We start from the raw sequence: 288,358 nt of genomic DNA, 5'->3' as shown, positions 1-288,358 counted from the left end.
CTCTCACCCAGGATGCTACTAAAACCCTCACCCACTCATCTCAAGATTGGACTACTGTAACCTCATCCTATCTGACCTCCATGACTCCCTACCTCTCTCAACTTTAATCTGTCCTCAATGCTGCTGCTCGGCTCATCTTCCTCTCCAAACATTCTACATATGCCTCCCCTCTCCTACAAGTCCTACACTGGCTTCCCTTCCCATTCAGAACCCAAATCAAGGTTCTTACAAAGCCCATATTCATTATTACCCCATTTACATCTCCCTTCACACTCCCGTCTGCCCTCTTCGCTCAACAAATGCATGCCGCCTCTGCTGCCAACTGATTACTTCCTCCTACTCCAGCCTCTGAGATTTTTCCAATGCTGCTCTCTATATCTGGAGCTCTCTCCCTCTCCCCATCAGACTCTCCACAAATCTTCAAACGGGCTCTCAAGAACCACTACTTCATCAAAGCCTTTCAGCTTTTATCCTAACTTGCTGCTGTGATGTTCTGGTTTTGTTGTGGACCCGGGGTGGTAATAGGAGCAGACACTGAAACAGACTTAAATGAAAATGTGGAACTTTTAATGAGTGGTTTAGTAGACATGAATATGGCAAAAATGAAAGTCCAGTTATAGCACTAAAGTGCACTTGGGAACTGTAGTGAAATAAATGGGAAAAAGTCCAGGTAGTGACAGGCAGGAGACAGTCCAGTAAACAGGTATGGTGAGCTGAGGTAAACTGCAGGCTGAGGAGATATTATCCAGCGGAGTGCAAGTGGATGCAAGGTGGAAGGGAACAGGAGACTCAGGAACTCAGGCAAGGGGAAGGTAAATGGAGGGTGCAGGGAAGTCCAGCAGGGTCGGAACAGGCAGAAATGTAACAGGCTAGGTAGCATTTCCAGGAGGCAGGTAATGAGCACAGGAACTCTCTCTCAGCTGTCGCTGAGAAACACGTTGCACTGGCAATGAAGAGAGGCTCTGGACCTCCCTAAATACCAAGTGCCATACCGTGACTGGCCGGAGAGAGCACGTGACACACCAAGATTGGGCGATTAGGTCACATGGCCAGAGGCAAGATGGCGGCGCCCATGCCGAGTGGAACGGAAGCACCACCAGGCCTCACCAGCCCAGAGTGACAACATGCCCGCACAGAACCACGCATAGCCAATGCCCCTCCCAGCATGGATGTCTTGGGCATCAGTCCAACAGCGTTCTTCCAGACCATAACTATTCCAATCGAGAAGGTACTGTAAACGCCCCCTGCAGATACAAGATTCCAAGACCTGGGAAACCTCGAATTCCACGCCTCTTTCAGTTTGGATACGGGGGGAACAGGGAGAACTTTGCAGAATTTGTTCAGAATTAGGGGTTTAAGTACGGAGATATGGAATGAATTGGGAACTTTTAGATAAGCAGGCAGCTGAAGGTGATAAGCCACTTCAGTAATGGAGAAGGGTCCAATGAAACGTGGAGCAAACTTCATCGATGGTACTCTGAGCGGTAGGTTCCGAGTGGATAACCAGACTTGGTCTCCAACTTGCATGCATGGCACCCTCCTACGTTTCTTATCAGCCTGAAGTTTGTAGCGAGAGGACGCCTTCTCATAGTACGTACTTGAGTCCAAATTGATGCAAATCTCCGTACAGTATCCTCCACGGCTGGCACATGAAAGACAGGCAGGATTTGAAACTCAGGAACCCGATGATGAAGGCCGTAGACAACCAGGAACGGGGTTTGATTTATGGAAGAATGATAGGATGCATTATGTGCAAATTCAGCCCACGGCAGCAAATCAGACCAGTTGTCCTGAGATGATGACATGAAAATCCTCAGAAAGGTCTCAAGGTCCTGATTAACCCTCTCCATAGATCCATTACTTTGTGGATGAAGTTTAGCTTCACTTGCAGAATTGAACACAGAGTTCTCCAGAATTTTGCCACAAATTGAGCACCACGATCTGAGACTATTTCGGCAGGAAGTCCATGGAGGCGAAATATGTGTTGGACGAATAAATGAGCCAAGTCAGGGGCAGTAGGCAGCTTCTTTAGAGGGATATAATGGGCCATTTTCAAAAATTGGTCTACCGCGATCCAGATGGTAGTGTAGCCCTGAGAGCTCGGCAAATCCGTTATGAAGTACAAGGAGAGATGCGTCCATGGACGTGATGGAATAGGTAGGGGTAACAACTCACAAGCTGGAGCTTGATGCAAAGATTTATGCTGAGCATATGAGGTACATGAAGAAATAAATTCCAACACATCAGCCTTCATGGATGGCCACCAGCCTCTTTTTAAAAGTTCCAGAGTCTTCCGAGTACCTGAGTGACCTGCAAAGCAAGAGGAATGAGCCCAGGTGAGGAGCTGCTCCCTTAACTCTGGGGCCACAAAGGTCTTCCCAGTAGGGGGCTGTAGTTGTATGGTGACAAACACCCTTGACTCCAGCACAGGGGCACTATGTTGTATCTCCAAATTGTCATTACAGAGGAGGGATCTGGACAGAGCATCAGCTTTCCGATTAAGAGCTCCAGATCGGAAGGTCAGGGTAAACTGGAAATGAGCTAAGAGTATTGCCCATCGGGCCAGACAGGGGCTCACACACTGGATATTTTTGAGGAAGAGGAGGTTCCTATGGTCAGTAAAGACAGTGACTGGAAATTTGGCCCCTTCCAGCAGGTATCTCCACTCTTTTAGTACCAACTTCACTGCCAAAAGTTCTTGTTCACCTATAGCATAGTTCCTTTCGGCAGTAGAAAATTTCTTGGAAAAAAATCCACAGGGATGAACTCGATTATCTTCATAACGCTGGGAGGAGGCTCCGTCGTGCGCATGCGCGAGACCCGAATAATGACGGCCAAGCTGTCGTTATGGGTCTCGCACCAAAGGGGGCGTGCTGTCGATGGTGATTGACAGCACGCCCCCTTTGGTGGGTGTGCCATGGGTGTGGCTGTCCAGACGGAGGCGTTCCCATGGGAATGCCTACCGTCTGAGGCCGGCCCCACTGACATCACTAGTGGGAGTCAGTGGGAGTGCTTTTGGCTCTGATAGAGCCAAAAGCACTCCAGGGCTTGCGGCAGCAAGACCCTACCGCAAGGGTCTCGTCGCAAGCCCGATGGACGCGATGGTCTAGACCATCGCAACCATCATTTTGGTCGCTCGCTATAGCTGTTGGTGGTCACCCACAGCTATTCGAGCAGCCAGGAGGCCGCTCCAAAAAGGAGGAGGGACGGCCCTGATTCAGAGTGAGCAGTCTGTCAGAGCGTCCGGCTCTGAATCAGGGCCTGTTTTCCTTACAGGTCTTTAGAATTTGAGGACGGACTCATTACTCCCAACTAGATGTCCCCAGTGTCAGTTAGGAGCGGGCGTTTCCCAATTTACGGGAACAGGAGGCTACCAGGTGACCCGAGTCTCCACAGTATAGGCAGAAGTTTTTCAATATCCTTCTCTGACGTTCCTCTTTGGGGAGATGGGTATGGTTCACCTGCATAGGCTCTTCATCCATAGGAGGAAGGGATGGACGGGTAGGCAAGGGAGGGGTAGATGACTTTTGCTGGTCAGTTCTATGCTTTTCAGCCTGACATTCTCTGAAGCGTAGGTCGATCTTATTACAGAGAGAAATCATATCATTTAGGTTAGTAGGAAGCTCACGGGTGACCAGATCATCTTTTAGTCAGTCTTAAAGTCCATCCCAAAAGGCTGAGGTAAGGGCTTCCTCATTCCACTTGAGCTCTGATGCCAAAATCTGAAACTGTACGGCATATTGACTGACTGGGCGGATTACTTGTCTCAGGGTCATGATACAGAAAGAGGCTGATACAGTACGCCCAAGTTTGTCAAAAATAGTCCTGAATGATGATGCAAAGCCCATATAGTTATCCAGCAGGGAATCTGAATGCTCCCAGAGTGGGGAAGCCCGATCCAAGGCTGGACCGGACAACAGAGATACGATGTAAGCCACTTTAGTTCTTGCAGTGGGAAAATTATCAGGCTGTAAGGTGAAGTGTATATCACACTGATTCAGGAACCCACGACAGAGCTTAGGGTTACCATTGAATTTGCTTGGCATAGGAAGGTGTAAGCAGGGGGATACCCTGCTTCCTGTATTTCCAGACACAGAAACGGGTGTAGTTACTGTTACCCCAGGGGTAGATAAGGAGGTTTGCAGATTATCCTGTCCTTTAGACATCTCTTGTAGAAACTGAGCAATTTGGTGCTGCATAGCTTCCAGGTTTTCCAAACGGCCTGCAATACACCAGAATAAATCCACTCCAGACTCCTGTTCTGTGGCCGGATCCATTGGGCCAGTGCAAACTGTGATGTTCTGGTTTTGTTGTGGACCCGGGGTGGTAATAGGAGCAGACACTGAAACAGACTTAAATGAAAATGTGGAACTTTTAATGAGTGGTTTAGTAGACATGAATATGGCAAAAATGAAAGTCCAGTTACAGCACTAAAGTGCACTTGGGAACTGTAGTGAGGTAAATGGGAAAAAGTCCAGGTAGTGACAGGCAGGAGACAGTCCAGTAAACAGGTATGGTGAGCTGAGGTAAAATGCAGGCTGAGGAGATATCATCCAGCGGAGTGCAAGTGGAGGCAAGGTGGAAGGGAACAGGAGACTCAGGAACTCAGGCAAGGGGACGGTAAATGGAGGGTGCAGGGAAGTCCAGGCAGAGATGTAACAGGCTAGGTATCATTTCCAGGAGGCAGGTAATGAGCACAGGAACTCTCTCACTGAGAAACACGTTGCACTGGCAATGAAGAGAGGTTCTGGACCTCTTAAATACTAAGTGCCATACTGTGACTGGCCGGAGAAAGCACGTGACACACCAGGATTGGGCGATTAGGTCACATGGCCGGAGGCAAGATGGCGGCGCCCATGACGAGGAGAACGTAAGCGCCACCAGGCCTCACTAGCCCAGAGTGACAACATGCCTGCAAAGAACCTCGCCAAACACCAGCGCCACTGCCAGATGCCCCCCGCCACAGTGACGTCACAGGTATTACCTGTCGACCACCATGCCGAGAAACCCTGGTCGTGACAGCTGCTACATGCTCCTTCCTCGCTGCCTACCCCATCTATGTCATGTCTGTGTGCCCCTCCCCATTAAAATGTAAACTCTCATGAGCAGGGCCTTCTACCCTCTTGTGCTTGTCCTTACAAGCACTGCGAGCACTTCAATCAGGTGACGTGTACAATGACGCTCCGTCTTAATTATGCATGCCTCTTTAACGGCGTTAAGATGCTCAGGCACGCCTGCATTCGCACCTCCATTCCCCCGTTTCTAGTGGCCTGCCCCTGTCACCACCCACAACTGGCTTCTCCTGTCACTCATTCTGATGGGCTGTCTATGCTTGGCAAGCAAACGCTTCCCGATCTTTTGCAATGGTTTGCGCACGCGCGATGCGTAGAATGCAAAAATCGGCCAGCTACGAGCAAACTCTTCTTAGCAACCGGGTCTTAATCGAGCCCTAAGTGTATGCATTAAATTAAGCCCTATATGACTGCATAGTGTTTGTGCAGTTTTAATATCATGGAACATTTCAAGCTTGAGCCAGTGAAGATCTTGGTGTAGGTCAGAAGCTTCATCCAAACTAATTTCATTCCAAACGCCAAATTAAAATATACTGGTATATGACATAGACTTACAGTTTGTGCCCCCAACCCTTTACAACTAATAATACACAGCACAGAATTTAAAGTATGGGTGTAATGTAGGTTTAATAAATGTTTTTAATCAATTACCATGGTATTGTTCTCTTTCTCTTTATTGAAGAATATTATTGTGTTGTATTAATCATGTGGTTATAAACATTTCAATTTTTTTATAATATTTTTGGGCTTTTACTTTCTGCATCTATTTTTTACACAATGACACTAAATGTGAACAGAGCTTGCACTTCCTTTGGCAAAGTTCCTAGAAAATTGTTTGGCAAAGACTCAGGATTGTTAATAGGAACAGAAATTGTGCACTAAATACTAGTGTCATACATGTTTAGTATGATGGTATTATTATTATTATTATTATTATTATTAGCAGAACATAATTATAGAACAATAATAATATAAACTTATTATTTACAATTGATGGATGCACAATTATGTTTAAAAAAATACCAAATAAACATGAAAAAAGGACCTATGGCCCTCATTCAGACCCACTCGCAAGCGGGCGCACGTACGTTAGGCGTACGTACAAAAATATTTAAATTCAATGGCTCGCTCGTATTTTCGTTCGCATCTAAAATTCCTCCCTAAACTCTGACGACCCCTCCTCTAACTAACGAGCGTACGAAATAGCGAGCGTACATCCCCGAAATGGCTTGAAAGGAACGCACGCACACGTATAAACAGGAAGTGGCCTTGTCAGATGTCGATTACCTGCTCCTTTATTCTGCCTACCTCCATCAATCGTATCATGCCAATCAATGTATCAATTAGCTTAATTGTTTGTTTTTTTTCAACACAATGCAAGAAACTTTACTCTTGTCCGTGTTTGTGTTTACCCGCAGAATACGTACGGATGAAACATTCGCTTTTATTGTTCAAAAAACATGTGAACCACAATTAAACAATTGTACTATTGCTGTGGATCCCCGCATATTTCCCTGGGTTCATTTCTTTATTTAAATTTGCTTACGCATGTCACTGCATCAAGCCTATCATAACTCTCCAGAGATTTCTGGCCCTGTCGAACACATGACTCATACACTAACCAATAAAATTGCTCCTGTTAATTTCCAAAATACATTAGCCAATCAGAAAATTTTTACACACTTTATCAAAAATGATTTTTAAGAAAAACACCATTGCCATCATGAGAGCCTCCGCATTCACCAGGCGTGAGCTGCTGGTGCTTACGGAGGTCATGGATCGCCGGATCACCAGCCAGCCTCAACCCATGACCAACCGGCAGAAGCGCTCCGCGTATGCGGAGGTACGGTCCCGCCTGCGGTCCTTCGGCTCACGCCGCAACATCGGGCAGCTGGAGCGCAGGTGGTCCGACCTGCAACGGCGAACGCCCCGCTTGCTGGCATGCTTTCGCATGCAGATCCTGGCAAGTAAGTGTTATGTATTGTGGTTTTAATGTTTGTGTTTGTGGGGCAAACTGCGTGTGCATGTTTTCCTGTCTGTTCTATTTATTATTTGTACTCATATCTGCGTCTGCATGTTTTCCTGTCTGTTCTATTTATTATTTGTACTCATATCTGCGTCTGCATGTTTTCCTGTCTGTTCTATTTATTATTTGTACTCATATCTGCGTCTGCATGTTTTCCTGTCTGTTCTATTTATTATTTGTACTCATATCTGCGTCTGCATGTTTTCCTGTCTGTTCTATTTATTATTTGTACTCATATCTGCGTCTGCATGTTTTCCTGTCTGTTCTATTTATTATTTGTACTCATATCTGCGTCTGCATGTTTTCCTGTCTGTTCTATTTATTATTGGTACTCATATCTGCGTCTGCATATTTCCCCTCTATTTCTGATTTTTTAATTCTACTGCTATTTTTTTTGGTTTTATTTTTTATTTTTATTTTTTTTTTGGTTTGGTTGCCCGGATTTGTCCATAAACTAAACGCAATTTCTTTGACATATTTTAGGGGGACAGCCAAGACTCCGCCGTCAACGTCCATCCAGACGGCGTTCCCGCCCACTCTCCCCAACCCCCAGCCAACACTCCACCCCAAATCTTTCCCCTATTCCCCACTCCTCCCCATCCTTCCCAGACCCTCTCCCGGAAATGTCGGGCCTCCTTCCCCTCCGTCCCACTTCCCCCTCTCCTCCACCCACCCCTCTTCCAATTACCCACACCCCGGAGTCCAGCATAACTCCGCCCCATTCTTTGGGGAATGACGGATCCTCCGAGGAGGATCATGGAGGTTTGGCCGGAGCTCCCGATTTGTCTCCCGGTATGTTTTTTTAATTTTTTTTTTAAAGCACAAACTGTTTGTATGTAATCATGTGTCGTGCCTTTCTTCGTGTTTTTGTGGCTTGACTTTTGTTGATTGTGAAGGTTTGCCTTTACCTCTTCCTGGTGATTTAAGCATACACATATCATACCTGTGGGAATTTGTACCTAGGCCTTGTATTTTTGCCAGCCCACCCTTTTTATTTCTGTTTTTGGGTTTAGGAGTGATTTGGGTTTTTTTTTAAGTTTTTCTGTGGATTCCCTATTGTTGTATTAACCCACACACTTTTCTCACCCACAGAGGAACAGAGGCGTCGGCAAGAGGTGGCGGATGTTGTGGGGCAGATGCGCCAACATGTAATCGGCCTTCTGGTGGCCCTCGACCGGCTGTCTGGCCTCCTTCGGCATTAGATTTTTTTTTTTGTTTCTATTTTCCAAATAAATTTATTAAGACAAATATACGTTGTGGCTCATTTTTAAAAACCAAAACCAAGATAGTTTAGCCTGACATAAGTTCCTGCAAGGATTTCCCTTTTTTAAAAGTTAGATTGTGTTTTGTCTTTGTATGTCAAACAGACACCAGAAACACATAACAGTAACAATGTCATTTCCCTTTTTGGGTGTAGTGTCAATTACAGATTTCTACATTTTCCAGGTTCCTACTTGGTGCGCAAGCTGCTTAGGCCAATCTTACAAATCCCAAGGTTGGGCCAGGCTTCCTTTTGGTGTGGATTGGGAAGCTGAAAACATATTTCAGTTTTGCTCAACTGGCGTCAGTACTGGTTTACCCCTTAGTCAAATGTAACTTGTGTTAACCTGGTTACACTTGCTGTTAACGTCCCAAAAAAGGAAGACCATTTCACTCTTCAAACATTTATTCACAACATAACAGAGAAAACAAAGTGGTCACTCCCAAAAAAAATACACAGTGATAAATTCAAATACAACACATACCAAGAAATAATTAAATAAAAACACAAAATCAAGAACTGGTTGACGAAGGACCATGCCAACATGATTCCACAAACATGGCGTTGCGATATGGGTTCCAGAATATATGCCCAAAAGGACCAGATCCAGGTTTGGTAAGGGTAGCAGGAAGTAGTGAGCGTTGGAGTGCCAAAGATTATGTGAACAAACAGAAGATGGTGAGAAAAATAAAAATAAATTAGATGTTCGCCAAAAAACACAAACACATTAGGTATAAACACTGGAGTTTTGTTCAAACTTACCTAAAAAATCTGGCCACCACATCATCGCGTATGGCCCCCCCACATACTGACCTTCGACCAACCTCGGGGGGGCCATCCTCAGGTAAGGCATCCTCTGGCTGCATTGGGACACCACTCCTTATGGCAATGTTGTGAAATATCCCACACAGGACCACAATTTTCGACACCATATCCGGCACATACATGAGCTCGCCACCAGAGCGGTGGAGGCATCTGAATCGGCCTTTTAAAAGGCCGATACAGCGCTCCACCACTTGCCTGGTGGCTGTAAGTGCGGAATTATACGCACTTTGTGGCCCTGGTGTGGGAGCCAAATAAGGAGTGAGCAGCCAGGACATGCAAGGGTATCCACTGTCTCCTGTGAACAAAAATAGACCACATCAGGAACACTGTGTATCAAGCTTAACATTGTTATGTACTAAAGGTCTCCACTTACCCAGAAGCCACGCATCACCAGCTTGTAGGTTGGTTAATTTCTGCCATATCCCTGATTGCCGGATGACGAAGGAGTCATGAGCACTTCCGGGTAATTTAGCATTCAGGGACAGGATCTGGAGGGAGGCATCACATACCACCATTACATTCAGGGAGTGATAGTGTTTCCTGTTTCTAAATATTGCCTCCAGCCGTGCTGGAGGCTGAAGTGGTATGTGAGTACCATCCACAACCCCTATGATGTGTGGGAAGCCAGCTATTTGGTAAAAATTGGCCTTGGCCACACTAAGGGCACCCATATCCAAAGGCATTTGAATAAAATGATGGAGGTGCTTGAAAAGTGCCTCCATCACTGCCCTCAGGATCCTGGAAAAGGAGGATTGGGAGATGCCCGCCACTATTCCCACCGTTGTTTGAAATGATCCTGAGGCACAGAAATGTAACACCGCCATAAATTGCGTCAGTGGTGGTATTGCTGTTGGACTGTCAATTTGCCGCTCAAGATCACTTTCTATTAATGAGAGAGTGTCTATGATGATTTTGGGAGGTAGACGGTAGCGTCTTAAAACCTCATCATCGGGCATTCCAAAAAGGGTGACACGTGTTCGAAATATCTGGGGCCTTGCATGCCTACGATGCCTACGCCTGGGACGAGTTTGAGGTTGGTCGTCTTCCGGGAGCAGGGCCAGAACAATTCGCCCCAGATCTACCTGAAATTCAAAGTTTACAATGTAAGGCTTTTGACCCACCCCAAAAGTAATAAAAAACAACTTAGCTTTCTGATACCATCCATAGCTGCTTACATGCCGGGGTATTGTCATGATACGTATAAACTGTAAAAAAGCCAACAATGAGACTTCAAAAATTTAGAGGGTGTTTTTTTGGTTTAAAAATTGTTGCAAGCCAACACAGAAAATAGCGGAAAAACACATTTGGCCATCGATGAAAACGACATTGCACACCGTACGTCAAATAGGGTTCAAATGGACCCAAAAAATGGAAAAGGGAAAAGCAAAACTGGATTATATGATGAATAAGCCGTCAAAAATGCGGTAATTAAATCGCAAATGCAAGTCACTACACCAACAGTCAAAAATGCGGTCATTAATTCGCAAATGCAAGTAGCTACACCAACAGTCAAAAATGCGGTAATTAATTCGCAAATGCAAGTCACTACACCAACAGTCAAAAATGCGGTAATTAATTCGCAAATGCAAGTCACTACACCAACAGTCAAAAATGCGGTAATTAATTCGCAAATGCAAGTCACTACACCAACAGTCAAAAATGCGGTAATTAATTCGCAAATGCAAGTCACTACACCAACAGTCAAAAATGCGGTAATTAATTCGCAAATGCAAGTCACTACACCAACAGTCAAAAATGCGGTAATTAATTCGCAAATGCAAGTCACTAAACCAACAGTCAAAAATGCGGTAATTAATTCGCAAATGCAAGTCAAAAAATGGACTTACCCAACTCGAATATATAAGATTTCCACAAAAAACTTCTTTGGGTCCGAAAACCAAAAAAAACTAAAAAAGATGAAATGAGTGTTAAACAAATTAACGAACCACAAAACAGAAGAATACACCAATTGGCCACAAATTTGAATGCACAAAACTTACCAAATCAGGAAAGGATGTGGAAAAAATGAAAAAAATGCGAACGGAAAAACCAAAGAAATGTAGCAAAAACAAACAAAAAACCAACTCTGCCAAATCCTCCAAACGCAAACAACCAAATCCAAACCACTTAACCGACAACACTCCAACAACCCCACCTCGACTCCACACACACCAAGCCATAAATAGTGTTTATTTTCCCGCACAAATTAAGGATGAATCATAGGGACGCACAATCAATGATGCGGCCGCAAACTAAGGACGCATGTATAAATACGTCACGAAATCACATAGAATTTCTGGATGATTTCATGCTGGAAGCAGAGACATGGCTTCAAACCAGGGAAACAATGGTCAAAATTGCGGCGGTAAGGCCTTCATGCATTTTGTGTCAATGATTCTTTTAAAACATAATATTGTGCAAGTTATGAAGTGGCTAAATCTGCATATTTACCCAAATAGGTGAGGAGGATGACATGGAAGAGACTGCTGGCCCCAGTCAACCCGCCAAAGCTGCCAAAAAAAAAAAGGCAGCCACATTTCACAAGCAAGGAGATGGAGGTTTTGATCCAGAAGTGCGTTGACATCCTGCCCCAGGCAGCCAGGAATATGAGCCAAAGCCAGAAGTGGAGAATGTGGGAGGAGGTCGCCGTTGCTGTCAATAGGGTGGGTGATTATGTCCGTCTAGCCCGGGATGTCAAACGGCGGTAAGTAAACACTTTCCCATCCTATAAACAAACCCCATTGTAAAAAAAAGGATAATGGTTCCAAATTCATTCCACAGATGGGCAGACTTCAAATATCGTCTAAAGCAAAAACTTGCCGACAGGGCTAGGCATGCAAGGGGGACAGGTGGGGGTCCCACCCCTGTGTCATTGGAGTTGACAGACTTAGAAGAGATGGCACAGGGGTGTGTGCAGGCTGTGGAGGTGTTTGGCGTGTCCAACATGGATACGGACATGCCAGACTTTGCGGCTCCTCATGTTGGCCAAGGTAAGTCTTGTGATGTCACCAACTCAGAAATGCTATTGTGCCAATATGTAGATTCTAATGTGAGTCTTTTCTCCAATTTCCTAACAGAGACAGAGGCGGATGAGTCTGCTCCAGAGGGGAGCCTTGGGCGCAGAATTTCTGCTGGCTCTGCAGGGGAGGAACCAGTACATCCGGCTGAGGACCCTGCAGAAGCCAGTCCAGGGCGTGCCCCCTCGCAGGCAGTGGGCCTCCTCACAGAACTCAATTTTAAATCGGATTGCCATACGGAGATTCTGCAGAGGATGGACGCCAGTCTGATACGGGTGGCTGAGGCCCTGGAGCAAAATGCTGCGGCCAACGTGACCATTGGTCAGGCCCTGGCGGAAAATACCAGGGCCAACATCCGCATCGCCGATGCCCTGGAGCAGCTCGTTCGCCAGCACATGGTGGAGCCGACCTCCCTTCCTGCCGGAACATCCGGATCCTCCACCTCTGGCACAACATCAGCCAATCCTCCAAATGTGCCTAGCCCTGTGCCTAGTCCAGAGGCCACAACATCTGCCTCTGGACAGGCCAGCCCGATGGCATCCCGGACCCGGTCTGGCGCCCACCCTCACCCAGCCAAACGGGCGAGAAAACGGTGACAGCAATGGCGACTTTTCCCACACTCCTTCTGTGCTTGGCTCATATTCCTTTCTGGTCAAAACTTCCCTCTCCTTTCTTGTGAAATGTTTTTAAATTTTGTATTTACGCTTATGTTAGTAGTTATGTTATATTTTTTTTTGGATCAAATATCTTGGCCACAAAAAAAGGCAATACAATATTAGGCCAATTTGTTTGTGTGTAAACAATAAATTAAAAACAAAACACTGACATTGTATTGTGACATTATTGTACAAATGGGTTACATTTAATCCTGGCCTTAAACGCAAAAACTGACCCTCTTTAAAAAAAAAAAAGGCCTCTTTAAGGAACGTTTAAAAAATCACATAGCGATGCAAATTCCACAGTAAACCAAAAAAAAGGGGAGCTAATTAAAAGATGATGACATTATTGTTACAATAGGCCATAACCACCAAATTGTGGCCAAAATAAAACCCCAAAAATGTACGCTAATTGATTGTGTAATCATGACATTAGCAGCTCTGATTTCCACCTGCGTACGCTTTTGTGCTATCCCAATAAACTGCTTTCCAAACACATACCAAGCCGGATTTCAATCCAACACTAATTACTTTACTGACCAGCCGCGATTAATCGCTGCACCATCGTGGAGTCCCGGGACGGAGGAGAAGGCCATCGCCAATGTGGTCGAGTAATCCTGACCCTAAGCTGTGCGAGCATTTTGAAGGGAAAGCGGATGTTTCAGTGACGTATGAGACGGTCCGAACACATTTGACGTTCGCATCTGCTAATGTATGTACGCCCCAAAAACGCCTCGCCACGCCTGCGTTTTTTCATCTCCACCCCCGTCAACACCCCAAAACGCCCTGTTCTGTCAATCACATTTGACATGTCACTTCCTGTACGCTATTTTAGGAACGAGAGAAAAAAAGCTCGCAATCTGCCGTACGCACATGCGCAGTGTAACACCGACGCATGCGCGGTTAGTCAACATCGGAACGCAACGAGCGTACTGTTGTTAACGTGCGGCTCTGAATGAGGGCCTATGCTAGCTAAATGGCAAAATAGCCTGTTATACCCCTTTCTGACAGAAAGCCAAATTACCGAGTCATACATTTCTACCCGGTAATTTGCTGATCAACACAGGTTTTTTTCTGTCTGAGAGGGTCAACCCGGGTCAAAATTCCCGGGACTTCGACCCAAGATTTTACCAGGGTCGGAGACCTGGGAATTTAGACCCGATGATGAATGATGAAAAATATTTAAAATATAAATTGCAAAATCACTAATATTTTTTCCTTAATTTTCATCATTTTTACAGTAATACTACTTTCAGACAGAAAAAGGCAAAAAACCTGGCTTTTACCCGGCATTTGCGTGCCAGGTTGTTTTGCCATTCCCTGCCTGTACCCCCCTTCAGACAGAAGAGCAAATTACAGGATCATACATTTCTACCCGGTAATTTGCTGATTAACACTGGTATTTCTTCTGTCTGAAAGGGTCAACCCGGGTCTAAATTCTCAGGGCTCCGACCCTGGTAAATTCCTGGATCGAAGTCCAATCAAGCATAAAGTCATTGAACCTAGTCTGAAAAAGGCAAAATTCTGACCCATAATCTCTTTCAACTGTCCATTTTATTAGGATGATGATGATGATGATTATTATGATTATTATTATTATTATTATTATTATTTATTTGGCGCCACAAACTGTCTGTAGTGCCATAAAAGAAAAATTACAATAAAACGCCAAAATAATACTATGGGGTAAATTTACTAAAGGTCAATTTGGCATTTTGAGTGATTTGAGGTGCGATTTTCATTCGATTTGGCTTCGATTTTGCTTTTGGATATTTACTAAAGACCATATTGAATGTAAAATCGGACTTCAAATCGAATTTTTAGTCAAATCGGCCTCAAATCGACCATCGGAAAAACATTGGTACTTTTACATAGCCCAACACACAAAACCCTTATTTACTATCATTCGATTTGAAATCGACCTCAAAATCGGACTTCAAATCAAACTAAAAATCCCCAATACAATAGACCTGCTTCATACTTTCGATTTGAGCATGAGCAGGTCAGATTGAAACAGATACATGCAGACATCAGTGATATGCCTGCATTTATCTCACTGTAAAAAGCAAATAAAGAGTTAAATTTAGAAAAAAATTTACGTGAGGTTCCCCCCCCCCCCCAAATCAGAACCAGCCCCGGACTGCTGAAACCCAGTTCTGGTTGACTAAGTACAGGGAAAAAATGAAGTAGGGTCTCCCTGTACTCAGTACAACCAGCACTGGGCTATGGGAAGCAGGGCTGGTGCTGGATTTACAGGGAAAAATTTGCGTAAGGTTCCCCTGTAAGATCGAGAACCAGACCTGGACCCTTTCTAACGGGGGACTGATGCCACAGCCAGGGGAGCCCTATCACCGGGCCCCCCCAGACGCAGCATCAGCCCTGACCGTTAGTCAGCCCAGGCCAGGGATCCCTGGGGAGTTGGGGACCCCTTCAAAAAAAGGGGTCTCCCTCTCCAGGACACCCCTAGCCTGGGCTGATAGCCTGAGGTTATCCCCGCCACCCCTGGGTGGTGGGTGGCGGGTTGATTGTGTAGGTGTTGTGTAAAAATAGATAAAAATAAACATTGTCTTTCCAGTAGAACTGCAGGTCCCAGCAAGCCTCCCCCGCATGCTTGTACTTGGAGAACCACAAGTACCAGCATGCGGGGCATTAAGGGCCCACTGGGACTTGTAGTTTACCTGTAAAAAAATGTTGCAAGAAACACACACACACCTTACAAAGTATAACATTAATACATACATACATACACTCACACATTCTCACCTATATTACCTCCAGTGGTCCCCTTCTCCAGTAGGCATCCATGGGTTAAAATAAAACGAAAACCCAACCATCGCATTAAGGAGTAATCAGTCTAACCAGAATGATTACTCCTTCCCGAATGAAGCGCACAGACGCGTCTTCATCCTTTGAAGCTCCATGTCTGTGCGTTCATTGGCTGAGAGAGGTCAGACCCCGCCTCTCAGCCAATAAACGACTCCCTCCATTGAAGTTAATGGTGAGAGTAGCAGGATAAACTTTAGTTACCCTGCGGCTCCCACCACTGAGTACAATGGAGAAGCCATTCATTGGCTGAGATTTGAGTCGATTTGAGAAGTGCTAAATCACTCCTCAAACGAGCTGCAAATCGACCTTTAGTAAATTTACCCCTATATATTCAAACAACGGGGCATGCAAACTACTGTGTAGAAACTACACTGCCCATGGTGGTCAATGGTTTGATCACTGCTAATGCTGGGCATACACTTTCCAATTATCAGCCGGTCAGCTGATAGTCATCTGATTGGTCTGGTAATTGAACAGTGTATTGCCGTAACCGGTCAGTAATTATCAGTCATGCAAAATTCTACAGCATGTCCGACAGATCTGATAATTAGTCGGACGCATCTGGCAGTGTAAGCGCTGCTGCAGCCAACCACCCAACATTTCTCCTGTTCCTTCACAGAGGAGGAACGGGGAATTTTTTCCTCCCCAGACGAGGATCGCAGATATTGTGGCCATACACTGTAATCTATCTCACAGTGTATTGCCATGATCTCTGATGGGTTTCAGCTTGCAAGATAAAATGTCTGTCGCTCTGACAGACATTTTGGGTCCAATTAGAGGTACACAAAGTGTTGATGCTGCATGCAAGCGGCTGATAACTTCAGCCTGCGCAGGCGTCCAGTTGCACTGCACATGCGTCCCGATGTTTACCGCTGTAAGCCGCAGAATTAATTTGGATGCAGAGAGAAACAATTTCAGTGAACGTTCCTGTGAGGTAAACCACACACAGGTGTGTCGCAGTCAGTGTCTGTGTCTCACCCAGGCGGCCATGTCCAGACAGAGATTCTATGCCTCATAGGGCTGATGCAATATCCAATGGTGCGAGTAATTTGCGTCTAATGGTGCGTTTTAATGTACACAGTGGTGGATAAGCGCCACAGCTATTGAGCGTCTCTATGAATCCCAGCAGCTGTGACATTAGAATAAAGACACACTTGCACTGTGGCAAAAAACGCAATCTCGCCTGTAAAAGCGTACACCTCTGAATCAGGCCCTTTATATCACAGTGTATGCCAAGCATATGTCTAAAGGACATTACTCAGTTTTAATTCTCCTTAATCTCTCTGCTGCATTTGACGCTGTTGACCACTCTCTTCTCATAGAAATGATATATTGTCCTGTCCTGGTTCTCATCCTACTCATCAAATTGCTCTTTCAGAGTTTGTTTCTTTGGCCCCCCTCCGGTCCACTTGTTTTACCAGTTGGATTACAACAAGGTTTTATTCTTTAGCTATACCACTTCTTTTGGAAAACTAGTAACACCCCTTTTCCACCAAACATCCCGGGTCTGACCCGAGATTTGGAACACGGGGCCTAATTCAGACCCGCTCGCGAGCGCTGAGCGCTCACAAGTGGGTCGATGTTGGCCAAGTGCGCATGTGCACGACGGAGGCGGCTCTGTCGTGCGCATGCGCGAGACCCGAATAACGACGGCCAAGCCGTTGCTATGGATCTCGCACCAAAGGGGGCGTGCTGTCGATGGTGAGTGACAGCACGCCCCCTTTGGTGGGTGTGCCGGGGGCGTGGCTGCCCAGACGGAGGCGTTCCCATGGGAACGCCTACCATCTGGGGCCGGCCCCACTGACATCACAAGTCAGTGGGAGTGCTTTCGGCTCTGATAGAGCCGAAACCACTCCAGGGCTTGCGGCCACGAGACCCTACCACAAGGGTCTCGTCGCAAGACCATCGCGACCATCTTTTTGGCCGCTCACTATAGCTGTGGGTGGTCACCCACAGCTATGCGAGCGGCCAGGAGGCCGCTCTTAAATTCAGAGGGACGGCCCTGATTCAGAGTGAGTGCTCTGTCAGAGCGTCCGGCTCTGAATCAGGGCCACGGTTCCAAGCCAGGCCAGACCTGGGATTTACAAAATTTCCATTGCGGCTTCGTCCCGGGAATATCTCAGGTCAACGCCGTTCACACTGCACCCGGGCACAGTGCCGGTGCTTGGCGATGATGTCATCACCATGCGCCAGAAACTCCAGCTCTCCCCTGAACACCAGACCGGAGCGGGCCGCCAACCAGTGGAGGAGGTCCTTCCCGGGGATGGGGTCCATCCCAGGGGGGGGCTGCCATTCAGGTGGCTGTCTGTATCAACTGTCACCAGGGAGGGAGAGATTACAGCCTCCCCGTATGAAGCGGGGATGGGGTAAAAATGGGGAGGATGTAATCTCTCCCTCCCCGGATGACAGCCAATCACCATGCGGGAAATGGGTCCCTGGTCGGAATACCCGGGTAACCAATTTTCACTGAGCCTGACCAGGGTTATACCCGCTTAAACCCTGCTCGAGACCCGGGAAGAAATTCTGGGTCAATCGACCAGGGATTTTTTCCTAGGACCCTTTTCCACTGAGCCATTACCCAGGCTGACATGGCAATAACCCAAGTATTCTGGCCAGTGGAAAAGGGGTCCCTTTGTATTTTAACATCATCTCTTTTACACAGTTAACACAAGTTAAACATGTCTTCTCTTGATACTCAAACACCCCTCTGACTCCAGGCCATCAATGCTGGGTGACTGGTATTATAATAGCCTCTTGTGGGGGCATAATAGATGTCAGGCAAAATGGGACAGTGACACCAATTTAAATTTTGGACTGTGCTGCAGCCCCATCTCTGGTGCTGCCACTGGCGGTAACAAATTGGTATCAGCGGTAAACAGAATATCGGTATTGTAGGGGTAAAAGCGGTATTTAGGCGCCAGCTACATGTCAACAGTAGCCCAGCGGTGATGTCATCAGGTCAGAGGTTGCGCCTCCTTCTGACTCTGGGTTCTAGTATCCAGCTTGTATAGTAGAGAGAGGAGACAGAGGGCCTGATTCAGAGCCGGACGCTATTTGCGCTCGCTCGTTCAGAAAAAGGGGCCGGCTAGTTAAATTGAGCGCTCGCTCTTTGCGGTCTGTTGACGCCTCTATGTCTGAGCGGGCGAACGAAACATGCGCTCGCTATTTTGTAAAGACGCCCCCTGGCCGCTCGCATCCTACGTCATCTCCGCTATTTATTTGATTAATCGAGTACATCGAAAGGCATCTGAACGGCTCGCAGTGCTTGTGGTAGGATTTTCCTACCGCAATCATGCGAACAGTTCAGGCTAAGAAACAACCAAGTGACGTGGTCGATGACGCTGCTTTGTTAATTATGCATACCCTTAAAATGCCCGTTTTGACCATTTGGCACACCTGCGTTCGGATCTCCACTCCCCGTTTTCAAGCACCTTCCCCTGTTACCATCCACAAACGCCTCATCCTGTCACTCAAATTAGCGGGCACTCGCTATTTTGCGAGCGCTCGATTTCCGACCGCACTGACTGGTTGGCGCATGCGCATTACGACCCATACGCATGCGCAGATGTGCGAACATCGCTCGGAGCGAACGAGCGGCCGCTATGAGCGGCTCTGAATCAGGCCCAGAGTCAGAGCACATTGCTCTCTAAGAACAGGATCATATAACACACTAAACTTTTACTAAAATAAATTGAAAAAGGGTGTTTTCACACCCTTTTCACAATATTTTAGTATCACCTAAAGTTACTACATGGCAATTGGAGAAGAATTCGTAAAATTCTCCTCCAAGCACTAATTATCACTTATTTTTAGTAAGCAGATCGCATTTCCCATAATTGTAATGGGAAATGTGATCTGGCCAAAGTTACTAAAAATAAATTGTGAAAAAATACCGGGGAAAGCCCTGTGATAATAACGCCACCTGGAGGCGGCGTTATCCAGGGTCTCCCCCGGTTACCGGACTCCTGCTCTGCTCTAACGGGCAAAGCAGAGCCCGGAGCCGGCCCCAGTGATCAGCTGTGTTTTTTAAACACACGCTGATACACTGTAAAAAAAAAAACTTACCAGAGTCCAGGGACCGGTGATCGGGACTCCGGGTGATGTCCTCCCTCCGGTCATCTGGTCTCCCAGCCTGCACTGGTACCCGGTCATCACCTGATCGGGTCCCAGTGCAGAATGGGATGTCAGCTGACCGGATTCACGGAGGACATCACCGGAGCACCAAACACTGCAGGTAAGTGTAATTAAGGGAGGGGTGGGGTCACGGGGGGTAAGGGGGGGTCTGCGATCATGGGGGACAGGGCTTAGCGACAGGGACGGGGCTTAGCGACGGTTGGTCGGCGCATGCGTCGGCACTTGTTACAGTATTTTTTGTGAAAATACCGTGATAAGGCTGCGTAGGGGATTTGCAGGGACAGAGGCCCTGATTCAGAGCCGGACGCTCTGACAGTGCGCTCGCTCTGAATCAGGGCCGTCCCTCCTCCTTTTTGGAGCTATAGCGAGTGGCCAAAATGATGGTCGCGATGGTCAAGATCATCGCGACCATTGGGCTTGCGACGAGACCCTGCGGTAGGGTCTCGCTGCCGCAAGCCCTGGAGTGCTTTTGGCTCTATCAGAGCCAAAAGCACTCCCACTGACATCACTTGTGATGTCAGTGGGGCCGGCCCCAGACGGTAGGCATTCCCATGGGAACGCCTCCGTCTGGGCAGCCACGCCCCCGGCACACCCATCAAAGGGGGTGTGCTATCAGTCACCATCGACAGCACGCCCCCTTTGGTGAGAGACCCATAACGACAGCTTGGCCATCGTTATTCGGGTCTCGCGCATGCGCACGACGGAGCCGCCTCCATCGTGCGCATGCGCACTTGGGCAACATCGACCCGCTTGCGAGCACTCAGCGCTCACGAGCGGGTCTGAATCAGGCCCAGAGCTTCATCGCAAGCTCTGTCTCTTCAAGGGATTTGTAGTAAATCCCTGTGACATTGCCTGCGAATTCAGGGCCTGATTCAGACCCACTCGCGAGCGGCTGTCCGCTCGCAAGTGGGTCGATGTTATGCACTGAGCATGTGCACGACGGAGGGAGCTCCGTCGTGCGCATGCGCCAGACGCGACGAGCGAAGTGAAGTCCTTCGCTCGTTGTGTCTGATCAAAGGGGGCATGCTGTCGATGTTGATTGACAGCACGCCCCCTTTGGTGGGCGTGCCGGGGGCGTGCCTCCCTGACGGGGGCGTTCCCACGGGAACGCCTCCCGTCAGAAGCCGGCCCACTGACATCACTAGTGATGTCAGTGGGAGTGATTTTGGCTCTGATAGAGCCAAAATCACTCCGGAGCTTGCGGTTGAAAACCTCAACCGCAGGCTCCGGCTCGCAGTTTCGATGGTCGCGATGGTCACGACCATGGCGGCCATCAAAATGCACGCTCGTATAGGCTGTGGGTGGGGACCCACAGCTATACGAGCGTCCAGGAGGACGCTCCATTTTCATGGAGGGCGGCCCTCATTCAGAGCGTGCGCTCTGCTCAGAGCGTACGGCTCTGAATGAGGGCCTCAGTCAGTAATATCACACTACAATCTGCATTACAAATGCGGATTGTAGTAAATAGAGCCCTTAATAATTACACATTTCAGAAACCACTAAAAACTACTGTAGATTACATGTTTAGTTGGACAGAGGGCAGTATCCAAAAATGTCCCATTATTTGTACCGTTAATCCTTATAAAGTAGAAATTAAAACTGTTTACTAACTAGACAGCATGTTTTTATTCTAATAGTTATGAGCAACGATCAGTCACGAGTGGCAAAGACATGACTCAGGGATTTAGTCATCCAAAACAAACAAAACAAAAACATGTGTATTTTTAAAGCGATAACTTGCTCTTTTCCCATGTGGAAAAAGTATGGGAAGATAGTTCAGGGCAAAAATCAGTTACAGTACATGATTATTTGAAATAAGATAGGATAAATTAAAACCACTTTGCTCTTTACAAATATTTTGTATTCTACATAAGGCAATGCCCGCAAACATAGTATTATTTTCATTTTGTTTTTTAATTATGAGCCGTTTTATTGCTGCTAACCCCAATAAAGTATACATTACAATATATAAATGATAAAATATTATAAATATTAACATTGCATGGGAATAGCTTTCTATTTAAATCTTATAAATTGAAATGTTGATAGACTGCCTCCTTAAAAATAATGTGATTATATTTAAGGTGAAATCAAACTCTAAATATAAAGAAGATGAGTATTATGTGGATGTAATTAAGCTGAAGCAAACCAGCTGCATGATAATTAGTATTTGATTAATAGGGGTCAGGGCCAGTAACAGAAATTTTGAGACCCGGGACTGTGATGTTTTTTAGGAGGACCCTACCTTTTTTGTTTTCCCTTAGTTTGCTATTACCAGCCTAGTTCTGGTTGTAATTTGTTTTTTTATTTTATTTGGGGGGGCGGATGTTATTTGTGCTGCATTTGACTCTACTTAAAAGTAGTTTTGCGGCGGTTTGACCAGATGTGGCCAACCAAATATCAGATGGCATCATCAGTAGTTTTAGTTTAGAAAGTCCGATCGACATTTAGTAAATTTAGTCGTATTGGAAACTACCCTCGATCAGTGGAGGATTTCTTCAGTTTCAAAGCACCAATATAACCGACACTTAACAAATTTAGCAATTGGAGTTAACAGTTATCTGCAATTCTATTGCAGATATCATTTTTGCTAAATAATTTGGAGCAGCTGACTGTGAACTTGATTATTATTAATGCAGCAATGTAATTAATTATATTGAACCAACATCTAACAAATTATTCAAGGGACTGATATTAGTGCATTAATATAATCAGTACTTTTCTAATTTATTACATATTATGTAAGAATTTTATATTATTTTCCATGTTTTATTGTGTTTTGTGAATTCATTATTTTAATAATGCATGCTATTGTATTGCATCCTCTGTATTTGGGTTTTAGAATTTTATCAGTAAAGCTTATTTGTTTATTCTTTAATTGTTTTATAGCATTTATTTTTTTTACTGATAACCCCAATAAGGTTTATTGCCCATTATAATATTTAATAATCAAGCATTTAAAATGTGATTACCAAGAGATTAATTTATTCTAGCATTCTTGGATACTGGAGGCTGATATACTAAGCACCAGAAGGTTATGACTTTGAAATACTGTGCTACTGTATTTGGCATCCACAAACTCCCATATTTCCTGAAAAGCAACTGTGTATTACTAAATCTTTCATTGCAAAATGTATCTATTCACAAACTATTTGCCAAAATATGGGCAGTTAATTTAAATGGCCAAGTTTTATTTAGTATCATTATAATGATTCCTCCTCCCAAGTGGTGGATCTCATACTCTTTAAGTTAAAATAGGATTCTTCTTTATTCACATTTTCATTAAAGTTATGTTTACAAAGTAAATAAATATAATTACATATTATTATTTAATTAAATTCTTAATTTACATTCCATTTTAATGAGTAATTATATATATATATATATATATATATATATATTTATTTATTTTTTTAATATAATTTATTATTTATTTATTTTTAAAAAGCCAGCCATTTTTATGAAATATTCTCTGTGTAAACTATTATAAATTTGGTTATTACTTGTGTCAATTTGCTGGAAAATGCTGTCAAAATACTAGCAATTCATAGGGACATTTGGGGCGGCATCCAAACAAGCAGACATGCACTTTTGTATCCTAGAATTTAGTCAATGTGAAAGTCAAAAAGAAATCAAGCAGGGCGCTAATTGTGAATAAGTAATTTAGAGCTACAAACACCCATGAGCCTGTGTAAGCTCACAAAGAGACTAAAATCCAGTCACTGTAACTACATATACAGGAATGGTGTTGCACTAGACACCAAAATAATTTAGAACACACATGAACTTGGCATGGCACAAATAATGCTCAAGATGTCAATTATGAAATTATCAAATAATTTTTATAATATTAAAATAAATCGCAATAAATGTATACATGTAAAAATAGCACTAAATACAGTGCTATTTATCCATAGTGCCACCTAGTAAGAATTGTATTTAGTTCTATTTTTACATGTATAAATTTATTGTGATTTACTTTTATATGATATAAATGATTTGATAATTTTATAATTGGCATCTTGATCATTATTTCTGCCGTGCCAAGTTCATGTGAATTCTAAATTATTTTGGTATAATTAGTGCAACACCATTCCTGTCGATGTGAAAGTCAGTCTGATCTATTCATCTGTTTTTAAGTCTGAAATGAATGCAATCTATGGATGTTGTTCCTTCAGTGGTCAGATTAAATCCTAAAAGTGCTTCCATGGAGAGTATGTAAGTGTTCCAAGCAGTACTTCAGTTTGCTAGTGTATCTCCTGCTCTTCTGTGGCTACATTCTTAGTATTTCTTACAGCCACATAGTTATTAACAGCTACAGTTGCAGCACTATTGACTAAATTGAAATCCTTTATGTGTAACAATTTGTTACTATTTCCTTTCTCTTTAGCGTTCACATGATATAACTGACGCATTTCATTAGTGGAGACTATATCAAACTATATATAGATGTATATTTAAATCCCTCTGAAAAAACAATGTGTGAAGCAAATTGTATAAAAGTAACAAGCTATTTACGTAATCGGGTAACTGTATCCCACATTCATATCCCAATGTTCATATCAGACATTTAATTTTTTTTAAAGTATAATGTAATTTATGCTATGTGACAGGTGTTGTTAAATTTAGTATTATTTTATATTGGAATTATTTTGTAACACTATATTATATAAACAATAAAAATGTATTTGATGGAAAGGATTTATTGGCCAATTTTCTTTTAGAGACATTTGTAATATTATTTTATTACTACAAATGCAAACATTTTCCTGTGTATTGTAAACACAATAATACATGACGATACAAATACTGTATTCATTTTGACAATAGTTGTATAATTTGATATATTATCATTTTGATAATGAGATTTTATTTCCTTTTTTGTCAATTAAGGCTATAGGCCTTGCACTATGTACAACTATAACATCCAACAGCATAATGAGATTTGTTAGTAATATCTAGTAGCATAATGAGAGAAAGTATCTGTTTCCCAAAAATTACAATTCCTGGATAAAAAAACTAAAATAAATGTTTGTTACAGCAATGACTATGTGGGTCATGGTAGGAATTGACATTACAAATTTTAAACACTGTACTTTTAAATATAAAAGTTTCTGTAATAGAAATGTCAATCTATGAAAACAAAATTAATTTTGAGTTCATTTTAGGTTATAGTGTGCATCATCCAAGTCCAAGATAAATCCATCTAGTGCTTTCTGACCATCTCCTGTTAGCATTGATGCATCTTCTCCACAAAATAATCTGCGAAGCAGACACATTGACGGTATACTGGTATCCTACCAGCCCTAATGTAGATTAGCAATGAAGCGCAAAGTAAGCCCCCTTGGCTGACCTACTCATCTGGGTATAGAATGGACCTTCAAAAAAGTTAATAATTGTGAATATAAATGTAATAGAATTTAAAATAAATTGTTAGTGGATTTAAGATAATATACTAGTGGATAATTATTTAAAAAGAGCTGTCAGTCTTAATTTATGCAGAATTATTGTAGAAAGTTACTCAACATCAATTTTTAACAAAATAATAAAAAAAATACTCAGTTTAGTTACAGATGTGCACGTGCCCCCATGTTTTGGTTTTGGATAAACCACCCTCAAATGTTATGGTTTGGGAAAAACTACCCACAGTTGTTTTGTTTCGGATTAGTTTTTGGTTTTGGATTTCTTTAAACTTGATAAAAACAGCTACTATCATGTAATTTGGACCTGTTTACATGCAATCCAAAACCCGAGATTTGGTTTTTAAACCAAGGTCTGAACTTACAGCAGACCCGAGCCAGGACTTTGTTCTACTTGGAGACCCAAAAATGATCCGAGCTGGGACCCGATTCGACTCTGTATCCCAAAGTACGGGTGTGTTCAGTTTTAATGAAAACCGAACCGCAAATGTTTTCTTCTTCATTACAATTGTGCCAGTAAAACTTGGTTCTACTTGGCGGAACCTCATTAGCTAAAGTCTGATGGGGAATTAATTGGATCTGTATACCAGAGTCAAAAATGAGAAATGGTCTGAACCTCTGCGCACTTAGATGCTGCCTTCTTTAACGAGCACCTGGGTGTCACCAACACCCCACTAGTAGATACAGTAAATAAGATGTGGCGCTTGGATAAAGGCACTTCCTAGGATGATATATGTGTCCAATTGAATATGGGAGTCAAAGTTGAAAATAATGTTACGTCATCTAAATTCCTTATTGTTTCTAATATTTAGAAGCTTATTTGTAGTCTCCCAATACGTAGGTATATGAAAAAGAGAGAGATAAGAAAAAATATCTGTGTAGTATCGTTTAAGATGAAAATTATATTTAATTTCACATCACCAAACTAAGATAGAAAGGAAAAATCCCAAAGACTGTACCCTTATGGGTGGGGTCTCATGTGTCTGGAAATGTATAGGTCACCATGCACTGTGAAAGAAGAGTATATAAGGGGACGTAGCCCACACTTCAGCTATAGCTGGATAAATCAATGTAAAGGTATCTTTAATCAGCGTACCATACTCACAGTGGCTATATCCGTTTTCCTCCCATCAAGGTATCTTTGAACCATGTAGAATCAACGGCAAAAAATGTGGAAGGATTTTGTATTCCAAAATATGTTTAATTTAACCCAAATAAAAACATGCCAGACTTTTTGTTTCCAAATAAATCCAGATATAAATGAAAGTCCAAATAGTCACATAAGTCAGTCCATGTGTTAGGTCTCCAACAGCCTGTATACCAGTGTGACCAACAGCTCCATATGGTTTAAACATCAATAACATTAATTTCCAGTCCAGTCAATTTTGACCACCTCACAGATCATAATATTGTTATCCCAAATATTGGCCAAAGGATGTAGCGAGTTAGCTGGCTAAACTAGGTGACAGAGCAATGGCACAAACACATTGCAGTTTAAAATAATATAGCACATCTATGAAACATAGTGGCAGACAGGATGGCAGTTTAATAAACTACACATCCATCCAATAGAATGTTTTCATTAATCAAGAACTAATAGCCTAAAATTAAAAGTCTAGTAGGCTTCTCCAACCAGCACAGGCCTCAGGCCGGTATAGGTGATTGATGCTGGAGTAAAGTGTAGTAGAAAACTAGATTACTATCAAACTTACTGCAAACAGCAAATCATGGGCCTGGGTCCAGTACAGGTGATTGGAGGTGGATGATTTAGTAGAAGGTAAAGCATTGATTACTATAAGAAAATGTAAATCAGTAACATAGAACAAGTTAATTAAAAACCAAGCATCCAAATGTGAGTTTTCAAATGCAAACTAAATCCAAACAGCAAATCACAGGCATTAGGCCAATACAGGCACTTCAAGACAGTGTAACAGCTTAGTAAAAAAAGATAATAATATCAAACTTCTCTAATCAGCAAATTCCAGGCCTCAGGCCACTACAGGTAAATTGAGATGGAGTAACAGGCTAGTAGTCTTTACACCAATTCAGAAAGGTGGGCAAAACCCATAAATGAAATGTGATGCATGATGGAATTGTCCTTGGGCACTCCCACCCACCCTTATGTATATTAAAGAGGACATGCACAGTTTAACAAACCAAACACTTCAGCAACAGAGACTGACACTTTTGTGACTGAAGTGCTTGGTTTGTTTTGGTCCCCATAACAGAAAACATTTTTGTAGTTTAGTTAAACAAAGCTGCCAATAGGCTAACAGTGTTAATCATCTTTAAAGTTCAAATGTCATCATCATCATCACCCTCATCCCTATTGTTAATATTATCCTCATACAATATTAGCTAATTCCCACTGGAATCCATTGTTACAGTCTCTGTTTGTAACTAGCAGCAACGGTATTAGAATTTGTAGTTCATTTTGATGAACATCAGTTTTTCCAACTCATTTGAAAGTAGTCTCCTATGCAGATCGCTCCCAAGGATCCTATCCAAGCTAAATACTCTTTTCAAGTACACACAGGAGAGTGGACAGCTTAAGTATACCATAGCTAGTTTATACAAGGGGCTACAAATTGCTTTTTTTCCCTCCCAGTATTCAGTGGGACTGTGTGAGATGCTAATTTGTACATTATCATTAAAGTAATCCTCCACTATTCTATTGAAGCTTACTGTATCAGATTGAGATTTGGTAGAGGTGTCAATATGTTTGGGCAATTCTTTTAAGCCTGACCAGATGTCATAATGTTTCACTCTGGTGCGCTGATTTGACTGATCATTATTAGTGCATCTCTTGTAAAAGGTCAGTTTTTTCCTGGCAGTAGCATTTGCAAGAGAAACTGAAGCAGAATAAGTGTCATGTGCCACTTGTGCTGACAACTTGCTCGCAATAAGCTCTTTGCATCTTTTAAGATCTGTGTCAGTCGGAAAGAAAGACATTACATAAGACATAAACCTAGGATCAAGCATGGTTGCCAAAATGTAGTGTTCCAATTGCAAGATGTTGTACAATATTGGGTCCTGGCAAAGTGAATAAAGAGCTAGAGCTACAAGTCCAGTATACTTTCATCTCCTCCATCAGCTTCTCTATCTGCTTTTCCAGTAGTATAGTTAAGAATATAAAGTGAGTCAGACTGGCAGTGTTTGAACTCACTTCATTAGGTACAATTTCAAATCGCTTCAGTAGCTTGAATAAAACTAAGAGTATTCGCCAGTGTACTGCAGTAAAGTAACATGTCCTTGCTTATGCCTAGCTCTTAGCGTGTTTACATCTCGATGGCTTGTTACTGTTCCTCCAGTCACTGAAGCATATAAAAGGTGGAATTTCACCTGGTTACTACCTCTTGCTTCAGTTGAATATCGGACACTTAACTTGAATAGAATATTCACAAAGAAAACTGGACCAGTTAAGTGTCCTGCTCTCACTGTGATTCCCCAGAAATATAGATTTTTTTAATCTCCATGGTGATATCTCATAAGCAGCACTTATACCTTTCCCCTGAAGACAGTTGATACCGAATGGGCCATTGGGAACAGGTGCTGTTGATTGCCATACCCCAGCTATGACTGAACACATGGATATGTAATGTATTATATCTACGACTTCTTATGAGATATCACCATGGAGATTAAAAAAAATCATTATTTTGATTAAATGGAGTGCTGGTCATATCTATAACTGAGCCCCCTCTTGGATGGATTTTTACTTTACCAAATTTGATGACCCTAGACCATTATCTTGACTACATGGAGTGTAGTGTGTATTTTTCATGAGGACCTTATATCTAAATATATATATATTAGGGTGGTCCACTTTGGCATTGTCCAAAACAAAGATGCTTGAGTCATGCCTCCTCATAGACTATTTTTGTCCAGTATAATATAGTAACTTGTGTACCAAATTTTAGCTTTGTACGTTGTAGTTTAGTGGTCACCCACAAGTTTACTTTCTGGAAGCTGACACAAATGGAGATTTTGCTTTCAAATGTCTTCTCATGTATATTCGGCTCTACTGGAGGCCCAGAAGTTGGAATTTTGAACCGCTTTCAGAAAGAATGGAGAAGTATTAATAAAAACATTTATGGTGCAGTGGATATTGCCCTTTTCCAAGATCCTGTATTAAACAGATTATGACAGAAAATGTTAGAATATTTACCAAATGCACTGGAAAAACAGCAACCAAGAGATGATTATTGAGAACTTTTGCATTTATCTCTTTTGTTTCTTGGTGGTGGAAATAGCAGGGAAACATTTCGAGCTCCGGGTCCTATTCACTACGTTCGATGGATGGGTAAAGGTATTTAAGTTCTGGATGGGTAAAAGTATGTCTCATTAGAAATCAGTTCCAGTTAACATCTAGAGAGGCAAAAAACATGGTGAATTTGGCTTTGTTTGTAAGCCTGGTTTATGTAACTACTGGAATGAAGCTCCATTGGGAATTAGAGCACCATATAATGACATTGAGCTCTTAAGTCTCTTAAAAATCTACCCCGATGTAACAATTGGTAAGAAAACTTACATTGCTTTTACCAGACACCTCTGGTTTCTTTCTGAACACTTGGTAGCTTTAGCATTTTTTGACAGTCGAGTGTCTACGAAAACCAAAGAAAAAATGGTAAAAAATCTGAAACATCCACAGCTACCCAATTTGGAGGGTACTGTGTGGCATACAGGGGGCACTGTGGGGCATATTGGAGTTGAACGGTGTGGCTTGGATCGGGTCTCCCTAAAAAGGCTGCTCCAGGTGCCATTGCTCCATGCTACTCCTCTGCCTACAACTCTTTCCAATAGTAAATATTTCAGTACAGCTACGGCCAACAACCCTCTCCATGCACTCTCTTATATAAAATGGCAGATACAATCATTAGGGAGGAACATATATGCAATCCAAACTTTTCCAGTAAAAGTACACTTTACCTCATTTTGAGAACCGAATTTGGCTGAGGAAATGAGCAATGCCTCGGTTCAACTGTGTATGTTAAAATTCGGTTCTGTTGTTTTTCTCTGAATCTGAACCACTCATCTCTACATTGCAGGAAGATTATATTGTGCTTGTAATTAGGTGCATACTAGGCATGTAATTATGTGCAGTAGAAATAGGATGACTGGGATCAGTCCGACTAATCCTATCAGTGAACAATCTTATTTCAGAGTGGAAATATCCTTTTGTGAACTATTTGTACTATTCTAAACTTTGAATGTATCTAACATTAGTGTTTTGGTTTTTTTTAATACTGAGGCTTAGTTTTTTTGAAATCCTTACAAGACCTTCAACTGGGAAGAGACCATGGGGGAGATTTATCAAACCTTGGAGAGAGATAAATTGGACAAAGATTAGGTACCAGCCAATCAGCTCCTGTCATTTTCAAACACAACCTATAAAATGTCACTTAGATGCTGATTGGCTGGTCCATTATCTCTCTCCAAGATTTGGTACATCTCCCCCTATGTGTGATATCATGTTGCATTTTGTGGGGGATCTGTTTCTGGCCCTTCTTCCATTGGCATAGGGCCCTTTTTTTTTTACAAAAAGTTGCTCTTTCTGTGGCAGGGAAGTGGTAGAGGTAAATCCAAAATTCACAATTTTGTTAGTAGTAAACTGAAAAAAAAAATGTGCAAGTGTTCTACTTTTTTTCAAATTCTTATACTATTTTGCTATATGATGGTGTTGCCTCATATTAGCATAAGCACCATGCCGGCATATTGCTGTCAGCATTATGCTGCCCATATTCTAATTGTTGACAATGTGTCGACAAAACAACTACTTCCCATCTACAGGTAAAATAAGGATATAATATCCTAGTAGCGACCTAGTGTACCATATATTTTATTGCTGTCTTCTCTAACTTAGAAGCAGTATAGTTTTTGTTTATCTTGCAGCAGCTGTCCCTTCTATAAATATGAGATTTCTGTTTTTTTGTCAGATACTGTATGAGTGTCTTTGTTTTCCCTCGCCTTGTTAGAATTATCTGCAACGTTATGTCTACCATTTGAGAAATGTTTAATTTAGATTGACTCCCTATTGTTCTTTTGCATATGCTCCAATGAATGAGATCCCTATTGTGATTGCACTTCTTATCACTATATAAAGACTAGGGCCCCCATTTATAATGATCGCAATTGCAATGCGATCTGGGCATGACATTACCGCCCATGATCGTATTGCAATATGCGATCATAGTGCCCGGATGTATCATTCGGCACATGCAGGGACACGGGCTTCAAAAGGAGCCCGTCCCTGCGATGTGCCCAAAGAGCTTCCGGGGCAGCTGCGCATGCTCAGTCACGCTGTTTGCACATGCATCCCCGCCATGGAGGGCCCCTTTCCTGAGCTGTGAGATAACATCAACATGATTGGAAATGGCAGTTACTCTATAAATAAATCCAGAAAGTCCAGTAGCATACAAATCCATTAATAGTTAAATAGAATGCAAACAAACTGAGTCCACAAAAACTGTGGACTGCCGTGGATAGATCCAGTTTATATAGGTTGACAATGGGGAACTTTGATTTCATCCAGAAACCGAAAGTGACTGCAAAATATTTAGTATTCCATGTGTGTATCTGATTCTCTTCAGCACATTTGGAAAGGATCATCTAATAAGGAAAGTCTATTTAATTTCCTATTACTAAACTAATTCCTCACTTTTTGCTTATGCATATAAAGGTGGTTAGTGCCAAGTGCCACCCTCACCTTCTCTTTTTACTTATGGTTTCCTTCTAGTTTACAAGTTCCCAATGTATTCCACATCTCTTTTATCAACCCACTTGTAATCAATTGCTTTTCCTCTGCTAACAGCACACCATCTGCAATTATGGTAAAATGGTAAGATAGCAAGGAGGGGATGTAGTCGGTATCCCGGCGTGCAGGATGCCGACGGTCTGAATACCGGCTCCGAAATCCCGACAGGTCAGGATCCCGGCACAAGTATTCCGACCGCCAGCATCCCAAAGGTAAGTATCTGGGTGTTAGGGGGAGGTTAGGGTTAGGTAGTGGGGTTAAGGTTAAGCATTAGGGGGAGGGTTAGGCACCGGGTAGGGCATGTTAGGATTAGGGTGTGGGGAGGTTAGGTTTAAGCACCGGGGAGGGGGTGTTTAGTTTAAGGTGTGGGGAGGGAGAGGTTAGGTTTAGGTACTACGGGGGTAGGTTAGGGTTAGGCACCGGGAAGGGTGGGTTAGGGTAGGGGTTACTGAAAGGGTTACAAAAATACTCACCGTTACTTCCTTGGGTGTCGGGATGCTGGCTGTTGGGATGCCGTTGTCGTATTCTGACCAGCGGCATCCCGACAGCCAGGATTTCATACCCAACCCACAAGAAGAGATTGAAGTAAAACATCTTTTGTATTCCAGGATGTCTAAAAATTTGTTGTAGATGGAAAAGGCTTTGGAGAAGAGGAGAGCTGTCGAATAAAAGCTTTGTATGTTCATGCTCCACGACTTCTCTATCTCTTCCATAATAAGTACCCTTATGTCAGGATTCACTGGACTTATATATGATTCTGTGTCATCACGCCTGGGGTGTATTGCCACCTTCCAAAAGATGTTACTGGGAAGATGGCGCCGCAGAGTAGGAGGGACCCACTTGTATATTTTGTGTGCAGGGTGTAGGGTGCACATGGGCCCCTGAATCAGGGCAGCCCGCACCACACACCCTGCATCTATTATAAATACACCTATCCGTCACCCAGTAGGAACAACCCAGAGTTGCAGTTTCTAACGAAGTACTGGTTTTCACAATGGAATCATGCAACAGAATGTTAGCTTTACAGCAGTATCTCCGCAGGTCGTGGCACCCTGAGCGGAACCCAGGAGCTACTAGCAGGTAGCTTGTCACAGGCAGACACAAGGCGGCAGTATGGAAAATGTGGGGACAGAAAGCTGGAGAACTGTTGCTGGATGGATGAATGGAGAAATACCAGCAGTGTATACACAGGAAAGCACTAGAAAAAATCAGCAGACTATACACAGGAAATATTTGGAGAAACTAGAGCAGTGGTCTCCAACGTTAACTGGGGTGTGAGCTACTTCAGAAAAATTAAACCTCCTGAAGAGCTACTAAAATTGTAGAAAAAAAAATCTGGCTAATAACCAAAATATTTAAGGTAATTTAATGGAAAAAAAAAATTTCATAGAAAATAAAAATGCATTTATTTACTATAGTGATATTTTTGTTGTTTGTAAATAAAATTTAAGCACAGGCACATTTCACTGTTAATTACCGGCTCCAAGGAGATACATGCAGCAGAGGAGCAAAAGATATAGGCAGGGCTGCTGTGTGATCTTTTGTCAGGGCTGAGCGGCTGTCATTCACTCCGCCGTAGCGTAGACGCTGTGGGTGGAACCACAGGGAAACACGTCAGGTGATTGCTGTAGAGGCTGCAGCAATCACCTGATGTGCTTCTCTGTGGCTCCATCCATGGTGTCAATGCCACAGGGGAGCACACATCAGAGGTCACTTCCTCCTAGTTAACTCGGCAGTACTGCAGCTAGGTGAGATACCAAAATTAAGACCGCGAGCTACCGGTTGGAGACAAAATAAATAAATAAATAATACTTGTCTAATGTCAGGCCTAGTGACCCTCTCATTCCCTGAAGTTCTTGTCTCTATCCTCTCCATTGCTATATTTTTTTCCTGTCAAGTACCCCCCCCCCGTCTTTCTTTGCCTTCTTTGATGTTCCTTTTCTTGCAGAATATGCTTTTTTGTTCAAACATCAACATACAAGAACCACTATGATCACTTTACTGTGACCAGGAAAGGAAAACATCAGAAAATAACATTGAGGATCACAAGCAAGTTATAATAGAGTATACTTCCTGAGCAATACTCAACATGTAGCTGTTGTCATACTCCAATAAACCACCTCAGCAAGCTGAGGCATAGACCGTTAGAATAATTTTTCTTAATTACCTGTGTTGTCTTTTCACAGATAAAGAATATTTCTGCATTCATGGGCTCTGTTGGACAGTACAATGAATCAAGAAAGCATTGTTCTTGTAGATCTCTCAATAATTGATACACCGCATGTATGCACTTGGTTCTTGAATTTACGTATTCTATCTGTGCCAGTGCAAGATCTCTTTGGTTGTGTTCAAGTATTTGTGGTGTTCTGAATGCTTTTGTCCCATGTCTCACTTGTCACTCAGGGCCTGATTCAGTACGGATCGCAACTGCGATTGCAATAGCGATTATGCACGCAGTCTCACTGCGATAGTATGCTAATCCTCTGCTATCACTATGCCGTCGCAGCAGAACACAAGGACGCCCACCTTACCTTACACACATCTGAATTACCTAGCAAGACTGTGAAACCATTGGTAACATTGAGTACAATTGCAGCCTCACGCACACTTGCACAAGCTCTGACCTTACTCAGGAACTGCTAACCTCGACGCACGCAGTGTGTACACAAGCTGTGTATGGCATTGCAGTGGCTAATTTATGCATGCCCCTGCAACAGCGTTGAAACGCAGTGGCACGTGTTGTGTTTCACCGACCACCCCCCATCGCAGTCCCGAATGCAGTGGAGTGTTCGTGCTCTGCGATGCATTTGCAGAACACAAAAATCTGCCAATTGCATGCATAATCGCAGTTGTGATCCTTGCTAAATTAGGCCATGTCACTTCCATGTGCTGCTAAAACATATTCTGCCTCTGGCTGGTCCTCCACTGAGGAAGAATAAACAGCAACTAGTGGACTCTTCATCCAAAAATGCCATGTATTCAGTCAGGTAGCATTTTTCAATTCAACGCGATGTTGAATAGCCGCGGGAGGGAGCACCCACAGCTATTCAATTCACTGCGCTATTTTGGCGCGCTAAGGATTTCTTCTCGCACCCCCCTGGGGATGCGAGGAGATATCCGACCAAAGTGCCGGGCGTGCAGCTGTTTTTCTGCCTAGCGCGGCGCTAACAGCCGCGCGCCCGGCACTTTGGTCAGAGAATGCCGGTTAACGCGCCTTAACACCCTTGTTAAGGCACAATAGGCGTGATAACCGGCATTCTCCGACCACACAGCATGGTGTATTGAATAGCTGCAGGAGCTCCCTCCCACGGCTATTCAACATCGCGTTGAATTGAATTCCCCCCGTAGTTAGTCTTAGTTGAAAGTTCATTGATACCTTTAAATAGCATATAACCCTTTCACAGCGTCTAATCATTTGGCTTGGCTTTGAAACTCTTCTACATCAAGTTCTGACTGCTTTTGGTATGTCAGGTCTGGTGACAATGACAATAATGAGCAATTTTCCAACTGCTTTTCTGTATGGATGATTATGTGGTAGTGAAAATGCCTTAGTTAATCATTTCCTTTGTGTAGTTAGGACCTGATTCAGAAACGCTCGCTATGGCACGATCGCTTGCATCTTCGGCGAGCCAGAAATGCAAAGCAAGCGATAGCTCGCAACGCACAGCGCAAGTGGGTAAACACCCACCACAATAAAAGCACACCTACTGGACCACGTAACAGAACGAGCGTCGACTACAGTCGTAGTAGTCTGACGGACGCAGCCATCACCCTACGCGGCCATCGTGATTACTTGGCAGAGTCATGTCTTCTCATCTGCGCTTTCGATGGACCCTTTAATTGCTTCTGTTGCTATTGCAATCAGTGTAAAATCGCACCTGTCGGTTTTTTTTTCTCTTCTAATTTATATATCCATGTCCTGGTCCTGTATTGTTCTGTAAGTCGCTTGTCTACAACTTGTTTATGTGCTTTGTAAGGCGCTGTGGAACATTTGTGGCGCCATATAAATAAATGATAATGATAATAATAATATAGGCTGGAGTTAGCAAATTGGACTTCCCCCAACTTCGTTAGGCAAATTATATATTGTCGCTCTCAATATATATATATAGAGAGAGAGAGAGAGAGAGAGAGAGAGAGAGAGAGAGAGAGAGAGAGAGAGATCTAGACAAATATAAATTTGGAAAAAAATTTTGCTAAATATTCATATCTATATATATATATATATATAAATATATGTATATCTTTGTTTTTTAAAATAAATAAAATAAATATATATATATATATATATATATATTTGATAAAAAGAAAAAAAAAAAATATCTATATATATATATATATATATATATATGTACACATTAAAAATGTAGTTATTTACCCAAACATTGATTCCGATAGTTAAACTTTATTAAGATCTTCCTTTTTGAATATTTTACTTTTTAATAAAAACACAACACAATTTTTTGGCAAACAATTTATATTTTTAATTTTGGAACAACATAATTTTTATAAAGCACTCTGTATCCTGCGAATGGCCTCATAAATTTGGAGGACACATCCACATATTATAGCCACCTCCCTCCTTAGTAGCTCCCGCAGTGGCTCCTCTTGTTCAACTGAAATGTAAAGGAAAATAAAAAATAATTAATAAGTATTTGTTATTAAAGCCAAATAGTTTGGCATAAAAAACACCCACCATAGCCCTGAATAATTGGTGTGTATCCCTTTGCCAGACAGTACTGCACAGTGTTTCACATTGGCTACTGGGGTTAATGCTGCTTACACATTGCATTCTTTTCTGGTTCCTACATTACATACACATTGCATAATGGCATCTGTGACATATGTACCTTCAGGTCCTTGGTCCAGCACTTCTTGGGCTGAAGCAGCCCAATTAGAACTTCCCGAGGAGTGGGTGGGGGAGGCATCTACTGGGGTGGGTGGGGAGGAGTGGGTGAGTGGAGGAGACAGGTTCAGGGGTGGGCGAGTAGGAGTGGGTGGGGAGGCATCTTCTGGGGTGGGTGGGGAGGAGTGGGTGGGGGAGGCAGGTTCAGGGATGGCTGGGGAGGAGTGGGTGGGGGAGGCAGGTTCAGGGATGGCTGGGGAGGAGTGGGTGGGGGAGGCAGGTTCAGGGATGGCTGGGGAGGAGTGGGTGGGGGAGGCATCTTCAGGGGTTGGTGGGGCTTTGGCTTGCCTAGCCATATGTCTTCTTTGATGTAATCCTATGAATGAAAAAATATATTTTGTAAAATTTAAACAAATTTGCAATGTAAAAAAAACATCATATCCATATCTCCCTGGTTTAGCAGAGCAAAGGCATGAGCAAGTTTTTCTTTCTAAAAATTACTAATAAATAATGGATTACATAAAGACACCTGTGTCACCCATGTGACAATAATCCATAGACACTGCATAAAATGTAGCCTGACACTCAAATTGACAGCCATCTTTTACATTTAAATACATATGTCAGAAACCATGTTGATTTTCAAATAAACCCACTCACACACACAAACTCACACACACCAACACACACACCTAGTGACTACAACAGTTGTGCTTATTTTTCAAACACAGTATTGAAATTAGGGTTTAAAACTTGTTGGCAGCCATTTTAAAAAAAAAAAAAAGTCTGCAGACCTTAAAATGAAACTAACAAACAGGCCATCAAAACCAGAAAATATACCATAAACACACACACACACACGCAGAAAGGCATACATAACACAAAGCTTACACCACGCAATGCATATACAACTCATTACTTACTTTGGCAGTTGCCCACACGCAGTTGCTTCATGAGGACCGGCGGAATCCAAGGTGGCGCAGCCTCCTTCGCACCTCCGCGTATGCCCACATCTTGATGCAGTTAGGCACATGCGGGCCTATGGGCCCCAGGTGTCGGTCTATGACCTCCGTCAATATTCGCAGCTCCCGCCTGCAAAAGCTGGAGGATCTCATGATGGCAATGACTAATATTACAGTGTGCAAACTTTATATCAACTAGAATGCAGTCTGATTGGTTGGCCATTCAAAAATGGTGGATAAACACAGGACATTTGTTGATTTAATACATATATAACAACACAACACCTATCATACATCATGTGACTCACCTCATTCCACAGCTAGGATATGCCTGTGCGGCCAGTAGGGCACTCCCAACACTACGCATCTCCTTGTAAAAGTGTTTGAAATTGTGAGGGGTGCTTTTAAAGGGTGTGTTGGTCGCTAGTGCATTGAGCAGTGCACTGCGTGGGAGTGGCACACAGTAGTATGCACATACGCAGATTGCTATAATTAGCAACTCCAGATTTTTAAAAAATTGCAGTCATGGATTCTGAGGAGGCCAATGAGGACTGCATGATTGATATACATGAATTTCTGGACGAATTTGGTTTTGGAGTTGCTTCAGAAATTGAAGTAGTGGATACACTTCCAGATGAGGCTGAGAAAAGTGTGCCTGATCCCACACCAGATGATCCTCCTCCAGCACCTACAAACACATCACCTCCAAATGTGGCTGGCCCATCACATGGAACGATACAAGGTCAAGTTAAACCTTGTCGGGTTTCAGATACACTCATCCAGGTGGCACTAACCAGATTCACTTTTGGACATAAGATTCCTTTTCGTGAAAGGAAAAAGTCTGGGTGAAATTTACAAAGATCATCAATCGGAAGCACGCCACTCATTTTGAGTCCTATTTTCTTCGTAATAAGTAAGTATTTTCCTTACATTTTGTATTTTGGGTTATTGTTGAAATTGCAGATCCAACACTTTAATGGGCCAGGAGGTCCCTTCCCTGACATCTTGGCTTTGACCAGAAGCCAACATCTACTTTTGGGGGCCTTAGATAGGAGGATAGTGGTGGAGGCAAAAGTAGACCATCAGGAGCCTCCACAAGATGACCCACATGCTGAGTCTGGTAATTATTTGCATACACCTGGCTCTGTATCTGTTTTTTTTTTATTTACTTTATATTCATTTTTTTTGTCACTCATTTTTTAAGAAGTAACATGGCTGAAAGCCTTCAGATGGATGGGGTGATGGCACAACCTTCATCAATTATGCCTCCCCCATCCTCCTCTGCCACCCTTACTGAAGTCCTGGATGGGCTTAGGGTGGCAGTGTTAAGGCAAGCAGCAGCCATGGAGGCTGTCCAGGCCAGCATGTTGGAGCAAACCTCCTTTCTAAGGTCCATAAGCCAAGATGTCAGGGAGATCAAAGAACATTTGACTGGCCCAATAGAAGGTGAGGTGGACCAGTGCCCTGCTGTGGCTGGACCGAGCACCCAGCAGGGTCAATGACAGTCCACTCGGATCCGTAAATTCAGCTTACCGGAGTCGGCTGCAAAGAAGAAGAAATCCGATTGATGATCTTTAATTAATTTCAACCAGAACTTTCAAAATGTATGTCCAAAAATGTAATCTGGTTAGTGCCCCTAGAAGGCCCACAAGGAATATCTTGATTTTGCATTGCTCCATGTGTTGGGCCTGCCACGTTTTGAGGTGGTGGAGGAGGATCATCTGGTGGCGGCACAGGCACACTTTCCTCACCCTTCTTCAAACATAAAATATTTTGATAAAAATAGTATGGTAGAACAAATCCGGCCCTGGCCTGCAACAGTATTAGTTCCACAACCAAAAAAGCACTATCACTTTAAAAACCACAAAAAGAAAAAAAACATGTATTTGTGAACTTTAAAAATATAGGGACTATTGTTTGGGAATTTCAATTTCTTTGTGTTTGGTATCTTCTTTAATATCCAATCAACAAACAAAAATAGACAAAACAAACAAAAAACAACAACATATGTTAATTTACGCAACCACTTTGCTATTAAACAATGCAATGAGTAACACCTGTTACTCTATTAACTGACTGCAAACATTGGCAGAGGAAGAAACCATCGCCTGCACATGCAGTGCTTGTGGTAGACCCTGGGCTAACACAAGCACTGCGAGTAGTTCCATCGTAATGGATGCGAACTGACGTGTACAATGACGCAGCCTTTAAATTATCCACGCCCTTAAAACTCAGTTTTGACGGTCAGACACGCCTGCGTTCGCAGCACCACTCCCCTGTTCACAAGCACCTTCCCCTGTTACCACCCACAAACGGCACTATCTGTCACTCAGAGCAGCGACCTGATAGTGGCTTACGAGTGACCAAAATCAGATCGCACTGCGAATTATACGCATGCGCAGATGGGCGAAAATCGCTTAGAGCGAGCGATCGTGGTCTGAATGAGGTCCTTAGTTTCAATGGAAGAGCTTTACTGGTTTTTGTATCTTGCATTCCAATATCTTTAATTGTTTTCAATATTTTACTCTTTAGATTAAAAAGAAGCTGCCATCTTCTACTCTCTCAATTTGGATACCCAATTTATGGGGGGAATTCAATTAGGCACAAGATTTGCTACATGGAGAATACCTCCGGGTTTTCCCAGAACTATTCAATTAATTGTCATTTCCCCTGCTCAATAAAACATGGGTTAATGTGTGCAAAGTGCTGAAAACTATGGGTTTCCCCACACATTAAATGCAGAAGTCTTCATTTTAACGCTGCTTATTCCTTGCAGCTCCTGAGGCTGTGAGGAAAAGTCCACCCTGTGGGACTTAGGGCCTGATTCAGAGCCACTCGTTAGATACGATCCCTCGCACAATGTGTATGCAAATTGCTTAGGCAGTGCTACCACACAGCAATGCTATAGCACGACCAATATTTCTTAGAGAGTGATCACATAGTGTATGCAGGCACCCACCAGCCTGTTTTAAGACGCCCACTTGTGCACGTCATGTCTAGGAAGTGTATGCAACCATCGGTACATGGGATGCTATCGCAGTGCTTGAGAATGACCATACCCTGCCGCAAGCACTGCGAGCAATTCAGTATAAAAACAAGCCAGGTGATGTGTACTATGATGCTGTCTTATAATTATGCACACCTCTAAAACGCCGTTGAGATGCCTTTGCGTTTGCACCTCCACTCCCCCGTTTTTAATGGCCAGCCCCTATTGCCACCTACAAACGGCTTCCCGTCACTCACTCTGCTGGGCTGTCTATGAGCAGCGAGTGAATGCATTGTGAACTTTCTCTAAGGTATGCACATGCGCACATTGCATACTCACTGCATACCATTGACAGCAGCGAGAGTATGCATCTTAGCGAGCAAGGTTCCCACAACTATTTAAATCAGACAGAGCATTCACTTAGCTGCAGGGAAAACTTTGCGGCTAACTGAATTCCCCCTATGTGTTATGTTTCCAAGTTCTCTTGCCTTTAAATCCTAGTTTATGGATGTGGTATATTTGTTCAACATTCACAATGTCGACATTCATTATGTTGACATGGTCATAATGTCAACATTTTCATACTGTATTTATTGACCATGTCGACAATGTTATAATGTCAACATACTCTTCTTCCTGTAATTCTGTCCCTAACCCCAATGCTAACCTAAAACCTAACAACAACCCCAACATTAACCCTAACAGCAACACTAATGGTTACTCTGATCCTAATGACATTCTGACAATGTAAACATTTTGAAGGTGTCAATATTAATTAATATCAACATTTTAACCATGTTGACATCATCAATGTTGACCTGTAGACATTCTGACTGCATACCCTGATTCCCCCTCTCTTACTCTACCTCTTGGTGTCCTCAAAAGGTTTATTCTTGTTCTGTTATCTGTTCTTCCTTTACACCTTATTCCTCCAAAACCATTTACAGTATATGCCGATGACAGTCAAATCTACCCATGTTCTCCTGACCTCTGTCCCTTCTCCCTCTCTTGTGTCTACTGTCATCTCCTTCTAGATGTCCTGGCACTTCCTGAAACTTAACATGGCCAAGACGAACTCATTATTTCCCCCACTTGCACTGTACTTCCACTCGTTCCCTTCTCTTGGTTGATGACATCACCCACTCTTCTGTGCCCCATGCCCAATGCTTTAGTGTCATACTTGACTCTTCTCTGTCCTTCACTCTCCAAATTCAGGAGATCTCTCATTTTTGCCACTTCCAACTATATAGCACCTGCAAGATCTCACCCTTACACACTGTTTTATGTCACCAAATCTCCCATCTATGCAGTCATCCTCTCCCCTACCTAAACTACTGTAATCTCCTTATTTGTTGTCACCCTAATACTTTTCCTACATCAGTCTATCATTAATGCTGCTGCTCATCTCATTTTCCTCTTATGCCAGAAGAGTCAGCCTTACCAATCTGCAACCTACTTCACTGACTCCCAATCTCCCTCACAATCCAGTTCAAACTCCTCACCCTCACATGCAGTATGAAGCCTTTAATCACTACTCCCCCATAACATCTCCAACCTCCTCTCTGTCTCACACCAAATCTGGTCACCACCTCTTAAACCTCCTTCTAAGATTTCTCCAGCTGAGCCCACCTCCTCTGTAATTCAGTACCTCACCTAGTCATATTCTACCAGTTTTCCCAGCTTTAAACGCGCCCTAAAACACCATTTTACTAAAGCCCACCAGCTTTCCTCTTAACTCTTAGCTCACATCCTCCAGCCCCTTCCCTTTTGTGACTTAGGTCTTAGTAAGGGCTCTCTTTTCTCTTTTTTATCCCCTAGCACTATCCATTCCACCAGTGCTTCTTGTATTTTGTCCCATTTAGCGATTCTGATACTGCTTTGCATGTCCATTCAATGGGTATAGAACAATCCAAAGCTGTTTTGTCTTTCCCACCTGCCACTTACCACTGCCTGCTCTTACAAGCTATGACAAATTACCCTACCCTTGCCCCTATACTTGCCCTTCCCTGTCCTGTAATGTCTTAAATTCATGCAATGTACTTAGGTTAGCTGTTATATATTGTAATTACGCCATTTATTTGTTTCTATGTCTTCCCCATATACGCCTTATAAATAAAAGATAATAACACCTAGGGACTAAGTATAATTTACTTTATCTGTTAAAACTAAGGGCCTGATTCAGACCCACTCGCAAGCGGCTGTCCACTCGCAAGTGGGTCGATGTTGTGCACTGCGCATGCGCACGACGGCGGGAGCTCCGTCGTGCGCATGCGCCAGACGCGACGAGCGAAGTACTTTCCTTCGCTCGTTGTGTCTGATCAAAGGGGGCGTGCTGTCGATGTTGATTGACAGCACGCCCTTACCGTCAGAAGCCGGCCCACTGACATCACTAGTGATGTCAGTGGGAGTGATTTTGGCTCTGATAGAGCCAAAATCACTCCGGGCCTTGCGGTTGAAAAACTCAACCGCAGGCTCCGGCTCGCAGTGGCGATGGTCGCGATGGTCAAGACCATCGCGGCCATCAAACTGCACGCTCGTATAGGCTGTGGGTGGTGACCCACAGCTATACGAGCATCCAGGAGGACGCTCCATAATTATGGAGGGCGGCCCTCATTCTGAGCGTGCGCTCTGCTCAGAGCGTACGGCTCTGAATGAGGGCCTAAGTTACTAAATATTAACTAGTTGTAACCCCCCTTTACTCTCTAAAAGGGATACTGGGTTACTAACACCTTTGTTACTTCTAATGTACCCACCCTTAGTATTCCTCTAAGTGGTGTACATCCCCAATGTCAGTGCCTCCACCCAAATACTTATGGTTTAGGTCTACTTGGGAAAACCCAATGGTTAAAATATATAGTGTGGTGTAGATAATGTGTAATCACAATACAATACTGTGTCATTTCACTTCACATTTACCACCAATGTCTTTTCCTTCCATAGATTCCGCAGTGATGGATCTCCCACTGTAATCACTCCAGGTAAGTAAACATACAGATAGTTGGCTTGTCATATATTACTTTTATGAAGAACTTAAATGAAAGTTGTTCCCATACATAGGCATTCACTTTACATTTGACATAACATTAATGACAACACAGTAACAATATTATTACAATTTACAATGCTTATACTACTACCTTGAATATGGCACCTAATATCCTAAACTTCTAATCAATAAAGTATTACAGTCCTAAAGACTAAAGCTGGCCACACATCTAAAGATTATCTGTCCAACCAGCCAACTAGTTGACTGGTTGGAATGAAAATCTGGTAAGGTATGAAAGCAAATGACAATCAGCAATTTGCTCCCAAACGCCGGAAAATGAACAAAAACTGTTGTTTGAACAAATTGTTTAGATCAGACATTTAACAAACTTGTCTGACGACCATTTTCATCTGTTTTCTGGCATTTAGGAGCAAATTTCTGATCATCAGTTACCCCCATACGTTACCAGATTTTCATTCCAACCAGCCAACTAGTTGGCTGGTTGGACAGATAATCTTTAGATGTGTGGCCAGCTTTAGGATATAAATATTTCAAGTTCATAAATCACAGATACTGTCCCTGGTATTAGTCCAATGGTCCTTTAACCTAGTTATTGGACTTCCTCTTGATGCAAGTGAAGTTATGGTTGTACCACAAATTAGTATTTGTATATTCCAGGTTAAAATAGAGTAACGTTCATGCAAGTATCTATGCTGATGCCTGGCAGAAAAATAAACTTTTACAATGTCAGTATATAATAACCTGTGGGATTATTCATGTAAAAGTCAGAGAACAAGGCTGTGTGCCTGTATAAGATTTGAACTCCTCTTGTGGCTGTAGAATTTACTTGGAAACTTTGTTATAGTCTGCTAAAGTAATGAGCAATTACTCTCCTAAATATCCACTTGTTACACTGTAGCTTTTGCTGTTCCCAATATACTGTAGTAATACTCAATAGGTAGTTATAGTGTAACTGTCTCTGAGATTCCTCTTGCTAAGTTTGTTAATTGCTCCTCTTAGACAAATGTCTATGAAATTATACAGCTGTGGTAGAACCACTGTAAAGAGCACCACTAGTAGATAAATCCTCTAGTGTTCCTTATGATCCTGGGATATAAGCCTCTGTCCCTATAGAGCCTCTTTGCTGCCACTAGGGATATCTGTGTCTGTGTGAGTGCCAGGTATTAATTACTCACAGCCCGACCAGCACTGCTGATGCCATCCATCTGACACTGGATCTGCCTCGCTTCTCAGTCTCTGGCTCTCACTGGCTGCAAGACGGACCGGCTCCCAATCAGCGGCACATAGCAGTGGTGACTGATGGCCCTGCAGCCGCTGAGCTCATAGCTGTGCGCCAACTCAACTTGCAACAAGCGCCGCCGGGCAGCAGCACTACCGCCTCCTCCAGCAGGGAACGCCCTCATCAGCGCGGGTCCCTCCACTCTTCTCCGCCGCCGGGACCACCTGCTGCAACGCCGCCTCTCCTGCCAGACAGGGTGAGTACCACTGTCTCACCTTCTTCCCCAGCTCCGGCTGGGCTCCCTCTCCGGCTCTGCCCCCCTGCATCCGGCAGCTCATCGCCGCTCACTGGCTGCCCGGGTCACAGGAGGGTAGGCACTGGAGGGAGGGATCAGCAAACTGCCTATCAGCTGCTGCTAACAGCTGTTATATATCCTCCCTCTCACCGGATCCTCTTTTCCTGACAGGAACCAATTCACTCCCACCTATATTACTCCGCTCCTTTTCCTTCAGTGCATCCAACACACTGTAGAACATCCTCACCACAGAGATAAAAAAGAACCAAATAAATTGATATGTTAATACATTAAATACATATATCATGAATTGTGACTATACATATATATATTTTACCTCATAAATTGTACATTTATAAATATTACATAGATTTATAAGTACAGTTCTTATTTTAACCCTTAACCAGGGTTACATAGTTATAGCTTGAAGTATAAAACTATCTAGTAACTATTGGTTTACTGATATAATAGCCACTGTCTGAACAATAATAACTACATATTAACAATTTGTTAATTTAAATAACTTAAATACAACAAGGAAAAAGAAAAAGAGGTAGTATATCGGTGCACAAGTCGATTGGTTACAAATTACTTAAAACATAACTTTTATTAGATATGTATTATAATATATATCACCCCTCTAGGGAAATAAAGCGGCGAAGTATTAAAATATATAGAGAAAGAAGAAATTAGAATTAAAATTAAACTGAGGGTCTTCTCTTTAATGGGTTTATCAACTATCTCATCTGTGATCGGATATAGTTTAAATTATACGTCTGTTATTGATCCATATCTTGGATCTCCTATGTAACCAATCGACTTGTGCACCGATATACTACCTCTTTTTCTTTTTCCTTGTTGTATCTATGTATAACGGTAGTTGGTAGCACACCTCCCATATATACATTTATGGATAATAAATAATGATTGTATGTTTATAGGGTGGTTGTCGAATAGAATTTGTGTGGTGTTCTACATTTTTTATATGCAATTTAAATAACTTGTCTGATATAATACAGAACAAAAGGATTTTGTGCACGTGACTAAAGTCAGAGTTTTGCTATAGTTAACCAGTACACAAGGAGGTAAACATTGCAAATTACAAGGGTAATTCTATTTGTGTTGGTGGATTATAAAATGCATGCAGCTTGATGTACTCAACACAAACCTATATAAAAGACTATTGGACACTACCGTAATTACAAATATTACATTTGCTCAGAGAAATCACCAAGTAAGAGTTATTCTACCTATCAGCTTTCACTACTATGGCCCTGATTCAAAGGTGGATGGAATGCCGATGTTTACACAGTTCGAGTGATTATTGGTAATCTGCGCATGAATCTGAGTTGCACTATGCATGCACCAAGCTTCATTACCGATGTCGCTCGCTGTGAGGATTTATTCACAAAGTGATTGATTCCTGTCTGGGAAAGTTACAGGTGTTACAGGGCTGCCATCACCTGGATGAGATGATGGGAGAAAGTCACTTGAGACCTGCCCACCACTCTAGTGGAGACTGGACGGAGCCAGTGTAAAAAAAAATGCTTGTGCTAAGCTGTTCTGCATTTGATAGGGCACATGACCATGCAGTGTCTGGCTCAAGTTGAGTTTTGACAAGGTCATACAGGTTCCTTAAGTAGTTACAGTTGAGGTGGAACATCTGTATGACCTCGCCATCAGACACTGTATTGAGATTTAACCACACACAGTAAAATCTAGGCCTGTGTAAGCTCTACGGTACCTCAATAAACTGCTGACCCTCCTCTGTTTCTGCCTCCTGGGCCCTTTCAGTCAGGTGTTGTAGTATGGAGTATCTAAGGTAAGTGATGAGCAGAGAGCAAATGCCTGCTTCTTCCATATTTCCTACAGCCATATTGCTGCGGGTGAATTAGTCCCTTATTATTTGCATCATGATGAAGCTTGGATGAATAGGAACACTTTTGACAGACCAACCCACCACTCATTTGGTAGTCTATTTATTTTGACTATTCAGGTGCAATTTTTCAGTGGGTTCTATAGTTTTTGCAAACACAATGGTTGCTTAATCTGGGATTTAAGTATTGCTGTCTATATAAATTAATCAATGGTTGGTTGGCTGTTCTAATGCCGTCTATTAGCATCTAAATTTGGGTTTTCATGTGATTTTTTGTCAGAATTGTCTTTAGTAAATCTCCAGATTGCAATATTGAAGGAAAATCTCATAAAAATCGAAAACCAATGCTTACTTAATTTGCCGCTTAGTCTTTTCCATGGCTCGCAGGGAACCCTGTTTTCTTTCTAAACTAAACTAACCACCATTCACATAGCAACATAGTATTAGTATAGCATGGTTTTTCATTACACAGCAAGCATATGCCCAAGTACGTTTTGCTGCAAAAAAATAAATCTGTTTTATTTTTTTGCAACATCTAATATACAAAGTTGCTGCAGGATTTATGTAGAGAATCTATGTGTAGTAAATAATTTCATAAGCCTATCTGAAAATTATATAGAGCTGGGTTATCTTTACAGCTGAATACAGTTGACAAGCATATTATTTATTACTGCATTCTTATATTTGATTTATCAGCATTATTGTATTTGAATTCTTGCATTAAATAAATCAATATGAGAAATGTTCAATTTCTATGTCTATAATGACCCATTTTGTATGAACAAATGAAACTGTGCACAAATATTTGATCCCCAACACAAGGGATTTATTTGTGATACTTGTAGGATCTATGGAGTAGATGTATTATGTGTAGATGGGGAAGAATTAGTATCAGCGGGGTTGGGCGTTAAATAACAAAGGCGATATGTGCCCTGTCATGAGTGGCGTTGCTATCTACAAGACAGCAGTGCCGATAAACTGGTCTATGTTTGAACAGTTAGTGGCACTGACCATTCTGACAGCTGCAGCTATTGATATCGACAGCTGCAGCTGTCATTGCCCTATCACCAGAGCAGGGACAGCACTATCCCTGCGGCCGCAGCTGCCGGCTCCAGGGGCTGCATGCATGATCTTGCGATGCTTGCGAGATTCCATGCATGCCCAGGGCAGAAGTGAGACACAGCGCATCAGCACTAGGCTGATGCGCTATGTGCTCTGGCAGGGATCGCCGGAGGGGGAAGTTTTCAGTCCCCCACTCCAGCAGATGAGATGTTAATACATCTCATCCTTAGTGCGTTCTGCTTCGCCTCGATAAAGAGGCGAAGCAGGTAGAGTTATAGCGGCATGATCTGTGCCGCTATAATACAACTCCCAATATGTGTTGTGAATAACTATATTAGCTTAACCGTTAAAATACAGAGCCCAATTATTTATAAGGCCAAATAAGAATAACAGGCAGAAGTACTGTGCAAAAAGTGTTAATAGTTTATTTTTATCAATTAACAAAATGCAAAGTGAATGAACAGAAGAGAAATCTAAATCAAACCAATATTTGGTGTGACCGCTCTTTGCCTTCAAAACAGCATCTCTCTCTTCTAGGTACACTTCGACAAAGTCAGGGATATTGTAGGATTATTGTCAGGTGTATGATTAACCAATCATACCAAACAGGTGATAATGATCATCATTTTCATATGTATGTTACAACACAGTTACTAACTGAAACAGAAACAGCTGTGTAGGAGGCTTAAAACTGGGCGAGGAACAGCCAATCTCTGCTACAAAGTTGAGTTTGTGGGATTTTGTCAGGACTGATGGTGTCCTCAATGCTGAGAAATACAGGCAGGTACATATCCATCATGCAATACCATTAGGGAGGATTCTGATTGGCTCCAAATTTATTCTGCAGCAGGACAACGACCCCAAACATACAGCCACTGTCATTAAGAACTATCTTCAGCTTAGAGAAGAACAAGGAGTCCTGGAAGTGATGATATGGCCCCTACAGAGCCCTAATCGCAACATTGTTGAGTCTGTCTGGGATTACATGAAGAGACAGAAGGATTTGCGCAAGCCTTTATCCACGGAAGATCTGTGGTTAGTTCTCCAAGATGTTTGGAACTACCTACCTGCCAAGTTCCTTCAAAAACTGTAAGCAAGTGTACATAGAAGAATTGATGCTGTTTTGAAGGTCACACCAAATATTGATTTGATTTAGATTTATCTTCTGTTCATTCAGTTTGCATTTTGTTAATTGATAAAAATAAACTATTAACACCTCTATTTTTTAAAGCATTCTTACTTTGAAGCATTTTCTCCACACCGGCCTAAAACTATTGCACAGTACTATATATTTGGATCTATGTGTAGTGTATAACTAAATTACCCTATCCGCTAATCATATAGAACCAAATCTAGATAACAGACACATATTTATAACTACATGTATACATATACTTGGATCTATGTGTAATGTGTAATGAAAAACTATATTAGCCTATCAGTTAAATATATATAGCCAATTATTTATATGGCTAAATACAGATGACAGGAACATCTATTGTATTGGGATCTGTGCACGAAATACTATTGGTTTAAAATCTCTAATTCAGACATCTCAATAATGCTCATATACAGGTATTTGACCCTTAAAAATACAGATTGTTCTGTGATTTGAAATGGATACCAATATTATTTATTCTTGTAGGAATTCCTACTTTCCATTTTGATTTAAAATATGGCCTATTCAGGTATATAAAGACACACATCTGAAAGAAATAAGATAAAAATAAATACACAGTGGTACACTTTTGTTTTAATCATAAATATATTTTTCTTTATTCACACTGTTTCTCACAAATTTATGTTCTTGTCTATCTTTTAATATATAATATATATTTTGTATGAAAGATAATAAAAAGTTTTAAATATTTTAATCTGGCTGCCATTCTAGGACTTCTTTTTCTTCTTTTTCCTCTGTAATTTTCTAATGGTAAACCTGACAGGTGAATCCAGGTTATTAAGATATATAACCATTTTCAATTTGGATTCAATGTCACCAGACCAAAGCAAACATGTGTCCTCAATACAATGCTTGTAATAAGCGATACTATCTCCAAACATTGGAAGAACATATTCTTGTTCATATTTCTCTGTGTATAGATTAGTATATGCTGGGGCAATGTTAATCCCCATTGCTGTCCCCAAGGTTTGCAGATAGTGTTGGTCACCAAAAGTATAATGGTTACATGTAAGTGTCCTCACCATTAAGTTGTTCAAAAACTCAATTGGAGGATTACCTTGATGGTGGCTTATCAGGGAACTTTTGATGGCTTGAATACCAGAATCATGTGGGATTACCATAGGACATATCCATTGTAACCAATAAATTTGCCTCAGAATCTACAGCAAGATCTTTTAGATGCTGGATGAAATCTCCAGTGTCCTTAATATAACTTTGTATGCGTTTAACACAAAGGGCCGTATTCAATTCCAGGCGAAAAGTCCAGTTTTTTTCGCATGCCGGATTTTTGATCACTTCATGTGTTTTAGCTGCGGAAACTATATTGTGTATGCCCCCACTATTTGCCATATTCAACTCCAAAGGAAGCAAAAACACATCCTGGCGAAACTGAAACATGCGAAAAGTGCTGTCAGTTTTGGTGAATTCAGCCTGACACCCCCCAAAAGATGCACTAACATTAAGGATCAGTATAGATGTTCCCGATTAGCCCCCCTGGAGCTATTTGGGCAACTTAAGTGCTTTCAATTGCCTCTATATAGCATACCTCCCAACATTTAGTGAAGCCCACTTGGGACATCTGCGTGCCGAAGGCATGCGCTCCTGAAAAGGGGGCGTGGTCTATGTATAAAGGGGCATGGCCTGGCAACACAGCCCATTTTCATCACTATGGGGCGTGCCCAGCCTCCGCGAGATGCTGGGCTTCCCCCCCATGCAGTGAATAGATGCTGTGCACATGTGCACAGCATCTATTCATGCTCTGCACACAAGCTACTCTGCTATGCAGAGGAGCGGTGTATGCTTCCCCCAACTTCCCCCCCACCGTGGGACACTGCGGCCTGCAGGTGGGACAGCGGAACAGTCCCAAAAAAATGGGACTGTCCCGCTGAATGTTGGGAGGTATGATATAGCGTCTTTACACAAGTGGTGAAGAATAGCTTTTAGCAGGGTTATTTTGAGAAAATAACTAGTTCCAAAAAATTTGGGGTACATGAAAATGTGTGCTTGCATATTTTAAAGTTTCTAAAGTTTTAAAAAACATTAAATATCCACCTGGCGCAAGCACCTGCAAACTTAAAAACACCTGGGCATACTTGGGGACCCCCTGGAGTCTATTTTGCTAGTTTTTAAGTTTGTCCCCCAACTTTGGACTTTTTCACCCCCCCAAATGAAAGTAGTTTTTTGGGGTGATCTAAAGTATTTTTTTTTACTTTTTTATGCAATTTACCTTTGGGGGACTGTCCCAAGGGTGCAGGGGGGTTTTCTGAAGTTTGCACCCCAAAACCCCAGTTCTGCACTTTTTTCGACTGCTATTCATAGTCGAATCTTTTTCGTCTATTCCTATGCATTGACTTTCCGCATTGGCGAAAAGTCTTTGGAACTGAATATGGGGATAAGTTTCCGAAGGCGAAATTACGGTATCTGGACTTATTGCGGCTAATTGAATACGGCCCATAGTTGTAAATGAGTATCCAATAATCTGGCTACAGATTGGAATAAAGAATCATTAGCTTTTTCCTGTTTTTCACTTTTTTCCTCTTATTTTTCCTTTTTTATAGTTTTGTGATATTATGCGATTTGTGACATGTACTATATGTATATTTAATAATATACAAATAAAGAAAAAAACCTAGCGCCAATAGAATAGAAAAATCTGACAATAATTCAGCAGTCAAATAAGGTTATGTCAACCTTATTAATTGGAGTAGAGCAAAGAGAAAGACTGCGCTCTAGAGTCTATGCCGGGACATCAGTTCAAAACATACAATAGAATAAAAACAGCATTTTATTGTAATAAGGCTATACGCCAATTCAAAAATTGTATACACAATAAATTACATGCAAGAGAGTTGATCAGACTCTCAGTATTAAGACAATAAATATATACACGAATGACACAAAGAGGTATAGTTAACCAATCTATATTGGAGTGTACCAATATAGAAACACTGAAAATGATGATACTAGTGACCCTGGAGATCCTTAGTAGTGAGAAAGGTCTCGTATATAAATGACCAGATAAGGTATGTCCAACCTTCTAAGGAAAGTCTCGTATAGAATTCAATATAGGGAGTATATCAAAGTAATAATAAAGATTCTTTCTCCTGAAGGTACTTTCTCAATATCTCAATGCTGTATATATCGCAGCTGATTGAAACACATTTATAATAAAAATATCAACATTCAGCCTCCTCCAACATATATATATATATATATATATATACACACGGCTGTGTCTCTGTAAGCACAGCAATAGCCGTGGGGATGTAGAACTAGAGCCGTAGGTAGCAGGATAAGTTAATATAGGCCAGGTATGTACCATCGACGTGAGGTGATACCAGCTACCAGCCCACTCCAGAGTATGCCAAATACCTCATAGCAAATTCTCAGCAGCCGGGACACTGTAAGGTGAAAGACGTGAATGATGTTTTACACCTGTAGATGTTGCGCCAGATGACATCCGTCTCAGTGCGGCGCTGATGCAGACAATGCCAGACCGTGAGGTCCCTCGGCTCTAAATAGCAGCCGGGTGATGGTCGTGTCAGTGAAGTAGCGGTCATACAATGAATACGGAGGTGAGCAGGAGGTGAGCGTCCCAGCGGCTCAGTTAGTAGATACAATCTCCGCTATTTAAGCAGTAGGACTCCCGATGGACCGGAGGTTGGTCAGAGTAACAGTTGCCAGCTTGTCTTTTTGGAGGCGTGCAGACGGACGCTGAATGTAGATAGCAGGTAAGGTCTCCAGGCACCGACAGGGAATGACAACGTGTTTCGGCTACTACTGTAGCCTTTTTCAAGTCAAGTGTTCCCCAGTGTCCATAACATGGTATAAATAGCCCTAGAACACAGCTAATTGATTAGTTAATTAGTTCAGTCTGGTCTGTTTTGTCCATAGAGCTCATTAAGAGTTCAATTCTGCAGGTTTGTAGTTACTCCCAGTGGATCTCATACTATCATTAGCAGCTTCTAAAGAACTCAGGTAAAAATTAACCATTAAACCACAAACCGACTAATATGTAGTTCTACTATACCAATAGTTAATACAATATTATAATATTGAATTGATATAAACGTATATATACACATATACATATGTATATATATATGTACATACATATACACACATAAAGATAAATTATAATTATTAAATAAATATTAAAAAATATATCGCTACATAAAAAGATAATATAGAAATTATATATTTTAATAATAATATTATATAGTATTAAAGTTGATCTGATGTCCCGGCATAAATATGACTTGAAGAATCTAGGTATTAATAATAAAAAACTTATATAAATAAATAGTGATAATAATGATAATAATAATAATAATCATAATAATAAAAATAGAATCAATAATTAAGATAATTAGAACTAATACAATATAAACCTATTAAAGAAAATAAATAAAATAAAACAAAATAGAATAAATAGCAAGAGAGGAAAGATCCTTGGACGGATGTCAAAGAAGAATAATTAAATAGGAATAACTCAATCCTAAAATCAACCTGACCCAAACGAACGTATATAAATTAATACATACATACATACACACATACATGTAAAAACATATATGTGCGTGTATGAATACATGGATAAATACCAATAGGCAAGTTGGACAGATGATAGCCCACTCATACACAAACAAGGTCTAGTAAATAGACCAAGAACAAATGAACCAAAAACAAGTGGGGAAGGGGGTGGGGGGTAGGCCATGGTCGCTTGGTTGACCAGACAGTACATAGAAAGCAGCTACGGTCTAACCCGCACCCACATATAGAACATGTATACATATATATAGATGCATGTACATACACAAACACATAAACATACTAATCAGAAAATTCAAGTGCTTCGTTGATGCCATCTGGAGAAAGTGTTTGAAGTCTGAAAATCCACTTGGATTCAGCTTCACATAGTCTTTTGAATCTATCACCACCCCTATTGGTAATTCCTATGTGTTCTATCCCCGCAATCTTGAGACAGGCTGGATTATTCTGATGGACCTCAGAAAAATGTCTGGAAACACTATGTGTCACCAAACCTTTAATGACATTAAGTCTATGTTCACTAAACCGTTCTTTGAGAGCCCTAGTTGTTCGGCCTACATATTGTAAAGAGCAAGCACAACTAAGTGCATATATAATATAGCTAGATTCACAATTAATGTGACTAGTAATATCAAATTTAATATCTGTTATGGCTGATACAATTTGCTTATTTTTATTAATATGTTTACACGTAAGACATCTCATACGGTTGCAGGGAAAACATCCATTTGGTCTCAACGGAAGCCAAGTATTAATATGTATATTCTCTTTGATATTTCTAGAAAAAGTACTTAGAGCTAAAAAACTTTTTAAATTCCTATTCTTTTTAAAAATGACAGTGGGTTTTGAGGCAATATTGGATGAGAGAACTGAGTCACACAATAATATTTTATAATTTTTATTAATGATTGACTTAATTTTATTTGATTTATTATTGAATTGAGATATAAAGGCCAAAGGAACATCTTTCTTCATAGATTTAGTGTTAGTTTCTAAGGGTAGAGAGATATCGGCTATATTGTCCAAGGTATTAGTTGGTACAATAGTATTATTAGCATAAGGCCCAGTCTCCTTCAACCTAGACTTATGGGTCATTTCAGCATGAGTTTTAGCATTCTCCACTAGTTCAAGAGGATAACCTCTCATCACAAAATTTTCAGTTAATTTGTCGGCATGAAGATGAAAATCCTCATCTCTCGTACAGTTACGTCTAACTCTCCCCATTTGACTCTTAGGAATATTATCAATCCATGGATGATAATGTCCACTCTGGTAATGAAGATAAGAGCTCAAGTCTACTGGTTTAGTATAGAGAGTAGAGATGATTTTATCATCTGCAACCGACAACGTGACGTCTAGGAAATCAATGGAAGTATGACTATTTATTTAATAATTATAATTTATCTTTATGTGTGTATATGTATGTACATATATATATATACATATGTATATGTGTATATATACGTTTATATCAATTCAATATTATAATATTGTATTAACTATTGGTATAGTAGAACTACATATTAGTCGGTTTGTGGTTTAATGGTTAATTTTTACCTGAGTTCTTTAGAAGCTGCTAATGATAGTATGAGATCCACTGGGAGTAACTACAAACCTGCAGAATTGAACTCTTAATGAGCTCTATGGACAAAACAGACCAGACTGAACTAATTAACTAATCAATTAGCTGTGTTCTAGGGCTATTTATACCATGTAATGGACACTGGGGAACACTTGACTTGAAAAAGGCTACAGTAGTAGCCGAAACGCGTTGTCATTCCCTGTCGGTGCCTGGAGACCTTACCTGCTATCTACATTCAGCGTCCGTCTGCACGCCTCCAAAAAGACAAGCTGGCAACTGTTACTCTGACCAACCTGCGGTCCATCGGGAGTCCTACTGCTTAAATAGCGGAGATTGTATCTACTAACTGAGCCGCTGGGACGCTCACCTCCTGCTCACCTCCGTATTCATTGTATGACCGCTACTTCACTGACACGACCATCACCTGGCTGCTATTTAGAGCCGAGGGACCTCACGGTCTGGCATTGTCTGCATCAGCGCCGCACTGAGACGGATGTCATCTGGCGCAACATCTACAGGTGTAAAACATCATTCACGTCTTTCACCTTACAGTGTCCCGGCTGCTGAGAATTTGCTATGAGGTATTTGGCATACTCTGGAGTGGGCTGGTAGCTGGTATCACCTCACGTCGATGGTACATACCTGGCCGATATTAACTTATCCTGCTACCTACGGCTCTAGTTCTACATCCCCACGGCTATTGCTGTGCTTACAGAGACACAGCCGTGTGTATATATATATATATATATATATATATGTTGGAGGAGGCTGAATGTTGATATTTTTATTATAAATGTGTTTCAATCAGCTGCGATATATACAGCATTGAGATATTGAGAAAGTACCTTCAGGAGAAAGAATCTTTATTATTACTTTGATATACTCCCTATATTGAATTCTATACGAGACTTTCCTTAGAAGGTTGGACATACCTTATCTGGTCATTTATATACGAGACCTTTCTCACTACTAAGGATCTCCAGGGTCACTAGTATCATCATTTTCAGTGTTTCTATATTGGTACACTCCAATATAGATTGGTTAACTATACCTCTTTGTGTCATTCGTGTATATATTTATTGTCTTAATACTGAGAGTCTGATCAACTCTCTTGCATGTAATTTATTGTGTATACAATTTTTGAATTGGCGTATAGCCTTATTACAATAAAATGCTGTTTTTATTCTATTGTATGTTTTGAACTGATGTCCTGGCATAGACTCTAGAGCGCATTTAATAATATACAACAAAATTGTAAAAATGTTTAAATATTTAGAGAAGTGTATATTTATGATTGATTGTATAGAGGCTATATCAGTGTATATTTTATACTTGTATAATGCACACTCTCCACTATCTAATATGTACTACTGTATATAGTAAAAAAAATATTCATAAAAATAATTAAAAAATAACACTTTCGCCATACCAACCCTTACCAATTACTATCAGTCAGACAAAAATGTCAAAAATAAAATTAAGATGGAAGAGTGGAGGACAAAAGAGCAAAAAGGTGTCCATGGCCCCAAAAGGGATATTTAATCTCTCTTCCAAACAATTTAGTGAGTCTCAAACAAAACTTTTAAGCAAAGGTTTCAGTATCGCATCATCTACAGAGGCAAATATTTTTTATCTATTTGTTGAATTGAACTGGTTTACCTGAACATTATGTAAAAATAACATTTTCAAAGAAAAAATCAATAGAGATTGTTGAAGCTATTAGTAAATTCGTTTTAGAAGAAAATTATCATGCAGCGATTTCTAATCTAAAGGAATTATTTCTGGAAAGTAATATAATTTCTTCCCAACCCACCTGTATGTCAATGTATGATTTTACAGAAAAACAATTACTGACAAGATCAAATATTCAAATTTTTCCCTTATTAGAGAAGGATCCTTCTGTGTATTTTTCTTTTATCAAACTACACTAGAGCATCGTAAAGATATCTGTCATAGTAAAACCAAGTATAAAAATAGCAATATCTCATCAGATGAACAGAAAGCTATATGTGAGTTAAAATCAGATCCCACAATTATCATAAAAGCAGCTGATAAGGGGGGTTGGGTGGTATTACAGAATCTTTCAGATTATAAATGTAAGGCATATCGCCAATTACATAATACTACTTTCTATACTAAACTTGACCATAACCACATCCCTATTTATCAAAAAAACACAAAAAAGTATTTTAGATAAAGCACATCAAGATGGGATGATTTACCAGAGAGGAAAGTAATTTACTGATTAATTTCTACCCTATCACAACTATTTTATATAATTTACCATCACTTTCTACAACTCCTGGGAGTCATATTATTTATTGTGTAGGGTCCCTCACTAATAACCTCTCATATTATAGTGATTTTTTTCTTCAGCCTATAGTTATTTCATTAAGATCAAACATTCGTGACTTTACCCATATATTAAATCTTTTCCAAGATTTTGTTTGAAAAGAAAATTACAGATTCCTCACTCTAGTTGTAGCCCCCCCCTTGATATTGTGAAGATTTACACTTATAATTGAGATGCTTCAGAACAAAATACAAAACACAGTGCTATTTTCTTCTCAAATTCAGTTGAACGCAATTGTATGCAACATTTACACACGTGAATTTTGATAATTCAATGCCAACTGCATTTTGTGCATTCAGATAATGCTATTACAAAGTAAAAATTAAAAGGATGTAATAAAAAATACATACATAAAAACTATTACTAAAATGAAGATGTTTTATATGTAACAAAATCAAAATAAGTATAACAGTATCATGTAATATTTTTTGCATAAAATAATCCATAATAAATAGAATAACACAGCAAATATGAAGGGATTAAATAAAAATAGTCTAATGTTTGTGTAGACGGCCCCTGTAACTGCACACACCCGTGTTATGGCATTCTTAATAAGACAAGTAAATATACAGTTGGTTTTGAGTTATGAATCACCCTTACTCACTAGCAATTGTACAGAACAGAATTCTGAGTCACTGCTTGCTCACTCATACATTACACAAAACACCACCATGCACAAAGACTGAAGTACAACAGTTATGAAGTGTGACTTGCTGGCATCAGATTAGAGCACTTTAGAGTTATTATATCTGCTCCTCTACCACCTCAGGATATACAGAAGTTGTTTACACAAGTATGCATATTCTATCTAACTATCTATCTACATAATCATACATACACACACATATAGACATATGTGTATGTATATATATATATATCTCTCTATATATATATATCTCTCTCTCTATATATATATATATATATATAGACACACACACATATGAAGAGGAAGTGTCTCATTACATTACTTCTAGACACACATCAACAGCAAGTATTGATGTGAGTCAGATAGCTTGGCAAGATATACAAACCAACATGCCAGGTCACAATTCAAATCTTATGTTTTAAAGCACAGATTTAAACAATAGAATCAAGTGTAATATGGCCTACATCCATTGAAATAAAATGCTTAGAGCAATCTACTTAAATTTTATATGTAGGACACATTTTTTTATACATTTTACATATAATTTGTCCACATATCAGAGACTTATTTTATGTTATAAATTTATTTTATTTGTAGTTTATATATTTATTTTACAATGAGTATGTGTTATAGCCAAACACACAAACCAACATTTTAACCCTGTCCCTACTTTTCAGCATTTAACTCGGCTTCACTTGTATAACAATATGTTATTGTATATGACAAATGAAATATGCCCATGTCTTGCTGTTTGCTGTTGATGTAAAATAGAAGACTGTACTTGCAATTGTTCTGAAATTAAAAAGTAAAACACATATATATGCTGCTCAGTGGCGTATCAACGGCCCGCGCAGACCCCGCAGAGGCTTGAGGGTGATGGGAGGGTGGGCACTTAGGCAACCGGTCTGTAAGCATTGGAATGCCAAGCGGGCAGTGTCTGTCAGCGTGTGTGTCTAGACTTTGTCAGTGTATGTGTGTCAGTGTGTGTATAAGCTTTGTCAGTGCAGCGTGTGTGTTAGTGTGTCTGTGTCAGTGCAGTCTGTGTCAGTGAGTGCGTCTGTGTGCGTGTATATGTCACTGTGTATGTTTGCGGTGCTGCCTTTTTATTTCTTCAAGGAGCTGAAAAGCTGCACATAAATATAGTCAAGTAGACTCCAAATAAAAAAGTTCAACACCCGGGGTGCAGATCCTAATAACTAAGCAGACTGCTCAGTCTTGAACATACAATCACATACAAGTAGCACTCCTCAGGTATTCAATAATCCAAGCTTGTTAATCTATTACTGTGCAACGTTTCAGATGCAATTATTACATATTTAAGGTATTGACGAAATATGTAATAAATTCATCTGAAATGTTGCACAGTAATGGATTAATAAAGTTGGATTATTGAGTACCCGAGGAGTGCTGCCTGTATGTGGTTAGATTTTTTTGCCATTAGTTTTGTAACCAAGTATTGGAAACCCCCCTTTCAAAATCCTGCGTTTGTCACTGACAGGGAGTACGATAGGGGAGGGCGTATGAAAGGGGAGGCTTTGCCTCCCCTGACCGCATGTCCCTGCCAATATTGTAAACCAGGCAGGGCCAGATTAACAATGGGGCAGATGGAGCTACAGCTCCAGGCCTCCACATAAAAATAGGCCCATTGTCATGACAACATGATGTTGACTGGCCATTTGCTCTCCACACGGTCAGCCATAAATCATAAGTAGTAAAATTTTATTTCTAGTTGCCTCACAAAATTAAGGATTTTTTTCCTTTTTACATATTTAGGGAGACATTGGAGCAGAGTGTATAGGGAGTACACGCCCACATTTTACTGGACACACCCACACAGCACTGGTCACGCCGCCTCCTGCTTCTCATAATAGGCCCTTGGTCATTTTCAGCTCCAGGCCCATGTGGCCATCAATCCGGCCCTGAAACCAGGGTTGAGCTAGGACATTTTAAAAAGAGGGCATAAGGGGGAATTGCCCTATAAATAGCATAGCAATAAAGGTTACAATTATAGCCAGATACATGGAGGCCATCTGTAAACCATTTATGTTTTTTCTGACTGTCCCTGCATAGTTGTGTGCCTCCGCACTTTCACCCCTTGCTACAAAGGTGGTTCATGTCCAGGTCTTGTTAAATGCAGCCTATGTGACAATTGGCTGCTACAGTTTTTCACCATCTGCATATTCTGCAGGGTTGCTGGAGTTCACAGGAGAACAAGTACCTTTAGCAATAGAATCAGCAAAGAATCATGGCTCAGTGGCGTCACAAGGTGGGTGCAGACTGCACCCGGGTGTCACCCGCAAAGGGGTGGCACCAAAGTGCTGACTTCTCCTCAGTGACAGGAGCTGGGTGCTGTACTGTAGCATTACGTGCAGCACTCGGTTCCTGACACAGTGAGTGAGCCGGCACTGCAGACATACTGGTCTCCAGGGGCAGTCCGCATCTCTGGGATCCACTGAATGACAAAAACGGGGGTTTGGGCCACTATGTCACACCCCCAGGGCCGGTTCTATAATTACGCATGGTACGCGGATGCGTAGGGCGCCACATAGTTAAGGGCGCCGCGGCCGCAACCATGCTGATTTATGACTCCCCCAGCGGGAGCTGGCACTGGGCGCACATGACTCGCTTTCCCCTTCCATCAGTCCCTGCACACCGCAGCACAGGGGGTGCGTACAGGCGCAGCGGCTCAGAGAGGCGGGGAGACGGGGGTGGGACTATGCATACGGGACGCGACACAGAGCGGTAACTTAGCTTGCTGCCTCAAGTCAGCTGACCGTGTTCACTGGCAACGTCATTGTACCATGTGACCCGAGCTGTAACCCAGTAGCAAGCAGCAGGCAGGATAGAGAAATAGCATATGTAATGACAGTGACACTGACTGGGAGTCAATCGATGGCTACAATCGATGGTTCCCAGTATTTACCATCGATGGCACAATGCAGCGATTCTGGAAGGTTAGCCACATCCCTCATGTCCAAGGGCTGCCTGCTGGTAAGATCATATAACACTGTCAGTGTCAGACTGACAGTGTGTGTCACAGTAAAATACAGACATATCAAGTGAAGAGGTGCTGGCCTGGGGCTGGGCTTAAACATGCTAATGTTGTGGGTTTTATTGATATATATCCTCACCAAAAATATCTTGGCCCTAGGCTATCTTATAGCTATATTTATCTAATTATAGGGCTTAATCATGCTAATGGTGTGGATTTATAGATATACACCATTAGCATATTTAAGCCATATAATTAGATAAATATGGCTATATGATAGCCAAGGGTCAAATTATTTTTGGTGTGGATATATAATAGATATATCTACAGTATAGCTATGCAGTCGGGAAACCGGCTGCCTTAATACCAACAGCCAGCTTCCCGGCTGCTTTATCCCAGCGTGAGATAAATGACCGGTGTCTATATCTAGACGCCTGTCATTTACCCTACGCCGGGAGACCGGCGCCAGGCATGCTGATCGAAGGGATGCCGGGCGCCGCAAGCGGATAGCCGCTGGGGGGGAGGGTTAGGTTTAGGGCACCCGGGGGGGATAGGGTTAGGCACCCCACCGGGGGACTTAGGTTTAGGCAGCGCGGAAGGGGAGGTTAGGGTTAGGCACTTAGAGGGGGGATTAGGGTTAGGCACTTGGGGGGGAGGTTAGGGTTAGGAACCCCTAAGGAGGGTTAGGGGGTTAGGTTAGGTTAGTTTATACTTACCTTAGGGATGATCAGGATTTCCAGCGCTGTTGGGCTTCCGCTGCCGGGCTCTGCTGATCTGTCGGGTTGCCGCTGCCGGGAATCGAATTGCCGGCCATGCAGCCTGGATATCATACCGATTCCACAGTATATATAGATATAGCTGTAGTGAGGCCATGCCCCATTTTTGGGCTTTAACAAACAAAAATCTGAGGCATACATTATATATACACTGTGTGTGTGTATAAATATATATATATATAATTTTTTTTTGCACACATACATGCAAGCAAGTGTTTATGTCTTCTTCACACTGATCTTAAAAAAAGTGGCAAGCTCAGCCGCTTAATGCACCTGCCAGCATCGCCCGGCTGCCTTGACAAGAGTTCTCCTATTGGTTCTGTAAATTGTGGCCATAAAAGAGTTTATATCACTGCGATAAATGTTGTAGGGGTAGGGCATATTGTCATACTACTTCCAGAATGGTGGAGCTTATTTCTCCTTCTTACTGGGGACCTGGAAGTGACGTGAGTGAGGGTGGAAGTGCAGTTCATGCCCATGAAAGACAGCTAAACAATTAAGTTGTCCCCAATAAATCAAGAAAGATGTCCCCTCGTGGGCTCGCTACGCTCGCCACATGGTTAGATTCCCCCTCTATGCCCACTTGGATGGCAGGGAATGACGCTGGACACTGGCTGATGACGTCAGGGTCCTCTCCGTGAAGGGGATTTAGACACTACCCTTCCAGAATACTGTGTGTATGTAGGGGGAGGGCATACTGCCACTCATTGTGTGTATGTGTGTGTGTGTAAGGAGACATGTATCTGTCGCATTGTGTATGTGTAAGGGGATATGGTGTCACACTTTGTATGTAGGGGGAGGGAATGCTGTCACTCATTGTGTGTGTGTGTGTATCTGTCACAGTGTGTATGTGTAAAGGGATATGTGTGTATTGGGTGAGGATGCTATCACATTCTGTGTGTGTAAAGTAGCGATGCTGACACATTTTGTAAGGGAGGTGGGCATGCTGTCACAATGCACATTGTGTGCACCCAACTGCTAACTACACTAATCCCCTCCCACCCCCAGTGCTGCCCTCCCTCCCTAGCCCCCAGCACTGCCCCTAACACCCTCCTTGCCCCCCAGTACTGCCCTAGCAGCTATCTACTCTTACCACCTTCCTACCCCCAGTTCTGCCTGCCCCTAGCCCCCTCCTTGCCCCCAAACACTGTCACAACTGCTGTCTGCCCTCATCCCCGCTTAATATGTGATGGACATATAAGCAGTGGGTTAGTACCTTTAATTTCTTAAAGTGAGGGGTCCCTGGGATCAGAGCCGTAAATAGACTTTTTGGTGCCCTGTGCCAGAAAGAGCATTTGCACCCCCCTCATTTTTCAAAGGGACATAAAGCACCCAAAAAAGGGCCATGGCTTCATGGGGAAGGGCCAGGGAAGAGATAGGGAGGGCAGGAGATGCTGGGGATAAATAGGGACATAATATAGTGCACCTGAGAGAGGGCCATGGCCTCATGGGGAAGGGCCAGGGAAGAGATAGGGTAGGCCGGGAGATACTGGGGATAAATAGAGACATAATATAGTGCACCTGAGAGAGGGCCATGGCCTCATGGGGAAGGGCCAGGGAAGAGATAGGGAGGCCAGGAGATGCTGGGGATAAATAGGGACATAATATAGTGCACCTGAGAGAGGGCCATGGCCTCATGGGGAAGGGCCAGGGAAGAGATAGGGGAAGCCAGGAGATGCTGGGGATAAATAGGGACATAATATAGTGCACCCAAAAAAGAGCCATGGCTTCATGGGGAAGGGCCAGGGAAGAGATAGGGATGGCAGGAGTTGTTGGGAATGAAATAAGAGGAAGCTACAAGTGAAAATGATAATAAACAGAAATTTGACAGGCCCAAACAACGCCCCCTGACCTGTGGTGCCCTGTGCGATGGCCGCACTACCCTAGCTACGGCCCTGCCTGGGACCCACAATTTTTTTCACTCCGTGCGATCACTTACCATGTAAAGGCTACTGCGATCATCCACCATTGCTCTCTTCCATGGACGTCCAACCCTTTTTGTGTTGCAAGATGACCAGTGCTTTGTTCATTTCTTAGAATGTGCCACACTGTTGGTTTGGCCACTCCTATGGTTCACACTGTCTCTCTCATGGATTTATTTATTTTTTTACATACAGCCTTAAAGTGTGTACACACCGTACGACGATATCAACCATCACCTGTGCATGCAGGCGAACCTGGTCGATATCGACCAGGTTAGCCTGGTTACTATACTTTTAGATAGAACTAGATTATTACAAACTATACAATTATTAATATCAGGTGTGCCTGAAGTTCGGGACCAAAATTTAAGAAAAATTTAAATCGCACAATTATCATACATATAAAGGGCTATATTCGCTTACCAAAAAAATTAGGCTTGGGCCGGCCCTGCACGCCCCCACCTGCTAGGCCACCCCCCCACCTGCGAGGACACGTCCTCCTTTTTGCAGGGACAAGAACCCGATAATTAATAAATATGCTCCCTAGTGTATTGGTTTAAAAAATGCTTTGCTTCAGATATTAAAAACATGTAAATTACACAGGTTGTGTAGCTTATTAAATCCAGATCAAATACACACTTGAGCTAAACAGTATTCTAAAAGAAAGCAAAGGGCAATACACAATTAATGTTCTATTCACAGAATTGTGATGTATTCAGGAGGATTGGGTACGGAATCTCGGCGGTGACCATCCCGTCGGTCACTGGCAGCGGAATCCCGACAAATGTTTATAAGTATTCTAACCCTAACATTAACCCTCCCCTCCCGCAGCCTAACCCTAAGCGTCCCCTTTCTTACCCTAACCATCCCCTCCCGCAGCCTAACCTAGTGCCTAACCCTAAACCTAACACTAATAGTCACCATAGGAATTCTGTCTGTCTGGAGTCCAGAGCTTGGTATTGTGATGACCATCGGGAATTCCCTGCCGGTATTGTCACAAACATAGGGCCTGAATCATCAAGGATTGCAACTGCGATTATGCACTCTATCGGCCGATTGTTGTGTACTGCGCATGCGAATGCATCGCAGTGCGCGTGCTCAAACCAGTCACTGCGATCAGGACTGCGATCGCAGTGACTATGCAGACCCAGCGCAGAGTGATTGACAGGAATTGCAGTTTGTGGGTGGTGATGAGGGGGTGGTCGGAGAAATGCAGGCGTGCCAGTATGTTTGAACGCCGTTGCATGGGCGTGCATAAAATATCCACTGCGATGTCGTATGCAGCCTGAGCACTCATAGCATGCGATGATGTTAGCAATTCCTGAGTAAGGTCAGAGCTTGTGCAAGTGTGTGTGATGCTGCGATGGTACTCGATTGTACCGATGGTGTGCAAGGTAAAGTGGACATCCTTATGTTGTGCTGCAACGGCATAGCTATCACAATGGATTAGCATACTATCGCAGTTTAACTGCATGCGTAATCGCTATTGCAAATTGTGATCGGTAGTGAATCAGGCCTATAGAGAGAGAGAGGGAGGGAGATAGAGTGAGGGAGAGGGATAGAGATGTTTCAGAGCTCTCTTTGTTGGGGTTTTCATCATAACAAACCCCAACAAAGAGAACATTTTAAGACTTAGGCCCGTATTCAAAATACAGTCAGATACAATCAGGTGCATAAATATTGGGACATTGACAGAATTTTCAAATTTTGGCCTCTATTCACCACCACAATGGCTTTGAAATGAAACAAACAAGATGTGCTTTAACTGCAGACTTTCAGATTTAATTTGAGGGTAATTACATCCAAATCAGGTGAACGGTGTGGGAATTACAACGGTTTCTATATGTGCCTCCCACTTTTTAAGGGGCCAAAAGTAATGGGACTATCAACTCAAAAGCTATTTCATGGACAGGTGTGGGCTATTCCCTCATTATTTCATTATCAATTAAGCAGGTAAAAGGTCTGGAGTTGATTCTAGGTGTGACATTTGCATTTGGAATCAGTTGCTGTCGACTCTCAATATGAGATCCAAAGAGCTGTCACTATCAGTGAAGCAAGCCATCATTAGGCTGAAAAATCAAAACAAACTCATCAGAGAGATAGCAAAAACATTAGGTGTGGCCAAATCAACTGTTTGGAACATTCTTAAAAAGAAAGAATGCACCGGAGAGCTCAGCAACACCAAAAGACCCGGAAGACCACGGAAAACAACTGTGGTGGATGACAGAAGAATTATTTCCCTGGTGAAGAAAAACCCCTTCACAACAGTTGGCCAAATCAAGAACACTCTCCAGGAGGTAGGTGTATATGTGTCAAAGTCAACAATCAAGAGAAGACTTCACAAGAGTGACTATAGAGGGTTCACCACAAGATGTAAACCATTGGTGAGCCACAAAAACAGGAAGACCAGATTAGAGTTTGCCAAACAACATCTAAAAAAGCCATTACAGTTCTGGAACAACATCCTATGGACAGATGAGACATAGATCAACTTGTACCGGAATGATGGAAAGAGAAGAGTATGGAGAAGGAAAGGAACTGCTCATGATCCAAAACATACCACCTCATCAGTGAAGCATGGTGGTGGTAGTGTCATGGCGTGGGCATGTATGGCTGCCAATAGAACTAGTTCCCTTGTATTTATTGATGATGTGACTGCTGACTAAAGCAGCAGAATTAATTTCTTAACTGTTTCGGGCAATATTATATGCTCATATTCAGTCAAATGCTTCAGAACTCATTGGACGGCGCTTCACAGTGCAGATGGACAATGACCTGAAGCATACTGTAAAAGCAACCAAAGAGTTTTTTAAGGCTAAAAAGTGGAATGTTATGCAATGGCCAAGTCAATCCCCTGACCTGAGTCCGATTGAGCATGCATTTCACTTGATGAAGAGAAAACTGAAGGGAAAATGCCCCAAGAACAAGCAGGAACTGAAGACATTTGCAGTAGAGGCCTGGCAGAGAATCACTAGGGATGAAACCCAGCGTCTGGTGATGTCTATGCATTCCAGACTTCAGGCTGTAATTGCCTGCAAAGGATTTGCAACAAAGTATTAAAAAGTGAAAGTTAGATTTAGGATTGTTTAGTTTGTCCCATTACTTTTGGCCCCTTAAAAAGTGGGAGGCACATATAGAAACCATTGTAATTCCTGCACCGTTCACCAGATTTGGATGTAATTACCCTCAAATTAAATCTGAAAGTCTGCAGTTAAAGCACATCTTGTTTGTTTCATTTCAAAGCCATTGTGGTGGTGAATAGAGGCCAAAATATGAAAATTCTGTCAATGTCCCAATATTTATGCACCTGACTGTAGGACTGGTGGTGGGGGATCACAGATTCACCAAAAGTAGCCAACTACAGGTAGAAGACTACCTCATGAAGCTGATTGAGAGAATGCCAAGAGTGTGCAAAGCTGTCAACAAAGCAAAAGGGGTCTACTTTGAAGAATATAAAATATAAAACATATTTTTATTTGTTTAACACTTTTTTTATTTACAACATAATTCCATATGTGTTCTTTCATAGTTTTGATGTCATCAGTATTAATCTATGTTGAAAATAATTTAAATAAACCAAAAACATTAAATGAGAAGGTGTGTCCAAACTTTTGAGTGGTACTGTATGTGTGTGAGCATGTGGTTTTGAATATAGATTGTAAACTCCACTGGGGCAGGGACAGACGTGAATGGTAAAATATTCTCTGTAATGCGCTGTGGAATATGTGTACGCTATATAAATAACTGGTAATATATAAATAAATCTTCATGATTTTCAGATAGGTCTTTTACATAGGCATCCTACATTCAAGAGAAATCAACATAGCTGAAATGTAACATTGAATATGGTGATTGGAAAAGTCACAGCACTTATCCAACTGCATTTTACAAATTATGTTTAAACTTTATCTAAGGTGCCAAAAATGGGTATTTCTTAATCCAGATGATTTTCAGGATGAGAATATTCTTGTAAAGTGCTGGCATTTAAAAATATACGGGACACTGGAGTTATTATTTAATAGATGAGCAACAAGAAGGTCTGACCAAGAATCTAATTTTCAGAACTGCAAGTCAGGTGCTGTCTGGAAAAGCCAGGCAACTTTTAGACAAAAGTGTTGACGAAGACTTGGACATAAGCTGGGTTTTTTTTTGCACAAGTTGTACTTTTTTGTACTTCTTATGAACAAAAAAATTATTTTGCATCTATGTTTATGTAGATATGTTATGTATTTACTCTTCCTGACACTAAGGGTGGGATGTACCCACATCCTGCCTCTTATCGGGTACATACCAGGGTTAATTACCCTGGTATGTACTAAGAAATGCTATTACAATTGCAAAGGACAGCTCTCCCGAGACTCCCGATAAGAGCTGTCCTTTGCGATACCCCCGGATCGAGGGACTTCCGTGTTTACACGCACGAGTCCCTCTGGCGACATTCTGCGCATGCGGAGAAGGACACACGTGCCATGGGGGGAGCTGGGAGGGATCCGATTGGATCTTTCTCAGAAGGCGTCATGATAAGAAGCCCATAGGCATCTATTGGGTAATGCCATCTGAAGACGGCATTACCCACCGGGAATGTAGTAAAACCCTCGAAAACTGCATTTTCAGGGGTTTTACTGCATTTTTCAGTTTAGTACATCCCGCCCAATGAGTAACATCACCTAACAGACAAGAAAGTGTTGGCCAAGTAGAACCAGGGCCGGATTTAAGAGTAGGCTGAGTAGTAATATGTAATGAGCTAGTATATATAAGGATGTTCCTATTTATGGGACTGGTTAACACTCGTTGCCCCTGGTCTAGTCTTCCTGAGGCCATCCACAGTTATTCAGCCTAGGGGTCGGGAATTCCTAACTCCAAACCTGAGAAGAGGGCATTCTCACATAAATGCATCCCTTGTTGGACACAAAGACAGTAGTTTGGGGACACGCCCTGCCGCAGATCTGCTTTGCTAAGCAGAAAGCAGCGGTGATGGTGAATCTGAATGGCGCATTCAGTGCAGGGAGATGGCTGGGGGCAGCCCAGCTACTGATGGAGTGCTGGGCTCGCCCCCAGCATGACGTAAAACGGGAGGGGTGCCATACTGACATGGTCTATTGGAGTTTGGCTACTCCCCTCTTCAGCCTAACGGTTCCCACCATTGAAGTCAATGGTGGGAACTGCTTATTGGCTGAGAGAGGCAAAGGCCCACCACTCTCAGCCAATGAACACTCAGCCAAAGCAGTTATATAGTTAATGCAGCAGCTGTGCCCCTCATTCGTGTGGTGCCATCCTCAGAGGATGGTACCTCTCTGTGGGCTTGGGTAATGGTTTTTTTATTTTCCAAAGACGTGGATGCCTACAAGGACAGAAGAGAACCGGAACAAGGGGTAAGTGAGTATGGATTTTTTTCTTACAGGTTATGTGTCAGTTCTGGATTTTTTTTTTTTTGAACCTGGGGTGGATGCAGGAGAAGAAATAGGAATGGGTTTGTAGTATTAGAATGCAGCAGGTTTAATAGGAGTATTATTATTCATGACGTGGTAATAAATATATAAACTGGCAGGAAATAAACAAGTCCAAGTGAAGTGAGGCCGAAAACAAATTTCTGGCAGGGAAACAAAGTCCAATTAATGAGGCTGGAAACAGCTGTCAGGCAGAAAAAAACAAAGTCCAATTAGTGAGGCTGGGAGCAGGTGTCAGGCAGAAAAAAACAAAAGTCCAATGGAAGTGTGACTGAGGAACAGAGGTCTGAAGTACTGGAGTGGGTTTTGAGTCTGGAGTGCTGGAGGGTACACAAACCGCGGGGTGAGTAACGGGGTATAGCAGGGTAGATGAAACATGCCACTAAAGACAATACAACTTAAAATGTGATTTATTTCTAATGGAACATAATGTTTCACTGATACTTACTGCTAGCCTTTCATCTTACAGCTGTGCCCTAATATTTCTCATAAGATGGAAATGGAGCCCTATATCCAACATATAGGAAACACACAGCTAGTAACATCTATGACTCCCGTTTCACAGCTAAAGCTAGTCCATTTGATGCCATCATAGTTTTTTCATAAGTTCTTTCACTTTTATATGATAAAGGGAAGAGTAGGAATGTTACCACTTCCAGGACTGGCTCACTGAGCCTGGTGTTGGATATGCTTTAAGGTGGGGAACCCCACATTGTTTTTCTTTATTTTTACACTTTTATAGTTATTTTCATACAGAAGCATGCATGGATCTCATGGTCGGGATGCCAACTTTGTTGTTAAATAAAGAATACAATTTAAAATAAATTCAAATTATACATTTTGCAGAACATCAATAAAGATTTGAAATATATTGTAATACAGTACATGTAGGTCAGAAGTGACGGCGGCGGTGCCCAGGATGCTTCCACACACAGTAGGCCCTCAAACATACCTACATCACCAGTGTGGGGGAACTGTGGCATATGTGAACTGGAGTTTCTATATGAAAATATTTCTTTGTAAGGCAGATCTCACTGTTATGCTTTAATATCTATTCTGTAACTAAGGGACCTATGCATTATGAATAATTGTGTGGCCCCCGATAATTGAGTATTCAACTCACCTTGAGTTGCAGCGGTGGATACTTCAGTACTAGAGCAATCCAATCATGGTCCAGTGCGGGGAAAGAAGATGTCCCCACGATCAGTATCACTGCTACAGAAGTAGCAGCAGGGGCATTTCTAATGGGTGCTGGGTGTGTGGGGCACACGGGGGGGCCCACACCGCACACCCTGCACCCATATTTTAATACTTACCACTCCGCTGTCGGAGTCCCACATCGGCGCCGGAATAAGCTCTGTCAAAATCGGCCGCTGCACCATTTTTCTGGTGATCTGTGCATGCGCTGTAGACTCTGGGCACACTCTAGTACCCAGAGTCTACCGGTGCGGCGATGCGCTCGGTGCACAGCTGGCTGCCGCCCCTGACGGAGACTGCACACAGGACCCCTCCTCTCTTGAAACGCCCCAGAGTAGCAGTGGTGCTTTCCGGTGCCTGTCCGGGCAACTGCGTATGCTTACCTGAGGTCACACATGTGCACAATCAAATGTCGGGCTGTGCATCAGCGGCAGAGGGATCCATTCGAAACCTGTTTTGCAACCCCAGACCTCCTTCACATAAGAAGGTGTGGGGTTCTGAGAACCAGCGCATCTGAAATTGCCATTAGCTTTCGCAAGCAAACTCTGAAACCTTTCAGTTGTCAGAGTCTACTGAATATTAGGTGGCCCTATTGAACCCCTAATAATGAATGGGCCTGTTACTTAAGGCCTGGCAACAGGGGGGGACTAAGGGTCTGCTCATACCGGGCCCTGAGGTCCAGACGGGCACAAAGCGGGGCCACGGACGGCAGACTCAGTGCTCCAGCTGGCATGCCGCGGCTGCATGTACCCATATCCGCCACCCAGCTCCCTTTTAGTCTGGGCCGGGCAGCGCTGGGTTCGAATTGCCGATGGCTCAGACGTGGCCGGACATGACCTTTCAATAAGCAACGCAGCAGCATGACGTCATGCATTGGAGGTATGTGTGGATGTGGGGTCGGAGCTGGTGGTGAGAATATGGGGCCCCCAGAGACAGTGTACTGGGCCCCAAAAAATTTCTGTTGCCGGTCCTGCTTAAAACATGCAGAAACTAGCATTTCTGCATGTGTATAAGTGATAATGAATTGACCCCTAAGTCATCTAACAATTCTAGGCTTAAGGAAACCTGGGTGTCCCTCCCATTTTAAATAAAGGTATTTATCTTAGAATAGAAATGCAAGATTGGCTGAAACAGGCAATAATTTACGACTTTTTTCAGATGGAATCTCTATCTGTGCTTGTTGAATAATTTTGATAGGGATAGTAACCTAGCGGTTCCCACCACTGAAGTCAATAGTGGGAGCCGCTTGTCTCTATCAGCCAATGAACGTTTAGCCTATGCATTTCTACATTTCGATGGGAAATTGTAATTTATCCCAGGGAGATTCTCTTCAGAAGGAGATAATAGTTCTGAGGTTTCATATAGCGATGGGATCAACCAAAGGATAGTGCAGTTGTAACCCAGGGCAGTAGATGCTAGACAAGTGTGGAGATATGGCGGTCACGTAACAGCCTTGAGGGCTGGACATGCTTGACAAAGGTGGAGACCTGGTGGTCATGTTGCAACCTTGAGTGCTGGAGATACTTGGCAAGATGGTGACCAAATGGTCATGGAGCAGCCTTGAGTGCTGGAGATACTTGCCAATATGGTGACCTGATGGTCACAGAGCAGCCTGAATGGCTGGAGATGTTCCGAGAGGCAGAGAAGCGGAGATAATCTTGGTGTACAATATAATCCACTCAGATGTTGCACTGTGGTTACTGCCATCGGGGTGGTGCGGCAATGGTAATGACTGAAGATGCTGCACTGCAGTTAATGCCGCCAGGATGGTGCGGCTATTGGGAGACGAGGTGTACACACACTGCGGAGGTAGTTGCGGTGTAAGGCTGGAGATCCTCAGACGCAGCAGTGTGCACTGTGCCACTGGAATATGACACGGCACTTGGAAGGCTGGAGGCACTCTGCAGCGGAGATAGCCACGATGTTATGCTGGAACCTCAGATGCTGCAGTGTGGTTAATGCTTCTGGGAAGTGATGCGTACACCCGCTGCGGAGGTTGTTGCGGTGTAAGGCCGGAGACCCTCGGACACAGCAGTGTGCACTGTGGTGCCGGAATATGACACTCTGCAGCGGAGATAGCCACGATGTTATATAACAGGAGACACAACAGACTCAGGACTGGAGACACTGACAATCACAATGAGAGATACCAGCTCTATGGAACCGGAAACACGTGTAAAACGCTATCACCGGCATCCGAGCAACGCATCAGCAGGAAAGAAAAAGGAGAAAGAACCAAACCGGTCCCGGCAGAAATGACGTACAGCCGAATGGGAGGACTTCATGAGTTGACAACGTGGTGTCTCCGTCTCCCAGCAACAGGCCTAAGAAAATAGTTAGGAGCACCGTTGTCCAACAAGACATGGCCGCGGCTTGTGACAGAAATGCAGCGGCTGTTCGTCATTCGCGAAGTACCATCCTTAGAGGATGGTATTATGTCTGATGGGTCCAGGCTTGCTATTTTTTTTATTGTAAGAAGACAGTGGATGCCTACATGGACCGAAAAGGACCGGAACCAAGGGGTAGGTGAGTATGGTATTTTTTTTTTACATGTCCCAATCTGGTTTCTACTGGACAGTCCAGGTCTGGAGTGCCCTGGAGAGGGGGAACCCCTTTATTGGAGGGGTCCCGGATCCCTGGACTGGGCTCACTAGCGAAGGGTGAGAATGCTTTGGACTGGGGACCCCATATTTCCACCACCAGGACTGGCTCACTGAGTCTGGTGCTGGTTGTGCTTTTAGGGGGGAACCCCACATTGTTTTTCTGTTTTTAAATTTTTATAGTCATTTTCACACAGAAGCATGCATTGATCGCACTGATTTGTGCATGCTTCTGTGTAACACCTGTTCAGGCTATACTCGCTAGCCTGAAGCAGGTCTATTATATTTCAAGTTTTAGGTAAGAAATATGGTGCAAGTAAAAAACTTGCTCTCTGGGCCTGATTCATTAATTTCCTGGGCATGCATAAATTATCCACTGCGACGGAATATGCAGCTTGAATACTCACTGCTTGAGATGACAGTTGCAATTTCTGAGTAAGGTCAGACTTGTTGTAATTGTGCATGAGAGGTCGATGTTACTCGATGGTAATGATGTATATGCTGCTCTGCGAGCCTTATGGATGTGCAAAAGCAGTAGTGGGCGTTATGCTGGCTTTACGATTGCAAACATTAGCATATTTTCGCAACAGATCTGCATGCGTAATCACAGCTGCGATCCATAGTGAATCAGGCCCTCTACAGTGTTCTCCCCACGCTCTATGTTCCGAGCGCAGTGCCCGGCAAGAAATATCTACCGCCCGGCACATAGCATTCCCCCCCGGCCAAAATGCGCAACGTCCCCTGACTTCTGCCGCCTGGCACTTAGCATATTCCCCCCCCCACGGCCACAATGCATAACGTCTCCTGGTCACCCTTAATGTGTCCCTGTTGCCAAGGACACCGGTGCCGGATGTGACGCCGATGCTAGTGCCGGATGTGATGCCAACGCTGGACTCCGAGGTGCCAGGCAGGGGACACTGACTGTATTGGGACGGGGGGATGTGCCAGTCGGGATGCTGCTATGGTAGGTGATGTGCAGTGGACGCTGCAGTGGGACGGTGGAGGTGCTGGACAAGGGGTGTGGCTATGCAACGGGGGAGGTGTTGGGTGGATGACAGTGCTGGGCAGGGAATGCTGCAGGGGAGGTGTCAGACTGCAGTGCAAAGATCCCTCCCACTGTATAAAAACAAGTCACCTGTATTTGAGGGCTGTATAAAAAGAAATTAATTTGTGCCAGCAAGTCGCCTGTATTTGAGGGTGGTATAAAAAATAAATTAATTTGTGCCAGCATGTCACCTGTATTTTAGGGAGCGGTATAAAAAGAAATTAATTTGTGCCTAGCAAGTTAGGCCTGTATTTGAGGGCTGTATAAAAAATACATTTCTTTGGTGCCAGCAAGTTAGGCCTGTATTTGAGGGCTGTTTAAAAATAAATTCATTTCAGCCAGCAAGTTAGGCCTGTATCTGAGGGCTGTATAAAAATAAATTTCTTTGGTGCCAGCAAGTGGGGTCAGTACCTGGGAGCTGTTAAAAAATATATCTGTGTTCAGCCACTTGTTACCCATAATGAGTAAGAATTTAAATCAGAAAACAAAAATTTTAAGTTTCTTTAAGAAAAATGAAAATACAGGTTGAGTCTCCCATATCCAAATATTCTGAAATACGGAATATTTCGAAATACGGATTTTTTTTGGAATGACAGAGATAATGAAACCTTTGATTTTTGATGGTTCAATGTACACAAACTTTGTCTAAGGCACAAATTATTACAAATATTGTATAAAATTACCTTCAGGCTTTGTGTATAAGGTGTGTATGAAACATAAATGAACTTCATTTCTGAACACAAACTTTATGTGAGCCACAAAATTCTTGAAAATATTGTATAAAATTACCTGCATAAGGTGTATATAACATATAAGGTGTATAAGGTGTATATAACATATAAATGCATTCTGTGTGTATATTTGGGTCCCTTTCCCAAGATATTTCATTATAATATGCAAATATTCCAAAATACGGAATATTCCGTTATCCAAAATACCCCTGGTCTCAAGCATTTTGGATATCAGAGACTCAACCTGTACTAACAAAATCTCAGAGCCAGAGATTTCCAACAAGGACACTTCAGACGAGGCCGGACCATCTTCTGAATCACAGTCTGTTTCACATGATAAATGTTTCTCTAAACATCGCACATCAGGAGTAAACTATGACTAGTTTAAAACATTTCAGTGGTTGTTGGTGAAAGATAGTGGAATGATGTGTTCCACTTGTATAAAATATGGAAAGAGTCAAATAAGGAAGTAACTTGGGTGACTATTCCGTGCAAAAGACTCCGTAAAGAAAGCTTACTAGACCACGAGCAAAGTAAATTACACACCGATTCGTGTTCAAATATACTTCAAAAACGTGTTCTTGAGGAAACAGGGATAGGAGACATTGAACGATCAGTTTCAATTTTGATTAACTTGCAGAGATATGCTTTTGTGGGAGCTTTAAGAAGTATGTATTGGTTGGCAAAAAACGAACTACCACATACTACACTGTACGGAAATTTGATTAAACACTGCAAGGCTATGGGTTGTACATATTTACGCCATCTTGATATTGGAAAGAATACAAATTACACTTCCGAAAGAATAATGCAAGAACTGCTTTACATCTTAGCTTCACAGATAAGATGTGAAATACTTAAACAATTGCATTCAGCAGAATATTTCAGTGTTCTATGTGATGAAACAACAGACATCTCTGTTTTGAAGCAACTTATTATATACATTAAATATTTTGTCAAGTAAAAAAGAGATTACTGTTAGTTTTATATCAACATGTTGTATCATTGATGGCAAAGCTGAAACTATAACTAACAAAATAATTGAACAAATTGACAAAATAGGGTTGAACAAATCTAACTTGGTGGGCCTAGGCTCTGATGGAGCTGCTGTCATGATTGGGAAGTACAAAGGAGCAGCAAAACTATTGAAAGATGAAACAGGTGGAATCATGGTCAACTGTCATTGTATAAACCACCGTCTGGCTCTTGCTAGTGCCCAAGCAGCTGCTGAAGTGCCTTAGTTAGTTAAATTTAACGACCTCTTAAGACAACTGTTCTTCTTTGTTCAAAATTCCCCAGTTAGAATGGCAGGTTTAACTGAAGTCCAAAATATACTGAACAGTCCTCAGCTTAAACTTAAAATGACAAGTGATACTAGGTGGCTGTGTGTTGACTTCACTGTACAGTCTTTAAGAGAATCCTTGGTGAGTGTCATTGCTGCACTATGGAGAGAGAGGCCACTGAGAGAAATGACATCACAGCTGAAGGTTTAAGCAAACATATGAGAACATACAATTTTGTAGCTTCACTTATGATGCTTTCAGATGTGCTGCCTCATTTGTCTAAGTTGTCTAAAGTTTGGCAAAGGCAAGATGTTAATTTAACAGAAATAGACCCTATCTTGAAAGCTACAAAAATATGCATTATGGAACTGAAAGACACACCTGCTACTCATTTTAAAAATCTCCATCTACATCTTGCTGGTGAATGGTTAGACCATAAGTAAATTGCTCTGATGCTAATGCTACTGCTTTTATGAAAAATATCTATGGAAAATACATAGACACACTTATTAACCACCTAGAAGCAAGATTTCCAGATATGCCAATAATATCCTGTTTTTCACGAGTTTTCAATACAGAGAACCATGATCAAAATGAGGCTTGTGAGATTCTTTTTGAGCATTATTCTAAAAATGGAAGTCCCGCAATCTTAAACTATGCAAATAGTACGCTAGAATGGGCAGTTGCATCAAAATTATTTGAACTAGAATCCTACAAAAATCTACATTCAAAACAAATAATGCATACATTTTCAATGACAACAGAGCTCAAAGAATCTTTTCCAAATTTAACTAATACCCCTTTTACACCGGAGCTAAAACCTGGGTTATTGCAGGGTTAACCTGGGCAGCTCCTTGGTATAAAAGGGGTGAGAGTTGGATCGCCGGGTCAAGTGACCCCGTCAAGTGACCCGGCAATCCAACCCAGGTAAATAGCAGGGTTTAACACGGGCGTTCCAACTCCGGTTGGAACGCCCGTGTTAAATAGCATCTATTGGACTGACCATACCTGTAAGCACAGCTGAATGTGAAAGTGGATTTTCTACTCTAAAACGAATTAAACCTGATTAAGGAATCACATGAAGCAGAGCACACTAAATAACCTGATGCTGATTTCACAAGAGGGACCAGATCCTACAGACTTTGATTATGAAAAAGCTGCAGACGACTGGGCCTCTAAGATGAAGAGGAAAATTAATATATAAAGTGTTATTTCAAGTTTAAATCATTATAAGGTGACCTTATAATGATTTAAACTTGAAATAACACATTGTATTATTGTGGAGGCCCCCACCGGGCTACTTCTTGATGCCACCCGGCTAAAAAAAATTTCTGGAGAGAACACTGCTCTATTATATTGGCCGATTTGTATGTTTGCCTGGGAAAACATCTGGATGGGAGTTTCAGCAATGCGAGTTGCGGGAGTGTGAGAAACATGCAAATTTGCATGTTCTCTCACCCTATTACATTGTGCGAGTTCTAGAAATGTGTGAGTATAGTGCTATACTCACACATTTACAAAACTCTGACCCTATTACATCCTGCCCCATATCTCCCATATGGTAGTCAGAGGCATTTCTGCTGGGCCTCTCAGGTGCATTTTCATAGCAGACATCAGCTTTTTTGAGTGTTGCATTAAGCAGGTCTTGGTTGTTTTGTTAGACTGTAAGTATAACTGACTCTGCATCCTGATAGCAGAACCTATGCTCAGAGCCAGGTTAAAGACTTTGGAGACCGCAAGCTGAAAAGCTGCTGGAGACCTCCAGACTGCTGCCATTGAGAGTCAACTGGTTCCAAAAATGGGAACGTTATAGGCCAACTCATTGCACATTGAAAATATATGAGAAATTATTGGTTTTGTTCATTTTTTTTCTTCTTTTGAATGTGCACTCATTTGTAGGTATTACTCATTTGCAGTTATATTTTTAGATTTTATTTTTTAAAGCAAAATATATATTATATACTGTAAAGGACCCCCCCCTTTCTTTATGACCATCTTACCCAAGCTCCTCTAAATACATAACATGGTGTATGGGGGAGGTATTTGTGTTTCTATGTATGTATCCTGCTTAGAACTGGCCATCAAATCCATCTAATAGTATTGCAGGTTGCAAATTGGGTTGTTTAATCCTCTACATCAGGGGTCTTCAACCTTGGCCCTCCAACTGCTGTGGAACTACACATCCCAGCATGCACTGCCACCTTTTTGATATAACAGCATGCTAAAACTATGGAAGTGCATGCTGGGATGTGTAGATCCACAGCAGCTGGAGGGCCAAGGTTGAAGACCCCTGATGTAGAGGATTAAACATGTTATCAATTACCATTGTAGATCCCCCTCTCACAGTTTTCTCTTAAGTACTATTAAATAGGTGTATATATAATATATATATATATATATATATATATATATATATATAGTAACAGGACCGGATTAGGGGTCCCTTCTGGTGCAGAAAAAGCAGTTTTTTCTTTGACGTTTTTGGTTAATGGCACTTGCCAATACCCTTTGGTTAGGTCCAGAGTGGTTAAATACCTTGCTGTCCCCAACCTTTCAATTAGTTCATCCACCCTTGGCATCAGGTAGGAATCAAATTTTGAAACACTGTTCAGCTTTCGGAAGTCATTACAAAACTGCACACTCCCATCGGGCTTTGGAATCAACACAATGGGACTGGACCACTCACTATGTGATTCTTCAGTTACCCCCAATTCTAACATTTTTTTTAATTTCATTTGACCCAGATTCCCTTTGGGCTTTGGGGCAAACTATAGGGCTTTAGGTTAACTTTAACCCCCGGGTCAGTGACTGTGTCATGTTTGATGACCATGGTTTTTCCTGGCACTTCAGAAAACAGTACCAAATTTCAGATAAAAAATTCCTTGACCTCCTGCCTGTGGACTGGCTGACAGGGTTTTTGCCACGGTCACTTCGGGTACCAGGGAACCGGGTTTTACTGGAGGGGCTGGGACGGCTGACAGTGCTGATCAATCCTTCCAGGGTTTTATCAGGTTCACATGATATATCTGTTCTGGTTTTCTTTTCCCCGGCTGGTAAACTTTATAGTTGATCTGTCCCACTTTTTCTAAGATCTCAAAGGGCCCTTGCCACTTAACCAACAGTTTACTTTCTACTGTGGGAAAAAACACCAACACTCTGTCCCCAGGAGCAAAGTTTCTTAACCATGCATTGCGGTTATATACCCTCTGCTGTGCTAGTTGGGCCTGTTCCAAGTGCTCCTTAACTATCGGCACTACAGCCGCAATTCTCTCTTGCATCTGGGAAACATGTTCAATCACTGTTTTATAAGGACTGGACTACCCTTCCCACGTCTCCTTGGCAACATCTAGTAACCCTCTTGGATGTCTCCCATATAACAAGTCGAAAGGTGAAAACCCGGTGGAGGATTGGGGAACCTCTCTTATGACCAACAGCAGATAAGGCAACAAATAATCCCAATCTTTACCATCTTTGTTGACTACTTTCCTTAACATATGTTTTAAGGTCTTTTTAAACCTCTTGACCAGTCCGTCGGTTTGGGGGTGATAACCCGAGGTCCTTAACTGGTTAATCTTAAATAGGCGGCACAACTCCTTCATAACTTTTGACATGAAAGGGGTACCCTGATCGGTTAATATCTCTTTAGGTATTCCCAACGTGTTAAAAACATGGACCAGCTCCCTAGCAATGGACTTGGTAGATGTATTGCGTAGCGGTATCGCTTCCGGGTATCTGGTAGCGTAGTCCAGAATTACCAGAATATATTGATGTCCCCGGGCAGACTTCAACAAGGGTCCCACCAAGTCCATAGCTATTCTTTCAAATGGTACCTCTATAATTGGTAGTGGGACTAGAGGACTTTTGAAATGTGGTCTGGGAGCATGATACTGGCATTCAGGGCAGGAGGCACAAAAGTCAGACACGTCTTTATGGACAATGGGCCAAAAAAACCTCTGCATGATCTGCTCAGTGGTTTTCTCTACCCCTAGGTGGCCTGCCGTTATATGACCATGGGCCAGGTCTAACACCGTTCTCCTGTAAGCTTTGGGGACTATTAATTGTTCCACAATCTCCTCCCCTTTTTTAGTCATCTGATACAACAGGTCCTGACACATCACCATGTGAGGATATGTCAAGGGGCTATCGGGATCTACGGGTTTACCGTTGACCACCTTGACATTCTCCCTGGCTTTTACCAGAGTAGGGTCATTTAACTGCTCTACGGCAAATTCCTCTCTTCTGACCTCTAACTCCTGCAGATGATCAACAGGCTTTACAACACTTGGTGAGCCACCATCACGCTCCGCATTCTCTAGTACGCCAACCATGCTAGAAAATGGGAACATCTCCACCTCTACCACTACATCAGTCACCCTCTCAGACGAGGCAGGGTGATTTACCACAGTGCAAAACCGACTTTCCCACAAATTCCAGAAGTGAGCAAAGTCTCTTCCCAATATTACATCATACATTAAGCCCGGTACCAAACCCACGGAGATTACCGCATCACCACATGGCATCTCGATGTTCACTTCGGCAGTACTATAATGTCACACCAACAGTTTTTCCCTTATGTTTCAAAGGGTTCACCAGCTCAGTTCTCAAAAGTGTAACCAGGCTACCAGAGTCTAACAGAGCCTTTACTTGGCTGCCTTCCACAGTGAGTACACACAGGTGTTTATCAGTCTCAGCCTGTAGGTCAGCAGTACAGGCTAGCTGTGCAAAGAAAGATCCCCTGCAGTTGACAGAAGCAGTGTCACATTGCATGGGCTCAGAGGTAAGTGAACAATTAGCGGCTATATGGCCAAAGCCACCACATCGGAAACTTTGAGTCACATTAATGTCTAATCTTTTGCGGGGCAAGAACCTTCCGGCCTGGCAAGCCTGTCTTCAGGTTCCCCAACCTCAGTCTTAGGCACCTTCCACCGCCCAGCACCCTTCTCCCCAGGAACAGTCTTACCATTGTTGTTGGGAGTTCTCCGGTGAGCCATCGGGGCTCGGTGGATCAGACTCGTCAGCTCCTCAGCTGCTACGTACCTCTCCACCAGTTCGACTAACTGGTCGGCGGACTTAGGGTCGGCATGGCTCACCCATTTGCGCAAGGATGCAGGTAGGGATCGCAGATACTGGTCCATTACGACTCGTTCGACGATTTGTGGTCCTGTCAGCCAGGGGCGTAACTAGGTTTTTAAAGACCCCATAGCAAAAGTTTGTAAGGGCCCGTATGTACCACCCAATTGTGAAAACTATATAACACATGTAACTCTGACAAGGAAGATGGCCCCCCTAAGCTCTGGGCCCCATAGCAGCTGCACCTCTTGCACCTATGGTAGTTAGCCCATGCTGTCAGCATCTCAGGCTGTAGCCACTTGGTGGATAGATGTATGAGGTCGTGCATCTGCGAGCGTGGAGGTCTGTCCATTTGGAACTCCCAGCGGTGGACTCGTTGGGCGCGAACAAAGGTGGTGACCCCCAAGCGTTTCAACTTCTCATAGTCCTTAGCATCGGCCAGTCACAAATCGTAATAGGCCTTCTGTGGCTCCCCAGACAGAAAAGGTGCCACCAGACTTGCCCATTGCTCCTTAGGCCAACTCTCCCTTTTGACCATTCTCTCAAATGCGGTGAGATATGCCTCCGCATCATCGCCCAAAGTCATCATTTGTAGGAAGTGACTGGCTCGTATGGAGTGAGTGGTGGTGGGAGGACCAGTATTAGCCACTCCAGGCCGGGACCCTAGTTGTTGTACCACCTTTTGTATGGCCTGGCAGTTTTCCTCTATGGCCGCTTGTTGAATCTTGTTAGTTTCTTGCTGTGTCTGGGTAGCCTCCTGCTGGGCCCGGGTAGCTTCCTGCTGTATTTTATTAGTCTCCTGCTGAGCTGCCGTAGCCTGAAGCAGGGCTTTTACTACGTCCTCCATTTTGCTGGTTGGAAGCTGAACCTTGCCTCTCTGAGCATTGGCTGACGCCAACTCCAGGGATTCAACAATCACGTGTCTGCCCCTTTAAATTTTAAAGGACAAATTTTCCTTGCTGCACTTTTCAGTGTGTGCTTGACCGCATTCTTCACCAATTGTAACAGGACCGGATTACTGGTCCCTCACCTGGGGCAGATGGACTCCCTTTTCACACACACAGCAGCCGGAAAACAGTACACCAGTCTGGGGTCTCGTACTAACTGGTCGGCGCCAGTCTTTATTGTGCAATGTAAAAAGAAAACATAAAAGTAAACGCTAGCCACTCTGGGCGCTAACTAAACAAGAGGCTCCCTCTCTACAGAAATAGTGGGGCATACAGCCTCCACCATCAACACAAGCACATGTACAAAACCTTAAAGGTAGTTTTCACCAGGTGTCTCTGAGCCAGCCAGTCTGCTTGCTCTCCCAGGTATGAGCCACTAGCTTACAAACACACACAGCCTTACAGACACACTGAAGTGCCAAATGTCATGGGATAGATGCCTAGAATTGTGTAGGACCTCCTCTAGTCCGGCAAAGTGCAGCAAATTGATGTGGCATCAATTCCACAAGTGGACTTAAAACCTCTGGAGAGATGTTTACCCATGCCATCTGGATAGCTTCCCACAGCTCCCTGATATTTGTAGATGCGGGATCTTGGGTGCGAGTGGACCTCTCTACCGCAACCCATAAATGCTCGATTGGGTTCATGACGGCCAAACGTGGTGACCACAGCATTCATCAGAACTTTCCAGACTGCACCTTGAACAAATTATGGACAACGTGGTACCGATGACTTGGTGCATTATCCTGCTGGAATATTCCATCATTGTGGGGGTACATGAAGTCCATGAAGTGCTGCAAATGGTGATCAAGCAATGTAATGTAGCAGTTACTAGTCAATGATGGACTAGTAACTGCTTTACTCGGCTGCCTTCCACAGTGAGTACACACAGGTGTATGACCATACCCCACATATGACCATACCCCACACCAGTATGGAACCTCCACCAGCCTGCACAGTGCCTTGTTGACAACTGAGGTCCACAGCATAATGGAGTCTATGCCACACCCAAACCCTACCATCAGCCCAAAACAACTAAAACCATTACTCACTTGAACATGCCACATGTTGCCAGTTCTCCAGGGTCCAATTAGCGATCTCACAGACCCAGGTGAGATGCTGTGTCCAGTGTCGTAGTGTTAACAAGGGCACTCTGATGGATTTTCTGCTCCCATATCCCATGAAAACCAATGAATGCTGCACTGACCTGCTGGATATAAGTCTGGTACCTCCTGCTTTGAATGTGATTTGAGCCAGATCGAGGAATGTTGAATGTCCGCTCCAAATGGTCCCATCACTCGGGCATCCAATATCATGCTCCGTTCAAACTCACGTTGTCTTGCCATCAGCAGCCTAGCCGGTGTTCAAACTAACTCACAAGATGTCAGATTACAACTGATGCAGGTCTCGGCATTTCCACCAAAATAATAGTTGGTCAGAAGGCTTCTCCGGTTCCATCCGGTTCAAGTAAATCCAATTCCAATCTGGTTCTGTCTCCTCCAGTTCTAGCCAATTCAAGTGTCTCCGGACCCAATCCGGTCCTGTCCGTTTGTCTGAAGACTCCTCCGGTTTCAGCCGGTTCAAATGACTATGATTCTAATCCAGAGTTGTCTCCTTCGGTTTCAGCTGATTCAAGCATCTCTGAACTCATTCCGATTCCATTTGCTTGTCCAAATACTTCCTCTCTGCTACCTTTCGATTTTGCTTCCTTGTCAATTGCCAAGTGCCTCAATCAAAGTAAGGGTTTCAAGTGACCTGCCTCAGGACAGGGCTTCAAGTTTTCTGTCTTTCACAGTTAGGAACTTCAGCCCATCAGTTCCAAAGATGGCATTTTCCCACCAAATAGATGGTCCACAAGTTGACTCTACTTCTGCTCTGTATGTACATCACAAGCTTCAACCTCAACGAACTCGTCTGATGCTTCATCATCTATCTACTTCGATGGAGATCTGGCGCAATACCATGCATTGGTTAATCAATACCTTACTATCATGGAGTTTGATTTATCTGGTATCACTCTTACCAATATTGTTGAATATATTTTCCTGTCCTTCAGAGGTGAAGCTTTAGAATAGGCTAATCCGCTAATTGAAACGTGGATCGATACGGGTACACTAATCAGCGATCAAATGTTCAGTGTTTGGTTGCCTGGTCCTACACCCAGAATAACTTGGAACAAATGATTTATATATTATGTGTTGGATAGGACAATTTTGATCCAATCCTTTTTTGTCTATTGTATGATGTTCTTTTACAGATGCTCCTCAGGATGGAAGATTTTTCGATGTAAGTAATAGAAAAGATATAAAGTAGACAAAGGGGCTCATTCAGCTGCACTGCTGAACGCAGATTCCCAATGATCGAGAATCTGTGCAGGCGCATGACCCGTTCTGCACGGAGATTGGCGGCAGACTGTGAGTGATTGACAGTCTGCTGCCATTTGTGGCCAGGGAGGGGGCAGTGATGCCCTCTGTATCCCGAAACGGAGGAATGTCTCCACCATTGGGGGAGAGGGAAGAACCAAGGATCTCTGCCGAATGACGGAGATTTCCTGGCTTCTTTCTCTCATCTCATCTGTGGTGGCCGACTGCGTGACCCCATGGGTCGCCTTAGCCTGCCGATGTTCCGCAGAGTATCCGATGCTGCGTTGGACAGCACAGCTCGGATACGTAATGCAGCAGGAGTCATAATGCCTCCTGCTGCATTACCATATCTGCACAGACGAAATTGCAAAGCTGCTTGCAAGCAGCTTTGCAATTCCGTCTGAAGCTGAATCAGGCCCAATATCCCCTCAATTGCTCAGTTAAATTTACACAATATATTTGACAAAATATAAAACTCAACTCCATCATAGGTAAAAGTGATGAAAAAATGGAGGCTTTACCAGAATTTAGTATATCTGATGCATGTAGATATTAAATGCATCAAGGTTTCCGGAACACCATGGACTCGGCATCTGGTTCACCAGTTCTGGATCAGTCTCCTATCCTTCTGATGTGACTCCACGCCACAGCCAACGCGTTTCGAGCAGGAAGCTCTTGCTCATGGCAATGTGAGTAGAGTCACACTAAATCCTTTTTATAGTATGGTCGTCAATTGCATCCAGGTTAAACTCATGTAATTCATTTAAAGTTCAAATACATAGCACTGTAACAATACATAAATATATCTTATATACAGATTATTTAGCTCTATAATGTATATATAATGACATTTATATAAACTTTAAGAAGGATAAGGAGACTGATCCAGTGCTGGTAAGTCAGATGCCAGGTCCATGGTGTTCAAGAAACCTGGATCCATTTAATATCTACATGCGTCAGATATAAGAAATTCTGGTAAAGTCTACATGTTTTCATGACTTTTACCTATAATGGCATTGAGTTTTTTATTTTGTTAAATAAATAGTGTAAATTTTACTGCGCAATTCTGGGGATATTGTCTCCGTTCTCTTTTCTATTACTTATATCAAAAAATCTTTTGTCCTGAGGGGCGTCTGAAAAGAACATCAAACAATACACAAGAAAGGAACAAAAATAATTAAATTTTTTTCCCTTCATGTGTTATTGGATCAAAATTGTCTGTACTTTAACTACTTGAATGTAAGCACCAGGGTCCTATCCAACACATAATATATAAATAATCCACTTATTGAGTCTGATGATCCAATGCTCCAGAATTTATTGACTTTTAGTGAAGCTGTATTTAGGAAATTTGGTCCAAAGATAGCCCATGTGGGGTAATCCAAGTGTTCAACTCATTCTGCCCAAATGTCGTCTATTGCTAAGTCCTCCACTCCTTTGCCATCTGAGAAAAATCAAGCGTTAACGGACCAACATGCTAAGGACTTCCAACTCTTCAGGAAAAGCAGAACTTCAAAATCTGAATTGGGTATACTTCTCTGTCTTCTTCATACAGTGGTTCCTCCAAGTATTCTGGTCCTCAGATTCCATTATTTACCCAGTCTTTCAAGTGTTCTTCTAATACTGAATCCTCTGGTCCTTCAAGTCTTACAATTTGTGTAGTATCCTCTGCTTCATGTTATTAGAGTGATTCTCTGGAATGTTCCAATCCAAAGAAGAAGGATTCAATTCCAATGCTAGACTTGAACTCTGACCCTTCCTTGGAGGTCCCATGTTTCCTGACAAAGTTTTCTGAGATTCTGCTTCCTTTGGTTGGGTCAAGACATAGAAAGCAGAGGAAACATTGAAGATCTTGAGTTCACCTTTCCAGTTATCCAGTTTCCAGTTATAAAAGTTGGGAGGTATGAATTGAGAATGCAGCAGCATTCCCAGACATGCCCGTGACACTACCATAACATCAGGGCCTGGCTGGCAACTTTTATTCTGGGGGGCAGGCAGAAATATGTTTTCCCACCAGCGCATTGCAGTGGGGAAAGACACATGATAATAGCCTCTGTAGGTAAGGCTTGTCTAATGTGGGTGTGCTTTAAATAGCCAATTAGATATATAAAAAAGTGTTATGTCAAAGAGCTATTAACAAACACAATGGCCAGCCCCATCCCAGACCAAAAACCATTCTAGTGACCCTTACAAAATACACACAGTACTCTAGTGACGGATATACAATGCAGGAACCATTCTACTTACCAATATACAATTCAGGGACCATTCCTGTGAGCATTATACAATACAGGGATTATTCTTGTGACCAAGATACAATACAGAGATTATTCTCTTGACCAAGATACAATACAGGTACAATTCTCGTGACAGATATATAATAAAGGCACCATTCTAGTGACCAATATACAATGCAGTGACAATTCTAGTGACCAATATTGAATGCAGGGACCATTCTAGTTACTGATATGCAACATAGGGCACAGTCTAGTGACTGGTATAGAATGCAGAGACCATTTTAGTGACCGATATATAATGCATAGACCCTTCTAGTGACCAATACATACAGACACAGGGCCTAATTCAGACCTGCTCGCGAGCGCTGAGCGCTCGCAAGCGGGTCGATGGTGCCCTAATGCACATGCGCACGTCGGAGGAAGCTCCGTCGTGCGCATGCGCGAGACCCTCATAGCGAAAGCCAAGCTGTCGCTATGGGTCTTGCACCAAAGGGGGCGTGCTGTCGATGGTGACTGACAGCACGCCCCATTTGGTGGGGGGGGGCGTTGCTGCCCAGACGGAGGCGTTCCCATGGAAACGCCTTCCGTCTGGAGCCAGCCCCACTGAAATCACTAGTGATGTCAGTGGGAGTGCTTTTGGCTCTGATAGAGCCAAAAGCACTCCTGGGCTTTCGGCAGCGAGACCCTACCACAGGGTCTCGTCGCAAGCCAGATGGTCGCGCTGGTCTTGACCATCGCGACCATCTTTTTGGCCGTCGCATAAGCTGTGGGTGGTCACCCACAGGTATGCGAGCGGCCAGGAGGCGCTCCATTTTTAGGTAGGAGGGCCCTGATTCAGAGCGAGCGCTCTGGTCAGAGCGTCCGGCTCTAAATCAGGCCCACAGTTCTAGTAACAGGTATATAATATAGGGACTATTTTCGTGATTATTATAATTTATAAAAAGTATGGTTAATAAATTCAAACAGTGGCCAGTAACTGGTATATAATACACAGAGAGCGTTGCAGTGACCACTATTGTATTGCAGAGAAAATTATGGCAGCTATCATATAAAGCAAGGAACATCATAGTGACAGCCATATAATGCAGAGAATACGACGGTGACCAATATATAATGCAGAGACCATCACAGTGACAGCCATATATAGAAGAGAGGTTTGCAGTGACCGCCAGATCAGGGACCTTCGCAGTGACTGCCATATAATGCAGAGAGGATTGCAGTGACCACCAGATCAGGGAGCATTGCAGTGACTGCCATATAATGCAGAGAGGTTCACAGTGACCGACAGATCAGGGAGTGTTGCTGATCAGTATTTGTACCTGAAAGTGACGTGGAGTGAGGGCGGAAGTACGGTTCCATGCCCATACAGCCCACCAAAAGAAGAAACTTGTCCCCTCGCGGGCTAGCTTCACTCGCCACGCCTCGGGCACAGTGGCTCGCTTTGCTCGTCACAGGTTTATATTCCTCCTCTATGTCCACGTGGATAGTAAGGAATGACGTTGGACAGTAACTGATGACGTCAGAGTACAAATACTGAAGGGGATCTATCCACTTTCATAATGATACCCCCATAAACACACATTATTACACCATCCCCAGCACAACACCCCCCTCCCCCACAAGAAAAAAGCAACACTGGTGGGAGTAGATTCAGTAGTAGAGTGTGAAGTCAGAGTAGTGACACACAGGGGATAGCAGGGGTGGAGACTCAGGGGTCTCAAGCAGGGATGGCCCAAGGGGAGAGACCGACACAGACTCAGACAAGAAGGTAAGGTAGTGTACACAGCCCCTGCTGCGGAGCAGTTTCGGAAGGAGTGCTGCTCAGTGTGCAGCCACAAGCAGCATGGATGTGACAGACAGCCGAGTAACAGGCAGAGAATGCTGCCTGGCTGCTCTGATGGTCCTAAAGTTGGAGCGACTGCAGAGCACTATCTGCCTGCCACCTGGCCGTCAGTCATACATGTGCAGTGTGTGACTGCAGCCCTCACTGAAGGAAAAGTATACCGGCCCTGGGGGCATATGGCACCCTGCCCCCCGGCCCAGCCCACCCCTGCATAACATGCCCATGAAACGGCCCCTTTTTTAAATCACTTTGTCACCTCCCAGTCTACATCCTGAAATGCCCAGGGATTGCAAACCCCTTCTCAAGTGTTACCAAAGCTGTGCGCAATTGCGAAAGGCAGAGAACACTTGGTTTGTATGTGTGTAGTAAGGGATTCTGGACTTGCACAATGGCAAGACATCCCTTAACTGCCTAAACATCGGCACTGCAGCATTTTTTAATTAGTCCCTGAGTTCACATCCAGTTCTGCCTCACGTGTAGGCTGAATGAGAGAAACAGGGTAGCTGGAGAAAGGTTGAGGCGCCGTTCTTAGAAGCAATTGTATGAAAAAGCAAGTGAAAAAAATGTAAAGGAGACAATGAAATACCTAAGCAGTAGAGCAGGAGAGAGAAATAGTTATCATAATAAAGGTGGTAAAAAAAAAATATATATATACTAAATGGGAACATTGGCCCTCATTCAGAGCCACTCGCTAGCGGCAGTACGCTCATTCCGAGCGATGTTCGCACATCTGCGCATGCGTACGGTTTTTAGTACGCATGCGCGAACCAGTCAGTGCGGCCGAAAATCGTTGGTACGCAATATAGCGAGGGCCTGCTATTTTGAGTGACAGAATGAGGCATATGTGGGTGGTAACAGGGGAAGGTGCTTGAAAACGGGGAGTGGAGATCCGAACGCAGGCGTGCTTAAAGGTCAAAACGGGCGTTTTAAGGGAGTGCATAATTAATACAGCAGCGTCATTGACCACGTCACTTGGTTTTTTTTAACTCAGAACTGCTCGCAAAATAGCGGTTGAAAACACCAACCACAAGAATAGCGAGCAGTTCATACGCTGTACGATGTACTCGATTAATCTAATAAATAGCGGACATGACGTATGGTGCGTGCGGCCAGGGGGCGTTTTTATCAAAAAGACGAGCGTATGTTTTGCTCGCTCGTTCAGACTTAGAGGTGGGAACAGACTGCAATTTGCGAACGGATCATTTGAATAGCCACCCCTTGTTTTTGAACGAACGACCACAAATAGCGAACGGCTCTGAATCAGGCCCATTATCTTTATTATTTATTTATTATACTGATGGACACATATTTAAAAACTAAAAGAGTGTTTACTATTATTATTATTCTACTAAAGATGGCACATATTATTATTAGTAGACTAAAAGGGGCAATAATTATTTTTCTAAATTTAAAGGGCAGAAATTATTATTAGACCTAAGGGGGCAGAGATTATTATTAGACTAAAATGGCACAGATTATTATTATTATTTTTATTAGACTAAAGGGGGCACAAATTATTATTATTAGACAAAATTGGCACAAATTAAATTTATTACACTAGAGGTGACACCGATTATTATTATTTTACTACAGAGGCCGCAGATTATTATTAGACTAAAGGGGACACAGATACAATTTATTAGACTAATTTGGGTACAGTGATGTGTCTGGAAATCTGAGACTGCATAATATTATGCCATGTCTTTTGTGGGATGGCCATGCCCCACCAGTTGACAACCAATCCTAACCAATGGCAGGCCACGCACCTTAAGGGGGCCCCTGCCACTGTATTTCCCTGATGGGCCCTTAATGCACCAGCCCGATGCTGGTCACCAGTTTATTGCAGGGCCACCCAGAAGCTGCCTAATATGTTTTTTTTTCCCACAAACATGGTCCTGGGTGTCTGGGAACGGGGGAGACAAAGAGTGGCAGGCGGATAGGTTGGTGGCTGGGCAGGGTGAATGTGAAATATAAGAAGAGATGGCATGCCAAGAGCATCTAAATACTGCAGCCAAGGAGATAAACAGAAGCTTCCAAAGTAGCTTCAAAGGCAGATATATTACAAAGGGTGATCTCCGATGCTGACTTTAGTATTTTCAAGGTTTTGAACTTCAATGAGAATATGTATTACTCAATTCATTTAGAACTTTCTTAGTTAGTGAACAATCTTCTGATTTACCGGGATGTAGTCAAAGGGCCAAATGTAATAGGATGACAGTTTAGAAAATGTGAGAGTGTAGCAGTAAACTCTCACGTTTGTCGAGTTTTATCTTCAAAATGGGAAAACATCTGGATGAGATTTTAAATCGAGTTTTTTGAGTTTGAAAAACAGGCGAGTTTGTTCTGTTGCTTTGTTCTCTGGCTCTATTACATTGGCCGAGTTTAAAAAGTGTGAGAAAAACTCTCACATGTTCTAAACTCTCACCCTATTTTATTTGGCCCATAATGTTGACATTTACAATGTTGACATTTATAATGTCGACATCACGTCACTGCTAGACCACCAGGGATAACATTATTACCATGTTGACATGATGAATGTCAACAAAATACCTTCTACTCCCTCTTTACTCACTTATCGTGAGCTGTTCCTACAAGAAAAGGAGTTATGTCCACAGAGAAAATATAAATTCAGGTATGTCCTGGAATTTTATGTTCCTATAACAGACAATTACTGGATATTATAGAAATATGTGGATTAATAACACTGGAAAACAACACTTTTGCTACTAGGTGTTCTAGGCTAATTTGGGTGTGCTGATTCCAAATCTGAAATCGAAATTTACCTATAACCTCAGGATTTCAATTTATAGACATTACCAACGTTTAAATTGTACATGTTTTATATAGTGTTTGCTATTTTACATAAATGAAACTTAAGCAGCACAGATGGTGTAATGGTTAGTATTACTTCCTCACAGCACTGTCATGGGTTTGAGTCCTGTGTGGAGTTTGTATATTCTCCCTGTGGTTGCATGGGTTTTCTCCGGGTACTCCCGTTTCCTCCCACACTCCAAAAATATACTGGCAGGTTAATTGCCCCCCCTACAAAACTGAACCCTAGTGTGTATGTGTGTGAGCATGTGATAGGGAATATAGGCCCTGATTCAGAGCCGGACGCTCTGACCAGAGCGCTCGCTCTGAATCAGGGCCCAACTCCATAATTATGGAGCGTTCTCCTGGACGCTCGTATAGCTGTGGGTCACCACCCACAGCCTATACGAGCGTGCAGGTTGATGGCCGCGATGGTCTTGACCATCGCGACCATCGCCACTGCGAGCCGGAGCCTGCGGTTGAGTTTCTCAACCGCAAGGCCCGGAGTGATTTTGGCTCTATCAGAGCCAAAATCACTCCCACTGACATCACTAGTGTCAGTGGGAGTGTCAGTGGGCCGGCTTCTGACGGTAGGCGTTCCCTTGGGAACGCCCCCGTCTGGGAGACACGCCCCCAGCACGCCCACCAAAGGGGGCGTGCTGTCAATCAACATCGACAGCACGCCCCCTTTGATCAGACACAACGAGCGAAGGAAAGTCCTTCGCTCATCGCGTCTGGCGCATGCGCACGACGGAGCTCCCGCCGTCGTGTGCCTGCGCAGTGCACACCATCGACCCACTTGCGAGCGGACAGCCACTTGCGAGTGGGTCTAAATGAGGCCCATAGATTGTAAGCTCCACTGGGGCAGGGACTGATGTGAATGGCCAAATATTCTCTGTAAAAACGCTGAAGAATATGTGTGCTATATAAATAACTGGTAATAAATAAATTAGATGAACACATTAAAAAATGCTTTATGTGTTGTAGTTGTTTCCCTGTACAGAAGCCAACAAAAGTCACCCGTCATATTGGGGTCAAAGCGACCTTGGTGTTTCCATTAAAGAACTTTCTTGATGAAATCTCTCACCATGTTCATCGCTAACTGCACCTAGGTTGGGTGGAAAGAAGTTGAGGTGACAGTGGCGAAAAAGCAATTTCAGGGACATTCTGCAGCCCATTTGCTTGTGAGCTGTAAGCATGTTGCTCAACATACTGATCATATCTGTTATTTCCAAGAAAGTTCTTCACCACTAACACAAAGGCATCCCAAGCTGCCAATTCAAGTGAATTTTACTCATACTTGCCGACAATCAGCTCCAGCCTTCCGGGAGGGAGCTGATTGTCGGCTAATAGCGGGGGGCAGGGCCGGCCATTGGGGGCAGAGCGGCCATTTTGTGTCACACTGGGGGCGGAGCCGCACGATCGCGTCATCGTGACTCCACCCCCTCTTCACAATGCCGTGATTTTCAGCATTGTGAAGCAGGGGGCGGGGCCACGATGACGCGATTCTGCGCGAATCGCGTCACCGGGCCCCCCGCTGCGGGGATTTGTTTTTTTCAGGGGGGAGGTGGGGAGGGTGTGAGACTTCCGGGAGGCTTGCCTGCCTTTCCAGGGGGCTGGGAGCGGCACCCGAAAATCGGGAGGCTCCCGGACAAATCAGGAGGGTAGGCAAGCCTGATTTAACTTCGATCTGAACTCTTCACGAATCTGTGGTCCAAATACTCCTGGTTTTATCTTAGCATCAGATAGCACTGCTCCAAATTTCTCCTTCAGATAGAGTTGGAAGCAGTCCTTTAGAAGGAAATCTAATTCTTACCATGTTCAGTGGGAGATGTGTGAAACCTTTGAGAGAAAGTGGAGAAGTTTCCTGTAACAGTCAATCATCTTATAGCTATCACTTATCTAGCACAGTCTCTAAATGACAGTTAGAAGCTGATTGGGTGTGTAGAGTTTATGGGAATATCAGGGCCTATAGTAAATCATGTTCTTTTGAGGTTCTGTTATAATGCTGCCCACACAGGAGTTTTAATCCCACTCAGGAAATCTGAGGGGGGCTTGTGTACTTTTATTACTATGTATATCAATGATGGTATCCCGTGAGCAGGAAAAGCATTTACCTGGATAGGAGACGGGTAAACAAAAGCAATTTAATCCAAGTCTGCATATTGATAACTTGGGGCCTGATTCAACAGTGATCGCAAATGCAACTACGTACGCAGATTGAGTGATTGTTTGCCACTGCGCATGTGTCTAAGCCACACTGCGCATGCGCTGTGATCGCACTGTGATCATGCACGCACAGAGGAATCCATCGCAGGCTGTGTGACAGGCAGTGAGCGTTTGGGGGTGGTGACGGAGAAGTGATCGGAGAAATGCAGTGCTTGTCCATTTGAACGCAGTTGCATGGGCTTGCATAAATTAGCCACTGCAATTGCAAACGCACCTTGAGTACTCACTGTATGCGACGAGACTTGCAGTTTCTGCGGCTGGTCAGACCTGCTGTAAATGTGCGTGATGGGCCGATGTGCATCGATGGTACCGATGTTTACGCAGGAGTGCAAGGTTGGATGGATGTGAGAAAGCAGCAGTGAGCGTTTTATGCTGGCTGAGCTGTGGCAAGCATTAGCATATTTTTGCAGCAGCGTTGCGTGAGATTTCACAGAATCACGCCCTTGGCGCTGGTTGGATTGTACATGAAAGCCATCTTTAGGCCCCAAATACAGCAGGGTATTCAAACAGCAGTCTGCTCCTGCTGCTGTTTGACTACCCCTGCTGTTTTGGGGTATCTAACCAATCACCAATGTTAAAAGGTTTAGACTTTGGGGGATCAATTCTATGTTGAAGTCTGGACCTTCATTTCCCTATGTTCCCCCCAGTCCAGAATAAGCTGAATGTAACTCTGTGTAAGTTGTTCCTTTTTATTTTGAAATAGCAACACACGCTTGTCTATGTATTCTGTAGCCCTTTTTATTTATATTTTTGCAACTAAGCAAGTATTCCTTTTTGTAAATAATTGTTCCTTTATTAGTCTATTTTTATATATGCTCCAGCACCCAGTCTTAAAAGAAGCTATTAGATCAACTGAGGGCCTGATTCAGAGATGTACGCTAATGCCATCGCAGCTGCTATCCTGTATTCAGCTGCTGTGCAAAAATATGCAAATGTTGCAAACGATAAGGAATATATTGAGACGCCCATCAGTTGCAGATCCTTCGATAATCAGACTTCTGAGTAGCCCTATGGTTGTGCATGATGGCCGTGTATTGTGAAATGCCGAAGCCACTTCACTGCGTACGAGATCACAGACACATGCTGTTAAGCAACCTAAAAATAGTCAGACACACCTACATTCTTTGCCACCACTCCCCAAATGCTCCCTGATGGTCAGTCACTCTGCAAGTGAATAGTCTATGCGAGTGACTACAGTAATATACCTTGACGCCTGCACCGTAAAACTTGCATACAATCACTCTACTGTGTAATCGGAATAGCTTACATCTCTGAATCAGGCCCTGAGTGCTAGTTTGTGTTACAAAAACTGTGCAAATATGATAGTGTTTGTTGACCTGTGGCCCATTTTATTTCCATGGATGGTGGCAAGTCGGGAAGCCGATGGACGGAATCCCGACCGTCAGCTTCCCGATTGTCTAATCCCGGCAAGGGCTAAAGGCGTCGAAATCCTGACGCCTGTCATTTTGCCTACGCCGGGAGCCCGACACCCGGTTTACCGTTTGAAGGTAAGCCGGGTGCGGACAGCCACGGGGTATAGGTTTAGGGTTCCCGGGGGGGTCGTAGGGTTAGGCACCCCCCCAGGAGGTTAGGTTTAGGCTAGGGGAAGGGGGGTTAGGGTTAGGCACCCCCGGGGGGAGGTTAGGGTTAGGCTAGGGGGAGGGAGGGTTAGGCACCACCAGGGGCAGGTTAGTGTTTGGCACCCCCTCCGGGAGACTTAGGTTTAGGCGGCGGGGAAGGGGGGATTAGGGTTAGGCACTTGGGAGGGAGGTTAGGTTTAGGGGGGAGAATAGGATAGTGAATACTTACCTCTCGACGATCGGGATTTTCACTGCTGCCGGGATGCTGCTATCGGTAAATCATACTGAATCCGGCAAGTCAGAGAGGTGTATGGTATAACAGGCAGTCATATGGGGATTTACGCAATTGCAGTCCTGATTCTAATGTAGGGCTAGTCAGGGTGATATGTTTATTGGCTCTGACCTAGTCCGAGTCAAATAGGAATGCCAAAAGGAGTCCCAGACATAATTGGTGGGCAGCTGCTGTGATAAGAGATATTTTTATTTTCTGGAGCAGCTAAGTGTGGGGCTTAAGAAATTAACCCTGACATTTAGAATCCGGACAAACTGATTATATGAACAAAACTAAATATTCATAATTGGATACTAGACCTACATGCAAGCAATATGCTCCCCTTCTTGTCTTTTTTGTTTGGCAGACAGATGACAGCTGTCTACAAGCGACGAGACAAAGAGGCGCTGATTGACCTTTGCAAGCAGCAAGGTCTAGGCTGGTCAGACCATTCTAAGGAGAGACCAATCAATGATCTAGTGGACTACAATACCAAATCATCAACACGAAGGAAGACCAGCACGAGATCAGAGCTCGTCTATCAAGGCTGCGGAGGTAGCATTAGATGGACCTGGTGCTGGACAGTTATTTTCTGCGGAAACTAATGGCACAAATCTGTATTTTGATTTGGACCTTTATCTGTACTCTGGGCCTGATTCAGCAAGCAATGCAATGTTGCGTTCTTACGCACCCGGTGCGTGCGTGTATATGCTAATCATGCATGCGCATAGTAATCACAGCACAAAGCTACATAGACCCATCAAAACTTAATTCCGCCCACCTCTCTCTACGTACAGGCTGAGTAATCCGCAAGTTAGCAGAAGCATCGGTCACCTCGCGAACCATCAAAACCATATGCACACTAGTGGTTGACCTGATCCTGCTGTAGGAGTTGAGAGATTCCTGCCTGCAGAGACGCCCAGCTGCGTGCGGCACAGCAGTGGCTAATTTATGTACGCCCCTGCAATGCACTGGTACGCCTGCGTTCGCCCGACCACTCCCCCGTCAGCACCCACAAACGGCACTTCTTGTCAATCACTCTGCTTTGGGTCTGCGTGGTTTCTGCACACGCAGTTTCCATCGCAGTTGGTAGTATGCACACGCGAATTGCGATGCATGCTCAGTGCGAAAACATCAGCCAAGTGCGTGCGTTCTCTCACTTGCGTTGCTTGTTGAATCAGCCCCTCTGTTATCAAACATGTGGGACCAATAAATGCGGCTGCAAAATTGGTCCTGATCCGTCAGTTCCAGGAGAGTTTCAGGGCATGAGAGTAAGAGAGGGTGGGCAGAGCACCAAGCAGAGAGGAATTCTGCAGAACACCGAGCTGAGAGTTTCAGCTTCCTGGGTTCACTGTGAGGAATCACTCCTCCTTTGAAGCTGTGGTATCTGTAGCCGAAACTACAGATAGCACAGCTTCAAAGGAGTATTTCCCTACTATGCCTAAGGATGGGAACTTGAATATATTCCTGGAGGGATTTGAAAAGACTTGCCGGCATCAGTTGTCCTCAGTGGAATGAGCCATGTATTGGACCCGTGGATTAAAAGCAAGGTGCTCCAGGAATGCGATGGTGATTATGAGGCTATAAAGAAGGCCTTAATCATGGAATTCAACCTAACCAGAGATTTATCGCCAAAAGATTAGGACTTTACAACATAGAGCTAATGACAGCTATTCTGGATAATTTGAGCACCACGCTGCAGCAATGGCAGAAAGGTCTGGCTGTGAATATCTTTGAAGGTCTGATGGACTTAATAATCAAAGGACAATTCCTGCATGTTTGCCCTGTTAAATTGAAGCAGTTTATTTTGAATTGTTATCCTGCAACTGCGGCCAAGGCTGCAGACACATATGCCACCAACTGCACATCAGTGGCTAGCAAACAAAAATGGCAGCTGCTCAATCAATCCAGCAGTACTAATCAGGTGCATGAAAGGGAGGGGTCACACTAAGTAGAAAAAGGAGGGGGATTTAACCCCCTATTGTACCTCAGCACACTGAATAATACCTGCAACAATATATGAAGACTATATGGTCATAGAAATTCAGAGATATTAGTTGCATGCATTTGCAAATACATGGGAGGCTGCTGGGCCACGTCACGGCTTCTCTGTTACCAGCAGTCCCTAACACTAAGGGGTTCACGTCCGGGGCGCAGTGCACCCCAAAAAACGTCCAGCCCAGGGCATCACACGAAAATGGAAAAAGAGTGACAGTGCAGTGTAAAGTATAGCTGTGTGTGAGTAATCATTAAGTGTGGAATGAGAGGTTAAAATATATGTGAAAAAATACATGAATAATAAACATAAAAGGTGATGTGAAAAGCAACTATGTGTATTAAGTGGTGATGCCCTGAGGAGGCCCAGCCAGACCAGTCCCGGGGGCCCTACGCCCAAACGCTCACCCCAAATGTAAAATATACCAATTATAAGGCCTCATGATAAAGGCACATATATAATTTTGTCAAATGTAAGGCCTCATGATAAAGGCACATACATAAATGCATCCAAATAGAGAGCCCTTTCATGCACCTGATTAGTACTGCTGGATTGATTGAGCAGCTGCCATTTTTGTTTGTTTGTTATGAGTTGCATGAAGGAGCCAGCATTAGTAGGGCATGCTGGTTCTGGTAGTGCTAGTTGGGAGTTCCCAGGGGTGACTCCCAGGTAAGCTGGCTCTCAATTTGGATGCATTTATGTATGTGCCTTTATCTTGAGGCCTTACATTTGACAAAATTATATATGTGCCTTTATCATGAGGCCTTATAATTGGTATATTTTACATTTGGGTGAGCATTTGGGCGTAGGGCCCCCGGGACTGGTCTGGCTGGGCCTCCTCAGGGCATCACCACTTAATACACATAGTTGCTTTTCACATCACCTTTTATGTTTGTTTATTATTCATGTATTTTTTCACATATATTTTAACCTCTCATTCCACACTTAATGCTTACTCACACACAGCTATACTTTACACTGCACTGTCACTCTTTTTCCATTTTCGTGTGATGCCCTGTGCTGGATGTTTTTTGGGGTGCACTGCGCCCCGGACGTGAACCCCTTAGTGTTAGGGACTGCTGGTAACAGAGAAGCCGTGACGTGGCCCAGCAGCCTCCCATGTATTTGCAAATGCATGCAACTAATATCTCTGAATTTCTATGACCATATAGTCTTCATATATTGTTGCAGGTATTATTCAGTGTGCTGAGGTACAATAGGGGGTTAAATCCCCCTCCTTTTTCTACATCAGTGGCTAGGACTGCCAGTTGGAAAGAATATAAGCCTTCAGGGAAATTTTTTTACCCCTACCAGCTGTCCACCTAGAGGCCCACCACCTTGTGCCTGTGAGAGACCTTCCCATGTGTTTTGTGTGCCACAAGATGGGACACAACAGCTACTATTGTCCAGACAACAGGATGCCTACACCAAAACCTGCTGCCCCTCTGCAATGTTTTATGTGGGACAGGAACCAACAAGCTTCTCTCTGTCATTCTACAGTCTGTCAGTGTGGGGAATAATGTCACTATAGGACTGAGAGGCATTGGCACTGAACTGACCTTGGTGTGACCAGAGCTGGTGGACTGACAGGACTTTATCTCAGGAAAGACACCTCTGTAACTGGAATCGGAATATGGCCCAAGTTTTGGTGGACTGGGGGGATGGAAGTGGGAAGAGGGAGTTTCGGAACATAAGACCCTTTCTCATCCTGGAGGCAACTAAGGGCCTGATTCACTATTTATCGCAATATTGCGTACGCACACAGGGCCTGATTCAGACCCGGTCGCAAGCGCTGAGCGCTCGCATCTGGGTCGATGGTGGCCCACAGCGCATGAAGGAGCTGGCTCCATCGTGCACATGCGCGAGACCCGGCTAGCGACAGGCAAACCGTCGCTCCGGGTATCGCACCAAAGGGGGTGAGCTGTCGATGTTGAGTGACAGCTCGCCCCCTTTGGTGGGCGGGCCAGGGAGGTGGCTGCCCAAACGGAGGCGTTCCCATGAGAACGCCTGCCATTTGGGGGCAGTCCTACTGACATCACGAGTGATGTCAGTGGAGAGATTCCGGCTATGTTAGAGCCGAAATCTCTATGAGGCTTGTGGCCACGAGACCCTACCACAAGGGTCTCGTTGCAAGCCTGATGGTCGCGATGGTCTTGAGCATCGCGACCATCATCATGGCCGCTCGCAATAGCTGTGGGTGGTCACCCACAGCTATGCGAGCGGCCAAGAGGCCGATCCCCCCCAAAAAAAGCCCGGCCCTGATTCAGAGTGAGCACTCTGCCAGAGCGAGTGGCTCTGAATCAGGCCCACAGTTCAACTACGATAGCAAGCTAATCAACACAACATAAGGACGCCCACTTTACCTTACACACATCCGTAATGTTTAGCAGAATAGCGACAGATAGCATTATGTGTACTTACCAGCGACCAGTCATGAAGAAAAGCAGGAAGAAAATAAACGCTTCCAGCTTTCTACCACAATACACTGGGCGGATCGCAGTGTGACGTTACGAGAGTTGCGGCACACAGCACCACTGCGTAGGCACATTGGCTCCTACGCAGTGATGTTAGTGGCATCTTTCGGAACTGCGAAAGACGTTAGCTCTTCATTGATAAAGAGCATACCAGGACAGAATGTTACAGCTTGGTCTGTCCCAGCAGTAGAAAATATATAAATATCATCACTATTTTTACTGAAAAAAACATCAAATAATTTCTTTATTGACACTTGTGTCTGAACTATTTGTAATATGCTCAGTATGACAAATTCAATTAATATGTGAGTGTGTGTATGGGTTTGCACTCCAAGGCAGTTTCCCCTTAACCTCAGGGAATCCCTGGACTGTCCCTTTAACATGCTTGGAACAGAGCCCTGTACTTTAACTCTTGTAGCCACGTGAGTGTGTCCCGGTCGGTGCATCACTGCATCCTCCTCTCTCCCCGGCAGCGCTGCTGCTGTATTCCTGTTATATCTGGCACTGCTCCAGCCTCGCTGCCTCCTCCTATTTTTTCCACCCACGGGTAAAGGTGTTTTTTTACCCATCCCACTTTAATCCGTGGGCTGGATTTCTATCACATGCCCTACTCACACAAACACAAGCCCTCCCTTACCCCCCAAATCACACACACGTGTGGGCATACAGCAATACTTATATGTGCTAACCTCTCGTAACTCCAAATCCCAGACCCATGTAGAAAGTTGTGTGACTAGTAGTTACCTCCGGTGCCCTGTGACCTAAATTGTCCTCCTCAGATAACATACATCCTATAGATCCCCTATCAGCCAGTTCCCCGGCGTGTGGAAGGATCGCACCGCTGCAGCCAGTTTGCCCTCGCAGGCTCGCACCATAGTGCATAGGGTGTAGTGTGGAAGCCCCTCTTGAGCTGCTGCTGGTCAATACATTAGAGGAGATCCCCTCGCTCTCCTCCTCTTTCTCTCGCTTTGGCAGCAGCAGGACGTCCGGTGCGGCGGCTCCTCGTGTGGTGTGGATCCCTCAAGGTGCAGCAGATCGCTGGGGTTGTGCAGTCACCATGAGCTCACGGGAAAGTGGCCGCCAGTCCAGCGCAGTGGAGCATCCCGCGTCCCCCTCAGAGTCACCGAAGAGGGCACGAGGGAGACCCCGGAAACCGCAAAAAGTCAGTACCGCATATTCTACTAATGCGCAGCCTTCCCATCCGCGCACACACACAATGGCCCCGGCACACACGGCTACCGGGCAGCAGCGCTCTCATTCATAGGTCAGTGCTGGTCTAGTTTATCCATCAGGCTGCGGGAGGCAGTGCATGCAGGAGGTTCTCCCAGACCTCTGCTCTCACACGCCGGGGACCTGATGTGCTCTCCCCAGCAGCAGCACACCCGCAGATTGCCCTCTCCCGCTAGTACTGCACCGGGCACAACCGCAGTACTCCTTTACACAATGGGAATCCCCGTCTCTGTATGTAATCCGTACACATTCATTTCCCTGCAAGATTCCCATTCATTTTGGTTAGAAGATAAATCTAGCACCTCACACAGGTCCATCATGCTAAATGCTTTGTTCCGCACGAGTAAAATGAGCTGTGTTGTATGTACATGATGTGTGCATTACACAGTAGCATGACTCGTGTTCTGTGTGTGACATGTGGGAACTCCGGTGCAGCCTTGTGTGTAGCAGCCCCGGGATGAACTGTGTGTGTTTTGCCTGCGGATGCGAAGCATTATTTGGAACTGCTTTCATTCATGAGATATTTTTAGATCCTGCTGCGTGTTTCAGTATTACTAATATGTGGTTTTACTGGAGGAAAAACAGGTTTATATCCTGGTGGTGTTTTCTGTGAGGCTAATGAGACTTTTGGCTCTGTCGTTTCTTTATTTAATAAGTTCTAAGCATAAGGGAGTGTTTTGTTTTTTTTTTTCTTTCTTTTTTACATTTATATAGAATGTTAATTAAGCAACTGGAAGGAATATAAATATATCAGCAAAACTTGCAGGATTTCAACTTGATAATCATGCTACAAGTCACATGATGGAATATTTACAAACATATTATATATATAGATATAGATATAGATATATAGATTAGAATGCATGTTTTTAAAAATTACTTCCCTTTTTTTTTTTTTTTTTTTTTATTCTACCAACTTCATAAAATAATACTTGGTATTTTCTGGAGCAACTACAGTTATTTAACTGGAGTCAGTCACTGAGTCCATAAATTGTTTATAGTTGTTTTGTCCCTTATTTTGTCCCTTTACTGGAAAGTCAAACTCTGTGTGTTTTGAGATTAGGCTAGACCACACGTGTGTTTGGAAATGCTGCCCAGGATTACTGAATAAAATGCAATTTCTACATGTAATTATAAATAAATTAGGTCATGTTTTTTGTTTTTACACTTAAGAATATAAATTGTAATGGGATGTATGTCATTGGTTAAAGAAAGTTACAGTTCTAAGTGCACAACTTAAATTTTTATTACCTATCTCAGTGTGTAAATGTTTTTCTTTCCTGCAAATCATTGGATTTGTACATTAGTTACATATGTTTCCCTGTAAGGATTTAATAGTACAGTATATTATGGCAGAAAAGGTTTAGCTGCATTTGGAGTGTGGAATATTTTCCCATGTTAAATTCTTTCCACTATATCAAGTTTATTTCTTTATTTAGGAGCCAGCAGCTGGAGAACCCTCTCCTAAAAGACCCCGAGGAAGACCTAAGGGAAGCAAAAATAAAGGTCCTTCAAAATCTGCACAAAAGGTGAGCTTAGCAGCACATGCTTGCTCAGAGACCATACTTAATTGTTTGGGCAGAGTATTGTTTTCTGTAACTTCAAGCTATGGCTCTTCCATTTTTAATAACCAATTTCCCCTTATACACAGCACATGCTAAGAATTACATTCTTTAAAATAGAAGAATAGATGGCCTTTAATCAGTTCTAGTTAATCAGTGTCTATTTCACATTCTGTAGTTCCACTCATAAAGTACAGCAAAATAGTTTGAGAAAATAAGATTTTTGTTAAAATGTAATTTCTTTTCACTAATACATAATATGTGAGGTATACATGTTGTTCTATTCAAAAATGGTTAACTGCAGATCTATAACGAAAATAAGCCAAACTGAAAAATGTCCATTCTTTAGAAGTAAACATCCAGTTATCAGCTTGAGAAGAAAGTCCTGTGGTCAGTCTGTATTTAGCAATATCATTGGCACATGAGCAATTCCTGTAGGCAAACATTGTTTTTAAAACTTTGGAATTAATTCACAAAGGTTGTTAAAGGGAAGAGACCATTAATTGGAATTTTTACTGTTTTGTCATAAAGTTTGCATAATACTCTGAGGGACATATGTATCAAAGCTTGATGTGAGCTATATATCACCAACCAATCAGCTTCTAACTTACATTTTGCAGGCTGTTTTTAAGAAATGATAGTTTGGAGCTGATTGGTTGGAGATGTATATTTCACAATTTTATCTCACATCAAGCTTTGATACATATGCCCCTATATTCCAAAATCTGTACAAAATGGCCATCCCTCTGTCACTTGCTTTCCTTATTTGCATTTATGCTGCTGGGCACTAGTGGGATGTGTACATTAGAAGATAGCTTCCTAACAATTACAGAATTCGGTGAATCTCAATTGAAGTTTTAATAAACAGCAGAATTTTGATAGCAAGGTTTAAACTGTGACGTTTATTAGCTTTTAACAATATATCTTATAGTGCAAGGGAATTGGCAAAATAAAACTTTTAATTATGCTTCAAAGTTTCTTTACTATAGAAGTGTATATTTTTGGATGAAAATGACCAAGCATCGGGTTCTCCTCACAGCTTAGTCATGCAAGAGAATCTAAGGTTCTTGCAGCAATTTATAGTTTATTGAGAACCCACATCTCTAAGTCTATGCCTATTAGAGAATTCTCTAACCCCAAAGATTATTTAAATGTCATTCCAAATGATAAAATAAACGGGTTGTATTTGTAACTGTATTTTGAATCGCAAAGAAAATGTCACTTCTGCATGTAAAATTGTTTGGGTGATGCGCCAAAGACTTCATAGTCCCATAAAGTTGGTTTTGACATTTCCCATGATGAAACTTATATTGATAAAACTAAAAAATGGAGTCCTGGTTTAATCCATGGATGAGCTCATTAGAATGTACTACTGTGTTCATAACAGGCAATGTTGCAAGCCAGTCAACATATATGGAAAGGTATCTATGATTAATTGGGTATTCTCTTGTGAGCCATTGCACATAACAATTAAATATATTACATGACCTGTTAGAAAGCTAAAACTACTCAGCAATCAATAAAATATGTTTTGCTGAATCTTCCCTTAATCCCCTCTTAACTGAAATGATAAGAAAAGGTGTTCTAAAAGCAATCTTGAATGTGCATTTATTTCTTGGGTTTTCCCAACCTCTTCTTTACAACTTCTGTTTGAGCTTTATGCAAAGTGTCATTGGGAAATTTATAACAGTTGTGCATATTTATATCTGTTCATGTAATTACATTTCTGATGAAAGGCTAGAATGCAGAGACCTTTATATATAAGATGTACTGAAGAGACCTTTCATGAGTCTATCTTGGGTATTTTGGAGTAATATGATTTCATGTTACAGTGCTATTGTGTCTCTCACCTAGAATATTCCTGTGTTGACCAACTTTTAGATAGTTGGTTAGGCCCCTAAGCAACAATCTGTGTTTGTTTGTTTTTTACATAAAATTATGCAGAAACTGCAGTTTCTGCATAATTTTATATATTGTTGCTATGTACTAAAAGCACAATGCAGGAGATTTTGCAGAAATCTCTGGCAAAGTCTTAATTAGCACTTCATATCTCAGTCCCCATTATCAATGGGTACTACGATCTGACCCCTATGTACTAAACTCCAAAAAGCAAAGCTTTTGGGAGTTTAACCCCAGTAGTTTACACCATCTTCAGATGTCGGCTCCCCCTGAAGAAGCCTGTCCCTTCTGTGAAAGACTTATTCAATTTGCCAGGGATGTCACTCGCAGGGACAGCGGTTACCGCAATCTCTGTCCCTGCGAGCTACCTTTTGTATGTAGTGGGGATATTTTCATTAAAAATATGTTCCTGGCGATATAGATATATAATAATCATGGCTGGTCCACAATTTTTACTACATAGACCCTTAGTGTAAAATATTGATGCTCAACACTCTTTTCATATTTGATTGGTTAGATAAAGTTAGGTAAAGTTGTAGCGATGGTGTTCTTTTGGAAACCAATGTAAGACATCCACTAGTAATATATCTTATGCTAATATCCTACTAAAACAGTTCAATGTTGTGTAATATTGTTTAATAGGAAAAAAAAGTGATACATTTTTTTTTTACAGACTCATCTGGCTAGCAGGGTGCCTAGAATGACACCCTGCAGCCAGAATCTATACAGCAGTGCTGCTTCAGATGGTCACGTCGCTGCCCTTACAGCTCCCCAGATTACATTGCTGTAATCACTGGCGATTGTGGCCCCGCCCCCATGTGACGACATATGGAAGGGGTGTGGTCTGCATCTGGCCCGCAAATGTTATATATATCAAAATGGCCCTCTGCAGAAGAAAGGTTCCCTACCCCAGCTTAAGAATAAGTGATAGATATATATATTTTTAACAAATAATTGTCGAATATTCATATATTTAATGTTTCCATACTCGTGCATTTGGCAATACCAAATGGGAACTACCATTAGTCAGCTCATGTTCTGATGATTATTGGGTACATGTGTTGGAATAACAGCAGTTCCCCATCTCAGGCAGATTCAGATTCTGTCCAGTCAGTCACAGGATGCTCATCAGCCCAACCAGAAAATGTAGATCATCATAGAAACATAGAATTTGACGGCAGATAAGAACCACTTGGCCCATCTAGTCTGCCCCAGTTTTAAACATATTGTTACCTTAACCCTTATTGATCCTTACTTCTTCTGAAGAATATCCTTATGTCTATCCCATGTATGTTTAAATTGCTCTACTGTCTTAGCCTCCCATCAGAGGTGGTAGAGGCTATTCCACTTATCCACTACCCTTTCTGTGAAGTAATTTTTCCTCAAATTTCCCCTGAACCTACCACCCTCCAGTTTCAGAACATGTCCTCATGTTCTAATACTTCTTTCTTTGAAGAATGTCTACTTCCTTTACCTTGCTAAAAAACCCTATATATATATATATATATATATATATATATATATATATATATATATATTTGAACATTTCTATCATGTCCCCCCTTTCCCTTCTCTGCTCCAAACTATAAATATTAAGATCTTTTAGTCTTTCCTGGTACGTTTTGTGGTGTAGACCTTGCACCATTTTAGTTGCCCTTCTATGTACAGTTTCTAATGTATTAATATCCTTCTGGAGATATGGCCTCCAGAACTGAACAGGTATTCAAGGTGAGGACGTACCAATGACCTATACAGTGGTATTATCACTTTTCTTTCTGCTACTGATTCCTTTCCCTATGCAACCAAGCATCTGACTTGCCTTCCTCATTGCTTTGTTACAATGTTTGCTTACCTTTAAGTCACCTGAAATAGTGACTCCTAGATCCCTTTCCTCTTCAGTAGTTTCCAGTATAGTGCCATTAATACTGTATTTAGCCTTTGGATTTTTGAGACCCATGTGCATGAACTTGCATTTTTTTTTTGCCATTAAACTGTAGTTGCCACATTCTTAACTATACCTCTAGTCTGCCTAGATTATCAATCATTTTGTTTTACCCCTCCTGGTGTGTCTACCCTGTTGCATACCTTTGTGTCATCTGCTAAAAGGCATAGTATCCCTTCAATACCATTTGCAAAGTCACAAATAAAGATATTAAAAAGCACTGGTCAAAGTACAGATCCCTGAGGTACTCCACTGGTAACATTTCCCTCTTGAGACTGCACTCCGTTTACTACAACTCTCTGTTTCCTATCCTGCAGCCATGATCTTATCCATTCAACTATCTTTGTATCCAATCCTATGCTTTCCAGTTTATTTAACAGTCTGCAATATGGAACAGTGTCAAAAGCTTTACTAAAGTCTAGATAAGCTATATTTATGGCCCCCCCTTTATCTATTTCCTTAAGCTGGATACACACTGGCCGATATATTGGCTGATCAATTGATCGGCCAATATATCGTGCCCCCGTCGGCCAGTGTGTACAGACGATATGTCTGTGAACTCACTTTCTATTCTCAGACATCTCCACCATCATTATGGGTGATTTCAATATCCCCATTGACAGTCCACAATCTCCTCATGCCTCCAAACTACTCTCTTTAACATCCTCTCTTGGCCTCTCCCAATGGACTGACTCCTCTACTCATCAGGAGGGCCACTGTCTTGATCTTGTATTCACCAGACTATGCTCAGTTTCTGATTTCACTAATGCTCCTTTCCCTCTCTCAGATCACAACCTTATCACCTGCACACTCTCCTCCATTACATCAACATCATTGAAATCAACCAAACCTAAAACCCGTAGAAATAATAATGCCATTAACCTTCAACAACTATCTACCTCTCTACAACAACAACTTTCACCAATTTCTACATTCACTTCTCCTGAGACTGCTGCATCACACCTAAACCAGATTCTAGAAAAACCCCTCGATGAAGTAGCTCCAGTCCAATCACACACCACGTAGAGTTAGACATCAACCGTGGCATTCTAGCTTAACAAGGCATCTACAAAAACTCTCGCGTAAAGTTGAACGTCAGTGGCGAAAGTCTCATACTCCAAGTGACTTCCTCACATATAAGACTATCTACAACTCTTATCGTACTGCTCTAGACACTGCCAAACAAACATATTTCCAATCTCTAATCTCTGCTCAAGCTTCTAACCCCAAGCAACTTTTTAATACATTTAAACTGCTTCTTACCCCTCCATCACCCAAACCACCTGCTACTATCTGTGCACAAGATCTTGCTTCCTATTTTAGGGACAAAATTGATAAGATCCGAAATGAAATGGTAGGCTCTTCCTCAGCTAGTGACCTGCTCAATTCCCTACCTGAACCCTCTGGCACATTCTCTTCATTTGATCTCACAAATGAAGATGAAGTATCTACACTCTTCTCATCCTCCTACTCTATTACCTCTCCTCTAGATCCTATACCCTCACAAATCAGTAAAGCTCTGTCTCCTGTGCTTATCCCAACCCTAACTAAAATCTGTAATCTCTCTCTCTCTACTGGCAACTTTCATCACTGTTCAAGCACGCAGTGATTACTCCCATTCTGAAAAAACAAAATTCTGACCCTAACACTCTCTCAAATTACTGTCCTATCTCCCAGCTCCCATGCCCCTCCAAGCTACTTGAGAGACTTGTCTACACCCGCCTCACACACTTTCTTAACTCACACAACTTATTGGACCCACTTCAGTCCGGCTTTCGTTCCCAACACTCCACAGATACAGCACTGACTAAGGTAGTAAATGATCTTGTCACTGCCAAGGCTAAAGGCCATTACTCACTCCTAATTCTTCTAGATCTCTCTGCTGCTTTTGACACTGTTGACCACTCTCTTCTCATACAAACACTGCAATCCCTAGGTCTTAAGGACAGCTCTCTCTTGGTTTTCTTCCTACCTATCTGATCGCTCTTTTACTGTTTGTTTTTCTGATTCTGCTTCCTCTTCGCTACCTCTATCAGTTGGAGTACCGCAAGGCTCTGTCTTAGGTCCTTTACTATTCTCAATCTATACCACCTCTCTTGGCAAACTAATCCGCTCTTTTGGATTTCAGTACCATCTGTATGCGGATGATACTCAAATCTACCTATCCTCTCCAGATTTATCTCCATCTGTATTGGTCCGTGTCACTGAATGTCTTTCTGCCATTTCATCTTGGATGTCATGTCGCCACCTGAAACTTAATATTTCTAAAACAGAATTAATTATATTTCCACCAGCCAATAACAGTTACCAACCTGATCTCTCTCACTGTTGATACCTCGACCATCCACCCCGCCCCACAAGCTCGCTGCCTTGGTGTCATCCTTGACTCTGAACTTTGTTGACTCTGACTCCTTGACTCTGAACCTTGACTTTGTTCCCCATATTCAATCTGTCTCAAAATCATGTTATATACATTTAAAAAACATATCCAAAATTCGACCATATCTCACACAAGACACTGCAAAAACTCTAATCCATGCACTTATTATTTCCCGCATTGACTATTGCAATAGCCTCCTTACTGGTCTACCCAAAAACAGGCTATCACCATTACAATCCATTATGAATGCAGCTGCAAGGCTTATCTTCCTTGCGAAACGTTCTTCTTCTGCTGCCCCGCTCTGTCAGTCCCTCCATTGGTTGCTGGTTTTCTACCATATTCAATACAAAATACTTTCACTTACACATAAGGCTATTAACCAAACCACACCAACATACATCTCTTCACTCATCTCAAAATATCTCCCAACCAGACCTCTCAGCTCAGCACAAGATCTGCGTCTCTCACCCCCATGCATTACTTGCTCCCATTCACGGTTACAGGACTTTCTTCGCGCTGCACCCACTCTATGGAATAACCTACCTCGCACAATAAGACTTTCCTCTAGTCTCCAATCCTTCAAGCGTTCCCTGAAAACTCACCTCTTCAGGCAAGCTTATCAGATTCCAGAACCTCCCACATAACCTTCATAGCTTCCATATCTAATTACATCCCCTTTTACAGTCCACACACAATCTCACACATCGTCTTTCTCTCACATCCTCATGACATTTGGTCGACATTCCTGTGTGACTGGATCATGCAGCCAACCAAGAAACTGTGCATTCTGGCTGGACCAAAATGCAATACATAGCACCTATCCTTGTGTATCAATGCCTATTTCCCTATAGATTGTAAGCTTGTGAGCAGGGCCTTCCTACCTATATATCTGTCTGTTATTATGCAGTTTTGTTCTATTAATGCTTACAATTGTAAACTGTTAATAAATAAATAAAAACAATGTTGTTCACAGACATATCGCATTGGCTGTGCTGCACAGTCAATGAACAGATATGTCTGCAGACATCTGTCCATCAGCAAGTGTGTACGGGTGATTTGCCGTTCGCAGGGTGCAGAGAGAGGGGGGGGGAGCCACGAGTGGGTACTACTTACCCGACTCTGGCACAGTTCCCCATCACGCTGCTGTGTGCTGGGCTGCACTGAGAGACAGTCCGAGGCTGCTAAAGCAGTAGCCCGAGCAGTCTCCTATGCCAAAGGGGGGAGCGATCATGCTGCTCGCGCCCCCCATTGGCTGTGCTCCAGGCTGATGGGGCACACAGCGCCCCCTCCCCAGCACTGCAAATGTGTTGGGTTTTTTTCTTTGAAGGGGACGTAGCCACGCAGTCCCGAGATTAGGCCATGCCAACGGGACCCACTGCAGCACAGTTGGTCGTTCAGTGTGTATGAACCACCATCATCTGCAGATATATCTGCAGATCACTCCATCTGCAGATATGTCAGGTGTGTACCCACCTTTAGTCACCCAGTTAAAAAAATAAATAAGATTTGTTTGACATGATCTCCCCCCAGTAAATCCATGCTCTTTGGGATCCTGCAAATTGCTGGATTTGAGATAATCTACGACTTTCTTTTAAGAGTGTTTCCATCAATTTCCCTACTATTGATGTAAGGCTCACTGGTCGGTAGTAGCTTGCCTCTTCCTTGCTTCCACTTTTGTGCAGTGGGAAAACGTTTGCTTTTTTCTAGTCCTCTGGAATTACTCCAGTAGCTAGTGACTGGTTGAATAATTCTGTTAATGGTGTTACCAGCACCCCTTTAAGCTCTTTTAGTATCCTTGGATGTAACCCATTTGGCCCCATTGATTTATCCACTTTCAGTTTTGAGAGTTCTGTTAGGATCTTCTCCTCTGTAAATGTGCTTGTTCCTACCTCATTTTTCTGATTATGCCTGCAACTTAACTGTGGCCCCTTGCCCTCTCTCTCAGTAGTGAATACTGAGCAAAAATTAATTAAGATGATCAGCTATTACATTATCTACCTCAAAAAGACTCCCTCATTCTGTCTTTTTATTCCACCTTTTGTTCTTCTGCTTTCGCTTATATACTTAAAAAAAAAAAAAAAAAAAAGTTTTGCCCCATTTACCCACGGACTGTGCCATTTTCTCCTCAGCTTTTGCCTTTGCACATCTGATTACTTTCTTAGCCTCCTTCTGTTTTACAAGATACACCTTTGTCCTCATTATTGTGCGTCTGCTTGTATTTCCTAAAGGCCATCTTTTTTGCTTTCACAATACGTGGTACCTCTTTCCCAAACCACACTGGCTTCCTTTTCCTTGTGGTTTTTCTAACCCTTTTGATACAAAGGTATGTTGCCTTTAATATTGCACTTTTTAAATATTCCTGTCTCTCCTTCACTCCTTTCAAGTTCCTCCACTCTGCCAAAGATTCGCTTACACATCTTCCCATCCCTGCAAAATCAGCCTTCCTAAAATCATAGCAAATATAGACCTTTTTGGTATAAGGTAATTCTAAATATTGTTTTCCAGTGGGTGGTTTCATGGATCAGTAGAACAAGTAAGTAAGGTAGCAGGGGACTGTTCAGTGTTACCTTGATATCTCTAGCTATCACATAGAATGTTTGCCAATATATGGATGCCATGTAGTAGTAGTAGACATTGAGAATGCCAGCGCTGATGACAGTATTAATACATATTCACTGGCGTTAACTAGATGCAGAAAGGTTTACAAAGAACTATATCTCCTTGTTAACATCCACCCTCAAATGAGTTGTCATGTAAAAGGAATACGCAATTCTTGTTCTACCTGGACTCTGATTTTGGCTTAATCTTAATGGTGCTAGCAGATTCATTTTGAAAAATGGAGTAATGATATATTTCTGATCATAATAAACAATAAAAAAACAACTTTTGAATTTGCATTTTTTTTTGAGTAAAACATTTATTTGATGTCCTTTTTCTGCGATTCCAATTCAACATTAATATAGATGAGACACTAAACTTTTTCAGCTAGGCATCACTGGGTTAATTTTTATTTATTTATTATATTAAAGGGACTGTAACCTCCACATTTTCTTTGCCTAGTGTTGCAAGTGTGTCTCTATCTTCACAATATAGCAAAACATAGTTATTTACAGTATGGAGTGTGGGCCATTAGCAGCAGTGCCAGGCGGAATAGAGCCACCTATGGAAGTCTAGTTCAACACCAGGAGCTACAGCTTGCAACAATTGCAGATGCACAATTTGGAGAAATGTCAAAATATCAAGAGCTTTTGTATTTTTATCTTGTACAAATAACACTAGTATGAGATACATAATTCTCAATGTATACCTGGAGATATTGGAAACATGACCTGTTGTGGTGTAGAGGAAAGCCACCTTACATCCACTGATTCCAGATGAGTTCTAGACATAGGAGCTTTATTTCTTTGTTCTGATCCATATTGCGCATCTGCAGGCATATTTATTAGGTATCTCTCTGGGCATGCTATGGTTTGTCTGCTCCAGACAAGGCCATGCTTTCTATCTTAAGGGGCATAAAACACACCTTGCCATTGCCTTAAAAGCTCTTATGTGGAAAGATTCTCAGCACAACAATATCAAGAAAGTCTCTAGAAGCAGTTAAAGCAGGGTTTCCCAAACTCAGTTCTCAAGACACAATAACAGTTCAGGCTTTAAGGATATCCATGCTTGTGCACAGATAGTATAATCAAACTTACTGAGGGGCTAATTAAGTTACCTGTGCTAAAGCATGGATATACTTAAAACCTGAAGACCGAGCTTGGGAACCACTGAGTTGAAGGGATGACAAGGCAGAGCAGCAATGTGATCTCTACTGAATTGCAAGCTCTAGTAAATTTACCAGCACCATAATAGAGATTACGTAAATTAATATATATGTATTATAAAAATTTGTACATCCATCCCTTTGACACTATAACCTGTATTTCTTTATTTTTCATTTGTATCAAGCTTTGAAATTAGCATCTGTTATTTAAATTTGCATTGATATGTAGCATACTGCTATTGGTGGAAAACTATTTTGTGAAAAGTGACACAAAATCAGAAAATATGGTTTAAACAAAGTGCAGAACAATAATGACGTTCAAACGTAATTGAAGCAAATGTAAAATTTCATCAGAAAATGTAATTGATCAATTGATCCAAGCTCCATTGAGCGGAACTGTTTATGCCTGGTCTGAGTGAGTCACTTTTAAGCTTATTTTCAGTCAAATGGAAATGTCACACTTTTATAAATAGATGTAATACATTGTATTTAATGAAAAACATCTATTTTTCCCAGTGAAAATAGAGGATTGTCAAAATGTAATTCTGCGTAAAAAACAAACTTCAGAAAACTGTTTTATAGGTCAATATACCCCATATGCATATTCATCTTAAAGTATAAGTAGGGAACTAGTGCAAACAGATGTTTGCCATTTTTTGTGTCTTTTATTAATGTGTTCTGTTTATAACCATTATCGGGCCATTGTTCATTGTATTGAGACACACACTTCTTAGCATATACAGTATGGCTTACTGTAGCAAAATCCTCTGTTTTCCCCATTATGGAAAAAGTGTAAGCACATTGCTACACTAATTAATTAGCAAATATATCCATGCTGTGAAAATTCTGTAAACTTGGCTTTGACCAATCAGTATTTCTCATAGTAAAGTAGTTCAAGATACTATTATTGGTCTGTCTCGCTGCTAGTTGGTCAGAATGACCTTGGATAAAGCCACAAACAGTGTTCATCTTTTCACTAAGTCATCGGTTCCCAAATTTATTTATTTATTTACTCCCGGCACCCTAGAGTATCATAATTTTTGTTCACCGCGCCCTTAGGACAAATGTTTCAAATTGAGAAATTCTGCAAAAATTATTAAATTAAGTAAATTGTTTTTATGTCATCCTTGGGTACAGTTTTATATGGTGAACAGGGTTGCGTTCTGTTTGCCCACATATTTTATGATGGGCAAAACCAGTGCTATTGACTGCCAATCATATTGACCATAAATAATTTTACTTTGTCTTGGACCACCAACCCACCAAGTTTGGGAACCACTGGACTAAGTGCATCTTGTATCCAGAACCTCAGAATGTCTAAATGTGCCAGGTCAAACTGGTTCTTTTAAAATCGGTAAAATTAATATTTAATATACTGCATTCAATATTTCTGGTAACCTGTACATCCTGGTCTAATTGAGCCTTAAGGTGCATACACACGATTTTTTGAATGATTATCGTTAATGATCTCGTTCAATCATTGAAAAAATCGTTCACTTTCTAAGTTAAAGCGATGAACGATTATCGTTCATGTGCGTTCACGTTTGTACTTCAGTCAGACTGACCAACTCAACGATTTTCATTAAGGGAATATGCAAAAATCGTTTGTAGTTCAAAAAAATCGTTCATTAAATCTAGTAAATGAACGATTTTACTAAACGATTTTCGTTAACTAAAATCGTTCATTTACTGTAAAGACCCATTGATTTGTAACATTTAAACATGGTAATGATTTTTTTTTTTTTTAGTTATCTGAAACCCATTTTGTATAGTTAATGCAATGTTTTATACAGCTACAGGAATTTCTGAGCTTCTACCGTATACACTAATAGTATTGTCTGATGGATGACTAGTTAGAATGTGGTGTTTTGGCGAAGGCAAAGAAGCACCATATTTTCAGGCCACTTAGATAACGGTTTTATAGTCTATGAATTTTTATTTTACGCAATGTATGGCAGCATCCATTTATTAATACTAATTTATTTTTGTGATTAATAACCTGTATCTATAGGAGTCATGACACATTTAAAAATTAAGACAAATATATAATACTGTACATTTTTCAATATGAAATAAATGTACTACTTTACATGCAGAGAGGTGTACGCTAGATTTCAAATCGCAAAATTACCTATCGAAAACAGACTACAAATGAGGACCCAAAAGGTGTCCCTAAAATGAAAATAGATTTTGCATCGAAAGTAGACTCTAGAAGAGACAACTGTCTACTACATGCTATGGCAATGGAAGCCACATCTGTGTCGAACCTATCGCAGGCGTCAACACACAGTATACAATTTTGAGTTCTTTTGTGATACCTCCCAAATTTCAAGGAACTTGGATGTATTAAGCTGTGGAGAGTGATAAACGACCAGCCACTCATCTCCTAACTGTCATGGTACAGGCTGTGTTTGAAAAATGACAGGAGCTGATTGGTTGGTCATTTATCACTTTCCAATTTATCACTTCCCAGAGCTTAATACATCGGCCCCAATATGCCCTCATACTATTACCAATACCTGCAGATCAGGCATTAATACAACTGTACTGTTGCCCCGTGCAGAATGCACTTTCCTTGTATAGAATAGAGGGCCAGGGGCCTTATAGCCATGCTCTACAACTTGCTGTACACACTAACAGGCAGTCAAAGAGCTTCACAAACTTAAAAAGGATGAGGTATGGGAGAGCCCTTATCTCCATAAAAGTGGGAGAAGATTATAGAAAGAATCACCAAAATTCCAATTTGTGTTTAGAATTAAAAATTTATTTCTGATGCAAAAACAACAAACACTGTTTTTCACTTGACACAGACCTCTGTTAGACCGTAAATAGGTGGTCTCCCAGTCCCACGTGTGGTGGGTCTGTGCCAAGACTAGAAGTTTCTTGCAAGAAGTACACAAACCTCCTTAGCTAATTGCAGGAATTCAGAATCCATCCTGTTTCTCTTATGGTCTACCAGGGCCGAAACTAGGATATCTGTCACCCGGTGCAAGGCAGCAATTTTGCGCCCCCTCCCTTCCTGTACCTGGAGTTTCCTTGCTCCTCCATAAGGCAGTGCACTACTCAGACGTCCCTGATATAGTGACTTACATTATTCCACACACCATAAAACCCATTACACATTATGCCACACACTGTAATGCCTATTACCAAAGTGCCACTTACATATTTGCCCGACACCATTTTATACCCCACAGTAAGGCTTCTAATTACTTTAAAATTACCTGCTCGTTGCCAGGGGGTAACATGTTTGTTGCCAGGGGTTTTCATGGGATAAGATGCAGCTTTCAGCATCTTCTCCCGGCAGCACCAGCGTTCCCAGTGCTGGGAACGCTGTGTGCATTGTGCTGGCCTAACAGACACTAGAGGTCCAGTAGGACCTCTAGCATCTGTCTCCTCCAAGGCGGCGCCCATTTTTGGTTGGCCGTTTTCAGCAGAGTCCATGCGGACGGCTAGTCCGCTGGAATCTGCTGAAAACGGGCATCCAAAAATGGCCACCGCCAAGGATGAGACACACTAGAGGGCCAATAAGGACCTATAGCATTTGTCTCCTCTTTGGCGGCAGCCATTTTTGGATGGCCTTTTCTGAATCTGCAGCCCCCAAGCCACCTCCAGTCAGCTTTTTTCACCCCCTGCAATCCAGTGCACGTGCACCTCTAGCCCCCCCCCCCCCTAGTTGCGGCCCTGGGTCTACTCCCTTAAGGAGTGAGAGGACGAGGTATTGATTTCACATAGCTGAGAACTACTGCTTTATTTTTTTCGTTTTTAGTATAATGGTCAGGTCTTGGGGATTACTGTCATTGTAGTGGCCCTCTTCCCCAGGCACTAGACCCTTTCTCAATGCAGCTATGTTTAACTGTTTGCTGACATTTTTATAGCAACAGCATATTCTGTTGTGCTGTACAAGATTGTTTTGGAATGCATTGATGTGGTGATTCCCCTGGCAACACCTACAGCGATATCTTTAACAATATGTGGAAATTGGCTTGTTAGCCCTAGAATGCCAGTGATTAGTAAATAAAGCACAATGTCATATTTAATCAGTAATTATAGAAGTATATATTTTAATACATCCTGCTGGAAGATTACCGTTATCGTATCGTAGGAGCTGTCACATTCCAACATCACTGTTTGTGTGGAAAAAGAGTACAATAATATATATTTGTGTATTTTAAAAGCTCAGAAAATAAAGAAATAATGTATCATATGAAATGCTTCAGGTGTGTGTTTAAATTAAACTAATATGATAGTATAGCAAATATATTTGAATGAGAGCAAGCATCATTATTCTATATTATAATACTTAAAAACTAGCTCATGCTGTTATGTCCTGCAAAAGTATTAAAGAATAATACATATGGTGTGTATAGAAAAATTCCCCATGGCACATTAGTTTTGACTTGCATATACACTTGTAAATTTAAATGGGTACTTTTAAATGAAGTGGTGTATTAAACCAGTAGCTCAAAGCATGTATTAGCTTTCACATTAACATCTCCCTATATCATCTTTCATTGCAGGTAGACCTTAGATTATATTGCATAGGGGTCCTCCTTGACAATAACTGGATGCCTGATATATATTATTTAAACTCCTTTTGTCCAATTTAATTGCTTTCAACTGTACAGGTTTAATTTTGATGCTTTGTTAAATTTCCATGTGCAAGACAAAAATATTACACTTGGATCACAGTAGTTAAAATTTCTTTGGGTTCTGTAAATAGCTGTTGACAATGTACTGTAAGTGCATGTTCTGTAATTACTTACAGACCGAAAACCCTATCTGACATCACTGCAATGAAGGGCACATACTTGTGGAATGTGTCCGGAGCAAGGCATTTAACTGTGAGGTCTTCAATATTTGCTCGAGGATCTGCCAAACATGAGATGGACATTCCTCTACAGCTAAACAGGCGAAAGGCACTAGCTGTTGAGAGCTATCCCACTGAAACATAGACAGCGCTTCTGCCATCAGATTGACGGTTCTCAGCATGTGTCGCACTGCAAAAGTAGTTATTCCTAAAACAAGCCAGGATGGGTTGGGTACGGGATCCCAGCGCTCAGGATGCTGACTGTCAAAATACCAACAGCGGCATCCTGACAGTCAGAATACCGACAGATGTTTGTTAGAAACCTTTCTCTAACCCTTGCCGCCCTCCTAATCCTAAATCTCCTCCTGACCCTAATACTTGCTCCGTAATCTGTCGGTATTCTATGGGGTAAAGCTACAGGACTAATAGGTTCCTAGTTAAACTTGCTATCACTTGGAGGACCAAGGTGAAGCACACCTAGGCTTCCTAGGAAGAGCCCTAAAGACTGTGCCACCAGCCTTCTCTGTAAACAGATGCAACTGCAGCTAGCTAGTTCTCCTTTTGCCCTATTCAAACGCTATTGAAATTGTGCAAAAACCTTCCACATTGCCAGGTCCTCCTGAATATCTTTGGACAGGTGCACTAGATGGTATGGTAGCCTAGCACCCAGAGTTGCCCCCTCCAGCCGACGGCAGAGGGACTTGCCCATGGGTAAACCCTGCACACGAAATTGAAGAGGCAAGCAGAGACTCATGCGGGCGAAATGTACCCTCAATCACCCTGCCAACAATGCCTGAAGTTTGCTAACCTTGTCCTGTGGTAATCTGTAGAGCCCTGCTACTGAGGCTATCTCAATGCCCAAGTCGGAGAGACAGCTAGTGGGCCCCTCCTTTCTGTCATGCGTACTGGGCACACAGAAATGCCAGAACAGGGCTTGGCTGAGAAACTTTCTTGCTACCTAGTGAGGCGTTAGTTGATGAATAAAAAATCTTTGGTAGTGAGTACCCTGTGATGGCCGGTGCTTGAAATGCCTAGTGCAGAAAAGTGCTGAATTTCTCAGAGTGCACAAAACAGCACAGCCCATAGGCAAGCACTTGTCAATGTAATACCTGTCCTGCAATCTGAAACCACAGTTGCGTAGAGGCAGCAGCCGGAAAGTGGACTTCATGTCCAACTTGGCTATTAGCACCCTGGGCCCGCATCAACTAGAGTGCCTCAGCTAAAGACTGGTACAATACCTACATTGAAGTTAAACCATCCAACAAGGTGGCCTCCAGTGTCTCTCCTATTGCTTGCTTAACCTGCTCTGCCACTATCGCAATCCTTGGCAGGGTAACCACTCCACATTAAAGCTACATGCTTTGCCTGACCCGCACTGCCCCATGTTATAGGAGAAACAATGTCCTTGTTTAAGAAAGGGTAGGATGTCCAATAGGATCCATGGACAGATTCTACTACCCCCTTCTAGGTACAGGGAGCCTATGCTGTGATACTTTAACACCTTAATTTCTCATGAAATCTAAGTCCTTCAATCTTGTTTTTTTTTTCTCTGAAGTATTCATCATATGATAACCTGGGCTCTCTGTTGGTACGCATGTCATGTATCATATGCATGGAAGTCAACAATTTCAAGTGTTTGCGGACTCTGGTTTCCAAGTAGCTGGTGAAGAAAACAAGCATCTCCCCCATCCAGCAAAAAAGGTCTTGTATGCCTAACTTTATGACTGGCACTGTGGCGGGAATGGCTGTATTGTTACACCATCCTCCAGCCTTCTCCCACTTAGCTAGGTCACTTCCTCCCACCACGGCTGCTGTTTGTTTGCGTTGCTCCCTCCTGCAAGTTGCGCCGCAGTAAGTGCATGAGCTTGCGCAGATGGTCAGTAAAACTAGTAGTGCTACCCGTATTGCTGTACCCCAATAGGTCATTGCAATAAAACAATCAAACTTGATTGTACTCGCACTCCATGTTGAGACGGATGGTCAGCATGTGTGCTCAAGGAGCCTGACTGAGATGGGATGTGTTACCTGGATTCTGACCACTGCAGTCCCGGTTGAGCAGATGGAGAATGAGGGATCTGATTCCCGGATTCTGATTACTGTAGCTATTCTGATCAGTCTGTCCATGACTATGACAACATCCTGAACTGGCACATCACCTGGGCAGACAAATTTTAGCCGTAGAAGTGGACCTGTCCCTATGTGTATAGGGCTACCTGTGTCTGCCACACCTGCTATGGGCCCTTGGAAGGACCCATGGTCGAAGGTTCTCTGCGTCTTTCTGAGCCCATACATGGGCTACAGGGGACGTAAAAGGCATCCATAAGAGGACAAAAGGCAAAATTTTAAAAAATCCACATGAGGGGCCAGAGGCACTAATGGAACACAAGGCACCTGAGCACACCATCTTCCATGATGTGACCCATGTTCCCTTCGCAACGGGCAGCACTGGGAAGGGTCTAATCGCTGACTGAACACTTTCATGGGAGGGATTAGCCAAACTCCTTTGGGCCCCATCTCACACCCAGCCTCTCCAGGAATCTGTAATCCGTTCCCCACCGGACCTTGCTGAGTTACGTACAGCCAGAAAGGGGATGCTGAGCGTTCCCTGCTTTGAATCGAAGGAATAAGTGCGTTGGGGGTGGGGGGCGGAGTTTTGAACAACATTGAAAGTGGGGATTTTAAGCAAAACAATAAAATAAAGCAGAAATAGTACGGAGTTATGAAAAAGGAAAATCACCAGCATCTAGCTGTGCAGGGGAGAGATGTTCATATGTGTATTTCTTCCTGACAGTGACTGAAGATGGTAAATTCCATGTTTTATCAGATTATGGTGATCACTAACCCCTCCTCAACCCTTTGGAACTTCCTCACTGGATGAGTAATCATTAATCCTATCTCAACCTGTAGCCATTAGCCAAGATAAGACTTTACTCTAAACCAACATACACAATGAAGGTTTGAGGAATAACTGTACTAATAAATGCCAAAAGCACACAGCTCATATAATCATAGTGAAGTGCCTGCTTCTTTATTCTAGAGCAGCATTTCTTAAACTCATTCCTCAGGGAGTGCTAACAGTGCATGTTTTCCAGGTCTCCTCACAGAATCAGAAGTTAAATAATTAGCTCCACCTGTGGATCTTTAAAAATGTGTCAGCCAGTAAAGAATACACCTGTGAAAAAACTAGGATAAATGGAATCCATGTGCTTAGTGCTCCCTGAGGAATGAGTTTGGGAAACACTGCTCTAGAGCTTTCTGAACCCTTTGGTGAATGTTAAAGCCATCTTTGTGTGAAATGTAAAAATGTTCTTCAAATAGTAAAAAGCATGCGAAGTGGAAATACCCAATTGTAGTATGTACTACCTAAGTTGTTGTTAACCACTTGCCTGGCGCTGTCGTATCAAATACGACAACACCAGGCTAGCCTTCCACTGGCATGGTCGTATCTGATACGACTAGTCAGAAATGCCCACTAGGCGGCTGTGGGAAGCTAATCTTCCAGCAGCCACCTACATCAGAGGGACCTTCTGGTTCCTCTGCAAGCATGGCTGCCTCTCCAGCGTGTCCCGACCACTGCTGGCCACACTGATCGGGCACAGTCGGCAAACCCCTCCCGGCGCACTGCCATTGAAGAAGCAGCCACGGCTCATGTAGCCACAGCTGTTGCTGTGATCTGATCACTGTGGTCAGCAGTGATCGCAGCTGACCCCAGCAGCCGCGGCTCTGGTAGCTGCTGCTATGTATCCGGGTTGCCAGCAGGACACCCTCTCGCTGCAGTTCCAGAGCTACTGTGATCACTGTGTAGAAGAGGCAGCAGCGGCGGCTCTGGTAGCTGCCGCTGCTATGTATCCGCGCTGCTAGCGGGACACGCTCCTGCTGTGGCTCCGGAACTACAGTGATCACTGTTATGTACAGGAAGCAGCAGTCGCGACTCTGGCTGCTGCTTCTATGTACCCAGGCAGCCTAACGGCGCCCCGCACACTCCCTCCCCGGCTCAGCTCCTCCTCCTCCTCCCCCATGATGCCAGTTTTTATAAGGGCCATAATACATACATACATACATACATACATACATACATGTGCATAAATATTGGGACATTGACAGAATTTTCATATTTTGGCCTCTGTTCACCACCACAATGGCTTTAAAATTAAACAAACAAGATGTGCTTTAACTGCAGACTTTCAGATTTAATTTGAGGGTAATTACATCCAAATCAGGTGAACGGTGTAGGAATTACAACGGTTTCTATATGTGCCTCCCACTTTTTAAGGGGCCAAAAGTAATGGGACTATCAACTCAAAAGCTATTTCATGGACAGGTGTGGGCTATTCCCTCATTATTTCATTATCAATTAAGCAGCTAAAAGGTCTGGAGTTGATTCTAGGTGTGACATTTGCATTTGGAATCAGTTGCTGTCGACTCTCAATATGAGATCCAAAGAGCTGTCAATATCAGTGAAGCAAGCCATCATTAGGCTGAAAAATCAAAACAAACCCATCAGAGAGATAGCAAAAACATTAGGTGTGGCCAAATCAACTGTTTGGAACATTCTTAAAAAAGAATGCACCGGAGAGCTCAGCAACACCAAAAGACCCGGAAGACCACGGAAAACAACTGTGGTGGATGACAGAAGAATTATTTCCCTGGTGAAGAAAAACTCCTTCACAACAGTTGGCCAAATCAAGAACACTCTCCAGGAGGTAGGTGTATATGTGTCAAAGTCATCAATCAAGAGAAGACTTCACAAGAGTGAATATAGAGGGTGCACCACAAGTTGTAAACCATTGGTGAGCCACAAAAACAGGAAGACCAGATTAGAGTTTGCCACACAACATCTAAAAAAGCCATTACAGTTCTGGAACAACATCCTATGGACAGATGAGACAAAGATCAACTTCTACCAGAGTGATGGAAAGAGAAGAGTATGGAGAAGGAAAGGAACTGCTCATGATCCAAAACATACCACCTCATCAGTGAAGAATGGTAGTGTCATGGCGTGGGCATGTATGGCTGCCAATGGAACTGGTTCCCTTGTATTTATTGATAATGTGACTGCTGACAAAAGCAGCAGAATGAATTCTGAAGTGTTTTGGGCAATATTATATGCTCATATTCAGTCAAATGCTTCAGAACTCATTGGACGGCGCCTCACAGTGCAGATGGACAATGACCCGAAGCATACTGCAAAAGCAACCAAAGAGTTTTTTAAGGCTAAAAAGTGGAATCTTATACAATGGCCAAGTCAATCCCCTGACCTGAATCCGATTGAGCATGCATTTCACTTGATGAAGAGAAAACTGAAGGGAAAATGCCCCGAGAACAAGCAGAAACTGAAGACATTTGCAGTAGAGGCCTGGCAGAGCATCACCAGGGTTGAAACCCAGCGTCTGGTGATATCTATGCGTTCCAGACTTCAGGCTGTAATTGCCTGCAAAGGATTGGCAACAAAGTATTAAAAAGGGAAAGTTAGATTTAGGATTGTTTAGTTTGTCCCATTACTTTTGGCCTTTTAAAAAGTGGGAGGTACATATAGAAACCGTTGTAATTCTTACACCGTTCACCTGATTTGGATGTAATTACCCTCAAATTAAATCTGAAAGTCCTGCAGTTAAAGCACATCTTGTTTGTTTCATTTCAAAGCCATTGTGGTGAATAGAGGCCAAAATATGAAAATTCTGTCAATGTCCCAATATTTATGCACCTGACTGTACATACATACACACATTCCAGTAAGCTGCACTCTCATATCAGAGTGTGTAATCAGGGGTGCTCCAATAGAGACAATCAAGTCCAGGATACATGTAGAAAATAATGGGCACTCATCACTCAGTAGACACTTTTTTTTTAATTACTTACGAATCGCATGATTATTTAGTGTGAAAGCAGCAGGAGGAGAGAGACTCTGATTAGGGATGGCAACCCTCAATCGATGTTTAGGAAACATCGGCAGTTGTGGTCTACACAGATTTCGACCAATCGCTAAACAATTGATGGCTTCTAACGATGGTTGACCCATCGATGGTACAGCTGTCAATTGCCATCATTACAGTATAACATAAAAGTTGCTATTTTGCTATGTATATATGTGTGAGAAATATATATATATCTCTCTCATAACAAATAAAATAGTGATGGATACGTTTTAAAATGATGATCTTGACCTAATTCAATCATAAAAGAAACCGATAATTTTGGAGCGGTTTTTGGAAAAAGAATTAGAGGGGTATTCAATATGAAAGGTTAACTTCCCTGGCGAAGTTAACGTTTCATAGCGGAGTTTTTTTCTGCATAAAGGTATGGTGCGCGCTCCCGCTTATCCCCGTATTCAAAATAAAATTAACGAAAACTGGAAACTCCGAAGTTGGATTTGCGTAAAGTTACAAATTTTTCCTTTAAAATAATTGTAAGACCCCCCTAAAGTTGTAAAAACATGGGGGAACACTATGGATACCCCCGTTTTTGCCTTTAATTGAAAGTCGGGGATTTAAATAGCCGCAGCACGTGTTTTTTATCCGACATTGAAGAAAGAAGTGATGCAGAAGAGCACTTAAGTTATTTTTTTAGTTTTTTTAAGTGGTCCCATCAAATTTGGGGTACATGAAAATGGGTACTAGCATATTTTGGTGTCCCTAAAGTAATTTTTTTTTAATTCTGCATTTGTGCACCTGCCGCTATAATTCTATTCTAGAAAACATCTGCCGCATACTTGCAGAATAGCCCTGAACCTATTTCCCTATTGTTTAACAATTTTTTTCAATTTTTTTTTTTTTTTTTGCACCCCAATTTTTTAATAAATTTTTTGGGGTGTCTCTATTTTTTTTTAAACTTTTTTTTTGACACCGTTCTTTTTTAAATGTCATTCCCAGGGGTGCAGGCTATTTTTTTAAGTCTGCACCCCTAAACCCTAATTCTGCACTTTTTTTCGACACCTATTCAATGGTGAAAACTTATCCCTGTTTTTTAGCAAAGACTTTTCAAAACTGCGATAAGTCTTTGAAATTGAATACGGTGTAAAACTAAAACCAGTGATATTAACGCAAAAAACGATGTTATCGCACCCATATTGAATATCCCTATTAGTCAGTTAAGTGGTTAATGAAAATACAACTCCAAACTGAGAATAGTATCAATTAATGCTGACACACAACATTATTATTATTAATAATAATATTATTATTATTAAGTTTCTTGTATAGCGCAGCATATTCAGTTGCCCTTTACAATTGTAAACATTAATAGAAGAAAACTGGGTAATAACAGACAGATATATAGGTAGGAAGGCCCTGCTCACAAGCTTACAATCTATAGACATTATGACTTGGTAACCGTAGAGGAAGCTCTTAGACATAAGTGTGACACAGTAATCTTGATATTGAAGTAGATCATGTAATAAAGTCACAACCGTGTTCAATAAAAGATCTATTTGACTTGACAGAATATGACCACTAATGTGTATATTCTTTCTAAAATGTTGAATAACATTTGAATAACCACATTAGAATGAACATTCTGAGACAGTCTATCGTAAGGTACAGATGATCCGAAGTTCTCCATTGGGATTGCCTCATCCCCGGACCACTTAAGTCAACGGTGTGGTTAGTTTCTCCAAATTTGTTTTCTCTTATTTCTTGGAACTTGCAAGTAATTGTGTGAACCCTTTTATTTTAATATTATAATCTTGTACCTTTTGTAACTAAGCTTTGAAAATACTCTTGAATTAAAACATTCTCTCTAGTTCTGGAACGGTTACTTATTTTACTAAGTGCGCATAGTTGTATAGCAGGTAAGGGCAAAGGCTTACCCTTTATTTAATACTAAAGTTCCCCTTTGGTCGCAGTTACCCGGTTTATTTAACCACACGTGCTGAGGTGACCTGGAAAAGTCGGGCTGCGATTATCAGATTGGCATATCTGGAGGATCGGCCGGCAGGTGCGTGACAATTGTGGTTGAAGCTAAAACGGTGGAACAATTTAAACAAGCTTGGGATAGTCATAACAATATTCTTGAAAGACGTAAGGCGCAAATAGGGTTGAAGTTGCCTGAAGGATACATGAAAAGGGGAAGACTAGATGGGCCAAGTGGTTCTTATCTGCCGTCAAATTCTATGTTTCTAAAATGAAAGGAAATTAATACTTCTTTCCATGTCAATGGGGATCCTGTTAAAGTTAGGTGAAACCTATTATTTCCCTGATGCATTCAAAATACTAAAGGAACTATGTAGTAGAGATTTTACTATGCAGTGCTACTGGCCAATATATATGTGTTCACATATGTTTTTAATGGGTGGGCAGACCATATGCTAAACTAGTACTGTTTCCTCCCCCCCTTTGGACAGTTGTTTTCATCAGGAGTTGACTTGTAAGGGATATTAAATAATAATGAACATGGGTATTGCTCTTTTCCTGTTATAGCTGGTGTTAATGCAAAGTAATTAAACATTTTATTGTTGGCTAGAGAGGCTTAAGGGGCCTATCCATTAGCAGAGCTTACTCTACGGTGAAAGACAAAAGATTTATCCCTTGAAAATTCCTGGGGCTGCGGTGACAGATATTTATCATGTACATGACAGATTTTTGCAAACGACGAACGATATTGCATGACATCATTCAGAGAGTGGATTTTTTTTTTATGTTTCTATTAATTTTCATTAAAAATATCGTTCGTCGTTTAGCGCTTATAAACTGACAGATATTTCTAATATCTGTCAGCAATAAGCGATAAATGACCAACATGTTGGAGAGACGAAAGACACAATTTGTCGGCCACGGGAGTGCGCATCTGTCATCGTTCAGGGCCTATCCATGGGGGGAATTTAATCGAACGCTCTATTGAATAGCGACGGGAGGGACTCCCAAAGCTATTCAATACACTGCGCTGTGTGGTCGCGCAAAGAATTTCTTCTCTACCAGGCGCGCAGCAGTTTTTCTGAATAGTGCTGCGCTAGCAGCCGCGCACTCGGCACTTTGGTCAGAAAATGCCGGTTAACGCTCCTTAACACCCTTGTTAAGGCGCGATATGCACGTTAACTGGCAATTCTCCGACCACACAGCGCAGTCTATTGAATAGTTTCGGGAGTCCCTCCCATTGCTATTCAATAGCGCATTCAATTGAATTCCCCTCCATGAAAGCTAAATTGAACGACTGAACGATATATCGTTCAAATTTATCTGCTAATGGATAGGCCCCTTTAGTTAGTGGGATTTCTGCCAGAGCCTAAGTATTACATAATTTATTATTGCTTACATGCATAGTACCACCACTTTACTCGGAGCTTTCTCAATGGAGATTACAATCTAAATTTTCTACCACTCAGACACACACAAGGTTGAATTTTGTCAGAAGCCAATAAACATATATTTTTGGCATGTTGGATGTAACCAATACACCAGGGGTTCCCAACCACGGTCCTCAAGGCACACTAACAGTCCAGGTTTTAAGGATAGCCATACTAGAGCACAAGTGTATAGTTGTGCCCTCCTTAGAAGGCAATGTGTGTTTGTGCCTCAAAACTCAGTCTCAAGCATTTTTTTTTTTTATATTTTCTATCTTGCTCTGTAACTTAAGGTCAAATACTTGTGTTCCAAGCATTCAGGATGTATGTCTTTCACTGTTGATGGGCAGCTTAGTCAGATAAATACATTGAGAGGTGAGTAGTTCTTGTTAAATTAGTAGCTCCACTTTTCTGAACTATTTTGTTATCTCTCCAGCTACTGCATGAACACTGTTGCAGGAGGAAGCTGGCTTCCTATAATCTACTGTGCTTTATTGACTATGTTTATGTAAATATTTTATAGTAACAAGATGTGAAATATTTTTTGTCATATTCATAAATACTGAAGTGCTATACATAAAAATGGAGAAAAGCGCTCAAACTTAAAAAATGGAGTAAAAATTCTTAAGGGTCAATCCGGTTAGGTGCAAGTTGAGTCCTGTGAGCCATTTTTACAGTGAACTCGCACTGTTGCAATCCAATCCAAGCTCGCATTACTTTTTCAGAGGAAATTTGCGGAATTTTTTTGTGCAGCCCCCTAAGCAGGTGAAAAGGTAGGGAAAATCTTTTTTATTTTAAGTTAAAAATGTAGTGACTCAGTGTGGAATCTCTGGTACACACCTCCCAATGAATAATCATGTACTTGGAGGGGTTTAGCTACCATCAAGTTACTTTCTCTAATAAGCTCAGTAATGGGTTCAATTATGTGGGACAGGTATGTAGACGTGTATTATTGATGGGATAGTGGTTTTCAAATTTGCAGATGGGAGCTAAAAGCATTTACCAAACTTTTCACAAACTTGTTTAAAAACACTGAGAAACTACTACACAGACATTTTCCTGTACCTCCAAAATGCTAGAAAGGCTTCAATTTGATGAAAAACATTTGCTTGCTATCCTTTTTTCAAGCATTTTTAGTGGGGAAAAAAGATATTTGAACAACTTTTAAGAACCTCTATTACTTAACTCATGGCCACTATGGTCCTGCTATCTCAGTTTCATGAAACTCGCGCCTAATTGGATTGAGCCCATAATATTGACACAAGCCCTTTGAAAATAAATATTTTTACTAGTTTTCAGTATTGCACTTCAAATATCATTTTAGAGAATATCCTCTGTACAAACGTTCCTTTTAGTATCTTAGAATGTTTTCCTGTGCATTTCCCTTTTTATGAATTTCACCCATTAAAACAAACATTTCTTTACTTCCATTTACACCTAAGTTGCAATAATAAAAATACAACTCCAAATTGAGAATAGTAACAATTAATGCTGACACGTAACATTATGATCTGGCAACCGTAGAGGATATCTGGATATTGAAGTAGATCATGTAATAGTCACAGCAGTTTTCAATAAAAGATCTATTTGACTTGACAGTTTATGACCTCTAATGTGTATACAGTCAGGTGCATAAATATTGGGACATTGACAGAATTTTCATATTTTGACCTCTATTCACCACCACAATGGCTTTGAAATTAAGCAAACAAGAGGTGCTTTAACTGCAGACTTTCAGATTTAATTTGAGGGTAATTGCATCCAAATCAGGTGAACGGTGAAGGAATTACAACGGTTTCTATATGTGCCTCCCACTTTATAAGGGGCCAAAAGTAATGGGACAAACTAAACAATCCTAAATCTAACTTTCACTTTTTAATACTTTGTTACAAATCCTTTGCAGGCAATTACAGCCTGAAGTCTGGAACGCATAGATATCACCAGACGCTGGGTTTCATCCCTGGTGATGCTCTGCCAGGCCTTTACTACAAATGTCTTCAGTTCCTGCTTGTTCTTGGGGCATTTTCCCTTCAGTTTTGTCTTCATCAAGTGAAATGCATGCTCAATCGGATTCAGGTCAAGGTATTGACTTGGCCATTGCATAACATTTCACTTTTTAGCCTTAAACTCTTTGGTTGCTTTTGCAGTATGCTTCGGGTCATTGTCCATCTGCACTGTGAAGCGCCGTCCAATGAGTTCTGAAGCATTTGACTGAATGTGAGCATATAATCTTGCCCGAATAAAAACACTTCAGAATTCATTCTGCTGCTTTTGTCAACAGTCACATCATCAAAATACAAGGGAACCAGTTCGATTGGCAGCCATACATGCCCACGCCATGACACTACCACCACCATGCTTCACTGATGAGGTGGTATGTTTTGGATCATGAGCAGTTCCTTTCCTTCTCCTTACTTCCCATCACTCTGGTACAAGTTGATCTTTGTCTCATCTGTCCATAGGATGTTGTTCCAGAACTGTAATGGCTTTTTTAGATGTTGTGTGGCAAACTCTAATCTGGTCTTCCTATTTTTGTGGCTCACCAATGGTTTACATCTTGTGGCGCACCCTCTATATTCACTCTTGTGAAGTCTTCTCTTGATTGTTGACTTTGACACATATACACCTACCTCCTGGAGAGTTTTCTTTATTTGGCCAACTGTTCACCAGGGAAATAATTCTTCTGTCATCCACCACAGTTGTTTTCCGTGGTCTTCCGGGTCTTTTGATGTTGCTGAGCTCTCCGGTGCATTCTTTCTTTTTAAGAATGTTCCAAACAGTTGATTTGGCCACACCTAATGTTTTTGCTATCTCTCTGATGGGTTTGTTTTGATTATTCAGCCTAATGATGGCTTGCTTCACTGATGGTGACAGCTCTTTGGATCTCATATTGAGAGTCGACAGCAACTGATTGCAAATGTCACACCTAGAATCAACTCCAGACCTTTTACCTGCTTAATTGATAATGAAATAACGAGGAAATAGCCCACACTTGTCCATGAAATAGCTTTTGAGTTGATAGTCCCATTACTTTTGGCCCCTTAAAAAGTGGGAGGCACATATAGAAACCGTTGTAATTCCTACACCGTTCACCTGATTTGGATGTAATTACCCTCAAATTAAATCTGAGAGTCTGCAGTTAAAGCACATCTTGTTTGTTCACCACCACAATGGCTTTGAAATTAAACAGAGGCCAAAATATGAAAATTCTGTCAATGTCCCAATATTTATGCACTTGACTGTATATACTTTCTAAAATGTTGAATAAGATGAAAGGAAATTAATTCTTACTTCCATGTCAATGGGGATCCTGTTAAAGTTAGATGAAACCTATTATTTCCTTTATGAATACTAAAGGAACTGTGTATTAGAGACTTTACTATGCATTGCTACTGGCCAATATACTGTATGTCTGTTCACATATGTTCTAAATGGGAGGGCAGAACTTATGCTAAACTAGGGATGTAGTTATGCGGCCACCGGTCTCAATACCGACATCTGAATCCCGACAAGAGACTGAAGGATAGGCGTTGAAACACCGGAAAGCCGAAGGAAGCCAGCCCGAATGAGTTAAGTCCGTGGCGCCCTTAGCCGTGGGGAAGGGTTAGGTTTAGGGAGCGTAGCGGGGTTAGGTTTTGAGGGAGGGGGTTAGGGTTAGGCACCCCCGTGGAGGGTTAGGTTAGGGTGCGGTAAGTGGGGGTTATGGGCACCCCTGGGGGAAGGTTAAGGATAGGCACTGGGGGGGAGGTTAGGGACCACTAAAGGAGAGTTAGGGTTTTGAACAGTGGTAGGGATAAGGTACTTACCTGCCCTGTCGGGATCTTTTCCCTCTGGGCTGCTGGCGTCGGGATATGAACCGGCGGCTATTCGGCCGCTGGGACTTCATACCCATTCCGTTAAGCTGGAACTGTTTCCTCCACCCTTTGGACAGTTTTATCAGGAGTTGACTTGTAAGGGATATTAAATAAAACGAACGTATGTATTGCTCTGTACCTGTTATAGTTGGTGTTAATGCAAAGTTATTAAACATTTTATTGTTGGCTAGAGAGGCTTAGTTCTTAGACAAATTAGCATAGTTTCTGCCAGAGCTTAAGTATTACATTTATTTATTATTGCTTACATGCAAAGTACCACCACATTACTCTGAACTTTCTCATTGGAGATAACAATTTTCTACCACTCAGACACACACGGGTGAATTTTGTCAGAGGCCAATCAACATAATTAGTAAGTAACATAACAAACGCACTGCTTTACGTCTTAATGTTTTCTATGCAAAAATATTGTACGTGTTTTTTTTTTTCACTTTGTATCTGGGTTGTTTTACTTATTTTACAGTCCTCTTTAGTTTCCAGTTGTACAGCTATATCCACCACGGACAATACTAATTCAGTAATACAGATCCAGTATTACAGATAACTTTCTGCGCTTATGTTGGCTGAATCAGGTCAAATGGGTGGTGTTTGGAACTTTTCCATCCAATTACTTGCTAGAAAGTCTAGAAAATTAAGGCAACTCTTTTCCACTTAAAAAGATGGATGTTTGCATCAGCGCTGTGGAATATGTGTGCGCTATATAAATAATTGGTAATAAATAAAATAAATCACTCCTTCAAAAATCAACATGTAAGCCAATTGCCACTTACAAAGTGTCTGATAGATGGTCCCCATGTAAGGATCATATCATGTGAAAATAAGCCTAAAATGGCACTGCACCAGTTTGCCTTTATACAAATTGAGATATGAACGCCATCCTATTAGAGGTAGTGGTACAATGCATTATAAAATAGCAAGTACATATAATAATGAGGCACACAACTTCCTCCCTCACCCTTCGATACTGTGCCACACCTCCATTCTTCTTTCTTGATACCATTTAATACTAATATTTATCATGCAATATAGAGGTTAATTATGTACTGCGTGTTTTTTTTGTTTTTTGTTATTTTAGCATCCTTTGTATTGGGTCCGCTCAAACCCCCATCATAATTCTGACGCATCTGCTCCTGTTACTTGCATTGAGAGGCAGGCGCATTTGCGAACTATGAAGAGTTTCGCACATTTTATGTTTCTGGCCAACTCTGAATAGGTCGCAATACTCCAACGCTATATAAGACTTAATGGGAGTAGCCTGGTTGCTAGAACATATGCATGACAGCGCACACAAATGAAATACAAAAACTACCCCCTACATTTTATTGTATACACCAATTTACTGTAAGATCAGACATTATTCATTTAACCTGGTGCCAGTCCAAGATATAACTACCTTCTGGGTCCACAAAACATTTCAACACTCCAGTACTGTCATCGGCAGGACTCTCTTTGGAGTGTTCTTTATTCAGGAAAGTGAGACAATCCTGTATAAAGATCACTCCTTGGGGACTCCTGCTGATGACACTTCCCCTTGAATTCTCTTGTGGAAACTAAACAGATGTAACCTAAAATGATACCTAGCATGTGTGTTACTCCTGTGCTAGGCATTATTAAGCAGTTTGTAAGAGTCCATAGAGTTTAGTAATCTATTTCATATATAACATCTGTTGTATAAATTTGAATAACAGAAAAAATTAGCTAAAAAAGATAACATTAGATTTAACTGTTTTGTAGTAGACCTGTCATTTGGCCTGATTCGGATCCACACGCAAATGGCAATTTTTATGCAGATTGAACGATTTAGTCATTGTACATGCGCGAAAGATGCACTGTGCATGAGCAACGATTTGAATAGCGATTACACTCGCACAGAGGATTCACTCGCAAACTAAATGACGTAGTCAGCGTTTGGGGATGTAATAGGGTGGCTAGAGAAACGCAGGCATGTCTGTAGCATTTAAAGTGTTTTCTGGGTGTGCATAAATTAGCCACTGCGTTCTTGCTTGCAGCAGGAGAGCCCTCTGTGTGTCTGGAGACCAGCTATGTCTGCGACACCTTACTCAGAAGCCTGTTGGCCACTGATCTGCATTCGATGTTCCCAGTTTTGTGCGTGATGGCGGATGTGAGATTCTTTCAGTGGGCATCTCTAAGCACCGGATGGCGATGGAGTCATTGGCTTATTTTTACAATTGCAATCCATGAGAGATCACAGCTGGGATGGCATGCGGATCCGAATCTGGTCCATTATCTGTTATAATAGCGCACACAATAAAAAAATATTGAACTTCACAAACACTTATTGCACATGTTCTACACTGAGAGGACACCTCAAAGCATGCCTTTGGCAGCTTAGTATATGCTGACAATGTTATACAGCAAGATGATCTTGAGTGGGCAATACAGAAGAATTGGCAAAACAAAAAAATGTCAGTGACTTTGAACATGGCATTTGTAAGAAAAGTGATAGTATGTGCATTTAGCATCCTGTCAGTGTAGCTTGGTTAAATAAGTAACAACAAAAAAATTAAAACTAGGCACTCAACACCAAACACATGTAAATTAGGAAATAATTACTTAGTACAAATCTAGTCTAAAGCTGCTACCACAGAATAGGTAAATGCCTTTACCTATAGAAAACTGAAGAAAAGCAAAACCTACATAGACAGCGCTACTTAAACAGAAATTTAATACGTATCAAATAAACATAAGGATTATTTTAAAAAACACAGTAAATGTACGATAAAAAATATTGAATAATTGAGTGTATAAGGCCAGCCGGTAAACACTTATCAACAAAAATCAACTAAAAATAGACAATTTTTAACAATATCAGTATACCATGTAATTTGTAATAAAAAATTAGACTCTGGTAGCAGTAGTCAAGCAGGTTAAATTAAATGGTATACAATTGGGAAACCTTCCCGACTGTCATATCCCGGCGAGGGTGAAATGCCGGGTGTCTAGATGTAGACGCCTGACATTTCCCCAACGTCGGGAGACCAGCGAACGGCATCCCGATTGGAAGGGATGCCGGGCGCCGTGAGCGGACAGCCGCGGGGGGGGGAGGGTTAGGTTTAGGGCACCTGGGGGGGGGACTTAGGGTTATGCAACCCCCCGGGAGGGTTAGGGTTAGGCTAGGGGGAGAGAGGGTTAGGGTTAGGCACCCCCCCCCAGGGGACATAGGTTTAGGCAGCGGGAAAGGGGTGGATTAGGGTTAGGCACTTGGGGGGGAGGTTAGGGTTAGGCACCCCTATGGAGGGTTACGGGGTTAGGTTAGTTTACACTTACCTTAGCGACTATCGGGATTTCCAGCTCTGTCGGGCTTCCGCTGCCGGGAGGTCTGCTTTCCGGGAATCGAACCGCCGGCGGTATTTCATACCGATTCCAATTATAAAGACAGTTTGCTATAAAGATTAGTAACCCCTCAAGTAGGTTAATTCAGACCAGCAATTTAACTATGGATGTTAAAACACCATGTATAATATTGCTGCTAAAATAGCAAGCGAGATTATAGCTTGAACTTGAGCTCTGTCAATAGAGTATTCTTTTCATTCATGCCCGGAACAGAAAGGGTTAGTAGGGGTTCCTCACAGACCTCTCCGTGGGTTAATTAGACTTGCAGTTAGTAATTAAGCATAAAAGCTGAAGTCCGGATGGAACTACTAATATGGAGAATCACTAATGCTCCTCATTTGGATCTAACAAGATAGTAACTATTATTCTAATGATTGAAAGGATTGCAGAATATTGTGGATCCACAATTATATGATGTTGTAATTTCCTCATTTTATGTTATGTTTTTTTAATTTTTTATTGTATATTAATATGTATTTGCATGTGATTAAATTTGATTGTGTAAAACTTGATTGAGCAGCGCTCCCTTGGGGAAAGGATTTATTTCATTCTCACCTTTTTTTTGGTAGTATTTTTGCATAGCCCTGATACTTAAAGCTTGTTGAAATTGCAGTTTCCACATTATTTTAAGTCAGATGTTTCCAAACTCTGACATTACAGTCCAGGTTTTAAGGATATGCATGCTTAAGCACAGGTGACTTAATTGGTACCTTAGTCAATATGATTTAACCATCTGGACTGTATTGGTGGAGTTTGGGGAAACTGCTTTAGGTAAAAAGGGCTTGATACATATTCCCCAAAGCCTGGTGGATTGTGGTTGTGCGGTTTCATACTTCTGAAAGAACACAGAATGCAAAAGTAGCATAAGCACATGGATCAGTAACACTGGATGTTGGTGGCTGTTTGGTGTTCCTTGAAGAAATTTTGGGTTGAAGCTTGCTTACAATACATTAATAGCAGTCCTGGAATATACAATTATGCATGTTTTCCAGCAGTGAGGTGCCATTTCTAACCATCCTGTTGTCTCAAATAAGCAGGCCACTTTTAAATATAAATTTAAAATTTAGGGATATATTTACTAAACTGTGGGTTTACAAAGGTGGAGAAGTTGCCCATCGCAACCAATCAGATTCTACTCATTTATCTAATTAGTACCGTCTAGAAAATGGTAGCTAGAATGTGGTTGCTATAGGCAACGCCTCCTACTTTTGTAAATATACTCCTTAGCGTGAGATGCCATAGTGCATAGTTCTTGTTGATGCCTCAAGAGAGGTTGGTATATAATATTTTCCAGCTTGTAAAGCGGAGTACACACTGGAGCGATGTCGGGATGATTTGCAGGTTCATAATGACAAATCGCCTACATCACTCGGTGTGTACGGCGATTGCTCTCTCCTGTGGTCGCTACCGATGGTTGCTAGGTTTGATGTGTTGCACATCAAACCTAGCAATATCGCTAGTGACCTGTGGTATGTTAATGAAGGACGGAACAGTGATCATTTATTAACTACTTCTAGTGTGTACTGGCAATCCCCATTCAAGTGCATTCATTCTGATGTCGGAACTAATGCCTGTCACTCCAGTGTGTACCAGTCTTTAGTGTGATGTGTAGCAATTTGTACAATTGTTCAACCATCTTTATTTAAGCTGTAAATGTACATTAATAATGATTGCATTCTGGATTTTACAATTGTAAAATGTACTGTGGACTAGCTGCTGGTGTTTTCCAAACTGCAAAAACTTGGCTAAAAAATATTTGGCATTTCTGTGTTTTGTTATTTATAAGTTAGTTAGTTATTTAGGCTTCGTACAGATAAATTGGGTTGCAGTTTTTCCTCGTTAATCAACCTAGCAGTAGAAAGGAAAAAAACCCCGAATTGAAAGACATAACCATGTATTTTGGATTATCGTGTAAAATTGAGTTTTATAAAACGTTGGCAGATTTTTGTTTAGCTGGCAAGTGTACTTTAGAGAATAGATTTTTCAGATATGATTCATTTTATCTAGTTTGCATAATTGTCAATGTTCTTGTCGTGATGTCTACTTGTGTCACCCATATTTCTAGTTTCCTAAAGGCGCGTATCCACTACACGAGAAAAACTGAACACTGATATCGTTATCGTTCATTAATCGTGCAGTGAATATTTCTGCAACGACCAGTGATGCGTGCTCCGGCTGGTCGCTGTTTATTATGTTGATTATTATTATTGTTAGTTATTATGGTGAGTGCAGAGCCCCTGTGATTTCTATTTAAACAATGTGGTCACATACCATGTTGCACCCCAAATCTAGGAATGGTGAGCGCCATGGATTAGTGCTTTTTGTTTATTATGATTAATTTTTAACATTTTCTCATGCACCCCTTTTAACTAGTTATCTAACTTGTGTCAGCTGTTTTCCTAGGTGCTTTGCAACAGGTGTGCTTGGTATCTGTCTCACATTTAAAAGCAAAGTTTCTGTGAGCTTTAAACCTTGATAGCATACCCTGAGTTTAACACTAATGTGATGGCTATGTCCATATTCTAATTCTGAGCAATAGAGTAGGGACTTGCAGTAAAGTGGGGTCCCGTGACGGGGGCTGCAACCTTTGCTTCTGATAGTTCAATGTACACAAACTTTGTTTAAAGCACAAAATTATTAAAATATAGTATAAAATAACCTTCAGGCTGGGTATATAAGGTATCTATGAAACATAAATGAATTTCATGTATATACACAAACTTTTTTTTTTTTTTGCTACACAAAATTATTAAAAATATTGTATAAATTTACCTGCAGGCTGTGTGTATAAGGTGTATATAGAACATAAATGCATTCCGTGTTTAGATTTGGGTCCCATTCCTAAGATATTTCTTTATGGTATGTAAATATTCCAAACAATGGAATATTCCGATATCCAAAATACCCCTGGTCCCAAGCAATTTGGATATGGGAGGCTCAACCTGTGTGTGTCTGTGTGTCTGTGTATCTCTGTATCTCTGTAATAAAGCTATATAGATGTCTATCTCTATTACTGTATATTTTATATACAATCTATTATATAATTTTTTTCCATTTGCTCATTCTCTCCAACCCCTTCCCATTTTTCCCATTCTGATCGTGCCAGTGTCCAAGAACCACCACTATATATACTACATAGAATCCTGCTTGTGTATTCAAATAAGTCCAATTTTAAATTGTTTAATAAAAATTTGAAATATATATTTTTTTCTCTTTCAGAAAGAAGAGGGTAGTGGTGAAAAACGTCCAAGAGGGCGTCCTAGAAAATGGGTAAGAATTTTGCACTTTGTCTATTTCTATTTTGGCTTTTAATTTGGATGAGTCCAAATTAAATTATTCCACATTAAAGTATTTCTGTATTGTTCATTGACATTTCTAATATGCGGTTTAGTGTATATTACAGTTTGTTTGTTTTTTTGTTTTTTTTTGTCAACAATTGGATAAGGGCAGCATTGCTAGTAATTTTTTAGATATAGGGGTCAATCCAATTAAAAGCGATGCACTCGTGGGTGCGAGTCATCGCAATGACAGCCGCACTTGATGGCAGGCTGAATTCGCTCAAAACTGTGTTCAGCCCAATTGGGCTGCATACAACATTGAGTTCAGCCTGAATAAAGGGTGCGAGATGCGGTGCCGTTGCGTGGCAACAGCAAAATTCACCTGATTCGCACCCCTCATGGCTAATTGGATTGCCCCCATAGTTTTAATTGTGTATGAGATATTGTACAGACACATATGCAACATCTACTTTGATGTCAGCTGTTACAACTCATACACTTACAGCAGTTCATTATAACTTGTGATGGTAATAAAGTATTTTCTTATAACTTGTCCTCAAAGTGACACATTGTCCTCAAAGCAACAAATAGATGTCAATCCTACTAAAATGCTTCTTAAATTGATGTAATTTTGTTTTGGTTTTTTTTTTTTTTTACTCTGTCGCTTTTGTACTTGTTACTTTTAACAAAAACATTGCAAGTTATTAGCTAGCATTTTACATATTAAAAGTTTGACCTTTTACATGCACTTTTGTTGTTTTGGCAACAAACAACTCTAATATTTATGGATAACAGGTTACATGGCTATATCTAGAAAACATGTAATTGTAATCTACCTTAGCAGCACAATGCCTTGGAATAGGGTGATTGTTAAGAAAGTGAAAGTAGAACTATGTTTGCTTACCAGAGCACTCTTACCCACAATTAGAGTATAATGGGGGAGTTGTATTATAGCGGCACTTAACGTGCTGCTATAACGCTTCCTGCTTCGCCTCTTTACGAAGCAGGAAGCGCTAACTATGAGATGTATTAACATCTCATTGGCCCAGCGGGGGAGTGATAACCCCCAGAGATCACAGCGCATGAGCTTACTGCTAATACGCTGTGTCTCTGTCCCGGCTGGCTCCACTGAGCATGCACGAAATCCTGCATGCAGCCCTGGAGCCGGCAGCCCCCGCAGTAGGGACAACGCTGTCCCTGCTGTGGGATAGGGCATCGCCAGGCTGTAGCCATCGATAGAAAGCTGCAGCGGGCGGAACAGTCAGGCGAACTGACTGTTCATACAGTGCCCAGACTATCGGCGCAGCTATCTTGTAGATCGAAACGTCGATAATGAGGGGCGCATAGTGCCCCTGTCATTTACTACCCAGCTCCCCATTCCTACATGGGGTAGAAGCGGTATCAACGCACATAATGTGCGCTGATGCCGCTTCAGTGCTTAATAAATCTCCCCCAATATATCTTACTGTGGCAAAACTGAGGTCTGGTGGACGGTTGATTTAGCAGCAACCAATTCTCTTGTCAGAGGTGGTGGGAAAAGTTTACAATTCATGTACTTGTTAGTTTATGAGTGCACATCAGTATGAATATCATATACTTCAACACCACCCAACTTTCTTGTACTGAGTGCCATTATGCCATATAGCGCAAGATGCCTGACGTGACTGAGTAGCTCCAAGGTGAGTAGCATACTGTATTTTTCTTTCAAATTTGTATCTTAGTCACACTCTACCAGAGACTCTAGAATGTGACTTTAGTCAGGAATTGGTTTTACACACATCCAAAGTCGCAGATGAAGCATAACGGAACTTGCTGAGGAAAAGCCACGGCTGCTCGCATCGGAGCCCTTTTTATACGGATTCAGAATGGGACATGCACAGATGTACAAATGTCACAAGCCCCAGTGGTTTGTGTGTGCTAGCTCTTCAGTTTTGTCACTCCCAGTTTTATTTATGTGACAGATGCACATTTAGAGCGAAAAAAAAAGATCCTCAGTGGGGAACTGGCGTGTCAAGAAGGGCTATTTGGTGCTACTGAAGCTACAATATAAAAGGACACATTTTGTACCTTTCCTGTCTCGGGAGAGAATGTATTATTGATCAGATACTTTGTGAGAGTCCCACACAAAGAACTACCAATGTTCTTCTACTGTGGGTGCAAAACAGTATCATATACAAAAGCCTTGATTGGGTCTTGCACTAATTTTAATAATTTCATCAACCATAATAATCTAATCCATAATGATGTCATTGTTAATAGACCAAAGATTGTAAACAATTATTCAGATTGCTGGGACCCACGAGCTCAACATTTTTGACTTTTCAGCAATTGGTTTGACCAACCAGATAATTACACGATTTCAAATGGAATTTATCACTAATGCACAGCCATTATCAAAACCGGATGTAATACATTTTATTGACTGTATTGAAAATTTCCATAGCATGTTTGTTTTTGTTTTCTTAAAGATGCTAAATTGTTGCTAGTATTAATGGTGAATGGTGGGTCAGTGAGATTAAAAGCTTAAGCCTTTTCTATGCCTGCTTTGAAACATTACAGGAAATCCATTGCTTCATACCTTCAAAACCTCCTGGTTATGGGCATCATTACTTGGGGTGGGATACATCAATGCCAAAAATGTTGGAGTTTTGACCGCATTTTCCATATACACCAAACTTTGGAAAGCGAAAATTTTCAGAGCTTAGACCCGATAAGCAACTCCTTATATAGATGACGTTGCCTAATAGAAGCCTATAGGCTTCTTTCTGAGCTTTCCCCGGGAGGAAGCTAATCTAATTCCTCCCTGGGTCCCCCGCTGCTCCACACATGAGCTAGCTGATGGCTGCACATGCACAGAAGGACTCCCAGGTCATAAACCTGGAAGTTCTTGTATAGCAAAGGACAGCTCTTACCGGCCAAGCGATTTTAGCTGCAGTTGTACAAGCATATGGCGTTACTAAATCTCTTTATGCTTGAGATCAATGGTGGGATGCATCGCATGCAAAATGCGATGCTCGATGCATTCCACCCTAAATCATGTAACTGCATTGCTCCCATCCTATCTGTAATTAAAATATTGTAATTCAATGTATAAAATGTGTTTTATGTACCAAATTGCTTAATGTAAATTGAATAAATAGGCCCCTAAACAGTAAGAAAACAAGAGCCAGCATCGCTTTAAATTCATTGTAACAAGTTTACTCATGGGGGTTTTGCCTGTAAGAGTTTGTTTATTTTTGAATAGTGCTTTTAATCTCTCTTGGAACCTCTGCAGCCATATTTATAATTATGTTGGTAAAATTTATCTTCAGAAATTGCCTGCTTACTTAGCACAGTCACCAAAAAAGATCGTAGGTGATCAAAGTCAGTTAGCCAAGGCAGTGGTTGGTGACACCCAGTGCTCTGTACTCACCTTGTCACCCCTCCTGTCATGCGCACTTAATCTACCACCGCTGCTCTACGATACCATCCGAGGGGGTGACTCCAAAATAGCAGAGCAACACTGCTAGTTTGGTGTGACCCACTCGTATGGTGTCACTCGTTGTGGCCCGCATTCCCCTAGTGACAGCTCTGAGCCAAAGCGATCCTTACGAACAGGGCAGATTTAGCAAAACTTTTAAAAATTAAATCTGGAGTTGTTGCCTATAGCACCCAATCACATTCCAGCTATCATTTTAACTAATACACTGTTGAAAATGAGAGATAATCTTTTATATGGGCATTCACTGTAACTTTTTTAAGACGTTTTAGTAAATCTGCTCCTAATAGTTTGATTGTGGTTTTATTCTAAACTAACAGATTTTTGCTGAAGATGATCATGGCTGTCACTTTCTGTGCCTCATATGGTGCATTTCCGACCATTGGTGACGCCTCTTCACAAATCACTTTTGACCTGAATTAATTGTGTTTTCTAATTGTTGAGTGACAGGAGAACTATTAAACTTTTTAGGCCTATTGACCCTTTACCAGCTGTCTAAGATGTAACTTCAGGACATGGTCAGAACAAGTCCTGTCCTCAAGAGACATCCAGTACTAACTATTACTAGTGATGTGTCAAAATAGTATCTGGGAAGAAAACATGATGATGATGATTTATGCATAATCCAATCCCTTACCATAAATCATTCACCAGAAACCATTCAAATGTAGGTTGTAACATTTCTGGAAAACTGCAGCTAGCATGACCTTGGGATAGAGGAGTATGCTGGAGAGGAGCACAACTCTGGTTTTGATATTAAATTAAAATTCCCACCAAAAATAAGTCTCCGACTGAAATCCTTTCAACTAATTCATCATTTTGGTAATGATTAAGGCATGTGTGTTTGTAAAGCTGACAGGAACCTTATCAAGTCATCCGTCTAAGGAAAAAATATCTATCATTATTTCTGGATGTATATAAAGCCTGATTGGAGTATGCTGTGCAAAACTGCTAATAATGCCAGTGGTTTGTATAATCCCTTCTATACATAGTGGAAATCCATATGTTATCAATGCAGGATTTCCCCATTTTTAAAGTCTGAGTCCTCTAAAAAGATAACACACCTAGTAATAATGGAAGAGATCTTTAGTTGGCTAGCTATGTACAATTTGTTCCCAGTATTTATAATCTGAACATTGAAAGGGTCATGTACACAGCATAGTAAAGAGGAAGGAAAAAATAAAAACTTGTGACTTCCAAGGGCCAGATGTACTAAGCTCCTAACTGTCATTTTTCAAACACTGCCTGCAACATGGCAGGAGCTGATTGGTTGGTAGTTTATCTCTCTCCAGAGCCTAGTACATCTAGCCCTACAGACAGTCCAAACACAGAAAATAGGGCTTGCCATAAATGACACCTACTGTATTCATGGTGGGTACAAAAAGGTACTGGGTAGACCACCTCTAATGATAGAATACCTATTGTATGGTGTACAATCTCCTTTGTCACCTTACAATGTCAGTTATAATATTCTATATGAACCCAACCCTCTTCACATCAGTAGGTCATGGGAAAGGGACCGGAAAACCCACAACCTAAAGTTACACTGGTAAGTCAAGCTTTGGTTTCAGGTAAGTGTCGGCAAACTATTTGACAGAAGAGAATGTAATTATTGTTAAAGTAGACACTCAAACACAAGAGCAAAACTGTTAAAATTGTGGATCCATTTACAAGACACTTTTTACCAGGTCTTATTGTTTTATAAATAAACAGTAAGGTAATGTATGAGTTAATTTATCATCTTTTTGCATAATACGCTTCTGAAAAAAATACAAAAATTCAGACAGAAATAGCTTTGTAACTCAATAGACTTGCAGGGCCTTTGGCAGATCTATGCATGAAATAGAGAAATGAATTCCCCATTTCTGCACACCTGAAAATGTTATATAGTAGCAACTAAAATTGGTGTTTATTCATTTTCCAGTTTCAGAAGCAGAGCATGTTGTCAACATTGGAGAATTATTTTGCAACCCTGTTGGGGCCAAACATTCCATTGTGTCTCTGGAAGGTCATCGTCTTGGTCTACTTGTTAGGCCATTACTCTGGCAGAAGCTATGTTAAGTGTTGTGACCAGGGGTGGCTCCTACCCTCTTTCATGAGGGGAGGACCGGTGCATGCGCTCAAACACTGGCTTCTAGGGACTGCATTGGCTTCAGCCCCTAGAAACCGGGGTAGGAGCAGGGACTTCCTACAGGAAGCACATTCTGTTAATTGCAGCCCGTACTGGCAGTCCCAGGGGGAGAAAAAAAATACCACCTGGGACTGCCTGTCCTGAGTGTAATTGACAGATAGTGCTTCCAGTGGGAAGCCATTGCCAGAGTGAAGCCAGTGCACAAAATCACTGGGGGTGGAAGCATTATGGGGTGGGACATGGCCGTAACTAGGGTAGTGCGACCAGTGCCATAAAAAACATTCCTCATCTATCCATTATGCAGTGTTGGAGAAGTCCATTCTCATGGAACATCACAATTGTTAATAGAGCCCTTAGTCATACAGATATTAGTAACAGTTATGCATAGTCTGCCTGCTTGCTGACTGCTTTTTGTAAGGATGCAGAATAGTCAATAAGTTTGTATTGAGACTTTACACCTGAGAAGCACTAGTCCAGCTTCGTCATTTCTTCAACTTGCCCATTGTCGAATTTGTAGGAGGCCTGCATGGTGTTCATAAACAGAGCAATATCTGCCTTTGTAGGTAAATATTCAAATATATAATTTAATCTGGACTTCTCAAGGGATCTGTCCTGCCTCCTCCAGATCTAAGTTTCTATTTGAATGTGGTGAGATTTTGGTTTGGGCCTGTGTGGCCACCTTTCACCTTTGCTGGATATTTCTTTGCCAATGGCTTTGTTGTGTTGGGAGATATTTATGGTGTAACTGATCGAGATCACATGTAATCTCTGCAGAAAACCATCTGCCACACCTCCTAAAGTGGCAGTCCTGTCAAAAGGAAATTAAAGTAATGTGTAACATCATGGTATATAGGGAATAGGTTCCAATTTGATGGAACCAGTGTGATTTTGTCACTATAACTGCTATATTTCAAGTGACCATTTGTTTTAAGGCGGTTTTGCCTTAAAACAAATTGCCACTTGGAACCAGAGTGATTTCAGCAATATAGCCACAGAATTTCATCAAATCAGAACCCCATCTACGTATACCATGTGTTATAACCAGAATTAGGTGCTAGTAACCTTAAATTGTCTTTGAAACCTTATTTGCTAATTTTCAAATGTATTACATTTTTCATTTTCCCAATGGGTTAAGATATAAAATGCAGTCCTAACAGATCTGCCTATACATTTCGGATATTTAAGGAAAACACTATTAGACGAGCTGCCAGGTGGAATCTAGATATTATAGTGAATTTTGTTCAAATGTGTTACAAAAATTGACCAAGATTCACACAAAGTCCAAGCCCTTGATCTAAATGTTTACCTCTATTTTATTGAACAAATGTTGCAAATGGACAGGAGTTCCTATTTTACTGGAACTCCATATAGTACATACCTTAGATAAAAATCTTTGAACAAAATGTGTTTTATCATTAAAACTTCAAAGCATTCCTGTTGTCTACTGCAAGGTCAGGTCACCTAAAATTCAGTTTTGTACTGCCATTAAACTCCAACTTAAATGCTGTGGGTGTTTTTTTTTTTTTTTTTTTTCTTCTTTTCTTTTCTTCTTTTTGTAGGCTTAGAATTCATTATATAGATCAGTAAGCCGTAGTTATCCATGCAGGCACAGTCTGAGATTATAGAAAATAAATATGGAATTTTCATCTCCCCATATTGATGATTAAAATAAATGTAAATACACTGTATTCGTATTTTGTTAGTGTTTAAATATAGTTATTTTTTATTGATGGATGCTTGAAGAATTTCTGGGCCACTTGTCAGTAGAGCAATCTTTACCGTAAAGAGTCCATGTTGTGGAACTTAAAACTTGTGGGTGCAAATTGGTCATGAACATGTATTTATTCAGCAGCAATGCCACATACCACACAACTGATTGCTATATGTGTTGCCAGCTTTACTGATCTTGCAGGGTTCCTAGCAGTCCATAGTCTAGTTCTTGGAGCGTTGCAGTAGTGTTGCTTGTTTCCTAAAGTTGCTGCTCCATTTTCTTGCGTTTACTCGTTAAGGAATCCTTGGCGACCTCCAATGACCTCTCTGATGTGATGAAAAATGCAATTAACCACATGTCAAATGTTTGTGCTGACATGCAGCTGCACTGGAGTTTGTACTTGCATTTTTTTTTTTTTTTTACCAAAAGATAACGCCAGTGGGTATAAGGCCTAGACATTTTTAAATTGTGAATGTTCTAAAGGCAGTGAGTAACACTCCTCTTTCTTTACACTAACCTCTGTGCTTAATTGTGACTAACACAGGGAAAAGTACTTGCTAGACATGCAATTGTGTTATCCCTCTGTGAAAGTAGAGAACAAATTATGCTGGGCCTTATCTGAGTCACGTTTGTGTGCCAGACAGAGCCGATATGTTGGTCTACTGGGATCAGTATGATTAGTGTGGGAAGGGGGGGATTAGGGTTAGGCACCACCAAGGGAGGGTTAGGAGGGGAGGGTTAGGATACTTACCACCCGGTGTCAGGATCTCTTCCTGTCGTGCTTCCAGTCGGCTGAACAGCCGCTGTTATTTCCATCCCATCCCCTCCCAGGACACCCTGCCACAAGAGCAGGGACTGCAAGGGATGCTGCACGTGTAGCGTTACCGGAGGTGCAGTGCGCTAACTGTACAGGGGCTGGTCTCTCATGGCTCACATATCGCCTCATGAAGAAAAAGTAAGAGGCTGGCGGGGGCAGAGACAGGGAGGAGTAGAAGGATGGACAGAGGAAGGGGACATCCAATCCTGATCTCATCGGGGACCTGCTCTGTTAAGCCAGTGCCCACCCCTGCTTTGCGCTTTGGCGGCACATACCGCACCACCCTAGTTGTGGCTATGCATACACAATAACGGACAGACTTTTTTTTATTATACAAAAAGCAAAGATCATTACTCTGGGAAATCTCAGCCAAACCCTTCTCCATGTGGTGCTGACAGGCTAATTAGGGATCAATCCAGCTTGGATTCCAAAGTCCTACAAATGTAGAAATAATAAAGTTAACATGAAGTGATTAACTCCTGATTTACCCAAATCTGTTGTGTTATCATTGTGGAACCTGCTGCTTTGATGCTGTCAGAATAAAAAGTGGCAATGATTTTTAAGCTGAACTATTGTTTCTACATTTGACAGAAAATTTTCTTGCCCTTAAATCCCAAGTCCTAAAACATATGTCTAAAGCTGGTTACACACTTATCAATATATTGTTTGTTCTATCGACGAATGATATATTGCGAGTCCATTGGAGGGTGTGTACACCCGATATTTCTGTGAACAACAACATTCAGACATATCAGGTTGGCCCTGCATATATCTTTTAAATATCAGTATGGGCGACCCGCCAACCACCCTACACTGGCCACAGGCACTTCCGACACTGACACCCAGGGTCTGCCTGGCCCACAGGGGTACAGGGGAAATCCCCGTAGGGCCCCACCCCCTCCTCTAGGGTTGGAGTAGGCTCATGGATGAACTTGGGTGCTTGATTTGCTTCTATAGAAATTACACTAAGATTAGCCCTACTGCCAATTAAAGTGGGTGGTGCTCACAAACTCCTGCCACCTCTCTTGGGCCCTGTTCTTTGTATGCCCTCTCTAATGGTTGGCCAAGTCCATCTGTTTTTGGCTGGCCACACCCCCTCTGGTGGCAGGTCACAACACTTAAGCTTGGGCCCCACCACTGAATTCCCTGGTGGGCCCTTCATGCCCCAGTCCGACACTGCTGACTTCACAACTGGACAGGCAAATTTAAATGCCCATCCAGTTGTGATGTCAAGCCAGACCTGTTGAGCTGGTACGTGTATAGCTTAGAAATCGGCGGATTGGTCTGCTAACCAGTCATTAAAGTGTGTACCCAGCATTCGCATCCAGAAATACCCAAATGGCTGAACAGGTATGATTAATTTTTTTTTAGGGCAGACCTTCATGTTGCTTGAAAAGAAGACTCAGTAACTATCTATGTATTAGACTTAAATCAATCCATTGAAACAACATGTATTAGAAGCAAATTTTACATGTGTTTTAGTTTGAATGTCCATTATGGCAGTTCAGTTCTGGGCACTGTTGGTTTGCAATGTGTGGACGCACACATTACCATAGCTCAACATTGCCAATTTTCTGCACACTTCCATGGGGTGGGACGCAAAATCTGCACAGTTAGTGGTTGTGATGTGCCATTCCGGAATGCACATCGCGGTTATCGCTGAGAACAGAATTGCCCAGAAAGTCTCCGGCTTTAGTCTCTGTTAACTGGAAAACACACCCTCCTCCCCCTCCCCCCTCACAGCACCCCTGCATGTTACATTGTATTATTAAATTCTCAGGAAATGTCAATCTTTCTAAGTAACTGTACAAGAAATGAAGAATCAAGTTTGATCACCACAAGCAATACATTTTAACTACAGGTAGAACAGGATAATTGAAATTCTCTGTGTTGGAAATGTCTTTCTGTTTGATGGCAAATATTTTCTTAAAGGAACAAAACCTAGCATGGCCAACATTTCTTCACATAGCTATTGAATGCTGAGCTGAACCTGTTCCTTTAAATATATTCAAACCTTATTTTAATTTTTTTGTTTGTTTGTTTGTTTTTTTGGGGGGGGGGCTTTGGCTGTATGCAATATACTGTGATTAATTTTAACTCCTAAACACACACAAACAAGCAGAAATGACACTAGCATATTATACACTAATCTGTAATGCAAATACTGAGCATGTCACCTGAAGATCACTTTCCAAGAGTAACAAAGGCGAGAATTTAATTTGCCAGCATAATGTATATAATGTGAATATGGAAGGCAAGTTATTGCCATGAATACTGGTCTTGTTCTATGTATTGGAGCAGTAGCATATGGGCCATACATCACCTTCCTGGTTGGCTTTGTTGGCACCTTGTCACATTCTTGTGGGCTACAGGAATTCATTGTTCTTGTTTGAACTGATAAGAACAAAAAAGGGTTTTCTGCCTCAGACCTTGGGAAAGGCAGAGGGGGTGGAGTATTGACATGGAGTAGAGGGCTGCACTTTCCCAAGCTTTGCACACTGCATTCTTCTATAGCAGGGAGCAGCACTGACCTTAGGTGTACAGATCACAGCTTTATGCTGTCTAGAAGGAAATCATAGTCCGTCTGGTTATGGGGAAATGATCTCCGTCTCTGCATACAGGCATTAGCCTTCTGTAACGCTTCCTTTATCTACCTGGCTTGCAGTCTTTTACCTCAATACTAACAGGGTTGGTATATTAAACTATTCTAATGCTTGGTTAAACCATGCAAATAACACAAGAAATATATTGAACACTGTAGCACTCATCCGTTTCATTAGTTAGGGTTTGTGAGAATGACTTGTTTGCGACTGTTTAGGGCATCTTTTTCGGTTACTGGATCAGTGTCTCGCATGCTCACCTGTTGTTGCACATGGTACTAACACTATTTATACGTAAATCTTACAGGAAGCAAAGTGGAATGGTAAGGTCTCTATAAAGCAGCCTTCTCTTATATTCTGTGTCATTGTTTATTCCTTCTTGTAGCCCTCTGACCCATTGACCTGTGACCCCTGTTCCTTCCTGCTTTATTGTCAGATCTGTTTGTTATAGCTTTTAGCTCTTGTTTAAAATGCCTGTTGATGTGTTATTACTGTTGTGTCCCTTTCTTTGATTTAAATATATTGTTTTAATTTTATACAGAGATTAAGATTGTGTGTGGAGACATTTTGAAGGTAAGAGGATCTTCAAATGTGGCCCCTGAAGTGTATCATGTTTCCTATCACTGATTCATAAACCCTAATAAGCAGTCATTTTTATTACAAATAAAACAACCAAATAATTCATTACATTTAGACAGTATTCACTTGATTGAAGCACTTTTAGCTGCACTTACATCTGTGACCCAAGTGATTTGGGTAAGCATTGCCAGTGTTTCTTATCTGGACAACACAATCTTATGGTGCATACACACGGTCAGATCTGTCAGACCAATGATGAACTTGCAAACGATAAACTATTTTAACAACTATTTCATGAACTACGAACTATTTTTGACAGTATTAAAGTTAATGAAAATGGGACAAGTCTGACTTCAAACACATCAGATGTCAGATATCGTTATCTGACAAATGGGAACGAGCATCATTCATCGTTGCAGGGACACGCGTCAGATTTTCTTTCAGATATGAACGATTTTTTAAAAAGTTATTGTACAAATCTGAAGGAAAATCTGACCGTGTGTATGCACCAGAAGTTTAACTATCCAGAAAAAAAGGCAAATCTGGTCTGGCACTGTCACATATTACCATGGGCATCTTGGGGGACTTCCCTATCAGGTGCACTTTTCACATACTGTAGATGCTCTGTTTTGGAGGACAGGTTGTTGAAGAGAAATTCAGGTGTACAGGTTAAGTCTCCCATATCCAAATATTCAGAAATACGGAATATTCCGAAATACTCCAAATATTCCAAATTTTTTTGGGGCATGACTGAGATAATGAAACCTTTGAATTTTTTTTTTTTTTATGGTTCAATGTACACAAACTTTGTCTAAGGCACAAATTATTAAAAAATTTGAATAAAATTACCCTCAGGCTTTGTGTATAGGGTGTATATGAAACATAACTGAATTTCATGTTTGAGCCACAAAATTATTGGAAATATTGTATAAAATTACCTGCAGGCTGTGTGTATAAGGTGTATATAACACATAAATGTATTGTGTGTATATTTAGGTCCCATTTCCAAGATATTTCATTATGATATGCAAATATTCCAAAATACGGAATATTCAATTATCCAAAATACCCCTGGTCCCAAGCATTTTGGATATTGGAGACTCCACCTGTACCATATTCTCTCCATTTCCTTAGTTGAAAGTGGTCCAGTGGATACTAAATGTTTCTAAGATTTTATATTTTACCGCTGGTTACAGCTTTTCAGCCTATTTTAATAGTTTCTTAGATTTTTTTTACTGATGAAACTCTGGGTCTCATTCAGACCCGGTTGCAAGCGCTGATGCGCTCGCAACCGGGTCGATGGTTAGCCCTGCACACGCGCAAGCCCCGGAGCAAGAGAGAAACTCTCTCGCTCCGAGGCTCGCTACCAAAGGGGCGGCTGTCGATGTTTATCGACAGCTCGCCCCGTTTGGTAGGCGGGTCAGGGGGGGTGGCTGAACAAACTGAGGCGTTCCTTTCAGAACGCATGCAGTTTGTGGGCGGCCGCACTGACATCAGTGATGTCAGTGGGGAGCTTCCTGCTCAAACAGAGCAGGAAGCTCCCTGGGGCTTGCGGTTGACGAGACCCAACCTTAGGGTCTCGTCGCGATGGTCTTGACCATCGCGACCATCACCCTGGTCGCTAGCTAAGCTGTGGGTGGTAACCCACAGCTTAGCTTGCGACCAAGAGGCCGCACTAAAAAAAAAGAAGCGCCCGCCCTCATTCAGAGAGAGCGATCGCTTCTTGCGACCGTCTCTGATTGGAAATGCACTAACCAGCTATTTGTCTTCTCATATGTATTTATTATTAAGGAATTAGAAACACTTCACTTGTACATTGGCGGGCTACAATAATTTGTGACATGACATCTGAAGACAACTAATTGTTCCAAGGATTCTTTAGGTGTAGGTTGTACATTTTTTGTGCAAGTAGCTATTGCCTGTTTATTTATTTAATTTTTATAATTGAAACTAGACTTTGAACGAATGATTGCAAATTCTCTAATTTTATGGTTCCCAAACTGTGCCGTGGCACCCTGGGGTGCCTCAGGAAACTTGCAGGGGTGCCTCAGGTTGGTGGTTTAGCACAAAATCTAATTATTTATAGTCCATGTAATGTAAATATGTGGCCAAACAGAAGGACAAACCTGTCTACTAAACTGAACCTAAGGATGACAGGTAAGCACAATTTACTTATTTATTTTTTCTGAATTTCTCAATGAGAATTTTTTTTTCTTAGGGGTGCCATGAAAACAATTGATACTCTAGGGCGCCGTGATTCAAAAAAGTTTGGGAACCTCTGCTCTAATCCAATTTAAAAATGCATATTCGCGGTACTCGTAGCGGAGGTTTGCAAATTGACTGCCAGATGCGATGTGAGAGAAGTGCATGAAAAAGTGGGGAGAACATCCTGGATCACTCAAAATTGATAATTTTGTTAGCAGGACCGTATAGAATGCTGTTTATGGGCATTAGGAAAATACAGAATTATTTTAAATGGTGTCAAATGGCTGATTTTGGGCTTTTTTTTTTTTTTTTTTTTTTTTAAATGATAAAGCAAACTTTTTTTTAGTTTAATCTCAAACAGATGAAATGAAAAATGCAAAGTAGGAACAAAGGTGATTTTAGGGTACTTTGAGGGCATTTGAAAAATGTTTAAAAAAAATGATATAAAATATTTCAATTTAAAAAAAAATCTAATTAAATTTGGGGTGCCTAAACTAATGACTTTTGGGGTGATTCGAGGCCATTTTTTTTTTTTAACCCCAAAAAATGACATGTAATTATAGGACTAATTAAGCTAATTGGAAACTTTCAATTGCATAAATAGTCTTTTTTTTTTTCAAGGGGTTCCGCAGTGTGTCTCGACATTTTAACCTTTAAAATACAGATTTTCCTTTCCATCTCTTACACTCAGGGAGGTGTGCCAATGGAAGAATGTGAATTCACTGACTGGTTCAGTGCAAGTTGCTGATTGGATTGCAAAATGAAAAAAAGCAACTGTTACCTCGCAATTCGCACCTAATTGGATTGACCCCTTTGTGTCAATTAAGCTAGGTACACACTGATAGATATATCTATAGTGTATCGCCGGGTCTGTGCAGCAAACATGTCTGTGAATGACGTTGTTCAGACATATCTGATGGTCGCCATATCTGAAAGCTATATCTGCCATCTACTGGTGTGTACGGACAACCCGGCATTCGTCCGTACACATGCTGCGGCACCCGATGGTGATTGACAGCTCAACTGGCTAGGCGATTTAAATGCCCGCCCATTTGAGCTGTCAAGCTTGGCACATCGGGCAGACAAATTAGGTAGTGTGTATACACTTACCAATCGACCTAGTGTGTACCCAGCTTCCGGGTAAGAATTGCCAAATAAATCTACTCTGATTCTAGATGTGAAAATTGTCAGAGGGTTTATTTATTTTTTATTGCCCCTATGTATTCTCTACCAAAACAATGACAACCTGATAAGTGACTGCCTTAAACTGGGTACACACTGCACAGATATATCTACAGATGATGGTTGTTCAATACACACTGAACAACCATCATCTGTGTGTTGGAGGGGGGCTGGTCCCGCTGGCTGGTTGGCATGTCGCGCCCCCCTCCCCACGGCTGCTGTAAGTGTACGGGCAGTCTGTTGACCACCCGTACACACAGCACAATGCTCCAATATATCTGCAGCTATATTGGACGTCTGCTGTGCTGCACACATATGATATGTCTGTGAACAACGTTGTTCAGAAATATTGTCGGCTGTGCTGCACAGCCGATGGCAGATATATCTGCAGATAGATCGCCCGTACACAGCACGATGGACAGAACAAGCCAACCGCCCGTAAACTTGAACCGTAGTCTGCAGGGAGGGGGTCGCAGCGGGACCAGCCCCCGGCCAGCAAGGCACACAGCCAGATGACAGATGATTGTTGATCAGTGTATGAACAACCATCATCTGCAGATATATCTGTGCAGTGTGTACCCACCTTAAATTCTTAAAGTTCATAATCCTAATTTCCAATGCCTTTTCTTTCTGACAGATGTACTTTACATTTAGTAGGAGGACCAATGAACTACTGTGTTTTTAATGAAAAATCTTATAAACGTTGGTTACTAATACAATGAAGATTATGGTCTTAAAAGTTTAAAACTAAACATTCTGTTGCTGTTACATAATGTAGTAAAATTCATGATTAGAAAAGCCTACATTTCACAAGGATGAATCATCCCAGTTACCTGGGAAAGATGAGCGGCACAAAATCATCAGGTATTTTCCTTAATTATATGGATGCCTTGCAATAATCCCTTATTTTTACAAAATTGTTAATATTAGGAGAACAAAGTTCAACCTTGGGGGTCCTCTTTTATTAACCACATGAAAACAAACACATCGTACATTTTTTTTTTTTATTATTCATCCAGACTTTATTCAATAATAAACTGGTGTCGGTCATGAATTACTCCACCCTAAATATCACCTTTGGTTATTTAAATCCCTCAAGTGAGTATTTCAATGTGATGAAGGGGTGATGATCTCAGTTACTGGACAATTCATCCTGGTGGAATTTCATCCAAAGAGACCAGGCAAATCTTTAATCACTGCTGTGGTTTTAATACTTCTAGTTAACAAAAGCTACTATATTAATAAATAGTAATTGCTCTTAAAATTATGAGGCTAAAGGTACTAGCTGTTATTTTTACATTAACTTTTTTAAAAGGTTGCCTAATCAACAAGTCCACAAGCCGTACTTGAAAATTTACTTGAGGCTAAAGGCCCCCATACACTAGCCACCGGATCCTGAGATTGGAAATGACGACCGGCGGCCATCGATGTTCCGCGATCCGTCGGAGGATCGGTGAAATTATACATGTCAAATTTCACAGATTTGCGAATCATGATCATATTTTGATCGTGATTGGCAAATCAGGGAAATCCAACATGTTGGATTTCAGCAAACCTCCAACCCGGCATCGCAGGAACACCGCATTGCGACAATCCGTTGCTAGTGTATGGGGGCCATTAGGCTACAATGGCAATTATTGGTTTTAAGATTGATCACTTAAGCTGCATACACACACCGATTTTGTTACCAACGGTTTTCTGTCAGATTATCTGTCAGATTTTTTGAAGTGTAATGAACGACTTTTGTAACTTCCCTTAATGAAAATCGTTCAGTTGGTCAGTCAGAATGAACTGCAAACAGGAACGCGCATGAACGATAATCGTTCATTGTTATAAGTCAGGAACTGAACGATTTTTTCAACGATAACGACGTCATAGTTAAATTGTTCAAAAAATCGTTACGTGTATGCACCTTTTAAGGTTCATACACGCGTAACAATTTTGTAACCAACGATTATCTGTCAGATTTTCTCTTTTTAAAGTGTGATTTTTTTGAAGTGTAATGAGCGATTTTTACAATGATGAACGAAAATTGTTCCTTCCCTTAATGAAAATCGTTATGTTGATCAGTGTGAAATGAACTACAAACGGGAGCGCACTTGAACGATTTTCGTTCATTGTTATAAGTCAGGAACTGAACGATTTTTTGGACAATTGAACGATAACGACGTACTTATAGTTAAATCGTTAAAATCTTTGCGTGTGTACGCACCTTTAGAAATCCATGGCTTACTTTATGCTGCCAATAAATGCCTGGGATGAATATGAAGTCTCACTACGCAGATGAGTGTTGCAGTTCTCACTGAAATGCCAAACAATTGCATGACTATATGCGTAACCGCTCATTCCATTCAAGTCAACAGATGTAATTAAATTAGGGCAACCAGTACATTATTTGTGATGGATTAACGTAGTACTGGCTCCTTCTTCTTCTTTTTTTTTTTTTTTTTTTGTTGGTATCCTTTTTAATTTTTATAACTAGTGGAAATGAGTAAAATTATTTTTTTAAATCGCTAAAATTTGTGTCTGAAGTCCTTGTTCAGATTTGGAAGCCACCATAAACTTTATCATTTTGTCACTTTTTAGGTGAGTACTGCCACCTTTTGTTTCCATAGAAAATAAGGACTGAGGTCAACCACAAGAAATGGTTGTGCTTCAGATATTACATATCGTCTGCTGCAAAATGGGCTATCGATGATTGACAGCCACTGGCAATCAAAAAGTCACTCAGAAAGTTTGTCCCTAATATTGTCTTAATTGGTTGATGAAAGCCTTAAGACGTGATTGGATAACTCTATGAAATCATAACTAAATGCAGTAGGCTATGTATATGTGTTTTTGTTTGCATCTCAAGTTTCAGGACAGTGGTTTTTGCTTTGAAAAAGGCATAAGTCCCATTTATAAGAGTCAGTGTTTTTAAAATAAAATTGGCGCTCATAGATGATCCAGCAATTTCAGTATCTTCCTGTTCATTCACAATGTAATATTCACATAAAGGGGCCTATGTATCAAAGATTTATGAGAGGTATAATTGTAAGAGATAAATCGCAACCAATCAGCTTCTAATTTACATTTTATAGGCTGTTTTTTGAAAAATGATAGGAGCTGATTGGTTAATACTTTTTCTCTCAGTTTTATCTCTCATCAAGTTTTGATACATAGGCCCCATAGTGTTCTCTGGAACACAGCTGTTTCTGCAATTAAATTAACTTGCTAAATATGTTCCAAAAAATACAACAAATATCGTATCCAGGGGATTTCAGGTGAATATTTCTGAACACAAGTTCTCAAACTCAGTCCTCAGCACCCCAAACAGTCCATGTTTTCCCAAGTATCCTCACAGAATCACAGGTGAAATAATTAGCTTCACCTGTGGATCTTTTAAAATGTGTCGGTGAGTAATGACTATACCAGTGCACCTGCAATACGTGAACTGTGGGGGTCCTAAGGACCGAGTTTGAGAACCACTGGTTTTAGAACGAGATAAAGAAAAAAAAAAAAAAAAAACCTTTACGTTTTGCCACATAACTAATGTTTTCAAGTAAATGGAACCTAATTGGCTTTTAAAATATTAGATTTGTTTCCTGATGTCATAGCCCCCTACTTTAAGACACATTTGCAACCACTTTTCTATACAACCATGCCAGCCCACTCACTACCTTATGCTAATGCAAATATGCGGCAGTCATGGGCGTCTTAAGAGATGGGGAAAGCACACGGGCCCCCTCCTCTCTTTCTGGCAGCCGACTGATGCAGTGAGTGTGCCCAGAGTCTACTGTGCATATGCAGATCGTCCGCGCCATTTCCCCGGCGATTTCCTCACTGCATATGTGCAAAACACCAGAAAATGGCAATGGCGGCCATTTTCCGGCATTGTGTGCAGCGCTGAGACACCCAACCTCTGAGAGGTACGTTTTCGAGAATAAGGGTGCAGGGTGGGCAGAATATGGGTGCAAGGTGTGCGGTGCGGGCGCCCCCCCTGGACCCAGGGACCCGTGTGCACTGCACACTCGGCCACCAGAGGCGGATCTATAATGGTTGCAATGTATGATGATTATCCATGTGTGCATGCAGAAGGCATAAAAAAACATACTGCTGTTCTATCTATAGCTGCAGCTATCATTAATATTGGGACTTGCCCCACCCCATGTTGGGTACAAAAGATCCATCTGAAACAGTGTCCCATTTCCTTCCACAGGCTACGAAGGCGCACAGAAGTCAGCTTACATGCCTGCCCTACTGCCATGGCACTCCCACAGGATGGATCAGTCCTGTGCAATCAGAAATTTCACGCAGAGTGCAATCTCCATTCACTAGCAAATGCATTGTCCAGTGCATGCGCAGTCAGCAATTGCTTTCTAGAGTGTATGCGCATCTGCGAGAGAGGTCTGCATTTCCAAATGCGTCCAACTCAAAATCGGGCACTGTGTGTGTTTTTGTGAAATGCACAAATGAAATCTTGAAGAAAAAAAAAAAATTGGGTCTTTAATCTCCTGTTTTCCTTATTCTTCTGTAAAATATAATATTTTATATCCGTTTTTTCAGTCCAGCCTACTGTAATTGGAAATTCAAAGAAATAGTCCATCCCTAAAGACTTTTTTGTTACTGATTAAATGTTTACAGTTACTGCCTATAGGTCCTGAATCGTTGGTAAAAAAAAAATAAAAAAAAGTCCTCATTGTATACATATTATGAAAACAGTCATACATGCCTCACCCACTTCCATTTAGAGATGTGCAGTTTGGTTTTGAAAACTGACCACACACGAACTCTGGGGTCCGAGTTGAACAGAGTCCCGGCTCGGGTCTGCTGTAAGTTCGGAACTCTGATTTAAAAAAACAAATCTTGAGTGTGGATTGCATGTAAACAGGTCCAAATGATAAGATTTCAGCAGGTTTTTTTTATCAATTTTAAAGAACAGAAAAGGGCCAAAACCAATACATGGGGGGTCTGCGCACATCTCTACTTCCATTTAATATGAAAAACATAAGTGCTTTTTAGGCTATAGTTTTGCAATGATGAATTTTAAAATTTCAATGTTGACCTATTTCTGTAATTGTTCACAAGCTTGTATAATGCGAATATAGGTGTCCGTATGAGTTTGCTCAAGGGGGATGTAGTTATGAGAGGTCTCAATCCCGAAAGCGGAATCTCTGTTTGGGATTTAACATAGGCACCGAAATACCGACGCCTAAATTAATCCAGACGCCGGAATGCCGAGGACCTCAGCCCGAACGAAGGTAAGTCCGGGGCGCCCTTGGCGTTAGCCGCAGGGGGCGAGGGTTAGGATTAGACACTCTAGCGGGGTTAGGGATAGCTTTGGGGGGGGGGGGGATTAGGGTTAGGCACCACTAAGGGGGAGGGTTAGGGTTAGGCACCACTAAAGGAGGGTTAGGGGGGTACAGCGGAGGGTTAGAATGCTTACCTGACCCAGTCAGGATCTCTTGTCGGGATTTGAACTGGCGGCTAAACAGCCGCCCGCAATTCAATCCCATTCCGCTCAAGGTTTTGGACATTTCTCCATTTCATGGCGTAGAGCTGGATATTTCAGTGGGTAAAATGCTCAGACGTTAACACTTTGACTGCTGCAGAGTTATGCAATATGTAGTGGTCAGTTAACATTTAATTGTTTTTACATGCGAGTCTGTTGGTACAAAAAATTGCAATCCTCATGCTGTATTGTATAACTGTAGATATTTATATTTCCTCAGCCTTGGTGGTGCCAAGAATCAAGTGCTTGCTGCATCTGTTTTCTCTCTTGGTACATACAACATATATAGTTTTCAGTGTTTTAGGGTGACCTATCTGTTGCTGTAATACCAGCTGACGACTGTTTATCGTATCACGTCCCTAAGCCATACAGATCATTGGGTATGGGCTTGGAGGGGGGTTCCCATGCTTGGGGAAAAAAAAGCCTCAGTTTCTCCTGTGCGACACACAGGCAGTGTTTCACTGCTCTCTGCTGGAGAAGCTATGAGGTAGTACAGCAATTAGGAGCTGCCAAAAGCACAGGTGTAGCTCCTGCACTGACCAGCTGAAGGCCCCTCTAAGGACAAGTCAGAGTGTAGACTTGTAAACATTCGCTGAAGATGCAACCTTTTTGTTTGCCAAAAACAATTATGGTTTTATATTAACCATCTGTAGCCAGCCACAGTAAATGCCAGTCTTGGAAGTAAAAGGGTAAATAGAGTCTCATGGTACAACTTTCTGCGTTATTCTGTCTGGAATGTTTGTTCCCCAGCACTGTCAACCAAATTATTGTAAAGGAAAATACCGTTCTTCTAGGCATACACTGCATATGCACATGATGCTTGTTTTACACCTGGAAGGAAGAACCTGTCCCTAATTAAAGCAGTTTGATGCTGCAGACTATTTGATATTCTGACTTGTTATACGATTGATACACTGCTTACTCTGTCATTTTGCACTGATCACAATATATTGTGTAATATTTTCCATGTCCTCGTGGTTTAAAGAGAGCAAAAATAAAAAAAACTTAAGTCATGTAACTACATTGAGCTGTATTCACAAAAGTCTGAGGCTAGGAACCTGATCATTTTTACAGTATGGATTCTGATATCTTTCTGTTGAGAAACAACTTAATAGGTATAAATCATGGGAAAGGTAACCCTACAACAACATGAAATTGCTATTATACCACATGCCTTTTTAAATGAGTTATTGCTAGGCTTTGGGAAAGTGTGTTTATTTTAGAGTGGTTTACCAAAAGTATGCAAGTGGTTACAAAAATGTAGACTGCTAACGATGGGAGGTACAACTTGTGTATTCTAAAATCCATTCACAAATGTTGGACAGAGGTTTTTTGGATCACTAGGAATATGTTACAAAAAAAAACAAACATTTCAATGACTCTATTCAGCATGTTTTTTTTTTTTTACCTACATATTTACTGGCTATAAAATGTGTGTGTGTGTGTGTGTGTGTGTGTGTATATAATTTTTTTATTTTTATATTAAGGGACAAATTGTTCTCACTCAAAGTACACTGGTCACTTTATTTTCCTATGAATTGCTGTGGTGTCCAAATACCAAAGGATACCAGCATTAAAAACTTTATGTAGTCACTTAGAGGTTTGTTATATATTATTTGACTAAGGGGCCTATTCATCAAAGGCTGCATGGCCTCCGATAATGAAGTATTGGACTCGCTGCGAGGGATACTTAAGTATCCAACTCGCAGCGGGGGGAAAAGTGTCACCGGAGCAATTCATCATTGCTCCGGTGAGGGGACAACTGCTCCAAAAAGCAGTTGTCTCCTCGGTTAGTATCGCAGCTACTTCTGTAGCTGCGTTACCTGCTCCCAGTCGTCTCGGCTATGCATGCGTGACCTCAGGTCACACATGCTCAAAGCCACAGGAGAGCTGGTGAGGAGGCGGCGAAGGGATCCGCTCGAATCCCTCTTTGCATCCCCGGAACTCCTTCTCATAGGAAGGAGCGGAGATCTGAGATCAAGCGCCGTTTGAAGATGGCACTTGTTCTTGGCAGCAAACTCCGAAAACTTTCAGTTTTCGGAGTTTGCTGACTACCCCTCAAGATGAATGGTCCGGTAACTTAAATATGCGGAAACTAGCATTTCTGCATGGTTACCGGGCCATTTATCGTTTGATGAATAGGCCCCTAAATCATATAACATTGTGATGAAGGCTATATGGAGTCTTCCTGGAGGCTAAGAACATCCAAATGTATATGAGGGTCACAATGGAGGTAGCATACATCTTGCAAGCTACATATATTGTTTAATATATTTTAATCCTAGCTGTGGCTCCTGATAAAGCTTCCGCCTTTTACTACACAGGCATATAACATACCGAATGCAGACCGTGACAGAGAGCCATGTCTAGGTAAATCCTGTGATAATGCTAGAACAAGCAGCAGCAAGGCATGTCTTGTTTCAGCTGCCTCTGTCAGTTGGCATTAGACCATGGTTTGTATCTGCATAGCCAAGAACATTGTAAATAATGTGTCAGGTAGTGCCAGGTGAGGATCCAGGGTTGGTTAATGTATACAGGTCCATGAGCGAAGATTCGGATGGAGAATAACTACCCACGAGGTTACATGATATTTTTGTTAGTCCAACACTGGGCTGCAGCACATTACATACTGTGGTGTGTGTAAAATATATAGACACTCTGGGGGTCTATTCATGGAGCAATGAAAGGCCCTTTATCAGTGATAGGACTTTTCACTGCTTCCTCCTATTCACAGAAAGGGTTACCGTGGAGAAATCTAAGATTTCTCCAGCGGTGCCCCAGCTCTGTGTCAAGATCACTTCTTCATACACTAGTATGGGGAGATGGACTCATAGAAGCTCAGAAAGCAAGCTTTCAGAGCCTCCTATGTGGAGCTAAGCAGGGAAGACTGCTGTCTTCATGCCTTCTCTCCGCTCTCCTTGCCCCCTGTTGCTACAGCAGCCAATCAAAGGAGCCCAGTGCCAAGTCATCAACTGCTGGCTGCCTGATGCCACTGTGGCCCCTCTCACTGCTCTACCCCCCGCCTCTGCCATAGTAAGGGGACCCGACATATGCATATGTCTGGTCACCGCCTATTAACTGCCGCCGCTATGTCAGGTGTGACCAGTTATATACATATGCTGGGTCACCACCTCTTAACTAGAGATGAGTGGTAACACCAAACCGCTCATCTCTACAGTGCCCACTGCCCCCCACTCCCCCTCGCACTGCCTGCTGTCCCCCATTCGTACTGCCCCACACGCCGCAGCAGCACTGAAGTGAGGTGACCCGACGGTCGGTGCATGCGCAGAATGGGACAGCCTTACTGAAAGCAGAGGACCGCAGAAGAAGTCTGTATCGCTGGATACCGGATCACATTGCAGGATGGGTAAGTATACATGAATTGCTACTTAAACAAGCTATATATTGCATCAAAATTATGCAATATATAGTGAAAAGTAACAATTCCAAAATGCAAATCTTCATGAATAGACCCCTCTGTTGTCCTTCGACAGTTGCAATTAAATGTACAAAACCGATAAAGGATTGCAGGTTAAAGGTATTCGAGCCAGTATCAAAGTTCATTTTCGAATTGACCACCATGTTTGAGATTTCAGAACCATCTGTTTCCTCAAATGTAAAGTTTGAACGTCAGTGTTCACAACTCATGTTGAAGTGTAAAAGGGTACCTTGTTTGCCCGTTTGAGCTTTAGTGACCACATTTAGGAGCCTATTTATCCATCTTCTTTTCTTTTTACTAAAATAATGTGAATACGGGTATTTTTCATACTCTAAATGTTTTAGTATCACTTAAATGTATCAAAGGGCTTTTGGAGCAGTTTTGTAAAGTGCTCCAAGCCCTTAAATTCGCATATTTTAGTAAGCAGATCACATTTCCCATAGTCAGGGCCGCAACTAGGGGAGGGAATGGAGGTGCACATGCACCGGGTGCACTGCTACATCCGGCACCAGTGTCCTCCAGCCCGGCACCACAGGGAGACTCCAAGCCGGATGCCCGCTGAGATTTTATTACCAGTGGGCGCCCGGCTCCTTCCCTGCAGCACCGCGCTATCCGGAGGCTGGAGTTATCTCGTGAAATCCAGCTTCTGGCTCTCCCCACAGGTACTATGGGAGACACATCATGACGTCTCTCCCATAGTTCTGAGGAGCCGCCGGGCGGACACAACGGCAGCAGACACAGGAGCGGGGTTTAAGGTAAGTATTTTTTTTGTTGTTTTGTGTGTGTAAGCGGCACTACGGGGGCATTACCAGGGGACACTACATGACATTACCAGGGGGCTCTACATGGGCTCCACAGGGGCATTGCCAGGGGGCTCCACAGGGGCATTGCCAGGGGGCACCACAGGGGCATTGCCAGGGGGCACCACAGGGGCATTGCCAGGGGGCACCACAGGGGCATTGCCAGGGGGCACCACAGGGGCATTGCCAGGGGGCACCACAGGGGCATTGCCAGGGGGCACCACAGGGGCATTGCCAGGGGGCACCACAGGGGCATTGCCAGGGGGCACCACAGGGGCATTGCCAGGGGGCACCACAGGGGCATTACTATATGGGGACTACAGGGGCATTACTATGGGGGCATTACTATGGGGAAATTACCATATGGCCACTAGTACAGGGGCATTAATATGGGGCATTAACTCAGCAGGCATTACTACAGGTGCACTGCTGAAGGGGGCATTACTATGGGGGAATTACCAGGGGGGGGGGGGCACCAAATTACTGTTTTGCCCTGGGTGCCAAATACCCTAGTTTCGGCCCTGCCATAGTTGTAATGAAAAATGGGATTTGTTTCAAATTTACCAAAAGGAATTGTGAAAAAATACCGGGAGGGAGCCCTGAAATAATGATGATATCTGGAGATTGAGTTAATGAGGATTCCCCCCCCCACATATCCCGTACTTCAGCTCAGCCTTTCTTGCCTGCTGACAGAGCTTCTGTGATCAGCTATGTGTGTCTAATAGACCGCAGGCTGTTCACAGCTAAAAAATAAAAATCCCACACTTTCCTCCATTCAGATGATCGAAGCCCGTTCATCTGATCGATAAATTGAGAAGCTGTGAAGTCTGGGTGGCATCCTCAGTCTGAACGGGGGTAAATGTAAGCTGGAAGGGGGGGTAGCAGTTGGCACAGGCTCAAGGTGCCTACACAATAGACTCTGTGCTCAAGATTCGATATCGTGAGTGATTTCCCTTGAACTCTCCCCGGCAGCTCCCAGGCACTCCAGGACACGATATGGTGCTAATATGTGTCCAATCTGACCAACGACCTATCTGCAGAAAATCGTATAGGAGATCGGCAAATCTTTCTTGCAGTAGGCAAGATCTGAAGATGCGATGTACGACCCACAGGTACGCGCTTCGTAATCGTGAGTGGACACTCACAATTTGGACATATTTTACATGATTTGTCGTTCCGATGCGTAGAAATCGGGCGAATCGTGTAAAATATCGTCTAGTGTGTAGGCACCTTTAGTCTCAGGGTAGTTTTTGCAAAAAATAATCTGACAAGTGCGGGTAGAGGATTTGCAAAGAGAGAGCATTCATTCAAACACTGGGCCTGTTTCTGTAAGGATCGTAATTGCAAGGCTGTGCACAGGCTATAGATATATGATGTATGCACGCGGGCAGCAATTGCGATCCTTTGCAGATATGGTAATGCAGCAGTAGGCATCACGCCTCCTGTGCATTACTTAACCAAGCTGCAGCGTTCAATACAGCATCTATTAATCTGCGTACCATCGGCCGGTTTTGGTGACCCATAGGGTCCCGCAGTCGGCCACCTCAGTTTACAGGAATAGGCCAGGAAATCTCCTCCAATGGATATCCTGGCCTCTTCCTTCCCCCAACAGTGGCGACACATCTCCATTTCGGGTAACTGAGGCTGTTGCTGTCCCCAAACGGCAGTAGTCTGTCAATCACTGACAGTCTGCAGCCAGTTTGCAAGCGTACTCGCAGACACGTTCTGCACATGTGCAGAACGTGTCTGGCACCTCCGCAGATTCCCAAACATCGGGAATCTGCGTCCAGCAGTGCACTAGCATACACAGCTGAATCAGGCCCACTCTCCCTGCATGCTATATTTGATACATCCTTGTAATGCATTCTAATAATAATGCAATGCAAATCCCATCGGTACCGGAGATGCGGATTGTGATAAATGTGCCCCATAATATTAATGCCTTAAAAAATGTTCACAGTTTACGTTCGCTGCTCACATGGAAAGATGTTGGTCTGTTGACGGGTTGCCCATATACACACAGCAGATGCACCAGTATGTGTTCCAGATATTTTGGCAAGGCCAACTTGATATGTCTGTGAATTACATTGTTGAGACATATCTGGTGTACACACCCGCTGATGCACTACCGATTATATCGTTCGTCGATCGAACGATCTCTTGACAAGTGTGTCCCATACCTTAAAGTTTACCAATGTATTGCGAGTTTTCAAACTTTACAAATTATTTGAGAGCCTGTTTTAAACATCTCTCATTTTATTTTATCTGCTAGTTCTAACTACAAATAGTGTGCCCTCTCTTTTTCCAAGGGGAAGCCGACGGACGGAATCCCGACTGTCTAATCTCTGCAAGGGTTAAATGATAGGCGTTGAGATCCCGACGCCTGTCATTCTACCTACACCGGGAGCACGGCATCCCGATCGAAGGCAAGCCGGTGCGCGGACAGCCGCGCGGGGGGGAGCAGGGTTAGGGGCTCCCGGGGGGGACTTAGGGTTAGGCAGCCCCCAGGAGGGTTAGGGTTAGGCAGTCCCCCCGGGAGACTTGGGTTTAGGCACTTGGGGGGTTAGGGTAAGGCACCCCTAAGGGAGGGGGGGTTAGGATAGTTCATACTTACCATTAGCGCAGTTGGGATCTTCACTGGTGCCGGGCTTCCTCTATCAGGATTTGAATCGCCGGCCGTGCTGCCGGCGTTAAGTCATACCTATTTCCAAGGTTAATCCATATTTTGCCTTTTCCATCAATGCCCTTTATCATAAAGGCAAGTGTACATTGCTTCTTGGCAGTGTTGGACTGGTTAATAGTAAGGTATGTATATAAGATTCACGGCAAGATAGATTTGCCGTGTCGCTGTTTAGCTATCCAGGGCTACTTCTGCAGACTCAGTGAATGCTCCTCTGCTATGCAAGGTTTTTCTTCTCCTCATGTGCAGCTTATCACATGCGTGTTGAGCTTTGACCTAAAGTGGATTTTGCATAGCCACTCGGGGTTCACAAGTCACTCATAGACAGGTATAGGGTAAAGCCATATCAAGATGACTTTACCAATGATTAAAAGCAAAGCTTTTAGTCACTTGTTAAATAATGACATGTCTTCGCCCCATAGATATCTGTGGGAACACTGGTAAGCATCAGAGCACCGCAGAAAGAGGTTTTCTTAACTTAAGAGTCCTTTAATGAAGTATATCTGGTAATTCTTATTTTAGCAATATATGTGTTTGAGTTGTATGGTAAGATCTACATTATAACTATGTGACCATCTTGTTGCGTTTTTTATGTTCTTTTGTCCATATCTCTGCCATACATGTTAATAGCACCCAAGTGTATTAAAACCTGGAAAATACTAAAAAAAAAAAAAAAAATTAAAAAAAAAAATCCATTTTTTATTTTAAGCAAAGTAATTTTTATATTTTATCATTATCATCTGGGCAGTAATGGGTTTTTTTAATTATATTTGCAATTTGCTGCTTTGAATTCTTCTTCCATGTGAACTAAGCCTTGTGGACGTATTACATTAAGGTTGTAGCTTTTACCAAAACCTTAATGTGCAATGACCTTACAGTACCTTTTCATGGTATTTTCTGTATTCATTCCTGAAATTCCATGGCAGTTTTGTGCCACATAAAATATATTGCTGAGCTGCACATACATGCAGTTTGTACTGTCTAGTATTTGTTTATAATGTGGTTTGAAACTGATGTAAAACTAAACATGCCTTGCTATATCTTCATGGAACTGAGCCAAGATACATTTTCATTCAGACTTTGGGGATTCTTGCCCTGTAGATTTCTGTGTGCTACTCTAATTTGTGATGTCAGCCTCTTCAGTGCTAGATAGACACAACTGATTGTCATGTATGAAATGATTCCTATTTTTTTCAAGTGGCAGCAGGCTTTAACTTTTTTTTTTTCCTTTCATGAAACCCTTCCATGTATTTTTCTTGGATTTGTTTTTTATTCTTTTTTTATTTTATCATCTTTGGTGTACACAGGCATTGAAGAACACCACCAGTTAAAACTGTACAGGAAAGCTTGTGTTTGTCATTTGGTTTTCAGAATGAGTTCAGCTTCTGTACAGCATAGTTTATGTACTTACAAGTTCTGCCATGGAACTCCAATGTGTTATGCTGGTAAGCGCTGCTGGCAATTTCAAAACGTGTGCTAAGTAAATGCTTTTAAATAAGTGTTTGGTGTACAGCTCCATTTGCATCCACTATCTTTTTGGACTGTCGTTATGTATTTTACAAGTGTTCATACACTTTATTAATGCCATTAACCAGTGTTTACAAGACCCCATCATTTATCCTTACTCTATATTTTATCTGGCACAAGATGGATGTAGATTTGTATTTTTGTTACAATGACAATTGAATTGTGATCCCCAGAACATTTCAAAGTCTATCACTTATCACAGAAACCGCACCTTAATGCGGTATAGGGATGGAAGATCCACAACGTCTAGATAGACAGTCAATAGGTAAACACAGAAAAGGTTGATATGGTTTTTCATGATATTTTTAGGTTTAGGAAGAGTATTAGGGACATGGCGGAGGGTTAGGCTGTGGAAGGGAACAGTTTGGGTTAGTCACCAGGGGAGGGTTAGGCACAAGGGGGCAGGTTAGCGTGAGGATCACGTTTAAAATGTAAAAAAAAAATAATCTCAACCTTTTGATCCTGTTGACCTTAGTCCATGTTGACCATTAAACAGTCAACATTTTTTACCCTGTTAACCATTTGACACTGTCGACCTATTGCCGGTTAACGTGGTGTCATACTTTTGACTGTCTCAATATTGTAAAACTTTTCAATTCACGCCCCCCTTAATGCATTCTCTCATTCATTCTGTTCAGAGATGACTAAAACAATTTAAGAAGAAACTCTTGCTGGGGCAGTACCTCTGAGAGGCTGCCTCGGCAAAGGTTCTACAGTAAAGTGGTAGCGATCACTTTACGTCCAGGTTTTTTCCCATCCTATGCACATGTATGCAAGTTGACCATGCACAGAAAACAATCTTATCTGGTAAGGGGGAGGAGGAAAGTGCAGCCTGCCCAGGAGGAATCGGGAGATACCACTCTGTTAGAGCTGTAACTATAGGTGAGAGCTGCCAATGCCATCTTTTGTAGCTTGTTAAATTGCACAGTTTTTCCATCCCCTTGAGAACTAAGGGGATAACTGTTGCAATCAACTTTCTGCTAAACGCAGGAGATCTCCAACATGCCCTGCCGCTGTTTTTGGTATTAAGTGGAAAAATATGTAGGCCTGCATTACTTTTTACCTGGGAGTGATGGGAATAATTAAAATGCAATGTAATATGTTATCGCCATATAAATAAAAGTTAATTGAACTCTATCCTTCACTTCTCACTAGTGATCTAATGCTCTGTTACTGGTAAGGATTGGTGTTTTTGCTGGTGATGGGGTTTTTCTCACTTCATTCTATGCAACAACTTGTTACCGCCAGCGATATAAGCAATGCAGGATCTGCCAACAGTGAAATTAGCTGACAAAAGCTTCCCCATATATCTGCATGGGGAAGCCTGTATAGCAAGTATTGCAGCAGTACTGGTTCCACAACAATACATCTCAGGATAACAATGGCAGATGTAAATAATATATAAAAAAATCCCATATTTTTTTACTAAAGCCCTTTTTTTTTTTATTTAATATAATTTTCAAATATTCAGTGGGGGGTTATATCTCTTGGTTTATATTATGAACTTTCATATGTTAGAAGAAATGTATCACTAAATCTTTGTTTTCAGGACCTTTGCATATGCCCGAGCTGGTTAGCAGACTTGCCCGTGGGCATATCTATATAACTGGACCAGTGAAGCCATAACTTAGCACCTGCTGCCCAGGCTCAGTTAAGCCTTGCTCAGTACCTACCTGACTTTGTGTATAAAATTGTGTACAGAATATCATGGTGATTAAAAAACAAAAACATCCTTCTCTCCTATTTATGAATAAGCTCTTGATGCTGCAAGGTCATATGGTAGCGATGTAGCCCCCTCGGAGTTCGTTGGGCTAGTGAGAATGGGGTGTGATTTCTTGTGTATGGAGTAACAGACCATAACCTACTATAAAGGAGTACAATAAAAGAGATTTGATCTGTCAGACATGTTCAAGCCTCCACCTTCTAAATTTTATATGTTTTTTTCCTCCTGAAAACAAAGGCACTCATATGAGTTTAACGTTTGAACATGCTGCCTGTTTGCTTCATTAAAGAAAAAAGAGAAGAAGACTGCCTCCCTCTCTGGCTCTCGGCCAGTGGTCTTGGCAAGCAGAGCAGTGCTGTTGGCAGGGTTCAGAGAGACACTCATAGTGGTAGCAGCACAGAGGAATTTGGCAGAGACCTCAGCCGCATGATTATGATTCATTCTGTACTCTTGAAACAAGGAAAGCTCGGAAAGGATTTTCTCTGCCAGAGCACTGCTCAGACTCCTACTCAGACATCACATGCTTTTTATAGTACAGGCATGCCTCACATGCAAAATATTGAACTTCACCTTCCAGCCTTCTACAATACAGCCCACCTCTGATCTCCCTGTGTGAGTCACCCTCTTAATCAGTGGCCGGCTGCTTGTAGGAAACATTCTATTAAGCGTCCTGAGACCATTTGTTTTACATTGTGTCGTCTCTTCCGTTATTTTGTTTTTGGTTTTTTTGGGCTGTTATGGGAAAAACTGTGAAAGGGTTAATCAGCAGAGTTCTGGAAAAAGAAAATTCCCAATGTATTTCCCCAATGTATATTTAAATCCCTCATTGGGATTTAGGTGGCCTGCTACGCATTACAACTTGTGACATAGTGCCCAATTCTGACACACCGGCATGTCCTCAAACATCTGCAAAGCTATTCAGTCACAAATGAGGAAATTCTGGATAAGCACCAGCCAAGGAATTCCTTTGTAGGATAGCGGGTTAGAAAGTAACTGAGGTAAATGAGTTTTAATCTAAATTATGTTGTAATTACACAGGCATAACAATGATATATTAAGAGGGGGACTTATCAAATCTTGGAGAGAGAGAAAGTACCAACCATTCAGCTTCTAACTTTCATTTTAAAGGCTGTGCTGGATAGATGACAATTAGGGCCAAATATAATATGGTGAGAGTTTACAAAATGTAAGCATAACCTCTTACACGATCACATTGGTCGAGTTGTTGTATTTTCAAAATCTTGCCTTTTTTGAGTCTGAAAAACATGTGTGTACCTGTTCCCAGTTATAAAAAGTGAGAGTTTACACTCACATTTTCTAAACTCACCCTATTACATTTGGCCCTTAGAAGTTGATTGGTTGCTATGAGCAACTTCTTAACTTTCTCTCTCCAAGATTTGATAAGTCTCCCCCTAAATATTAGCATTATATGATCAGTCAAAAAGCATTTTCTAATATTTGTTTGTCTTGGGAACTGGTGCTACTTGGAAATGAAAATATAATGGACCAGTCATTATTAGTGTTCTATATGATTGGTTATAATGTGTTATGTAAGATGAATGATCATTGTGATGGAAAAAGGCTTATATGGGTCAATCCAATTACAGGTAGGTATGAGTTGGGTCCTGCGACCTCCACAAATTTCAGTTGCAATCCAATCACAAACTCTTATTGTTTTTTTTGAGGAAAGTCGCATTTTAGTTTTTTGCTCGCGCCCCCTGAGCAGGTGAAAAGGTAGGGAAAATTTTTACTAAGGTAAAAATGTCAGGACACATTGCCCAACCTCTGATACACCTCTCCCAATGAACAATCACGCACTTGGAGGGGTTTAAATAGCATAATTTGGCAAATAAATACATGTCTGTTTTCAGGTGAGTTTCTTTATATAGCGCAATAGGGTACAGGTATGTGGAGGTCTGAAAGTTGTGAGACAGTTATGTGGAAATGTTATATTAATGGGCGGGGATGTAGTTGGCATCCTGGCGGTCAGTATGCTGGTGCCGGAATCTCGAATCCTGGCGCCAGCATCCCAACCACCGGCATCCCGATGATAAGTATTAGGGGTGGGGTTAGGGTTAGGCACTAGGGGGAGGGTTAAGGATAAGCTGCGGGGGTAGGGTTAGGCTGCTGGAGGGGGGGAGGGTTAGGCTTCAGGGGGAGGTAGTTTTAGGGGTAGGGCTAGTATTAGGATACTTGCCAGTGGGTGTCTGTAGTTTCACCTTTTAAGAACCTCCAATACTTAACATATGGCCACTAACAGCCTTCTACATTGCAAATAGTGCAAATTGTCATTGCTAATTGGATCTCTGGTTTCTCAGGAGCAGGCATTAGTACGACGTGTGTTTCATGAAACTCGCATTTACAAATTCGCACATATTTGGATTGAGCCCAGAGAGTTTCATTTTAAGTGTTGTCATTTTTAGCTGTTACTAGCTTGAGGTAACACCATTCCCTTTTCTGAAAGTGGAAATCTACAGCTTTTTAGCATTTCAGATAAATACTTTGCGGCTTGATTTCAATGTATTTTCCTGCCTGTGGAAAACAAGACTGTATACACCAGTGGTTCTCAACCCTCAAGTTTATCCAACAGGTCATGTTTTCAGCATTTCTCTCTGTGGAAGCAGGTGGGATAACTACTGACCCAGAAAAATAGATTAATTCACCTTTGCCTGATAAAAGAAATCCACAAAACATGACCTGTTGGTATAGGATTTTCTCATTTGTTTGCATTAACTCTTTTTAATAAGCATATTTATATATAAAACTTTTTTATAGAAGTTATGTCCTTGATGTTCTAAACATGATTATACAGGACTCTACAGGTGCAACGTTACTCTCCTCACAAATTACCTTTCCTGACCATTCTGGGAGGCACTTTGTGAGCATTGCAGGGACTTGAATCTTCTACTTTCTCAGCTATTAAAGATAGATGTTTTTTTTCTGCGTTAAGGTGGTGAATCATCTCATGCCATCTACAGATATTGTAACATGCATGCATGTGGGTATACCTGAAAAAAGCATATGGCTAGTGCTCTGCCATTACAGTTGGTCATTGACATTTCCACTTTCTGGATTAACCGTAGCAATGCAGACTATAAATCTTTTTGCTCCATTTGGCAGGCAAAAAATAGTGACCTATCATGGCATATGTGTCATGGTTTGAGCCTCAAAATTCTAGGAATTCTATACATGGTCATTACACCAAAGAATGTTCAGATGTCTGTCTTGGTTAGCTTGGGATGCTATTTGGCAACTTATGTAAAATGTATGTTAGTTCTCTAGAGCAATGACATGCATACCAGACATGCTCAATGCTAATCACCCAACCTTAACAATGATCCTTTCTTTTGCCAGAGAGGGAAGCCATGAAAACATGACCTGTTAGTGTTCGTTGAAGACCATGCTCTGCTCTGTGACCTATGTTGACATTATAGATATGCTTTGGTAGTTCTAGTGTAACTGTCAAGTACTATGTAATGTGTGGCGCTTTATATGCCTTTATTCAATTGTATAGGCAAGAGAAATATACCTAATGAAGAAATATACATTGTTTATTATGCTCTATTGGAAAATGATACAATCTGCTTAGTGGAAGTTGAAATTTTGTTATTGTTGGAAGGAACTGTAGCTATATTATTATTGTTGCTTCTCATCCTAGTTGAATTATTTGCTGGTAACTTTTTACAGCGTGTTGCATCCCTCTTTGCCTGGATTTTATCCCATTAGGTTGGAGGGATAAAGAGGATAAAAGGCTGTAGGATTTTCTACCCTTACACCTGGTCATACAGGTTTATGGCTTACTCTGATCTGGCAAACTCTCAAAACGTAAATTTTTTATTAAATTGCCCAGTGGTGGATTATAATAGAAATGTTTTGAGCAGCAACCTGGGGTCCAGACTTTCCCTATTCGAACATTAATGCATGCTGTGTAGTCTAAAAACTTGGAGATGGTCTTGCAGTTCATTGTAAAACCATTATATTATGAGAAGTATTACATTGCATTGAAGATGTTTTAAGAATCTTGACTGAATTACAAACACTTTTATGACTTTCTTTTTTTTTTTTTAAGACTTTTATTGTTTTTATGGGGAGTTAATTCTTGAAGATCTAAACCTGCACAAAATCAAGAAAGTTTTAGTCCTGTGTAGCGCAGATGTTCCTCTTCCTTATTACTTGTGTCTGTGACAGATTTATATTGATGACTATGCTGCGCTACAGTCACAGACTTCTATTATATTCTGGCTTCAGTAAGCCAGCCCCTGCTTCCTGTTTAAGGTGAGAGAAGGTCTTGTATGAATGAGGGGTGAAATTACAGCTGAACTTTCTAATTGCTGTTAGTACAGGACAACCTTTAACGAATACAGTATAGCAACAGCACTTGTGTTGTTTTTTCTAGATTTAGCTTGTATATTTCAGAGGTTTTTTTTTTTTCACCAATGTTACTTGATGCCAGCTTTATTTTTAGTATATAAGGTAACTTGAGAATTAAATGAAAATCCACAGAAAGGCACTAATAAAGTTTTTGGAGGCTTTATTTTTTTTAAGTTTTATATATACATTGGCAATTTCTTGCTCTGCTCTTCTGTGTTCTATTTACTTAAATTATGTATTGGCGGTAGATTTAGTCCAATAGTATGGCACTGAAATTTAAAACCATTACACACAGAGGTTTGGGAATAGTACCTGTCCCTTTCTGGCCATATTCACATCCAGATCAGTGTTCTGAAAATTCAAAGCGGTGATTAAAATATTTCCTTGAATAGTTCCAGCTGCTCTCTGCCTTTCCCACTGATTGAAACTAGAGTAATGAATAGAATTAAACATGGTTTTTTAATACCTCATTTATTAAGAAAGCTAAAATTTTAAATGCAGCTTTCCATTAATATTTATTTTTTTTTTATATAGAAAGTTTTAATTTTCAAGACTTCACACAGTTTGCACTGTAAAATACTGTAGACACTTTAGTGTTGATATGTAAATGCAGTTTTCTTACGTTGCACTTTTAGCAATCCTTTAACACCTTAAGGTGCATACACACAACGATTGTTTGAACGATTATCATTAAACGATATCGTTTAACGATAATCGTTTGAAAAACTCGTTCACTTTCTGAGTCAAACGAACGATTATTGTTCATGCGCGTTCACGTTTGTAGTTTGCAGTTCAGTCAGACTTGTCAACTCAACGATTTTCATTAAGTTAATATGCAAAAATCGTTTGTAGTTCATAAAAATCGTTCATTACATTTAAATGAACATAGTAAATGAACAACTTTAGCAAACGATTTTAGTTAATTTTTTCAAGGTAGAAAATCGTTTACTAAAATTGTTCATTAACTCAATCGTTGTGTGTGTATGCAGCTTTACAAATAGGTCGTCATATGTGTTTGCCATGTAAATCTTATAATACAATGGTGCAAATGGCACCAGTTACTCTTGTTTAACCATATTTATCAATGTTTGAAAGTGCACAGAACTGGATGAATATGAACAAGCCATCATATTTGAGATGTTTTTTCAAAATTGTAACCAAACCCCTCTACAGCCGGGATGCCTACCGACCAGAAGACTGGCGCCGGAATCCAAAACTAACGTAACTTTTTTTTTTTTTTTTTTTTTTTGTAGTGCCCAGCATTTTTTGTTACTTTTATATTATAATTGTAATCCAGAATATAGGCACCTATACACTGCAATTTATTTTTTTGTTGTTGTTTTATACAAGATTTGGCCATTTTCGATCGATTTGAGCGACCAATCGTGTAAAAAGTGCCATATGAGGGAATGATCACTGTCTATGCGCGCCCCTGCCATCGTACATAGTCGTCGCTGATCATTCGAACCTGTAGAAAGATATCGACCTATCTTTTACGATTTGGCACACATAGTTTCGTGTGTATGTGCATGATGGACGATATGTTGTCACTTTTCCTCCCGTTATTTAAATTCCAGCATCGTGAGGTTGTTTGCTACAAACGATATATCGTTTACGATCTGCAGTCATTTACGATCCATCTATATAATTTGGTCGTTTGTTCAATCGTTCCGTGTGTGGGCACAATATTGATTGACCTGGAGAGTTCAGGAATTCAAGGGAAAATGCAAGCGAGATTGGATTGTTTGCAAGTCGCACCGTGTATGGGGGCCTTAAGATAATGATCAACATAATAACTATATTACAAAATAGTATCCACTGGTCCTTGACAGTGGCAGGATAGTGATACCATACCAGCCTCTAACCACAAAACCGTTCGCCTTAAACAGTGGGTACATATAGGATATTGCTTAACATTTGAGAAATACATTTTAACCATTTCCCTTAAGGAAATGCTTAACTATATCAAATATAACAACCATCCAACAAAAGGAAATAGGCATATTTATCCAGTGCTTAGTACATATGGAGAATGCAGTAAAACCCCTGAAAACTGCATTTCTTTGGGTTTTACCGCATTTTGCTGTTTAGTACATCCCATCCTAAATATGCTTTCTCAATTCTGGTTTGATTGCAGGATAACCCACAAATGCATAAGCTACATTTCATTTTGCATGACCAGATATTTTGAACTTCTTTTCATGATCACCAAACTACTGTAAAGGCTTTGCCTATTTAGCATCAGTATACAGACCCTTTTCAGCAACTTAAAATGGACAGATTTTTGCACTCCTTTAGGCATGGTGCTCTCATGCTGGCCATACACCTGCATGACCAGCATCAGATCAGATCAATCTGTCGTACGATCGATCGTGTGCCTCACGCGCTCATCAGGGAAAAAGTAATTGAAATGACATGAAGGGAGCATGCATCGGATTTTATCTTACTCCAAAAAATACACGATTTCCACAGGATCCATCTTAAGGCTTGTCGGAAATCGGCCCGAAATCGTGCAGGTGTATGGCCAGCATTACACTGATGTAATTAAAGACCCAAAATGAAAATATGTAACGCCAGTAGGCAGTGATTTATGGTGACACCTATACAATGGCATGTGGCATAAAAATGATAGAATGCTATGTATAAAGTGACCATAATGAGGCCAGTGCAGATTTGAATGATGGTTGGCTGTAGTTGCTCCCACTATGCATGAATTGAGCTAAATGCATATGTTTGCTGGTATGCAGAGTTATACACATAGGACCTCATTCAGAGCCACTTGCAAAATGCGAGCGCTCGCTCTGAATGAGGGCGGCCGCATGTATATATACAGTCAGGTGCATAAATATTGGGACATTGACAGTTTTCATATTTTGGCCTCTATTCACCACCACAATGGCTTTGAAATGAAACAAACAAGATGTGCTTTAACTGCAGACTTTCAGATTTAATTTGAGGGTAATTACATCCAAATCTGGTGAACGGTGCAGGAATTACAACGGTTTCTATATGTGCCTCCCACTTTTTAAGGGGCCAAAAGTAATGGGACAAACTAAACAATCCTAAATCTAACTTTCACTTTTTAATACTTTGTTGCAAATCCTTTGCAGGCAATTACAGCCTGAAGTCTGGAACGATGCTCTGCCAGGCCTCTACTGCAAATGTTTTCAGTTCCTGCTGCTTCTTGGGGCATTTTCCCTTCAGTTTTGTCTTCATCAAGTGAAATGCATGCTCAATCGGATTCAGGTCAGGGGATTGACTTGGCCATTGCATAATATTAAACTTTTTAGCCTTAAAAAAACTCTTTGGTTGCTTTTGCAGTATGCTTCAGGTCGTTGTCCATCTGCACTGTGAAGCGCCGTCCAATGATTTCTGAAGCATTTGACTGAATATGAGCATATAATATTGCCCGAAACACTTCAGAATTCATTCTGCTGCTTTTGTCAGCAGTCACATAATCAATAAATACAAGGGAACCAGTTCCATTGGCAGCCATACATGCCCATGCCATGACATTATCACCACCATACTTCACTGATGAGGTGGTATGTTTTGGGTCATGAGCAGTTCCTTTCCTTCTCCATACTCTTCTCTTCCCATCACTCTGGTACAAGTTGATCTTTGTCTCATCTGTCCATAGGATGTTGTTCCAGAACTGTAATGGCTTTTTTTAGATGTTGTTTGGCAAACTCTAATCTGGTCTTCCTGTTTTTGAGGCTCACCAATGGTTTACATCTTGTGGTGCACCCTCTATATTCACTCTTGTGAAGTCTTCTCTTGATTGATGACTGACACATATGCACCTACCTCCTGGAGAGTGTTCTTGATTTGGCCAACTGTTGTGAAGGGGTTTTCCTTCACCAGGGAAATAATTCTTCTGTCATCTACCACAGTTGTTTTCCATGGTTTTCCGGGTCTTTTAGTGTTGCTGAGCTCTCTGGTGCATTCTTTCTTTTTAAGAATGTTCCAAACAGTTGATTTGGCCACACCTAATGTTTTTGCTATCTCTCTGATGCGTTTGTTTTGATTTTTAAGCCTAATGATGGCTTGCTTCACTGATAGTGACAGCTCTTTGGATCTCATATTGAGAGTCGACAGCAACTGATTCCAAATGCAAATGTCACACCTAGAATCAACTCCAGACCTTTTACCTGCTTAATTGATAATGAAATATCGAGGGAATAGCCCACACCTGTCCATGAAATAGCTTTTGAGTTGATAGTCCCATTACTTTTGGCCCCTTAAAAAGTGGGAGGCACATAAAGAAACCGTTGGCACATCTTGTTTGTTTAATTTCAAAGCCATTGTGGTGGTGAATAGAGGCCAAAATATGAAAATTCTGTCAATGTCCCAATATTTATGCACCTGACTCTGTGTGTATATGTATGTATGTGTGTGTGTGTATATATATATATATATATATATATATATGTGTATTTATTTGTGTGTGTATATATATATATATATGTGTGTGTATATATGTATATATATATATATGTGTATATATATATATATATATATATATATATATATATATAATTTCTCCCTTGTACGTGTGTGTGTGTATATACACTAGGGTTAATTTTACATGCAAAATATGGAGAGAACATGCAAACTCCACATCAGTGTTTGTTTTAGTCAAGAGTGTGTCCGTGAACTCTGGTGTGTGTGTAGTAACAAGGCATTCTTGTGCAAGCGGTTATCCCCTTTTAGTGGCAATGTAGCTGAATTGTATATGAATCTGTAAAGTGGTGTATGCTTAGTCCTGGAGCTATGGATAGTCTTACAAATGGACTTGGGTTCAACTCTTCATGAACTCCAATGTTGTCATAAACTCTTGTATGATGCATGCAGGTTTGCACAAGTAGCGTATTCGCGAAGTGTACGTTAGGCATACACTTACACCAATGTGTTTTGTTTGCAAAATATGGGGAGGTTGGTATTTTGCAGACAATGCATACAAGTAGTAGACAAATAGAAACTGATATATAGTCACTAAATATGGCTTTGAGCCACCACTCTATGGGTGCTTCAAAAAGATGGTCACTCAACTTACACATGATAGAAAATGACTTCTGAAGCAGAGTAAATAGGGAACAATGAATTCTTAAAGTTGAGATCTCTGATAGAGTATCTGTTAATAGGATGCTACTATGTAGTCTGGCCCTTAGACGTTGCTTATGATGTATGCAGCTAATGCTTGCTTAATGTACATTTTTAGAAGAAACAGAATGTTTTATTCCATTTATAAAATGATCTTCATATAAAGAAAACAGACTATTACTAGTCTGTTCCTAAATATTCTTCATGTTCATTTGGTAGTGCAATATGTTAGATTAATATTAGTAGAAAGTATTAGTGTGTATATATATATAATATATATATATATATATATATATATATATATATATATTTTTTTTTTTTTTTTTTTTTTATATTGACAGTGAAAAATGTTGTCTTTTCCAACTTTGGATTGTAAAGCTCTTCACTATAGCTGGAATAAATTAATATACAGTGCTCACAATGTAAGCAATACTGTAATGTTGTACACCTGGCTTCTCGACCACAATATCCATTATATTTTAATAACTTACTCCCTTCCATGGTGACTAGTGCCAGAGCTCCTCAAATGTAGGAATTCAGAAATGTCAATGCCATTCACTACATTGTGTTGGAGGGTTGGAATTGATCTGGAGAACCAATTCAAAGGCAATCTATTTTTTTTTTTTTATTGTGGTTTGTTATTTTCTCTGACCTCTATCACACTCATTCTCACTGTGGTTGGTAGAGAACTGGAGGAACCACTGGGAAAATGGCCGCACAGTTGAGCCAATGAGGCTCCAACTAGAATAGGGAGGGAGGGTAGGAAGTTAATTAAGTAGTTAAGTGACATGACGGGGGGGGCGGGAGGAGGAGAAGCAGTTTTTTTTTTTTTGTTTGTTTTTTTTTGTTTTTTTTTATGTACCGGTTCCACAAATCGCAGAATTCGTTCTTTAAAAACCAGTACCAAAGTGCCGGCTCTGCGTCCTTTTTCATATGCAGACCAAAGGCTCAGTATGTATGTATGGATAGATAGATAGATAGATATATTATCTATCTATTTAAATATTTATCTCTGAAAAAGTGGTCCGTGCACCTGTGAAATGCATTACAGGTTTATGTGGATTCAGTGTTTGATATATTTGATAGTCTTCTATCTATTATGAATGACGTTGGATTACTAATTATCTCCATCTCTGCTGAATGCCCAATAAATCTGGTTACTAGATTTTAAAGAACTGTTACTGATTCTTACATTGGTGTAACCTGCGCCAAAAAGGACTTTGTTTTTATTCGGATTCTGAAGAAAAGGTTCTGTATCCCCCTTTTTCCTTTCAAACATCACCAATTGACTGTGCACAGATCCCTAAGTGGATAGGGTGCGGATCCACATTTCTGATTGTCTTAATAAACGTATATTGTAGGCGGCTTTTTAAGTTCTACACTTAATGTTGGATTTTTGAATCCAGCATAATGGGTCCACATCAAAATGTACACTTCTATTAGTGCAGGAATGCACACATTATTCCCACATTGAACAACTTTTTACTTAAAAACTAGAAGAAAAAATAACTTTTTATTCTTCTAAAGAATCGGAAGTCTGGTCTTTTACAACTATTTTCGTAGTTGCTTTACATTTTGAACTAAAGAGCAAATAAAGAATAGTTGATCAGTTTAAAACCTAATTTTCACAAGAGCTTAAAAATAACTATTTTTTAATTTTTTTTAAATCACACTACTGCAATACTATGCAGTAAAATACAACATGCCTTTTTCATGTGTATATATCTCTAAAGGATTAAGACACTGAACTGGCTTTCACATTATGTAACTCAACAAAATGATAGTTAGACTGGCTGTATATTATCTAAACAGATTGATTCAGTTAAAAAAGCAAGGAATGTTTAAATGAAGCCTTTGAACATGTTTTTTTCCAAATACTTATTGCCTCTCAGATCCCTTTTTGTGCCTTTATTTGCTCCAGAATACCACTAGACTTCCAACAAAGGAGGACCTGTGCTCCCAGGAATTCACTGCATTCCAGTCTGGAGTAGGCATTTTTCTGAGCTACAAAGGCCCTTTGGCAAATTCTCTCTAATCACTGGATTTATTCTAGACTGTGATAGGTGCCATTCATGGACATAGTCTGCTATGTGATGGGGCACAGGCATTAATGGGATCTTTTCATGGTACAAAAAACTGTGTAACATTAACGGAGGAATCACAAAGCTGCAGTTGCATGGAAGGGAATTGCTTCCCCGCCCGTAGTCTTTCCCTTGCTTGTTCTCTGCCAACCCCCAGCATGCTTATTCCCCAGTCTTTCTGAGCACTTTCTTTTTTTTCGTCACTTGTAGTTGTGGACCATGTGACCTGCTTTCAGTCCATCAAGTCAGTGGACCAGTTCAAAGCAGATTTCTAGATACTGGACGAATCTATGAATTAATGGGTGGAAAATAGATAGGAAGGACTGCATCACTTTTATTGACTCAGAACTTGTATTTTACATTTAAATATTAACAGAAAAAAAATGAATAAAGTTTGATTATTTTCCCTTTTTAGGAGTATGCTTTATTCTTTGTGTATTTGTGAGTCTGTCGTCAACTTTTTGTAAACATAGGGTCAATACCATCAACACACGACCAAGCTGTGGTCAATTTCACACTGGGTTGATGTGCTTTCTTCCGAAAGCGATTGCAGTTTAAGGAAAAGTGTCTGCACATTACTACCTGTGTTTCCCCAATAATAAGACACTGTCTCATTTTTTTTTTTTTTTGGTAAAAAAAAACACACTAGGGCTTATTTTCGGGGTAGGGCTTATTATGTTGAATGCAGCCTGTGCCTCTCTCCCCCCCCCTGTTGTTGAATACAGCCTGTGCCTCTCTCCCCCCCCTGTTGAATACAGCCTGTGCATCTCCAGCCACCCCCACCCCCACCCCGGTGTTGAATTCAGCCTGTCCCTCTCTCTGTTGAACGCAGCCATTTCCCCAACTTACCTTTACAACAAGAAGAATCGGGAGGCGGCTCCTCCGTTGTCCACCTTCAGAGTCGCACCTTCCTCCATGGTCCGCGGCTCCACCGATGTCCACCTTCAGAGGCCCGCCGTGATGTCATGACGTCACGCGTGCTGACTCCAAAACAAGCTTTATTGAAAGCTTGTTTTGCAGTCTGACTACGGTGCTGTAAGCTGGTGGAGGAGCAGGTCGGGCAGCCTCCTCCAGCTCTTTTATTTAGTACCGGATTTCATGCGGGGGCGGAGCTGGGTGCATATTAGTGTAGTGCAGGGACCGGGAAAAATTTAGATTTTATTAGGTCTTTCGGGGTAGGGCTTATTTTGGGCCATTCATCAATAGTAAGGATAGGTCTTATTTTCGGGGTAGGTCTAATTATCGGGGAAACACGGTATTAGAAATGCAGTTTGGGTTGTTCATGTACTTTTTACAGATTGATAATCCATCCATCCACGATAAAAACAAACAAAGCACATTCAGTTTCAAAGTGCTGTAAAAACGAACATATTCACTATGATGATCGCGGTATATATATATGTACGCTATATTCTAGTCTTGGTGGAAACTCTGCATGCCAATGCACCATAGGCTGGTGTCCAGCCACCTGTGCAATCTATTTTGGTTTGTGTTAATACACTGCTAACACATACACTGGCAAATTATTGTATCTGTAGTTTGTAGCTTTAAGTAAAAAAAAAAAAAAGTCACAAACTGTTTAGTGTTGACATTTTCAGTCCTCCTTTGATAATGTGTAAGAACTGCTCTCAGAATTTTATCAAAGGCTATTTTCAACACTAGAGAAGTGCAGCATAGACCCATAGGTGAGTATAAACCTTAAAACGGTGGGGACTCCTTTTTTGTAAAATCTCACACACACGCATCCATTACAACGCTGACAGTTTAAACCTCTGTCTGCAGAATTTTATTTCATGTTAACCTTGTCTGCATAATCTTTGATTAGCCAGGATATTAATACCTTCATTTGTGGTTTTACATAGTTATAAATTGATTCCCCTAAACATTTATCTTGGACCTCCATTTGTTTTTTCTCCTGAAGGAAGATCTTTTTGTTGTGGCTCATAAAATCGGCACATTGTCAGTACATACTAAAGAATAACTTTTTAGGTCCCAAAAACTATATAACATTTATTAAAAAAAAACCTAAAGACACAATGTACTAAAACTATTATGGTTACTTTAACTTAATTTGTTTTCTTACAGCCATCGTCTTCTCATATTACTAGACGCTGTACGGTTTTCAGTCATACTTAGTGAAGCAGATCCTGGTGTTTTTGCAAACTTATCATGTGACTCTCCTCTGGAGGAAAGAACTCATTAGGTACATAATAATGCCTGATTAAAGACTTGTCTTATCCAAAATAAAATATATTACCTATGGAATGTAGGAGGTTCCAAGATGTAACACACCCTCTAGGCAGGAAGCTGAAACGATAGCTATCCTGATATAACATTTTGTTATATAAAAGGCAAAAGTGTTTAAGGAAGCCAAGTTCAGCACTCTAATTACACTGTTAGCAGCTGCCCCAATCAATCCTGGAAAGGATTGGCAATTAAAATCTGTGACGGATGACATTGATACCCAGTATGTTGCACTGGTTTTATGTATTCTTATTATAATGTGTTCATACTGGCTCGCTCTTGTATGAATAAGATTATGTTCTTGGAAGTTTGTTTTGGGCTTTGGGAGCGAGAGGGGGGTTGTGTTTTTTTTGTTTTGTTTTTCCAGCACTTCACATATCTTCTATTTATATAGCTATTGCTCAATTAATAAGGATGGGTAAACTTTGCTCTCTGACAGGGGTATTAAATATGAAACGTAAACTTTGCCGTCTGTGCGGGTCGAAGTTTTCACCGCACATCGGAGCTTTTGCCGGCGAAAAAGTATCGCGTGCGCCCCCAATTATACCCGTATTCAATATGAAAACGGCACCTGGCGAATGTGAAATCAGCGAAAACTTCGCTGATTTTTGGGGAATTGACCCTAACACCCCCAAAAAGATGCTCTGACATGGGGGTTCACTCTGGAAAACCCTGATTAGCCCTGTTGAAGGTTTTTGGGGTCTGTAAACGGGCTTAATAGCTGCTATTTTGGGGATTTGGGAAGGTGGTGAAGAATAGTATTTAGAAGTGTTTTTGGTTGAAAATTAGTAGTCCCAGCAAATTTGGGGTACTTGAAAATGGGGGTGAGCATATTTGAAAGTTGCTAAAGTGAAGTTTTAAAAAAACATGAAAAATCCACCTGCCGCAAACACCTGAAATGAAAAAAAAACCTGGGGCATACTTGGGGACCCCCCTAGATTGTAGTTTGCTAGTTTTTAACTTTGTACCCCCAATTTTTTTTTTCACCCCCAAAATGAAAGTGCTTTTCTTGGGGTCCTCTAAGGTATTTTTTTTTTAAATGTTGACAGTTTACCTTTGGGGGACTGTCTGAAGGTTGCACGGTGGTTTCCGAAATGTTGCACCCCAAAACCCCAATTCTGCACTTTTTTTCGCCACCCATTCCTTGGTGATACTTTTTCGCATGGTCGAATGCAATATACTCTTCCCACCGGCGAAAAGTTTTCAAATTGAATACGGTGTAAAAGTAAAACCGGCGAAAATGACGTAATCCGAGCGAAAACCTAGCAGAAACTGCGTTTTCGCTCCATATGTGAATACCCCTAAGAGTGTTTCAAAGAGAATTATTAAACCCCAGGATTGAGTTAATCAATGGTGGCTGCCCACAGCACACAGACTCCAGGGGGGGCATGGCCGTACAAGGGAACAAGCTGGCCTGCTTCCGCGCAGCGCTACTTTTATGATGTCACATGCAGCAGCACAGCTATAGGAGGCCTGGGGGCAGTGTCTGAGCCAACAGAACCAGTTCTCAGTGCTGCCCCCGGGCTGAAGACTAGCCACACATTTTAATCCCGAAAATCCCAGGATTAGAGGCACCAGTCCCGAGATTGAAATTCTGCCGTTTTTTTTGTTTTTGTTTTTTTTTCCAGCCAATCCTGATCACAGGATTGGCTTCCCTAGTTATTACATAGGCCGGGTTCAGAAAGCGGTTGTAAATGAGTTGCTGGTTATCCACAGTTGGACATAAATATGGCTCTTATGGACCAAGAATAGGGCTGGTGCAATTGTGCCATGATGATTATAACTATTAAATGTAGCATATGGACAGGAGCGGTCTGCACGCAGCATACAACTCTACACCTGGACGAATATACACATTAATTTCTATGCCGGCATTGCAGAAGCCTATACGGCTGACTTTAGTTTAACTCTGCTTCAGCCCCACACTCGGCATATTGAAGTGTGTTCTTAAACAGATCGATATCTATCTGTCTCCTATAGTAACAATTTAGTGTATTTGGTGTTTTAACATGGTCTGTTTTGTATAGACTATACTAACCTTTAGTCATGTCTCCTTTTGTTGAATTGCGAAACTCTGTTCTAATTGGGCTGGCCTAAGTATTGTCGTAGGTGAACTTCTCCTAAATTCATTCTTTTATCAGTTTTGTACAATCTCCCTTAACAGTTGGCATCATTCTATCATTCTTCAGTCTGAGCTCCACAAAAGAACCAGGACCACATTACATACAACTCATTTTCTGCACCAACCTTTTTTTCACATGCACATATATACACGCAACACTGTATATAACACTCATCCTATGTATTAAGTAGAGACAAGCAAAGTAGCCTTTATTCTATTAGACAAATAACGGCTGTAGATTTTTAAATATGTATTTATATATTAGTGTCAAATATGTTTGTGTTGGGTATTTTATACACTTGTATATCAAAGTTGTGTTAATTAGGGTTTGTTACATATTAAAATATAATTTTCAGTTCTAGGTAGCATTAGAATCAGTATTATAATAAAGACCAGCTTAAAGGTATTGTGCATTATGAAAATGTTCTTAAGTGTTATAAATACCCTTTTTTTTTTTTTTTTTTTGTATTCTTCCTCTTATATGCTTTCCTGTTACTCTAGAAAGTTGTATGTTTAATGTACTTTACCTTCATTGCCACCCATAAAATGGTTAATGCTGTTTTGTTTAAAATTGTATATTCTACGTGTGTCCACTAGGCGGTGTAAATGTAAATGTGTGGGGGGGTTTTTTTGTTTTTTTTTTAGTAGACTTGTCACAATTTCAATATTTTGTTTACTCCTATATGTAGATGGTAAACAGATTAGGACTGTCCGTGAACATTGCAATTAAGTGATGTTTCTGGGGGGATATTTTACTAAAAGCCATACACATTCCAGTGTACATGTAGTGATTCAAATGGAAATTATTTATATTAAATGTGTGTATGCCCCTTTTTTTTGTTTTTGAAATATTTCATGTTTGTAATAAATGATTTGTGAAATATGGATGGTACTAGGCAAACATGAGAACCAGAAAGACCAATTTGCACACTGAAGAAACGATCAGGTAAGACCTGTATGCAGCAGAAGACATGGCATGGTTTGGAGAATACCTGTTCACGCTTTAGGGTTTTTCTACACAGATGGCTTTGTGCCCTTGATGTACATGGAAATGTACTATATTTAGCATGTTGCCATCTGAACAGCATTTGTTGGCACCCTTAAAGCTCTTTGAAACAGTGCTTCATTACTCCTGACAATGACAGAATTAAAAGCTATTGGGGCAGATGTACTAAACTCTGGTAAGTGATAAATTGGAGAGTGATAAACTACCAACCAATCAGCTCCTAAAACTGGGTACACACTGACAGGTATATTGGCTGATCAATTGATCGGCCAATATATCGGGTGCCCGTCGGCCAGTGTGTACCAGCGATCTATCTGTGAACTACGTTGTACAGACATATCGCGTACTTGCTGCACAGCTGATGGCAGATATCTGTCCATCGTACACAGGCAGCAGAAGCCATGGGGAGTGGGGCGGGACATGCCCCCCCGGTCTGCGGACCTGTGGCCAGAAACAGATGATGGTCGTTCATCTCGATCAGCAGATATCTGTTCAGTGTGTACCCAGCTGAACTGCTATGTCACAGGCTGTGTTTGAAAAATGACAGGAGCTTATTGGTAGTTTATCAAATGTATCACTTTCCAGACCTTAGTACATCTGCTCCATATATGTTTCATGTATGCCTTTATTATGTCATCGAATAAAGCTAAGAAACTGTGAAAAGACTAATTTGTTGTTACATCTTAGAAATTATAAATATGGATTACAGCGATATTTCAAACTAATTGTTTTGTAGGATTAGCATCACACATGTCTTCAATCTTTGAATCTGTCACTCAGCCTATTTAAATAGAGAAAAGTAGTCGCCCTGCTGTTTGGTATCATCATGTGCACCACACTGACCATGGACCAGAGAATGCAAAAGACAGTTCTCAGGAAAGAAAAGAAGATTCTAGATAAACATGTTAAAGGCAGTGGCGGATCCAGGGCGGGGCGATGGGAGCAATCGCCCCCCTAGCACAGACAGTCCGCATCATGCACTGAGCTGAGCAGTCTGTGTTCAGCCAGTGCTGTGATCGGAGGCTGTGTAATGCGCTCTCCACATTACACAGGCTCCGATCACAGCACTGGCTGAACACACACTGCTCAGCTCAGTGCATGATGCGGACTGTGCGGTAGCCGGAGGCTGGAGTTCTCCCCTGAACTCCAGTTTCCGGCTCTCCCCACGGGCACTATGGGAGAGACGTCTCATGACGCGTCTCCCATAGTTCCGACTTCCGAGGAGCAGCCTGGCGGACTAGAGGGCGGAGGACGCAGGAGAAGGTTTCAGGTAAGTTTTTGTTTTTTGTCTTTTTGTTTTTTGTTTTTTTGTTTGTTTTTTTTTGTTTGGTTATTTTTGTGTGTGTCAGCGGCTATAAGGGCACTACAGGGGGCATTACTATATAAATATATATGGGCACTACAGGGGGCCTTACTGTAAGGGCACTACAGGGGGCATTACTAAATATATGTGGGCAGGGGGCATTACTGTAAGGGCACTACAGGGGGCATTACTAAATATATGGCACTACAGGGGGCATTACTGTAAGGGCACTACAGGGGGCATTACTAAATATATATGGGCATTACTATAAGGGCACTACAGGGGGCATTACTATAAGGGCACTACAGGGGGCATTATTAATAGGGTATTACCATATGGGTGCTGCAGGGGCATTACTATGGGGTAATTTCCATATGGGGACTACTACAGGGGCATTACTATGGGGGTGTTACCATATGGGCACAGGTGCATTACTATGGGGACATTACTTATATGGGCATGGTGAAGTGGGGCGCAGAGAGATGACTGGGGAAGGGGGGGCAGGGAATTGGTGTGGGGAGCTGGGGGAGGGGGACCAGAGAGATGGCTGCTGGTGCTCAAACTGTGTATTCACACATAGTGAATACATAAATATATACATTGTAATAATGTGGCCACTAAAAAAACCTGTAAAGGGGAGGCATTAGGAACAGATAGGGGAGGTGCCAATAAAGGAAGAGGAGGAGTCATAATTAGTCATTAATCGCCCCCCCCCCCCTAAAAGAACAGTCTAGATCCGCCCCTGGTTAAAGGTAAGGCTATAAGACCATCTCCAAGCAGCTTCATGTTCAGTCCTCCCCACATTAAACAAAAGGCTAGTGAAAATGGTAGAAAAGTGCCAAGAAAATTGTCCAAAGAGATACAAGCTGGACTCCAATGTCTAGGTATCTTAGTGTCTGATCTAATAATCCCACGAGGATTACACTTTTGAATATTAAACATAAAGCAAGACTGGAATTTTCTAAAATGCATATTGACAGGCCACAATGCTTCTGGGTGGAAGTCTATTGGACAGATGAGTCAAAACTGGAGCTTTTTGGCAAAGTCACATCAGCTCTATATTCGCAGAAGGAAAAAAATGAAGCTTTCAAAGAAAAGAACACCATATCTACTGTGAAACATGGAGGTGGCTCAGTGTGTTGGGGCTGCTTTGCTATGTCCGGCTTGGGGTCTCTTCAATCTGTGCAGGGTACAATGAAATCTCCGTACTATCAAGGTATTCTAGAGTGAATACTGCCCATTGTCAGTATGCTCTGTCTCAGTTTAGATCATGGGTTCTCCCAACAAGATATTGACCCAAAACACACCGCAACAATATATATTAGGGTCCCATCATTTTTGTCTGCCATTTCCATTTGTTATATTGTGTTTAATCAATAATCAAGGCTGATTTTGATTAAATATGGAATAAACAATGAGCAATGCCAACTAGTTTTTGTTGATAGTGGTTTGTGCTACTGTGCAGACTCAATGCTTAAAATACCTCCAGGGAGGCTACATTCCCTGATTCAAGATGGCCGCCAAGGTCTGTTCTACATGTGCAGCACCATGTTACTGTGATAGTGACTGTTGTCTCCTACTCTGCTGGTTAATACGCCTTAGTCTCTCAGAGCTATTACTGCTGTTCCAGCATCCTGCATACCTGCAAGCTGTATACAGTCACCATATCTGTATCATTCTCCACTCCATCCACACCAGTGTATCAGAGTGAGTAGGGCTGTACATCACATATCTTCCAATAAACCTTTTTGGCGGTCTTGTAGTGGTAATGCTTTCTTCTGGTGTATACACTACTCCGTTTCAAATTATTTCAGAGAAAAATATGGGTGGGTTTTTTCATGGAAAGGTACCAACAAATTTGTCCACATCTGAATATGTCAGGTAACTGGCAACTCCAATATCTTTTAGTTGTTGCAAATGAATCAATCAGGGTTGAGTTCTATTCCAGGATCCGTTCCAGAACTTTCTTAGCCTTGTGACATGGAGCATTATCTGTTGTTTCTTTTTTTTTTTTTTTTTTTTTTTTTTTTTACAGATTGGCACATTGTCGACATTTAAATGACGATCTTGATTAGCAAGCTTCAAATTATTTGTGATAGTCAAACATTAATCTCCCTTTCATAGATGTATTTATAATGGTTGCAGTGTACACAGGCCCCTGGTTAGATGGGGGCTCAGAACTGCACCAGAGAATTTGCTCTTGTGTGCACCTGCCATCTACCTGAATATCACTGGGAAGATGGTGCAACGGCAGAGGAGGGACCTGCTTGCTGACATCAAGTAAGATACAGGGCTTGGGAGGGGAGCTGCTAAAAGGAGGGGGCCCTTTGCACAAGGGCCTCCTCAGGCATTAATATTCCCGTCTCTATGGGGCCTATTCATCACTAGTTTTCACAAGCGCATGTGAAAATAATTTTGAACCAGGTGAACCCGGGTGTTTGGGAATCGCCAAGGATCGGACACCCGCGGGGGAGGGGGGATGGTGTTCTGACAGCTGCGGGGGATAGGGGGGCTTTGGTGGTCGGACACCCGTGGTGGGCCGCATCAAACACCCGCAGGGGGAGAGAGGTGGCCTTATCGGACACCGGAAGATGCGGGCGGTAGGGGGTGTTAGCCAGCGGGGGACAGTAAGGGAGAGCGGGGGGGGGGGGGAGTGAGAGACATGCAGCAGTGAGAAAATCCTTGTGGATACCTCAGCTGCAGGGAAAAGTATCACTTTTCCATAAAGCTGACTCTGCAAAAAGAGCAGTTTTTCAGGAGTGATACTTTTGTGAGGTAGGCATGATGAATGCCTTCAAAACATCTTTTAAACTCGCGAGTTTAAAACATACTTATCACTAATGATGATTGTCATGATGAATAGGCCCCTTTTGTATCTAGACCCCGCAATATTACACCATTAGCCTGTATTCTTGTTATGCACCAGGATGGATGTGTAAACACATGCAGTTTTGTCTTTTTCTTTCTGGTCTTACACTTAGCATCTTTTGAGGCTGATGTTATTGCTTTCTATCTGCAGCCAACATCTTTTTGTTAGTCAGTTGATTTGGTGAGCAAAGGCCTCATTTATTAACTAGTTTTATCACCAAAACGAGTGATAAATGTCACTGTGTATGATGATGGTGCTCCAGCCAATCAGCACCCAACTGTCAACTATTAGAAAAATGACAGTTGGGAGCTGATTGGCTGGAGCACCATTTATCATACACAGTGACATTTATCACTCCTTTTGGTGATAGGACCCCAATTATTAACGAGTTTTAAGTCATGTATAAGTTGATTAGATGTGTATCTTTCAGCACCATTGTTATACTAATGGTGCGTACACACTCTACAATAAAAATGCACGCTATTAACAATATCGTTTAGAGCCTTAATGTTTTGGTGCTTTCCAACCCAACCCTCAAATGACCAGCAATGCGCGGGCACTTATGAACGATAACTATATCGTCCATCGGCCGTACATGCAGACCAACCTGGTCGATATCGAACAGGTTACATAGGGACCTGCGATTGATCGTGGGTTGCTGGTGGTGTGCTGGGTGATCTATATCGATCATCCAGCACACTAGGAAGGTGCAGGGAGATCAGCCAGTAATATCGTTATCGCTGACCGATCGTACCGTGTGTACACAACTTAAGCTCATGGATAGTTACTTGTCTGTCAATTTCAGCACATCATTTGAGCCTCTGCTGACACATTTTATTAATGGTATGTTTCAGACTAGGGGAATGGAGCCTTGTTCTGCATATACATGTGACACTGTTGTGCATGACAACTGCAGCACTGTCCTTTTATACTCAATCTATGTATTTTACCTACTGCCAACTTTTAGAGTGACTTAAATATTTGTTTTTCCCACTCTACCTTTAGATTGAGCACACACCAGTTAGCCTACCAACCTTTACATTTCATTTTCTGGACTTTTTATAATTTAAGAATTGTTTTGTGTTATATAAAGAAGTTTATATATTTTTTATAATATATATTTTTTAATGAAAACTTTAAATATCTGAAAAATGTGTCCTACATGTAGTCATAGAACAAGATATTTGCCTTCCTTTCTTCTAGTCTAACTAAGGTTCATTTGTTGAGTGTTCAGTGATCTGTAAGTTCAGCAGCATACCATTCATAAATCTAAAAACGCATGAAAAATCCCCCTCCATGCAGTATATTGAGCCATGGGTGCCACAAGCTGGAAAAACAAGCACAAAGTTATAACCCTGACGAGCACTGAAACCTTTCAAGGGTCTGTTTGTATGGTGGTCTGAGAAATATGAAGTTCATTTTTTAGAAGGGCAGCTTTCAGAATGACTGACACATACTGGGCGGGCTGCCAGAGCTGGCCAGGATTCAGACATTGTCTTTCTCTCATTGAAGTGTCAGAAAGTAATTCATGGAACATTTGGTTGAGCAGGCAGCTTTTTCATTGACTTTCAGTGTGGCAAAGTCACATGAGTTCAGGACCTGAAGCCAAGCGATGCAGAGAGATTTGCTAAGGAGCTGGAATCAGTCGAGCTAGAAGAATCACTGTTTGGTTTTAGCATCATTACAGATGTGATTAAAATCACAGTAATGCAAGAGGAATATTGCGTTAGTTCTTTTTTTAGTATTGTAATTTCATTGAGTATTAAAGGAAAATAGACTGTTATACTTTTCATTATTTTTTTTTTCCCAGCCTATATTGTTAAGATCTAGATAGCACAAAGTAAACTTGCCTCTTATGCTAGTACTACACTAACAACATTTAAATTGCTCAGTTAATGATGTGATACAAATTGAATGACGTGTAAATAAAGATAAGTAAAATTGTGTGCAAATGTAGTTTTTCTAAGGAAACGGACACTTCACTGAACTTTCCAACAATATAAACTTTGTTAGTCTGTTTGGTCCTACAACAGAATTTTTGCATTTGCTCTTTGCATATTCAGGATTGGGATGGCTACAGTCATTTATTTCTCTCATTATATCTCATGTGGATGGGTTAACACGGGTGACCATAAGGTGAACATTTCTCTCATCACTGTCTGTTGCCACTGGTACCTGCTATCAGCTATGCATGTACCTTTGGTACAGTGTGTAGCTGGTGCTGTATGGATAAATTAGTTACAGATCATGATTTCTGTTTCATGTAACATCCCACATAATTGCGCAAAAAACTATAACTATCATCAAACCCTTTGTTACTTGTCAGAACAACCGTTTTACGCGTGACGTGAAATGTTAGGTTCATTTTCACTGCATGTTGCTTTGTCTCTAACAAACACACAGCGCTTGCTCTCAAAGAATTTACCAAAACAAACCTATCATTTTAATATTGAAGTGGTGCAAATTATTTTTATTGCCATGGAAATCTATGTGCTTACACAGCATACATGACTTCAGCATGGCAGATTCTATGGATAATAAACAAAGGTTACAGAGATTTGTCTATATTGGCCATTTTTTGTCTGACTGAACTTTCATTATGTTTTGTGGTCTGTAATTGTTTTCTTCTTTTACTTGGTTATTTTGAAAATCAATAAAATATTCTTGATTCAAGATAATAAACAAAGGTCTCCCTTGCGCTGTAAAAGGATTGTGACGTGGGCCCTGGGCCGAGGCCTTTGCGAGAGAGCTGCAACCATTATGTATCTATGCTTGTTAATCTAAAATTGCCCTCCTTTGATCTGCCATATATAGTATCTTTTTCTTGGACAAGTGCTTCCCAACCACTGTGGCAGGATAGTGTTTGGATGCGTAATAAGAACTTATTATAAGAAAAAATTTTAAAAATGTTTTTGAAGAAATGCAATTTACATGTAATCTATAATATAATTTAAAAAAAATCACTGTGAATCACAAATTTTATTTGCAGATATACTTGTATTTAATTCAGGTTTTATTTATTACAATATTGTAATAATGGTGCATCAAAACAAAATAAAGATTGACGTAACATTCTGCATTCGCTGTTGAGCTCCATGACATGCTTTTTGGAGTTGTCTTGTGGCAAGCAATGACCCCGTTGGCCAACCAGTGACCTTAGGCGGTAATCCCTCTAAATCGGTCTGGGAAATGCTCAGGCTTGAGAGAGAAAGATGAGTCTCTACCTTTTTAAAATACTTGAGATTTTCTAAGATCATTCAACAAAATCTGACCCTGACCACCGCAAACTTGAAGTTTCACTCAATTACTTTGCATACTTAATGATTTACAATATGAACTGTTGTTACTGTATTTTTCAATTGTATATCTGATTGGCATTATTAAATTTAAGGTTTTATTTTTCTTTGCAGCCACAACAAGAGAAGAAGTCCGGTCAGGTAAATCTTTTTATTTTTTACTTTTAAATTACTTTCACTGACCAAACGTTGTTTGTAAATGACCAGTCATCTGATTACAGTATATTTCACTTAGTTTATTTACTAAAAGTTCAGTGTTACCAAAAAGTTTTTATGCAAAATATTGCATAATCATTTAACTGGTTTACAATGCACCATTCCTTTAAATTTTTTGAGAGCTTCTAGTAATGTAAAGGCACACTAGCCCTATATTTTGAATCTTCTGTTTGTATAATGTAAATAATAAGGGAAGAATAGATTTGTGGCATGGATTTATCTAAATTTGCCAAAGTTTTTATATAGGTATATGTAGGACAGCAGCAATTTCCATATCTCCATATGTAGTAATAAAGTGTTGAGAAAGCTAATTTTTCTCTTGCCATTTTCATTCGACTTCTCATATTCCTGCAGGCCCCATAGCTCACAATGGGAGCTCTGCAGGTCCCCAATTTATAGAAATGAGAGAAGCTTCGCTGCTTTCATCGTTTGTTCAAAAAATAACTCCAGTTCTGGATGGCATTATGTCTACTCACACTGGAAAAAAGCAGGGAAGAGACAGTTGTCTTCATGCGTTCTCGCACAATACATCTCTCTCTCTAAGAACCCATTCTTTGCTTGTATGGGCAGGTGTGTATATGCAATGGACTACAAACATGTTGCAGTGTTTCGCATTTGCAAAATATGGGAACAAAGGCACACCGCATGCTAGTTACTCTTCACCCAGGACCGGTAGTTTTCCCAGGATCTGTCACGTTAAGTATGTTTGTTTATGTAAATATGGTGGTGACACTTCCAAAATCGTCAATAAATACTAGATAACTTTATACAGTATTTGTCATTTGTTAATAGACCTTTTAAGTCTTAAAGTTTTCAACCTGCTTCAAATTTTCCCCAAACTCTCCAGTCAGTCTTGTGCATCTCAATACAACGGCGGGTGCTTACTGGGTCTATATTGATGCTGTAATCGGTGGTCTCTGGCTTCTCATCACTGCTGTGCTCTTAGATCTCTTGTGCAGCTGGCGGCTTAGGGATGTCCATCAGTAGTTTCCTCCCAATGGTAAATAGTTTTTAACATCGATGGGGGAGGTCCAGTGACCAAATTCCATCTTTAAGTATTGTGCACCCACAGTCCTTGTTCCTTTTGCGTTTGACACAAAACATCTGGTTTCTACGATGGGTAAAAGCCATCGACCATCAATTATTAACCTATAGATTGTTATACCCATGGTGTCCCATTCGTTCCCATAGCCGCAGTGCATGCTTTGTGTCTTATGCCTGCGGACATCTGACAGCAGATATCACCAGAAAATCAAATCAAATTAGTAAGCCTATTAAACTGCTCCTTTGACACCATAGAGGTGTCAGAGTATTCGACTTCACTCCTAGGGTAGATTACTATCCATCGGGTTTACAAAGATGATGCTAAACAAGCCTAATTTAGCATTAATCTCTATTGTCTTTTGAAGTCCATTGGTTATAGCCGCCATTGGCAGCATTGTAAATCTGACGTATAATAAGTCTACCCCATAGTCTCCATTGTTCCTGTTTGATTGCTCCTGATTTCTGTCTATGACCTTGCCTGATTTTTGACCTGCTCCTTGTCTCTCCGTATGGCTCCTTACTCTGTATTTGCATTCTTGACTTCCGCTTTATCTATTCCAATTGACTTGGCATTGGCGATACCGCTAAGTGTACCCAACCCTACTTTCTGTCAATTTTTCAGCCTACCATTCTAGGAACAAGATTAGGGCTGCTGCAACTTGTGTACCAGGAGTTGTAAAGTGCAATTCTCCTTGTGTGGTCAGTGGTGAAAACAAATGGTGCATCAAATTTAGAACTGCCTGTACTACAGATGTGTCCACATCTTCCTTCCTTGCACGTTAAACATCCCTTCTAGACACACCATGCCGTAGTGTCTCTGTAGCGCCAAGCGGCATTTTGTGCGACTTTTTACCTTCAAATGTGTCTTATGCGCAAAGCGAACAGGATGCACATGCAGGTTTTGCTGATTAAAATATGTGGTATGCCTATATTCTGTGTGCGACTGCAGGTGTACTGTATCTGCATGCAAAATGCTACGTTGGTGTCACAGCTGCTGACACTGTAACATAGTATTTTGCATGCAGATACACCCGCAGATATGTTTGTGCGTCGCTTTGCAAATAAGACTCATTGCGGGGTAAAAAGTCACACGAAAAGCCGCTCGGCACTACAGAGTTGCAAGACGCTCACGCATAATGGTACATGTAGCGCACAGGGGTAAGGTGTATGTGGACACATCTGTAGGTTGTACAAATCTTAGCTGGTAGAAACAAACACACCTTTTTCTGGGTATAAAACATGACAATCAAATCTTTTTGCAGAGCTTCTTTGGAAATAAAGATGTTGGTCACCTTATTTTAGAAAGTTTGGTGTTACTTGCATAATGTTGCACGCTAGATACACCTCCAATGCATACAAATTTTTTGTGCACATATGCAGTACAGAAGAGAAACAGACATGTCTAATTCTAAGTTAGCCCCATGGTTTTCCATACAAAGTGCTAAATGCTTTCTAAAATAAGTTACATTGTTGCTCTAGATCAGGCCTGGCCAACTTGTGGCTGTCCAGCTGTTGTGAAACTACAAGTCCCAGCATATCTTCCCACAGAGCAGCTGTTAAAGCATTCTGAGACTTGTAGTTTGATAACAGCAGGATAGCAACTGTATTGTCATATAGTTCTCCATGGTCAAAAGAGAATAATCACTGAGACAATGTATACTGAATGCAGTACTTGCACTGACTGCTTCATTTTACCCAGTTTTGCTCCCAGAACAGCCTCAATTCTTCTTTTGTATGGATTCATCAAGGTGACGGAAACGTTCTGGTCCATGTACACATTATAGCACAGTTGCTATAGATTTTTTTTTTTCCACCATATCTCATAGATCTAAATCAATAGATCAAAATAGTACCTAATGACAGTGACGACCTTTGGAGTACATTGAATTGCAATGAATGATGTGTGTTTTGTGACATGGCATCATGTTCTGCTGGAAATAGCCATAAGTTGTTGGGTAGACTGTAGCCCAAAAGGGAGACACCCAAAGGGACTTTAAGGAATGGATGGGACATAAAGTGATGGTCAGCAAAAATAATCGGGTAGGCTGTGACCTTTAAACATTCTTCATTTGGTATTAAGGGGTCTAAAGTTTGCCAAGCAAAGACACTCATTCCCTGAGCAGTTAGACCACCACCATTAGCCTGAGCCTTTAACACCAGAATTTGGCCCTACCATCTGGATTTCCCATCAGAAATTGTGCATCATTAGCCAGGCAACATATTTCTAATCTCTACCCTTCCATGTTTGGTGAGCCTGTGTCCACTGTAGCCTCAGTTTCTTGTTCTTAGTGGACAGAACTGAAACCTAGTATGGTCTTATGCTGCTGTAGCCAATCCACTTCAAGGACCCACAGATGTGTTGTGGGTCCAGAGATATTCTTCTGCACACCACTATATTAATGCAATAGTGGTAAGTGAGCTAAATATGCTGGAGCTATGTAAATACATGTTAATAAACAAATAATTCCACAGCCAAAAACACTTGGATCACACTTATGTATCGAGTTGCACATGATTGACTGACTGACTGTTGGTATAAATGCAAAAAATAATAAAATTTCTAAGCAAGGTATATAAATATTTTTGAATGTGGATATTCCTTTCTCCTTGAACTATCACCTGAGGCCTTTTTGGACATGAAACCCAAAAATATATTTTACTCACTGACTGACCTGTAGCAAATTCCCCACAATATACCACTTCTTTTAAGATTGCTGGCACATCTACTTGGCATCCATAATTATAAGCAGTCACAATCTGCATCATTTTTTTTGTTTATTCGAATCGCATATTAACATTGTATTGTCCATGTATATACATGAACATGACTTAATTTTTATGTTTATCTTTGAGCTTTCGAGCTGAATACTGTAAACTTATTAATAAAATACAATAGTCTGATCAGCTTTTCAGTAATGATAGAGGCTGCCAAATGCATTAGAGGACCACCTCAAGCCAGTAAGCCTTTAGTTTCGAATGCCCTGATCTACTATTTATAAAGTGTCAACATTTTCTGCTCTCCAGAGTTACAAACATATTATATACTATTGTTGCCATCCTGGAACAGGGACACACAACCATTTTTTTTTTGTTTCTAGATTTTTACTGGAGTGAATGGAGATGAAACTTGAGCATATCTTTGTGGTGTTTTTGAAGAATGTGAGATGCTGATAAAAACTTTTGTGTGTGCCTGTCGTAAGATGGAAGTTCCATTTTGTTCCTGGCTGCTAGTTTTCTTGCACACTGGTGTGGTGTGTGCTTCTGCATTAGTGATGCATAAAACTGATGCCATTAGGTATTCCAATAGCTAAGCTGAATCTACTAGTGCTGACAACACAAGACACTCATCCAGGTATTTTAAACCAGGGTTTACCTTGATAATAGAGAAAACTATATTTGTTTAAAATGTGCAAATTCCTATACTAAAGCACAATTGTTAATAAGTTTGGGGTAAACATTTGGGGCATCACTCATATTTAGATTAAAATGTATTTCCCACATTTCCAAAGCAAAAACATGTAAAATTCACTCTGGAAAATTGACACATCCTAAAATTGTGAAAATTGATCATGAAAGTGCAAAACAAAAAGTGCTTATTTATCATCAACATGTCCTGAAAATAGCTGGAGAAAAATAAAGTTTATCAAAAAAATAAAATTTGCCCAATTGGTAATGGAGTTCTGTTATCCCTGCTCAAACACCCAATCAGTGAGGAAAGCCCTTTCTTAGGGGTCTATTTACTAAGCAGTGTTAGGAGACAGAGTGAAAAGTGATAAGGTGCCAGCCAATCAGCTCCCAACTGTCATTTTTCAAATACAGCCTGTTACATGGCAGTTGACAGCTGATTGGCTGGCACCTTATCACTTTTCACACTGTCCTAACACTGCTTAGTAAATAGACCCCTAAGTATTACCTGCAGATGATAAAGTGCCTTATGTGGAAAAATGTATGGCTATATGCGGTCACATGTAAAATGAATGTGGTCTGAACACTTCTGTTTGTGTATTTAAGTAGTAGTCTAATATAGACCTCTGGGTTTTACTCTAGAAATATTTAACAATTCTTTGTGAAAAATGAAAGTGAAACTTTTTTTGGTCCAGTTACAAATTAATGTGTACTTTGCCTGACGTCACACGGTTGTCTTTAAATGGATGTCAGAATCCCATTGAAAAGTTCAGAGTCCATGAACAGCTATTCTGTCAATCTGCTTCACAGCTATCCTTTGTGTATAAATGAGTTTCCCTTTAAAGGAGAGGAGTTCAGGCTAAGAATTAACAAGGACATGAGCTCATGCTGGCTTCCTAATCTGAACGGTGTAAGGAAATAGTGATAAATTATATAAACATGGGGACGACATGGAAGTTCATGGAGTATAATGTAAATCTTAAACTACATTCACAGAAATCTCTTCCTTTTCCATCTGTTTCCTTAGAATATCCCCATTGATGTCTCTTCCATGTGGTAGTGTGAATTTATTTTGAAGCTTATCATTTCTCTAACAATGCTGCTTCAGGACTTTACACTAACAAGGGATATACAGGCATCATTTAATTAGAGATTACTTTTATTTTTAAAAATGTTGATGGGGAACTGCCATGTACATTTTAGCAAAGCTTCAGTGGTGGTGTTGTTTTCTTCTGTTTTATATATTGTATTTTTTGCGAATGTATAATTCTTGACAACAATAGCTCCTTAGTGGAATTATTAAGTATTATCAATTATCCATTATTACAATTACCGTATATACTCGAGTATAAGTCGACCCGAATATAAGCCGAGGTACCTACTTTTACCACAAAAAAACTGGGAAAACTTATTGACTCGAGTATAAGCCTAGTGTGGGAAATGTAGCAGCTGGTAGTGCCCCCAGTAGTAATTCCCCCTGGTTGTGCCCCGAGTAGTAATCCCCTCTGGTAGTGCCCCCAGTGGTAATCCCCCCTTTTAGTGCCCCCAGTAGTAATCCCCCCCCCCCCCCCTGGTAGTTCCCCCAGTGGTAATCCCCCCCTTTTAGTGTCCCAGTAGTAATCCCCTCCTGGTAGTTCCCCCAGTGGTAATCCCTCCTTTTAGTGCCCCCAGTAGTAATCCCCCCCCCCTGGTAGTTCCCCCAGTGGTAATCCCCCCTTTTAGTGCCCCAGTAGTAATCCCCTCCTGGTAGTACAACCAGTGGTAATCCCTCCTTTTAGTGCCCCCTGTAGTAATTCCCCCCTGGTAGTCCCCCCCCCCCCCTGTAGTAGCCCCCCTCCCCCCCCCCCCCCCAAGTAGAGAAACCTGAAACCCCTGCTCCTGGTCCCGCCGCTAACAGCTCCTGCGGCCGCTTTGCATAGGAGAGACGTCATTACTCATGATGTCTCTCCCATTACCCCACTGCGGGAGCCGGAAGATGGCTCCCGCAGTGGGAGCAGCAGCAGCCGATGAGAGTCTGACAGACTCTCATCGGCTGCTGATTACAGCAAACACACAGCTGCCGGCTGCGGCGGTGTGTTTGTGCTGTGTAGCGCTGACAGAACTCTGTCCGGTCAGCGCTACACACTTCACTCGAGTATAAGCCGAGGGGGTGCTTTTTCAGCACAAAAAAGGTGCTGAAAAACTCGGCTTATACTCGAGTATATATGGTAATTGTAATAATGGATAATTATTTGTATAGCATAACCATAAAATGCATCTCTGCCAGAGAATATTGACTTATTCACATTAGTCATTCAGCACTTTTAGCAGTGAATCTGTTTTTACTGCAAATCTGATTGCTGAAGATTTATTTATTTGAATGTAATTAGCAGATGCGTTTTTAAGTGTTTAATGGGTCCATTCATCCTATACATTTTCTTTTTTTGATTGATTGATTTTAAATAAATGTTTTTAAGTGGCCGCCCTATCAAGTAACGCAGGAGATATTGCTGATAGTGTCTTCTGGTCCAGTTCTGCCACGATAATAGCCACACTACCTAGAAATTAGGCTATTTGTCAAGTTCCGAATATCATATTTCTTTGAAATTTGAGTGTAACTGTACACAATTTTGAGATGGCGTACAGCCTCCTAATGGCTTCACAAGCTACCATTTACATTCACAGCTTGCAGCATCTGAGAGCTCCTCCTCTTCCCCCTTCGTTGCTCCCTCCTCCCATTACAATTTAACTCACCTGTGCCCCCAGTCAGCATTGTTATAGGCTTATTTTCCCCAGTGCCGCTGGCCTGTTATAATTATACAAGCCAGTGCCTCTGAATATAAACTTGTAATGCCACTTCTGACCCTGCAGCTGCCAGCAGACACTCTGCACACACTTCTGTCTTCTGTGAACGGAATCGGCGCATGCACAGCACTGATTACAGTTACGTTCAGTTAGATCAGACCAAGAAAAGTATCTCTCTATTCCGAAAAGCTGTCTCCGCATAAATAACAGCTTTTCGGAAGAGATGCTTCTGTAGAGGAGGATGAATGCCCCCGTAATTTATTTAGAACTCAATGTGAGTTCTAAACTTCATTAACTCATCATAATTTTTAGTTATGATGAATAGACCCTTAAATTAATTGTACTTATCACTTGATTAGTCTGTCATTATGAATACTTTTAGTGTCTTAATTTCATGAGATTTGTAACCAAAATACACACGGTTAACCACATGTATTAAGAATCATTAACCATGCACAAGGCTCATGAATGGGAATTTTCTCAGGCTGTAGGATCAAAGATTGTTTGCCCCCACAAGCAGGGCACTCTCTACCTCCTTTTACACCTCGGCGCCACCCCATTCACACTGCATCCGTATGTAGTGTACCTCTTCTGCTGGCTTTTATAGATCACCTCTCCAAGTGCCCGACCCAAGTTACCAGTTTTCACTGCCCCTTATTCCGGGTCTTTCCAGTGTCCAACACTGGACCCCGGTTATTTTTTTGGGACATTTTCCACTGAGCTTGAGATTCGGGTAGACCTGGCAATGACCCATGTTATTTTGGCATTTAGAAAGGGGTATAAGTCTAATTGCCATAATACACGCACGTAAGGGGGGTTTCTGAGTGCCCAGAAACCCCCCCTGCCCGCCGATCAGTAAGTGTAGTGCGGACCGCAGTGAGCACGGTTCGCATTACACAGTAACAAGCTCGCCGTGTAGTATACTCATACTACCCGGAGGCAGTGTGTTTGTTTTGGCAGCCAATGAGAGTCAGACAGACTCTCATTGTCTGCTACACCCACTCATGAGCTCCACCTTCTGGCTCTCGCAGTGGGTGGTGGGAGTGACGTCATGACGTCTCTCCCATAGTGCAGAGCGGGCTGGGAGGACGGGGGAGCGGACAGCAGCAGGCGCAGGGATTCAGGTAAGTTTTTTTTTTTTTTTTTTTTTGTTTGTTTTTTTTTTCTTTGTCCTATATATGTAAGGGGCACTACATAGGGGTGGACTTCTATTGAGGTACTGCATAGGGGGGACCACTACTGGGGGCACCACTACTGGGGGCACTGCATACTGGAGACTACTACTGGGGACACTGTATAGGGGAGACTACTACTGGGGGCACTGCATAGGGGAGACTACTACTGGGGGCACTGCATAGGGGAGACTACTACTGGGGGCACTGTATAGGGGAGACTACTATTGGGGGCACTGCATAGGGGGGGCCACTGTATAAGGGGCCCTACTGGGGCCACTGTATAAGGGGCCCTACTGGGGCCACTGTATAAGGGGCCCTACTGGGGCCACTGTATAAGGGGCCCTACTGGGGCCACTGTATAAGGGGCCCTACTGGGGCCACTGTATAAGGGGCCCTACTGGGGCCACTGTATAAGGGGCCCTACTGGGGCCACTGTATAAGGGGCCCTACTGGGGCCACTGTATAGGGGGACCACTACTGGGGCCACTGTATAGGGGGACCAGTACTGGGGACACTGTATAGGGGGACCAGTACTGGGGGCACTGCATAGGAGGGGACCACTACTGGGGGCACTGCATAGGAGGGACCACTACTGGGGGCACTGCATAGGAGGGACCACTACTGGGGGCACTGCATAGGGGGGACCACTACTGGGGGCACTGCATAGGGGGGACCACTACTGGGGGCACTACATAGGGGGGCACTGTCTAGGGGGACCACTACTGGGGGGAGGGGGGGTCTTTAATAATTCATGCTGGCTGTATTTATTTGCCTGATGCATTCATGATTTTAGTGATCGAGGTCTCTGTCAGTCAGTGTGCATGTACCCTGTCATGTGCTGGGTGATATATTTTTACTGTAGTGGACCTAAATCCTGTGTAAACATTTTCTATTTGTGCCCCCCCCCCCCCCTCCCTTTTCAAAATCCCACGTTTGCCACTGGCCATGGTTGTTTTTTTTAATGTAATATAGGTAAATTCTAACTCAGGAAAAAAAAATTAAATTCCCAGGATTGCCATAAGAGTCTAAAACTTAATTTTCAATCATAATTACAGGTGTCTGTTCATTGGATAGAGTGCCTGGAGGTGTGGCCAGTAGTTCCCGGAGTGTGGGCATGCCTCCAGCGTGATGAATATGGGGTAGAGGGTGGGGGCGCATGGCATAATCTGTTCTGAGAAACTAAAAGAGCCAGGAAGTTGATTACTTTCCTGCTCTCTGCCTGCCTACCCAGCGCTGGCTCCAACCGTTTTAGCCCAGGTCCTTCACGTCAGACTTGCTGCTCTCAGACATCGGCGCATGCGCAGTGGCAAGCTGACCTATTGGACTCCCGATATGTCTGTCCTCTTACTGCTTCCAGTTTTCACTGAGGGGCCAGTTACCACAGGAAGATGCCGGCCAGTAAGTATACATGAATGGCTTCAAAATATCACTATAATTCGCATGTATGTTACATACTAGTGATTGAAAGTTTTTGGAGCGTCTCATTCAATAATAGTGGACACATCTGTAATTTGAAAAATCTATTGATTTAAGTTCTAATAACAGTGAAGGACATTGGAGTACATTGAACTCCTTGCAATGGCGTGTGCTTTGTGACATGGCATCATGTTCTGCTGGAAGTAGCCGTAAGTCTTGTAACCCGAAAGGGACTGAAAGGAATGGATGGGACCTAAAGTGATGGTCAGCAAAAATAATCAGGTAGGCTGTGGCCTTTAAACAATATGAAAAAATGCTTGGTGCTATAAAGCTTAGATATTAAACACAATATTAATAAAAATAAAAAAATATTTATTTTAAAGGCTTTCCAGAACGACCTATAAAAACCAATGGTGATATCCATTTGTGTCTATTTAGCATAAGGATAAATCAGTACATTCAACAAAAATAATAAATATTACAATATCCAAGGTAAACTGAAGAATGTCCGTAAGAGATCAGGTAAATACATTCATAATATGAACCTGTAAAATTGCATGTATAATGCAATGGTGAACACTTGATCTCCTAAGGATGTAAGTAGGAATGTCCTTTGTCCTTTTCTATTTTCTCCTTTAATCTCTGGATAGTCTTTAAACGTTTAAGGGCATATTCAATTAGGCTGCGAAAACCCGTTATAATGTATCGCCAATGTCATTTTCGCCATTTTCACTTTTCCCCGTATTCAATTTCAAAGACTTCTCGTAGGTGCGAAAAGTCTTTGCCAAAGTCCAGGGATAAGATTTCACCATAGAATAGGTGGCGGAAAAAGTGCATAATTGGGGTTTTGGGGTATAAAGTAAAAGTACGCTGCATCCCTTGGACTGTCCCCCAAAGGTATTCTGTGTCAAAAAATATTAAAGTTCAACAGGACACCCCAAAAAATGTACTTTCATTTTGGGGGCAAATAAATAATTTGGGGGACAAACATCTAAACTAGTGAAATAGACTCGGGGGGTCCCCAAGTTTACAGCAGGTGTTTTTTGGACTGCAGGTAGTTGCGGCAGGTGGATTTTTCATGATTTTTAATACATAACATTAGCCACTTTAAAATTTGCTAGTACCCATTTTTATGTACCCCAAATTTTATGGGACTACTTATTTTTACAAAAAAAATTGCTAAATGCTATTCTTCACCAGTATCTCAAAGGCGCAAAAAGCACCTATTGAGACAATTTAAAAAACTCAAATACCTTTAACAGGGCAATTCGGGGGTATCCCCCATGTCAGACCATCTTTTGGGGGGTGACAGGCTGATTTCCCCAAAAGTGACAAGACTTTCTGCTACTTACCTTTTCACTAGGTCCGGTTTTTGCCGATTCCAAATGGACTACGGGGGTACGCACCCGATACTTTTTCCCCAAGAAAAGCTCAGAAGATGGTGAAAAGCCCAGCAATGGACTTTTCGCCTCAAATTGAATATGGCCTTAAGTGTTAATGGTTATTACACAATAATATCGATCCTCCTGTATGTGTGTGTAAAAAAAAAAAATATATGTATATATATATATATATATATATATATATATATATATATATATATATTATATATACAGCAAAAAAAATAAAGCTCTGTTCCGTGTGAGAAGCTGATGTAAAAGAGCCATTATCGCAGCCCAGCGGCAGTAGCAGAATTGTAATACGGAGGTTCCCACAGGAGTCGACAGCTGACATCCAAAAATAAGTCCAGGCAGAGTGCCTATCACCTGTCACTTCAACGTGTTTCTCCATACTTTTCAAGAAGCAGGTATGTATCAAGTGTGATGGTCAGCAAAAATAATCAGGTAGGCTGTGGCCTTTAAACAATGTTCAATTGGTATTAAGGGACCTAAAGTATGCCATGCAAAGAAAACAGTAGTTAGACACCACCACTAGCCTGAACCTTAGACACAATGGATGGATTCCTGTTTACACCAGAACTTGGCCCTACCATCTGCATTTCTCTTCAGAAATTGTGCATCATTAGCCAGGCAACATTTTTCTAATCTCCACGCATCAAAGTTTGGTGTCAAATGTCCAGTGTAGCCTCAGTTTCTTGTTCTTAGTGGACAGGAATGGAACCTGGTCTTTTGCTGCTGTAGCCAATCCACTTCAAGAACCCACAGATATGCTGTGGGTTCGGAGATATTCTTCTGCACACCACTATTGTAATCCTGTTCTTTGTATGTTACATAGTAGTAATTGAAAGTTTTTGGAGTGTCTCATTCAATTAAAGTTTTCAAATTGCAGTTGTGTCCACATACACCTAGACTCCTTGCACGTTTAACAGCCCTTCTAGTCTCGTCTTGCAGTGCAAATAGAACGCACAAGCAACTTTTGCTGATTAAAATGATATGCGCCTTGTGTTTTAATCAGCAGAAGCTGCTTGTGCGTTCTATTCGCTGTGCGAATAAGATGCATTTGAGGGTTAAAAGTAACACAAAAAGGTGCTTGGCGCTATCGAGTCAAACGGCACTCGGGCGACATGTATGTGGACACATCTGTATATGCATTTTGGTTTATTTTTTGGAGTGGCTTAGGAACTCATGTCCATTATACTGAGATAACCGAGGTTGTGGTCCTAATCATGCACATTACCAGTGCTTCCACAGCTCCTGGATATTACTAGGAGCACCCATCTTTTTTTCGGTGTGGGGTTGGTATGTTATGTGAAGGGAACATTCACCGTTGTATAGTTTTGGTAGAGCAGTGCTGTTCCAGAGATGGAGATTTGCTGGTTACTGCTGCTTTAGAAACTGGCATGGGTTGTCCGATTTTAACCCAATTAATTAAGAATGGATGTATGTAATGTTTAATTGCACACACATCACAATTTAGTGTCTGAATCAATGTTTAACAATACTGGTTACTAATTTTCCCTGAATGTACAAATAAGAAACACTGGAGTGAGGCAGAGTGGGTGTTCTTGCAGTATATTTGTAAAATACCAGAACACAAAGGGTCCTCCAAAAAGTACTTTACCTTTCCCTATTCCCCTCACCCTCACAATTCCCCCACCTAAAGAATGTTCTTTGCAATGCAGCAGTGTTCATTTTCTTTGTGAAGTGGTTGTGGAAGTGACTGTGTGAGCTGTTCAGTGTTCAGCAGCCCTCATGCCTGGTACTCATAAAAACGTCACTGTGCACTTCCACTTTGAAAGGCCCTTTTATGTTACTTTCCTGAAGTCCCTTTCCAATGGCTAAGTAGCTTGACCTGGAAGCTGCAGCTTGGCCTTACCACATAGCTAGGCCTTAATGAGGTGTGTATGTGTGTCTCTTGGCTACAGATTTTCACCCTCCATTATTTCTTCAGTACTCCCTTCTTTTAAGGTCTAAAATGTGGTTAATTTGACAAATACATCAGAGTAGTAATGAAGTAATGTGTTTTAAACAATGTTACAATGTACTATTTTTATGGCAGTCTAAATACAATGTCCTACAGTAAAATTAATCTAAGCCTTAGGACAAACAAAGGCATTGAAAACAACACTAGTTAAGGCAAAGAGAAAACATGTACATAGTTCTTGCTGCAGAGCATTGAATAGTGCCTATTAACATGGGATGTAGTTATAATACCGACAGTTCGTATGCCGGCGCTTAGAATGCCAGCACCAGAATCCCGACACCTGTTAGAATACCGGCTCCGGCATCCCGAAAGGTAAATACCTATGGTTAGGTGGAGGGTTAGGGTTAGGCACTATGGGGGGAGGTTAGGTTAAGCAGCGGGGATGGTTAGGATACTAACCGACAGCTGTCAGTATCCTGAACCTATCGGGATGCTGGCGTCTGGAATCTGAACGCTGGGATCCCGTACCCAACCCTAATTAACACACCTCACAGCCTCACTGCAGCATAGTGCGCTATATACTTTTGAGGATTCCCTTGGATTTTACCCAGTATCAATGCTTCTAAATGGAGCCTTACACAAAGGGAACAATTGTTAGAAGGCGTGTGTACAAGTCCATTCATTAACATTGTTGTACTATCAAAGCATGTTTAATAGGCTTCGAGAATACTGTATGTGCATCAAACTCAGTATGTAATTGAATATTTTTATGTAACTGGAATAAACAATAAATTAATTTAATAAAAATAAAGTTTAATGAATTATAGTTTTTGTCTAATTATGAATAGTTATTCAATTGATTCATTGCAAAGCATTAGGATAAGGGAAAGGAGATTTTTCTGACGTTCATTTTTAAGATACAAGGAAAATAAAACACGGGGGAAATGTACTAAGCTGTGAAGAGCGTTAAAGTACCAACCAATCAGTGTTTGAAAAATGACAGGAGCTGATTGGTTGGTGCTTTATCTCTCTCCAAGACTTGGTACATCTCCCCCCCATAGGCTTCTTGCATATTTTCCTGGCTCAGAGCCTCAGAATATCCCTGCTTAGAATAATGGTGAAACAATAGTAATGACTGTGAATCGCTGACTAGACATAAGCTGAATAGTTCTGGGCTGTTAATATTCAATGAATAATGCAGCAAAATGGCTATTCAAACCATTGTCACAGAATTAGTAAGTGCCTCCTGTTACTAAGAGAGACACAATTTAAATATGCTAAACACCTTGTGTGTCTTAGATCAGACATGAGCAACTCTTGGCACTAGTGCCAAAAGGTGGCATTGAGGGATGTCTTGACTGGAACTAGGGGTGGTTTAAAAGAGATGGGGGGGCAAGTGTAGACTACTCTGTGCAGGCTCCTTTTTGTGGTGCAGTATACCCTGGCATTGTGCCAGTCTACTGCGTATGTGCAGATCTCCGCTAACCTGGCCCCCATGCCATGGTTATGGAGACCTCTTCTGTGCATGCACAAATATCTTGGGAAAACACCACCATGACATTTGCCCATTGATTTGTCCTGCTACTGCAGCACTGACTGGGAACTCTTGAAAGGTAAGTATTAAACTTTGGTGCAGGGTGTACTATGTGGGCACACACCTTGCACCCATTATAGCTATGCCAATGAGTGGCACCAGTAGGGTCAAACTCTTCTGCTATGCTCCACCTCCTTCCCTCACAGTGGAGATATTTTTGACATGCTAGATCCCCCCCCAAACCAGAGAGCCCGAGCATGGCCTGCATTCCAAGTGAAGCCTGTGTCTCTAGTGAGCAGTGAACCTTGCCACAGTTAGTCCTCCTAACAAAAAAAACAAAAATTTCTGAAGCATTTCTTCTACAGAATACAATTTATCAACCTAACCTGGGCAAACTACATTTTAGAAAATGAACAACGGGGGAAACATAGAATTTGACGGCAGATAAGAACCACTTGGTCCATCTAGTCTTCCCTTTTTTACCTTTTGGTAACCTCAACCCTATGTGATCATTAGGTCATTGTAAGGATATTTCTATGCCTATCTCAAGCATGTTTAAATTGTTCTACTGTCTTAGCCTCAATCACCTCTGATGGCAGGCTATTCCACTTATCTACTACCCTTTCTGTGAAGTAATTTTTCCTCAAATTTCCTTTTGAATCTTCCTCCCTCCGGTTTCAGTGCATGTCCTCATGTTTTAGTACTTTTCTTCTTTTGAAGATTCTCCCTCGAGTACCTTGCTAAAACCCATGATATATTTGAAATTTTCTATCATGCCCCCCTTTCCCTTCTCTGCTCCAAACTATACATATTAAGATCTTTTAGTCTTTCCTGATAAGTTTTGTGATGTAGGCCATTCACTATTTTAGTTGCCCTTATTTGTACAGTCTCTAATGTATTTATATCTTTCTGGAGATTGGGCCTCCAGAACTGAACACAGTATTCTACATGATGCCATACAAATGACCTATACAGGGACATTATTACTTCTCCCTTCCTGCTACTGAATCCTCTCCCTATGCAACCAAGCATCTGACTTGCCTTTCTCAATGCTTTAACCACTAACATTTTTAGTACCCATCTATTAGGTTAGTAATTGTTTGTGGCACTCCATTTTCTTTGGGCTTGTAATATTGAACTTCTGCATTCAAAGAGAAAAAAGTTGCCTATCCCTGTCTAGCATTTAGTCAGCTATTGAATCATTTCATAGAGAACAAGAGAAAAGCTGGGTACACTCAGTGTGATGTGTACCTAGCGACGCCACGATGCGATGGAACGATAAATCGCTCTCGCCTTACCACTACCAGATCTTGTGTACGACCGCACGATACATCGTTCTATGCTGTATTTAGCATGGCGTCGTTCATTGCATCATCCCATCTGCATCTGCTGGGCTATTGGCAGATCTTGTTGGTGCCCAGAACCAATTGTTTCAAAATTGTATTTATTCAAAGAGTATTGTAGTACTGTACTAAAGCTCTCCAAATGAACTATTGTACCAGATACAGTTACTGTTACAGATTTGTTTTCTTTAATCCGTCTAAGCATGTGTCTCCAATCAGATTCTAGCTATCATTTTATGGCATGTACTAGACAAATCATAACTAGAATCTGTATGGTACCTATATACGTGGCTATTTTTGGTATGGGGCAGCACCTCCACTTGTCCTCTTCACAAGGTTTGCTAAATATCCCCCTTAATGCTTTTAAAGCCCAAAGGAGTTGCTGTGCTGGATTATTTGTATGTAGAGAATGTTTGTTCAGTAATTTTATTGTGAAACCTTTTCAGTTTCAATTTTGTTTTTTAATTTGGGTACATGTAGAGCTATGTACCAATATCCAGCATATGAATCGACTAGAAAGCCATGAGACCCTAGTTTTTAGTTGGTTAATAGGATGCTTTGTAATGAAAATTGGTCCATACCTCATTCTGCATATTTGGCCATATATGCACTGCTGTGCGGCATTGCCCTTATGAAACGTTATCATGCCTCTAGAAAAAGATATAAATTCTGCACACACAATAGCGAAAATGCCACTCTGTATGAATTTGGTCCCCACCACACGTAAATAATCAATAACACCAAAATATGAACCAAGCGCAAATTCTTTAAGGTACCACTAGTTCTCATCAAAGAATCTGTGATCTTCGTAAATTGATACAAGAATATGATCACAAGTCCACGTAAACAAGATCCTTCTTATAATGATGTTCTTCTTTAGCGAATTCCTCGAATAAACAGAAACAGACAGTCCGTGAGAGAGATGTAAGGCGATACAATAACAATGTAATATCTCCACTTACATCTAAAATTCTGTTGTCCGTCCCTTCTCTGTATCCAATTGACTAATAGGATAATGCTCCAACTCAGATCTTTCCAATCAACCGCAATTCCATTCAGAACCAGCTGGTCCACCAAAAACTCCGCTGGCTGCTCAATGTAGAAAATCTTCTGCTGAAATCCTGGAATGCAGTCGTAATCTCTCGCAATGGCAAAAGCCAGAACCTTGTTCCACTCTGTAGGGAGCTCAGTGATTGTTATCATGCCTATCCTTACAGTAAAAGACAGTATTAGTATGGGTCATGGCTAGATGACATGGTAACATGGTGTTTTTGCGAGGGTATAAGAACACTGAGTGGTAAACTTCATCAGGTAAAGAGAAACCCTTCCCATTCTGATCTTCATATTTAGCACATTGCTCTGGTCAGGCTAAATAGAATCAGTGTGAAATATTATGGTTTGATGCTGCATTGGCAATATCTTTAAGCTGTCATCCATTAATCTGCACTCAAATTTATTTTGTGGATTTACAGCATTTTGTAGTAGTTTTTATCATTTGGCAAAGTAGAAAAGATGTTTCAGGCGTCCCGCACAGGGTTTGCAGTAGGTGCTATGCTATGATTAAAGGTTATTACCTTTTTTATTTTCCTCTTTGAGCAGGGGGCTCCTTTGCAGTGGTGTCACACGTGGTAGCGCTTAGGAACCTTTCACAGCTAAGTGTTTTAAACACTAATGAATGAAAGCTTGCTCATGTAATACAGACAAAGTTTAAGGCATGCTTTGCTGAATGGTGCACTGTAGTGGCATGGGAAAGGAAGAAGGTTATAAATTGTAAGTTAGCCACCCAGATAAAATGAAGCCATGTGGAAAATTAAATCTATTAAAGTATGAAGACTTTCATAATCTGGTTTAGTGAGCTGGTCTTAAGGAGTTTAATTTTTCTACTGCGGCACATGGCTTTTCACCTAGATTTCTTCCTGCATACATGTAACAAAACACTTTGACCATCTTGGTTTCTCTTCATATGATCTCCAGGGGAATGTGTTTGTTTACATGTCCACTAGAACATATACGAACATCTAGAACATCGTATTGGTATCTTTTTATAGTGCGCATGTATGTATATGTGTGTTTGTCTATGTGTATATTATACTAGCTAAAGTGCCCGGCATTGCCTGGGTTTAAATCTTCAAGTTATTAAGTTGTATTATGTGATGAGGTCCAGTGGAAGGCTCAGAACAGGCTTACCGGGTCCGAAGAGACTCCCTGGGTCAAAGTTCTTCCCAGCGCACTCCGCTATGAGGTCCGACCGGGACCCCAACCACTACATTAGGCATCCCAGACCAATTGCCACCCCTTTGAAGTATTCATCCATATCCATCCAGTGAAAGGCTCAGAACAGGCTCCCAGGCTCAAAGGGCTGCCCTGTATCCGAGGGGCAAAGTTCTGCCCAGCGGACAGTACGCCAATATGAGGTCCGACCGGGACCTCAACTCCCTAGTATGTTTTCTGGGATCCAATGTTACTACTCTGAAATTGTCGCCCAAAACCCTCCATTGGAAGGCTCAGAACAGGCTCCCCGAGTCAGTTCTGCCCAGCGTACACATACGGGAGACCCAACCCGGAGCCTTACCCCCCTTAAAACCTGGCGAGGATCCAACTGGACCACCTCGGGTTGGTTTCATCCCAGTTGGTCTAGGGGTGTCCGAGTGGCTTACCAGACAGACAAACAGGCCGATGAATTTTATATACGATATACATGTGTGAATATGAATTTGTAAATAAGTGTGTGTGTAATATATATGTTGTATAAATGTGTCTAAATATAATATATCATATACCACTAATGAAGCCTACGAGAAAGTGAAATGCATTAGCCCCACCCGCCTCCACTACCCTCCACCAGCATTACTCTCTTTGGGCTGTATTTACTACAATCCGCATATTGAATACGGATTGTAGTGTGATATTACCGAGTGAATTCGCATTGCGAATTAAGGTAATATCACAGGGATTTGCTATAAATCCCTTGCAGGGACAGAGCTTGCGATAAGTCTCTGTCCCTGCGGATCCCATCCGCACTCTAGTCGCGGTATTTTCGGAAAAAATACCGCGACTAAGAGCCCGCGCATGCGCCGACCGACCACCGCTACTACCCCCCACCGACGCTAAGCCCCGCCCCCGGTGCTAAGCCCCGCCCCCACAATCGCGGTCCCCCCCGCGACCCCCCCCCTCCCTTCATTAAACTTACCTGCATCCTCCTGGCCTCCGGTGGTCTTCTCCGGGCTTCCCGATCAGGTGATCTCCCATACTGCACTGGGGCCCGATCACCTGATGACCGGGCCCCAGTGCACTGTGGGAGACCAGCTGACCGGAGAGGAGCCATCACCGGAGCCCCGATCACCGGTCCCTGGATTCAGGTAAGTGAAAAAAAAAAATGTTTAATTTTTTTTTTCTTTTTTTTACAGCAATCAGCTTGCGGTCTATTTAGACCACATAGCTGATTACTGGTACCGGCTCCTGCCTCTGCTCTCCCCGTTAGAGCAGAGTGGGAGCCCGGTAACCGGGGGAGACCCTGGATAACGCCACCTCCAGGTGGCGTTATTATCACAGGGCTTCCCCCGGTATTTTTTTACAATTTATTTTTAGTAACTTGCACACAGATCACATTTCCCATTACAGTTATGGGAAATGCGATCTGCTTTACTAAAAATAAGTGATACTGGGGGTTGGAGTAGAATTTTACTAATTCTACTCCAATTGCCCTGTAATAAATACAGGTGAAACTAAAATAATGTGAAAAGGGTGTGAAAACACCCTTTTTCACTTTATTTTAGTAAAAATAATGTTAATAAATAGAGCCCTTTGGAACATAATTGGACTGATTTTGCCACTAAAAGCTAAGCATCACTTTATTTTTAATACTGTTACCTGTCTGTAGTATGTATTGTGTAAATAAATGTACTCCTTTTTTAGATATACATACTGCACTATGGAGGTACTTCATTTGTTCTAGTATGGTTGCTTGCGGTTATCTGTGGCTAAGGAGACTCTGTATAAGGTTCTAAGTGACTGTGGTTTTCCTATGGAGCCCCACAGTTGGTTGACAGATATTATTGATACGCTTTTGCACAAGTGTATGTACAGTACGCAGAATATTAACTTTCGCACAGTGCAGTAATTTTATACAACTACTATTAGGCACGTCTTTTTCCACCTATTTTTCTACAAATTGTGCTGACTTGCCTACATTTTTTTTTTTTTAAGGACGGAGCTGCCACGCCATAATACAGAGCACTAAAATCAATCACAGAAAACAAATTCATTGCAGCCATGGCTGCACCTGTGTGTTTGTGTGGTGCAAGAGGGCATTGGTGTATCTATAATGAGTGCAGGGTGTGCGGTGCACATGGGCCTACACCATACACCCATATAATTAGCTACCTCTCCGAAGTCCTGCGTCGGCCAGCGATGCAGACATAAATCACTGGGAAAATAGCACGGTGGCCATTTTCCCGGAGATCTCCACATGCATAGTTGAGAAGTCTCCGGGAACATAGCATGTGCGCCTTGTTTCCGGAGACCTGCAAATGTGCAATAGACTATGGCACAAAGCGAGAGTCTACTATGCTGCCGGAGAAGAGGGGGCCTGCGCGGAGGCTGCACACAGGCCCCCTCCTCTCTTAAGCCTCCCAAGCCATAGGGAGTTTAACCCTGTCTGCAGCCTGTTCCTGAAGACTCTTTGGCTTTTTATTTATGCCCTTGTAGAAGAGGTTTGGTAATTAAGCCTTTGTTACAGTATGTGTGTCATACTTGCCTACTGTACCGAAATGGCTGGGAGGCTTCCAAAAATCGGGGGGTGCTCCCAGTCGCCAAGAAGAGTGGGCGATTTTCCCAGAGCCGCCTGCTGCCGCCCACTTCCTGGTAATTGTGGAATTTTCTAGCAGGGGAGCAGAGGCACAATAATACAACCACAGCACCCCCCCACTTCTGCCACATCATGCCTCCTGCTGATCTGGCTGCCTGTGTTTGTGTGTGTGTATGTATGTGTGTGTGTGTGTGTGTGTATGTGTATATATATATATATATATATATATATATATATATATATATACATACATACATACATACATAGAAATGTCCTTATTTTTAAAGAAAAGAACTGTTTTTTTTCAATGAAAATAACATTAAATTAATCATAATACATTCTATATATTGTTAATGTGGTGAATGACTATACTAGCTGCAAACGTCTGGTTTTTAAAGTAAGATCTACATAGGTGTATAGAGGCCCATTTCCAGCAACCATCACTCCAGTGTTCTAATGGTGCTTTGTGTTTGCTAAGCGCATTAGAAGACTAATGGATGATTAGAAAACCCTTGAAAATCCTTGTGCAATTATGTTAGCACAGCTGAAAATGGGTCTGCTCGTTAGATAAGCTATAAAACTGGCCTTACTTTGAGCTAGTTGAGTATCTGGATCATCACATTTGTGGGTTCAATTATACTCTCCAAATGGCCAGAAAAAGAGAACTTTCATGTGAATCGCGACAGTCTATTCTTGTTCTTAGAAATGAAGGCTTTTCCATGCGAGAAACTGCCAAGAAACTGAACATTTCCTACAACGGTGTGTACTACTCCCTTCAGAGAACAGCACAAACAGGCTCTAACCAGAGTAGAAAGAAGTGGGAGGCCCCGGTGCTCAACTGTGCAAGAAGACAAGTACATTAGAGTCTGTAGTTTGAGAAATAGATGCCTCACAAGTCCTCAACTGGCAGCTTCATTAAATGGTACCCGCAAAATGCCAGTGTCAACGTCTACAGTGAAAAGGCAACTCCGGGATGCTGGCTTTCTAGGCAAACTGGCAAAGAAAAAGCCATATCTGAGACTGGCCAATAAAAGGAAAAGATTAATATGGGCAAAAGAACAGACATTGGACAGAGGAAGATTGGAAAAAAGTTTTATGGAGCAACAAATTGAAGTTTGAGGTGTTTGGAACACACAGAAGAACTTTTGTGAGATAAAGAACAAGTGAAAATATGCTGGAAGAGTGCCTGACGCCATCTGTCAAGCATGGTGGAGGTAATGTGATGGCCTGGGGCTGCTTTGGTGCTGGTAAAGTGGGAGATTTGTACAAGGTAAAAGGGATTTTGAATAAGGAAGCCTATCACTCCATTTTGCAATGCCATGCCATACCCTGTGGAAAGCGCTTGATTGGAGCCAATTTTCTCCTCCAACAGGACAATGACCCAAAGCACACCTCCAAATTATGCAAGAACTATTTAGGGAAAAAGCAGGCAGCTGGTATTCTGTCTGTAATGGAGTGGCCAGTGCAGTCACCAGATCTCCACCCCATTTTGGGAGCAGCTTTACCGTATGGTACGCAAGAAGTGCCCATCAAGCCAATCCAACTTGTGGGAGGTGCTTCAGGAAGCGTGGGGTGAAATTTCTTCATATCACCCCAACAAATTAACAGCTAGAATGCCAAAGGTCTGCAATGCTGTAATTGCTGCAAAAGGAGCATTCTTTGATGAAAGCAAAGTTTGAACAACAAAAATAATTTTATATATATATTTTTATTTCTTTTTTATTGTGGGCGTACATAATTAAATCTCGAATGTGGATTGCAGTGTGCTTTGTTAAAATGTACGAGCATCATCCCATGGAATACAGCACTGTGTTTATAGAGAAATGCCATTTTATTATATGCATGTGTAATGGCATTGAAATTGTGACACTGTTCCATAAATGTAAAAATAGGTAATTTTGCTCAGTAAAGTGTCATATGGGAATAGGTGTCAGCCAGTTTTTGGTCCAGCAACTATGTTTCTTCGACGCATGGGAGTAACTACCATAGGGGCAAGGGGGGCAGCTGAGGGGGAAGACAACCTTCATTGTCAAAGTTACATGTGTTATGTACATTTTTCACCATCGGGTGGTACATAGGAGCCCTTACAAACTTTTCTGCTACGGGGCCTTCAAATACCTAGTTATGCCCCTGCTTCTATGCCTCTCATAACTGGCTAGTATGGGAGCTGCACCACATACGAGGGTTGTTCAAAAAGTAATGCCTAAATGCTCGCAACTCAAATTTTATTATAGATACAGATTTGAAAATTTGCAGTAAAATACTTTGAAGTCTTAGTAACAGAATGACTCTACTCATAAAATTCACCATCTGCCCTCAAACATTTTCTCCACCTCTCAACCCAAGTTGTGAATCCACTTTGGAAAAAATTCCAGTGGTTGGTGTTTGACCCAGGAACGTATGGTGTTTTTAACAACCTCTGTCTTCAAAATATTGACCACGGAGACAGTATTTGAGAGGGCCAAACAGATGAAAGTCAGAAGGGGCCAAATCAGGACTGTATGGTGGATGTAGCATTATTGCCCACCCCATTTTGGCAATGGCCGCAGATGTTGCCATCGAAGTGTGTGGTATGGCATTGTCGTGGTGTAAGATGACATACGACAGTGGAATTGTTTACCTTTTTTTGCAGATGGCTTGTTTCAGCTTCTTAAGTGTAATAATGTATCGATCACTGTTGATTGGTTTTGTTCCAAGTAATCGATGAGAATAACACCTCTGCAATCGCAGAAGAATGTGGCCATGACTTTGTTTACGGATTGCTGTGATTTAAACTTTTTTAGCCTAGGTGAACTTGGGTGTTTCAATTGTTTTGATTGGGTTTTTGTTTCTGGGTCGTAAAGGAATACCCAGGTCTCATCTCCTGTAATGACATTTTCCAAAAACGTCTCAGGGTTGGATTCAAGGTTGGTCAAAAGGTCATTGCACACTTCCACCCTCTGGGCCTTATGATCCCTAGTTAATTGCTTTGGAACCCATTAGCACACACTTTACGATATCACAAATCATTGATTAGTGTTTCTACAGTATCATGGCTACATTCAAGTTCATCACTGATATCGCTGATGGTCACACAATGGTCTTTCTGAATCATGGCATCGACTTTGTGTTGGTTCTCTGCTGTCACTGCAGTTGATGGTCTGCCACCACGAGGTTTGTCGCACATGGACGATTCTCCCAATTGAAAACGCTTCATCCACCTTCTAACATTGCTATAGTCAATTGTATGCTCACAATACACTTTTTTCAGTCTTCTGTGGATTTCTGTAGCACTGCAGCCTTCTTTTTCCAAAAATTCAATGACTGCTCTTTGTTTCATCTTGGATTCCATGGTATTTCTTGGACTACCTAAACAAAAATACATATATAGCTAGCAGACATATTAAAGTACAAACTGACAAAGTTTCAAATAAATGTTGCATATTATTTCAGAGTTATGAGCATTTAGGCATTACTTTTTGGACAACCCTCGTATGCCATGGACTAAAATGTTTCAGTATAGTTCCTTAAAACATAATTTTGTTTGTAAACATTAACTTTGAAAATATACTCCATGAGATCAACCCTATTGGAGTCATCTAGTGAGTGGTCCTGGCACTGATGTGGCGCTTAGCCAATAAACTGGGCATGGACGAGGAGACTGTTATATTATTTAGCTACTGTATATGCTGTTTTACATGCAGACTATCCACGATATTCTTGCTGATAATTCCACAGCTGGTTATCCTGCTCATAATTGTATACCTGTGCCACCAGCACACTAAGGAAGGAAGAAATGAATTACAAAATTAATTTTTTTAAAACAAAAATGAATAGACATGAAATCGGAAAAGGAAATAAAAGATATAACCTGTTTTAATTTTGACCGCAGAGCTTGGTTTTCATGCCAGCCTTACATGTGCTACATTTCCTCTCGTTTCCTGTTTGATGTGGAGAACAAGTATTCATTGTTACTTAGCTGACAGATCTATAAAGATTACAACTTATCAACCTTTTTATTGCCCACTGTCTTCTTATCTGCCCTTTCCTATTGCTATGGACATCAGGTGCTGGAAAAGTATTGTCAACAGATGCAGCAAATGTATTTTGTTTAAGCATTGCTATACATATTTGTTTTCTGAATTGTCCATTTTGTAACAGTTTCGCCCATACATGTATATAATAATCTCTGTAAAGCGCTGCGGAATGTGTGCACTATATAAATAACTGGTAATATATAAGTGCATAGAAATGTGAGCACATTAGTCAAGTCTCAAGTCCACTTGACTTGGCTCTTTATGGTTTGTACACATGGACAAAAGAGAACAACACTAAGTGAAAGTGTAGAATAAACCTAGTACTTTTGTTTGCTTTTAACATTAGCATGTGAAGCCTGTTCTCCAAGCTTCTCTGCAGCGTAGTGTACTGTATACTTAATGAGTATTCCTATGTAACTCCATTATGACAGATGCAGATGTTTTTCAGAAAGTATATAAAATCCATTTGCTTTAATTATTTTTTGGACTATCAAAGCACACTGTACAAGTTTTTAGTTTTCTGGGCTTTGCATTTTAACCACTTGCCTGACATGGTCAAATTTTTCCAACCACACCAGGCTGTGCGTTATCTCACCTCAACCCCCTAAAGTGTGCCTGAAGCCGCTGTGAAAAAGGGAAGTCGCAATGTTTCAGATGTTCAAATGGTGGTGATCTGATGTTTGGGGCACCAATTTTTTTACAAATATATATATAAAAAAAATAAAAAATCTTTATTGTATGAAAACATTTTGGATGAGGTTGAAATAGATGTTCTTCACCTAATTTACTCATTAAAAGAAAACATAACTGACTTTTTTCTTAAAGAAAAAAAAACCGCACAGAAATTTAAGTGGTTATGGGAATGGTAGTGGTGCACTGTTTGTTTTCTGGGCATGTTAGTCAAACTTTGGAGTAAATAACGATGGTGACACGTGGGTGGTAAATAACTGTCTGGTTCCGGAGATTTCTCCTTCTGACTCGCGTTAATGTTTTCCTACCCAGCTCCTGTGGTGATCCCCTCACCTGTTGGCTACTAGAGCTGTGTTACGCTGCTCCTCAGTGTGTTCCATCTTTTCTCATTTTTTTTGCTGTGCGTGGAACCTAAATTATTTCAATGCACTACCTGACTACCCCATAGCAAACAGAGGTATGCAGGGCTCCCAACTCTCTGCACCAGTATGCAGTGCTGTACATTCTATCGAAAAAAGGGAGGTGTGGTGGACAACAAACATTTTGCAGAAGGAGGCACTAGGCTGAAAAGGTTGGGAACCACTGTTCCTCTGCTTCAATCCTACCTATCTCCTTTGCCTTCTATCTAAATTACAACTGAGGAATGTGGAGTTTTATGATGGCTTGTTTTGTACAGTGATGGTTTTATCCTTCAGAGTGTCATCTACTTTCATTTACTCTGGCCAGATATGGGCTCATTCAGTGTGAATGCCACACGAGCTCATTTATCATTGTTTTCCCTGGATGTATTAAGGAGAGACACAAATACCTGCTGTGATCCCTCCATGACCGCTGGCAGACGCTTCCCCCATAGGTTTCTATGGGGGATGCGATACTGCCAGATTTACCAACATCTGATGATGGCGTTAGCCGCTGTAGCCTATGGGCTACACCGCACGTAATTAGCTGGCAGAGCGTTCCTCCGGAACCCGCAGTGGCGGCCATGCATGATGTAGTCAGCATGACTGAGCATGCACAGCAGCCCCAGCAGCTCTCCGGCCACATGGCAGAGACTGGCTTCTTTCAGAGCCCATGTCCCTGCATGTGCTGGATGATGCTTCCGGGCGCTATGATCACATATTGCAACGATCATGGCCAGTAATGTCATGCCCAGATCGCATTGCAATAGCGATAATTAATAAATGGGGCCCTTAGTGCTAATGCCACATATCAGCTCACGCATGTCTAATTTTGCCACACACGTAGTCAAGCAGCCAGATCACTTCTGGTGTTATAGCTGTTTATTAATGGTATCAGAAGATGTCCAGATACCCAGCCCCATATGGGACATCTCCAGTTATCTTCCTGCTACTTTTATGAATGTTATAAGGTCATTTTCAGGCCACAGACAATTTTATACAATTTGCCCAATACCAGTTGTAATATTATACCGCATTATTCCAACTGGTTTTTCCCAATGTGTAATGCATTTGGTGAGGTAAAAAACCCACTTGTCTGTTCTGTCTGTCAGCATAAATTAATCAGGCACTTTGCTCAGGTACTGTACTTCTGTTCTTGTCTAGCATGGTAACTTTCACATAGGAAAATTCTACTGCAAGTGTTTCATCCCACTTGCCATTAGAGCTTTGGTGGCATTCACACTGCTATCACAACCTTCCACTGTTACCTTTTGCAACAGCTATTTCCAAGAGGAAAAGCAAAGCAGCCTGGTCTAGAAAAGGAAATACTTGATTCCACCTCAGTGGATAGGACCAGCAAGCAATGCATTCTGGGGCTGCAATTAGTTGAGTACCTATTGTCCATAGCAAAAAATACTATGGACAGTTGCGATGCTCTACTACTAGAAGAGTCTAATCTGGGACCATGTCTGCAAGTAGGTTGAGACCCACCAAAATACTAATAAGGGCTCTATTGCTGGAGAAAGGATTGCAGAAAAGTGGGCATCCCCATAAATACATGTAATAAGTTACAAATAGACCAGTTTACGTTGCCAATTTTACGTTACTTTAAGCATGTTCTCCATGCATTAGCCCATAAGGGAGCTGAGGACACTTTGTGGCTCATTTTCCATTTCACATACTTTCACTTCCATTTCCATGTTTTCATGGTTAATTTGTTTATTAGTAAATTGCATCAAGCCTCTGTGGTGCTTATACGGAGTTAGATACATTCACATTTAAAGAATCAAATGAAATATGCATAAAAATAGCATATTTACACCAACACACAGTGTCTGTCATCCAGCCGGGCACCAGCAGCAAATGCAACAGGTTTATGTCCAATACACTTACACCCACAGAAAAGTGTTTTAACAGGAAAAAGATTTTGTGGTTAGCAGAGTTATCTTAACAGCAGTGTGGGCCCTGGGCAAAGCAATGCACTGGGGCCCAGACACACCCATTCACAGGAAAAAAATGTAAATGGTCAATAAAATTAAACCCTCCTGCATGCCTATCAGACCTCCCACACATGCAGAGAGACTCTGACTGTTCTGAAGCTGGCGGATGAAGTGAAACTGGGACTGAGGTGAGTACTTGTCACCGGGGGTGGAGGGGGCGGGGGGGAGGTTAGATCAGAATACAGTGCACCGGCGACTGGCTTATAAAAATTTCACAAATTTACCAACTGGCCGCGGCTGCAGGGGGTGGGTTAGCGGGCCCCTACAAGCTTCGGGCCCTTGGACAACTGCCCAACAAGCCCAATGGAAGAGATGGCCCTGGTGATTAGGGTTCATTTAAGTAAAAAACCTTCTATAATACAGAAGGTATGACCTTCCTATTTATTTAAGAATGAAAGTAGCAAAAAAAATCTAATATATGCATATAAAATCCTATAATATAGGTTCAAAAGAAAGGTTAGGCCACAATCAGATGCGGATAGCAGGTACTGGGTACGTCAATACATTTTTGGTATATAGATTGAAGGAATAGTTAGATTTGTACAACCAAAAACAGAAGAGGTGTAGAAATTACCAGTGAATGAATGCACAATGCTAGCAAATGAACAGACAAGTCCAGTAAATGAATAATATGACTTACATCAATAAAACAGTCAGTAAATCTAATTGACGATTGTATGCACTAAAGTTTAAGATTACTATATTAGACCTGAAAATGTTAATTCACTGTTGGGGTGAATCAGCCAGTGAATGAACACTATGTAGGTGTGGTTAGGGATGTACAAGTATGCTTCTGTTTTGGACATGCATTATACAAATGTGGACATTTTAAGCTAAACAAATGAGCCCCCTGTATGCACAGAAATGTGTGGAATGGTTGATGTAGTTTGTCCTGTCTTCCTGTATGGGAAATTGCCTAAGGTTCTAATTTTGCCATTTCTTGTCCCTTGTAGGGAAAAACAGAAGAAGCCTCCTCGCACGAATCTGAAGAGGACTAGACAACAATCAACATGAATTTCTACCTCAAACAGCAGTTGGGTTTCTTAGATTCAGATTCAGTCCACTTCAGTTTATCTGGATCTCAGAAATGAAAAGACGCTTAATTGACCACTTAATTTGTACTACCACCATCTCTCTACTTCTTGTCTGCGGGGCAGGGAACAAAATCACACAAACTCTGAGAACTTGTTCATTACTGTCTTTGTAATCCTTTCACTGACCCAGGTTTAGTGCTGAGGATAAAACTGCTGTAAGACAGGGGATACAGATAAATGGTAACTGTTTAAATGATGTTCTTAACCTACTAATCATTATCATTAATACTGTTAAGAAAAGATGTGTGGGTGAAACATTCTTGCATCGGGTTCAGTTGCTGTCACTCACTGCACTGCATACACATAAGGAAACTTGCAACATATGGTATGTTAAAATGGGCATTTTAATTGGAAAGGCTTGGTATGTAACACTGTGTAAACCATACCATCTAATATCCTAACTTGATTAACCCCCTTAGAACACCAAAGCTCCTTGTAGATGTTTGTTTTTGTTTTGCCTTGTTTTTTTTAAGCAGGAGATTGCAGACTCCATATTTTTCTGCAATTCGAACATACTTAAATGCGTACATTTACTAAGCAAGCCATCGCTTTTCAGCACGTAACAGGAAATTTATTACAGCAACACTTTTCAAAGCAAAAGACGCTGTTTTGTTTTGAATACTATTGCCATTTTAAATGTCTTGCATCAACACGCAGGGAAGTGTACATTTGGCCAAACTCTTTGTCATAGATCAGGGAAGAAAGATTATTTTGCTTTTCTTTTAAAAACAAAAACATTGGCCATTACATAAAGTAATTCTACAATTCTTGGTAAGAAAGAAAAATGGATTGTGTATATATACTTAAAGTACGCCCCAAATCTTGGCTTTTACGGTACCCTGGATGCTCAAGGTTGGTTCTCATGAAAATGGAATAGGATTCCTGCTTTACAAAATGAGCCCCAGAGAGGTTCTTGATTTATTCTGCTAGGATCTTGAATATAAAATATGTAGTTTTTTTCTTTGGAAGGGGCACATATATGTTTTAAATATATTCATGTGTCCTTTTAAAAAAAAAAAAAAAAGTTTGAGTTGGAGGCCAAAAAAAAGGTGGTTGGTTTTTTGTTTTGTTTTTGCAGTGTTTCCATGTTTTCTGTACATATATTTCTATTTACAAAGCTAGATTGGCGACTAAAATGTATATGCATGTTTCCACTCCTCTTCAGAAACACTGACACTTGTTGCCAAGTAAAAGCACCGGAAATGCATATAAACAGAATGTTGGGAACGCTGCTCAAATCTCATGTGCAGGTTAGTGCCCTCAGCTTGCACTGAATAGTAAGTCTATGAAGCTGTTGGTTCCTGAAGAAAGATACAAGGACCACTAAATCTTAAATTCAGTTATGTAAAAGAACTACTGTTAACATTCACATACATTTAAAAGCCTCCGAAATGAAGATTGTAGGGGAAGATTTTCATAACTCTGCACAGCAGACTTCTTGTTACAAAGCATAGGCCGAGTGAGCCAGTCTGTTACCATCACACAAGGACCAGTTGGTGTGACATGACTGCACACATGGCAATTGAAGTCCAATCATCCACACACTATATTTACAAACTTACCTGAGGGTAATCTTCTCAATATTAGTTCCTCTGCATAAGGTCAGTCATATGGCAATATTGGGCTAAAATGCCTATATATCTGAATGATGGGTAAGCCTAAGCTTAGCCCGTGCAATAGGTCTCTTTCTATCTAAAACGACTGATAAACCAGTACAGTCACTTGCACTCATCTGCATAACAAATGTCAATCCAAAATCAAGCATATGAAATTCTGACAAGTTATGGGAACTTTTACATATTTATTTGTGGATGTTATTAGTAGCTGTTTTATATAGTGCAATTTTCATTTTAGTGTCCATTTAATTCTTTAGGGCTCATTTTACATCTATGTATTCGCTGTTTTCAAGAAAACCCATCAGAAAAGTGTGTACATTTTCCATGCATTTTGACTTTTTCAACAAGATTCTTATTCAACTGAATGAATAGGAAAACGCACAGTAACAGATGAAAAAGGTCATGCTATTTTGTAGAAAGGGTGATGCAAACTATTTTGCTTTGAACTTGAAGACTTGGACAGTGCCACAAGACTTTGGCCCCATTTACTAACGAGTTTTATCACCAAAACGAGTGATACATTTCATTGTGAATGATAAATGGTGCTCCAGCCAATCAGCTCCCAACTCTCAACTGTTAGAAAAATGACAGTTGGGAGCTGATTGGCTGGAGCACCATTTATCATACACCGTGAAATGTATCACTCGTTTTGGTGATAAAACTCGTTAGTAAATGGGGGCCTTGGTCTTTTAATTTCCATGCATTCAAAACACAGGATTAAAAAAAGCATAGATATGAATGAGCCCTAAAAGTGAAAGGGTAAGTGAAGATGTTCAAGAATAATTGATATGAGCAGAACTCTATAAAAGCATTCTAGTAATATATATTTTTCTGTGTTGCTGCATATGTTTGAACAATGTCCACTAGAGTAAGCGCTTTACAGTCCTTTGCTGTACTGTACACATAATTACCAAGTTCTGTACCTCAGCACAAACAGAGCTCAAGCTCACATTAACATTACATAGCCATTTTATTTCTTCACCTGGAGACTTTTTGATTAAACTGGACTTAATTGTTGTATTACAGACTAATGCTCAAATTTAGCATAATACTTTTTATACACAAACATTAACTTGGCTTTTTTTAAATGCAAGAAATATGGCCCTAGATTTATCAACGAGTGATATTCGTGTTATCACTCCTTACTAATTTTAAATTGCGCTTTAACCAATCAGCTTCTAACTGTAATTTTTCAAACACATGACAGTTAGGAACTGATTGGTTGGAGCACCATTTAAGATTAGCAAGACGTGATGACAAGAATATCACTCGTTGATAAATCTGGGACAAGATTTGCAGTTTAAATACAAACTGTATTATTTGTAATTTCATATTTTACAGATGTTTTGCTTCCTTCTCTAGTATAATCGAGATCAGGGCCAGGCAACCAGTGAGGCTACAGCTTTTGTGGACCTAAGTGTCTCAGCATGGCGAGCCCGCCAGAACAAACACACACTTAGATGATAAATCCAAAATGACAGGAGGAAAACATATACAGTAATTCTTTTGTACATTGATTTTATATACCTGATAAAGTACAGTTTTAATACGCAATGTCTAGCAAACCAGGGTCATATGTTAAAACGGATGTGCCTGTCAATATCCCATACTAAGCAATATACTTTTATCTCCATTCACTACTCATGACTACCTCTGATTTTCACAGATCCCTACATCCTAATAACATAATGCTGCTATGCTCAGTACATTGCAGATATTGCAATAGAGCAGTCAGTAATCCCTACTTATGTCTACTTAAACACCTAAACACAGTAATGCAAGCAATACACTTGTTTCAGAACAATTTTGTTCCTAAGATTTCAATTTTGTATTTAGATTTCTGTATAATGAACTGTTAACTTGAATATATTTTTGTACTGAATTCTTTTAGGTTTTTAAGGATAATCTTTCTGATATTACACAATACTGAACATATTTAGCCTCGTGTTTAAATATTACTGTACATATTTGTACCTCAGAAATGTGTCGCTAAAGGAAAATAGACTAATTGATTGACAAAAAACCATCAGTACCTCCAGATAAGAAGAAAGTTACCATTAGAGAAAAAAAAATCAAAAACATTTAGGACTGCAATTAATCCCTAACCAAAGTATTTTTGTAGGACATCATACAAAGTGTATATGTGTGTATACATATATATATATATATCTCCATGTTTATATATAGCCTTCAGTGAATCTTGAGCTGAAGGCAGTGTAATGTTATAGCACTCATTTTGAACATGGAGCCGGATGCCTTATAGTGAACACCTTCAGAGAAACTTGAAGCTTTGTAGGCGAAAAAAATGCAAGCTTGGCTTTTGCATAATGCAATCATATGTAATGTGTTTTAATGTAGTGGGTTGAAATGTATTTTCATGTATTTTACACAAATGTGATTTTTATATTGAGTTTCAGTAAGATGTATTTTAAATTCTCAAGTAGAGTTTTTATTCTGTTTGTTTAGCCAGTATTTACACGTTCTTACCATTGTATTAATATCTGGGCCAGAGAGAGTTCCTCAGGAGTGCTAGTCAAGCCGATGTGTTTAACATGAAGATAAATGTAACTATCTGTATAGATTGGATTTGCCCATTTGGCACAATTGAAATTAGTCTGCTTACCACAAAATAGCTACAAAAAAAGACTTGGTTAAAAAACTCCATTTGTTTTAAAATTTGAGTAGAAAGTAGCAATCTGATAGACTGGTCATGTAACTGAATACAAATTATTCACGTTCTCCTATCAGTGTAATCTGGTTGGATGAGATTATTTTGAAGTCAGACCAGGATTTATACAAAATTCCACCAACCTTTACTAGGATAACTGTCATCTATTCTGCATAGTGATTTCTATGTTAGCACAAACAGGTTTTTTTGTTTCTTTTTAAATTAAAGTACAGCAGTTAAAATATGGCTAAAATAAGTGTCATATTCTGTTTACACCACTGAAAATACAATATTACCTCAATGGGCACAGAGGACTAAATAGTGATCCTTATGGCATAGTAAATGCATTCACATGGTGTGTCTTGTAGCACATCTATTCATTTGCTGCGTGAAAAGCCGTTACTTTTGCTATAAGGATGAATGACCTGTGTCCTGTCTATATGTTGTCTGCACATTCTTGTGTGAGCAGAGTATGACACAAAGCATTGATGCCTGCATGAATGCTGCTTAAATATTTGATGGATGCAGTTTATGGCTCATGTTTTCATTTAACAAAGATCATTCTTTGTAGAAATTGTGCAATGTTGAGGAATCACTATGCAAGTGGCAGAAAAAAAAACAGTGGAAATCCCATTCTGAATGTTGTGTCATTATAGAGCACAGCAAAAGTTGAAAAATACAGATTAGCATTTATCTTCTGCTCCAGTAGAATAAGAGAATATTTTTGCGGAAGACCAACATTTTCTTGCATCTGAAATAGAATGTCTCTCTCTTTGGCCAATGTTTCATTTTCCATTCAAGTGACATCAAATTTGGTTGTAGATTTGAAGGTCCTTGAGCGATCAGGGCCTGGTCCCTGTGTGTAAGCTTTGTGCATAGCGCCTAGACTGCAAGCCTTGAGGAGCTCACCTCTGCTGCCTCTAACCATGTGTGTTTTCTATGTTTTAGTACAATCAGCAAAAGACATTACTACCTCTTAGGGCTTACTATACCTCATTTTTTTTCAGACTGAACAAAAGCAGCTGGTGGCCACTCAAACAGAAAGAACATTATAAATTTTTATACATATAGTTTATTTTTGTGGGAGATAAATTTTATAAAACTGTTCTTTGCTGTTGCTGGTCACCTGTAAACAAGACTGGACATTTTACTTTTCAGTTCCTCCTTCAGCATGATTGGGGGGCAGAAAGTATGAAAATGCTTCACTGACTTTTGCTTTTAATCTTATTCTCTGAGTGTCTTCTAACCTTTGCCTTGCTCTTTGCATAGACTTCATGTCTGTGATTGTACTTTTAAATTGCTTGCTTGTTGAACATATTTCTTGAATGGATTATCACAGTCTGTTTAGCACAATAAACATAATAGCCTCTGTTATCCCCACATTGTCTGTTTTACTTTGATTTTTTTTTCCTGTAATATACAAATAATTAGTAAATAAAATAAATGTCATGCTAACTTTTTTTATTACGAAAACACTATGGGGCCTGTTTAATATTAGAAGCCCATAGGCTTCTATTGGGAAACTCCACCTGAAGATGGCGTTACCTACCGGGACGATGCATTCCGGTGCTTTGTACACATGTAAAATGTGGTAAAACCCCCGAAAACTGCATTTTGGGGGGTTTTACTGCATTTTTCCCTTTAGTACATCCCACCCATAGTCATCTTTAAGACCAAGATAAAAATATGTATTTATGGTTAGATTTAAAAACTAAAGGCAAAAGTTGCTTAACACATGGAAACATTATTTTAGAAGTGACAATGACTACATTTAAAGCAGTGATAGGCCACATGTGACATACATACACACATCGCAACAATCGATCAAATATTTAAATATAAATATATGCCTATTTTCATTATCTGACAAGATGGTTTGATAGACCTGGTCCCACTGGTCAGTCTGGGTCAAAGGGGAGAGGTTGGTATAAGTAACCGTACACCAGAACAGGACCCATTATGTTTTCCTCACTCACACTCACCCAGGTAAGTAAGAACGAACAGATAGTTATCCTGGGGGCGGTGTAGGTGATAAAATCCAGCAGCAGAAGCCTAAATTCAAAATGACCAGGGTCAGGGAACACGTGTGTGTGTGTGTGCAAGGCCCTCATGACTTGCAGACTTAGCAGCACACCCCCTGCTGCTAACAGCCATGCTATGATCAGACAGGACTACTGCCTCAGCAAGTAACCAGCCTCCTGCAGAGTCTCCATCCATTCCTTTCCAATATAATTTCCTAACCTCCTTCCTGATCAATTCACAAACCCCAAAGATCAATTCATGACTATCAAATCCAGATCAAAGCATGCTTAGTCCGGATCACTTCATGTCCTAAAGTAATATCATGCTCCCCAGATTAATGCAGGCACCCCTTACAGATAATTAATGCCCCTATGTAATTTCTCTCTCCATCGTTTCTGCCCCGGCATACACCGACATGCACTGGGTCTGAAACACACAGAGACTCACTCAGCTTCACAAATAAAAACAATAAAATTAAATGTAACCTAACACTACAGATTTAGATTAAAATATAAACCTACAAATTAGTGTGCCTAATAAAGAAAGTTTGTGATAATCCTGGATATTACAGAGAGAATCTGTTTAGGGATGTAGAACATTAGTGACAATAAAAAAAAATCCCTATGTATAATGTGCATATTTAACATTTTCAGGGGATCCCCACAAAATCAAAGTACGGTATCCCCTAAATGTAACGAGTGATCGCAGCAGATATCTGCCACAGTCCCTCCATTTCTGACTGCAAAAGCGCCCCCCATAGATTTCTAATATATGTGGGCTGCTATGCAGGTCGGATTCACCAAGCAAGCTTGGCCGCGGCAGCTAATGCCATGGGCTAGCTTTTTGTTAAATTAACTGGAGAGGGATTCGGCTCACTGATGCATCAGACAGCCAATGCCGAGTCCGGAAGCATTGTGAGTAGCCTCAACCTTAGTAAGTACATTGTGAGTTGGGGCAATATTTTCTTAAAACAACCACATTTTATATGTGCTTGTTTGTAAATGGGCCCCATAGTTCCTCCAAATTCCTCTGAGCCTCACACAAACATAGGGTCACAGAGAGGCCAAGACTGGACATTGCATCTTTAACTTACTGAGTTTCCTCTACACACATGGGCATGATATTAATAGTAATGTATCCAGTTTTGTAACTAAGTATAGATCTATACGGAGATAAATTACATTACTTTTTTTTTAGATTATTACATGGTTTGTACCCCAAACAAGAAACCATATTTTTAAGCAAATGTAGTTTGTGTTCCTTAGCAGAGTTAATATTGGCCTTAAATAATAAAATGAGGGCTGTAAATAAAATTCTCATGCGGAAATTACAGGACATGACTTAAATAGAATGTGCCCATTCAGCATTAATTCTGAAAGCTGTGTGGATCAATGAAATCGTATGGTTAAATAACTGCAGTTTAGATTTAGCTTTAGACTCCTGCAAATGGTTATCACTCACAATCATGTAATTATCCTTTCTTTTAATGGTGCCTCAAGGGTTCCACAGCGCCTTACAAATTAGCAAAACAAGAAAACAGTGACTTCCAATACAAAGCAATGCAGGACAAGGACATGGGTTATAAACCATTCCGGAATCCACGATCAGAACACTGTAATAAGCAGCAGGGCAGTAGCAACCAAGTGTTATGTGCCATTGTAGGGAGTATATGTATAAGGCAGTGGTTCTCAAATTCTGTCCTCAGGACCCCACATAGGTCACATTTTCCAGGTCACTCAGCAAGTGCACAGGTGTAGTCATTACTCACTGACATTTTAAAATATCCACAGGTGGAGCAAATTATTTCACTTGTATAGGAGAAGCACATGAGGGAAGAGGGCCCTGCTCGTGAGAGCTTCTTCTAAAGAGATGGGGCAGACAGAAGGGTGAATCACACCAGATACATAGGATTTATTGTTCCCAGCTTTTTTTTTATATAAATCCTATTGGGACGGTTTGGAAGATGTTCAGCCAATACAGGGTCAAGTTTCAAAATGTGCCAATTCCTTTTTTATTTTATTTATTTTTAAAGAATTCTTTCTACTGCCCGTTCTTCACTATTATAGCTAGTTACATAAGAATCTCCTGTCATCATTGTGTTGTTTTATACTTCAATAAATCTTCCCTGTTGATATCCCTTGCTTAAAGTTTTGATTTCTGTATTTTATATTGAGAAATTTCAGAAGCATGGTTATCATGTTGGTATATCTCTGCTTGTTGGTAAAATCTCTCCAGAGTAGTACAATTTCTTCATAGTCTGGAGAACTAGGAAAAGGGGATATTTTCTTTTCCACTGGGGAAGATGATCGCTGTTACAATTGATTTTTCTAAAGTGCTCTCAAATTTTGGGGTGTCAAATACCAGATCCAAAAATTCTATTTTCTTTTCATTATACATATATATGTGAATTTAAGGTTGTAGGTGTTGATGTTAATTTGCTCCATAAATTCCATAGTCATTTTGTTCACCTCTCCATATAAAGATGTAATTTATAAATCGTTTAAAAAGGATGGGCTGTTCACATATAATCACCTTTCAGGGTATTATTCTCCCAGTCCCCCCATATAGATATTCACTAGACTTGGCACACAAATTGTGCCCATCGCCGTCCTGCACGTTTGAAGGTGCCACTCATCTAAGAAGGTGAAATAGTTATGTTTAAGCACACTCACATATAAATTGTGCCAAATCTCCTTTCATCTCTGGATCAGAAGTGTATTTTTAACACACTATAGTTTTTTCATGAGGAATTGCAGTGTACAGGGATTGCACGTTCACTGTACCCTATTTAAACTCCATATTCCAATCTATAGTGTTATCTGTAATGTGTGTAGAATCATTCATGTACATATGACTCTAGATTGACAACCTTATTCTTATGTATGAGGGTGACTTAATAAATAAGGTAACAAGACCTCTCATTGCATAAATTTATTCAACTTGTACTGTACATATACAGTCAGGTGCATAAATATTGGGACATTGACAGAATTTTCATATTTTGGCCTCTATTCACCACCACAATGGCTTTGAAATGAAACAAACAAGATGTGCTTTAACTGCAGACTTTCACATTTAATTTGAGGGTAATTACATCCAAATCAGGTGAACGGTGTAGGAATTACAACGGTTTCTGTATGTGCCTCCCACTTTTTAAGGGGCCAAAAAGTAATGGGACAAACTAAACAATCCTAAATCTAACTTTCACTTTTTAATACTTTGTTGCAAATCCTTTGCAGACAATTACAGCCTGAAGTCTGGAACGCATAGACATCACCAGACGCTGGGTTTCATCCCTGGTGATGCTCTGCCAGGCCTCTACTGCAAATGTCTTCAGTTCCTGCTTGTTCTTGGGGCATTTTCCCTTCAGTTTTGTTTTCATCAAGTGAAATGCATGCTCAATCGGATTCAGGTCAGGGGATTGACTTGGCCATTGCATAACATTCCACTTTTTAGCCTTAAACGCTTTGGTTGTTTTTGCAGTATGCTTTGGGTCATTGTCCATCTGCACTGTGAAGCGCCGTCCAATGAGTTCTGAAGCATTTGACTGAATATGAGCATATAATATTGCCCGAAACACTTCAGAATTAATTCTGCTGCTTTTGTCAGCAGTCACATCATCAATAAAGGGAACCAGTTCTATTGGCAGCCATACATGCCCATGCCATGACACTACCACCACCATGCTTCACTGATGAGGTGGTATGTTTTGGATCATGAGCAGTTCCTTTCCTTCTCCATACTCTTTTCTTCCCATCACTCTGGTACAAGTTGATCTTTGTCTCATCTGTCCATAGGATGTTGTTCCAGAACTGTAATGGCTTTTTTAGATGTTGTTTGGCAAACTCTAATTTGGTCTTCCTGTTTTTGAGGCTCACCAATGGTTTACATCTTGTGGTGAACCCTCTATATTCACTCTTGTGGAGTCTTCTCTTGATTGTTGACTTTGACACATATACACCTACCTCCTGGAGAGCGTTCTTGATTTGGCCAACTGTTGTGAAGGGGTTTTTCTGCAGCAGGGAAATAATTCTTCTGTCATCCACCACAGTTGTTTTCCATGGTCTCTCGGGTCTTTTAGTGTTGCTGAGCTCTCCGGTGCGTTCTTTCTTTTTAAGAATGTTCCAAACAGTTGATTTGGCCACACCTAATGTTTTTGCTATCTCTCTGATGGGTTTGTTTTGATTTTTCAGCCTAATGATGGCTTGTTTCACTGACAGTGACAGCTCTTTGGATCTCATATTGAGAGTCGACAGCAACTGATTCCAAATGCAAATGTCACACCTAGAATCAACTCCAGACCTTTTACCTGCTTAATTGATAATAAAATAATGAGGAAATAGCCCACACCTGTCCATGAAATAGCTTTTGAGTTGATAGTCCCATTACTTTTGGCCCCTTAAAAAGTGGGAGGCACATAGAGAAACAGTTGTAATTCCTACATTGTTCACCTGATTTGGATGTAACTACCCTCAAATTAAATCTGAAAGTCTGCAGTTAAAGCACATCTTGTTTGTTTCATTTCAAAGCCATTGTGGTGGTGAATAGAGGCCAAAATATGAAAATTCTGTCAATGTCCCAATATGTATGCACCTGACTGTATGTATAATCAATAGCATGGCCTTGGTACAGATTATTTTCCCACATTAGTCCCCATACTTGTCTAAGCATTTGTCCGAATGGTACACCAAGGCATATATCCTGGCATAGAAGACGTCAGGGTTAAGCACCTGAAGCCAGGACATGACGCCTTCCACCCAGGTGCTTCTTCAATGGTTCAAAGGAATGGAAATCACTCAGTGCAAGTTCAAGGCTGTAGGGAGGATGGTCCAGTACCAGCCAACTGCATGTGCAAATGGGGCCTGGCATAATCGTCACAGCAACCCACGTAGTTTTCGGTGAATTGCCCTCCACGACCAGCTCAATGTATCACAAGTCGGACAGCATTCACAGTATCTCCCGTGGTGAGAGAGTCCACACGAAGCACGCCCTTGGGGTCCCAAATCTCAGTCGCCATGATCATCTTTACTGAAGGAGTTTTTTTTTTTATTATTATTATTTTGAAGATGGTGACAATGCGTGTTTCCATGTACAGGTGGTATTGTGCATGTCTGCAGTGTCCAGTGTATTGGTTCCAGAGGACACTGCAGCAGAGATACTGGCTGCAAGGTGCTATTCCAGGCACTGTGCCAGATGCAGATGCCATGCATGGGGCAGTGATGGTCCTGACCACAGGGCACTGTGTGGCAGCACTGCTCGCGCACCCCTAGTTACAGCCCTGTACACACTGTCTGCCTGATAATACACCAGGTTGGCAGAACCAGGGACAATCGCACTTCCTATATAAATGCTCCCCCTAAAAAAAAAATATAGGAAAATGACTTGTGTATTAATAAATACAATGTTACTCACAATGAAACTGATAGAAAGTTTAAAAATTTGACTAGTCTGTAGTGCAGAGAACGGTTCATTAGATGACCTTCAACACATTTCCAACTGAAATTTTATTTTCTCCCTGACACATATACCTACTTTATAAGCATCAAGCTGTCTCAATTTGAGTTATTGCATACCTTAAACTAAGGGTATAATCTCTACAAACATTTGATGTCCTGAGAAAACTCCTCTACCCTTAGATTTGAAATCCAAAGGGTGTCAGATTTGGGCACGACCCTGGAGGAGAACTCCTGGTCCACTTTGAGAGAGGATTCTAAAGTCATTATCTTCAATTCGCGTTAAGAAAAATAATCCTTTAAAGCAGTGTTTCTCAAACTCTGTCCTCAGGACTCCACACAGGTCACATTTTCCAGGTTACCCAGCAGGTGCCCAGGTGTATTCATTACTCACTGACACATTTTCAAAGATTCACATGTGAAGTAATTATGATTCTGTGAGAAGACATGGAAAACATGCACTGTTTGGGGTCCTGAGGACCAAGTTTGAAAACCTGTGCTTTAAAGTATACTAGGCTGTACCTCACCTCAATGCTGGAGAGGCTGCAGTGGGTATGCTCCTCTGTATATTGTAGTCCTCATTGGTGTAACTATAGAGGATACAAGGAGTGCACGCTTTCTATGGGGCCAGGCGTCTCAGCAAGCAACCCCTTGCACCCTGCCAAGTGCAGCCAGCGCGTTGTCATTTTTTAGTCAGGAGTCGGTCGCGAGCCAATAAGAACTCGCGGACCAGCAGCCAATCGGCAGCGGCTGCTGGTCCGCAAGTTCCGATTGGCTCGCGACCGGCGCCTGATTAAAAATTACATCGGCTCTCTTAGAAGCTGGGAGGAGGCGTGGCTAAGATGACATCCCCGGACCATGGCCAGGCACAGGAGGAGGTATTATGGGGCTGTGGAAATTTTGCTATGGGGCCCCCATACCTCTAGTTACGACCCTGGTAGTCCTGCCCTAAAATCTGAACTTACTTGGATGGAATTTCAGATCTTTTATGTAATGTAATCAGTGTCCACATCACCATAAGAATCCTTGGTCCTTCCTGAGTCTAGACAAACAGAGGAAAGGTAGTAGTCGGGATACCGGATTACTACCCATTGATAACATCCTGTAACTCAATTCAAGCAATTGCTCCTTAGCTAGTGCTAGGACCTGGCACAATGGACCTTGCGACAGAATGGTAAAAGCTTCAGGAGTTGCACACCCTTCAGCTCAGCTTTCATTGAGAGCAGTGTCTAAGGGCCTGATTCAGAGATGTACGTTCGATTGTTGGAGGACTGCGCATGCACAGCATGTCTACTGCACATGTGCAGCACTCCATCTGCGAGTCTGCTCGCAGTGTCTCCCAGGCTGCAGCATTTGAGGGGTAGAGTGGGGACGTTCCTGGCCACCATTCCTAGAATCTGGGCCGTGTTGGCCATATTTTCCAGGAGGGACGAGGACAGGGTCTGCTTTGGTGGACGCAGATTTCATGGCCTTGTAAGTGACCAGGCGCCTACCAAGCCGGTGATCCGAGGCCGTGTCTACGGTGCTGGACTTTGATCTCCTAGATGTAGCAAGGAGGTATCTATTTCCTGCAGACAACACCTGCTGCATTTATATTTTGTTGGACGGTATTGCACAGCCGCTTCTTGAGTAAACTTGAGTAATTTGCCCAGTTGCAGTCTCAGGGCCTGATTCAGCAAGGATTGCAAGTAAGAATTCTCGCAGTTGGCCGATGTTACGTCTCTGCGAATGCACGTGCGTCTCAATGATGCGCGTGCATCAACCAGTCATTGCATTCAAGTAAGGGATCGCATGGCATATGCAGTTAGCACGGAGAGACCTCCGGTGTTGATTGACAGGAAGTGCCGTTTGTGGGTGGAGGCGGAGGGTGATCGTGTGGGTGGAGGCGTGTCTGTGCGTTTCAACGGCATTACAGGGGCATGCATAATTTAAGCTTGTTCGGCAGCATACGCAGACGTGCTTCTCGATGTACACAGGAAGCTCCCACAATCCTGCGGCAGGTCAGGGCTACCACAGTTGTGTGTATTGGTTCAATGGTTCCCGAAGTTATCGATGTATTTGCAAGCCTGCATACTGATCAAGCATAGAGTAAAGGGAGGTGGGCTGGCTTTATGTAGTGCTGGGCGTCTGCATCTTGTGTTGCGATTGCCATGTGTATGCATTCATTAGCATATTCTCGCAGAGACCAGGTGCGTGCAATCTCTTACGTGCGATCCTTGCTGAATCAGGCCCTCAGTATGAAATGCCTGTACAAGATTTTTAGGCAAGTACTTATGTGTGAGACATTGATTTCATTAATTTAATGTAGTTTGGAGCTGCTTTTTCCATTAGGTTTGATGTGTGTAAGCCTTAATTTGTGTAAGCCTATTATTGATTGTGCCCAGCTGAGGAGCTACTTCGGTAACTCCATTTCTATATATTTAATGTAGGTTTCCCGGCCCTTCTCCCACTGCCTTCCTCTGTAGTTTCTAAGCCTTTCTCTGCATCTTTAAAGGGTAGTATTTCAGTGTGGTATAAAATTCTCTTTTCCACCACTGAGGACAGTAAACTAGTCGTTTAATCTAAACCGGAAGAATAATTGCATATTCTCCCTCTATATTTCCTATCTAGGTGAGCTCATCACCTCCAATATCATCTCTATGCTGATGACACTCAGATCTACCTCTACTCCCCTGACCTCTCCCCCTGTCTCCTCATTTCTATAACTGTCTCTCTGCTATTTTTTTAATGGATGTCTCAGAGCTTTCTTAAACTTAAAATGTCTAAGACTGAGCTGATCATCTTCCCTCCATCCCACATAACCTCCCCTCCCGCAATTTCATTATCTATTGACAACACCATCTCCCCTATCCCCCAAGTGTGTTGCCTTGGAGTTAACCTTGTCTCCTCCCTTTCCTTCAAACCACATATTCAGTACCTTCCGCAGTCCTGCCGTTTCCATCTCAGAAATATTTCTAGAATCAGACCCTTTCTCACCCTGTAGGCAACTAAGACCCCTCGTTCACTTACTGGTCATCTTCAGACAGGACTACTGTAAACTCCTCCAGTGGCAGACTCATGAAGGGCCCACAGGGGAATGCAATAATAGAGGCCCTCAAATGTGTGGCCAGTCACTGGAGGAGGAGGGAGGAGGGGGGGGGGGTTGTGTGTGTGTGTGTGTGTGTGTGTGTGTGTGTGTGTGTGTGTATATATATATATATATTAGTGATATGATTGGGGTAAGGGGTCCCTCTCCTGGGGGTAGATGGACACCTCCTTGCACACAGCAGCCAGGAAACAGCACTCCAGTTGTGGGTTTTCGTGTAAGCTGGACAGCACCAGTTTTTATTGTGCAACACCAATAGTCAAATAAACCAAACATAAAATAAATCCTAGCCTGGCTGGGCACTGACTAGACAGGTAATTTCCTCTCTACAAGTGGCAAGGCCTATTGCCTCACCACAAACACAGCACTTTCAACAGGTCCCAGTGTCTCAGAACAAACCTCAGTGTCTGTTCTCCCCAGGGTGTGTGAGACACTGCATCAAAACTCTTAGCTATATTGAGCCACTTCCAGGTGTAATCCCTAATTAGCCTGCTGTCAGGCTGAAAGGCCTGACACCTGAAACGGCCCTGTGGATGAAGCCCTCCCTTCTCTCTCACATCCACACCCCTAGGACTCATTCTCCGGCTTTTACCAAAAGCCGACACTCAGATCTGTTTGTAAAACAGACTTTTCCTGGGGGTTAAAATACATATTACAGGAATCTGGGAGACATATACATGCCATCCCTAACTTCTCCAGTGCTCCTATCACAATATATATATATATATATATATAAGCAAGCAGCAGTGGCACTCGGGTACATAAACTCACAACACAGCGGTAGGTGTAAGCGTACTGCTGTGTTGTGAGTTTATGTACCTGGGTGCCACTGCTGCTTGCTTCTATTGTGGGATCCCATGCTGTGTGATCCTTTTCAGAGGGCACCAGGGAAGCTGCTTGCATTATATTGGAGTGCCGCTCTGCATGACTAATATATATAATCCATCCTTGGTCTGGAACTCCCAAACTGCTGCTGGTGCCCTCACAAAAAGAATGTACAGTGCAAAGGTGTGGCACTCATGGCATCTTAGAAGGAAAACTTAGAGATAGGCTAGTGCCTATCTCTAGGCTAGGGATAGGCACTAGCCTAGAGATAGGCTAGTGCCAATAGGTGAGTATGGAGGGGTCGGGGTAGTGCAGTTAGGTAGTGGTGAGAATGGTGGGGTCAGGGAAGTAGTGCCCGACACATTATACCACAGTAGTCCCCCCCACATTGTCACATAATATGCCACACTATAGTGCCCACACATGCTACACTGTAGTGCCCCCACATTTTCAAACTGTTGTACCCATGCATTATGCCACTGTAGTCCCCATACATTATGCCACACTGTAGTACCTACACGTTATGCCACCTGTAGCACCCCCACAGTATGTCACTGTTGTACCCACACATGCCACTGTAGTACCTACACATTATGCCACACTGTAGTACCTACACATTATGCCACCTGTAGTCCACACACATTATGCTACACTGTAGTCCACACACATTATGCTACACTGTAGTCAACACACATTATGCCACCTCTAGTGCCCACACATTTTGCTACACTGTAGTCCCCACACATTATGCCATCTGTAATGCCAACACACTGTACTCACCAACAGCATCCTCAGCAGAGCAGCAGTCACAGCTTCACATTGAGTCACACCCATGAGGCTGTGCTACTGCTAAACTCCAGGTCAGAGGAGCATGTGATGGGCTCTTCCAATCAGAGCTCAGCACATGCTCCTCTGACCCCACTGAAGAGACTACTGGAATTTATTACCAAGTAGTGCACTGCAGTGCTGAGCCTGACTGCCCTCCGTCTAGCTGCCGGCCGGGTCAGTCACAGCCTTGATGACTGCCCGGCAAGCAGCTGCACTGCAGCCTTCCATACAATTACAAATGGTGCCGTGGGCCATGCCCTCCCGTGATAGGGGCATGGCTACAAATCAGTGGGGCCCACCGGTGATTTCACAGAATCCCCGGCGGACCAGTCCAAGCCTCAACTCCTCCTATCTGGCTGCCCTGACTCTCGCCTCTCTCCACTCCACCCTGTCCTCAATGCTGCTGCCTGACTCATCTTCCCCTTCAGATCCCAATTCAATCTTCTCACACTTTTAGGGCCAGATTCAATTACCTGAGAAAAGCCGAGATCGGCGAACAGCGCGTGGTTTTCACCTCATTCGCGTGTTTTGAGGCAAAGTTTTCACCTGCTTACTCAATGCGTGCACCCGCTTTTTGTCCTATTCAATTGTAAAACAGGTGAAAATGCATATTGGTGAAAAGGTCAGTATTTTTTAAGGAAATCAGGGAGTCAAAGGGCTGTTATATACATATTTGCATACGTGTAGAAAAGTATGGAAAGCTATTTTTTTGGGGGGGGTAATTGCTGTAGTTAAATTGGGGGTACATTAAAATGGGTCCTAGTATATTTTTGGGTCTATGAAGTGCAGATAAATAAAAAATACACCTGCTGCAACCTCCTGCAATCCTAAAAACACCTGCCCCATCCATTCCGCACCCCAAAATACCTGTCCCAGTACTTTATACCCATTTTCCAGCACTTTTTAAATTTTTGCCCCAAAAATGACATGTATTTTTTGAGGTGAATTTAGATAAATTTTTTAAGCCTGATTAGTCGTGGGGGGTACCAAAGGGGGTTGGGTATGAAATACAGACGGTTTAAAAGCCATCTGTTCAAATCCCGACCCTGGAAGCCTGACGGATCATATTCCTGTTGCCGGCTGGTAAATATATTTAACCCTCCCCTCTTCCCCCCCTCAACCCTCTCTTGGGGGTGCCTAACCCTAAGTCCCCCCTGTGGAGCCTAAACCCCACTCCCCGCAACCTAAACCTAACCCATCGGGGGGGGGGGGGGGGGGTGCCTAACCCTAACCTTCCCCCGGTGGTGCCTAACCCTATCCCCCCCTTCCACTAGCCTAAACCTAATCCTCCTGGGGGCATGCCTACACCTAAGTCTCCTCGGGGGAGCCTAAACCTAATCCTCCCCCCCCCCCCCACGGCTAACAGGTCGCGACGCCCGGCTAACCTATGTATGCCATTGGGATTTCGGCTTGGGGATAATGATTGGCATCGGTATTTAGATGCTTATCTTTAGTCCCATGCCGGGCTTTGTGTTGGGATTCTGGGGGTCTGCTTTTCAACTGTCGGCATCCTGACTACATCCTGTCCAAAGGGTTTTGAACCAAGTCCCCACATTTTGTACCCAAAAATATGGATTTGCACTTTTTTCCTGCCTTTGGGTGGAGAAACTTTTTCGCCTGCTTTTGCCTATGGAGTTTTCGCCTGGGCAAAAACTTCCTGGAATTGAATAGGGTGATACTTTGGAAACAGGCAAAAAAAAACCGCGCATCGGCAAAAACTTTACGCGGATCACGGCTTTTCACCTCTAATTGAATACGGGCCTAACTTACAAAGCCCTCACCCAATCCCCTGCCATTTACATCTCAGACCTAATCTCCCTTCACACTCCCGCCTGCCCACTTCTTTCCACAAATGCATGCCGCCTCTCCTGCCAACTGATTACGTCCTCCCACTCCTGCCTCCAAGATTTTGCCCGTGCTGCTCCCTACCTCTGGAATGTTTTCCTTCTCAGTATCAGAATCTCCACCTCTCTGCAAAACTTCAAATGTGCTCTCAAGACCCACTACTTGATACAAACCATCCAGCTATCATCCTAACCCTCTGCTCCTTTCTCACTTTCTACCCCATATGTGTCACCTCTGCCTGTCTGCCCCTCCCCTTTAGAATGTAAGCTATCACGAGCAGGGCCCTCTTCCCTCATGTTCTTTTCCTTTCTCTTACTTATGCTGCAGTACCATCCACTTCATACTCCCTACAATGGCCCCTAACCCTTTGTTGCTGCCACCCTGCTGCTTATTTGAGAGTTATGATTGCAAATGCAGCAATGTTTTTAAATCATATCCTTGTCCTGCATTGTTGTGTACTGTAAGTCACTGTTTTCTTGTAATGCTCATTTATAAGGCGCTGTGTGTTGCACCATAAATTAAAGGATATATTTCCTTGTCAGATGAGGAATGGTTTAAGATCTTTCAGAATATACGCCAAATGTTCAGATGCATTAACCATTCGGAAATGCTTTTTAAAATTCTGCATCGCCTATACCTTACCCTAGATCGGCTCCATAGAATTTGGCCTGACATTTCTCAGTTCTGTTGGAGGAATTGAGGTGAGGATGGTAATTTACTCCATATTTTTTGGTAATGTCCTGTGGTTCAGAATCTGTGGAAAGAAGTCTTGATTTGCTTTCCTGTGTTACAGGGATGAATCTTCCTCTAGACAATTGTTCTCCATTCTAACTAGGGGTGAGCGGGTTCGGATTTCTGAAATCCGAACCCCCCCGAGCCCCCCCTATCCGAGGCAGGCTCGACTTTTCCCGCCTGACTCGGATCTGAAATCGAGGCAAAACGTCATCATCCCGCCTTCCGGGTCTCGCGGGTTTTGGATCCTATATAAGGTACCCGCGTCGGCGCCATTTTCTCACTCGGCTGTGGACAGTGAAGAGGGAGGGTGGGAGTTAGGGCTGGCTGGGCAGTGTAGTGTAGTGCAGAGTAGTGTTGTGCTGTGCTGTGCTGCTGTTGTCCACTACTTCAAAGTCCATAGGGGCTGGCTGTGTTGTGCTGTGCTGCTGTTGTTAATAGGGGCTGTGTCCACTACTTCAAAGTCCATAGGGGCTGGCTGGACTGTGTTGTGCAGTCAGTTCTCCATAGGGGCTGTGTCCACTCCAAAGTCCTGTGCAGTGCCCCAGTCCTAAAGGGGTGCTGTAGTGTTGTCCAGGGGGTGCTCTGTCCATCAGTGGTGCTCCCCCCAAGTGCTAAAAAAATAATATTTTTTCTGTGTTTGTGAATTGTGTGCGCAGTAGCCGCACGTGCATCAACAAAGTAGTGCCAAGCGTGCGCCTGTGTCATAAGTAAAGGGCCGGCTGGCTTGACCATTAAAGGGTGCTGTAACCCCCCAAAGTACACTACAGTCCAAACCAAAAAAAATATTATTTTCTGTGTTTGTGAATTGTGTGCGCAGTAGCCGCACGTGCATCAACAAAGTAGTGCCAAGCGTGCGCCTGTGTCATAAGTAAAGGGCCGGCTGGCTTGACCGTTAAAGGGTGCTGTAACCCCCAAAGTACACTCCAGTCCAAACCAAAAAAAAAATTATTTTCTGTGTTTGTGAATTGTGTGCGCAGAAGCCGCACGTGCATCAACAAAGTAGTGCCAAGCGTGCGCCTGTGTCATAAGTAAAGGGCCGGCTGGCTTGACCGTTAAAGGGTGCTGTAACCCCCAAAGTACACTCCAAACCAAAAAAATATATATTTTCTGTGTTTGTGACTTGTGTGCACTGTGGCTGCACATGCATCAACAAAGGAGCAGCGCCAAGCGTGCGCCTGTGTCCCATAAGTAAAGAGCTGGCTGGCTCATTTCTTAAAGGGTGGTGTAACCCACAAAGTGCACGACTCTCCAGCAAATATAAAAAAATATTTTCTGTGTTTGTGTGCGCTTTAGCCGCACGTATATATCAATATAACATAAATGGAGGACCAAACTTTCTCCGATAAAAATAAAATAGGAAAAGATCAAGAACCACTTCCTCCTAGTGCTGTTGCTGCTGCTGGGAGTTGTTCATCATCCCAGAGAGGAAGTAGGAACATCACTACTTTTACTAAACAATTGACCCTCCAACAGTCCCTAGCGATGAGGATGAAGTACGACAGCAGTCATCCTGAAGCAAAACGTATAACTGAGGCCTTGACTGCTATGTTGGTGTTAGACGTGCGTCCGGTATCTGCCATTCGTGCAGTGGGATTTAGACAATTGATGGAGGTAGTGTGTCCCCGGTTCCAAATCCCATCTAGATTCCACCTGCATCCTCAAAGCAGCAGCGACAAGCGTGCGTCTGTCTGTTAAAGGGTGGTGTAACCCTCAAAGTGCGCTCCACAAACAATAAAAATATTCTTTTTTTTTCTGTCTTTGTGAATTGTGTGGGCTGTAGCCGCACTTGCATCCTCAAAGCAGCAGCGACAAGCGTGCGTCTGTCTGTTAAAGGATTACATCGGTGACAGCATCCAAGTAGGCATGCCAGACAGTCCGTACCTGTACTGGCAGGAAAAAGAAGCAATTTGGAGGTCCCTGTACAAACTGGCTCTATTTTACCTGAGTTGCCTCCCCTCCAGTGTGTACTCCGAAAGAGTGTTTAGTGCAGCCGGGAACCTTGTCAGCGAAAGGCGTAGGAGGTTGCTTCCACAAAATGTGGAGAAGATGATGTTCATAAAATGAATTATCAACTCTTCCAGGGAGACCAGCCTCCAGAACGTACAGAGGGACCTGTGGTTGTGGATTCCAGCGGGGACGAATTAATACTCTGTGAGGATGAGGATGTACACAACACTGAAGAGGGTGAGGAATCGGTGGATGAGGACGACATCTTGCCTCCGTAGAGCCAGTTTGTGCAGGGACAGATTAATTGCCAGCTTGTTTTGTGGGGGTCCAAACGAACCAATCATTTCAGCCACAGTCGTGTGGCAGACCCTGGCGCTGAAATCTTTGGTTTGTTAAAGTGTGCATGTCCTGTTTATACAACATAAGGGTGGGTGGGAGGGCCCAAGGACAATTCCATCTTGCACCTCTTTTTTTTCTTTGAAAAACTAGGCCCCAAACTATACATAATTCAAACTGCCATCCTGTCTGCCACTGCAGTGCCACTCCTAGATGGACCACGTGTTTGTGCCGCCCACTCGTATCTCTTAGCATAGTCATCCAGCTACCTCGGTGCAACCTTTTGGACATAAAAACACTATTGTGAGGTGTGAGGTGTTCAGAATAGACTGGAAATGAGTGGAAATTAAGGTTATTGAGGTTAATAATAGCATAGGAGCAGAAAAAACCACAAATTCTGTGATTTTAGCTGTTTTTATGCTTTTTTTTTCAAAAAAAATACAGATCCAAAACACAAAACCCAGAACCCAAAACACGGAAGGGTGGTTTTGGCAAAACCAATCCAGATCCAAAACACGAAGAAAGATCCAAAACCAAAACACAAAACACGAAAAGTGGCCGGTGCACACCCTAATTATAACCCTGTCTATCTCCAACCACCATGTAGACATGTAACAGGACATACATTTGCTGCCACTAGGTCGGCTATTACCTGATACTGAAGAATCCGGCCCCTCCGTCCTACTCTATTATCGTTACCAATATAGAAAAAGTGCTATGATCTGAAGACCCTTGGTTTCAGATATTCCCCATTAGTCTCCTCTCCCCTAGAAAAAATGGATACTGTGGACTATTGTTCTATACACATGGCCTCACCAAGTTCCTCCTCCAGGATTAGATGTCTGTAACCCTTTGCTGTGTATGGCATTGTTATTGGTATATTTCAGTCTTTCCTGCCTTCCTTTCTTTTCTCATGTTTTACCTTGTCACATGTCAATGGCCTTTTATTTACATTTTAACTAAAACATTGTCTCTGGATGTCCCTCTTCTCTTTTATCCCTTTGCCCCCTCATATGTGTTTTCTCCATTTTTTTATTTTACTCACCATTTTAAGCTACTTGTTGTGTAAATGCAATATTGCCTGTACTGTACTCTCAAATTTTCCAATAAATTCTTATTTGAGTTTAAAAAAAAAAAATCACAGCCTACCTTAATAATAAATGCCACAAATACTAATGTGGCGCCAATGGCATATTTTCAGTAAAAACCCAGAATCCCTTTTCCCAAGGACTGTAAAACCCAGGGTCGTAACTAGGGGTGTGCTGCCGCACAGAGAGAAGGGCTCTGTTGACTGAATCATCGCTGCCCCATGGCACCTGCATGTGGCTTGCAGGCAGGGCCGGTTCTATGCATATTCATGGTACGCAGCTGAGTAGGGCGCCACATAGTGGAGGGCACCTCAGCTGCAACCATGCGGGCCACGGGCAGAATGTGTCTCTGTGACGCAGCTGCACCTCACGTGTAGTGCTGACCGGATGGAGATTGGTCAGCACTACACAGTGACAAACACACGTGTATTAATTAGCAGCCAATGAGAGTCTGTCAGACTCTCATTGGCTGCTGTGCCCACTGCCGGAGCCGGGCTGGAGCTCATTCATGAGCTCCATCTTCCAGCTCCTGCAGTGGGTAATGGGAGAGACGTCATGACATCTCTCCCATAATGCAAAGCGGCCCGGGAGGACGGACGGAGGAACAGATGGCGGTAGCGGGAGTAGGAGCAGGGATTCAAGTAAGCGTTTTTCTTGTTTTTTTATTACGTGTGGGGCTACTGGAGGGGGGGCACTACAAGGGTGGGGCTACTACTGGGGGCACAGCATAGGGGGAGGGGGAACCTCCACTGGGGGCACAACAAGGGGGGGACTACTAAAGGGGGTAACTACTACTAGGGGCACTACAAGGGGAGGGACTACCACTGGGGGCGCTATATAAAGGGCAATACTGAGGGTACTGCATAGGGGGGGGACTACAACTGGGGCCACTGTTTAAAGGGCACTGCATAAGGGGTACCACTATTGGGGGCACTGCATGGGAAGGACTACTACTGAGTGCACTATATAAGGGGCACTGCATAGGGGGGACTACTACTGGGGGCACTATATAAGGGGCTTACTACTGGGGGAACAAGGGGAACCACGAATGGGGGCACTGCATAGGGCGGACCACTACTGGGGGCACTATATCAGGGGCTTACTACTGGGGGCACAAGGGGCACTGTACAGGGGGGACCACTACTCGGGCACTGTAAAAGAGGCACTACATAGGGGGGATCACTACTGGGGGCCTGCATAAGAGTGACCACTACTGGGGGCAATGTATAAGGGGCACTACTTTGGGCCTCCATAAGAGGGACCACTACTGGGGAGTATTGCATACTGGGGGTACTGTATAAGGGGCACTACAGGGGGGACTTCATTAAGGTGCATATGGAATGGAAAGGACTGTTCCCAGAGTGATGAGAAAGGGGTGTGTGTCATGGTTATGGCTTTTTTCATGAGACCACGGCCCCTTTAATTTGTTTGGGCACACGCAACAATATGCCTGGGGGCGCCAAAAAATATACTTGCTTACCAAAAAATCTGGATCTGCACCCGGTGGAGTTGCTAGGGGCAGTGCTTTACTCACCAGTGCTGGCAGCCCCGTGCCCTAGGCGTGACATCATAACATCACTAGCTTAAGGGGCTGAGCCGACACAGGAAGCCATAGAGCCCTGTAATATTTAGGGGACCCAGTCATATCTTGCACAGACTTTAGATTCCTCCTACAAGTTAGACAATACATACAGTAATTGCTGTTCAAGTAGTATGCCACTAGAGGACCCATCTCCAGAATTCTCTCCTCCCCTTTTACTTAACTCACCTGTCCTTCCACATTCCCCTCCACAAGCTTCAGCTTAACTCCAAATTTGACATTACGTTTTAAGGGTCTGACATCATTAGTACACATCTTTAACACAGGGCTCCGAACAGTGGGCCTGATTCAGACCCGCTCGCGAGCACTGAGCGCTCACAAGTGGGTCGATGGTGCCCAAGTGCGCATGCGCACGACGGAGGCGCCTCCTTCGTGCGCATGCGCGAGACCCCAATAACGACGGCCAAGCCGATCGATGGTGATTGACAGCACACCCCCTTTGGTGGGCGTGCCAGGGGCGTGGCTGCCCAGACGGAGGCGTTCCCATGGGAACGCCTACCATCTGGGTCCGGCCCCACTGACATCACTAGTGATGTCAGTGGGAGTGCTTTTGGCTCTGATAGAGCCAAAAGCACTCCTGGGCTTGCGGCAGCGAGACCCTACCGGAGGGTCTCGTCGCAAGCCCGATGGTCTTACCATCGCGACCATCATTTTGGCCACTCGCTATAGCTGTGGGTGGTCACCCACAGCTATGCGAGCGGCCAGGAGGCCGCTCCAAAAAGGAGCAGGGACGGCCCTGATTCAGAGCGAGTGCTCTGTCAAAGCGTCCGGCTCTGATCTTGGGGCCTGGTACACTGACATCTTTGCCCCCACCGCCCTCCCCGACATACCAACCACTGCCATTGAACCCACCTTACTGTCACCACTTCCAGCTCCTCCTAGGGGGCCACAGAGGCAGGGAGGGAGGGACAGCAGGGCTGGCGAGAGTGCTGTCTCACGTTATGGCGCCACCTCAAGCATCATCATTCATTCATTATTATTTATGGGGCATGCACAACATGTACCAGGTGACGGTGGTAGCTGGGAGAGGGGTCACCAGAGAGGGTGGTACCATGGCTGGCATCAATGTTTGTTTTTCTGCTAAGTTGCGTGGCGTTGGACGAGAAGCAGGTGTGGTCTGTATGTAAATTAAATTTATGCGCCGTGGCCCAGTTTTTGTACTTCTCTGAAGCTTGGGGCCTGGGAAAGGTGTACTTTTTGTACTCCCCCATCACTGGGCCTGTCTTAATTCAACCACTGAGGGGTTTTAATTGGCATGTTGTATTTGTAACAGAGGTTAATACCCAAACACAATGCATTGGTACTTGTGATGACATGTTTTTTTTTTTTTAATGAAAATAAAAATAACTTTGGTCTGGTCATGAGACAGCACAATACACTACAACCTTTCCATGTTGGTAAAAAGTAAGTAAAAACAGCTCTGATTTTTTAGTGTCACTCCCTTAGATGGTGCTCCCCAGTTATGCCACTCGTATAAGTTCAATATCCTGGCATATGGGATTCCGGCGGTCAGGATGCCAGCACTGGAATCCCGACACCTGTCAGAATCTCTGCGCCAGCATATCGACCACCGGAATCACAAAGGTAAGTAGGAGGGTAAGGGTTAGGCACTAAAGAGGGAGGGGTAGTTTTAGGCATCAGGGAAGGAGGGTGGGAGAGGTGAGATGGGGAAGGTTAGGAAACCGACCACCAGGTGTCGGTATCCTAACCCTGTCGGGATGCGGGCGCCAGCATTTTGAACGCCGGGATCCCGAACGCTGGCATCCTGTACCCATTCCGATGCACCTGCTGGTGAAACTGATTGCCTCATCTGCAGCCACATACTGTACTTCTGCAGGTAAACGGATTTCCACTTTTCCAGCCACAGACCTAGTAAATGGATTGCCTCATCTCCAGGCACATACCCTTGCTGGTAAAACAGATTGTCTCATCTTCAGATATAGACCTCTACTTGTAAACATTACTGTTATATACCTTCAGGGCCGTAACTAGGGTGGTGCGCCTGTGCCATTATATATATATGTTTATTATAATTCTCACTTGTAGCTTCCTCTTCTTTTATCCCCAGCATCTCCTGGCCTCCCCTATCTCTTCCCTGGCCCTTCCCCATGAGGCCATGGCCCTTTTTTGGGTGTGTGTCTTAGTTTCCTATTTGAAAAATAGGGGGGGAGGGGGGTGCCAATGCTCTTTCTGGCACAGGGCACCAAAAAGTCTAGTTACGGAACTGTATACCTTATCTTGGAGTTCTGCAATCTTTGTTGGACTCCGTTCTTAACAACCCCTACCTGTTTTCAATGTAGTTCTCTGTCAATGTGGTTCTCTAACATTGTATTATGTACTTTGAGGTTTTGCTTATTGTTCAGTGGAAATAGCGATTGGTGGAGCATTACACAACAGGATGAACGGTAGCTTCCATGAATCTTAATTGTGCCAACATTTCTAACACTGGTTTGATATTTTTAAAAGTATTATTTAACGGTTTGTATTTTGAGAATGGTCTAGGTAGAATGACCAAATGTTGCAACAATAAAGATTGAAAGACTCCTTGTGTTTCTTCTCTTCATGTATATACAGTATGTAACAGGGGAGTTAGAATTGGACGAAATTTCTTCTATATTCCATTGAGGCTTACTTTATTACAGGAACTGTTGGCAAAGGGAAATCAGTAATTCATTATTCAGATGTATTATTGAACAACACTATATTTTATTTCTGTTTCCAGTGGTTTCTTTATACAGATTGTACACTTGTAAATATGTGCAATAAAGAAATATTTCCCTAGTCTTTGAATGGGATTTTATTTAACCTTTTTTTTCTTTGACTTGTTTGGTTCTACTTTGTTTTAATTAGCTTTGAAGTTTTTTGGGGGGTTTTTAAGTTGTATTTATTGCAAGATTGGTGAGTCCATTGAGTTACAACATATAGCAATAACAATTAACAGAGGGCAGTAATTCCAATTGTATAGTTAGCATTATAAAATGTCTTAAAGGCACCGGGTTTTTTTATAAGATATTATCTAGCCGAATCTGTGAATCGCTTACAACAATGTATAATTATATACGTGTGTTGCCAAAGTCGGGAAGGGATTTGGAACTGCCAGGGTCTTATAGACCAATATTGCTTTTAAATGTCGATTACAAGATATTTACAAAAATATTAGCAGATCGCCTTAAATTGTTATTACATGCAGTGATCCACCAGGACCAAACAGGGTCGCCATTCAACTCACAATGTTAGGAAGGTATTGGCTGCAATACAAACAGTTGAATCAGAGGCACAGTCTGATCCCCATATTCTAATGGCCTTAGACACCGAAAAGGCCTTTGATATGGTCTCATGGGATCACCTGTTCGACTCCCTTTCTCGCTTTGGCTTCACAGAAGATCTCATAAGACTTCTACAGGAAATGTATACTAGCTCAGTCACAAATTCTATGTAATGGATATCTCTCAGCCCCTTTTAATATATACAGAGGTACACGGCAAGGCTGCCCCTTATCGCCACTCCTTTTTGCGATTGCCATAGAACCATTGGCGCTACGATATAACACTCAATTTAAGGGAATATTGATTAATAAAGAGGTTAAACTTTCTCTTTTTGCAGCAGATAAGCTGCTTTTTGTATCAAACCCAGCCACCTCAATCCCTTTTCTTCTTCAAACCATTTCAACTTTTGAAGCTTATAAAAAAAATACTGGCAAATCTGAGATTCTACCCTTAAATGCGGCTTCTTTATCGCAGACTTTGCGTCTTCAAATCAATCAATTTAAATTGCTAACGATAACTATGAAGTATTTAGGCATACACATTCCTTCCACTTTATCTAACTTGTATAAAGTAAATTTTTCCCCTTTGTTGAATAAAATAACAAAACAATTGGACTAAATTACTGCTATTATTATTGGGTTGAACGGCAGTTCTAAAAAGTGTTATCTTTCCTAAGATATCATACTTAATCCAAATGATACCTCTGAATGTCTCTTCTCCTGATTTAGCGCATTATTCGAAGATTTTTAAAAAAAATTATGGTTGGGTATAAAGGCAAGAGTATCCTTATCCAAATTGTATTTAAAGAGGGCAGAAGAAGGTCTAGCAATTCCACATATAAAATATATCATGTATACTGTATTTGTCAGATATATATCTGATTGGTAAAAATTTAGCAAAATAATAACCAATCTAGAGATTGAGGAAGCAATGGTTTCTCCTTTTTCTCTAGCTGCCTTACTGCATAACCCTTACAAATTACTTCCAACAATAGCAAGAAATAATCCTTTATTCCGTGATACACATTCTGCATGGGTGAAAATGAATAAAATTATGTCTGGTGATCATACTTCCTCCAAATTCATACCCATTTGTGGAAACCCTGCTTTCTCTCCAGCTCTCAAAAATGTATGGTCCAAATTTTGGAAAGCTAAGGGGATCATTGCGATCAAAGACATATTTGACCCTGGTGGAGTCATGTTCTCCTTTCAAAAATTGAAAGACACTTACACATTACCAAACTCACATTTCTTCATGTATCTACAAATATGGGACTATGTAGAATCTCTAGCTAACCCTGTTTGTGTGATTAACAGAGACAATGTGTTACTTACGTTGATATCTAATGTACAATCAGTTGCTTATAGAACAAGATACCTTTATTGGGATCTCATGGCAATTAATAAGACTCCGTTCTTCAGGAAAAATGGGCCTTACATTTTCCAGACAGAGGCATCACTGTAGAGGCACTTGCTATGATGGAACTTCCATTAAAGTACCTCCCTTCCGTTAGTTTGCAGGAAGTCCATTTCTGAACTATTCATAGAGCATACATAGCTCAGGCCAACGTACACACATGGTAACAGAAGAAACTGGCCAATGCCCCAAATGCAGTGCTCAGAAGTCCCTTTTTATTCATAACTTTTGGAATTGTTCTAAAGTTAAACGATTCTGGTATAAATTCACAATTTTATTAACGCATCATTTAAGTTACAGCTGCCTTTTGATCCTGTGCTGCTTTTATGTGCGGACTTTAAGCACTGGTTCAGTTATGCATTTAGAGCCAATTCTGACGATAATAGTCACCATAGCCAAGAAGGCGTTTCTGCAGAAGTGGACGTCAAAAAAGGCACCTTTACTTGAGTCAGTTAAACTTATGTTGATTAAAGTACTTTATTTCGAAAGACAAGCAACATTACCAGACATTGATAAGGGAATATTAAGATTTTCCAAAAAATGGGGTCTTTATATAGAATCCCTTGAGTCACAGACCCAAAGTCGTATTCTGAGCCTCTTTGAAAAAACGGAATGGTTTCTTCTTCGCAACCTGCAATAATAAATAAGTGTTATTTATTTTAAGTATGCAATATTGTATGGGAGATCATGTCTGTTATAATTATTACTTTGCCACGATCAATCTCTAACTCACACAACTAATTTCCTTCCCTTCCCCCCCCTCCCTACTTTCTAGCATTGTCTTGTCTTTTATTATTTGTATATGTTTAAGGTTATACAATATAAGAGTGATTGTTACAAGATGCCAACTAATTCTGGTCTTAATGTCTATACGCTTATATTATCTTAAACTGATAGATAGAGTTTTATTATTAAAGACCATTTGAGTTGGAAACATTGTCAATGATACTACCAAAATTCATGGTTTAGTTAGAAAGATGTTTTGCATCACTCATATCTGACTTCTGTGTAATTTTGTCCTTTTTCTATTTCTGATTGTAAAATCTGAAAAATCTAATAAAATATATATATATATATATATATATTATATATATATATATATATATATAAAAAAAATGTCATAAAGGATTGCCCTGAAGAGACTATCATCCATGGGTTTATAAAGGAGGTGAGAGTGGGAGGTGGAAGCAGGGAACTGGAATATTGTAATATGTCCGTTGTTCATCATACAATGCTGGAGTCTTGATGAGTTCTAGCTAGAGTGGTAAAAAAAAACCTTCAAATCATTGGTCCATGACTTTCAGATCTTGCAAAAATACTTTAAAAAATTAGTACTAATATACCTGTACTTCATAAATTCCATTTGATAAACTTTGAACTCTTGATTGTAGACATTGGAATTACTGGAAAGGAAGTTGGGTTTCAATAATCTCGATCGTAGTTTTTTCATTACTGTATTGATATTGTTGGTCCCAAATGGCAAGATAGGGTTTCACTAAGCTAGCAAGAATTTATGTAGCTGTGCTATTTAGTCTTAATAAATTGTCAGTTACAACCTAGAAATGCCCATAATTCTGGGCAACCTAGCAAGGGCTGTAGCACATGTGAATACTAATTATGACGGTTGCAGCCGTAGATGGAAAAACAGTGGGCAGAACGGCTTCCAATTTGATACTGCGCGGATCCTCACATTAGCCCAACAGAAACTAGCATTAGAAAAAGGTGGTAAAATCAGGCATCACGCAAACTCAGCCACTACATCCGACTCAGAATTAGCCCAATAGGTATCTTCTATATGTTCCCTTTTCTTTCTGCTTTTTTTCACAATACTGTTGTCAGTGAGTATCTTTGTGATTCTTCTGATGTGACACTTGGGTAGGACAATCTTTTCCTTCTCGTCTGTTTACTGGAAAATTATATGATGTCCTCTCTAAGGGGTCTATGTACTAATAATCGCGGACTGTGATTATTATCTACCTAACTGGCCGTGGATATTTTAATTTTTAATAAAAATATCCCCACTATATACAACAGGGAACTCGCAGGGACAGCATTTGCGGTAACGGCGGTCCCCGCAAGTTATATCCTCGGCATTTAGGAGAAGTCTTTCACAGAAGTGAGAGACTTCCTCGGGGGAAGCTGACACTGCACATGCGCACAGTGTCAGCTTATGGAGCCAGCCGGGGCGGGGGCTGTTCGGGAGATATTGAAAGATTTCTCTCCTCTTCATGGAGCCTCCATAGGCTTACAGTAGCTTACACCATCTGAAGATGTTGTAAACTACTGGGGCTAAACTCCGAAAGTTTCCCTTTTTGGAGTTTAGTACATAGGGATCAAATTGTAGTCTCCATTGATAACAATGGAGACTATAATCTGCAGCGCTAATTAACACTTTGCCAGAGATTTCTGTGAAGTCTCCTGCATTATGCTTTTAGTACATAGGTTAACTACATACAATTATGCAGAAACTGCAGTTTCTGCATAATTTTATGTAAAAAATTGCTTGATACATAGGCCCCTAAAAGTGGTTAGAATCCTCCCTAAATAATCCTTTGTTCAAATTGTGTATAAAAAGTTATAAAGAGAATAATAACAAGAGTCTACATGCAGCATGCACTAAAATATAATAAATTATTTATTTTAAGAAGTGAGAGCTTTGATTGTTTAGCCCAGTGCCGGCTTGAGGGCCGTTACAGTGGAGCAGCCGCATGGGGATGCCACCCCATAGGGGTTACAATGCAGCCGCCTGGTGATCCAGTGGGTCATTTGGCAATTGCCAGCCGCCAGCAGCACCGCGTCCTCCGCTGCCAGTGTTAACTTCTGGCTCGGGCAGTGCTGGGCTCTTCTAGGCAGCTCACACACAGGCCCGGGCCATGACATATAAATGGAGACATGGCAAGTGACACATAGGTCATGCTGCTGCACGTCATCCTGCCCACACAGTGCACTGCAGTCACTGACACTGCTGTGTACCATGGCTGAAGGTGAGGGAGGGACTGAGAGCTCCTCTGCTGTGTCTGAAAGATGAAACGCAACTTGTTAAGTTGTGCAACAACCCTGGCAACGCCAATAGTTATATGACCTGGGTCCGGCCCTGGTTTAGCCAATTTTGGGACGCAGCAGTGTCCTTGACTGGCACCTCTTGTACATGTGACATCATGATGTCATGAAGCAGGAAGATGAGCACTGAGCATTCCCAGGGCAGAATTGCTGGTATTATCTCCTTATCTTGTCCACTTCCTTAGGAAGTAGGCGTGATCTGGGAGATACACCCATTCTTCCAGGTGTCAGGGGTCTGCCTGAAAAATTGGAAATCTCCCATACCCTCCCTGGAGAGTAGGTAAGTATGATGGGTTGCTATTTATCTCATGGAAAGTTTAAAAATAATACTGTAGGTCACTCCTACCAGCACCAAAATTAAACCAATAGTACCCACATTAAATAAATGGGCCTTCTAATCCTGTACGCCCAATTCCTATAGCATTCACATTTAATAAATAGACCATTTTGACCTCAATCAGCTGCTGCATAAAATTTATAGCATTTACATTTAATACAGACTATCCATGTTACATTCATAGTCTCTCAAATATATTAATAAACACCCCACTTTACATTAATTGCCCCCACATAACATTAACCACCCTTACCATCCTCCCCATATACACACTATGGTCCACATAAGGATCACCCAAAACATCATTACTCACATAACCTTACCTGAAACACATGCCAGAAAGTCAGAGATTATTAATGCCACACACCCAGAAGTACCCACATTAAATACCATACATACACAAACACCCGTCTGCACATTGTATTCTTGTACTCATACCAAGAATAATGAACAGACACACACAGTGTCAGTAATCTGTGTATCTTCCTTTAAAATAACACAAAAAGATGAGATTTATCCATATTTTATTCAACTAAATTGATATCCACATATAAACCATAACAGATGCACAATCCTGTGCAATACTGTGATGTATTGGTTCCTCAAGCCACAAGTTCAGGAACACAGTGAAATACATACTTCTACTATTAAATATGGAGCTTTAGTTTCTCTAGCTGTAAAACTCCCACTGCATCACCAGGAGAAAATGAATCCTGGGAAAGCTATCCCAGGGAAGACCGTAGAATGTATTGCACACATACAAATACATTGGGCCTGATACAGAGATGGACTGATGGTATTGCAGAGCCGCACAGTAGTGGCTGTGAATAACACCCAGCTAAATGTAGATGCAGCAAGAGGTGTCTGTACTCTGTATAAAATAGACACCTCTTTGCTGCATTTGCAATCCGAGTGCAGCGTCCGTAGATGGCTGCTCCATTGGCCAGGCTTCAGCTGTGCCTGCGCAGACCCCTAAACATCGGAGATGTACGCAAACCATCGGGTTAGTGTACATCTCTGAATTGGGCCCATAGTCTGCTCAAGCACGATGAAAAAAATGCATGTTTGGTTTCCACTTCCCTCCGGTATTGGAAAGGAATGGAATGTATTGGAGACGGAGTACTATGTGTTCATCCCCACCCCATCATTTAGGATTTGAGGGAGTGGAAGATAATAATCACCCCTTGCACACAAGTACTGTTGTCATGAACATGACTATGGTAATTGCTCCCTTGTAGAACATCTTCATGTTTTCAGCCAAATTTTGTGTCTTGAAAACTATTTTGTGCTGTAAAATATTGCACAGTATCATTCACACATCATTATTTTTAAGTATTTTGACATTAAAAGATGTGAACACATAAGTTTTCTAAAGTTTGCTTCAACTTCCCCAAAACCATAATCCCCCATATAAAACCAAGGGTCATCATTCATATTAATATCCTGTGTAATTTATACTAATGTTCCTATGGGATATACCATAAAATATATTCCCTCTAACACAAGTAACATATAAATACATTTGTAAATATGCTTTATAAAGAGACCCGGTCATCTTATGCATTTTGTTTCAGAAAGTTATCTGCTCTGTCCTGATAGCAGATACTGGGAAGTGGTCTAACCATACAACATTCCTGAAGGTCAGGCAAGATCAGAACAATGGCTGATTGTAAACCTTATGATGGGTACACACTAGACGATATGTCGTCCGATCCGACGGAAATACAGGAATATAATCCTTCCCTCACACCTGTAGTAACACATTACCCTCACTCAGACCTGTAGTAACTTATTCCCCTCCCTCACCATTGGAGTAACACATTTCCCTCGCTCACTTCTTTAATATCACATTATCCCCGCTCACTCCTGCAGTATCACATTCCCCTCCTTCACCTCTGTAGTAACACATTACCCCCGCTCACCCCTGTAGTAACACATTCCCCTACCTTGTCTGTGTTGTAACACATTCCCTCCCTCCCCCCCCCCACCCCCCCAGTAACACATCATGGAAGGAATATACTCCTCGATTTTCATGGTTCTAGGTCCAGGGGTTTGGGCTACGCGTTGATGAGTCAGTCAGTCAGTGAGTCAGTCAGGACATTTGCTTTCATTTATATAGATAATATATATATTACCTCTCATTGCATAAATTTATTCAACTCGTACATATATGTATAATCAATAGTATGGCCTTGGTACATAGTCCCCATACTTTTCTATGCATTTGTTCCAACGGTAACAGTACACCAAGGCATCTATCCTGGCATAGAAGAAATCTGTGTTATGGACCTGAAGCCAGGACATGACAGTTTGCTGAACTTCATCGTCGGGTGCGAATCGCCTTCCTCCAAGGTACTTCTTCAATGGAACCAAGAGATGGAAATCACTCTGTGCCAGGTCAGGGGTTTAGGGAGGACGGTCCAGTACCTGCCAAGGGTAGCGCAGTAATAACTTGTGTGTGTGGTTGGCTGAGTGTGGCCTGGCATTATCTTGCAGCAATACGATGCCTGTTCACAGCAACCCAGGTCATTTTTGACTAATTGTCCTCTGCAACTGGCTCAATGTGTCACAATATCATCAGCATTCACAGTATCACCCTTGGTGAGGAAACAAAAAGCACTCCCTTGTGGTCCCAAAATACAGTCACCATTACCTTCTTTGCTGATGGAGTTGTTTTTGGAAGGTTGGGACATTGTGTGTTTCCATGTCATGGATGCTTGCTCCATCTCTGGTGTCAAATGATGCACCCACGTTTCATTGTCTGTAACAACATGCTGCCTGTAACTGCACTCCCTCCTCATGGTACTGCGTCAAGTGCACAAGAGACAATCCCATCCTATTAGTTTTGTGGAATTGTGTGAGTTGCTTCGGTACCCAACGTGAACATTTTTTCCTGTACCCCAGTTGCTCATGAACGATGTTGTGCACAGTACCCACTAAGATGTTCAGTTTGTCAGTAATTTCACTAACTCAAATGCATCTGTCCTCCTGAATCAGACCTTCAATGCAGCACAAATTGTTCGTTCTGTGGTCGACGTGCTTGGCCGGCCGAATCGCTGCTCATCTCGAATGTCCGCCCTGCTGTTATCACAACCAGTGCACCAAACCCAAACCTGTTTCTGTGACATGACGTTATCACCGCACACCTCGAAGTTGGTGATGAATTTCAGCTGCTGATGTGCTCTTCAGACGCGGAAATCTGATCACGCTACGCACCTCAATGTTTGACCATGTTCCCGCCAGCTCCGCCATCTTACAACTGATGTTGGGAACGTATGACTGATAAGAGGCGCAGTCTAATGGCTGTGAGGGAAAGCAGTGGTCTACCTGCTCTGACCTGTTGGAAAATTAGAATGAAATAGAGAACCCTGCACACGTGAGAGGTCTTGTTACCTTACTTATTGAACCACGTGTATGTGTGTTCTTCTTGTCTGAGTTTAGTTTATTCCCATTCTACTGTTGGAGTGAGAACTACCTATAGGGAATAATAGCATACCTTATTAGGGCACAACTCCATTTGCATTGTGGCGTATTAAGCCACTTTGTATGTAAGTACTGAGCACGTAAGTGGATATGTTACTGCTTAGCTGGCCTGTCCTACAGTATCAGTGTTATAGACTTAAAATTACTATAGGGAGTGTTTTAGGCGCTATAATCAAAGCTATTTTTCTGGAAAAATAGGTTCAGGGACTGTGGGTGGAGCCATAGTAAAAACAGTATATAATTACCTATATTATATATACATAGGATTTAGAAAAGAAGGCACAAAAAAGGGACTTTTAAATGAAACTTATCTTATGGAAAATACATTTTGGCCCAGGACATTCCGTCATAGTTAATGAGATGTTCAGGAACTGAGTTCCTGCTTGTACCTGCTCTGGCTATAGTGATACAGTAGGTACTTTTGTATTTTAGTATTATTTAAATTGATGGATATATTATATAAGCCTCCAAGTGGAAAATGTGATATAAAGTAGGGTGTTCTCTTACAATGAAGGTGCCAGTAGCACCACCACACCTTGTTATTCCAATGCTTAATCTTATTTTAGCTGAATACCAATGACCTGTAATATATTACACAGAGTGCATTAATTCTGAAACACATTTCAGTGGCTGGATATTACCTTATGTCTACTACTACTAACATCATTACTACCAGTCATTGCTACCCTAATGTGCTAAATTAGGACCAAAAGCCAGGACTGAGAAGGATTACAGGCCCCCAGGAAAACCAATTGTGCTATTTTAACACTATTATTATGTTTATTTGGTTTAATAACTTTAAAATTATGTTTATGATCATTTGAAACAGGAATTTCTTTTTCTGTGCTTAAATATCTCATTATTATCTTACAGACCCAAACAATGATCAAAACTATTATACTGTTCTCGGACTAGCATATATTAAAGAGAAGATAGAAATTGCGTTTGAAATGCATGCTCTGATAAGGCGCCAGAAGCCAAGGAGATGGGTTTGAATGTTTTCCAGGAGGAACTACATGAGACACTAACTTCCCTGATCAGTAATCAGTGAGATGCCTATCTCTGCAATGATGCTTGTCCAGTGCTAGTAAATCTTCTAAAATATGAATCTGTAATACAACAGGAAACATTGTCCGCTAGGATGTCTGGAAAAATTTACTTTGATTTGATCTTCCGGTTGAATCACCCTCAGATTACTTTCTGCAATATTTTGTACTTTTATGGATATTTCATGAAAATTATTTGTAGAATGGGTTCATCACACTTAGTAGATGAATGTACTGAGTTTGAAAAATATCTATAATGCCGATCAGTGCCTTATTATTGTGGTATTTTCTGTTTTATTTCTCTGGAAAAAAATATATTTGTAAATAAAAGTGAATCTGCCTTTAATGACAATTATTTATGGTATCATTGAACATTGTCAAAATAAGTAATACATAATAAGTGGATGGTCCTTGATTAATTATGTATACACCAGTGGTTCTTTGCCTGTGAGCCAGGACTCTAATAGTGTATGTCCACTCTGTGCTTGGGTCTGCATGGTTTTTCTTTCTGGCACCTGTTTAACACCAGTCAAAATGCAAATTACTAAGCACATATTAATATTATTCTGTTCTGTGACATGGAGTAGTCCCTAGAGAAGAAAGCAAGTCCATTGATAATCAATCCCAGTGATTGTGGCCCCGCCCCCTCTGTATGACATTATGTGGAGGGGTTATGGCCTTCCAGCGGCACTTGAGGTGGTGAGTATGCCTAACCCCTAACCTTCCCCCTAGTGCCTAACCCTAACCTCCTCTCCCTAACCCTAACATTTCACTGCTGACCTCTGCAGAATGTTGGTGTTTCACATGTACATATTCTGCACATGCCGACTAACACGGCTGGCCAGTCACCGGAGCATTACTAGACTCTGGGCACTAGAGTGTGCCCGGAGTCTACTGCGTATGCGCAAAACGCCGGAAAAATGGCCATTTTTCTGGCTTTTTGTACAGTGCTGACACCTGGTATGGGACCTCGGAGAGGTAAATTTTAAGTAATATGGGTGCAGGGTGCGTGGTCCGGCCCCCCCTGGACCCAGGGGGCCATGAGCACCGCACACCCTGCACCCATTATAGATACGCCCCTGGGACCACGGTACTGACCGGCCAGTGCCTGAAACTCAATGAGACCTGCATTAGGTCTATTAAAGCAGAAATACATGCCACTGTGTGTAAATAAAATGTAACTATCTAAGCTATTAACACTGGGTTGACTTAATATGTAAGCTATTGAATAAACTCAGAATTACAAGGCCATCCCAATCACTGTCAGGAACTGTGGGCCTGATTCAGAGTTGGGCATAGGCGGATTGACCGTTGCCTACAATGGGAAGATACCCGGTAGGCCGATGGTGTGTGGGGCCGCTTGTCATCTGTGTCCCCGCCCCCTTTAGCAAGTCCCCGGTCACGGTTTTCTTTCATGACAGCCAGCCCGCCGGCTGCCTGTCATAGCTAATAGTGCGGCCCGCGACTGTTATTGAGAGAAGAGGAGAGGCACCAAGTCCCACCCAGCTGAAAGAGAGCAACGCATGCCACAAATGCCGGCCAGTGACGTCATGCACCTCGGAGGCAGAACGGGTCTTGGACTGGCAGGAAAGGTAAGGCACATCTTCCATTCAAACTGTAGGCACAGAGCGATCACATCATCCACGGGGCAGACATCAGTGCTGACATTGCCCACTTACTGCCTCCATCTGCACAACTAGAATCTGTAAGATAGTTCAGCAGCACTGTCTGCACTGCACTTCTTGGGCCCCCAGCTGCTGCCTGCCAGCTGGACTGTACAGAGGACTCCGAGGGGACAGGAGTGGAGATAGTTGGGGGTGGCCAGGAGACTCAGACAGGGCAAGAGTCCCTGAGTGACTCTGATTGCAATTTACAGGCCAGAGCTTTCATCATCGGCACCTGCTGCAGCCAGTCTGTTAGTCTTTAAAATAAATGTCCTGAAAGCTGCAGGACATTTTTTTTAAAGACTGACAGGCTGCCTGCAGAGCTGCACTGGCTGATGGATTTCTGTCTGGGGGGCTAGTCTGTACTAGGGGGGAAATGATGATCTGTTTGGGGGAGTAGAGGTTAGTCTGTTCTAGGGGTAAATGATCTGTCTGGAGGGGTTATTTAGTGCTAAGGGGAGATGATTTATCTGGGGAGTAAGCTATTATGTGCTAGGGCAGAAGAACGTGCTGGGGAGACGCAGAATAATGGCACTGGGGAGATGCAGGATGAAGGTGCCAGGGAGAGGCAAGATGGTGCTGGGCAGACGCAGGATGATGGTGCTGGGGAGACGCAGAATAATGGCGCTGGGGAGATGCAGGATGTTGGCGCAGGGGACCCCGATAATTAACATTCCATCTTGGTGCGAGCACCAGAGCAATTCATATTTGCTTCGGTGCGGATACAGCTGATCCAAAAATCAGCTATCTCCCCGAAGTGTTTCACTGCTCCGAAAGGAGCAGTCAGTCTTTTCACTGCTCCTTTCAGAGCAGTGAGACAAGTGCGCATGTGTGACCTACATGTCACACATGCGCACAAGAGCCCCGACGTCCGGCAGAAGTTGCCGCACAGGGGAGGAGGGATCCACAAGAATCCCTCTTCGCAACCCTGACCTCCTTCCCATAGGGAAGGAGCAGGGTGAGCAGCGAGTACGGGAGCATTCGCCATCTAAAGATGGCGAATGCTCCTGCAGTCAAGCTCCGAAATGATTGTATTTTCAGAGCTCGATGAATTCTGCCCCCATACTTGTATATGGGGACAGCGGGCCATTCCGCAAGAGGAAGGTAAGCAGGAGACATCTGTGATCCTGCTTTACCTTCGGCCTGATAACTTAATTTCTACAATTGCAGGTGAAAATGTTAATTTCACTTGCTTTTGTAGAAATTAAATGATGATGAATAGACCCTTAAGTATTATCTGGTTGAACTACTGTTGCAAGATGGTGACATTGGCTTTATTGCTAAGGAAACAGGCAGCTTCCAGATTACGTGATCTCCTGCATGAATAGTGAATACCGACTCAAGACACTGCCTGTCCAGGATCAATTTTTGCAGAAATTCCCAGTTGCAGAAAAATCATATAGGTAAAATAATACTCATTCACATGCTGTGTTTATTCACTTGAGAGAGGGGCTGTGGGCATGCGCATCAGCTCCTCGAGCATTGAGCATGCCCCCAGCATGATGTAAACGGCGGAGAGTGGCTTGCGGGCATGGCATTTCACATGAGGCCACACCCCTTGCCACAAGACCACGCCCAGTTATTTTCAGCCACGCGCCATAGGGCCACTTTCAGAGTTTTTTCCAGGGCCACTTTAAATTCCCAATCCGCCCCTGGAGTTGGGAATAGAGTAACATACCTCCCAACATGACCCACTCCAGGAGGGACACAATACTCTGGTCCTGGACTTCCCTGGTAAGAGGTGGGGCTGCAGCGTAGTTCAAAATTCAAATAGGGGAGCCACACCAACTGTCATTTCACATGCTGCTAAACATCACTGGCCTGGACTCACTGGCAGTTGGTGTGACTCTCCCATTTGAATTTTGGACTGCGCTGCAGCCCCACCTCTGGAGCCTCCACCAATCATAAATTACCAGGGAAGTCCAGGACCAGAGCATTGTGTCCCTTCTGGAGAGGGTCATGTTGAGAGGTATGGAGTAAGCTATGGCAAGCAACTGTGCATCTTAGTAAAACCATGCTGCTCTGCAGGTGGGGTGGGGGGGCAGATGTAAAATGTGCAGAGAGTTAGATTTGGGAGTTGTGTATCCAAACTGAAATCTAAATTGCAGTGTAAAAATAAAGCTGTGCAGCATTTGTGGGCTACATGTAAAAGCAGCCAATATTTAGCCCACATGCAAAAAAATATATGTATTGCACCCCTTGAATTGCAACATGGTTTGTCCATGTACACAGTTACTTGCTCTATTTTACTCTATTCCCAAATCAGAATCAGGCCCTTTGTTCATTATGCTAAAGTCCACAGCCAACAAGAGGGAAGGACAGGGTTGTGTTGTGACCACCCACTGTGATTGGCAAAGAGCGAGTCTTGGTGTCATTTTTATAAAGCTGAACCAAGCTCCCATTTTCATACATGTTCCTACTCTACCAGTTAACTCACCCTCTCATAGCATAACAATGTTTAATTGTAGTGCACAGTGTGGAACCTGACCTCTAAAGAATGGAATGGGCCCTCAAGCAGTGGGGCCCACCGGGATTTCTCCTGTACCCCTGTGGGCCTGTCCAGCCCTGCTCACAGCATTTATATGTAGATGTGATACTCCTGGTTCCATAGGAGCCAATGGACAATGTAATTTAGGAGGCTGCTAAAAGGAGAAAAACCAGCCAGGGCCATCAAGAACTCTGACGGACCTGGGTACTGGAGTCATGGCTAAATCTGGGAAGCATGACAACACCCCCTTCCAAAAAACCTTAAGAAACTACTATGCATATAGCAAGCTCAGCACAGGAGTAGGCGAAGGGAGTAATCAGTGTGATCACCCCCACCTGTAACACTTCTCCTCTCTGCCCACTATCACTGGCTTATGCCCACTTCTCACTGCCAAATGTACTGCTATAACTGTGCTGCTGTACAAGCATGGCCAGTGGTAGTGGGCAAAGCAGTGGGAACCCCAGTAACTTGTATCTGCCTCCCCTCCTGTTGGTTGCCCTGAAATTTGTAACAGAACAGAGAGTTACTGGTTGCACATGTGCAGTAGAGTTGGAGTGATGCCCAGGAGCAGAGTAGTAGAGTGTGGGTGAGGTCCTTACTGTAGGTCTAAATAGAGAGACTGGGTAAGCAACAATGCTGAAGTGGAACAGAGTGACAAGTGCCATTAAATACCTACTGATAGTGCACTGGGGACCACTGCAGAGTGCCGGCAAAGTGAGGCTGAGATCTGAACATTGGGGCATATTCAATAGGCTGCAAGAATAGCAAAAAACCCGCACCTGCAAGGTTTTTCCAGCAGGTGCAGGTTTTTTGCTATTCTATTAGGTGCGTGTTTGTGGGGGTTTTTTTGCGCTCCTCCTGAGCAAGCATGATTTTTCCTAAAATCGATGATTTCAGGAGGAATCACTGGGACTTGCTCTGACACCCCCGTGGCACCCCCCCTGAGGACTAATTAAGCAATTGTAAGTATCCAATTAGCTCAATTAGTCCTTAATTACTTACCTTCGGCAGCGCTGTCTTCTTCATCCTGCATCGGGCGCTGGCTCTTCTGCAGCAGGGGTGTGTATTTGAGTGTGTGGTGTTTGTAAGTGTGTATCAGTGTGTGTGTGCATGAGTGTGTGTGTGTCCCGGTGTCAGTGTGCCCCCCCCCGTGTCACTGTGATATACTGTGAACTGTTAAGTGCTGAGAGATACTAAGCATTACAAAGAGATAATGAGAAACATTGAGATATACTAAGTCCTATTGAGAGATACTGGGAACCACTGCAAACTATTGAGAGCTTTTAGGAATATATTAAGAGGTATTGAAAGTAGTGTGTAACACTAACTTATACAAGAGACTAAGCTAAAGATCTGAGTGTGCTGAAGGCATGATATAAACCTTGTTTGAGCTGCTTCTGAATCAGTAACTGCATTTAACAGTGTAAAGAGAGATGAACCAATTTTGTTAGAGAATATTAAGTTAATTAAAGAGCACTTTGGGACTGAGCTATTGATACTGTGAAGTGCTAAAGATAATTGTGCCATTGAAAGTGGAACTGTGTTTATTGTGCCTAATCATTGGAAGACCAAAGTTTTGTTTCTCTGGAATCAGTAAAGACCAGCATAGATGCTAATCCTACTATTTTGCCTATTGTGGATTACAAATACATGCATGTTATAGGACAGTGACTGTCTAGCAATACTCCAATGACCGAACTTTGTGCTTGCTTTAACATAAATGACTGTTTAGTTGAGTTTTTTGTTAATACTGCTGAATAATAATCTATTTTGCTATTACCTTATATCTGTGATTTGTAAAGGTTATTGTATGTTTACAGTATAGTATAATGAAACCATTGAGTGCATTTTTCCTAGTCATAGCCAAAGAAGTTAAGATAAAGCAATCTGTTCACTATCCAAGAACGTTATTGCCTACAGTAATTGTCACCGTGTTGCAGACTACTGTGTTATATTTGCTATATCCCTTTTGTGCTGTAATATAGTGTCATATATATGGTGATCATTTTTGTTGTTGTACAGTGACCCTCCCGGAACTCTTATCCCCTTTAATAAATCTGCTTGATTATTCTCTTTACCAAGACTATCACTTTATGTAATGTTACTGTGTGTATGTGCCCAGCCTCTCTGCTACAGCGTCTGGTGAATAAAGCTCATAGAGTCATTGCCAGAGAGGAAGGAAGATCTTCTGCAGCTGCTATAAAGTGCCATCTACATCTAACTTATCTGTGCCCACATCAATACCCGGGGTACCACATAAATTAAATGTGGAAAAATAGACTGGACCTTGTCTTTTCAGTACAATCTAAAAAATGTTCATGCTCCCCAACCAGCCTTCATTGATTATTTTTAGGGGGCTGTTAGTTTCTGTCCTAGAGGGCAAAAACAAGCAAATATTTTTTGATACTGTTGAATATAGAAAAAAATAGAAGGTAGTTGTGCTCTTATTATGGAAATACATATGTTTAAAATAATGTCTGCACATTTTGCTTTTCACAAATGATACACGAACAATGATTTTTGAACTGAAATGTTCTTTTTAACTTGTCGCTAAATAACTGTTTTATGGGTTTTTTTCTAAGCTAGAGTTGTCTTCTATTTAACATGGTGCTACATAAAATTTCTTCAATTTAGCAACATGATTACTCCAAAAACCAGTCATCATCATATGGATCTGTTTCCTTAGTATTTGACTTTTGTTCCTTGCAGAATGAGATTTCTGGATAGGACAACAATATCCCATAAACAATAGAACAAGTATTTAACCATCAAAAGCAAATTCAACTAACTGTATTAGTATAGTAGTTTCTGCAAAAATCCTTGGCCTCAAAGCAATATTTATCAGAAAAGAAAATGTCTAGGCTAAACTGATTGACTGTTAATAAAACAAATTGTAAAGTTGGATGTTGAACAATAGAGTATTGTCAGATTGTACAATGTTTTGCTCTTATAGCAACAGTTAGAGAAAAACATATGAAGACAATAAAATGAATTTCCACAATCCCTTTCACCAGTCATTGCATGTGGGAATGATAAGCAGAGCTCTAAACCACATTTAAGTAAATAAATAGAATAAAATATTTCCTGCAAATACTGTGCATGTAGAACAAGGAATTTCTCTATGCATTCTGCATATGATTATTGTTGTTCTGTGTTCCACCTGGCAGAACTGTGTGTAATGTCCTCAGGTTGCATTATATTCCAAAGGGAACAGAGGAGTAGAGTGACCCCTGGAAAACCCAATGTACATAAGGCTAACCTCACTGTGCAGTGTTTAATGTGGTGTACTGTAGCTTAAGATAGCAATAAGCATCAATACACCACAAAGCCAAAACATTGTTCTGTGATGCTAAATTAATCTCATGCAGGGATAAACACCCCTAAACCAATTTACACACTTAAATCACTCTGTGAGATTAGGCTTTATTCAGACCTTAGGTTTTCCGTGTTACATATGACCGAAGTATAAACAACCTGCAGGCTGATATCTAGATTGCCCATTAGTAACATATTTTAGGCATCTGATTATGAAACATGCTGTATGGCACTTACTGAATCATGTTCATTTTAATCCTGAATGGGCCATTTTGGGTGTGTTTGATATTAACCAGCATGTAACGAGAGATGGTAATAATAGCATTGAGTGCTGCTGGCAAAAAAAAATACTTCAGAGTTTAATACAGAGAACGTCTTCACAGTTACATCTTATTTTTGATTAGTTATTTACCATTTAGAATGGATTGTGTGGGGACGCTATGGAATACAGAAACACGTAAGGTTTGTTTCTTTGCTGTGTGGGAACCCTATATAGACACATTGCCCACTATTACTAAAGCCCAACTCTATATAAGTTTGTATCAAATTACTTGGTATCACCGAGTACTTGCTCAAGCCCCCCAACTTGCCTGTGCTAATCTGCCCACAGTTCTCACTTGCATTGTGTTATTTGCCACTTTTGTTTGGGTGTATCATTCCTAAATTTGCTGATTCTTCTTATTTTTTATTATATTGTTGATTGTCAAAGTAATTTTATACTGTGATGCCTCAATAAAAAAAATGTTAACAAAAAAGGTGGTTAGGGTTTAATTAGTAGCAGAATAACAAAAACAAATCAGTAGAACAACTGGCATGTATCAAATGGACATGTTCACCCTGCATCTACTATTTTACAATTTTTTATATTGTTTGCATTTTAATTACTTTTTTGCTCATGGGACTCCACTTTCCTAATTCCAGGACTCAAAGATCCAATGTAAATATTCTTAATGTGCTAATTCAATGATTTGGCCTCCAATACCATCTATCCGATAACTACACAGCATTCATCTCTTCTTCCCTGACCTTTTCTCTTCCTTACTGTCTCATGTGACAAATCTCTCTGCTATCTCCACAACATCACCTTCAATATATTGCTAAAATACTTACTGCCCTTTTTATACCCAAGCTGCAAGCAGAAATCTGACCCATTTTTCATTCTCTCTAGCTTCAACTACTATAACCCTCTCCTTCCTGGCATTTCCTGCAACCATCAGTTCATCTTAAATGTTGTGACAAGACTGACCTTCCTCTCTTGCTGCTCCATATACACCACACCACACCACACTGTAAATCCCTAAATGATATCCCAATATCCTCCAGAATCAAATTCAAATTACTCACCCTCATCTGCAAAATCCCCAACAACACCACCTTTTTAGACATTTCAAATCTCATTTCAAAATATTGAAGTCTACTCTGATCTGGTAACTACCTTTCATTTATAGCCATAAGACTTCTCCCGTGCTGCTACTGGCAGGAATTCCATACCAAATCAGATCAGGCTCCACCAGCTTACAAATCTTTAAACACTCTCGCAAAACCCACTGATTTACTACGGGATGCCGGCTCTCTGGATCCTGGCGGTTAGAATCCCGACACCGGCATCCCAACAGGGTTAGGAATCCTAACTTAGGATACCGACACCTGTCAGTAAGTATCCTAACCCTCCCCCTCTCCCTACCCTAACCCTCCCTCTCTCTCTACCCTAATCCTCCCTCCCAGGTGCTTGAACCTAACCTCCCCCCCTAGTACCTGAACCTAACCTCCTCCTCCCCGCACCCTAACCCTCACCCTAGTGCCTAACTCTTCTCCCTAACACTAATGCTACCCTCCCCCTAGCCCAGCTACTTACCTTCAGGATTCCGTCGGTTGGGATGCCGGCGCTGGGATTCTGTCAAGTGTCGGGATTCCGGCGCTGGCATTCTGTGCATCCCCTTTACTAGAGCTATCCCTACTTCTACTTATATGACTCACACAGGTACACCCTAACAACTGTCCTAACCTCCATTCTAAGGCATACTTGTTCCTCTATTCTCATTTATGCCCTTCTACAACCTTGCATGTCTCTGTTGTATGTACTGTATGTTCTTTTTCCCCATTGCCTGGCACTACAGAGCACTGTGATGCCTTACAAATCCACTATAAAAATAATAACTGGCAAGCTGGAATCTGTTCTTGCAGGCTGGCAAAGGCAGTCTGGATTTAGGTTTCTTCTGCCTTGTTTTGGACTGCATATCAGTGAGAAGATGTCCTTGTTACATCTGTGTATGATGTATCAGGATTTCTCATGCTTATGTGAGAGTGCAGTGCCCTCTGCATTAAGCTGAATACACCTGTACAATCACACTTTCAATGCGATTTTACTTTTGATCTCCTTTCCATTCAGAAGTCCCGATCACAGTGCCAATACATGCATACGTACACAGTGGCGTAAGTTCATCCCAGATGCCCGGAAGCAAGTTATAATTTGGTGCCCCCCCCCGTCACAGCCGCTGACACTGTAATGTAGCAATTCACAAGCAGACAGGCTTTACATAGAAGGCAGCAACTGATGGTCTGACATGGAGCTCCCCACTAGTGTATGGTTGCTTCTCAGGTGCCGGGAAGGGGTGCCATGTATTGGGCGGCCGTGATGGTACACTCCGGGTACATAGTTACAGCCCTAAGTGGGGTGAATATGCTGTGGACAATTGAGGAGGTGACCCTTCAGAGCTGGAGCCCGGCGGCAGATGCCTCCATTGTCTCCCATAGTTCTGCCCCTGTACGTACACAACAATACAACCACCATCTGTCTAAAATGTTGGATGAAAAGAAACAAAGGCAGCAGAGGCTTAGGCAGAATGGTCGGCAGTGGGTACCCAGCTTTAGAAACATATAGCATTCACTTTGAATACTGTATGCAGGAAGCCTGGGTTCAGGATCTCTATGAAACATTTCACAGTCCAACAGCTGGACCACCAGGAGATATCTTTAATGACCCTTTCACCTCTCTTGCTTTATGTATAACAAGAGCAGCAATAGAATTAATATATTCAAGTTTTAAAATAATAGGAGCTCCACCCTGAAGAGGTGATTTGATAATCTAAAGTTTTTCCCATTCCAATGATAGCTTTTAACAGTATTATTTCCTGAACACATAACTGAGAAGTGACTTTATGCAGTGTGAATTTAAATAACTATGAATGTTACCAAATACTGTACTAAGCCTTGGAGAGAGAAAAAGTGGATGGAGATAAAAGGGTCTACAGTATTTACTAAGCCTTGGATGGAGATAAAGTGAACAGAAATAAGTACCAATCAATCAGCTCCTAACTGTCATTTTTCATACACAGCCTGTAATGTGACAGGAGCTGATTGGTTGGTACTTTATCTCCATCCACTTCATTTCTCTCCAAGGCTTAGTACATAGACCCCTGTATTTATGAACATAAACCCTTGTCTCTTATGACACAGTTATGGACAATGTTCTCATTTCTTTTGGCTAATGTTCTTTCTTTCTTAAGCTATCAAATATCACTAGAACTTGTCAGTCAAATATTAGAACTATTATTATTATATTTTATTTATATTGTGCCACAAGGTGTCTGCAGCACTTGTACAGGGATTAAATAACAGAATTATACATCTTTATATTGGATAGAATAAAATAACAATTAGCACAATGATATAGCCAAAGACAGGGTGGAGAATATGGAGGAAGTGAAGGGTATGTTAGAGCAAGTCACTACAAGGGAGGACAAGTCACGCAGTTTCCAGCTATCACATATTTAGTACATTCTATAAAATGATAGATAGAACCTGATTGGTTGTTATGCGCAACGTCTCTACTTGTCCTCGTTAGAAGTATTTGTACTTCTCCCTCTATGGCTAGTAATGGCACAATAAGTCACATGGTGGGGAGGGGAATAGGGAGTAAATCAGCAGTCAATGAACTGGTACATGCAGACAGAGACAATGGAGGGGGAAGGTGACAAGGGAACAGAGGCAAAATGGTAACAGGAATAGTTCTAGGAGCAGAGTGAAGAAGACCCTGTACATGAGGGCTTAAGTCTAAGATGGAGTCGTGTGTAACGCGATTCACACTGCACATCCCAGGACTGGCATTAAGGGCCGAATTCAATTAGACGCGAAAAGTAAAAAAAAATGTGCAAATTGTACTTTCTGCCGCATTCGCCAATATACTGGTAGGTTAATTGATTCTTGACAAAAATGAACCCTAGTGTGATTATGTGTGTGTGTACATGTGGTAGGGAATATAGATTGTAAGCTTCAATGGGGCAGAGATGTGAATGGCCAAGTATTCTCTGTAAATCACTGCAAAATCTGTATGTGCTATATAAATAACTGGTAATAAATAAAAAAATAATAAATGTTTATTAACTACTGGGAATAGGCAGCAGCAGCTACACTAATAGCTTATATAGTATAAGTAGGAGGGATCAAGATGCCCTCAGCTAACCGGTAGTGACTGCCAATTGTCAATATCACCTGTGCATATTTTGCATCAGTGTTCAAGCACCCACAATATATACTACCCCTGACAAAAGCATATGGAGTGTCTTGTAGTCTACATGAGACCAGGGGCGTATCTACAGTATAATGGGTGCAGGGAGTGTGGTGCACACGGGGCCCCAGCACCGCAAACCCTGCACCCATATTATCTAAAACTTACCTCTCCACGCCTGAAAATGGCCGCCACAGCCATTTTTCTGGCGTTTTGTGCATGCACAGTGATAAAATCGCCGGGAAAATGGCAGCCGCGTAATTTACCCGATGATCTACAAATGCGCAGTATACTATGAGCACACTCTAGTGCCCAGAGTCTACTGAGTCTACTGATACTGTGGTGGTCGGCTGGCGGCCGCTGGGGAGAGAGGAAGGGGCCCCGGACGAGGAATGCACACAGGCCCCCTCCTCTCTTCAGATGCTCCTGTATGAGACATATTTGCGTGAACACTTACTGTACTTGGCTCTCATTTGCACTCACCATCCTTACCATGTTCTGCCTCTCTAATTGCAGGGCCGTAACTAGGGTGGTGTGACCTGTGCCATGGCACAGGGCACCGCAGGACAGGGGGCGCTGTTTGGACCTGTCAATTTTCCTGTTTATTATAATTTTAAATAGTAGCTTCCTCTTCTATTATCCCCAGCCTCACATGTCCTTCCCTATCTCTTCCCTGGCCCTACCCTATGAGGCCATGGCCCTTTTTCAGGTGCACTATCTTATGTCTCTATTTAAAAAATGGGGGGGGGGGGGGCGGAAATGCTGTCTCTGGCCCAGGGCACCGAAAGGTCTGGTTACGGTTCTGTCTAATTGTAGTAAGTTGTAAGCACAAGATACAACCAAATGTGCAATGGATGGAAGTGTGAGATTTGTGTTCTGTGTATGTGTAATATGAAATTGTATATTTTGTGCAAAAGTGACTTACACCAAATTCTATATCAGCCCCCAGTGCTCTTCATAGATTAGATTCAGTGACAGTTTTGTCTAGTGGAGTAGTTTCAAGTGGCTGATTTATGACATTATAGGTGAATACCGATATTGCTATACAATGTTATAAGCCTAGTGATACGCCTCCAAAGCAATTATGAAGGTTAATGCCAGGTGATTATCTTGTAGAGGCAGCTCAAATGAATCACAGAATTTGCAAGTGCAACAAGATATCTTCTAGATTTTTTTTATAATGCTGCTCACAATGTACTTTGGTGGACCAGTGATTTACAATGAAGAGTGCACTATATGGAAATGGGGTGAAAGAAGTGAGACTGAAACAAAGCAGAATTGTCTTTCACAGGGGCTCTGAACAGTAATGTGATCAAAGGAGTGCCTGCGGCCAGGGATTGCAGCGGACTGTCTGAATAATCGCCCACAGGTAAATGCTGACAGTAATACAAAGTGTGGAGAAGAGCAAAGTTAGAATATGTACATTTGTACCATATATTATATAGATTTACTTTCTTTATAGCTAAACAAAATATAATATTTGAATAATCTGATGCCTCCATCTTGTAAAATTAGGATGCCTACCCTCACTCTTTACTGCAGTAGACTGTTTTATATAAGCACAAACATGCAAGTAATATATCAATGCATAATAATATACAGTAAATGAACTATCATTAAGAAAAAAATTATAGCACAATGGCACATTTTAGATTATGTCAGCAATAGGTGTGCTGATAAATTAAAGGATCAGTAAATAGAAATTAATTAATAAAAAGTCTGTATATTAGAAATGGGCATAATTACTATTTATAAAACAACCCGAAGGTATAAAATGTGAGTTTATTTACAATGAATTCTGATCCTGTATTGTGTGTTTGTAGGATGAATATTTTGGTGGTTTAGGACTATTGTGTACTGTCTAAGTTCAGATCTGACATGTTTTACAACCACGCTGCATGCATATACATATGTCAAGGGAATGTTTTATGCATCTCATAAAGATATATATTTTAACGTTATGGTTGGGTGGCAGATAAAATGAATTGATCATAAAGACTATTTCAGACTATGCATGCTAAATCGATCTGTCAATGCCTTGCTAAACGATTCAGCATTACAAATCACAAACACCCCACTTTCAGCTTCACGTTTCAAGGTACTGAATCTATTAATATAATTATATAAATGAATAACATATTTCATGAAGGGACTTTTCTAGTTATTAAAACATGTATGGTCTTTTCCATATACTTGCCTGTGTGTACTTACTTGTTTTCTTAATGTATTAACTGTATTAACAGTTGGCCATAAAAAGAAGTTTCCAGAAAGTGTTGAGGCAACTACTCACCAGAAAAGGCAAATAATGAAGTATGGAAAGGATGCAGAATCTCATAATGTCTGGGAAAAATACAAAGTCTTAATACACAGTTTTAATGTACAAAGAAAACGGTGCAGCACTGACCAAGTAATGGACACACAAGAAAAATCTTTAGCAAAAAAGTTAATAAACTGTATTTATGCAAATATGGGGCAGATGACGAGTAATCAGCAATTGAATATCATTTAAATAACCTTATCCTATAAAGCAAATTCTCATTTTTGCATGTAGGTGCACAATTAGGCGCATTCATGAACCATGCCCACACTTAGTATACTGTATGGATAATTGCTTGTGCAATATCTTTACTATGTGTATATATATATATATAGGTTTGAATGTAGTTTAAATCCATAAAGACTAGGCCAGGTGAAGTATACTTGCCGATTCACGAAGGGGAGGTGGAGGGGTGAACCGTCAGCTGGACTCAGCCTTCACAATGCAATGTTGCATGTCTTGACATCATGACATCACACTCATGGGATGAGGCTAGAATGACGTAGAGGGTACTGTACTCTTCGAGAAGTCTGTGGGACTCCCCAAAGATTCTGTAGTCTCTCTGACATTCCAGAAGAGTTGACAATTATGGATGTAGATAGCTGCAGTGGCCCAACTAAATAGCTATATGTGCTACTCTCAGTTTTGTACTTATAGGTTAGTGCCTATGAAATATATTTTCAACTGATTGGTTACAGAAGGGATCATGCTGATAGCCAGGGTTAGTTATTGTAACCAGCACCACAATGACCAATAGCAGAAAATACTGTTAGAGGTGGGCATTACCCTGTCATATCCTGAAAATTAAGAGATTACACCCTGGCATACTAGGCTCACACACTAGCTTAAGAAATGCTCCCGCACTGTTAAACAGTCTTGGAGGAAAATTTCCTCCATTTCAGAGTCATACTTTCTTTTTACAGCTGTGCCTTAAGACAAACTAAGCAGTCTCATTTTAAGTCTTTCATCTCCTCCCAATCCTCAAATCCTCACCACTATCAACTTCCTTCTTTGTCCTCCCACTACTCCATCGCCTTTGACATTGTTAACCACCTGCTTTTCCTTTGAAACATTTCATTAGTCACCTCTTACCTCAATAACCGTTCCATCTTTGGCACCCTTATTTTCTCCCTTTACACCTCCTCCTGTGCTCAGCTTCTTTGGTTTCCAAAACCACCCTTATGGCAATGACACTCAAATATACCTCTCCTCACCAGACCTCTCTCCTCCCATCCCTTCTCATGTTTTTCCTGGGATGTAGTTAGAATACCGATGCACGAGAAGCAGTCTGACGGAATCCCAGCTTCGAAATCCCAACTTAGTACTAAAGATAAGTGTCTAAATACCGACGCCTATCTTTAGCACGACTATGGAATCCTGACAGACGACTTCCCGAATGAAGGTAAGCGGGGAAAGGGTTAGCATTAACCGTGGGGGGGTTAGGTTTATGCACCACTGGGGGGATTTAGGGTTAGGCAACCCCCGGGGAGGGTTAGGGTTCAGCACCACCGGGGGGAGGTTAGGGTTAGGCACCCCCCTGGGAGGGTTAGGATTAGGGTGCAGGAAGGGGGCTTAGGTTTAGGCACCCCCGAGGGGATTTAGGGTTAGGCACCACCCTGGGAGTTTTAGGGTTAGGCACCCCTAAGGGAGGGTTAGGAGGGGGAGAAGGGGTAGGGTTAGTATACTTACCTGCCCTGTCGGGATTCTGGTATTTTGGGCTTCCGGCGTCAGCTTTGAACCCGGCGGCTGAACAGCTGCTGGGATTTCATACCCAACCTGTCTTTCCCTGCCACTCTGCAAACTCATCTTGCATGTCCCAGCACTTTCTCAAATTAAACATGAACAAAATCGGACTCATCCCTCCTCTCATTTATTTGATGATAACATCTCCTTCCCTGCTGCCCCTGTAGTCTCCTTCCTGGGTGTCATCTGTGACTCCTCCATCTCCTTCTACCCTCACATTCCAAATATTTCAAATTCCTGCAACATTTCTGGAATCATGCTCTTTCACACCCCTGATGATACCAAGACTCTCACCCACCCACTCAACATCACATGCCTGTTAGAATCCAGAAGAAGCACAATTTAGTAGGTCCTAGTTAAGTTAGCTCTAGTAGCTGTAATCAGTCTCCTGGCAACCGGTCAGGAGTGCAGACCAGGAGTCATTATACTGGGCTTTGTTCTGAATCTTCATTGCTGCAGCTGCTTTCAGAGCCTTGCTCGTTTCTGGACCTGTTATGATTGGCTGTTCGGCCTTCTTAGGGATTTTACTTTGACACTCCTTTGTGTGTTGTAATCAGACTGATCCTGTCAGTCCTGGTGTTTATTTGGAAACCTGCTCTATGCTGATTTGTGGAGTTTGTTTTTCTGTGCTCTTTGGAAGATCACAATTTATTCTCAGTGCAATCAATCTGGGTTATTTAGAAGATCTGTCCAGTGTCTTTTTACAGTGTAATCATCTGTGCTATTTGGAAGATCTAGCCAATATTTCTCTACAGCCATTGCCAAAAGTTTTGAGAATAACACAAGTATTGGTTTTCACAAAGTTTGCTGCTTCAGTGTTTTTAGACATTTGTCAGATGTTATTATGGTATACTGAAGTAAAATTACAAGCATTTCATAAGTGTCAAAGGCTTTTATTGAAAAGTAAAGCATCCTGAGTCCATTCATGTGTGGGGTTGCTTCTCAGCCAAGGGAGTGGGCTCACTCACAATTTTGCCTAAGAACACAGCCATGAATAAAGAATGCTACCAAAACATCCTCCAAGAGCAACTTCTCCCAACCATCCAAGATCAGTTTGGTGATGAACAATGCCTTTTCCAGCATGATGCAGCACCTTGCCATAAAGCAAAAGTGATAACTAAGTGGCTCGGGGAGCAAAACATCTAAATTTTGTTATCCATGACCAGGAAACTCCCCAGACCTTAATCCCATTGAGAACTTGTAGTCAATCCTCAAGAGGTGGGTGGACAAACAAACAGCCCAAATTCTGACAAACTCCAAGCATTGATTAGGCAAGAACAGGAGGCCATCAGTCAGTATGTGGCCCAGAAGTTGATTGACAGCATGCCAGGGCGAATTGCAGAGGTCTTGAAAAAGAAGGGTCAACACTGCAAATATTGACTCTTTGCATAAACTTAATGTAATTGTCAATAAAAGCCTTTGACAAATATGAAATGCTTGTCATTTTTCTTCAGTATACCATAGTAACATCTGACAAAAAAGATCTAAAAACACTGAAGCAGCAAACTTTGTGAAAACCAATACTTGTGTTATTCTCAAAACTTCTGGCCATGGCTTTACAGTGCAATTATCTGTGCTATGCAAAAAAACTGTTACCTGCCAGCATTTCTTTACTTTGCAAATTACTTGTGCTACTTGGAAGATCTGTTCAGCATTTATTATTTATTTATTAACAGTTTCTTATATAGCACAGCATATTCTGTTGCGCATTACAATTGGAACATTAATAGAACAAAACTGGGTAATAACAGACAGATATATATGTAGGAAGGCCCTGCTCGCAAGCTTACAATCTATATTTCTTTACTGTGTAAATTATCTGTTCTATTTGGGAGAGCTGGCTAACATTTCTCTACAGTGCAAATATCTGTGCTCTGCAGAAAACCTGTTACCTGTTAGCATTTTTCTACTCTGCAAATTACTTGTGCTATTTGGAAAGATCTGCCTAGCATTCTCCTACTACAGTGCAATTTTCTGTGCTATTCAAAAAAAACTGCTAGCATATTCTTTAGTGTAATTACCAAAGCTATTCTGAAATTTTGGTTAACTATTTTCTATATATAGTTTAATATTATCTAGTTATTCCTGGTGTTTTCTTTGTTTCGCCTGAATTTCCTATATTGCTCTTGTTTACGACATTTGCAACCTCTATTCCTGCGAAAATATTAGATCCACTGGGAGAGATGTACCCAAAGAGTAGACAAGTGGAGAAGATGTCCATAGCAACTAATCAGCTTCTAAATAACATTTAACAAGTACATTCAATAAAATTATAGGTAGAAGCTGATTGGTTGCTATGGGCACACCTCCAATCGTCCACTCTTTAGAAGGTTTGACACATCTCCCCCATTGTACTGGAGAACTTGTTCCATGTAGCCACCTGGATCTATAGAAAAATTTGGTAAGGTTTGTACCATCTCCTACATGCAGGTGAAGAGGAGCCAGAGTGCGTACCACAGGCGTGTTACACCCCTCCAACGGCTCTCACTGCAGCACAACAGGACAGACCTTAGCGAGAGTTCTGCACCAGGAAGGGTAAGCACTGCTGGGAGTGGGGTAGGACATAGTGGGAAGCAGGGCAGAGTGGGGGGTGGAGCAGCGGGCAAACTAAAGTGACTCGGCATATGCAGAGTCCCTTTAAATCAAATTTAATACTTTCCATATCCACAAGCTCAACTGAGGAGCCATTGTTCAGAACTTACTCTTCCTGTTTCTTATTTCCCCTTCACATGGCACAAATTAAATGGTAGACCTCTATCCTACAATAATGTATTTCATTTTGTTTTCTTCATTTGTCATAAGTTAACCTCCAGTTCTGTAAACAACAGCCTTAAAATATTACTGCTACATTCCATCAAATCTCTCACATTGCATTATGCAAAACATTGTTTTTAATAGTAATATATAGTTAAAACAATAAATAAACATAGCTAAGTTCAGTGCATCCGGAAAGTAATCACGGCGCTTCACTTTTTCCACATTTTGTTATGTTACAGCCTTATTCCAAAATGGAATAAATTCATTTTTGTCCTCAAAATTCTACACACAATACCCCATAATGACAACGTGTAAAAAGTTTTTTGAGATTTTTGCAAATTTAATGAAAAAAAAACCTAAGAAATCACATGTACATAAATATTCACAGCTTTTGCTCAATACTTTGTTGATGCAGCCTCAAGTCTTTTTGAATATGATGCCACAAGTTTGGCACACCTATCTTTGGGCAGTTTTACCCATTCCTCTTTGCAGCACCTCTCAAGCTCCATCAGGTTGGATGGGAAGCGTCAGTGCACAGCCATTTTCAGATATCTCCAGAAATGTTCATTCGGATTCAAGTCTGGGCTCTGGCTGGGCCACTCAAGGACATTCACAGAGTTGTCCTGAAGCCACTCCTTTGATATCTTGGCTGTGTACTTAGGGTCGTTGTCCTGCTGAAAGATGAACCGTCACCCCAGTCTGAGGTCAAGAGTGCTCTAGAGCAGGTTTTCATCCAGGATGTCTCTGTACATTGCTGCATTCATCTTTCCCTCTATCCTGACTAGTCTCCCAGTTCCTGCCGCTGAAAAACATCCCCACAGCATGATGCTGCCACCACCATGCTTCACTGTAGGGATGGTATTGGCCTGGTGATGAGCGGTGCCTGGTTTCCTCCAAACATAATGCCTGGCATTCACGCCAAAGAGTTCAATCTTTGTCTCATCAGACCAGAGAATTTTGTTTCTCATGGTCTGAGAGTCCTTCAGTTGCATTTGGCAAACTCCAGACGGGCTGCCATGTGCTTTTTACTAAGGAGTGGCTTCCGTCTGGCCACTCTACCATACAGGCCTGATTGATGGATTGCTGCAGAGATGGTTGTCCTTCTGGAAAGTTCTCTTCTCTCCACAGAGGAATGCTGTAGCTCTGACAGAGTGACCATTGGGTTCTTGGTCACCTCCCTGACTAGGGCCCTTCTCCCACCATCACTCAGTTTAGACGGCCGGCCAACTCTAGGAAGAGTCCTGGTGGTTCCGAACTTCTTCCATTTACGGATGATGGAGGCCACTGTGCTCATTGGGACCTTCAAAGCAGCAGATATTTTTCTGTACCCTTCCCCAGATTTGTGCCTCGAGTCAATCCAGTCTTGGCGGTCTACAGACAATTCCCTGGACTTCATGCTTGGTTTGTGCTCTGACATGCACTGTCAAGTGTGGGACCTTATATAGACAGGTGTATGCCTTTCAAAATCATGTCCAAACAACTGAATTTACCACAGGTAGACTCCAATTAAGCTGCAGGAACATCTCAAGGATGATCAGTGGAAACATGATGCACCTGAGCTCAATTTTAAGCTTCATGGCAGAGGCTGTGAATACTTATGTACATGTGATTTCTTGTTTGTTTGTTTTTTTTTTTTATTAAATTTTCAAAAATCTCAAAAAACTTTTTACACGTTGTCATTATGGGGTATTGTGTGTAGAATTTTGAGGACAAAAATGAATTTATTCCATTTTGGAATAAGGCTATAACATAACAAAATGTGGAAAAGCACTGTGAATACTTTCCAGATGCACTGTAAATGAAATATGTACCATAATAAATTATCATCTTTTATACTTCGCTTTATTTTTCTACTGATAAATATGAACAGTGCATTTGTGTAAACGACTGAAGTAGACAATCTGACATTAACCTTTTAAAGAAATTATTTTTGTAGTAAAAACTAATATTTGTTCCTGTTACATATTGTCATTAGTTGCAGACAGGGCATGTTGTGACTTGTGGTTCTACACCATATGGAAATCTCCAAAATGTTTAAACTGTTTCTTCCAATAATGCTTCTCCTACAAACACAAACGCAAACAAGCACGCACACATGCCACTATATGTGTGGTTACTGAATCCTTCTTGCTACAAACATCTCATCAAGTCCAAATAACTAACATATACAGCAAAGTTAGACCATAATGCATACAATGTGTATTACTGTATTAGGGTGCACACCAAGCAGCAATCCTAAACACTAGTTACATGCTAAACACCTCAGACATGTATTTCTTAATTCCTACGCCTGGGTTATAGTGTAATGAGTGGGGATTAGCCACTTTATATTGCAGATATTTTGAAGTCAGATTTATGAGATTAGCACTTTTCTAGAAGAAAATGTAACTAGGAAAAATGTGACCATTTCTTATGTTGGTACTACTCCAGCTGAGTAATTCTACCACAGCTTCCTTTCTCCTGTGTCACCCTCAGCTTCCTCTGACATTTCATACTCTTGTCTAAACACCTAAGTTCAGAATAAATAAAAGGAAAGTTTCTTCCTGGTTTATGACTCATTCATTCACTCCAGTCTTCAGGATGCCAAACCCTAATTTCAGACAAGTAAAGAAAATATGTGAGCAATTCACTACTTTCTATGGGGGATGAGACTGACAGGGGAGAGAGCTGCTCTCAATGTCACATTTATACGTGTAAACCATATTTTTGTTATGATTCACATGTTCCATATGGATGACTGTTATGGCTATTTAGGGCCATATTCATCATCACTTAATTTTTAGAAAAGCAGGTGAGAATTAAGATTGTCACCTACTTTTGTGTACATTGTCAGGGTGATTCATCATTCATGTAATGCAGGAGATGTCACTGATCTCCTTGTTACAATTGTCCACCGATAATTTTGCAGTGTTATACACTAGTATAAGGGATGTGGAAATTATGTAATTCATCAAGTTCCGAAAAAGCATTTGTTTTTTAACTTGACAGTGATACTGTACGCCATCTTGAGATGGCGTGCAGCACCCGATGCAGCAGAGGGATCTGAAAAGATCCCTCCATGCTGTGTCTCCTTACCTGAAGCTGCTCCCTCCCGGCTCTCCTTCTGGGAGCAGGGAGCAAGGGAGAGGGCTCAGCAGCAGCACCGGGGGACTGACATGGCGGGGCTGCACGTCTGACCGGGTTGGGGGTGGGGTACAGACTTAGGTGGCTGTGCGGGGGGTTGAGGGGTCCACCGTCTTCTCTTTTCTCCTGCTGCTTCACTTTTCAGGCTCTCCACAGCCTGTCTTCAAGCTCTGCATGCGCAACTTGAAGACAGGCTGCAAAAGGTCCTAGAAGACCAAAGCAGCAGGATAAAAGTGCCCTATTTCCAAGAAGCTGTCTTCCCAGAAAGAGCAGCTTTTTGGAAGTGATAATTAAGTATAGCAGGCATGATGAAAGCCTCCAATACTTGGATTGAACTTGCAGCGAGTTCAATCCTTAATTATCACTGGGTACTTTACCGTCATAGTGAATAGGGCCCTTAGGGATGCAGATTGCTTATATTGCTAAAATATTTTTTTATTTGCTTATTCCTTTTGGATCATTTGCCTCAAACCAAAATAAATTATTGAATCTTGAGATGTTTAACATTGTAAATATATACATTTGGGCATAGGTTCCAGCCAGGGCCAAACTGGCCATCTGGCACTTCTGGCAAGTGCCAGAAGGGTCTATGGCTTCAGGGCGAGCTTGAGGAGTGCAGCTGTAGCTGCACAGGGTGGAAGTCACCTTCCAGGTTTCGGAGGTGTCCCTGCCCTCCAGCCTCCCGCCGGAGTTCATGGTATGAGCAGTGATGGGCCGGTGTGGTTTGTTCGCCAGGTAGAGACAGGGAATGCCGCGAGACCAGACCCCCGTGACTCGCGGCATGCCCCCTTTGCCAGCGGACTACCAGGGCTGATCTGCACCCCCAGTCTTTCCCTGGTGCCAGCTATGTGGGATCTCTGGGTACCCCTATTAATTGTGTTGACACTGCCACTACAAAATCTATGTATGCCATTTTTCAGTTATATAAGATGGGGGAATATTGTGAACACTCCCAATCATTTAAAGCAGTGTTTCATATGCATTTGGGTACTCCCAGCACCTAGCCGGCGCTATCCTCATTATACAACTTGTCTTATGCAGACTGAATTATGTCTGCAACTTCAGACTATTTGTAAAATATTGGTGCAATAAATGGAAGTACTGAGAGAGTGGACCAGCAGCAAAAGAATAGTTTGTAGGGGTGAAAGTCAATTTAGGGGAAGACTAGCAAGGAGACTATTGCAATAATCAATGCGGGAGATAATGGTACAGATTCAATTATCCGCAGTTTATACCATGCAGGTAAAGCTCTGGATTTAATGACTGGAGCTATTCAATTTTTTCAGCGTTTTCACCGCACTGTACACTGGCAGGTAACAAGTGGTAAACCATTGATTCCTGTTTACATGCAGGAATCTATGATTTGCTCCCAGAGGGTGCACTTGATGCAGATTTTTCTTTACAGCTGCGAGAAGAAATCCATGTTAAGGGCACCCTCTGGGGCTTAATTCCCCTGGGATGCAAGACCTAATTGAATAGGTCCATGGCTAATTGAATCTGTCCCAATGAGTGCATGAATTAAAGTTTTGCAGTGTCTTGTGTGCAGGGGCATATTAAAAGAGGAGGGGGCCCGTGTTCACTCCTCATCCGGGGCCCCTTACTCTCTCCCTGGTTGCCGTCAGTCGGCTGACGCAGATTTCCAGGCTTCATCCTCTGATCTGCAGTGGCCGGCTGTGTGACCCCATGGATCACCTTAGCCGGCTGATGTTTTGCAGATTATCTGATGCTGCGGTGGACAACGCAGCTTGGATAAGTAATGCAGCAGGAGGCGTGATGCCTCCTGTGCATTGCTATATCTGCACAGACGGAATTGCAAAGCTGCCTGCAAGCAGCTTTGCAATTTCGTCTGAAGCTTAATCAGGCCCCGTGTCTCTTCTCTTCCACCCCCTGCTGCTGCTGACTGAGCTCAGGTGGGTCTCTGAGCAGTGCACTTCCTGGTCACATGACACATCCAAGGTGTCCAGCAGTGCTCAAGGCAACCCCCCACCCCCCCCACGCACACACACACACATACAAACATAAACACAGTGAGGCATGCCTCTTTCGGCCCTCTTTCTGTGCAGTATTACTGGCCATGGTGTGGCCCCGCTCCCAGCTCTGCAAGCAGTGTCTGAGAAGTGAGGCTGAATTCTTGTTGTCTCACCTCTTGTCTCTCCCTGTAATTCTAGGGAGCTCCACAAATTTGGCCAGTTTTAACAAAAAAATTATTACAATAAACAAAGAAGATGTTTAGAAGTTATAAATATCTTCTTTGTATTATTCTAATCGTTTTTATATCAAAACTCTGGAGCATGACAGGCCATGACAGGGAGTATGATAGGGAAGGGCTACCCTGATATTCTGGATATATTTTCTTAGATGTATGTAATATAATTTGGAGACAGGCTGAATGTGGGGAACAAAGGGCAGTTCAGAGTCAAGGATGACACCTCGGCAGCGATCTTGATGGGTAGGGTTTATTGTCATGATGCTGACAGAAATAGAGCTGTCTAGTCGGTAATTACTATTGGCTTGATTCTGAGTGGGTTGCATCTGCTGCAGCGGCCCCATATGGCCATGGCAGCAAGCTTACTAGAATTCTCCAATGTATGCAGAACATTAGTGCATCTGCATGTGGAATGCCGTCTCACCCTCTGCTTTTCCATCTACAGCCGCAAACGTCATCATTAGTGTCAGGATATGCCCCACCCCATGCAGGGTGCAAAAGATCCATCTGAAACAGATGTCCCACCTCTGTCCGTGTGCTACTGAAGTTGGTTAACACACCTACAACACTCCCATGACACTCCCACTAGAAAGAGCAGTTTTGTGGGTCCTCATGGTCACTGCCCAGTTACCATCCAGAAATGCCCATTTCCCAAAAACAGTGGTTGGAACCATCCGTCCGCACTTGCCAGCTCTATCTGAGTGCGTATTGTTAGATGAGGAGCGCTCTGGCGCTGCATTCAACTTGAGTGCAGACAACTGAACTGAGCAGGCAGTCTCTAGGACCTGCCAGAGCTCAGTGAGAGGTCTAACCTCTGACATGCGCTACTGCGCATGCGCGGCGTCTTTGCACTTCTTTCTCTCTGGTGTTTATGTTGTCTAGACGTGACTCCATGACTATCCAACATATTAGCCATGCAGAGTCTATACAAACACCACAAGTACACTATATCCCCGCTGCTATAGTGTGTGGGCATATTGCTAACATCCGTTGGTGCATTTACAGTTCAGATGCCCAGCGCCCTACAAGGCCCAGCAATACCCTAAAGCTACAGGATGCTTCTAAATGTTACATTTATAGCTGTTATATACAGTATGCTACTTGTTATTCTACCTGGTTCAATAAACCTAAGAGCTGGTTAAGCTGTACAAAGCGTGGGATAACCACCACCAGCACCAGACAGGTCAATAAGCACTGGATCTCTGTACACCTGCCGATACTCTGATTATAATAGGTATACCTGATTCAGTGCATGTGAAGTTGTTAATTTGTTTCTATGGCACATGCACAGAATGCCTAAACCCGCGAGATGCATCCGCAAACCCTCTTACTTCCAACTCAGAATCAGATCAAAAATGCTCTAATAAAAATGCAACTACGCACATATGCAAAGTTGACCAAAGTCTCCAAAATGTGTACTGCTCTATACCAGTAGCATGTGTGCTAGGTTCATATATTTGAAATTGGTTTGACACTTACTTTGTAACAGAAAACAGTAATTTCAGCATGTTATATAACTAAGTAGCCAACCCTGTCACCGTTACTGTCACAATTAAAGTTTTGAGAGTTTGAGTACAGGAATCAAGGCCATATTCCTATAGGAAGTAGATCCACTGACCAAAGAGTAATCCCTTCAGTTCCCTCCAACCCCTGTGGTCCTCGCCGTGTGCATGCGTAACCTCAATTAATGCTTGCACAGTAACACTGCCATGAGGAACCCAGCAGTGTAAACTTTTGTTACTGCTTAGCAGGGAAAGTAGTAGTGGAAGGGATTGCCTGACAGCTGCTGTACGGAACACTAAGCTGCTCCAATGCTTTGGTATCTACCACCGCAAATTATAATGAATAGGCCCCTTAGTTTCATGAAATTTAAGCAATATATTAAGCTCAAATCAGCTGTATTTAATGAGAATACTTTCTTATAACAAATTGTTTAAGGGCGTTACTTTATACATTAATCTCCCGATCTACTTTTTATATTAGCCAGCAAGTTTGTGTCTGTTATACCCCTTTCACATCGCCAAAATAACCCGGGTTATTCCCGGGTTGTTGCCGAGTCGACATGATTTTAAAATGCACCAATATGAATAACCCTGGTCAAACGACCCATATTTCAACCCGGGTTAAAAGAAGGGTTAAACATGGGTCGGACCCGGGTTATTTGGCTCTTAAATGGTACAGACCCAGGATATTCGACCCGGGTCTGAGAAAATAGTGCTGATTGGCTTTTTCCAGTCAGCTGACCAGCCTGCACACAGAGCACATGTCTCTGTAATTACATTACTGTCCTGCACTGCACACTTTGGGCCTGATTCACACCCGGTCACGAGCGCTGAGCGCTCGCAACCGGGTCAATGTTTGCCCACTGGGCAAGTGCACAACGGAGCCGGCTCCGTCGTGCGCATGCGAGAGACCCGACTAGCGACGGGCGCTCCGTCGCTCCGGGTCTCGCACCAAAGGGGGCGAGCTGTCGATGGTGATTGACAGCTCGCCCCGTTTGGTAGGTAGGCAGGCAGGAGGGGTGGCTGGCCAAACAGAGGCGTTCCCGAAGGAACGCCTGCCGTTTGGGGGCGGCCCCACTGACATCACTAGTGATGTCAGTGGTGAGCTTCCGGCTCATAATTGTGAGCCAATAAAATCCTTTAAAAATTACATCGCACTGTTTTAACATGGGCAACCCGGGTTGAGTTAAAAGGCACCAAATCTGCAATAACCCGGGAATAACCCGGGTTATTATGGCGATGTGAAAGGTCCTGACCCGGGTCTGACCCTTGTTGGACCCAGGTTCAAAACCCGGGTCCGACCCGGGTTTGCGATGTGAAAGGGGTATTATTTATACTAGCCATCAAATTTTGTTTACTTTGTATATTGTCAAACAAAAGTTGCCCAGTTTTGTATAGAAGTCACCAGAATGGGCTCCACACTGTACATCAGCTAACAAAAACGCTCTATTACACACATTACTTCACTGATATTATTCATTTGGACTGTGGCTTGCAAAAAGATTGCCATTTTATTTTAAAAGGGAGAACAACAGATGTTTATTATTGATTGGTATTTGTGTTTAATTAAATTGTATATAGTAAATGTAACTGTTTCATTTATTAATAACTGTCAAGTATTCTCTTTTGTGTATATGATACTTCATTATAAGATTACTGTATATTTTGTACAAAGAGGGTAATGCTACGTTAGTTTTAACTACTGTACGAACATTATCAAGCCATAGCTCTGTTGTTTCTCTGTGCTATGGTGGTCAGAGCCGGATTATTGATTAGATGGAACAGACACCCACCTAGACCAGGGGGACCTAGCGGGCCAGTCAGAGCCAGATTAAGGATGGGGTCAAAGGGGAAAAGTGCCCTCGGTCCCCCTCTCTTAGCACTGTGAGCTGTGAAAAGAATAGGGAGGGATGAGTTTGAGCAAGTGGACAAGGCTACACAACACTGTACACTACAGTCAGTGCACTGCAAGCAGCATGGGAGAGAGGAGGAGAGTAGCATCTGCAGACAGAGCCAGATTAAGGGGGAGAGGGCAAAGGGGCACGTCACCTGTATGTGTGTGACTGTATGTATGTGTGTATAAGTGTGTTTATATGTGTGTATAAGTGTGTGACTCTGTCTGTGACTGTTTGTATGTGTATGTATGTATGTTTCTGTTTGTGTGTGACTTTATGTATGTGTGTCTGTGACTGTATTTATATGTGTGTTATATGTATGTGTGTGTATTAGTTTGTGACTGTGTGCGAATAAGTATATGTATGCATGCTTGCCTAACGGTATGTATGGATGTGACTATATGTGTGTGACTATTGTGACACAGTCGGGATAGGGGTCCCTCTCCTGGGGTAGATGGATTCCCTCTTTACACACACAGCAGCCGTAGAAACAGGATACAAGTCAGGGGTTCTCGTACACACTGGTCAGATCCAGTCTTTATTGTGCCAAATGAATATAAACATAAACAAAACATAAACATAAGTCCTAGCCCAGTTGGGCACTAGCTACACATCAGATTCCCTCTCTATAATAATGGTAGGGCCTATTGCCCTCACCATCAATAAAACATGTGCACAGTACTTACAAGGATTATCACCAAGTGTCTTTGAACAGGCTAGTCTGCCTGCTCTCCCAGGTGCGAGACACTCAGCCACAAACAAACCTAGCTTATATTAGCCATTTCCAGCTGCAAGCCCTAATGAGCCTGTTACCAGGCTGAAAGGCCCAAAACCTGGAGAGGCCTGTGGATGGAGCCCTCCCTCTCCTCACAGCCACACCCCCAGGACCCAAACCAGATTTTCCAAACGCTGATACTCTGATCTGCTTACAAAACAGACTTCTCCTGGGGGTTTTTAGAACACATAGGCCAAAAACCCTAGGACAAATATACCTGCCATTGACCACTTTACCAGTGCTTCTATCACATATCCCCCCCCCTTTGTTTTGAACTGTGGGACGGAACAACCGGAATCGGTATGAAATACCACCGGCCGCATGGCCGATGGTTCGATTCCCGGCAGCGGCAGCCCGACAGATGAACAGATCCTGGCAGCGGCAGGCAGACAGCGCTGGAAATCCTGATCGTCCTCAGGTAAGTAATAACGAACCTAACCCCCTAACTCTAACCCTCCTTAGGGGTGCCTAACCCTAACCTCCCCCCCAAGTGCCTAACCCTAATCCCCTCTGTAAGTACCTAACCCTAACCGCCCCTCCACGCTGCCTAAACCCCAGGGGGGTGCCTGACTCTATGTCCCCCCCGGGGGTGCCTAACCCTCCCTCCCCCTAGGTTAACCCTAAACCTCCTGGGGGGGTGCGCTAAACCTAACCCTCCCCCCGCAGCTGTCCGCTCACGGCGCCCAGCATCCCTTCAATCGGGATGACGGTCGCCTGACTCCCGGCGTCGGGAAACTGACAGGCGTCTAGATATAGATGCCTGTCATTTAACCCACACCGGGATAAAGCAGTCGGGAAGTCGGCTGTCGGGATCACGTCAGCCGGTTTCCCAATTGCATCCTGGAACAACCGCAGCCCCCAAACAATGGACACATGACAAAGCATTTGCATTGGCCAGCTGGCTTCCTGGCCTATATTCTACCCGTAAATTTAAAGGTTTGTAATGCCAAGAACCATCTCGTTATTCTCGCATTACTATCCTTGTTTTCTGACATCCACTTCAGAGGGGCATGGTCAGTGATCAATATGAACTTTCTTCCCACTAAGTAATACCTGAGAGTCTCTAATGCCCACTTTATGGCCAATGCTTCTTTCTCGACCGTAGCATAGTTTCTTTCATGTACATTTAATTTTCGGCTTAAGAAGAAAATCGGGTGTTCCTCATTCTCTTTGCTTTGGGACAGGACTGCTCCGATGCCTACATCGGATGCATCGGTTTGTACAACAAAACTCTCTGTCAAAATCAGGGGTCATCAGAACTGGTTGGGTACATAAAGCTATTTTTAACTCCTGCAAAGCCTTCTCCGCTTCAGGACCCCATTCCACCATGACTTTCTGTTTGTCTTTGGTAAGGTCAGTCAGTGAGACTGCAATGGTGGCAAAATTGGGTATAAACCTCCTATAATACCCAGTGATCCCTAAGAAGGCTCTCACCTGCTTCTTATTCAGGGGTCGTGGCCAGTTTTGGATTGCCTCAATCTTATTGAGCTGTGGCTTTATCAAACCTCTGCAAATGGTGTACCCAAGATATTTTACTTCTTCCATCCCCAGACAACACTTTTTTGGGTTGGCTGTCAACCCTGCCTTATAGATGGAGTCCAACACTGCTTGTATTCTGGGCAAGTGAGACTGCCAATCAGGACTATGAATGACCACATCATGCAGA

The 288,358-nt window shown here is 41.9% G+C and overlaps 1 protein-coding gene across 4 annotated transcripts; it reads left to right on the top strand.

The window, feature by feature from the left end:
* Positions 1-100,852: 100,852 nt before the first annotated feature.
* Positions 100,853-227,483, top strand: HMGA2 (high mobility group AT-hook 2). Of its 4 annotated transcripts, none has more exons than XM_088463147.1 (7): positions 100,853-101,535; positions 103,043-103,132; positions 137,682-137,732; positions 149,019-149,050; positions 192,613-192,639; positions 221,604-222,994; positions 227,036-227,483. In XM_088463147.1, the coding sequence occupies exons 1-4, from the start codon at positions 101,431-101,433 to the stop codon at positions 149,046-149,048; spliced, it is 276 nt and encodes a 91-aa protein (XP_088319273.1). In that variant the 5' UTR covers positions 100,853-101,430; the 3' UTR covers positions 149,049-149,050; positions 192,613-192,639; positions 221,604-222,994; positions 227,036-227,483. The 4 variants fall into 4 exon arrangements, with proteins under 4 accessions (XP_088319273.1, XP_088319272.1, XP_088319271.1 ...); XM_088463146.1 differs by lacking the exon at positions 149,019-149,050 and having other exon boundaries at positions 100,856-101,535; positions 221,604-221,683; positions 222,910-222,994; XM_088463145.1 differs by lacking the exon at positions 149,019-149,050 and having other exon boundaries at positions 100,856-101,535; positions 221,604-221,924; positions 222,910-222,994.
* The last annotated feature ends 60,875 nt before the right edge of the window (positions 227,484-288,358 follow it).

This window comes from Taudactylus pleione, unplaced genomic scaffold (genome assembly GCF_031769625.1).
Source record: "Taudactylus pleione unplaced genomic scaffold, aTauple2 ptg001327l, whole genome shotgun sequence".
In the NCBI taxonomy this organism is placed as follows: domain Eukaryota; kingdom Metazoa; phylum Chordata; class Amphibia; order Anura; family Myobatrachidae; genus Taudactylus; species Taudactylus pleione.
The sequence above is the reverse complement of the archived record's forward strand: the minus strand, read 5'-3'. Positions and strand labels throughout refer to the sequence as shown.

Excerpts from the sequence above, each read along its gene's own strand:
- HMGA2 (XM_088463146.1), top strand. The coding sequence starts at position 101,431 with ATGAGCTCACGGGAAAGTGGCCGCCAGTCCAGCGCAGTGGAGCATCCC. Across the intron at positions 137,733-192,612 it reads GAGGGCGTCCTAGAAAATGG|CCACAACAAGAGAAGAAGTC; the intron begins GTAAGAATTTTG and ends TTTTCTTTGCAG. Across the intron at positions 192,640-221,603 it reads AAGAGAAGAAGTCCGGTCAG|GGAAAAACAGAAGAAGCCTC; the intron begins GTAAATCTTTTT and ends TGTCCCTTGTAG.